General features: G+C 37.7%; 2 protein-coding genes across 2 annotated transcripts; both read right to left on the bottom strand.

Annotated features, from left to right (window-relative positions):
* Positions 1-35,777: 35,777 nt before the first annotated feature.
* On the bottom strand, positions 35,778-37,532 carry LOC121394858 (translation initiation factor IF-2-like). The gene has a single exon (XM_041567033.1). The coding sequence runs from the start codon at positions 37,021-37,023 to the stop codon at positions 35,785-35,787; it is 1,239 nt and encodes a 412-aa protein (XP_041422967.1). The 5' UTR covers positions 37,024-37,532; the 3' UTR covers positions 35,778-35,784.
* Positions 37,533-58,780: 21,248 nt separating this feature from the next.
* Positions 58,781-186,153, bottom strand: ube2e2.L (ubiquitin conjugating enzyme E2E 2 L homeolog). Its single transcript, NM_001094637.1, is given in 6 exon segments — positions 58,781-59,494; positions 63,297-63,444; positions 73,184-73,316; positions 139,581-139,631; positions 151,033-151,217; positions 185,778-186,153. Coding segments are annotated over 5 exon segments (606 nt in total). The 5' UTR covers positions 151,209-151,217; positions 185,778-186,153; the 3' UTR covers positions 58,781-59,396.
* Positions 186,154-288,358: the final 102,205 nt, after the last annotated feature.

Raw genomic sequence — 288,358 nt, 5'->3', positions numbered from 1 at the left:
TTTGTACTTTTTCTAAAAAAACATAAGCCAAAGAAAGCATGTGCTACAATTAGCTGAACCGGTCAAGGTTAAAAGATTACAGGAAGCACAAAAATACCACATTTCTGTGATCTGTCAAAGAATGGAAGCTGTCGAAACCTATTAACATTTCTGAGTTAAGATTAACATTTGTTGATGTTAAAATGACAAGATGATTTACATTATTATATTAGTTTAAAGGTGGCCAAGAGATTCTCTTACACATGTTTTTCTGCCGCAGGCGAAAAACCACAAATAACAAACATGTTAACACTATTATTATAATATATTTATAAAGTGCTAAGTTATTCCATAGTACATATGAAGGAGATGTTCCTGGCTAGCTGGATTCCAAACAAGTAACTGCAGCATAGAAACCTGTAAATCTTCTAATATTATGTAATATAGCATGACAGCTAACTGCAGTAACACATATATCTCACCGCCAGCATACAGAAAGAATGTAATATGGAATGTAGATGGCTTAAGATCACCACACTATTCTTCCACCAAGCTACATACCAACAGACATGTAACATAACAAGAACCACATTGGGTACAACAAAGATTAGTTAATCTTCAAATGTTTATTTGTAAAATTGCCTCAAAGGTTTGAAACCTTCCAAAGTAGTATTTCTCAAACATGGATTACCCAGATCTTGGATTACAACTCTTTTAAAAACGTAAAAAGAAATGTTATGGCATAACAGATGCACTGCCCCAAGCCTGCAGTTTAGGGATTCCAATTTTAGGGATAGCAGGCACTCCAAAAAATCATCCCAGCCAGGCCTGTAAAGTCAAAATAAGAGGATAGGACTGCCACATTTCCCTGCCACTAACTCCTGGTGAGGGCAAGGCAATGATGTCACAGGGCATGACACTGATGTCACTGTGATGTTGCAGAGGCAGGGTGATGTCATGGGGCAAGGTTATGATGTGGTGATCATCTATTGGCCAAGCTATGCGCCAATCATAGGAAGTCCTGCCCGGTTTTCCTAATTGAAAAGCCATACAGGCAGTTTTGACCCAGGCAGTCCTTCAGAAAAACTGGCTGTCCAAGTCAAAACCAGACAGTTGGCAACCATATAAAAGGGTAATTTACAAGTGACCCTGCCGCAAGTGCAGGAGCACTAATGGACACAAAAATGATTGAAAATCTGGTTTTGGGTGCACAGAGAAGTTTGCACAGGGCATAACTGCACAGGGCCCTGCTGTGGATTGCACTCCAAGCGTTCCTTAACTTGCACATCATTTTAGGGTGGTGGCCTACTTGCACAAAAGATGCAAGGTGGAGCTTATACCATAAGTTTGACATAAAAACCTTATTTTGACTTGGTAGGGACGATTCATGGAGTGCCTGCCATCACCATTATTGGTTTGCTGTAATGCCCAGCATACTTCAACATATTATCATTTCATCATAGGAGCTGTTATCCACCAACATGTGATGGATTGTTAAAACGTTGTTCCAGAATACAGAAATGTTTTAGCTTGTGAACAGGAGCTAGGCATGGGATGAAGTCTGTGCAAAATTAAAAAGGTGTGGAGTATAATGTATATAGGGAATAATTGTGTAAAATCATTTCCTAAAAAGTTATCACGTAGTGGCCTATTTTTTGAGGCTAAAATTTTTCTCGAAAACTTGAGTTTTTTAGAGGAAAAAAAACTTTTTAGAGATTTCTTAAACCCCAAAGCTGCTAAAAATCTGAATGTGAAAATACTTAATCTCATACCTGTTGAGGTCATGTAGAAGTTAATGTCAGATGTCCCTGAAGATGGTTTTTGACAACGCTATCCTCGCTGGTTTTAATCCAATAATCTGATAAATTAGAGTTGTCGCGGCGACAATTCAATAAAGTTGACTTTTCAGAGTCAATTCAGAGTCAATTCGGATTGACATACGATTTTGTCAAAATGTTTTTCCGCACCGACTTTTTCGTAAACGGGAGTTAGGTTTAAAAAAAAACAAGAACACAAAAAAATTTGATAAATGCGTTTTAGTGTTTTAGTAAATACCCATCATAAAAGTCAGCAACTTGTACATATCCAAGTTGAGACATCACCATGAAGTGGTGCCAGGAAAACCTGTGCACACGAAAACCATGGAATGGAGTACCAAACTGTAAGCTCTATGGGGTAGTAATCTTCTGCCTCCTGTGTCTCATTTAGCACTTGAATGTTGATGTTATTTTGTATGTTTATAATTTTAATTATTTAATACTTGCTGTGCTGTTTATCCTGTATATTTCCTATATTATTAATATGCTGTAAGAACATTTTCTTTCTATGGTTGTTCACTCAGCAGCCTTTGAACCCACTTTGTCCAGATGCTCCCCAAGTCAGTGCCCGCTTTCTTTATACTTTATGAGTATGTCTATGCATTTGAGTATCAAATCTACTCTGGACATAGGAGATGGTGCTGAACTACACGGCATGTGGGGGTCAGTGTGCATATGCACCGGTATATTGTAATGTTCCCGTTACGAATGGGACATCAAAATGCTGAGTCAATGTGAGTGCAGATTTTTTAATTGTCTTGATCTTTCATAGTTTGTACATATACAGTGTGGTCCAAGTGGACTGAAAGAGAACACAGAAAAAATATACTTACACCTTATACACTACTTGTTCGAAAAATTGAGGATTAAAATAAAATTCCTTTTCTAACATAATTTAGAGCTTTGCAGAAGTTTTAAAAAGACCACGAGGCCCAGAGCTTTTATCTATAGGAGTAATCTCTGCGCCTTGCTTCTTGGTTACAGGAAGTTTATATAAGGTAAATGTTCTTACATTGTGTTGCAGATCAGCCTTATTTTATACTGTATGAGCTTTGGAATGACCTGCTATTTGGCAGACTATTTGTATAGTACTTTTTTATGATTTAACTTGCTTTGTGTAGAACAAGACCTATACTTGATCTTAGTGTTGTAATCTGGGTTTAGACTTATTTATTAAGTGTTCTGGCTAATATTGTTACTGCATTTATTGCGATGCTTACAATCTAGAGACAAACAGTATCTGTATAAAAAAAGATCTGTGTGAAAGATATCTGAAAGTTTAAAGAGCCGTAAGCAGGAATGGGAGAGTTTGTGTATTTTCTTCAGGATTAGGTTTATGTGCTTTCCAAACAATTGTATTTTTGTCAAAATATTGGTCCTATTCTCATCAATTATTGAATGGTTCCTGAAAAGAAAATCATTTTGTTTCTAGGAAAGGCTTCTGTTAGAAAGGTTGTTTATTTTTATCCTCAGTGAGATCATAGCACGGTTGAAGCTGTTTCTAATTCCAGTGTTTGTATTGACTACAAAGTCCAGGCGGTGATGTGAAATCGTTATGTAACCTATTCTAATGTAGGAGTCAGATCACATTTAGCAATCTCTTCTGTTTCAAGAAGAAAGAGGTATTAGCCAGATATATACATTTCAAGGTAGGCATATTTAATTCATTATATAAGTTAATACATTAGTGCACTGTGTACAATTGTTCATGGCTGAGCAGCTCTAGGTATTTGGGGTTTTGTTCCTTAATATATGTCGACCAAAAGGAAGAAGAGAAGGAAGAGGAGAAGGCGAAGAAGAGAGTTTAGGTAAAAGGCGGATACCAAAAAGTGACTACTTAAAGGGGTTGTTCACCTTCCAAACACTTTTTTCAGTTCAGTTGTTTTGAGATTGTTCCCCAGAAATAAAGACTTTTTTTCAATTACTTTCCATTATTTATTTTTTACCGTTATCTAAATTTAGATTAGATTTGAGTCTGGCAGCTAAGTAATTCAGGTACAGATTATGAACTGTTACAATTTTGCAACATTTTATTGATACATTTCTCAGCAGCATCTCTGGAGTATTAGCAACTATTGTATCAATTCTAACAGCTGCCTGTAATGAAACCCAGAGATTCTGCTCAGCAGGGATAAAGATAAGAAATGTATCAATTAAATGTATCAATTTAGAACAGTTTACAGGGTCGGTGACCCCCCATTCCAGACCTGCTTTAGAAGGTGAAAAATTACACTTTACACTTCAATATTAGAAAAACAGTGAGACATGGAAAATAGAAAGTAATTGGAAAAGGTCTTTATTTCTGGTGTTGTTTCAAGGTGAAATTGTGCTTGGTATATCATTATAATTAGTATTTGTCCTGTCTATTTATCCAGACAGTTATACAGATGTTATTTAAATAAGAGCAGGCATATTACATTTCACAGTATGGAAAGCCTTTTATACAGGAGCACTGCTGCCATGAGTCAAGAAACTCATCTCAGGCAATAGCACGGAATGAGTTGCCAGGGGGTTATAAAGCCACTTCTGGTAACTCTACAAACCCAATTTACGTTTTTTTAAACAATTGTAATTGCACTCTCTGCACTAGCGATGCATCCCACCCTAGCCCCCTCTGATGCAGGAAAGGTAAGTGCTGGTGGGTGAGCATGGGGCGTCTCTGCACCCAGAGCTTAGGGCTGTGAATGCAGTTCAAGAGTGGTGAGGTCTATAATACAGGGGTCAATTGAATTGGTAGATAAGATGATACAAATAAAAAAATCTATGACCAGTGCCCACCTTGGTTTTTAGTGCATAAATGCCCAAACAACAAGCATTTACTGAAGTACTAAATATATGCAGCAGTGTGGCAAGAAGCAGCTTCAAACAAACAAAACAAAAAAAGAATAAAAGTGTTGTTGTTCCCTCCAGAGGGAGTTGTGTCTGATGTGTCTACATTGTCCAGCTGATGTCACATCCAGGATTTGGCATGAGAACAACATTTGATTGGCGCTTCTAAACTGCCCCTATTGATTCAGGTTGTTGTGGAAACCCATGATCTACTGTCTGGTAAGGAGGTTGTGGTGGCTCCATGGATCCTCTGCATCTATACGAGCACCAACCCTTGATTCTGAACAGGAGGAAGACAATGATGCAGAGTACAACTATTTGGGAGTGCAAGGAGCGCATGTTTATACAAGTATCCACTTATAGACTGGCCTATTGGGATACCAGGGGAAACTCCTGATGGGCCCAGGTGTTAGTGGCCCCTCTTGATTCTAACCATTTGACCTATTTCATGGTCATTTCCTGTTTCTTTAAGAGGCTTAATAATGGAAAAACAGGGTATAGTTTGTATAGATAAAAGACTAGAAAAATAAAGAGGTTGAGTAAGGAGAACATGAATAATACTTTGAAAAGTGGGCCCACGGTCTAAGGGAGTTATTTATCAAAGTCCGAATTCATCTCAATATTTTCTGAAAAAAATTCAGAACAAATCCCCACAGGTTATTTGGGCTTATTTATTAATATACTTTCCCGAAATTTTTCATTGTGGGAAAAATCCGAAAAAAATCATGAAAAATTCGATTTTCACGATATATTCGGATTTTTCATCCAATTTTCACGATTGTTTTTGGATTTTTCACCCAAAACCTCTGAACTTCGGGGTATTGCCAAAAGCCCAGCACACATCAAAAAATCATTGGGACTTCTCCCATTGACTTATAAGCAACCTTGACAGGTCTGAGATGCCGGATTCTCAGATTCTGACTTTTCCCATCCTCTGGGTTTAATAAATTCCAAAACGTTTGTGATTTTTTTAAAATTCTGATTCTATAAAAAATATCACAAATTTTTCGTGATTTTTGCATTCAGCATTTAGTAAATAACCCCCTAAGATTTTCTGGTAGGCCCCTTGTATCCCAGTCTGACACTGCAAGAATCTTTAAAGGGATACTGTCATTCATTTTCAAAATGAATCAGTTAATAGTGCTGCTCCAGCAGAATTCTGCACTGGAAATCCATTTCTCAAAAGAGCAAACAGATTTTTTTATATTCAATTTTGAAATCTGACATGGGGCTAGACATATTGTCAATTTCCCAGCTGCCCCAAGTCATGTGACTTGTGCTCTGATAAACTTCAATCACTCTTTACTGCTGTACTGCAAGTTGGAGTGATATCACCCCCCTCCCTTTTTCCCCCCAGCAGCCAAACAAAAGGATAATGGGAAGGTAACCAGATAGCAGCTCCCTAACACAAGATAACAGCTGCCTGGTAGATCTAAGAACAACACTCAATAGTAAAAACCCATGTCCCACTGAGACACATTCAGTTACATTGAGAAGGAAAAACAGCAGCCTGCCAGAAAGCATTTCTCTCCTAAAGTGCAGGCACAAGTCACATGACCAGGGGCAGCTGGGAAATTTACAAAATGTCTAGCCCCATGTCAGATTTTAAAATTGAATATAAAAAAATCTGTTTGCTCTTTTGAGAAATGGATTTCAGTGCAGAATTCTGCTGGAGTAGCACTATTAACTGATGCGTTTTGAACAAAACATGTTTTCTGATGACAGTATACCTTTAATGAATGGAATATATTATGCAACTGTGCTTACTGAAGTAAGTAAAAGACCTTTATAAAATGCCTATAGTACGCGTGGCATAATTTGTATGCCTCGTGATGGTGGACTCTGTGTCTGCATTGCCTTGCTATAGACAAAGAAATTGTGGATAAGGAGATGCAGTGGAAGGACAAGTGAGCACAATGAGAGGCCTCAATACAATCTAACTTTAGAAAAATAACTGACCATTGACAATTTCTGTGTATTTAAAGGGATAGCTAAACAATAATTGTTAAAGAACGGGGGGCTTGACACTGAACAACAATGAGATTAAAAATAATGACATGTATTGCTTTATTTTAAAGTCATACCCCTAAAAAAAAAAAAAAAAATCCTAAACGAGGGACCACTCTTCCAACCAGTGAAGATTAAAGTAAACACTTACATAAGCTAAATTTGAAAACTATTTTCAACAAAAAAAGTGTAAATGCTGGCTACTCTGGACTATGTATCAAAGATGATACCCTCCACCCATTAAATCTTCACTCCCTCTACCCTTCTTATTGTTGCTAAACTTAAAAGTCGAATATTTTTTTAAAAATATAAATATTTTCACAAGAACGTAACTTGAAAATGTGAAAAACAGATTTTCCCTGGTAGAATGAATATTTGTTATTTAAGCACAAATCCAAGTTCCTGTTTAAAACATACCCAAATCTATTTTTAAAGCAGATTCATTAATTTTTTTTGGCAACTAATCCTAATGACTAATACGGATAATGAAAGGTATAAACGACATCAATTTCTAAGGCTATTCTCCTGAATCTCTTCTTCAGTCTATGTGTATTTCTCCTATGTATCACAGACTACAATTTATTACAATATGTACAAGACCTAAATATGTCTTCTGAGATAACTTTTAAGTCACCTAAACATATTTGATGTAAATTAAAGAAAGATCTGTCAGTTATAGATAAATTTTCCTTTTCACTTAAAGCCTTTTTACAAGCGCCAAGAGAAGTTCTGCAATGTAGCCAATACATTGATCTTCTCACAGCTTTGGTACATGGGTTATGTTAATTGCTACATCTTTTCATGGTAATCAAATTATCAGGAAGACCCAAGTTTTCCCACTGACCACTGATGGTGATGAAGTTTCTCAAAAAGCTGCACAGTGCATTTTGAAGCTTTGAGTGATCATGGTGTTGAACTTCAGATTTTAGGCTTTCCTTGCCCTCTGATTCTTTTGCTTCTTCCAGCCTTAGTCAAGGTTTCTGAAGCTGCTCTTAAATTCTGATCTCCTCATAGATTGATCCCATCAAATCACGCCGTTTGTTTGGCAAGCATCAGCAGTCATTTTGAGACATAAGATTGGAAAGTACCCTATTGTTTTTATTAGAATGGAAAGTACCTGTTTTTTTTTAATACTGACGTTCATCTCAAGTCAGTGAACCATAAGTAGTTTCCCACAAAGATCTAATCATTACCATATTCAGGCTTCCAGCTTAATTTGTGCTTAAGCCTATTTTAATATTTCACATTACGTAAGCGTGTCACTGCCTAATCAGCCATTTGCCAGATTTATTTTGTAAAGGTACATAATGGAATATGGAATGTGCAAAATTCTCTGTTTGTTTACACAATTTTTGATGTCTGTTTGCATTTCATTGTTTTTTAGACATGTCCCTGATCACATAATCTGGTAACCTTATTCTAAACAGAGTTATTCATCTATGAACTGATTATCTTAGAGTATTCCTGATAAGATAGATAAGTCTCCTGTCCTTTTCTGCCTTTGTGCCATATTCTGCCTTCCCTATGCTCCCTATGGGGCAGATTTATCAAGGGTCAAAGTGAATTAGAGGGAATTTTCAAAGTAAAAAAATTCTAAATTCGAAGTAATTTTTTGGATACGTAGACCATCGAATAGGATACTATGAAGTGACGGTCAGTCAAGTGTAGGACTAGCTAGTGACATGGTGCAGCTGTAAAAGCTTTCCCCAGAGGTAGATACAGGCTATTAGCATGTGGAGCTGTTACCCCATCAAGGAGTTTAGTTTTGGAATTATAGAGACAAATATTTTGCTACTTAGGGATTACAGCAAGTAGACTTAGATTAGATCTCCAAGATGTGATCCCTGGGCCACCCACCAACAAAAATTCAAAAATGGAGGGGTTGTGGGAGCACTCCAAGGCTAAGTAAAAATATATTAATGCAATGGATCTGGCCGAATTAGCTACAAGCAAACAAAAAAAGAGCGAGGGGATTGAACAATGCACATACAATGGTCCCCTGTTTCATAAGTAATTTAGTATCTATGCAAGTGCATATATTTTCAAAAACAGGGAATACCTGAACTTACTTTTGTTATTTTAAATGGACAAATTTTAAGTGGTCGGCGACCATGCACATGCTCAGTGCGCTTTGGACTTCTGTAGAGAGGCTCCGCATTAGTCAGATAATGGTATAAGCTGATACTGTAATATTCAGAATTAGAATGCACTGGTTTCTTGTTGCCACATTACGTAATGTAATGGTTTTCATAGATTTTTGCCATCTCCTGAAGTATTTTTTTTCTAAAAGTATGGTTTCCCTTATTTATTTAAGAATTTAAGCTTAGAGGTCAATGGAATCAGAACAACGTGAGTTACATCTCTACAACCTGTAGATGCTTAAGGGCGGAATATATATCAGTATTGAAGGCACGGGCACTGGCTTCTATGTCAGTCTGAAATATTTATTAATTAGCTTTGTATGTTGAATTTTTTATTGTATATTTATTTATAATATATTATATTTTAAGAGTCGGGCCTAAACTCAGGTAAGTGACAGCAGCCCTGAGCATGTGCTGTGAATCAGCAGAAAAGAATAATGTTAGCTACTGGGGCATCTTCTGAGTTATAGATCTTTATGAAAATAAGTTGGTGGAGGGCACTCCCAATATTTACAATATAAAGAATACTTTTTAAGGTATATGAGGTGCAAATAACCCCAGGTAATCCCGCAGTCAGTTACCCAAAACAGTATATAGAAATGGAGAGGGGTTGCACACTCAATGGGAGAAATAACACTTAGTAGACAAAGGTGGTATTTAAAAAAAAATGTCCTATATAGTAAATAGCAATAAAAAATTTTTTTTACATCAGACAAACTGGTATATCAAATACAACAGTGTTAGCGGAAATATATACATAGCACCAAGTAACAAGATCAAGGCAAAAAGAGACAAACCACAGGGAGCAGATACACTTGCCAAAAATGAGAACATCCCAATGTTTCGGCACTATAGCCTTTGTCAAGGGGAATTCTCTGTGGTGGCCTCAGACAAGAGATATAGCATGTTTAGCCTAATTATTTCTTGAGGTTATTTTATTATTGAAGGGCAGGAAGCACATTTTTCTACTGTGTAAAGAACTGTCCAAATTGCCACTTCACTTGATTCCTCCATTTTGATTTTCACTGAAATCTTGTCCATCGAGTTCAACCTTTTTTTTTATTTTTTTTTTATTTATTAACTACCTATCTGCCAGTTGATCCAGAGAAAGGCAAAAAACCCCATCTGAAGCCTCTCCAATTTGCCTCAGAGGGGGAAAAATTCCTTCCTGACTCCAAAATGGCAATCAGACTAGTCCCTGGATCAACTTGTACTATGAGCTATTTCCCATAACCCTGTATTCCCTTACTTGCTAAAATGCTATCCAACCCCTTCTTAAAGCTATCTAATGTATCAGCCTGTACCACTGATTCAGGGAAAGAATTCCACATCTTCACAACTCTCACTGTAAAAAAAACCCTTCCGAATATTTAGGCGGAACCTCTTTTCTTCTAATTGGAATGGGTGACCTCGTGTTAGCTTTCCCCGGTGAAAAATCTGCTGCGACAAAAAACAAACAAACCTGGCGTATAAAAAATGCATTGACTTTGATGCATTTGGACAAAATAGTCATGTGTCAAAATTATTTTGACGCCTAATGACTTCAATGCATTTAGTGAATTTTCAGGAAAGATTCACCCATCACTAGTCATTTCTAATATCCACAAGTTTTATAATGCACAATTTCAATAAATACCCACAGGGGTGGAACTTCTGAGGCTTTTCAACTTTATGATCATAACTCTGCAACCAAAAACCCCTGTCTTTGTTAACACATGCATTTGCATATCTACTGAATTACTTAGACAGGGGCCCAGGGAATGTGCACTGACCCATTTGGATATGCCAGTAGCACTTCCCTTATACTTCTATATATTTTTACTTAGCAACGCGGGTGCTCCCACAACCCCCCGTGTGTATTTGGAACTTCTGAGGCCCAAGTGCCAACCTACAACCCCTCTCCTTGTGGGTCCATTATTCCTCATGGAATATAACCCAAATTACATTTCTAAACACCAGTCATGTGATAACAGTAATGCCTGTTTATAAGCTTATATCTTAAATAGTTTGCTCAGTAGGTAACTCATAACAACCAAACATATATTTGCTTTTAAAAATGTGACCAGCAAATGCAACCTGCTGATTGGTCACTATAGGAATGAATTCTGCAGCGGAGCCTTTGTGTTCCCATCAGTTAAAATTTTTTGTCCTCAGCTGAGGAATTCAACTCTCGGTACAGTAAATGTGGCCCAAAAAGTTGGCAAATCATTTTAGCAGGATTCTTCCTCTTATGAACAGCAACTGGCAAGCTGGAAAAAAAAAGGAAAAAAAAATACAAATTGACTAAAAAAAATTAGAAAGAAAAAATAAATTAAACTGACTAAGAAATGGGATCCATCTCTAGTGTGCAGTTAAAAATAAAACCATTACAAATAAACAGATATCATGTAACAGTAATAATACTCACAATATTATAGTAAAAGACACTCACAGTAATGTAGCAAAAGTGGAGAAAAAAATAAAATCAGCGAAAGCAAAAAACGTGGCAACTCTGAAAGAGACACCTTCTAAAATCGGCACATGTGCAAAAATGGCATCTAAAAACATGTCCATGAACAAAGCACCACCAAAGAACGTGCACCTGTTTAAAAACTGTGTAGGTAACAATGTGCCGTATTGGAAGCAGCATAGCTCAGTATCTGTGCAGAAAAAACAAAAAGAGAGAAGCAACATGTTGGACATATACTGTAACCAAGATGCCCTGTTTCCAATAACCTTGTTATAAAGGATTATCACATTGCATCTCTTCCCAATGTCCCCTTGAGCAGATATCTAGGGAAGGATCTGCTACAGTAAACCATTAGGCCTCAAGGAGGGTGGTGCCTTAATTATGTTTTTTTTTGGTGGGAACCATTTTAATAATGTGACAAATTTTCAACTAGTTTTCAAAATAGTTGAAAATGCCATTTAAAAAAACTGCTTTATTTTCTCAGCCTTTTTTTATCATTTGCCCCATGAAGTAGACTACACCAAGTATAGAGTGGTGACCAGCACTGGAATTCATTTCCATGTTTTTCTTGTATACTAACTTTAAACTGGAGCTTGTACTTATGGAACTACGAGAAAGCAAGTTTTGTCTATAATGCAGCTATATAAATACAGTAGGCAATTTATTCTACAGCAACTTTATTTATGTCCATTTGCTAATGTCCTAAAATTGTCCATACTTATTGCTTATTTTGCTATAGATTTATCACCTTACATTAAAGGGATCCTGTCATCGGAAAACATGTTTTTTTCAAAACGCATCAGTTAATAGTGCTACTCCAGCAGAATTCTGCACTGAAATCCATTTCTCAAAAGAGCAAACAGATTTTTTTTATATTCAAATTTGAAATCTGGCATGGGGCTAGACATTTTGTCAATTTCCCAGCTGCCCCCAGTCATCTGACTTGTGCTTGCCCTTTAGGAGAGAAATGCTTTCTGGCAGGCTGCTGTTTTTCCTTCTCAATGTAACTAAATGTGTCTCAGTGGGACATGGGTTTTTACTATTGAGTGTTGTTCTTAGATCTACCAGGCACCTGTTATCTTGTGTTAGGGAGCTGCTATCTGGTTACCTTCCCATTGTTCTTTTGTTTGGCTGCTGGGGGGAAAAAGGGAGGGGGTGATATCACTCCAACTTGCAGTACAGCAGTAAAGAGTGACTGAAGTTTATCAGATCACAAGTCACATGACTTGGGTCAGCTGGGAAATTGACAATATGTCTAGCCCCATGTCAGATTTCAAAATTGAATATAAAAAAATCTGTTTGCTCTTTTGAGAAATGGATTTCAGTGCAGAATTCTGCTGGAGCAGCACTATTAACTGATTCATTTTGAAACATTTTTTTTTCCCATGACAGTATCCCTTTAAAGAAGAGACCATGTTGATTTTAGTGATTTTTTAAAACCACAACTCACTTTCTCTAAAACCACGAATGTCATGAAATTTATTTAAAAATATAAACTCAAAAAAGCATGAACAGGAAACGTTGAGAAAACAGAGACTTTTTCGTATTGCTGCACAAAAACCAGAGTCAAAAAATACCCCAAAACCTCTAAAACCACAAAAGATCTTCCAGTTGTAAAATGGACATCTGCCATTGACTTTTACAAGATTTCAACAGGTTTTCGCTGGAGCATTTTCGTATTCAGAAATATCACGTTATATTCCCAAAAAAGTTGTGCTTTTTATTCCCTGACTTTTTCTGATTTTTGGCGTCAACAAAAGTTGCGGCTTAATAAATCGGCCCCCTAATGTCAGCAACATATAAAATGCAAATAATACATTTTGGCCTGTAACTTTCTGATTATTTACCATCAGGGCTGCCATCAGGGGAGACAGGGGGGAGAGTTGTAGGGGGCCCGAAGGTAAGGGGGGCCCGGCCACGCCACACTTACTTGATTAGCCGGGCCCCCCATCTTTCTGAGAGCTGCTGACTTCGGGAAGGCATGGACGTTTAAGGGGCCCTGGCCACCAATTTTCTTATAATGTGGGGTGGGGCCCTGGCCACCAATTTTGGCCACCATTTTTTTTCATATGGGGTCCTAGCCACCAATTTTTTTTTAATGGGGGGACCCTGGCCACAATTGTTTTTTTATGGGGGTCCCTGACCACCAATACCTTTTTATTTTTTATTAACATGTTGGAACCCTAGCCACCAATATTTTTTTTGTTTCTTTACTGTGTGGTGGGGGGCGGACCTAGTGGGTGGGGAGGGCGGACCTGTAGGTGGGGCTTGTGGTGGGCGCAGCCCAGGGGGCCCAGGAAATTTTGTCGTATGGGGCCCTGAGATTTCTGATGGCGGTCCTGTTTACCATTCATCTTCACTTTTGCTTGTCCATTTAGCTTAAAATAATGTACATAATAATCATAAACCAAAACAACTAGACTTGCTGAGTAATAATTGAAGACGTTTCACTACTCATCTGAGTTCAACTCTCACAAGTAACACCTGTTTCTAGGAGTTGCATGACACAATGAATTATGCTATCACAGTAACTACATAGAATCAACACCTCTGTGAATTTCTTCAGATGTCACCTCTTTGAAGAGTTACAATGTGCCATTGTGATTGGATTAGTGGAAGAGTTTATATGCCGAGAACTTCACACACCAGTCAGTTGAACTGAAGAAGCTGCTCGGATGAGTAGTGAAACATCTTCAATGATTACTCAGCAAGTCCAGTTGTTTTAGATATACCTATATTAGATATATGATGCACATTAATTCTTGATTTAAATTATTAGATTAGATGGAGTTTGACAAGGGAGGGATTTATAAAAAGCAATGGCTGACAAACATTTTTATGGATACTCACATAGTTTCTATAAATGATAATGAGCAGCATCACTTTAATTCTTCTTCTCAGGTTACTCTGTATGGCAACATCCCACATACTGACACAAATATGTAGATTCTGTACACATTTCTCTAGGAGAGCTCCCCATGTTTTTTAGTGAAAAAAGTGTAAAGTGTAATAAATGGGATTTCTTTTTCTTTACATGAGCATTGCAACTCTTGCACTATTCATTTAATATATTACTAAATCAATTACTATAGGAAAGAAGTGATGGATATACTGTATGCAAGTAATATCAGTTTTGAAGCAGATTTAGACATCAGAATGACTTTCCTCGTCTGTTGTTTCTGTTGCTTTATGTGATTTATTGTGTTTGTCTTTTTAGCCTTATATTAATGCAAGGACAAATGGGCAAGCTTACTCAATCAAGCGGGTGGCTAATGTCACCCAGGAGATAAGTGTCTGCTGCTTGATTCTGGCTAGCAATACTTTTCAGTGTTTCCTATAGTAGCATTATAAACTGCTTGCCCCAGAGAAAACAATGTAACCTGTCTCTAACCAGCTATGAATCTTGCTGTATGACAATAGCCTAAGGGGGAGTGAGGCAAAGTATACTTGACTATCCACCGCTCAAATGTTAAATTAGACATTGTAAGAGGCAGCTTCCCATCAGTTGTGAAATGACTGCTGGTTTGCTAAAATGGCTGTGCGTACCTGGATGTTTAATATAGGAATAAGTACCTTTGTGCTGTTCCACTACATTTCTGGAAATTCCCTTAATGCACGTGTAGCGCTATAGTAAATTGAGTGCACCTTACTCTACTATGGGCTTCACTCCTAGTACATATGCTCCGGATGAGACCTTAAATCTTAGGGAGTGAGCCTTCACATCGAGGTGGAAGCAGAGTGTAGGGCAACTGTAACAGTAATCAGGGTGCAAAGAATTGGGCGCCAGTGGTTCTTATAACTTAACCAAATAACAGATTTATTGAGCACAGTATACAATCCTCAGTGGAGTGTACATAGATCAGAACATTGCAGGTTCATACAATACATTGAATAGGCAGTACTCACAATCAGTATGATTCTCCTCAGAGATAGGAACAATACATGCAGCTTTGAGGAGGTACACCCAGCTCTCAGCCTTTTCCCTAAGTGGAACCTGAGGGAAATCTATCTACCCTAGGTCTGTACACTTAGTCCCTACTTCTGGGCAATGAGTACCCTGGGATCTTAATCCCACTACAATCCTCGTAGGAGCCTCAGACTGCTCAGCTAAATAAACTGACTGACTATCACTCCTAGGGGCAAATTCACTAAAGTGCGAAGCGCCGAACGCTAGCGTTAATTCGCTAGCGTTGGCCATTTTCGCTACTGCGCAAATTCACTAACGAACGCTGGCGTAGTTTCGCTAGTGTTACTTCGCAACCTTACGCCAGGCGAATCTTCGCTAGCGACGAAACTACGCAAATTCACTAATTTGCGCAGTGTAGCGAACGCTACCTTTTACCCTAGACTTCCTTCACCACCTCAGACCTGGCGAAGCGCAATAGAGTAGATAGGGATTGTTTAAAAAAAAGTCAAAATTTTTTTTAAGTCCCAAAAAACGCTGGCGTGTTTTCTACATGACGGGTGATTGGCCAAAAAAGATCGAAAATTTTTTGGGGCTCCCCTTCCTCCCCCCTACATTTCCTGACTCATGGCAACTTACCTAGACAGTGGGCACATGTGTAGGGTAAAATAAAATTTTTATTGGCTGATTTGAAGGTTTTCTAGGCATTTGTAGTGCAGATACGTGTTCCTCCATTGAAATTTGAATTTCGCACCGTATGCAAATTAGCCTTCGCTAGCGCAACTTCGCTTTATATAGCGAAACAACGCTAGCGCAACTCCGCAACCTTTCGCTACCCCTGTGCGCAACTTTGCATTTTAGTGAATTTGCGTAGCGCTGGTGAAAATTCGCCTGGCGAAGTGCGGCGAAGAGCGGCGAAGTTGCGCCTGGCGCAACTTCGATTCTTAGTGAATTTGCCCCCTAGAGTGATCTATAAGGGTGAGTATCCTATTCTTACTAGACCTGACCTGTCTAGGTTCCACTTGAGCTCTGCCCCCTGCACAGGCTAGAGCCAGCACAAAATGGACCCTGATAATCTGGCTTCAGAGCCTTTTATACTCTAGCACAGTGCCATCTGCTGGTCACTGTGGGAAACAGCAAGAGTCAACAGTACCCCTCCCAACTGTATTTTAGGACCCAATTAGGTGTCCATAACATGGAGGGACTGCCTGACAATAATACTAGGGGTGGCTATTCTACACATCCCTACACACGGAAGAGCCAATGGTTGTAGATCTGTTGTTCTCATTGAATGTATTTGTATGTGGATCATCATCTAAATGTCATTCTTAAATTATATCCATCACCTTTTAATTAACAGTAAGTATGATGTAGAGAATGGTGTTCTGAGACAATATGCAACTGGTTTTCATGTTTTATTATTTGGGGGTTTTGATATATTTAGCTTTTTATTCAGCAGCTCTCTCCAAATTAACCTAGCAACCATGCATTCATTTGAATGAGAGACTGAAATATGAACAGGAGAGGCCTGAATAGAAAGATGAGTAATAAAAAGTAGCAATAACAATATATTTGTAGTCTTAAAGACTATTTGTTTTTAGATGAGGTCCGTGAACCCCATTTGCAAGCTGGAAAGAGTCAAAAGAAGAAGCCAAATAATTCAAAAACTGTAAAAAATAAATACAGACCAATTGAAAAGTTGTTTAATTCTATAACATACTAAAAGTTAACTTAAAGGTGAACCACCCATTTAAGAATCTGTTCAGTCCCAGAATAATTCAGGCTGTCATGTTCATAACTGACTAATATAACAGTAATTAGGTAAAAAACCTTGCCTTTCTTTGCTTATTGCCTATTGAGCCCCTCATCCAGCCATACCTAGACTTGTGTACCCTTTCCTTTTGAAACCATACCTTGTCTAAAGCTTTGCCTATCCAGTCTAGCCATCCCTTGGCCTGTTTTGCCTTGCCTGGTCTGTTCTTCTCCTGTTTCAGTTTGTTCTGTTCTTTTACTGCTCCAACCTATGTGTTTAGATATTTGATGTTCCTTCCTATCCCTGTGTGTACACATATTTCTCCTTTCTGCTGTCCAAATCTTCAGCTGGTACATTGTATTCCTGTATGTTACAATCTGTCTTGATTCTTGTCCTCTTCTGTCTTGTTCTTTTCATTGATCTTCACCTTCTCCATTGTGTTGTAGCCTCTCCAGAAATGTGTATATTCAACTGCTCCACCTTGCCCAGTCTCCTAGTCCCCTTCTGGGCCTCTGCAGTCACTTGCTTGAAGAACTCATCACCTTCCCCAACCCTAGTTTCAGTGATGTCCATCTCTTTTCCTGTATAATCATGGCTGGATTAAATGATTATGTACCTTTTATTAATAAAGATATCAATTCTATTTTATTAAAAATGACACATTAACCCAAACAATCAGTTGCTAAAAATGTATACAGTTTACACAATGCACATTTTCCCAAATAAGGAACATTTATAGAGCAATACTCAATTGCCTTTCTATTTGCTGAAAATAACACTTATTCATCCATTGAAATGCTAATGGAAACACATTTATTCTCCTTTGCATGTAAGCATGAGAGGCGAGTGTGTTGCAACAAAGCTTCAGATATTATACAGCTTCTTAACTATCCATGAAAAGAAGAATGAGATATGAAATTCTGGAATCAATAAGCATGGTATGAAACGGCAGATAAGTGATGTTTCTCATCCGAGAGGTAATGTAAACTGTTTGCTCTAGTTTATATCAACAAATTGCTTACAGCTAATCTTGGAGCCTTTGAGATGCAAATGATGGGTAAGAAGCCTGTGTTTTTCACAATAGCCCCTGTATTGCTTATGGAACTCTGTTGTTTTTTTTTTTTTGTTTAATTTAAATTCTATAACTGCTATCTCTCTTCTCTAACAGACAGCCCTGTAATAGCTAAAATGTATTATTTAAATGATTTTATATTCTATGTAAAGGGATGCTGTCATTGTGCAATTTCTCTATTTCTCTGTATGACTATATCATGTTATTTTCAACCCATTACTGTGCTTTATTTATCTTGGCATCTAATTGTGACAGTGGAGTAACAGCAAATAAATAGACTCCCAGCATCTTTGAGTTGGAGAATTGTGGCTCTGTTGAGTCCTTTGCTCTGATTCTGGTTTCATACCTTGGTATATAGTAGACTATATGTAGTCAAGGTATATAGAATGAAAGCACTTTTGTTTTATCAACAAGAATCATAGGGCGGGACTACACGGCCTATTCCGCCTCGATCCGCCGCGCTGCGCAAAATCGCAGGCGTCACGTGGGATGCGACGGAAACAAGTTAAGTAATGGCAGTGTCGGATCGTGTCACATTGTTGATGCGACGCAACACTCCTGTCGGATGCAGACGCAGCGTCTGCATCCGACAGTCGTGTCGCATCACATCAATGCTGCGACACGATGCAACAATTGAATTACTTACCTTATTTCCATTGCATCCGACGTGACGCCTACGATTAGCGCAGTGCGGTGGATCGCGGCGGAATCGGCCGTGTAGTTCTGCCCTTAGAGGCCCATTTATTAAAGGTCAAATTTTAGTGGTATTAGAGCTTTTAAAACCACGTTTAAACTCTATTTCACTAAAACCACGAATGCCATGACAATTATTAAAAGATTCAAATATAAAAAGCATGAATGGAAAAAAAAAATGGCTGAACAATCTAAAAATTGGACAATTGCTAGCGAAAAAAATACAAAAACCTCTAAATGTCTGAATGATTACCAAAAAAAAAAAAGGTCCAATAGGATCCAGCGCAGCTCCCACTGACCTATGAGAACTCAACTACTTTTACTGGGAAAAGTTTTTCGTGGTTTTCAATGAACGTAATAAATCTCGTATTTTATTTAAAAAAAAAAAAAAAAGATTCATGAAAAAAAATGAAAACCAAATTTTAGTAAACTGGCCCCATAGACTGTCACCTTTCTACCAGAAAATGCATGCCACTCTTTTGACACATTTTGACCTAACATTAATAGAAGAATAGCATAAAAAAATAATATTAAGTTTGTTGCAACATTTTCAGATAGTGTTAGACGACACCTGGGCATTATATCCTGGTGGCTTATTTCAGCTGTTGCAGAAGTTTCCCTTGTCACTTGTCTTTAGTAGGAACACTGTTAGTACAAGTATGGGACCGATTATCCTGAATACTAAAGACCTGGTATTGTTTTGGATACAGGGTTTTTTTTGATTGCTTTAATAACTATATTTTAAGACTAATAACACACGGATTGTTCTCACAGATTGCATAAATACTCCAGCAGAGAAAAGACTCTGCTGCCTTCCACATGACATGGGATAAACCTGCCAGTGCCCATGCAGAGCAGATATCAGTGCAGAAATAGTAAGTTATACATTTTCACACTGAAATCTGCTTTGTGTATCTGCTGACTGGCTGATCCCATGCTTCTCAGCGTACCCTCATTCAGGGAGCAGAATGGCTTTTGTGGAGAAAATCACTCGTGTGCCATAGGTTAAGGCTAAAAAATAATTTAAACATTAAATAAACTCAGTTGTGTTGTTTTTGCCACCAGTATAGATAGTATATTTAGGTAAGACTCAATCAAGAATCAGTCCCTGTTGAAGTCAAATGAAGGACCCAGGAATGGTTTTGGATGCACAGAAAACATCCATGTGGCCAGCAGTGTAACGATTCGAGGTGCTGGGGATGAGATCGCACCCGGGCCTGCACCCCTGGGCGCTGGAGAAACGAAATCCCCAATGTTTCGGAAATCTGCCCTTTGCCAAGGTGATTCTTTGTATGTAGATTGTTGAATTTTTACTGATGAATTTGGCACTATGTAATTTTTTTTATATTATCAGTACCAAAATAAAAAAGTTAAACATACCACTTTGTCTAAATCAGTTGGTTTACTTATATTATAAAGGGTTGTACTGTTTTAGCCTCTGGGGCATAGGGAGGAACAAATTAACTCTGCACCTGGGCTGCAAATAACCCTGCCTAAACTTGTTGCGCCTACTTGTAGTTCCCATCTATATTTTTAGTATGGTCCATTCTCTCAGAATTCACCCGGATATTGCTAAACTATAGCTCTCAGTGTGCATTAACCCTTTATAATATGTTTCTGTCTGCTAAGGATTTTAGTAAAACATATTTCCGACATACGGTCATGAAAGTTTATCTCCATTAATTCATTTGTGGCTAGCATAACCTTCCAAATAACACCTGTTGCACCTACAACTTGACTTGCATATGACTCGATCTCAGCCCCAACCCCTATCACACCCCAAAAAATACTCAAGACAATATTTTGGGTGAAAAGGCCGCAGCTTGCTTTATTCCATAACCTTACTCAAGCTTAAGGTAAAATATCCACCAAACAAACCATCTTTATTATTATTATTATTATTATAACAAAATGAGTAACATGTTGACATGTTTAAAACACTAGCCGTCAGGGCCGGGCCAAGGTCTTTTGGCACCCTAGGCAAGTCCTTCAATCGCCCCCCAGGTACGATTGTGAATTCTCACAACACATTAATGAATGTAATATTTAATTTGTGTAATTATAAATATTGACACTACAAATGGAATACAGTGGAATCCCTATATTAAGTTTTTCAAGGGTGTAATGGTGAAAAATCCAGGAAAACATAACATCAGAGAAATTTATTATGCATTATATATTGGTGGAACCACAAGAAAGCAGTGTGAAATGTGGCAAAACTTAAAATCAGGGTATGATTGTGCCAAAAGTCATCATCCAGTCAAATAAATAAAACCCCCACCTTCCTGATTTCTACATGTACCTGTGCCAGCAGTTATCGTCCAGCCAAAAAAATCACCCCCCGGATTGCCCCCATGTACCTGTGCCAGCAGTTATCATCCAGCCAACCAGCAGTTAGCAGCAGCCACCAGCCAGTGACATTAAAAAATTGCATCGTTCTGCCTTTTTATTCAGCACGAGTCCCACCAGTGCACCATGTCTCACCAGGTCATGCTTTGATGAAGAAGGCTTTGAACACTGATGTTGTGCTTGTTCTTTAAGTTCTGTAATTTTTTGACATTGACTTGACATCATGAAGGCTATTAACATCTTCAAATGGTTCAAGGGACCTCTGCCATTGACTTCTACATGACCTTGATAGGTTTTAGATTTAGATTTTTGGATTTGAGCAATTTCCAGGGGCAGGGTATAATAAATCTCTCAAAATTCAAGTTTGTAAGTTTAGTCATAGTTTCAAAAACCTCTAAGCCCACTATAATCCGTCCTTTGATAAATAGGCCCCCACGTGTTCTCCCTCGTTTGTAGCTGAACATGGTTAGACCAGGGAACTGTTTTCCAAAATCTTTATCGCCTTATATAATTGGACAGTACTGCTTAAATTTAGCTCTGCTTTTTTACTATAATCATCCCATTGGCTTACAAAAACTATATTGTTATTTTGATCCTTACCAATGTTCTTATTTGAAGTTTTTGGTGCATGTGTTGAGTAATTTAAAAGGGGTATTTTACTTTTAGGCCCTTCTTTAAAAATTGCCATGTTGGCATTGTCAAATCAAAAAAGGAAAATCTGGCTACACAATGACGCCCACTTTACAGGTATGGGGCCAATGACCAAAGTGAATAAGAAGGACTTAGTCTCATTTTACATCCAATTGTCTGGCCAATGGCTGTGCACTTTGCCTATCCAGGACTTTCACATGTGTTCCCACTTTGCCTAATATGAGACTAGCAGGTCATCTAATTGGTTAGCCTGGTTGACCTGAAAATGGCCTATGAGCACAGTTTATAAAATGATTCCTACCAAAATCATGACGATACATTAGCTTTTTTTTTTTCAATGTTGTATTTATCAAAGAAACAAAGAGCTGTTCTTATCTTCTTCTTATTCCCCTTTAGTAATCCTTTGCTAATCTCTCTTACAATACCTTATTGATTTTGACTTTTTTACAGCTTAAGCTTTTGCTTTGCGAAGATGTAAATCTTGTATTAGACTTGACAAAAGGCACAATATTTGAATGTCTATGAAAAATTGTGTTAGTTTTATTTAAAAAATAAATCATGAAATATGATAATAGCAATCAATGGAAACAACTGTTAGTGCTATCTTAAATAAACACATAAAAAACTATAATAAGAGCAACCCCCTACATGGGGTAAAGCAATGTTATTACAGTAATTAGAAAGTCTAAGGGGACCAATTACTATGATGAAGAATTCTTTTTTTTCCAGGAACCTTTTCTCTAAAAATTAGGGATGCACCGAATCCAGGATTCAGTTCGGGATTCGCCAGGATTCAGCCTTTTTCAGCAGGATTCGGCCCGGCTGAACTGAATCTGAATCCTAATTTGCATATTCAAATTAGGGGCGAGGAGGGAAATCGCGTGACTTTGTGTCACAAAACAAGGAAGCAAGAAATGTTTTCCCCTTCCCACCCCTAATTTGCATATGTAAATTAGGATTCGGTTCAGTATTCTTTTCGCGAAGGATTCAGGGGTTCGGGCAAATCCAAAATAGTGGATTCGGTGCATCCCTGAAAAAAAATTTTCTCTAAAGCTGTAAAAATATGTGATTTATATGGAGGAATGTAATATGTTTCGCTAGCACAAAAAAAAAAAACGCAAAGATGCTTGCGAAAGTTAGCGACCATGTTTGCAACATTTTTGATGGATTAAAGACCTTACCAACTTCCTCACAAAGTTTGCGACATGAAACTCCAGAGCATGTGTTAAGTGCAATTAAGATTCGAAATGCAATAAAAGCCTAATGAAGAATATTACATTGCGACAGGCGAATTTTTAGTCTAATAACTTGAGGTTTTTGTATAAATAGCGCATTGTTCATTGTTTTTTTTCTGTTCATACTTTTTATATTTGGATCTTTTAATAACTTCATGGCATTCATGGTATTAGAAAAATTTCGTTTATTTGTGGTTCCATTATTTCAACAGAATTTTGATATTTTAAGAAAACTACAATGACAATGACATCAAGTCAAGTGCTTTTGCTGATGGCAGGGGGATTCCTTTGCTACTTCACTAAAAGGGAACTATTGGAGGAGATGAAAATTGAGCATAGGACTGGCCAGATATGGGATGACTTTGACGTAGTTGGCCATCTTAAATATATTGCAATATATGGACAAACAATCCCTGTTTTGTTTAAAGGGTAAGGCATTTTTCAGTAGCAGTATGCACAAAATGTCGCTGTCTTAAATATATTGATAATGGGTTGAGTGCAGAGGACTCTTGTATTTGTCTATTGCAGGAGATATGCAAAGTTGTGAACAATGGCTTGTGGGGTAAGTCACTAAGACCTTTGTAAAAAGCAAGTGACATGAAAGAATTACTATGCGTTCATTTCCTAATATTATAAATACAAAGGGGACATGTATACAGGTAAGGGATTTGTCATCTGGAAAACCTATTACCCAGAAAGTTCCAAATTATGGGAATGTTGTCTCCCATAAACTCCATTTTAATCAAATAATTTAACATTTTAAAACATATTTCCTTTTTCTTTGTCATTACAAAACAGTACCTTGTACTTGATCCCAACTGAGATATAATTCATCCTTATTGACAAGTAAACAGTCATATTGGATTTAATTAATGTTTATGATTATCATGTTTATGATTTCTATGTAATGATTTTAGCAGACCTAAGGTATGAAGTGACAACATTATGGAAAGACCCCTTATCTGGACCCCTTACAGAGCATTTTAGATAACAAGTTCCATACCTGTATAAGTGTATACTAGTGATGTGCGGGTTGAGAGATTTTTGCCTGCAAGAGCAGTAAGTGCCCATTTACCAACACTTGTGCCCCCTGCATTGCTGTGTGCACTTGGGATTGCAAACGACCCCTTCAATTATTCAATAAAACAGGATTGTTTTGCCACCGATATGGATTCATGAACCTTAGTTAGGATCAAGTAAAAGGAACTGTTTTATTATAACAGAAAAAAAGGAAAGATGTTTTAAAATGTTGACTTATTTGATTAAAATGGAGTCCATGGGAGACAAAGTAAAAGGAGGAATCGGCACACAGGAACAATTGCAATGTGGGGTAAACCCCTAAGTGTTTATTGCGTCAAATGATGCACAAGGTTTCGGGGGCACGCCCCTTCGTCAGGTGATGCCATGGTCCATGGAGACAACATTCCGATAAAAAATTTTTTTAACAATTTTGATCTACGGGAGATGGCCTCCTTGTAACAGGGAGCCTTTTTTTGGATAAGGGATCCTGTACCTATACTGTATATACAGTATAAGCCTCAAAACCTATAAGGCAACACATGCTACAGAAGGGAAACTGTGCTTTAGGAGAAAGTCTGCAGACAATCATATCTCTGTGTCTTTATAGCTGTATCTTTACTTCTTACCCTGAGCGTGATGTATAGAACCCCATCTGTTCTTTTTATCCTCTGAGTAGTATATTATTGACTTCATAAACATCTGCTACTGCAATGTTATCACAGGCTCGGTTATCCCTTCGGGAACATCTGACAGGGGCAAAGTGATTTCTTTCTTATAACTAAGCAGTTGATTTAGAAAAAATAAGATGACGGGGAAAGTAAATATACAGTTCCCAGTGAATGGGTAAAATAATGTCAGGAGCCTTGTTAAGTGAGGTGATGTAAAAGGCAGAGGCAAAATAAAAATGAATCCTTCCCTAACTGTACATCTCTGTTTCATGTCACAGACAGTTCTTTCAATAGAAGCAAAATTCACATCTTCTTCTCCAGTCGGTGAATTACAGACAATGGTTACTCAGAAGGCACAAATAACAACTTTTACAATGCTTGGCTGCACATGGCCATTGCTATTGCACCATCACAGTAACCAGGAAAAGAAATGTGTTAATACAATTCTCAGCAACTCATTGGGAAATAGTTTGTGGGCTGCTCATGCCTGTTCTAATATTACAGCAACAAATAAAAAAATGATTTAGAATGGCAAGACTCCCCTTAAAGAGAATATAATTTAACTCTATTGCGCCATTTTCTTTTCAACATCAAAAGTCTTTAGGGCCAATAATGTTTTCTCACATCCTTCCTTCTAGAGGTTCATCTGTGGAGGTTCATATCAGAATGTATTTAGACACACGGGGTGGGAGATTTACTTTATCACTGAGCCTCTATTTTATGTGTAATGCTACTAGTGTGGGTGGGAACATTTTATGTCTATTTGCCTTTTTTTTGTGTTTTTAAACCACTTTCTGCTGTCTCAGGCTTCATTTTACTGATAGGGGCCCATTTACTTAGCTCGAGTGAAGGAATAGTATAAAAAAACGTCGAATTTCAAATGATTTTTTTGGCTACTTTGACCATCGAATTGACTACTTCAACCTTCGACTACGACTTCGACTTTGAATCGAATGATTCAAACTAAAAGTCGTTCGACTATTCGACCATTCGATAGTCAAAGTACTGTCTCTTTAAAAAAAACTTAGACCCCTCACTTCTCCACCTAAAATCTACCGAAGTGCAATGTTTGCCTATGGGGAAGGTCCCCATAGGCTTTCTAATGTTTTTTAGGTCGAAGAAAAATCGTTCGATCGATGGATTAAAATCCTTCGAATCGGACGATTCGAAGGATTTAATCGTTCAATCGAACGATTTTTCGTTCAATCATTCGATCAAACTATTTGCGGTAAATCCTTCGATTACGATATTCGAAGTCGAAGGATTTACATTCGGCAGTCAAATATCGAGGGTTAATTAACCCTCGATATTCGACCCTATGTAAATCTGCCCCCTAATGTTGCTGAAAAAATATTGAGATGAATTGATTGAGATGAATAAATAGAATATTATGGGATTTTAAGCACTGCTAAAAACAGGGGCACTGCTGCCATGAGTCAAGTTTAGAAACTCAGTACAGACAGTAATGTCTGGCAAGTTACTAATACAGAAGACTAATACACACTCTGCACTAGCAATGTGCCCCCCTCTACCTGTTCCAACTGATCAGGGCAGGGGGTCAAGGGGGTGGCGGCATCCTCTGGGCGGCATTTACCCTCAAAACGCCCCTGACTAAAAATGAAAAACGTCACAGAACAGTTACAGGTTTTGCATATAAGGAAAATATAAAATCTTTAAAAAATTACAATTATTTTCAAGGGCGGGCACAAAGGAAAGGCAAAGGCCCTAGGTTTAAAGAGCTTTGATATATGGTGGCCATGCAGCAAAGCATCTAGTTAACCCACACTATCCTGCCGTGTCATGCCAAGTGGCACAGGTCACCCTGTCAGGTCAGAGTAGAATAGTACATGACAAATGAATGACTATTCTGAGCAGGTCAGCAACAAGGAGAGTGGGTTTGGGATCACATGTGCCAGAAGCACGGAGGTTTATATTACTGGTGTTTGTGGACTTTTCTTTTGAAAGCTCATTTGATTTTCGGGCATTCATGGGTAATTATGCACAAAGCTAACTGCAGCACATTACCAGCCTGTCCTGTCCTTAGCTGCAGCATTGGGGCCCCCCAACACACTGTGGGCCCTCCACCCCAGCTGTGAGATCCACCTGGTGCCACAACCCCCTTCCCCTATCTCCCCAAGCATGTACCTTGTTTTTTCTTTTTGCAATGGATTCAGCAGGAAAGGGTCTTGGTTTGCAGGACCCACCGGGATTTTTCTCTGTGTCCTACTTGCCCAGTCCATCCCTGAGCCTGTCTGTGGTAATATTTCTAAAGTTTATTGCACAGTGTTGCTGACCTTTCCTGTTTAAAGCATAACACCATTGTCACTATATTGCCGCAGTATTTAAGAAATGTGCACAAAGTCTATTACTCTGTATTACTGGTTGCAAGTTTCTGCAAGCTCGTCTAGGGTAACAGGCACAAAGTAAATGATCATGTTAGAAAATGACTTCCATTTGTACATGGTGATGTTAGAAACATTTATTTGGTGGGAAACTTTATCCTTCCACAAATTGCAATCTTTATTCCATAGCTTTCTTTTACATGCAGGGTTGTCTGACTAGAATCTCACAGTCTGAAAAGAATGATTCCTGTAGACCTCTTTGTATGACACCATAGTTTTATATTAATCTGGCAAGTGGATTACTGGCCTTCGGCATGGAAAATCATGAACAGTAGACATTGCCATCAGACACTTAACTGCGTTACAAACCATGTTCAAGTAACAGCATATAAATATAGTCCCCTAAGGTTACACAGCATTTTTCTACCAACATACAATAGAAATGGAGAAGCCCAGTTGAAAGGCAAATATAACTAGGATAGAAATAATAGCCTCTGGGTTATTGATAGGATTACACACATGCACACATTACACTGGCTGTACGGAACTTTCTTTAGCTTTGCATTAATATTAAATCAATGGTGTGTGATGCCAGGGATAATTGTCTGATGGGTATATTTTATTATATTCTTTGCCTGCACTGACTAATAAATAGTCTTAGTTTATCCTAAATTAATTCTCTTATCTCATTCAGTTTACAGTTATGGGAGGGAAATGCGACATTGATAGCTCTCTCCCTAAATTATTTTCAATAAAAATCTACTTTATTCTGCGTTTTACTGTTATTTCACCTCTTAAGAACAGACAGCAGTTAAATGATTACATTGTTTGCAGGTCGCTAATTATACCAAATTATCATAACATTTTCCATTTTGAAGCTTTTCTCTTCAGTGGATGTTTCAAGCTGACAATATTCACTAAGAATTCACTAAAATCTGCTAATGAGGGTCATCCTCTTCTCCAGATTCAGTCAAATACTGAACATAAACAGAATCCTCCTCACAACAGGAAACTCCCTGCCTTAAACTCTGGGTGCTCCCCCTGAACTCCGCTGATTGTGGCCACAAAGGAAGAAAATTAAAAGTATGCTTGGCGGGTACAACCTCTGCTGGAGATCATGACAGGAGAGAGGATCCCTGATTGTGGAGACCCCTGAGTGGGCCCAGGAGACCCCAGTCTGGATCTTTTGGAAATTGTAGCTGTGTGGGCGAAACATGCAGGTTTCTTGAGTCTCCAAAATCTGAATCCTGCTGAAAGAGGCTTGGCTAAATCCCAAACCAATCCCAGATTTGATGCAGTCCTAAAATTCATATAGTTTTGGAGGGATCACAAGTGGAGGAGCAGGACTGACTCACCCACCACCGCACTTATACTTTGTGTTCATCTGGAAGAGACTCCAACATATTGGATATCTCACGCACATCTCAAGCGACAAGAGAACTGTGGAAACTTTTAACTATCTAACAAGTAACTTTTATATATGTATGAAGCATTGAAAGGGTTTGAAAGGAGCGCTGTTTAAAGGACCAGTAACATCAAATAATGAAATTGTTTTAAAGTAATAAAAATATAATGTAGTGTTGCCCTGCACTGGTAAAACTGCTGTTTGTTTCAGAAACACTACTATTGTTTATATAAATAAGCTGCTGTGTCGCAATGGGGGCAGCCATTCAAAGGAGAAAAGGCTCAGGTTACACAGCAGATAGCAGATGAGATCTGTAGAACATAATGGTGTTATCTGTTATCCACTATTTAACCTGTGCCATATAGCCTTTTTTTCAATTACCGCCATTGCTACACAGCAGCTTGTTTATATGAACTATAGTAGTGTTTCTGAAGCAAACAGATCCGTTTTACCAGTGCAGGGCAACACTACATGATATTTTCATTACTTTAAAACACTTTCATTTTTTTATGTTTCTGTTCCTTTAACTCTCTCTTTTATCTATTCTAAAATTCACCTTGAGGTGGGCAATATCGGGCTGATCCGATCGTGGGCCCTAGGGCCCAACGATCGGATCCTAAGGAATAGTAATGGGCGGTCGGATTGCGGGACCGCGTCAACGAATAGATGCGGCTGCGATCAGACGGGATTTTTCATCCCATCCGATCGAGATCTGCCCGACTTTTGGCCAGATCTCAATCGGGGAAGCCCGTCGGGGGGCCCCATACACGGGCCATTAAGCTGCCGACACGGTCTGTCGGCCTGTTTATGGCCACCTTTACATTTGGTAGATCTACAGCTAATTGGAATATTATGTCAATTTATAAAGAGGTCAATTATACCACAGAGATAGAAAGAGATAAACAATGACAGTTGCTTTTTAAAAAGGAATATGATTTTACACTTTTCAATGAATGTTCCTAAAGTCAAAATGCAATAGCTAATTTTCGTTTTAAGAGACAGCCTGTGTAGGAAAATGACTGTAAAACTATTTCTTGTTCCCACAGAAGTATGCAGTAGAACCCTGAAATATTTTACTAACCACCATTATAACGCAGATAAAAATGTAGCCATTTCTGTTTCTAGTGAGGATTGAAAAGCTTTTCTTTTCTTGGTTTGTTCCGTTAAGTTTAAGAAGCACTTTTAACATTTGTAAAAGAGCGTCCTAAGCTTATTGAGTGCCCTCAAGCCTAGCACCAAGGCTAATTATATTGTAAATGCTGAATAATCAGAGAGAGATGGAGGGAATTTTGTTAAAGCTACTTAAAATAGGCTACATCTCAGTAGGCACACAAAGCTTGCCTTAAATGTAGAAATATAATTGACTTCTTACATGGCTTTTAGAAGCACCCAATAAATGATGAAAGGGAAATTAAATATATTCAGTCATTTCAAATATTCTACTTTTCCGACTTCCTAAAAGGACCATTGAAAGACGTGTGACTACAATTTAAAGATTTAATGCTTAAATGCAAAAGGAAATTATGGGTGATATTTAAGGCAATGATCTTCAAATTGATAGTCATTTGGATCATTTTTATTTCTTAGAGATGAGTAAAACAACTTGGCAGGTCTTGAAGTTCTAGAAATTTAGGCCAATCCCTGCTATTAGGATAATTCACAAATACAGGACCTCAAATGTTTAGGTTTTCACAGTATTCTACATACCCGTTTTAAAAAGGACTTGCAACCAGTTCAAATGTGGATATCCCATTTTTAAGTGATACTGTCTAATGCTTTTCTATACACACTGCTACCCCCATATGGAAGATGGTATAAGATCATGTTTAGAATTCATGATAGCAATTTACTGTAACTCCTCATCCACTGTATTGTTTGTGCCACAGGAAACTGCAGAATACAATAGGCATAGAGGTCTGTCTGTCTATCTATCTATCTATCTATCTATCTATCTATCTATCTATCTATCATCTATCTATCTATCTAGCCTCTTTATCTATGCATATATCTTAACTGTCAGCCATTGTAACGATCGGTATCCCAAACCCAGAACTAACTCCAAGATTCCGGTCTCGGTCCGCTCTTCTGTCTTTAGCAGCCGCCTTTGGCTTCACGTTGAGCAGTTCGCTACTCAGATGCCACCAGTGCTTATTGCGGAAGAACCAGGGAGAGAGTTCTGGGCAAGTAAGGGAAGCAAACGTATATGGATAGGATGGAGGAGCAGTTAGTGAAGTCAAGGAACAGGCCAGGTCAGACCACATGCGCAACAAGGTCACACGGCGAATATCAGGAGCAAGGTCATGGTCACAGGCCAAGGTCATACAAAAATAGAACAACGCAGTACCAAATGGTATCAGAAGAGTAGTCAAAAACAGGCAGAGATCAAACCAGGCATCTAGAAGGCAGAGTCAGTTACAGGCAAGGGTCAAACACAGAATATCAGGACTAGAATCAGTAACAGAATCCACCCAGGAACCAAAAGAACCTTTACATTGGGCAATTACTGAAAAATGCCTGAGCCTGTAAGTATTTGAATTTCTTTGTGTACGTCTCTATTCGTCTCTATTTATATCTTATTTATCTTTAAAGGAGAACTAAAACCCCCGCAATGTTAAGTCCCAAATGGCCCCATTACCCCAGAATTCGGTCCCCTCTTGAAACAGTGACAGCATATGCAGAGTCAGAGCAGTGGGCACCATGGGCGCCATCTTATTTTCTTCAGTAATGCATAATGGCGCATGCGCAGTTGGAGCAATATTCCGGTTCGCGGCAATTGCGCATGCGCCGAAAGAGATGGAAATAGCCGAAGGGGAGAAAGAAGACATGAAGATTACCGAAGAGAAGAGGATGGTGCCCGTGAGCTCCGCTGCGCTCACTCTGTATGTGCGGTCACTTTTTCAAGAGGGGACAGAATACTGGGGTGAGACTGTGCGGGGGGAGGGAGGGAGGGGGTCCAACAGATGGGGGTCATTGGGGACTTAAAATCGCCGGGGGTTTAATTCTCTTTTAAAAGCACAAAGTAAACCAATTTCACAGGAATATAAATGGCACTGGGCTTATGTCAGTGCATACAAAATCTGTATACAAGTAACTGATAGTGGAGCGTTTATTAAGCTACACATAGGCATTAGTTACATGACATTTAATTGGCCATCTAATACCAAAAACCTTTGGGTTTTGACACGTTTGGTGTGAAATTCTGAAATTTTTAAACACCACGGACATTTCCTCAAATTGTAGGTTTATTTTCAATAGCTCATGGGTGCAATTGCTATTTCTATCTGTCTTGTCTGTTCCTGACCTAGCCTATTCCTGACAATTCCTAGTTTGCTGCCTGTCCTGACCTCTGCCTGTTTATAGGGCATTCTCTCGGATCCTTATTTTGTACTGCAAAACTGTTGGTTTTGACCCGGCCCGTGACCTTGACTACGTTCTTGTCTCCTGATTGTGTATTGCTCTGCAAGATTAAAATAGACTCGGCCTGTGCCTTGACCACATTCCTTGTTCCCCATTCCTCTAGTTCACGTTTTGTTCCCTTGTCTGCCTACATCTCTATCTCTGGTTCTCTCACTGTAAGATCTGGTGGCATCAGAGTAGCGGAGGGCTCTTCCAAAGCAAAAGTTGCCTGTTAGTGGCGGAAGCATGAGCCGAGTCCGTGACCTTGGAGTTTGTTCTGGTTTTCAGATACCTTATGTAACAAAAAAATCTCTGTTTTGTATAAGCCTTAAAAGATCTTAGGTAAGCATCAGACTGGGGGTCCAGGGTTCACTGGTGTTGCCGTCAACACCCCTCTATCCCCCACCCCAGCGACAAACCCACTCAAATAATGTATAATAATGTATTAAATACCACAAACTTTAGTTGTTCAGATTTTAATAAATCACTTTCACCATAGAGGATCCGTATCTGTGTTGGACATTCATGTATTTATTTAAGACCTACATGTTAAGGCTAATGTTTTCTGATCTTCAACCTGAGCTGTTTACTGATATAGAACCAGCAGCACATATGCACTTTATACAGCAAGAATGGAAATAAAAGATCTTCATGGTTTCTGGGTACATTTATTGAGTACAGGTATGGGATCCATTATCCGGAAACATGTTATCCTGAAAGCACTGAAAAAAACGATTTCCTTTTTCCCTGTAATAATAAAACAGTACCTTGGACTTGATCCAAACTAAGACATAATTAATCCATACTTCAGACAAAACCAGCCTATTGGGTTTATTTCATTTTTAAATCATTTTTTTAGTAATCTTAAAGTATGAAGATCCAAATTACAGAAAGATCCGCTCTCCAGAAAACCCCATGTCCTGAGCATTCTCAATAACAGATCCCCTACCTGTATTTAAATAAAAAGAAACACACATGTAAAATGTTGCCTTAAACTTGCACCTAGTGGTTTTCTGCACAAGGAAGTATTTTTCACCTGATAATTCCTGTGTAAATATGAAGTGTAATAATATCTCTCCTGGACATATTTTTTTTACAAGACTTAAATGTAAAGCTTCTAAAGTCCAGACTTCACATTACCCAACAGATATATTTCATATTCTGAAATATTTAGCTTGTGGTTCCCTCATTCTCTGTCTCAACTTGTCTCACAGTTGCCAAAAAGCCTCACTAGAGAATTGAAAGCAAATTATTTGAATGTAAGGGAATAACCTCCCCCCGTTATATTGTGAGGATTTCCTTCTCATTTTCAGCTGAAGTGTTTGCTTAGGGAAAAAGTATAGCCTAACACATTTTTCAGTTAACCAAATAATCTCCCCCCCCCTATTTTAGATAAACTGCTGACTTATTGTTTGCCAGTACCTTTGTGACTTGAAATGATTTTTGTTACTCCAGATAAACGATAAAGCGGTTTTCCTGCTATCAAATTATTAGAGAAGTTCTGCATTCATATTAGTTTGCTTTTAGGCTCATGTTATTGCAGTTTGTCAGTTTTATCAGTGTAGTATTACAGCCCCTGCTTATTCACATGGATTTTAATACGGAAGCACAAAGGCCAGCAGTTTTCATAATAATTTTGTATGCTCAGCATTTTTCTCCCTGTGTCTGAAGCTCACTGAAGAAACTGATTTCGCAAAGTGGTAGCTCCATCCAGCCTCTGTAAAGGTGGCCATAGACGTAACAATTACGATCTTTCATGGAAATGATCTATCCAAGAAAGATCGGTTGTTTCAACACACACGTGTAGAGCTGAATCGTCAGATATACAGATAGAAACAATAGAATTCTACCTGTATGTTAAAATTCAGCAGTAACAATGGTCAACGTTTAGGTGACTTCAAAGGCACCCAATCAAAATTTTCCGTCCAGCCCGATCAACAAACCGACCGATATCCAAGTCTTCTGCCGGCGGCGAATTTTTGGCGAAACGAAGCGGCTCAGATTCGCCCATCCCTAGAGGTCATGTATAGGTCAATGGGAGCTATTCCTATCCCTATTGGAAGTTATCATGGTTTTCACTGGGTTTAACCAGATAATTAGATATTTCCTGGATTTTCAGATAAAAATTTGAAAATAAAATCAAGCGAATAAGGAAAAAAGTCCAAAGGTTTTCACTCACTTTTATCAGGGTTTTTCCCCGATCCGATTTATTCGAGTTATTTTATTAAAATCGGGGATGGGAGTTTGGTCAAGCTTTTTTTTTAATTTAAATTAAGAAATAAATTGGATTTAAGTAAATAATCCCCTAAATGTCCTATCAATGGTTATGATTGCTGTTGAGTAAATTTCACCTCACCAGGACATCACAGTTGTGTTATGAAATAGGAGCAGCATCACAAAAGTGGCCTAAAGTGACATTATTGATAAACCCAGGCCGATAAACGATATTTAATTCTGTAGAACAGCAACCATTCCAGCAGAGCGCTTGCTTAGTTGGCTCTTCAGTTACTTCAAAGAAATAACCCAAGATTAATTTAATCCCACTTTGTATGCAGGGAGATTAAATCAACAATCATTACAATTAAGCCCAGTCTTTTCTCTTTTCCATTACAGTTTCTGAATCCCAAGACCACCTAAAGCCAACCTCCTCCCTGACAATCGCTCCCTCCCCCCCACCATTTGCCGAGACCCCTCTGCTTGTACTTGGGGTGCAATTGCACTCAGACCCCCACCCCCTTGGGGTCATGCAGAGTCATGATAAAGCATATCTCAGATGGCGGGGTAAGTGAAGGTTTTTGGGAAGCCCGTTGGGAGGGCATCTGAGCACAATTCATGGAGGAGGGAATCCGGATACACACCCTGCACCTGGGTCTGGCTGTGACTAGTTACACCACTGAAAAGGAGACGTGTGTGATTTGTGAAAACCCCCAAAGTTTCTCATATTACCTATAGAAAAGAGTTTAACATCCCACTTTGTCTAAATTGGTTGGTTTGTACTGTTTTACCCTCTGGGCATAGGGAGGAACAGATTCTTCTGCATCTGGGCTGTAATAACATTGCCCACTGCCTTTCTATATTTTCAGTGTTGTCTATGCTCTGAGAATTCACCCTGGTAGTGCTGATATTCCCACAGATGCTGCTGAAAAATGTACCAACTAATGTAGCAAGGTACCAGGTCAATTTGCATTAAAAATTGTTAACTCCCATTGACATTCCATTTTTTTTGTGCTGAAATACCAAACATTTCTGTTTTTGAAACTATAACTCACATTGGTGACTTTTCTCAACCTCTAATTCTATTTCTCCATTTGAACATTTAGAAATACTTGATTTGGCAGGAAGGCCAGGAGGAGGCAGGAGGTTGGGAGCCTTCCCCCTGGTTTCTACAATTACTATTAGTCTTGTCCTCAATGTCCTGTATTCATTTGTATTAGTGTCTTTGTTTTCTATCTCATACTTTACACATATAAATCACCTCCCCTTTGATATCTATCTCTTCTGAGCAAATAAAAATCAGCCACATCTGTATTGATCAGGAATGGACTAGTTATGTCTAAACTGACTTCCCTTAACTAGATATCATAACTATACAGACATGGACAGAGTTGTTGGCTAGAAAAATCAATCATTGGTGAGTTTAAACAGACACACGGTGAGCCAACAGGGGATGTGAAATTAGAGAGAGAAGACCCTGGACCCATTGGGACCCTTTGTAAACAGCAATTTCAATATATGCTTATAAAAAATGTAAATGTAAGTTTTGGAGAGCCCTAAAATGACTTTTCTGTGGAATAGAGGAGTAATATTTTAAGTGGAATATTGTACTAGCTGTGAATACTTTGCATTTTACCTTATTAACAGACATAGATAAAAACACAGGATGAATTCAACAATGTTATTGAATGTTTACTCAAACAAAAACAGTACATAAATAAAATAATTGTAAAAAATAATGCAACTATTAACAATTATACAAAAATATAAGTATATATAAGTATATACAAATATACAGTTTTTGAATCACACTATTAGTCCATAATATTTAATCACTGAAAATATAGCTCAAGTCACTGATCATTTATGCACTAGATATGGTAGGTAGCCATATTGAAGGGAAATGTCCATGTCACTCTGCCACTGATCAAAGTACCGCACCCTTCCCTTTGCGGTATATTGGCAGGCCTCTTCTCTCTCCTGTTGGGCTTTTCTTTTTAGAGCTTCTCTCTCCTCTGGTGGAAGTGGAATAGAAAACTCCAACTGATTAAGGAGTTCTTCCCACATGTCTTCACTTTGAGGAGGTGATTTCTGTATCGGTGTCTCAGCCTGGATATTTTGTTCTATTTTGCTCAAGCTTGGAGCTGATCTTTTCTTCACACCTTCACATTTTACCTTTGGTAGATTGATGTGGGCTTTAACTTGTCCACGCTTTGGTGAAGACGGCTTTGGACGCTGAAGTTGTGCTTTTTCTTCAGGTTCTCTGATGTGTTGCAGTTGACTTGTCACAATAGGTTTTTTACCAAGAGCATGGAATGTATTAATTGATTCAAGCATTTTTTGCTGAAGTTCCCTGCAATGCTTCTTGGCAAATGTTTGGTCAACGGGATCATCATCAACATCAGTTTTTCTCTTTCTCTTTTTTGTTTCATCAGAAACACTGCTGACCGACTTAGGTTTTCTTTTTGTGCCCTTTTCACTTTTAGTCTCACTCACTGCATTGGCCTTTGTATCGTCAGTGGGATCATCAGTTTTTCTCTTTCTCTTTTTTGTTTCCTCAGAAACACTGTTGACCGACTTAGGTTTTCTTTTTGTGGCCGTTTTAGTTTCCTTCTCACTCACTGCATTGGCCTTTGTATCGTCAGTGGGATCAACAGTTTTTCTCTTTCTCTTTTTTGTTTCATCAGAAACACTGCTGAACGACTTAGGTTTTCTTTTTGTGCCCTTTTTAGCTTTTTTCTCACTTACTGCATTGGCCTTTGTATCATCAGACAGTTTAGGGCTCTGCATAATAGGTTCCTCTGTAGATAAGGGCATAGAGGTAACTGAAGTAGCAGTAATATCAGGCTTTGGTGGACTTTTGTTTTCCACAAATTCTTGACAAAATTCTGGTTGTCCACTCTCTGTAATTGAACGTACAGATGGGTTCTGTAACTCAGAATTAACTGCATTATAATTTTGCTCAGGCATATGAGCTGTTTGCATGAAATGTTCATCTTGAAGAGACATGGCTGGTGCAGGGTATGCCTGGTTAACCACAGGATAAGCCATTCCATACATGTCATACACATAGGAGACCATGGGAAGAGTCTGTGGCATTTGCTGTTGGTATAGTGGTTCTCCTGTTGGCAGAAATTGCTGGATGCCATAGCCAACTTGTCCTCTTGCAGCGTTACAACAACAACAATTGCAGCATGCATTGAAGTCATTAGGGTTGGTAGAGTTGTAATAATAGTTATAGTTATTATCTGGAGGGATAAATGATAACACTGAATTAATAACTGTGTTATGAGAACTTCTGAGACTATATTTGACTGTTTTCTATGGTCGGTGATTGTATTACTACTTTCAGTGATTAAAAGTGTTATCCAAACTAGGAATAGCATTACTTATTAAGTACTACTTTCCCTGTCCAAATACACCATCAGTACTACGTAACATTACTGTATATGTTATAATAACGGTAACCCTGTTTCTTTTTCCATCTTGGACTGAGATGCAACAAAAATGCTACAAAATTGGAAAAGTCAGACATCATCAGATTTGATGTTGTCGGATGCAGACACGGCATGCAGTGTTCCCTTCTGGGAGGGGTGTCATGTCGGATGGCAAATCTTCTATGTAGTTTATGCATCAGATTTTTATTTGATCAGCCCCATTATTATTTAACCCGTGCCACTACATATGGCTTGTAGTGTGCAATCTGTCAATCCAACACCATTTTACACAATCTCCCATGTAGTTTAGGCCTTAGGGAAGAGACAGTTGCGAAGATTCGGGGAGATTTAGTCGCCCGTCGACTAATTGCCTCTTCTTCTGGCAACTAATCTCCCCGAAAAGCCTTCCCGCTGGCAAGAATATAAATCGCCGCAGGATGGCACTCAGACTCTTTGTTTTCCAAGGCGCCCAAAGTTTCTACTTATCTACATACAACACAAGCCCAACCTAACATAACTAATAGATTGTAATCTCTTTGGGGACCGAGACCTCATTCAAACTGTGCTTTGAAAGTCCTAGCAGTTACATATTTTTTCTCACTGTATGTTTTATAATAACTGTATAATTTGTGGTGCTATTGTAGGTATGGGATCCATTATCCAAAAACCCATTATCCAGTAAGCTCTGAATTACGGGAAGGCCATCTCCTATAGACTCCATTATAATAAAAAAAATATATTTTTAAAAATATCCCTTTTCTCTGTAATAATAAAACAGTACTGTGTACTTGATCCAAACAAACATACAAATTATCCTTATTAGAGGCAAGACAATCCTAATGAATTTATTTAATATCTATAATATTTTCAAGTAAACTTAAGGTATGGAGATCCATATTACTGAAAGATTCCTTAACCAGAAAACCCCAGATCCAAAGCATTCTGGATAACGGGTCCCATACCTGTACTATATAAATAGTGTAAATATAATACTATTAATCTAATGTCACACGGGCTTTTCTCCACCTGCATGAAAAATGCAGGCAGAGACACATGGAGCAGATTTCGATGTGTAAATGCAAAAGTATATATTTTTACACGGAACAACAATGCAGTGTCTCTCAATGCAGAAAAGACGGGAATTGATGAGAGTGGATCTGCTTTTCTCCCATCTATGTACAAAACTCAGCCAGAGAAAAGCGGGTCCCCAGGCCTGTGTGACATTAGCCTTAGTATAAACTCATGAAGGCTGTTACCCTCTTCACATTCATGAACACAAGTAAAGATTGGTCCTACCTTCCATAATGGATGTTTCTAATGGATGTAGAAATAAAAAATCTCAATATAAAAATTGTTAGTTCTTCTGCTCTCAGAGACGCTGAACTAACTGAAATGTACCAGCTGCATCTCAGCTTGTTTACTGGTCACTGTTATGATGTCATAATGTAATTGATGACTAATGTCTATCTGGTGTCTAACTGCACTGCAAGTTAACCTAACACATATTAAAGCTTTTCAGATAAATTGTTAATAATAAAACAAACAAACTGCTGCAAGATTAACTACCAAAAGGCAATATTGTGCCTACCTTCCATAATAAATAGTTCTGATAGATGTAGAAATAGAAAATCTCTCTGGAAATAGCGTTAGTTCTCCTGCTCTCAGAGTCACTGAACTAACTGAAATGTCCCAGCAGCATCTCAGCTTGTTTACTGGTCACTATAATGATGTCACAATGAGATTGATGTGGTCTCCATGGACACTAGTGGCCAGTAGCAAAGTATGGGTTATATACTATAGATTAGTTGCTACACAGATAAATATAGATAGATAGATATTTGTATAAACCCATATATCTATATATATATATATATCTATATATATATATATATATCTATATATATATATATATATCTATATATATATATATATATATATATATATATATATATATATATATATGTATGTATATATATATATTTAATGTTGTGGAATGCTTGGGATCATAGATTTTTCCAATAAGGAATTTTTCTGAAATTGGGATCACTATAGCTTAACTCTACAAACATTTAGGGGGTTATTTATCAAAGGTCAAATTTTAGACTTTATACCTTGATTGAACTCGAATGAACAACTTGAATTAAAAAATCTCGAATCAGTTCAACCCCTCCACAGGAAACCCAGCATCCATACATATACACACTGGGGGACAATTATCAACACTGGGCAAAATTGCCCGTGGGCAATTGCCCATGGCAATCAATCAAATTGTTGCATTCATTGTTCTACCTGCAGCTGCCTAAAAAAAACCAAGCACTGATTGGTTGCTATCGGTAACTGTTCAAGGGCAAATTTGCCCAGTATTGATAAATGTGCCCCACTGACCCCTCCATACACTCACACAAACTATATACTCATATACTTATTATAGAATTTAGTATCACAATTAGGGATGCACCGAATCCAGGGTTTGGTTCGGGATTTGGCCAGGATTCGGCCTTTTTCAGCAGGATTCGGATTCGGCCGAATCCTTCTGCCTGGCCGAACTGAATCCGAATCCTGATTTGCATATGTAAATTAGAGGTGGGGAGGGAAATCATATGACTTTTTTTCACAAAGCAAGGAAGTAAAAAATGTTTTCCCCTTCCCACCCAGATTCGGTTCAGTTCGGTATTCGGCCGAATCTTTCGCAAAGCGTTTGGGGGTTTGGCCGAATCCAAAAAAGTGGATTTGGTGCATCCCTAATCACAATAGCCTTTGATATTATGTCTGTCCAAAAAATCATCCAAGCCATTCTTAAAGGCATTAACTGAATCAGCCATCACAACATCACCCGGCAGTGCATTCCACAACCTCACTGTCCTGACTGTGAAGAACCCTCTACGTTGCTTCAAATTAATGTTCTGTTCCTCTAATCTAAAGGGGTGGACTTTTTATGGCAAAAGATCCCCCACTATTTGTCTATAATGTCCTCTAATGTACTTGTAAAGTGTAATCATGTCCCCTCTCAAACGCCTTTTTTCCAAAGAAAACAACCCCAACCATGACAGTCTCCCCTCATAATTTAAGTCTTCCATCCCTCTAACTAGTTTGGTTTCATGTCTCTACAAAAGATAGACAGTATCACAGGGCAAAACCCTCCAAAAAAAACTTGAACATCATGAAGGCTATTAACATTTTCAAATGGTTGAAGGGACTTCTGCCATTGACTCCTATATAACCTCGACGGGTTTTAGATGGTGTTTTTTCTGATTCAAGCTATTTCCAGGGTCGGGTATTATAAATCTTGATACATTTGAGTTTATTTTTAAAAAACTTGAAAAATTCGAGTTTTTTTAAACTGAAAAAAGTACCCTCAGTTTCAAAATATGAGGATATCAAGTCACCTCGGAGTTCCATGACCTGTGTAAAAGCACTCGGCTTTCGGCCTCATGTTTTTATATGGTCACGTAACTCAAATTCATAAGTAAAAAAATGACTTAGAAACCAACACAAGTCTAATAAGCTTATGTATTAATAAGAGGCCTATTTATCAAAATTCGAATAAAGTCACAATTTTTAGAAAACTCAAATGTTTGCTCATTTATTTAAAAATCCAAATGTAAAAGAAACTCAATTCAATACAATTGGTGATAAAAATCGAATACCTCGAAATCTTTAGGCTTAAAAAACAAAAATTAGTGAGTTTACAAGCTCAAAAAAACTCTGCAAACTCAAAGATTTCTAATTAAAAACAAAAAATAAGGATTAAATCAGAAGATCCAACTCACATATGTATATTTACAGAAACTTGGTCAATATTTTGGGATCAAACAGATTCTAACTTAAAATTTCGAATCCTCGACTGGCTCAAGAAATAGTCTTTCCTGTAGTGGCTAAAACCTATTTGTCCATTTTTTTTTCACATTCCTTACAGAATTATTGTATCACTGGTGCTTAATATTCACTGAGTGTTGTCAGGTTGTTAGATTTAGAACTTGTTTTTGTTACTTTACTTTTATTTTTACTTTCACTCTGGTAAAATGTAAATAAGACACTCCAATTGTTATCATTATTGTATTCCTGTTCTATATCTCGAGTCTCCATAACCAGTTTGGAGATGCCTCATTTTACAACTTTGCATTTTTGTTAAATTCCTACTTGTTTTGGTTTTAAAACTCAATAAAAACATTTACATGAAAGAGCAAAAAAAAAAGATATAATAAAAAAAATAAAAAAAAAAAATAAATAAAAAAAAAAATAAATAAAAACAAAAAATGGCTTGAATTTTGCCTAGGACAACTCCTATTGACTTCTACATGAACTAGCCGGCTTTTAGATGCCTACGTTTTACATTCAAGCTTTTCAAGTTTTTTGTGCTTAAATACCAAACATTCGGATTTTTGAAAATGTAATTCAAATTTGTGAGGATTTTGTGCAAAAAAAATCAAATTGCGCCAAAAATTCAGATTCAAACTTTGATAAATCACCCCCTAAGTGTATCTGGTAAAACTGCATAAAAAAATCTGTGGGATTACTTTATTAGGCATTTAACTCAGTATCCAGGATTCCCAGCATGTTCATCTCATTTTTGATCAAAACTTCCCTGATTATTAGGAGCGTTTTCCTGACAGTTAGAAAAGTTTTTATTAAACGCATTTATCAAAGCTGATATCTGAATATGTCATTCTGAATGCCATTCTGCTCTATGGATTGGTAGACGTCTGCACAGCTCAGCAGCACTGGCCACTACCATCCAATCTGAATTCTACATCCATAACAGAAATTGCAGTAAAATGTGTTTTTTTTTTAATTAAATACATTTGGACACAAGCTTTATTTCTTTTGTCCCTGTTAAAACGCAAATCTATTGCTCCTTGTTAAACTTTTTACCAATCAATATAAATTTTAAGTTTAGAGTCTTAGTTTTTACCCAAATACATACGATTATGTTTCTTTGTTTATTAACTTGATTGCTAGACAAGTGGATGCCATATCAGCATGGTCTATGGGTAATAAAAATTAATAATAATTAAGTGAATAATTGTGATCTATTTCTATTTTCATTGCCGTTACACACAGACAGACTGAACAGGATATTACAGACAGACAGTGTGTACTCAATAGGCCAAACCTCTCTACTAATATGCTGATTACAGCCCAGATTATATGGTCGCTAGGGTAATTTGGGCCCTAGCAACTGGATTGCTGAAATTGCAAACTGGAGAGCTGCTGAATAAAAAGCTAAATAACTCAAAAAACACAAATAGTAGAAAATTAACCAATTGCAAATTGTCTCAGAATATCACTCTTTACATCATACTATCTGTTAACTCAAAGGTAAACAACCCCTTTAATAAATTGGGCTTATATCATCTGCCTGACCCCCATCACAGACTAAACTATCACAGTCTTTCTTTATATGAATAAATATTTATTTTTGAAGAAAGAGTGTGAAACCCACAGTTCATTGAAAATGTTGCACTTTTTGATTTTGGAAAAAGTAGGAATAGATGTGAAAATAAATGTAAATAAAAAGGAGAACCTAAAACAGGTTAAGGTTAATGCTCTGAGCTGCATAGAAAGAATTAGACCAGTGTCCATGGGGGAATGTCCCGGTGCCCTGGCAGTTAAAATTTTAGCATTACTGGAAATACTGCGGCTTTATAAGGATGGTTATATTTTTATACTACATTGGACACATTTCTGGGCATAAAATCAAATACACATATTTCTAAATTGGTCCCCTGTGTGTTATGTTCTACAGGACCTTGTACTTGTGTTGCACAGTATATAGTATATTTAGTTGGCAACAATCTTCTGAAAGTAAAAGGAATCAGATTGGAATCAGTTCCTGTAGTAAGGACAGAGCTGGTCTTAGCCTGCTGAAGCTGCACTCTGCACGTCACTGAAGATTATTTATCCACACGAGGTGCAGAGCACAGTCAGACTCTGAGCAGCATTGATCTTTACATGAGCACAATATTTGCATTGAAGCACACACAATTGTGCTAATTTTTGCAAATCCCTCACAGTTGCAATTGCATCATATTCCATGCCCAGTGCACCCACAATGATACTGGAATTCTGGGGGGAACTGCTGCATTGTGTGAAAGAAACATGGTGATTTGCACTTTGCTCACTGCACTAAATGAGTCTTATAGTTAAGTGGCACATTGAGCACATCAGTGTTCATAGTATCATTAGAGATATTACACTATATTATACTTCTTTTTAATATCCGGTGTCGGACTGACCCACAGGGATACCAGGAAAACTCCCGGTAGGCCAAGTGTCAGTGGCCCCTCATGCTGCTAAACATTTGGCCTATTTCATTTCACTATAACCTCTGGCATTTGCCAGAACCCACAAATTGCCAGTCCGGGCCTGCACTCCCTCCCCAGTGGATATTATCCCACTGTTACTATAGGCACCATCTCTCCCTACTATTCCTGCTATCTTACCTATATATAGATATATCTATATATACCATATGTATAGGAAGTGCACAATGGTACATGTGAAACCTTGAACACAGTGTTGCTATTATGGAGAACCAAGGTGGCACCAATTCCCCCTGTAAAGAAATATGATCTCCCTGGCACTTTCCAGATCAGTACCTAACTGTACCCTTGCACACTTTTCGCACCAGGGCAAATAACTGGTGTCTGCAATGAAGCGAATGCTGCAATATCCATGTGAAAAATCCACTGAAAATGCTAATACAGGTTATCCTGTTATCCAGAATACTCGGGACCTGGGGTTTTCTGGAAAAGGGATCTTTCTGTAATTTGGATCTCCATATTTTAGGACTGCTAAAAAAAATAATTGAAACATTAAACATGAATTAAACCCAATAGGATTGTTTTGCCTCCAGTAAAAATTCATTATATCCAGTTGGGATCAAGGACAAGGTACTGTCCTTGATCCCAATGGAAAAAAAAAATTCAAATTATTTGGTTACAATGGAGTCTATGGGAGATGACCTTCCTGTAATTTGGAGCTTTCTGGATAACAGATCACATACCTGTACTGATGAGCAAAAACTGTTCAGTAATCTCAATATATTAGTTGAGAACTGACCACGTTAATGTAAATTATTCTCTCTGGAAAATCTCTTGCAGCTGTCATTAAGTTTGGGGTTCAATAGGGGAATCTAAGTCATTAACGCAACTTGCGGTGGAGTCATGGGATAAATCACATCTTGTCTATGCTGAGTGAAATCTCAGGCTTTAGAAGAACAAATGACACATTTTAGAGTCTTACCATTTAAAAACATAAAGGAGTCAGTATACACATACAAACCAATAAATAAGACTTCCATGATTCATGATGAGAGCAATCAGTACACAGTTATAATAATCCATGGGCTGCTGCGCTCAATATAAGGGCAGGGAAGTAAATGATGGTAATGGCTTATGTTCAACTGCACAGCAAATACTGACACAAATAATGCAATATAAATGACAGAACTAGTAATATAATATCCTATTTCTAAAGCATGGCTTAGCCACTTCCCAGCAAATTCCAATATATAATCAGGGGTTAAACCATATTTATTATCTGCAGTCTCGCAGCACGTGGGATGAGAGGAAAGTGAACATGGATGTACTGCATGTCGTTTTTATTTGTAATGAAAGATCAAATTCATTGGGACCTACCAGATTTCCTACATTCAACCACTGCATTATCTCTAATAACACCCCATTTGTGTTTTTCTAGGTAAATGAGTAATACATTGATGGAAATGTTTTATTTCCTTTTTGTGTGCAGCGGACACCCCATGCTGCTAGGCAACAAATTTGCCCCATGGCCCACACTGAAGCCTACAAACGTGGAATCGTCACAGCCAGCATTGTAGATTTTATATTGTGGCAGGCAAGTGGTTAAGTTATATTCTTGTTTTCAGCATGTGGTGAACTTGATTTACCTGTATTTAATGCGCTTGTCTGATAAGCAGCTGTTGTTTGTACTAACTTATTGTTAAATATGACACATATAGATCCAGGAGATCCTCTGTTTATGATAATACATGGGTAGTTGCGTTCAGTACAATAAATACATTTTATTGTTATGTGGGACTCATGGTATATCTCGTGGTATAAGGAGCAAAGTGCTTTCATGTTTCATGTTTTTTTTCCATAATGCAGAGTTTTTCCCTCATAAATTCAGCTTAGTTGCACCTGATGCAGTTGCAACGGATATGTTAAAATTAACAGCATCGCACTCGCACTTTGCCGTAAATCAGACACAGTTGGATTAAAAAAGTCTGGTTGCTGTAATTTCCAGTGCGAGAGACGTGTGCGCCTGATTGGTCATACACAAGCACTCTAGGCCAATTGGCACTCTTTGAACCAGGGCCGGGCTAAGGTATTTCTGCACCCTAGCCAAGTGCTTCAATCAGCACCCCACCCCCGCACTGTCCCACTGTATCATTATTCCATCACAACAAAACAGTTTTCAGGAAGGAAGCTTACAACAAATTAATGAATGTAGCTTTTGTTTTATGTATTTCTAAGCCAAATAGCCAACACACAGCAGGCGCACTCAATCCCTCCCAGGACCGGATTTGGGTCTGCGGTGCCCCGAGGCCTTATGGTCCTATCGCCCACCGTCCACGTGTGTGTCATGGCTCTGGGGAATGCTGCTTTCCTAATGTGGTTGGCCAGCATGCCACCCCTAAAGTTTTGATGCAGACCCAGGCCTTTATGCCCTTGCCACAAATCCGGTGCCTGATAACTGGCCACAAATTACACTCATATCACAGCAGCTGAAAGAAATGGAGAGATTTCTAGTTGTCCTCATCCCCCATTGATCCGCAGTAGCTTCTTCAATCCCTTCCTCACCTGTGCCAGCAGACAGCCGCCAGAATCATTGCAGGACGTCGACACACAAAGTTTTAGTCACTATAGCTTAATCTTACACTAATCTAACACTTAAGCCTGACACTTATTCTTGCTGCTTAACCCGCCTGATTTATAAGTGAGGTCACAAGACAAAAAGACAGCGCATGTGACAGGAGTATACAGTCTGTAAGGAGCACTGCCAGTCACACAATCAGAAGGGAATGGGAGATCACTGGACTAAGATGTGCGACCTCCAATGATTGTGCCATAGGCAGGTGCCTACCCCTAGTTCTGGCCCTGCTTTGCCCTTCCTTACAGTTGCTATTGGCACCCCTCAATCCTTCCTGCCCCCCATTCCTAATTGAGAGCAGTTCCAATAATTGACATAGAGGAACCCTGTAATGTCCACCTATTCTGAAGGTGTTGGTAACTCCAGGGTTTCCCTGCAGCAATAAGTGCAGTTACACTTAGGACTTAAGTGCTGAGAAGCGCCAATCGCAACTATATACAAGTACCTTGCGGTTTTACATGCAACTGACTGCAGGGAAATTTGTTATGAAACAACTGCGGTATCAGATTTACATGAGCCCTAGAATCTTATCCGAGTGTCATAAATGAACCTTATAGACTGTAATAAATCAACCAATCAGCAGGTAGCATTTACTGGTCACCTGTTTAAAAGCAAACATCCTATTGGTTACTATTGGCATTTGCACATTGTGCATTTTATTACATATGGGGATTTATATTTCAAAGAAAAGCCAGATCTAAGAAATCATCTCCTGTCTTTTAGCCGGCTTTCCTGTAACTGCAGTGAGTACAAAATCCATGTCCACGGGGTAAATTCTATGTGTGAATGCACAACATGAAGAATATAGTGGTGAGTGGTTTATAACAGTTCTTGAAGCCTTGAGACCCCATCTATATATAGAGATCTATCAATAATGTGTGAAGCCATTGCATCCTCAGAAACTATGATGAGAGTATGAGCCTGAAGCAATAAGGCACCAACAAAAGTCCATTGTTATTCTGTACGATCTAAGTTCTCAGCCCCCAGACCTCTCTGTGTAATTTGATTTATATCTATATGTTCCATATGTCAAGAGTAACAATTCTGTAGTTAGCTTTTAAGTCTAATTAGATGGTTCTAATGTAGAGGGAACATTTGTTGATTTGTGTTTTTGCTAGAGCCTCAGTTTCTTGTACTTCGCTGGATATTAGCAGTTCTAAGTAACATTATTATTTCATGTTTACATGACTTTTAGTATGTATGGACAGACCTCTTCTAAGCAACCTTTAAATTGGTCTTCATTTTTTTATATTGTATGTGCCGCTTCTTTGCAGCCTGCAACTGTAAATGTTTTCTAGCTCTTTAGGAATGTGTATGTGTTGCTTTCACACCAGAGCTACAGAAAGTGTGGGTTGAAACAACAGTGTAACTAGCCCCAACCAGGACCCAGTGCAAGAAATGCACCCAGGTCCCAACTGCAACCCCCACCCTAAGAATCACACACTGACACCTTCCCCACATTTGTGTCAAAAACTTTTCCCTGCCCTACCTCCCATATTGTGCCTGCTGGCAGTAGTTATACCACTGTTCCTTTTTTATCCTCCAACTTTTGTATTGTGTTATATACTGTATATACATTCATATTTATAAAGTGTTTCGCACTATGCAATGTGATTTTGCTATTTTATTTTTAACTAAATAAGCAGAAATCACGTAGGCATGGTTAGAAATAGCAAGGTTTGCAGATTTTACATTTCTAATGTATGAAATAAAACTCCTTATTGAAAAGGGCCTTCATTTGGAAAAAACAGGCCTTTAAGCTGCCATGTGTATTGTACTCGTGTTTTTTTTTTTCTGTTTGCAACTTAAATTGAATTCAACCCTATGAGTGAAATATACAGATATTTGGCTGATTGGACCAGAAATAAAGACTTTTTTCTATTTCTTTCCATTTGATATTTTTTTTACAGTTGTTCCAGAATTGAAGTTTAAAGTTTCATTTTTCACCTTCTTGTGTCTTTCTGAAGCAGCTCTGGAAGGGGGGGGGTCGCCGACCCTGTAAACTGTTCTAAATTGATACATTTAGTTGATACATTTCTTATCTTTGTCCCTGCTGAGCAGAATCTCTGGGTTTCATTACAGGCAGCTGTTAGAATTGATACAATAGTTGCTAATACTCCTGGGATGCTGCTGAGAAATGTAACAACTCAATGTAACAAATTGTAACAGTTCAGAATCTGCACCTGAATTACTGAGCTGCCAGACTCAAACACCAAACAAAAAAAACATTAATCTTAAAACTTTCATTTTGGAAAAATGGTCAAAAGTAAAACACGGAAAGCAACTGAAAAAAAGTAGTTGGTGAACAATCTGAACTAACCAGGGCCGCTCCTGCCATGGGGCAAGGTAAGAACCTTGCCTCAGGCAGCAGCAAACGGGCAGTTACATGTGGCAGCAAAAAATCGCCTCTTGCAACTCTTAGGGGCCGATTCACTAACTTCGAGTGAAGGATTTGAAGTAAAAAAACTTCGAATTTCGAAGTGTTTTTTGGGCTACTTCGACCATCGAATGGGCTACTTCGACCTTCGACTACGACTTCGAATCGAAGAATTCGAACTAAAAATCGTTCGACTATTCGACCATTTGATAATCGAAGTACTGTCTCTTTAAGAAAAAACTTCAACCCCCTAGTTCGCAATCTAAAAGCTACCGAACTCAATGTGAGCCTATGGGGAAGGTCCCGATAGGCTTTCCTAAGTTTTTTTGATCGAAGGATATTCCTTCGATCGTTGGATTTAAATCCTTCGAATCGTTAGATTCGAAGGATTTAATCGTTCGATCGCAGGAATAATCCTTCGATCTAACTATTTGTGCTAAAATCCTTCGACTTCGATATTCGAAGGATTTTAATTCCCAGTCGAATATCGAGGGTTAATTAAGCCTCGATATTCGACCCTTGGTGAATCGGCCCCTACGAGTCAAATTTAGATGTTTTAAACTGGAAATTCGGCTCCACTAGTGCAAAGAGTGCAATTGTGCTCAATGCACTAGTGATGCTGCCCCCTTTTGACCCACTCCGACGCTGATTTTAAGCATGGATCGGGAGAGGGAGGGCGGCATCTGGGCTGCTGCCTCAGGCGCTGGAACTAACAAACTGAAAACTGTCTTCCAGCCTAAATGAATTGCTGTGTTTCAATGCACAGAGCTGCCCCCATAAATACAGCACAACATTTATCAGGGGTGGGAGGCTCATAGATGACCCTAATTTGCGAGTAGTTAATATATGCAAGTCAGGGGGCGCCAGCAGATACAACTGCCCTATGGCAGACATTAGACACTAAATTAAATAAAAAATAATTCTGGCAAGAGCTGCAGAGCAGACCCTGAGTATCAGTGCTCTCTGAATCAGCACGAAAGGACATGCATTTCTACCCTGGGGCATTAGTAAATGACCCCTATGCACTAAACATTTCATTGGTTACCATAAGCCACTGCAAATGTTCCCACTGTAAATCTAACAACAACAATCCAATTGTCTTATGTAAGCAAATAAAGACATTGCTGTTGGAATAGGCGCCGTGCATTACAGAGCTAGAACCATACGCAGCCTCATAAAAACATAAACTGATTGTACAGTTCCATCTCTGTATTGGAGGACATGTTATAGCTCAGGCAGAAAACTCAATGTATTACGCTTGCTAGAAGCACCGCAGGATATAGAGGGCAAAGGAAAGAACCCCACATACAGTTTCAAAATAGATCATTTTCTGGTTATATGTAGTAACTACCTGCTGACATTGATTACAAATAAGATATTGGAAATTTAAAATAGCACCAACTCTTTGATGGTTTTGTTGGGGCTGCACTGTGTATACGTTAGGAATGCACCAAATCCAGGATTCGGTTCGGGATTCGGCCTTTTTCAGCAGGATTCCGGCGAATCCTTCTGTCCGGCTGAACCGAATCCTAATTTGCATATGCAAATTAGGGACAGGAAGAGAAATCTTGTGACTTTTTGTCACAAAACAAGGAATTAAAAAATGTTTTCCCCTTTCCACCCCTAATTTCCATACGCAAATTAGGATTTGTTCAGTATTCGGCCAAATCTTTCGTGAAGGATTAGGGAGTTCGGCCAAATCCAAAATAGTGTATTGGGTGCATCCCTAGTATACGTGGAGAGGCACCAGCAAAGAATATCTCACTGTGAGGCTCATTTATAAACATAGGGCAAATTTGCACCTGGGCAGTAACTCATGGAAACCAATCAGAAGATTGCTCTCAGTGTTTGACCTGCAGCTGGCTGTAAAAAGCTAATAAAAAGCTAATAATTGATTGGTTGCTATGGGTTACTGCTCAGGTGCAGATTTTAAAATTGCAAAAACAAACAAAAGTTGAAGATTTGAAGGAAAAGTACACCCTCAAAATGTTTTCCTTTGCCAATCTTTTTCACAGTTCCTCCACTGGATCATCAAGATACAATTATAGATCAGCGCAACACGGCTATGGAAAAACAAAACAAATAGAACCTAGTGCAATATTGCTAATATTCAGTGCAGTCACCAAAGTATTACAACACTAACCTGTGTGTCTTGAACCATAGAAAGTCTATGCACAGAATTTACGTGTGTGTTCTAAAGTGCTATAGTGATTTCTACAAAATTATAAGTCAAACAAGGTGCTTGTACACTATAGCACTGTGTTCTAAAGTACTATAGCACTTTAGAACACACACACGAAAAATCTGTGCATAGACTTTCTATGGTTCAAGACACACACAGATTCGTGTTGTAACACTTTGGTGACTGCACTGAATATTAACAATTCACAGCCTGTGGCGCTGATCTATAATTGTATCTTGATCAGTTGCAGATTTGCCCAGTGTTTATATCTGGTTAGCAGGTACTCTTACTGCTTTCTCTTTATCTGCTGTACATATTGATAGCCCTTGCCTTTTTCTTTTCACAAGGAAAACATCCCATAGGATATATTCTAGGTTACATTGAAGGGAACAAACCAGAGACACAAGTACATTTATATTCTCTATAGTTATGTGCCAGCCGGATTGTTTCCTGGGGACTTTTTTATTTTATTTTTTTTGTGGAAAACGGATATGATCATATTGAAATGTCAGGAAATATTTGTAAAGCATTGCATTATCTGTAGTAGCTGTTATTTTCATGCCTGGGAATGTGTTGACGTGTTCTACTTTCTCCAGTGTGAATATATGGTAATAATATTTTGCATAGGGAGTAATTGTACCTGAACACATTTTTTAATAAAGGAGCTAAGAGCCTGCGATATTGATTTCCCTGCAGCGAGAGGTACAACAAGGCACAGGAGATGGGCGTCAGTGATGAAACAATCAGTAACACAAACCAAGATTGCAGTTCAGCAGAGTAATGCTCACAGCCATGTACTAAGAGCATCGTCTGTCAGCAGCATTCTGCACTTACCTTGAGGAGAAGGTCAACCAGAAGAAAACGTAAACAATGGGAAAACAAATGAAAATAACATTAACAGACCCCGTGAATGTGTTCTGGCTGAATCGGTATGCTATTTAACAATGAAGAATTCATGAACCTAAAAGTGACCAATAGCAACCATGCTCTTCTGCTCATAGAGGGCACATTTCTGCAACAACCATTCTGCATGAGTTTCAGATCTTAAAGCAGTCTGTAGGTTTGCTGGATGGAGCTTGTCATATAAACAATATTCTGTTTGGGGTAACAGAAGGCTTCCTTTGTACACTCAAAAACTTTAAACAGAAAATAATTGGCACATTTATGTATAACAAAGCACTGCGTATCTTGACAGCGCTATATAAATAAATGATGATGATAACAAATTGCTTTTTTCCAGTTCTCTATACCTTCTCGCAAGCTCAGAAACTGGCATAACATTTTTAACATAAGCCTCCTACAATTTCAAGACATTTAGGGGCAAATTTATTAAGGGACGAAAATTCGCCAGTAACGGCTTCGCAGACAGCACAACACTCCGCTAGGCAAAAATTCGCTGTTGAATGGACGTATATGTTGCAGCAAATACATTACATTACACAAGCCTGGGAAACCTTAATAAAAGAAAATAAAGTTGTTATATTGCCCTACACATGAGCCCAGTGTATAGTTTATGTGCCATATGTTAGGAAATGTAGGGGGGAAGCCAATCACCCCAAAAAATGTACGCTCTTTTGCAGCCTATCACCCTGAAAAAAGGAAAAGATGGCAGCATTTTTTGGGACTTAGAAAAATTTTAAACAAAATTTTTAGGAAGTTCTATCCACTCTATTGAACTTCGCCTGGTCTGAAGTGGCGAAGGCAAGTCTAGCGCAAGAGGTAACGTTCAGTAAAATACGGATCTTAGTGAATTTGCACAGTTATGTCCAGGGCCGCTCCGGCCATGAGGCAAGGTGAGAATCTTGCCTCAGGCGGCACGGAGCGGCCAGTTACCAGGGGCGGCAAAAAGCCGCCTCTGGTAACTTTAAGAGCCGAATTTCCGTTTTTTAAAACGGAAATTCGGCTCTTCTAGCGCAGCGAGCGCAATAGCGCTCACTGCACTAGCGATGCGGCCCCTCCTCCACGCTGGTAGTTAGAAGAGCGGAGCAGGAGGAGGGGCGGCATTGGGGCTGCTGCCTCAGGCGGCAGCAGCCCCTGAAACGTGCCTGGTTATGTCCCTTCGCCAGAGCGCAAATTGCGTGGCAATTGAGTGCGAATCAGCGCCACCGTCATTCTCTTTCGCTAGCGAAGTTGCGCCTGTGCCCATTGACGTCATGCTGGCGAATATTTGCCAGTGTTAGTCACTTCGCCCTTTAGTAAATTTGCCCCATAGAGACAAACCAGGACAGGCCATCCCATAACTTATCGTAATTGGTGGCTCCTGTGCATGTAGGGTTAGGTTTGTATAGGGGAAATGTTGAGGGGATACATACAGTAAAGACTGCTGAATAAAGTAGCCTTAGGCTCAATGAGCAAGGTAAAAAAGAAGCAAGAGCTTGGAGAGAGAAGCATTCGTACACCCACTATATGGGGTTTAACTTGACGTGGTATGGTGGTATACCAATTTTATGTTTATTAGTGATGGGCAAATTTCACTGCAAATTTCTGCACTTCTGCTGAATAATAAAGTGCAACTGTTTCAAAGCCCCAGAGAAACCTTTCCTGTCTGTAAGGAAAACTAAGGGGTTTACCTTAAAGTTACTTTTCAGTTAGTTATAGAATGGCCAATTCAAAGCAACATTTTTTTTAAAATAGTTTTTGAATTATTTGCTGCCTTCTTCTCAATCTCCTCAGCTTTCAAATGGGGGTCACTGACCCCATCTGAAAACAAATGCTTTGTAAGGCTACAAATGTATTGCTATGTTTTATTACTTATCTTTCTATTCAGGGCCTCTCCTATTTATATTCCAGTCACTTATTCAAATCAATGACTGGTTGTTAGGGTAATGTGGACCACAGCAACCAGATAGTTACTAAAATTGCAAGCTGGAGAGCTGCTGAATAAAAAGCTAAATAACTCAAAAACCACAATTAAATTCAATAGCAAATTGTCTCTGAATACAGTATACAGTAAATCTCTACATAACACTAAAAGTTTTTTTTAAAGGTGAACAACCCATTTAATGTGCTGCTTCAACCTGTCAGGTTTGTGTATTATTTTTCCCCAATGTTGGTCACAGGTTTCATCGAACAGCAACAATTGTTCTTAATATTAACAGTATCTTCATTGTTGCTATTGAGAAGCTGAAACTTAAGGCTGGTGCAATAAATAAAATATTTCATTTTTACCCATATTGATTTTTAGGGTTTAGTTCTCCTTTAAATAATGGCTTTCCAATGTGTAAGACAAAATGATCAGGGCAAGCTGAAATCCCAGCAAGATCTGACACTGAACATCTACGTTAAAGGATAAGTAAACTTAAAATATGTAACTGCTTAGGTGCTTTTCTAAGCACTTTTAGAATTCACATTATTATTTTTTTCACTCTCAAGAGTTGTTTAACGTTTCAAGTTTCAGATGCCCTTTTCCATCTCTTTCTCAAGCAGGGCAACATCAGAACACTTCTCTGTTTTCCTTCTTTGTGACTGTACAGTTACATAAACTGACCAGCAGGTGGCACAACATGTATTAATATTGGCAGTTAATAAAAACATAAATCGCTCTGAAATGGAAAACAATAATTAATGCAAATAGCAATAGTGCTTAGAAAAGCAACTTTACAAACATTTTTACAGGTTTACTACTCCTTCAGAGGCAGTAGCTTTGTTTCAGTGGCCTAAATGTACAGACCATACAAAAGTGGAAAACTGGCAGTTACGTAGCAGAAAAAAAAACTATCTGCAAACAACACACTAGTCATTTAGTTGTTTGCTGGTGATTATCCAAATCGACTCCAAACCACAGCGGTCTCAACTGTTGTGTTGTGGCTTCAGAATACAAAGAACTCGCAATCACACAAACTGACAGACGACACAATCCTTCCTGCATGTAAATGAAAATTTTCACTTTATGTTCTGCGCTTGAATTGAAAGGTATTCTTAGACTGTCAAGAACAGTTGTTGCTATGTGGGTCATTAGGCGACTGATGTCTGACAGCTGCGCTCAGTCGGCTTCGCATGAAGTGATTGCGGCAGGGATGGGATCTGCAATGTTCAGCCAGGTTTGAAGCCGGACACGGTGGGTATACGTATATTGTGCAGACATCTTTATGCTGAAGCAGAACATTCAAATATTTCTAATTTAAGATGCCATAAAACAAGAGATTCTGAGTGAGGGTTATATAGTTAATTCTAACTTGTATTTACAAGAGAAATCATCCTATGACTGTGGTGCTTGGTGTGATTCTCTTGCCCTCCAATTATGGAATGGGCAGGTCGGTGCAAAACCTGTGGGTTCAGGTTCCGATGTGTTAGTTCCTGGTACAGATAACAGGCCACACTGGAAGGAGAGTCTTTCCCTGTTGGTGATCAACTCGCAGCAAACCGTCTCCTCTAATAATGTGACTGCACCAACCCACCCATTTGTGACATCAACAAAGGGGATTGGGCCAGTTAGTATTCAGAGGGAAATCTTCTAGCCTGCCCATAAGTAAACAAAACGAAACTTTGTATTTATAAGATAGTTAACCCTTAAATGCACTAGATGGCACTGGTCCAGGAGCATACATAAACTGGACAGCCCCCCTGCAAAGAATCTTCAGAGGTGTGATATTGGTGTGTAGTCAGTCATCTCAGGTCATTTTGCCTGGCCATGTGCTTTCAGAAAGAGCCAGCACTTTAGGCTATTGTTTCTTCTACTCAATGTAACTGAATGTGTTACAGTGGGACCTGGCTTTTACTATTGAGTACTCTTCTTAGATCTACCAGGCAGCTGTTATCTTGTGTAAGGGAGCTACTATCTGGTTACCTTCCCATTGTTCTGTTGTTAGGCTTCTGGGGGGGGGGGAGGTGATATCACTCTACAGCAGTAAAGAGTGACTGAAGTTTATCAGAGCACAAATTACATGACTGGGGCAGCTGGGAAATTGACAATATGTCTAGCCCCATTTCAGATTTCAAAATTAAATATAAAAAATCTGTTTGCTCTTTTGAAAAAAGGAATTCTACTGGAGCAGCACTGTATATACTATGTATATAATACTGATGCTTTTGGAAAAAATTTCCCCATGACAATATCCCTTTAAACTAAAACCTCTCCATATTCTTGGCCACCTGAGCACCCGGCTGATAAGCCGCCCATGCTCCCTCCCTCTTGCCGCCACTTTGCAATGCAGCCGGCAAGTGGAGGTTTTCTTAAAACTATAGAGGAAGCAGACCCTGTGGTCCAGGACCCCCTGTTCCCCGCCCCAGTGTCGGACTGGGCTGGCGGGACACCGGGAAATAACCCAGTGGGCCCCGACCCTCATGGGCCCCCGCTGGCCCAGACCCATTCCCCCAGCTGCGCTCCCCAGCTGCCCCAGACCCGCTCCCCCAGAAAAGATAAAGCTGTTGCCGTGGCGCATCTTCTGCGTGCACGCACAAGGTGTGTTCATGGATGTGGGCAGGGGACTGGAAGTTAGAGGCCCTTGGTCGTGTCTTTTGAGTGCACACGGTGAGTTTGTGGAAGTGGGCAGGAGGGGGCCCTGGAGACTGCCGGGAGGGGGGGCCCTGGGGACAGCAGCCCCGGTGGGCCCCGGGCCCCCCAGTCCGACCCTGCCCCCCTGCATCTGCTTCCTCTGTAGTTACACCACTGCATTGGTCTCTGGATCTCTTTCAGTTCCACTAGGGGGGCCAGGCACACTAGCAGGAGAAAAAGTTGGACAATAAAATGCTGCCCACCACTGGCATAGACACAACTTTTATTGTGATCCATTAATATTCACATTTTCTCTGCCTTAAAATGGAATATTTCAGCCTCTTGCTCAAAGCACATCAGATTAAGACCAAATATATGATCTTGCTGAGCCATCTGGTGTCATAGCACAGTAGATTCTACAGCGAGTGGCACCTAATGGTGTAAGAATCAGATTCATTAAGGTTTGGGGGAACAAAATCACTATTTATCACAAGTGAAAAAAACATTTTTCCACTATTTATCATGCTTTACTGCTAAGAGGTGAAAAAATTTTTTGCTTACATTTCTTAGACTTGCATTTTGCCAACTTCTCCTTCACTTGAAAAAACTCTCACTTCAGAGGACTGAGAAAGCTTGCAAAATTCTGACCTATATGAAAGAATGTTTTCTATAGGAGTTCATTAAAAACATAATTATAGATGCAAGAAATTCACCAATGAGAATTCTATCAAAAACGTGATTATAAATGCAAAAGAACTGACCAATAAGAATGCTGATTCCCAGCAGCGTGTCAGGCATCTTGCTGTTATCTCACATATAGAGATAATTATGTCATTTTGTTTCTTCATTATATTACACTGAAATCAGACATGGGGATAAAGGACAGTGCTGGGAAACGGTACTTTAAAACTTCCGACTCCAGTTGCAGGAACAAAGAAAAGGAAGCCAGATTGATACAGGTCAGCTGGGATAAAGCAGTGGCTTACTGTGGAGATTTGGGGGAAATGTTTTATTTTGCAATATTGCTTTTAGAATACAACCCTGCTGTGCTGGACTACATCTCCCAGCATCCCTCAATGTTTATTATATGTTACATTATTCTGGGACTTGTAGTCCAGCAACAACTGAGTAAAGTTTGGTTGAGCAGTGCAGAGCAGCACATCAAATCAGGAAACAAGCTGCAGTTGCATTCAGTATTTGTCAGAAGGGATTTTTTTTTCAGCCCAGATCCTATTATTTAGGCCTTTTTATAGGATTATTTCTCCCTTTCCACTAGTAACTTCTGAATTACCAATGTCATTACAAAAGGAGGACATAGCTGCAGGTCAGTTAACTTTGTATACTATTTCACTGAAGCCTATGGAAAATGCCTCTACCAAGTGGCATGTACAGTAATAAACTATGCCTCCCAATTTGTTTGTCTATTTATGGGAAAACACATGCAAAGTTCAACTATCTATTAATAGGGAGAAATGAGCTTTTAATTCCATATAACATTAATTATTCTTGTGAATAATACAGATTATAAGGGCACAGCTTTCAAAAATTGGTGTATGCTCTAGCATACGATTATATAGTGAATAAAGTACCCCTTATTGTAAAATATAAGGATATTACAAGTCACTGAGGAGGTTAAGACCATATAAAAGGACGAGGCCAAAGGCCACGTGTTTTTAAACAGGTCATGGAACTCCGAGGTTACTTCTAATATCTAGGATTGAAAAAGGATAAACCTGTAATATAAAACTTATTTAATGAGAAGTATACAGGGGTCTGACTGTGTCAGTATGGAGATTTCTTTGGAAAAAAGAGAGAGAAAGTACCCTGGATTTTCACCTAGACTATTTTTCAATAATTGCTGGAGGTATTAAGTTCATATTGGTTATTAGACTTAATTGAATTATCAATATCAGTAATTTAATTGGTTGTTGTGGGTAGAAATTCTTTATTTACAAGCACTTTCTAATACAAATGTTATGAATGAACTGACAATACAACACAAGAGATGAGAATTCATAATTTTATTGATCATCATATAAAACTGATTAGGAATCTTTAATGAATTTGGGGGAATTGATAAGAAGTGAATCCATTTATTTAATTTAATGAATTGGTAACTTGATTGAATATAACTGACCTTTTCTAACTGGTGAATATACGGGGTACTTTTTTCCAATGAAATGACTTCTAATATCCTCATTTTCCAACAAGGGTTTCTTTATTTATTGAAATACACAAGTTTTAGTGAGTCATGTGACCAAAATGACATCATTAAGAGCCGTTTATAAGGATATCAGTTACAGGATATTCATTTTTTTGTGTATTATATATGTATATATATATATATATATATATATATATATATATATATATATATATATATATATATATATATATATATATATATATATATATATATATATATATATATATATTGCAGCTACATCATACAAAATAGTTTTCTGTATATTTGATCTTGTCTCCATAGTGTACATGTTACATTCCTAAGTGGAAAGGTTCTTGCAAGAGACTATTGATCAGTCGCAGTGTCTTTATTGAGTGCTTTATAACACAAGTGTACATCAAATGCTCCACACCCTGCTAAATTAATTTACAAGCATTTTAAATAGTTCAAAAAACACCTCTTTCTTTTGTTCATTCAGAAAGTCCTCTGTGGGAGAATCACTTCCTTGTTCCGGATTTCAGACGTTATCTATAAAAGTTTGTTCCCTGGAGCATGCACCCACCATGAAGACTTTAAGTACAAAAAGATCAAATTGTAACAAAAATCAAATCTAACTCTAATCTATGCAGAGGGGCAACTTAGAATTAAATTATACCCCCTCATAAAATAGGAATACAATATAAAAACAAAACAGGAAACACAAATATTGATACAATGCTTTCAAACAAAGCTCTATACTATCACGTTTCAACATTTCTTGCACAGAAACTAAAATTCCCAGTTATTTTTTAGGGAAATTCAAGTTAAAGTCTTAATAATAATAATAAAAAAAAAAAGACATACAGTATTTTGTCACAAACTGTTAAAGAATAAAAAAAAAAAAAAGAAAAGAGAGAAAAGGAAGAAAAGAGCTATTGATGCACTTAGTGAATGTGCTTGCACAGGTCCACTTTATTATATTCCTATGTAGCGTATCTCTTGGTCCACTGTCTGGCCATTCTGTCATGTTCTGCTCTGTTGGTCATGTACTGAGTGGCGATACTTCCAACAAGAGGGTCCGCTGGAAAGGAGAAAGAAGAAATTGACAGGCTAATGTACATAAAGCATGGTCATTACTCCTGAGACGGTTCCCTATTATTAACCAGTTTAACTCTTAATGCAAGAAACACTTAAAACCTAAAATTATGATTGTAATCTCTTGGGACCTTCCAGATTTCATACAAGGTGTCACACAGCTGACCCTACACATCAAACTAACTTTAGATTGAGAAGACATCAACTGACAAATTTGCCTTTTAATGAAGTCAACAGCGCTAGAGCATTAAGGGAAGTGCAAAATCACACCCTTTACTGCCCATTTAGGGTCAGGGCACACAGGCAGACTCGGAGAGATTAGTTGCCCTGCGACAAATCTCCTCTTCTTTGGGCGACTAATCTTCCCTTGCAGGGGAGGCAGTTCGGGGAGATTAGTCGCCCGAAGAAGAGGAGATTTGTCGCAGGGCAACTTTGGAAAATGAATTGCTCCGAGTGCCATCCCGCCAGCGATTTACATTTTAGCAACTTCGGAAAACTAATCACTCCAAGTGCCATCCCGCCGGCCACAGTTCGAAGAGATTAGTCGCTCCTAAGAAGAGGAGATATGTCGCCGGGCGACTAATTTCCCTGAATCTGCCTGTGTGCCCTGACCCTTAGAAGCACTTGCAGCACTCCAATAATGATTAACGATATCTTAGTTTGGACAAAGTACAAGGTACTGATTTATTATTACAGAGAAATTACAGGAAATCTTGTGTAAAAATTTGGATAAAATGGAGTCTATGGAGATGGACTTTCTGTAATTCAGAGATTTCTGGATAACGAATCCCATACATGTATGAACAAACAAAATCTTTCCACCTCCCCTCAAAAAAGCACCTCCAAAAAAGTAACACATAGTTTATTGCCTTTCAGTTAGCTTGGTTGCATCCAGTGTAGGTTTATTACAGTGACTATTGTGACTTACAGTATAATTAGGGATGCACTGAATCCAGGATTCCGTTTGGGATTCAGCCTTTTTCAGCAGGATTCGGATTTGGCCAAATCCTTGTGCCTTGCCGAACTGAATCCAAATCCTAATTTGCATATGTAAATTAGGTCTTGGAAGGGAAATTACACGACTTTTTGGCACAAAACAAGGAAGCAAAAAAATCCCCCCCCCACACTTTTTTTCTTTCCTGGCCCTAATTTGCATATGCAAATTAGTATTTGGTTAAGTATTCGGACAAATCTTTCACAAAGGATTCTTCCGAATCCCAAATAGTAGATTCGGTGCATTCCTACTTATAATTCAGCTGCCTGGTAGCAGATAAAGATTTTATACTATCACAAGATACTATATTTCTTATAGCCACGGTATACTTATTGTTTTCACTGTGTTTTTAGAAATGCCACCATGAAGCATTTCTGGGTTATTTTGATATAATTTTATTATTGTGTTGAGGTCAACCACAAATCCAAATTGTTCATGTTTATAACAGAGAGGTTTTGGCTTTTGGGATTATGAGTTGGCAGCTGATGTTCTGATTATAAAATAATCCTATGAATGTTACTTTTTAATACTGATGGCACAGATAAAATCAAATCGAGGTATAGGATCTGTTATACAGACAACTCTTTATCCAGAAAGTAACATATTACAGAAATGCCATCTTCCATAGCCTCAATTTTATCCAAATGATCCAATTTTTTAAAACATGATTTACCTTTTTTCTGTAATAATAATAAAACAGTACCTTCTACTTGATCCCCCCCCTGTCTGCATTCCTCATGTATTGGATTGTGTAAATTGGAGTATGCTGATTAATTGTGTTTGGTAAATTTACACAAATGTTTTGAAGGAAATCATTTTAAAAATTGGGATTATTTGGATACAATGGAGTCTATGGGAGATTACTTACTGTAAATTGGAGCTTTCTGGATAACGGATCTCATACTTGTACATGGTTGCAGGGGCTGAAGTGGTCTGTGCTTAACACAGTGGAAAAATAGCGTTTCTGGAACTTATGAATTTTTAACTGTCTGTCTCATTAGGATCACAGTATTTTAGAAGTATATATAACACACATACTATACAGAGGCCTGGGCAAGAAATTGAAATGAATATTTAATCACACCATTTGGTTAATATACATTTATTTACCAGTTATACAACACACTGGATAATCTCTGAGCCGCCTGGTTAAAGAGAAGTATCACATCGACAGCTTTTTATTTCAATTATTAAATATATAATTTCCCTAATTGAATTAGACTAGATAAAATATTATTAGTTAATTAGCTTATTAGGATTCATTGTGACATGTTGCCCTAACTAGAGTGGGTATTAAATGATTACTCAGGCTCTGCGCTGTAATAACGAATAAGATTAAGTAAATGAAGGAAAATGGACTGAATGCAGGGATTAGAATGAGCAGAATTCTTATTAACAATTCTCAGTGAAAGTGAAAAAAAAAGCAGTATTATGTATTAGCTTTTAGTATCCTTCCCTGTAGTATTTTATATTTATGTTGAGCTGTGTATGAAGGGTACACCGTCTAATTATATCAATTTTACATGAATGTTTGTGTGTGTATATTCTCTTAATACTTAGGGGGTTATTTACTAAACTCCGAATGCAAAAATCACGAAAAATTCGTAATTTTTTTTTTATATAAAATCGGACTTTTAAAAAATCACAAATTTTTTGTAATTTATTAAACCCTGAGGATGGAAAAGTCAGAATCTGAAAATACAGCATCTCAGACTGTCGAGGTTGCATATAAGTCAATGGGAAAAGTCCCAATGATTTTTTGTTTTGTGCTGGGTTTTGTGCAATACCCCCAAAGTATTCAGAGTTTTTGGGTGAAAATTACGAAAAAATCGCGAAAATCGGATGAAAAATCAGAAAAAAATCTTGACAATTGGATAAAAATCCTAAAAAAATCCCGGAAAATCATATTTTTTTTCCCGCAATGCAAATTTCTGGGAAAATTTAAAGGAGAAGGAAAGCTACGGAGGCATTTTATTGCCAATAGATTAGCTGCAATAGTGCAAGCTAGAATGCTATATTTATTCTGTAGAATGTGTTACCATACCTGAGTAAAAAGCTCTAGAAGCTCTCTGTTTGTTTAGGATAGGTGCTGCAGTATTAATGTGGTGTGACATCACTTCCTGCCTGAGTCTCTCCCTGCTCTGGGCTCAGATTACAGTAGAGAAGGGAGGGGGGGGGGGAAGAGGAGCAAACTGAGCATGCTCTTGCCCAGGGCAATGAGGTTTAAGCTGAAGGCAGGAAGTCTGATACAGAAGCCCATGTGTACACAATAGAAGGAAAGAAATGCTGTGTTTCTTTTGACAGGGGACTCAGAGCAACATTACTTTGGGGGTTTACTGGTATATTTAGATGGACCTTTCTGATAAGGCTTACTTAGTTTTAACCTTTCCTTCTCCTTTAATAATGAATAAGCATTAAAAACTTGAGCAGAGTTTGTAACAGAAAATATTGAGATAAATTCGTACTTTGATAGTGACTATGCTTGAGATGGCAAACAAACATTGATGAACTGCTTACAGATAGAGGAATAAAATACTTTTATAAACTGTATTCTGATAGATTGTCTGTGCAAGGTGACATTAAAAGCATAACTCCTAAAGTAACCTCTCCACTCTCAGGGCACAAAAACACTGACAGCACTGGATTTGTAGGTGCTCAAGGGCTGCCCAAGGTAATTGCGGTTAATTGCTCTTGCGCTACACACAGGTAACGACTAGAGAATAAATATCCCAGCTAATAATACAACTCTATAGTTCCCAAGGAATATTAATGCAATTTTTCACAAGGTCCTTACCAGGGTTGCAGTCTGTGAGCAGAGAGCAGATAGACAGGAGGACTTTGGAAATTGTGAGTGCTGGGCTCCAGTTATCTTTCAGGATGTCGAGACAGATCACTCCCTGGCTGTTTATGTTACAGTGGTAAATTCTCGTCCGAAATGTCACCTAAGGAGAATAAAATGCCTGATGATGATGATGATGATGCCAGGATATTAAAGAAATAAGCAGCAATACATTTTTGTGGGTGAACACAAATGAAACACAAACACCTTAGCTGGCACTTGAATTTTATGTACTCATGTATAGGGTTGCCATCTTTTCTGGAAAAAAGTACCGGGCTTACTATATTTTTAGCTTTTTTCCCTATTAATAACATTGAGCTCAACCATCATTTTTACCAGCCAGGCCAGTAAAATACTGGCCAGCTGGCAACACTACTTATGTATGAAATTGTAGGGTTCCTAAAGGACCAGTAACATAAAACTTTTTTTTTTAAATTCACTTCTACTTAACAAAAAAAAAACCACCAAGACAGTTTTAACTTTAAATTCTTTTTATTAAGAAATATCTTACCAATTATCTGCTTGCACTCCTCTTCAGAAACAGCGACAGTGCTATGATCCATCGTGCAGCGCTCGATTTCTCCTCCCTGGCTATATCTCCTATAGAAGGCAGAGAGGAGAAATCGAGCGCCGCACGATGGATCATCGCCCTGTCACCGTTTTTGAAGAGGAGTGCAAGCAGAGAATCGGTAAGTCATTTCTTAAACAGACTTTGCGAATTTAAAGTTAAAACTGTTAAGTAGAAACAAATTTACTTTTTTTTTATTTTTATGTTACTGGTCTTTTAATAAACACATATTCCATATTTCCTTACTGTAAGAGCATGCAGCACAATAGTCATTTCAAATGTCAAATGTTTGCTTTTGCATTGAGCCATATCTTTATGTATGGTTGTTTCTAAGTAACTTTTCAATTGATTTATATTATTTATTTTCTGAATAATTTGCAGCCTTCTTTCGAGCTTTCAAAAGGGGGTCACTGACCCCATCTAAAAAACAAATGCTCTGTAAGACTAAAAATGTATTGTTATTGCTACTTTTTATTACTCATCTTTCTATTCAGCCCTCTCCTATTCATGTTCCAGTCTCTTATTCAAATCAATGCTTGGTTGCTAGGGTCATTTGGCCCCTAGTAACCAGACTGCTGAAGTTGCAAACTGGAGAGCTGCTGAATAAAAAGCAAAATAACTCAAAAACCGCAATAATAAAAAATGAAAACCAATTGCAAATTGTCTCAGAATATCACTCTCTACATCATACTAAACGTTATCTCAGGTGAACAACCCCTTTAAAATAAATTAGTAGTAGTGATGGGTGAATTCCCGTTTCGTGTCGCAGAAAAATTAGTGAATTTCCTGTGATTCGCGTCTCGTTTTCTACGCAGGTGTCAGTTTTTGGACGTCGGTGCACTTTTGCCGGTGAAAATGCGCTGACGTCCAAAAAAAACGGCGACGAATCGCGGGAATTCGCTGCGAATTCGTGTCTGGCGAATAAATTCGCCCATCACTACTTAGTAGAATTGTTGGCTTCCAATAAGGATTAATTATGTTTTAGTATATCCTAGATTAAGTTCAAGTCACTGTTTTATTATTACAGAGAAAAAAGGAAATCCTTTTTAAAATTCTGAATCATTTCATTAAAATGGAGAGACGGCCTTCTCGTAATTCAGAGCTTTCAGGGTTTCTCCTCTCTGCCTTCTATAATTCAGAGCTTTCTGGGTTTCTGGATAACGTGTACTTGATTGATGCATTTCATAATGACCTACTATACTTTCTTTTGGCTGCTGACTTTAAATCATACAACAAAAAAAGCACCTGTTTCCTCCTGGGAGTAACACAGGCTTTTTTTTCCATTAGTGCAAAAATGGCAAAGGAAAACATGGATTATTAAAATGAAACTAAATTAAAAAGTAAACTTAACACGTAAGCTGGGTAAGCATTTTTAAACTACTGTTATATATTATAAAATATTACACTAGTTGGGTTTATAGTGTTTTTATAACTTCTATTTTCCCAGCTGCATTTTTCCTGGAAAATTTGTTGTCAAAACACCCAAAATTGGCTCCTGTACCCTACTGTTCTCTAAAGCAATCAAGTGAAAACATCAGCAACTGTGTTTTCTATTCAAACAAAAAGCCATACACACAGTCATACACACACACACACAGTCATACACACACACACACAGTCATACACACACACACACAGTCATACACACACACACACATACACACACAGTCATACACACACACACAGTCATACACACACACACAGTCATACAATCACACACACAGTCATACAATCACACACACAGTCATACAATCACACACACAGTCATACAATCACACACACAGTCATACAATCACACACACAGTCATACAATCACACACACAGTCATACAATCACACACACAGTCACACACTGCACAGATTTGAAGAGATGGAGAAAGGTGGTACATAACAGGGTTATATACTTTTACCAGTGTAGGATAAATCTGTTCAGTACACAACATAGATATGGTCTGGCGGGGACTATAGCCCTGTGCTTGAATTGTATCAGAAAAGTGCTTTTGATTGACTACTAAATAACAGCAGGCTTTTAGCTTACCGTTTGTGTGTATGGAAGTCATTAGCATGCTGCTCTAAGGCACAGTTAATAGCGGATATATTTTTCACTATCACATTTACCACTGGGTTATTTTTAGGTCTGATTGTCAATTAAGGGATAAGTATACTCTATGTAAATCTGTCACTTTCCTTGGAAAACACTGGGGAACAAACAGTAATATTCATATTAATGGAGGAAAGGGAGCGAATGCAAGTGCTTATTTGAAGGAGGGGTGTTTAGTGGAGCAACTGAATTCCTTCTGCTGTAGGTTTTATTATTACATAGCCGTGTAGTATTGTGACCAGTGTGGCTGCAGGCAGCAGGGCAGGAGAAGTAATAATGACTATAGATAATCTCATACCTCACAACATTTCAAAATAGAAAGGGACAACAATTGTTTTTGACCATGCCCATTTTATGGTCACGTCTCTGGTCTAGCCCTTGTTAAAAATGGCTAATTCTAAGCATGTTTTCAGCTGGTATTCATTTTTTGAATGATTTGCCTTCTTATGACAGTTTCCAACTTTTAAATAGGGGTTCCATGAGCCCATCTATAAAACCAAAGCTCTGTAAGGCTACAAATGTATTATTGCAATTTTCTTTATTTAAAGGTCCTCTACAATTCATATTACAGTCTCTTATTCAATGCATGGTTGCTAGGATAATCAGGACCTTAGCAACCAGATTACTTAAAATTGCAAACTGGAGAGCTGCTGAATAAAAAGCTAAATAAAAAAAAGCTAAAACCACAAATAATAGAACATGAAAACCAATTGCAAATTGTCTCAGAACCTTGCTCTTTACATCATACAAAAAGCTAAATTAAAGGTTAACAACGCCTTTAATAGCAGACACAAAACAACAACTAATTAAATACTTCCTTTCAAACAAGTGCAATCATTTGATTGCATTTTATTATGAGGTAAGTAAGATGCTGGACAGTGGGGGGGGGGCAGTAGATGTGATCTATTTGGATTTTGCCAAAGCGTTTGATACCGTGCCCCACAAACAACTGCTTTCTAAATTAAGGTCTGTTGGGCTTAATGAAGTCGTTTGCACATGGATAGGAAACTGGCTACAGGATCGGGTACAGAGGGTGGTTGTTAATGGGACATTCTCTACTTGGAGTAAGGTTCTTAGTGGGGTCCGTCAGGGCTCTGTATTGGGTCCACTTCTTGCAACAGGATCTTGACAAACTGGCAATCTGGGCAGCTAAGTGGCAAATGAGATTCAATGTTGATAAATGTAAAGTCATGCACCTGGGATGTAAAAATATCCAAGCCACTTATACCCTTAATGGGACTGCACTAGGCAAATCCATTATGGAAAAGGACCTTGGAGTCCTTGTAGATGATAAACTTGGCTGTAGCAAGCAATGCCAGTCGGCAGCATCAAGGGCAAATAAGGTCTTGAGCTGTATTAAAAGGGGCATAGAGTCACGGGAGGAGGGGGTCATTCTTCCACTGTATAGAGCACTTGTAAGGCCTCATCTAGAATATGCCGTACAGTTTTGGTCTCCATCACTCAAACAGGACATTATTGTATTAGAGAGGGTACAGAGAAGGGCAACTAAGCTGGTAAAAGGTATGGAAAATCTTAGCTATGAAGAAAGACTGGCCAAATTGGGGATGTTCACGCTGGAGAAGAGGCGCTTAAGGGGTGAAATGATAACTATGTATAAATATATAAGGGGATCATATAATAATCTCTCTAATGCTTTATTTACCAGAAGGTCTTTCCAGCTGACACAAGGTCACCAATTCTGATTAGAAGAAAAGAGGTTCCACCTAAATATTCAGAAGTGTGTTTTTTTTTTACAGTGAGAGCTGTGAAGATGTGGAATTCTCTCCCTGAATCAGTTGTACAGGCTGATACATTAGATAGCTTTAAGAAGGGGTTGGATGGCTTTTTAGCAAGTGAGGGAATACAGGGTTATGGGAGATCTCTCATAGCACAAGTTGATCCAGGGACTGGTCCGATTGCCAGCAAGGAATTTTTTCCCCCTCTGAGGCAAATTGGAGAGGCTTCAGATGGGGTTTTTTTGCCTTCCTCTGGATCAACTGGAAGTTAGGCAGGTTAAAAAAAAAGTTAAAAGCTTGAACTTGATGGACGTGTGTCTTTTTTCAAACTAACTTACTATGTCTAAATGCAACCTGCTGATTGGTTGATATGGGTTACTTCTCCAGGCTACTAAATTTCTAAAAATAATTTTCCATAATATAATCAGATATATCAGAAACATAATTTATTTTATGCATGGAAATATAACTAATTTGGAAAGTTCCATGTCTCCTGAATGAACCAATACCAAATATGTATAGTTTTACGGTGATCTCTGACATATATAAGTCAAACACTCCCAGCAGGACACTACCAAATTTCCAAAGCACTGCTTTAAAAACCTGCATACTTCTGATTTCAAGCCCAAAAATTCCACTAACAATAGGTTTACCCTAGCAACTCATACATTTTTGCAAAGAAGAGATTCTGACGAATCCAAAATAAGTAAATCTTATGTCTTATAGGGATGCGCCGAATCCAGGATTCGGTTCGGGATTCAGCCTTTTTCAGCAGGATTCCGATTCGGCCGAATCCTTCTGCCTGGCTGAACAGAATCCGAATCCTAATTTGCATATGTAAATTAGGGGTGGATAGGGAAATCACGTGACTTTTAGTCACGAAAGAAGAATTTTTCCCACTTTTTCCTTTCCTGCCCCTAATTTGCATATGCAAATTAGGATTCGGATCGAATCTTTCGCCAAGGATTCGGGAATTCGGTCGAATCCCAAATAGTGGATTCGGTGCATCCCTAGTGTCTTATTATTCCAAACTAACCAGTCACAACTCTTTCCTAAAGTTACAAGTTTTTATAAAACGTATTGACATTTTTGAAAAATGACCTTAAGGCTTCCAGTTTACATGACCTTATCTCCAACATAACATTAGGTACCAAGATAAAACACCCTAAATATGAAAAGCCAGGCCCACTGAACAGTTTGATGCCCGATGTGCATATGTTTACCCAAGTATTTGGCATCTAGGGGCCTCATAAGACACCTCATAAGAACTATCATTTCTGTCATTCCAGCTACTGCAAAATCAACACATTTTCTGCATTTCATGAGGGGTACATCTAGAAAAAGTACCCTCTAATCCAAGTAAATATTTCTTTCTACACAAAAGTATCAAACTGCAAAGCTTTACTAAACAATCACATTTCTGAAAATAGCCTAAAAATGTTTGCAGCATTTATCTCACAAAATTTTTTGCATACAAAGAAGAATGCCAGAGGTCTAATTAACGGCACAATCTTTACTAAAACGTGTATGTAAATAAAGGCCATTTATTGTTTCTGTAGGTCCTTGGCAACACGTATGGCGCTTGTACTTGGCAGGCAAAGGGTTAAGGTCATAAACTCTCATGTCAGTTAGATGCCTAGTTAATTACCCAATAAAAATTCTTCACAATCCTGTTCCAGTTATTTCACATGGCTGAAACAGCAGTGAATAGGAATTTATGAAAGACATTTTATTTACATAGATTTTTAGACTTTTGGCTTTAGATGAATACCTAATTCTTCTTACATTTATCCATCATAAAGTGAAGTTACATAAAAACAACAATTTTTCTCATTCCCAAATATTCCAACTATATTCTGGGATGTGTCCAAACCACACACTGAATACAGGTATGGGACCTACTACTACCTGGGGTATTCTGGATAGGGGATCTTTCTGTAATTTGGATTTCCATACTTTAAGAAAAATAACAAACATTAAAATAACTTAGTAGTATTTTTGGCCTCCAATAAGGTTTAATTATATCTTAGTTAGGAATAAGTTTAAGGAACTGTTTTATTAATACAGAGAAAAAAGGAAATCATTTTTAAAATTCTGAATCATTTCATTAAAATGGAGACTTTGAGAGACAGCCTTCTTGTAAGTCAGAGCTTTCTGGATAATGGGTTTCTGGATAACCTGTACTTGATTAATGCATTTTCATACTATACTTTCTTTTGGCTGGTGACTTTAAATCAGGGGTGCCCAAAAGGAAGATCGGGATCTACCAGTAGACCTTTAGCTGGTGATCAGTCGATCTCAAGACACTGTCAACACACAGCTTGTCTAAATCACCCTCCTGTTTCATTCTTTTCATTCACATATTTATTATTTTTAAGGTTACATAAGAAATGGTTGTTAAATATAGCAAAATAAATTCTCTCATAAATAAATATAATAAAGTAATATTTTCCATGGAACAGAATGCTAACAATGCTTTTATGGAGGTAGATCATAATGGGTCAACACCAATAGAAGTAGACCCCTCATTACTAAGTAATTACTAAGTATGGGCACTCCTGCTTTAAATCATACAACAAAAATGCACCTGTTTCCTCCTGGGAGTAACAAGGAACATCTAAGGTGTATAAAGGTATGGGATCCGCTATCTAGAAATACATTATTCATAAGGCTCCAAATTACAGGATGGACGTCTCCTGTAGACTCCATTTTATCCAAAAAATCCAAATTTTTTAACATGTATTTCTTTTTTCTATGCAATAATAATATAGAACCTTGTACTTGATCCAAACTAAGATATAATTAATCCTTATTGGAAGCAAAAACAGCCTATTAGGTCTATTAAATCTTTACATGATTTTTTAGAAGACATAAGGTATGAAGATCCAAAATACAGAAAGATCCATTATCCTGAAAACACCGGGTCCCGAGCATTCTGGATAACTGAATTGAATTTTTTTCATGATTTATTTTTTCGTTATGATAGCTTAGAGCTGACAAACAAGTCTATGTATAAGGCTTCTGTAATGCACTAGTCGCCCATGGATTCCCTTTTAGCTGTCAACAGTGCCAAAGTATCAGCCTTGGACTTGCATAGCTGAATAATTACATGCTGAGAGTAACTTATCAAGCACGGAAATTTACTTTGTGCTGTTGCATTATAAAGCAGAAAAATTAATAATGAATAATTAATGGACATGATGTTGCTTTATCAGATTGTAGCCATAAAAGCTTAATTATAGGCATATTCATGATTACAGTTTCATTTAAGGGAAATATACTACAGTATCTGCCTATTTGTATTTTTATATAGAGGCAATGTACTAATATCCCAGGCAACGATGTAAAGGAACTACGCATGTTGGATTCTAGGAAGAATGTGTATGGCACATGGATTGCCTGATATACTGCATTTCTGACCTCTGCTATCATTCCAGATAATAGATGAACAGCCGTGTTTACTCACAAAATGTTTATATTGTGGTAAAACTGACAGGTGAGTGCTTTGACTTTTTTTTTTTTACTTGGAACTGATACCCTCTCTATACAGGTATCACCACATCTCAAAACACAATGTTACTCACCAAAGTATTGTAGTGGGGAAAGTGCTGAGTGTGACACTGTTCTGACAATGCTACGAGATCTACTTCAACACACGTAGGACATGCACTGATGTCTCCTACAGGGCCCACTATGTGTACTTGCAAAATCACATATTCTTCCTTTGTAATAATGAAAACTTTTGGTAAGTATTAGCTATGTTTATATAATCGACAACTACAGTTATATTCTGTATATGCTCTGAATTTACTCAGTCCCACTATGTATTTATACAGAGGAGAGACTGTTGCCATATGCCTGGTGAAATCTTGATTGAAATGGGGGCATGGTAACATAGCGAATGTTATGTAAATTGCATTTAAAGTTACCTTAAAATCTATGCAATTTACGTAACTTCTGCAAAAGCAGTTGTGACCTGCCTACAAACGTACGTAACTTACATATCATGGAATGATAAAGTGTTCTAAAAGAATGACAACATAATGTAATGTTGCCCTGCACTAGTAAAACTGGTGTGTTTGCTTCAGAAAAACAATTATAGTTTATATAAACATAGTGCTGCGCAGCTATGGGGGCAGCCCTTGAAGCACAGGATACACAATTGATCAGAGATAAGTTCTCAAGAATCCCATTGCATACCACAGAGCTTATCTGTTACTGCCTTTTCTCCTTTTTCAGAGTTGAATGGCTGGCCCCATGGCTACACAGCAGCTTGTTTATGTAAACTATTGTAGAGTTTCTGTAGCAAAAACGCCAGCTGTATAAGTGCAGCACAATCAGTTCATTACATTTTCATTATTTTAATACACTTTCATTTTTTAGTGTTACTGTTCCTTTTATTATTTTAACTACAATAGAACCCCCATTTTACATCCCCTGATTTTAAGTTTTTCCTCATTTTGTTTTGTGGTCCCACCTGTATATTAATAATACATTTCCCCCGATTTTACATTTTCCTGGATTTTACACCATTTTCTTCTAGTCCCCTGAAAAACGTAAAATAGGGGTTCTGCTGTATTTATATAAAATGCCTATTGTAGAGTAACATCAGCTGTTTGGGATCTATTTACTGATATGAGCCATCACCTACATGAACTTTTTAGCAGTGGAAGGACTAGTTATTGGGCCCCACAGCAACATCATTGGGTCCCGAAACTCTTGGACGAAGACATTTTTCATAAACACATATTGCAGCTGTGCATTTTATCTGACTATCCAGCTCGTTCCTTTCCCTTTGTTTTTATTCATTATTTATATCTGACCTATTCTTTCGGCTGTTGGCTCTCCTATACGAAGGTCTCTTTTGATTTCCTTTGCAAACATTAAAACCTCTTTTGACCCTTGGGATAGCAGAGTTGTGTTAGTGAATTTGTGCAATGCTGCAAGGTGCTGAGGAGAACATGCAATTTGGAATTATAAAGCATGGAGCAAACCCTGCTATGATAGGGTGTACAAGTAGTGCTGGAACACATACAAGTTGTAATTGTTATATTCAATGCCGCAGGCTCAAGAATCTTATAAAGACTACTTTGTCAGCACAGTCCACAAAGAAATGTAATTTTCCAGTTTCGACAAAAGAAAAAAAAAAAAGGATAGCTAGTATTTTTCCTGAGAGGCACAGTTAGTGTTATGCTTATAAATAGCAGAGTAAAGTACATTGCCTCTGTACAGTGCTATAAGGCACACTGCTAAATCATTTTGCAAAAAGGTATTATATACTATTTAAGATTTTTAAGCATATCAATGACCTGTTATAAAAAAAAAAATAAAAAAAAGTTACGTAACAGAAAATGTGATTGTATTCTGCATTTCTAGGGGTTGAATCAGCAGACATAAATGCAGCATGCATACAATACACATTACATATCATTACAAACCTTTGGTGGCTTAAAGGGATAATCTGGCGAAAATGCTATATCAAGAAAGAACACCCCTCCCTCATAAACGGATCCAGGAGGCCCTAGTATGGTTGATCTCCATTCATAAATGTTATCTCCTTTGGGTCCGGCACTGCAACACAAAAATACATGAAAATACCAAATTAAGTTAATATACTCTACAAAATACACATATAGTAACTGTATAAGGCAAGACAATATATTTCAGGTGTCTAACTAAAGGTATTCAGAATTCCATGGTTTGAGGTTCGAAAAGGGATAATGTTTGCAAAAACCCCACTGATTCATAAATTGATCTCCTATGAATCCACCGGTGGCAGCAGTGGGGTACCTTTTTGTTTATACTACTGGAGAATGATTTATTACTGCCTAATTAAAATAGACTGTAATCATTATTCAACTGTATTAGTTTCACCCCCTTAATGCAAATCAATTTGCAGCAGTAATATATATATATATATATATATATATATATATATATATATATATATATATATATATATATATATATATATATATATATATATATATATATAAAACCAAAGGAATGGTGCACTCCGTAGACAAAATTAATACCTGGGTGCCAGCATGGGAAATAAGCAGTGAAAAAGGATTGCGGCACTCACAGGGTTTTAGTGAAAAAACAAAAAATGTTTTATTATTAAGCCTTTTCACTTTTTCACTATATATATATATATATATATATATATATATATATATATATATATATATATATATATATATATATATATATAAATAGCAAAGGAAAAAGATGCACACCAGGATTTGTATACAAAAAGTTAGAATTCCATATTTATTGGTTTACATTAAAAAATCGCCCAACGTTTTGGTCTGCACTCTGCTCCTAAGACCTTTATCAAGACCTGGTCTTGATAAAGGTCTTAGGAGCAGACCGAAACGTTGGCCAATTTTTTATGTAGAGAGCACAGATGGGAGGGGGAATGCTACAGACTCTCTCTTAGGGCAAGGCCAGACGTGGCGTTTTTGCTGCGTTTTTTACGTTGAGTTTTTAAAAAAAGAACAGCCAGGCGTATATACGCCACTGAAACCACATGTGACCGTCAACATGCGTTTTTCAGCACGTAGGATTCTTTTCCCAACATGCACTTCTCATTGTTGTCATTGAGAATTTGGACGCCATATTTAAAATACGCTGCGTATTTACGCAAAGTGTGGTTTCAAACGTGAAGATCCCATAGAGTCTATTGATTTGGTAGTTTCTTGACGTATGACTAATACTGGCGTTCTGTGGCGGCTTTCAGCTTGCAAGCGCCCTGTGTGAATTGCCATAGTGCGTTTTCCATTACTTTCAGTGGTAGTGCAGTTTATGCGTATTTACGCCTGGCTGTTCTTTTTTTTAAAACACAACGTAAAATAAAAACGCCACGTCTGGCTTTGCCCTAACAGCAGCTATCTCAGAAGTTGCTGACTGCACAATGCTCTGAAAGGCAGGGGGCGCAGCGAGAGCAGCTCATCATTACCTGCTGCGGGCCAATTAAAAATGGATCGCGGACCGCATTTGGCCCGCGAGCCATATTTTGGACACCCCTGACTCAACAGAAGAGCATAACTCTTTATCAAAGTAGACTGTGCCTATGTAAACCTGCATTCTACATTGCATAAACTTTACAGTACATGTCCTGCTTGCAGATGTCAATGTTACTGATTAAGTGTCAAGAGGGAAAATAGCCGCCGGGCCAGAAAGATCTTGTTTTAGGAAAATGTGATGGTGCTGGTAAATGGAGGGGATGTATGCAGTACAAATGATGTGGCTTGGGTGGGGAAGATATGCCCAACTTATATACATCGTAGGAAAATGTAGGCTTTACATGAGATGAAGGGCCTTTGGTCCCCTAAAAGGTGTATTCCCTGGGGGTGACATTATGTCTGCCAAAAGTGCAGCATACTTTGCTGTTTAGGTTAATGCTAGTGTTCTGGCTAAGGGGACTATCTTGTGGCATTAACTATATTTGGCATCAAAGCCAAGGGCCCTCTACGGTGTGAGCTGATCCACCTCTACCTACTAGTGGTGTTGGGAGGGGCATCCATGGATCACTTTGTGAGCTGGAGTACAGATGACCAATGAGCTGTACTTAACTAGTGATGCTCAGGTGGGCCGAAACAATAAGTGAACAATATGGGGCCCTGTGGATTGACCAAGGGGTTCTACATTATTTATCACTTGCACGTTATGTTCACAGTGATGATGCCACATGGTGTGGGACTGTACAAGGGTTGCCAAGCAACAATGTTGGCATGCTTTGGACTTTTTCAACATCTGTTCAACATCACAGCACTGGTAAAAAACTTAGTGTGGAACTAAATGTTGGATTAAATTCAGTGTTTCACTTAATTGAATTTTGTTATAAATCCTGTGAGTGCCGTCATCTTTTGCCATTTTAGCATCTGTAAAATGATGCGTGTGTCATCATAAAAAGCATTTTACAGTGTGGATATGATTGTTGTACACAAGGATGCACAGCATTAAATGGCTGGAGGCAATGAAAGGCTAGCAAAGTTAGGCAGTCTGTTTATTTGGCTGAGGATGACACTGGCACATGTCACAATGAAGCACATGGGTCCATATTTGCTATAATGACAAGACCAGCTCATATAGAATGCTACGCAAAGCAAAAAACCTGAAAAGCAATCATTTTTAAAGACTATTATTCTCATTCTGTAAATAGCAGTTTCATGATTACTTAATTTTTATATGAACATTAGTCTTGCGTTGAATAAAGAGAAGCTTCTCCCTAAGAAGCCATTTTTAATATGCTATGAGATGCAATCGAGAAAGTAAATGAATGACTATACTGTGGGTTAAACAGTAAAAATCTGCATGGCGTTACTTCTACTGAGCTAGCTTACTGTCATCTGTGTGTGAGCATAACTGACAGTCTGACACGGATATTTTGCTTAGACAATTGCTCTAATATTGACAACCTACAGCACTGAGCTATTTCAGTGAGTGGAAATAATAACAGGCCTCGTACTTTGCCTAACAATGAACAACACATTTATGACAACACAAGCATTCTTTTTACCAGCTAGGCCTAATTACTGATCGGGTGGAAACCCTAGGTGCCATTCCCTATTAGTGGGTGGCCACGTCCTCGTACAGGTATGGGATCCGTTATACGGATACCTATTATCTAGAAAGCTCTGAATTACGGGTAGGCTATCTCCCATAGACTATTTTATCCAAATAATCCACATTTTTAAAATTTCATTGTAATAATAAAACAGTACATTGAACTTGATCCAAAATAAGATATAAGTAATCCTTACTGGAAACAAAACCAGCCTATTTGGGTATATTTGGAGGGTTCCTTACTGAACTCAGAATGTATGTCATGCCTTTATTTGTTAATAAAAAAACTCAAATTAATCGGTTCATGAAAAAACCCAATAAAATTGAATCGTCTGATTTTTTCAGACTTTTTTTTGCCAAATAACTCACCCAGAATTTTTCGTATTTTGGGGCTAAACTCAGTCCAAACCACAATATCAATGTCAAATTGAGATTGACTTATACAAGACCTTGTATGGAGAAGAAGTAGGGCCAACCACACTCAGATGGATCCACAGGACCAGAAAAAATTAGTTAAAAAGTATATATTTTATTGGTACAAAGTTGAAAAATGTATAATTTGCATCTCCATCCACCCTACCCGTTTCGCACCCACTTGGGGCACTTAGTTCCTCACATTTTTATGCAATCTTTTCTTTAAACCAACTGAATTAAAGCTGAAAGCCTGCAGTTCAACTGTATCTGAGTTGTTTCATTTAAAATTCATTGTGTTAATGTACAGAACCAAAATTAGAAAAAATGTGTCTCTGTCCAAAGATTTATGGACCTAACTGTAACAGGTCCCATACCTGTACTTGCTACTAACCATGCATTCCTTTGTATGCAGCACCAAATGAACCAAGGACAATTCTCATAAACTCGCAGAACTAAAAAGGGACATTTATTCTGCTGAAGCCAGAAAGCATGTAGCTACCATGTATATCAGAAGAAACAAAGCAATTTGACTGAATGATTATTGCATTTTTTTCTACTGTTAAAGGGATACTGTCATGGGAAAACATGTTTTTTTTAAAAAACACATCAGTTAATAGTGCTGCTCCAGTAGAATTCTGCACTGAAATCCGTTTCTCAAAAGAGCAAACAGATTTTTTTTACATTCAATTTTGAAATCTGACATGGGGCTAGACATTTTGTCAGTTTCCCAGCTGCCCCTAGTCGTGTGACTTGTGCTTGCACTTTAGGATGGAACGGCTTTCTGGTAGGCTGCTATTTCTCCTACTTAATGTAATTGAATCAGTCTCAGTGGGACTCGGCTTTTACTATTGATTGTTGTTCTTATATCTACCAGGGAGCTGTTATCTTTTGTTATGGAGCTGCTATTTGGTTACCTTACCATTGTTCTGTTGTTAGGCTGCTGGGGGGGGGGTGATATGACTCCAACTTGCAGTACAGCAGTAAAGAGTGACTGACGTTTATCAGAGCACAAGTCACATGACTGGGGGCAGCTGGGAAACTGACAATATGGCTAGCCCCATGTTAGATTTCAAAATTGAATATAAAAAAATCTGTTTATGGAGCAGCACTATTAACTGATGTGTTTTGAAAAAAACATGTTTTCCCATGACAGTATCCCTTTAAAGATGTCATATTTAGAAAGATGGACTTTGGGGTACAATGGTGTAAAAAATCTGAAACAATGATTGTAAATTTGGAAGCTTCCATGGTGCCTGCCTAAGGTGAGACATTCTCTTTAGACTGAAGAGGAAGGGTGCAGTTTATTTTAAGAACATTAGGGATTCTGCTTTATGTAATGCTATGGAAAATATAATTTAAGGAGGAATTTATGGCCGAATTTAATCATGTGCTCCACTGCAAATATGAAGAACAGGAGCTTGCAGAGGACATCCTGCAGCCCCCAACAGTGTATACTTTACATTGTGTTATTTATTACAAAAAAACATAAGAAAAGAGCAATGAAATATGAAACTACAGAATTGTTTTTCCATCTGTCTTTACCCATCATGCCAAGCTGTTCAGAGGGTACAGCTGAGCTCTCTGGAAGTGTAATAGTTAATATACTTGTCTCTGTTTGCATTAACCTTTGAATAATAAAGCCCAGCTGGGAATGCTATAAAGAACAAACTGAGTAATGAATAATTAAAACCACCTACACAGCTTTTGGAGTGTTCGGTCTGCATAGAGTATATTAGCAAAGACATTACTGGGGAGAATGGATAGTAAATCCTCTCAGGGTTGTCGGGGTAAAGGGGTAATTACATTTTTAAAAAAACCTGAACAAATAAAGCATAGGTCTTTTTAAACACAAGAAATCAGCAGTAAAAGGTAAATAGTGATGTACTTATCAATTTAACTGTAAAGCCCAATGTGATTTGTTTTTGTTTATCTATACATGTATTGTTTAGCTGTGCCCCCCACCTTCAATAAAGGGAGCTTACAATTAACACTGGCTGCAGGGCACGACTGGCTCCAGTGCAACTCCAATGCAGGTCGCATCCATTAATCACCTTGAGCTTGGAACACAAAGCAAAGGCTCAGAGTTTCTGCTAATAAATATAAAGGTATTCTGAGGAAGTCTGATCAAAGTGCCTGTCGCCACCATGATTTTTATAGAATGGTAACAAATAGGCAAAAATAAATAATACATTTATCAATGCTGTTTTAGGGCAATAATTTCAAGTCGGGAGTATAAGGGGGTTATTTATTAACATTCAAGTTGTGTTTTCCACTAAAATTCGAGGTTATTTCTTTGGTCAAAAATCACATTTTCAAAAAATAAAAACTTGAATACTTCAAAATTTATTATATCCTGGAAATAGCTTGAATCTGAAAATACACCATCTAAAACTTATCAGGGTCAAGCAGGAGTCAATGGCAGAGGTCCCTTGAACCATTTGAAGATGTTAATAGCCTTCATGATGTTCAAGTTTTTTTCAAAGGGTTTTGCCTGAAAACTCGATCAATTCGAGATTTCACAACTCGAACTTGCTGAATCGATTTTTCTCCATTTGAGCTTTTTCTTGAATAAGATACCATTTGAGTTGTGAGTTAATTTGAGTACATTTGAGGTATAAAAAGCTCTAACATTCTACATTTCGTAAATAACCCCTAATTGTTTCTACCAATTTTTTCTCTATTTTTGTGAATTTAACATTATTATTGCCAGCAAAATGGAATAAATAATTCCAAAAAATGTCTACATTCTTGAATGGTGCTCCTAATTTAAAAAAAGTGGCAATGCCAGAGCATACAAAAATGCCTTCATCTCCAACCTGAGGCGAGACTTTTGTGAATCTGATAAAAAATCTAATTCCATAAATTTTTCATAGGGCTAGGGTTGCCATCTTTTTCTTTGGCCCTTACCAGCCCATGATTTAGGGGACAATAGCGGGACAGAGAAGGGGTAGAGACATGACACATATGGGTGTACTTTAGGTGAGAAAGCAGGGTTTGGGGCAGATAGGTGGTGGGTTCGCAAAAGTTATATTAAAATCGCACAAAGCAAAATTTTTTCGTGCAAAGACATAACTTTTTGCATTGCTAACAGTTTTTCCGTTACCGACTTTTATTACATTCCCCTATAATGGGGTTGTATACTAAAACTCAAATTAATCTATTTTTTTTTATTAAAACAAAGTCGACCTAACTCCCATACACAAATTGAACTTTTATCAATACGATTGATGCACCGAAAACCCGACTTTATCGGATTATCAGACAAAATCCAGCACAATGTCAAGAAACATCTTCAGGGACATCTGCCATTGACTTCTACATGACCTTGACAGGTTTAAGATGGAGTATTTTCAGATTCAGCCAAAAATCTTGGAATCTTCTGTATTGTTCTTCCAGTTCTAGGAGCATTTCTGATGACTGATATGATTGCAAATGTTCTGCACCTCACTTGTGTGTGGGATCTCCCTCCCTAAATAAGGCAATGTATACATGAGATTCTGGCAATGGGCACACTGCATTTGATACATGGCTCCCTTGTGTTCTGGGCAAGTTCTTTGTGACACGCACACGCAGATGGCATGGGGCCGCACATGTAGATGGTAATAAACCTTGAGTTTTATTTACACATGAATTATTCATTAGTGAGTCTATTGTCCTTTCAATTGCCGGCATTATCAGTCAGTGCTTAATTACTGTTACAATACAGGCTCAGACAATTGTGCCATTTTGTGTAAAATCTATTCAGCACTAGAAGTTCGTTTTGTCTTGTTGGAATGGACTATAACATTTTCTATCAAATTTTTAAATTGTAATTTAAAACGCATTTTATTTAAATGTATGTCCTTAATATAATTTAGGTATATCTTATATTGTGGGTTTCACAGTTCAAAGTTCAAGGGACACGTTAGTGAACTGGACTGGACTAGAACTTCAAACTGTGCAAACACAAAAGATTTCTTTATGTTTTAAGAGAGGTTCCCAAAATGAGAGAGAGGGAGCCTGAAGGCAAATAAGGGTAACATTAGGAGTGAATGTTTTTCTTGCCTATCTTTGTTACAGGCTGGGGGTCAAATGTAAGAAAATGATATACCGGTATGGGACAGGTTATCCAGAATGCTAGCGACCTGGGGTTTTGCGCATTAAGGATCTTTCCATAATATGGATCTTCATAACTTAAGGGGGGTTATTTATCAAAATCCGATTTTTTTTTCCTGAAATATACTCCGATCAAATCCGCACGGGTTACTTCCTCTTATTTATCAATACATTTTCCTGAAAAATTCCAATGAGGGAAAAAACTCGAAAAAGTTGTGAAAACCATACGAAAATTAGAATCGTACAAATTTTTCAGATTTCTAATTTTTTTTTGGATTTTTGCCCAAAAATCACAAATTCATCAGATTTTTGCACGAAACCCAGCACAGATCAGGATAAATTTGGGACCTCTCCCATAGACTTATATACAACCTCAGAAGGTCTGAGGTGCCGGATTTTCGGATTCAGACTTTTTCCATCCTCGGGGTATAATAAATCACAAATTTTATTGTAAAAAAAACCTCAAATATTTAGAATATTATTTAGAGTTTTGGGCATCCAGGACTTTAATAAACAACTCCCTTAGTCTACTAGAAAGAAATTGAAACATTAAATAAACCCAATAGGTTGGCTTTGCCTCCAATAAGGTTTCATTATAACTTAAGGTGGCCATGCATGGGCTGATAAAAGCTGCAGACAGACCGAATCGGCAGCTTATTGGCCCGTGTATGGGGCCCTCAACGGGCTTCCCCGATCGATATCTGGCTAAAAGTTGGCCAGATGTCAATCAGACAGGACTAAAAATCCCGTCGGATTGCGGCCGTATCTGCATCGTTGATGCGGTCCCGCAATCCGACCACCCGTATACCCTTCGTTATGATCCAATCATTGGGCCCTAGGGCCCAGGATCAGATCAGCACGATATCGGCCGCCTCAAGGTGGGCATATTGGGAGAGATCCACTCATTTGGCAACATTGCTAAACGAGCAGATCTCTCTGTGTATGGCCACCTTTAGTTGGGATCATGTACAAGCTACTATTTTATTATTACAGAGAAAATGGAAACCGTTTTTAAAAATTTGGATTATTTGGATAAAGTGGAGTCTATGGGAGACAGCCTTCCTGTAATATGGAGCTTTCCGGATTACAGATCCCATACCTGTACAATGTATGTATCAACTTTTACCCAAAAAAGTAATTTTTTTTTTTTTTGCATTCTTTTGTGTAGCTAAAAAGCAAACGCTTTGGCATATTATTAAAACATAATATACATACTGTGAATAAAAATAGGAAATATACTTGTGAACATCAAGGATGTCGGCTCTCAGCTTTTTAAAAATGCAGCTCACATACAACAGTACTGTACATCTAGAAAAATCAATTGTTTTCGGTACATGAAGTAAAACATTGCACTTGAGTGAATTAAGCAAGACTGAATTCCAATATAAAGTTTTTGGGTAACCTTGAAGTAAAATCATTCAGACGAAGGGGACAATATAATTAGAAGCTTATCTTCAGTTCTACGCGACAAAAGCAACAGCATTGCGCAGCTTAATTTCTTCTGGGAAGAACTATTCTACATATAATAGACTTGTAGAAGGAATTGTAGAAGGAATGTCTAAGAGCAGGTGCACAAATTCCAACTGTGGAAGTTCTGTTTCACAAAATAAGGGGGAAGGCCTGTAAATGCGTTGCAGACATATACCTAAACTAACATAGGCCGCAAGCTAATACGTATTGTTTGAAAAACATTTAGGGTAAGGCCAGACGTGGCGTTTTTGCGGCGTTTTTAAAAAAGAACAGCCAGACGTAAATACGCTACTGAAACCACACGTGACCGTCAACATACGTTTTTCAGCACGTACGATTATTTTCTCAACATGCACTTCTCATTGTTCTCATTGAATTTGGACGCCATATTTAAAATAAGCTGCGTATTTATGTACGTGTGATTACAAACATGCAGATCCTAAAGAGTTTATTGATTTGGTAGTTTCTTGACGTATTGGCGTTTCTGCTAAAAAAAGCCAATACTGGTGTCCTGTGGCGGATTTCAGCTTGCAAGCGCCCTGTGTGAATTGCCATAGTGCGTTTTCCCATTAGTTTCAGTGGTAGTGCAGTTTATGGGTATTTATTTAGGTGCTTCTGCTGTATCTAGAACAGGCACCTCCTTGGAAAGACACTGGTGTACCAAGAGAAAAAGGAGAGATAGGTGAGCCTAATAGTTATTACGAACGAAAAAAATGGTGAGAAGCCTGAGGATATTGTACCCATTAGTATAGGGTCATACCCACAGCTACCTTGCAAACCAGTTCAGGTTAAATAGCAAAATTACTACAGAATAATGAAAAACTTTAAAACGTAGCCTTTAATAAATATCATTAAAACCAAAGTATGCAGGGCCATGCCCTCAGCACCACAAAACCAAAACAAATGTGTAGACCCACTGTCTTAACATATAGACAGTGCAGGACAATTGCCTTAAAAAACACCAAAAAATTAAAACTGCAACAGGTGGTAAACGGTGGAGTGAAAAACGCCGTAAAGTAGGCGATCTTTTAAAGTTTAGGGAGTCCTAGTATCAGGCATTCTACCCTCCCATTTTACCCATTGCCAGGAGGACAATTCTGCCTACCTACGTTGGGAACGGATGGGAGCTTCTCCCCCACCGTCCACCTATGCTGCCCGACGCGTTTGCCGTAAACACAGCTTCTTCAGGGGCATAGGTAATTTTTTAGTGTTTTTTAAGGCAATGGTCTTGCACTGTCTATATGTTATTAAGACAGTGGGTCTACACATTTGTTTTGGTTTTGTGGTGCTGAGGGCATGGCCCTGCATACTTTGGTTTTAATGATATTTATTAAAGGCTACGTTTTAAAGTTTTTCATTATTCTGTAGTAATTTTGCTATTTCACCTGAACTGGTTTGCAAGGTAGCTGTGGGTATGGCCCTATACTAATGGGTACAATATCCTCAAGCTTCTCACCTATTTTTTCGTTGTACCAAGAGGAAGCCTGGATTTCCTATTACATGTATAGGATCCGTTATCCAGAAACCGGTTATCCACAAAGCTCTGAATTACGGGAAGGCCTTCTCCTATAGACTCAATTTAAACAAATAATTAATAATCTAAAGAATGATTTACTTTTTCTTTTTAATAATAAAACAGTACCTGATACTTGATCTCAACGTAGATATAATCAATTCTTATTGTAGGCAAGACAAGCTTAAACATGCTTAAATGAGTTTTTGGTAGATTTAAAGTTGGGTGGTCAAAATTATGGAAAGAGCTCTAATCTACCCCCAGGTCCCTAGCATTCTGGATAACAGATCTTACACTTGTATCTCCCTTTGCTGGCAACATATAGGATAGGGGAAAAGGGGTAAAAAAATATCCTTGTTGTGCTCATTTCACCATTGACTGCACTGAAGTCCAAGCTAACTGCTGATTTGACTGGTATATTATAATGAATCAGGGCAAACTTCTGCTCATGGAAATATCTGAGCAAGAATGTCTGATGAGTTTCATTCTGCAATGACTGTTTGTGATTCATCAGCCAAGATAAGGACTAAATGACAGGGAGGTGACATTAGATGCTTAAAACAGAAAAGAGTATGTACATCTCCTATTTCTGAAAAAAACACTTGTACAGGTTTAGGAACAGTTATCTGGAAACCCGTTATCCAAAAAGCTCAGAATTACGGAATCAATATCTCCCATAGACTCCATTTTATCCAAGTAATCCACATTTTAAAAAATGATTTCCTTTTTCTCTGTAATAATAAAACTTGTACTTGATCCAAACTAAGATATAATTAATCCTTATTGGAAGCAAAACCAGCCTATTGAGTTAGTTTGTTAATAATTCACTGCAATAATATACACTGCTCAATTACTCATTACATTCAAATGCACCAAGTAAGGGTATAGCTAATATTAAAGGCTGCAATTAAAGAAACACACTCACAACTATGCTTTATAAAGTACAAGTAAGGAACCTGTTATGCAGAATGCTCGGAACCTGGGTTTTTCCCGGATAAGGGATCTTTCTATAATTAAGTCTACTAGAAAAAGATTAACAGATTAACAGTGTACAGTGGGTCTGCCAAGCTACAAGCAAGGACTGCCAAGAATAGCTTACAAAAATAAATAAACAGGCTATGTAAAATGCTCTGGCTCATTCTTTCTTATTTATCGACAATCACTGGGCACCCTTGGTCATCTGGTCACATCTCTTACTAAAGAGACACTTGTGAAAATAAACATTTAGCTTGCCTCAAAACAATGTGATGTATAGGTTTGCCTTCTTAGTTTCTGGGGAAGAAAAATGATAAACCACTTTTGGTTTTGAGGAGAAGTGGTTTATTTCCTTTGTGCCCAAAAACAATAAGTCTGTCTTGCTTCACTGCTGGGAGTCTAGATTTGGAACACGTTTCAGAAGACACAATCAACTACTTTTATACGAGTGGCTTGTTTACATTCAGGCTAGAAGTCACACACATTTTTTCATGTTTTCCCCTACAAACCTGTAGGTGTGTGTATTGACAGGACTGCAATCAGATTTGAAATATGCATTTTGACCTGAATATCCAGAAGTGTGATCTCCATGGGAGTATATTTATCAAAGAGTGAAGTTAGAGATCACCACAGTCTGCTAGAGTGAAATACCGCCACTCTCCATTCTTTCTGGGATTTTTAAAGGCAAATTTATCAAAGGGTGAAAGTTCATCCTTTGATAAATATGCCTTTCATTATCCCATAAAAATGAACGGAGAGTGGCGGAATTTCACTCTAGAGGACTGTGGTTATCTCTAACTTCCACTTTTTGATCAATATACCCCCATGTGTTTCGAAGCATACTGAAGTGTAGAAAACTCCATGGGTGTTAGTAGCCTTACTGTACTAAAGTCAGGGTAGCTCAGCTTGTGGTAGTTTTAAAAGCTTGGATGAGGCAGAACTAATCAAGAACTGACCTTTTAGGCCCATGGATAATAACATACCTCCCGATTTTGATAGCTAAACCCGCAGACCAGACTGAAATGTCCCGACTTTCGCTTTGATCTCCTGCACTGAACAGCCAGAAAAAAATAAAAAGTTTCTGCTTTTGGCAGAGCTCCCACAATATGTGGCAGATGCACTTTGATACATTTGTAACAATTTCAGATAAGCAAAGAAATAATTGTAACAATTTAAGATAAGCAGGTCTCTTGAGGAAACTGACTTCCATCTTAAAGAGCAAACAAAACTGTAATAACACATAAAAACCACAGAAATGTGTTCAAACGTTCATAACCTGCCAAATTTTGTAAAATGAACATGGTAGTTAGGGTTGTGGCCACAAAATTGGGCATGGTAAAAAAAATTGCTCATCTAGCAATTTGAGACTGCATATTGTTCCATGGATCTTCCCTAATGCTTGTAACTATGTATTGTACTGTATACAATGCTTTTAAACCTTTCCAGAATATTAGTAGACAATTTTAAAACAACTGCTGTTCACAAAAAATAATGTACATCAATAGTCAATACTGAGCTTTACAGCTTTACATCCAGAGCAGCATTCATTGGTTTAATTAACCTTCAGAATCCACCCAGATGTTCTAATACAGGATGGATTCATTAGCAAATGTAAGCAGCTAGCCAGCCATGCAGATTTCGAGGTCAGATGTGATCAAATTCTTCAGGGACCACATAATATAAGGGAATATTCTAAGCTTTAACTTTTGATTTTTCATTCCCTTTTTCCCCCATCATCATGGAATGGCAAATCATTTACTTATGTTTTGTATTATATATATATTCAATTAATCAAATGTTCAATGTGGGAATCCAGCAAGTTTCCTCGAGGAGTCCCAGATATGGATCCAACTGGCCAATCATAATGAATAAATAAATAATGATTAACAATAATTTTTATCATTGCCCAACCATTCAGGATTTATTATTCTGAACTAACCCCAACTGAAATAAAAAAGGTTAGGTAATAGCTGGTATGCAATGAACCACTGGAAAAATTCCTTGCATGTAAATCTAAGGTTAGTTATTATCTTTTTAGCTGTGTTCCCTATTAATGATATTAACACTTGGGGGGTTATCAAAGTTCAAATTTATCTCAATATTTTCTTCTACAAACTCTGATCAAATCTGATCTGTTTTTTTTACGCTTATTATTATTACATTTTCCCAAAAATTAAATCTGATTTTCACGATCTTTTCATCCAATTTTCACGATTTTTTTCAGAATTTTCACCAAAAACTTTGGGATATTGCACGAAACCCAGCGCACATCACAAAATCATTGGGACTTCTCCCATTGACTATTATGCAACCTCGACAGGTCTGAGATGCCGGATTTTCCTATTTGGACTTTTCCATCCTCTGGGTTTAATAAATTCCGAAAGATTTTTGCATACGGAGTTTAGTAAATAACTCCCTAAGCATCAATTTACCCAGCCAGACAAGTAACATACAGGCTAGGAAGCAATAAGGAAACCAAAGAACACAGAGAAATACAAGCAGCTATGGAAATAATAATCACATTGGACAAATGACTTAAGCTCTGTAGAGCAGCAGTGTTACTATACCACCTTGCTGATTTATTATCAAATGCAGAGACTTAAAGTTTAACTTATACTTCATAGGGCATGTTCAGCACAATGAGCTCCCAGTTTAATACTTTAGTCTTTTGTTCTTTCCATGTCTGTGTGTTTCCTCCATGTCCTTTGGGTTTGATCCATACTTAAGGCAGGTTAATTGGCTCCTGATGAAATGGACTCTAGCTTGTTGTGTGATTGCGATAGGGGCTTTAGGATTAAAGCCCTAACAGGGGCTTATATGAATGTAGATTACTGAGTAAAAAGCATCGTAATAATAAAAAGCATAATGATGTCTTATAAAAATGGCAGACAAAAAGACAATTTGTACAAGAAAGGGAAAAAATTACAAAAACAAAACAAGAAAAAACAAATTTTCAGGCAAAAGCTGTTGCTCAACAAAAATCCCTGTTCCGTAGGCTACACAAGTTACTAACATGTAAAAAATTGATTGCCGTTTAATTGAAATTGTTCCTTAAATTTTTAGAAAATTCACTATAAATTTTGAAACTACACCTCCTTTTGTCTTCTATAGAAACTTGCCAGGTTTTAACTGCTGAATTTTCGCTTTAGAGTTTTTGTAATTGATACATTTTTAAAATTTGAGCTCAAAAATGCAATTTTGGAAAAAACACAAGATTGCAATTATTTGAGAAATTTTCTTTAATTACCCTATAGTGTTTCTTGGCCAGCATTTTTCATCCAATACCCTCTATCAATGACATGAATTGAATTTGGTTTCAGTATTTGTATTTGAGTTTACTAACCTTTAAATACTGGCCAAAAATGGCACAGAAACTATCCACTCTGATTATCATTATGTAGTGTATGGAGCATGCTATGGTGGCGTTTGTGACTAAGCAGCCGTCTCTATCTATTGGACTGCAGCCAACATTTTATAACAGGACAAATTCCATGTCTAATAAAGAAGAAAAATCAATGAGCAACCTTTTGATGGTTTGCTCTGTTAACACAGATGTGAATTCGTAAATGTCTCTTTAATTACACTGTGTCATTTTCAGCAATATGTTGAATTATGTAATGACACTGGAAGATTGACTATTTTCAGGTGATCATTCACTGGTATTGATTCGGTTCACACTACCCTTTGTTGAACGGAGACAATTTCCATTGTTTAGGTAAATCCACTCCTTAGTATTCCTTTTATCTAATATAGATTAAGAATGTCAACTACTTAGTTACGTAAAATTCCTTTACTTAAGATGGCCATAGATGTTGAGATTTTTAAAAGATCCGATCCTCATCGTGAGACCACGATATTCTCGGGAATGATCATACGATCGTACGGATTGACCATCAACTAAAAAGACCAATTAGCCAGGAAAACAAAGGGGAGCTGCCTGCTTGGCCCTGCAGACATAGATAGATTGCACTGGGACCAACAAAGATTTTTTAACCTGGCAGATCAATTTCCTGGCAGATGTCGGCCGAAAAATCGTAAGATGTACAATCGTTCGAATCCCACTAACCGCACAATAATTTCGAAGGATTGGTTGGACTTCGCTACAATCGGTCGTTCGGCAAGAAGAATCGTCGCGTCTATGGGGAGCTTTACAGTAAAGGAAGCTAAACCTCAACACAGTTGGCAAAACAATCACCACTAAAGCAGACTGGCTAAAATTTAAGGACTGATTTTTTTTGGAACAAACGTCTTTTTGCCTAAATGGCATAAGGAAAAAATCATGCCGCCACATGAGAATATCAGAACAATACCAAGTCTTACTTGAGTGCCTACAGGGAAAAATGTGTATTATTCATTAGGATCCTGAATAGTGAACAGCAGTAACTATTAATATCATTTCCGAAGCATCTTCTCTGTTCATGAAGTGCTATAATCTCCGCTCTATGAAGTGCAGGCATTTTGAAATCATACTTGATTCCGTAGGGAGCTTTGTAACTTATGAATAACTATGAAGCTTCCTCCATGGCCAGTAAAGCAATCAATATCAGGCTCTACAGGGAACACAAAATAAAATCTCATTCTGGAACTGAATCATGTAATGGTCAGATTTCACTTACATAAAAAGAAATCAGCTCTAAAACGCAAACTACAAAAATCTCTGTTTTAGGTTCATTTTACAGGTATGGGACCGGTTATCCAGAATGCTTGGGACCTGGGGTTTTCCGGATAATGGATCTTTCCATCATTTGGATCTTCTTACCTTAAGTCTACCAAATAAATAGCTGGTTTTGCTTCCAATAAGTATTCATTCTATCTTAGTTTAGATCAAGTACAATCTTCTGTTTTATTATTACAGAGAAAAAGGAAATCATTATCAGAAATTGGGACTATTTGGATAAAATGTAATCTATGGAAGACAGCCTTTCCGTAATTCTTAGCTTTCTGGATAATGAGTTTCTGTATCTCTCATAACAGAGCATGCCCGTGTGTTTTAGAATATCAACTGGAGGGAAAATAACCCAACATTTCAGGGTGACAAAAGTAATAATGAATAAAAAAAACATATGACTATGAAGATTTTCATTCATCCAGGTCATGGTATATCTAGTATAGGTAGTATAGTATACATTACCTATAAAATATATCCTTATAAATGTTCTTTAGTTATGCCATCCATTATTTCAATTGGTGCTTATAAAAGTCACTTGTTATACTTTTGTCACATTAATTGCTTCTTTATTACAAAAGGTGGTAACACTACTGTAATCTATAAATATGATAGAATATTAGCAGTATTGCAGCAGAAGTCTATTTGTTTTAAAAAGGGATAGAAACCCAAACATGCTAGAACCCCCTCAGAATTTTCACCCCTGGTTCTGATGTACGTGTAGGTGCGCCGGGTGCAGTTAAAGCTTATTGCAGCAGCAAAATCTACCTCGAGCCCCAGCATAAACCTGCATAACTACTGCCACTGCATAAACCTAAACATTAAGGGGGTTATTTATCAAAGTTCGAATTTTAGAGGTTTGTGAGGTTTTTTATACCTTGAATTAACTCACAACTTAAATGTGTTCCGATTAAAGAAAAAAACTCGAATTGAATCAGTGAATTTGGGGTGAACAACCCAAAAACTCAAATTAATCGAGTTTTACAATGGAACAAACTTAAATTAATTGAGCATTCTATACACCAATAACATTCAAAATACTAAAAATATTATTATACTAGAAAGCAGCTTACAATTACACTTACAGCAATCCCTAAAGTTAAAAAAAACCCTACCCCCATTAACCCCCCTCTCTCCCCCCCCCCAGCCTAGCTGCTACCCCGGGCAAATGCGCCTAAGTCTTTACTTACCCCTCGGTGCAGATTCCAGCGGAGTTCACTGGCACTGAGGGGTAAGTAAAGACTTAGGGGCATTTTTGTCACAACATACAGTTGTCATTTCTTAAATCTTTATATATCCCAAGCAAAGCTATAGAAGAACAGCAGTGACTATATGTTTTAAAAAGGCCCAGGGAAGCACACAGAGCTAATATATTATCTACAATATTTACAATATGAGAGCTAACCTCTCAGTTTCAAGCTCTTTGTATTTGACCTGCATTCTATAAACATTTATAACATCCTAATAGTTTCTAGCAGAAGTACATTACTCCGTGTAAGTAAAAGGAGATGTATTATTACCCAGTATACACTTTACTGTTCTTTTGTGCAAAAGGTTTTCTAAAATCTGATATTAGCTTTTATTTCCTTATTGAATATTCTCAGTTCCCTCTCCTTGGGTTGTCTAGTTATAACCACAGTGCTAAATTATTAATTAGTGGCTTATGTGTCATTATGCTACCGTTCAGTCTACATCAAATACCACATAGCATACATCTTTCCCAATACTTTATTTTGTTGTATGCCCTTTAAAAATGTTTCTAAACCACCGATGCTTCTAACCAAATGCAAATTTTATGATACAGTATTTATATTATGATGCAGTATTAATATTAATCAACAAAATGTATTTTCTGATGTTAATAATTATTGAAGAATAATTGATACAACAGATGGTCACATTCAAGATTTCCAGAATAAACATGTTTCATGCACTTCCAACTATTGGTTAAACTAGGTTAAAAAGATATCAAATATCTAACTGTGACAGTAGGCCATCGTGAGACAGGCTAGCTTTACCTTGCTAATTATCCAAAAAATGAAGGTTACAGCAAGGAATACCAAATCCCACCTAATGCTAAACATGCAAGATGATGCATTAAAGTATTAATTAATCCAATCTGACAACTGTGATCATTTTGTACAATCATACAGCACTTTGCAAGTTGCCTCTATGTTGTACAGCAATATATGGATATTGTGGCTTCTGTAATTCTTTAAAGGGGACCCATCACCCAAAAAAATAATTCCAAATCCTATTTTATCATGTTAGTCAAGCAAAATGAACTTTAATTACACTGTAAAAAAAATGTTTAATCTTGTTTCCTTCTGTCTGGGAATTAATAATTATAGCAAGCAGGCAGGAGCCATTTTGTGGACACTGTTATTAAGATAAGTCTTGCATCATCTCAAAATCTTGTTTGTGCACCAGAACGAACCCATGCACTGGTTATACAATTAAATGGTGAAGAGAACAGGGTGAATGTGGGGAGAGCAGTTACATCTAGTAAGTGTTGAATGGAAAGTGAAAGTAATTGCCTGCCCCACCTCTATGCCTAAGGCATAGAGGAGGGACAGGCAATATTTGATTGACAGCAAAGATTTTGAGTGCTTACATAAAAAAATAATTTGGGTTTCATGTTTAATTTGAAAAGGACATTTATTATACAGCTTTTTATGTCTGCCTTGCTCACTCATAGCTCTGGGCTCAGATAAAAGCAGGGATGGGAGGAGGGGGAGAGAGGAGCAAACTGAGCATGCTTAAGCCCTAGCCCTTGAGGTTTATGCTGAAAACAGAAAGTCTGATATAGAAGCCCATGTGTACATAATAGAACGAAAGAAATGCAGTGTTTATTTTGACATGGTTTTGGTGAGCTTCAGTGATAAAAATTTCTTTGGTTTTAGTCCAGTTGTATCAGAAGTGCAGGGCTTATAACATAACATTTAGGCAACTTGCAAAGATCTCTATGATAATGCAGACTATTTGGGCCTTGGTAGATGAGAAGACTTGTCACCCATGTGAAAAGATAAGAAGACTTGTCACCTGTAGGAAATCTGCGCTGCCATTACCCTAGAAGCATCACATTCACTGTATTAATGTAGAAATTGTCACTTTGGCTAGTGATATTACCAGGACTGGTACATTATGACCACACATGATAGGGTTATTTTGATAAATGTCTCTGTTGAGGACTGAAACATTGATTTATATAAAGTGTGCATGACCCTAATTGGAGATTTAAACATACATTGGGGATTATGCAATTAAAGGCACTAAGTTTGCCCTGGGGCAGTAACCTATAGCAACCAATCAGCAGGTAGTATTTCCTGGTCACATGTTTAAAAGCAAAGATCTTATTGGTTGCTATGGGTTACTACTCCGGGGCAAAGTATCTCCTTTTTATCACATATGGGGGGGATGTCTTTTAAAATACTTGAAAGTGTCGTACATATTACATTTTATACAGCATACACATTCACATACAAACACTAGCGCTGAGGGTTTCGTTTGTTAAAAAATAATGATGCTTTCCTGGTAAAGTACCAAATCAAGCCGTTTGTCGCATTCATTATGCTCTTGTGTTTCCATCAGTCATGATACTTAAGAGCTATAATTGGCTATTTGACTTCTACCTCCAAGGTGACTGGCTATGTGTTTTCATTTCAGATAATGAATGTTATTTAAGTGGTGTGGAAAGAAAGCTGGATATTGAGGTAATGATACATGTCAGACCAGGTCCGGACTGAGAATTAAAATAGGCCCTGCCATTTTAGGTACACAGAGGCCCAATCAGCCCACACAGAGGCCCAAACAGCCCCACTAAATACTGACTTTCTATGGCATCTTATAGCAGCCCCTCTGGCATTTGCCAGAACCCACAGATTGCCAGTCCGGGCCTGTGTCAGACAGCTCTCATGAGTTGCTCAGAGTTTCCTTGGTCCCCATCACAAGCATATTACATTCCTAGTGTAAACCATTACAAATAAAGGAGTTGCCCATGTTCCAAGTGCATTAACTAATAGAGTAATGTAGTAAAAAGTTTTACGTCTGCCCACATCTAGTAACCAATTTTGGGTGATGTAATAAAAGGCTATAGCAACCAATCAGAAGATAGAATTTACTAGTCACCGGTTTAAAAGCAAGCATCTTATTGGTTGCTATGGGTTACTGCTCCTGGGCAAATTTAGTGCCTTTGATTACATATCAGGGTTAGTTATTAATCAGCTGCCCACTAAATGCTACCCGGTTGCTATGGGTTATATTGAACAACAAAGTCCCTAAAACCCATGTATACCCCAAACAATCCATTCCCTTGTTCCCCTGAATGATGTGTGAAACCTATTCATGGAAAGTACAGATTATAACCTGAAACCTTTAGCATATGGTGAAAAAAACTGCTAGAAATCAGAAAAATGTATTAGAAGTGATTTCTGTACAATCATTATATACATGTGTCCCACATCCAAAAGCAAAAACACAAAAAAAAATCCACAAGCAGTCCAATTTTTTCTGGATCTCCACCAGAGTATTCTCCAGGATTACAGTGCATTATATTGGAAGAGATTTAATCTGAGTCGTTTTCAGAAAATAATGAGATAAATTCAGACTTTGATAAATGTGCCTCCCCAACTCATTTTGAGTCAGTAAATGTTAACTCATATTTAGACTCAAAGACTATGGGGCAAATTCACTAAGATGTGAAGTTGCGCCAGGCGCAACTTCACCGCCCTTGCCAGGCGTAGTTTCGCCAGGGCTCCGCAAATTCACTAAAATCCGAAGTTGCGCACAGGGGTAGCGTAAGGTTGCGGAGTTGCGCTAGCGTTGATTCGCTATATAAAGCGAAGTTACTCTAGCGAAGGCTAATTTGCATACGGCGCGAAATTCAAATTTCAATGGAGGAACACGTATCTGCACTACAAATGCCTAGAAAACCTTCAAATCAACAAATAAAAATTTTATTTTGCCCTACACATGTGCCCACTGTCTAGGTAAATTGCCATGAGTCAGGAAATGTAGGGGGGAGGAAGGGGAGCCCCAAAAATGTTTCGATCTTTTTCAGCCTATCAGCCATCATGTAGAAAACACGCCAGCGTTTTTTGGGACTTAGAAAAAAAATTGACTTTTTTTTAAACAATCCCTATCTACTCTATTGCGCATCGCCAGGTCTGAGGTGGCGAAGGAAGTCTAGCGTAAAAGGTAGCGTTCAGTACACTGCGCAAGTTAGTGAATTTGCGTAGTTTCGTCACTAGCGAAAATTCACCTGGCGTAAGGTTGCGAAGTAACACTAGCGAAACTACGCCAGTGTTCGTTAGTGAATTTGCGCAGTAGCGAAAATGCCAAACGCTAGCGAATTAACGCTAGCGTTCGGCGCTTCGCGGCTTAGTGAATTTGCCCCTATGCATCCCAGACACTGTATTAACAATATACCCATAGGGACACATTTTACTGTAGTGGTGATTGTGAGTTATTAAGACAGTAGGCAGTAATTACAGAGAGGTTTCAGGAAAAGGTGTACAATATAAAAAAGTCCTTAATATAGCTTATGAAAAAATGATTAACAGAGACAGAGCCTCTTTATTGAAAGAAAAAAGATAAGACTAGTTCCATGTGTAACCCTTTTTAATACAGCTAATATTGAGATTAAGGGTCATATTTATTATGCTGTGTAGAAAACTGCGGGATAATACACCACACATCGGCAGGCTTTGCTGTGTGAAAAGGGCATGAAATTTTTAATGCGTTTTTTCTTAGAGTAACTTCAGCTGGAAGCAATGTAAAATAATGGCGGCAAATCTAAACCGTTTTTTCTGCGAATTTCGTTTCAAGTAGCATAATTAATATGCTCCTAAGGATATATTGGAGAAACACTGGCGGATCTTGTCAGCCAATACAGTTTTAGAACAGATTTTACCAAATAAGCCAATAGTAGCTTTCTCCAGACCCCCTACTATTAAAAATATATTTGCCCCTAGCTTTAGAACTAGACATGCCGAGATTGTAGTTGAAGGAAGAAAGGGCACCAAATATTGTGGGAAATGTAAAGCCTGTAGATATTTGCGAGAAGGATCATTGATAGTGATTACACAAAGTAATGAAGTAGTCAAAGTAAAACGTTTTGTGACCTGCACCACAAGGAATGTAATTTATGTGACATATACCAATATGTGGGGAAAAACAAATAGTCCTGATTTCCAAATTAGGAAATCCAGACAGGACATTGATGTTAATGGCATGGCGATGAGCCAATCGCAGATCGTCAAGTCATAACCTCGTCCCCTGATGCAAAAGACCCCACCGGAAAAGGTGGCAACCCTATTTCAGATAGCACTCAAGTTGGAGTAACATTCAGCACTGCAAGACAGAAGTGCTATCCTATTAGTCTCCACATATTGAGTTTATTGGAATATGTCTACAAGACAAATACATAGAAGAGAGCAAACAATACCATTGCGATATTACCATTGTGAAAGAAACAAAAGGCTTTTTGCTACATATAACGCAACTTTAATAAATGACACTACTAAGCATGTCAATGTCTTCAAATGGTCAAAGATAGGCAACCCACAATGCAGTGGCGGAAGTTACAACTAGGCCCCCTGTACGCTGGTCGCGGTCTGGACAGCTACTGGACCATTACTGACCTAATATCATAGGACTGAATTTAAAAATATAATACTTAGAATAAAAGAATGGAAAAATAGAATACAGTCGGTGTTTATTTGTTATAAAGGACTTAGTGCTATAAGACTGAAATGAGAATTCAACCTGTTCGGAAAAAACCCCGTTTCCCTGCATCAACTTGTACTATGAGCTATTTTCGTAACCCTGTATTTATATGAACTTATTACCAATTAACATGTATTAAGTGTATCCGTTTCCATGATTTTGCCCAAACATCAGTGGCTCTTGCACAAATTGCCAAATTATGACATGCACATGTAAATATTATAACCATGGCATATAAACATTAGTTACTGGTGGGCAGTTTTAGATTAACTGCCTAAATACATATTGCTCTTTTCTTGATTTTTGCTGCTGCCTGGTTTCTCCTGTTGAAGCTTTACAACTAAAAGCCAAACAGTAATAAATACAGTAGTAGAAGTACTACAATAGAAGCACTAGATAAAAGCATGTTATTACAGAAATAGACGAGCACATAATTAACCTCATGCATGCCTGTATTGTGGGAAATTTATTTTTAGCACATTAACCCCTTGCATGAAAGTACATGGTGTCAACTGGGGCACCAAGGGCCCATCACAGAAGTTTAAACTATGGGGCCCTAACTAAATATGAAAAACCATAGTTTAAAACATAGTAAAAACAGTGCCCATTTCAATATTGATGGCAACTTGTAAGCAGAAATTCTGAGCAGATGAGCAACTGCTGAGGTACAGCACAGGCAGCTCTCATTACCTGAAAGTTTAGCTGAGGCCCAAGGTATATATTGCACATTTTATAAAGAGAGGAACTGGTCATGAGAGATGCTGCCACCCCCACCTCATTTATTTAACCGGTCAGCTCATACATTTATTTTAGCAGCGAGCAAATACCTACTTACTTTTAAAAGTCAACTCATTCCCACCCGTCTTTGGTCATATTTCATTTCGGCAGCAGACTGCAAAACAGTGTAAAGCTGCCAGAGCACATTACTTCTTCCAGGCTGCTACAATCATCCATCACTTTCCAGATAGGAACTGCTCCTTCAGCCTGCACGGACGCTATTTCCGATGCTCTGCATTTTTTACAGAGCGGCTGCTGATGACATCACATACCTGATCTTGCAGTAAACTTGCCAACACCTCACAGTAAAAACTTTTTTTTTAAACTTACTTCCCCCTCCAGGCATGCGGGCCCCATAGGGCGTGTAGACGCACCTCTTGCGCCCCTGGTAGTTACGCCACTGCCACAATGCTGGGTCTATGGAAAGGTGTGCCTGAATACTGTCTAATAGTGCTTCTATTTTGCTCAACTTCTTTGTCCTTTGCTAGATATAGTACAGGAAAAAAAACAAAACACAATGGAATGCTTTATCAGCAAGACCAAGACCCAAACACATGCGCAGTGCATAGTCTTACAAATAGGCGCATATGCAGATCATCTTCTTTGTGTGTACATGCTTTCCTCATCTCCCTTGCGTCACATAGACACCGATCAGCAGCAGAATAGTATTGATTCATGGGCTGCGCTGATTGGTATCTGTTTTCTCCTCACTTTTCCTGCCTTGTAGCACTACAACACCCTGCAGCACATACTGGCAATACTGAGGTTTGAAAGTTACAAAGAAAGCTGGCTGCGCAAGGGAAGCAGGTGCACATGCACAGTTCGCAATTCCAATGATTATCATGATGTATAATCTCTAAAGATAGCGGCTGCAACCTAGAAGCACATAAGACGTTTCATCAACGTTTCAGGATTGAACTGCTTTCTGGCAGGTTATTGTTTCTCCTACTTAATGTAACTAAAGGTGTCTCAGTGGAACATGGATTTTACTATTGAGTGCTGTTCTTATATCTGCCTCTAATGAAGTGCCAAAACAAGGCATGAAACGCGTCAGATGACCACACATGTCATAGAATGTTAAGTACATCTGTATTTGATGCCTGCTCATTGTTTTAAATAACCTGGAATAAAGTTTTTTGAACATGTGCTGCTCTTATATCTACCTGGGAGCTGTTATCTGGTTACCTTCCCATTGTTATGCTGATGGACTGCTTGGGGGGGGGGGGGGGAGATATCCCCCCAACTTGCAGTGCAGCAGTAAAGAGTGACTGAAGTTAATCAGAGCAATAATCACATGATTGGGGACACATGGAAAACTGACAATATGTCTAGACCCATGTCAGATTTCAAAACTAAATATTAAAAAATCTGTATGCTCTTTTAAAAAACGGATTTCAAGTCCGCTGGAGGGCACTATTAACTGATGCATTTTGAAAAAAACATGTTTTCCCATGACAGTATCCCTTTAATTACTTCATGAAAAATGGGTTTCCTTATCCTTTAATGTAGGTACAAACATTTTAACACTTTTGAACTTGAGCACATTCAAAATGTTCAGGTCCACATGTACCAACGTCCTTCAGTCACACAGGGAAAGTGAAATAAATCTGCTTATTAATGTGACAACTCAGAGAAATAAATAAATCATACTCCCATATACATGGCTGTCTGTAAACCAACAGAAACTACACAAACATTTTTTAAAAATTGTGATTTGTGTGTGTAAAGAATCTTCACCATCTTAGTCAGTGCTTTCCTTGCAGCCAGTGAGAGACAACATAAACTGGGAACATGAAACCCAGGTCATTAGAGCCTGCTAAAACCTTTTATTGCAGAAATGAATAGGTATAAGAAGCAAAAGCTCAGCTGATGTGCATGTTTTGTTGAGAAGAGCTAATCCCACACTTTTTGGCTCACTTTTAAAAGACTGAAGCCGTTGACCTTAAACTGTGGTGTCAGTAAGAGAGCTTCAAGCAGCAAATAGAAAGCAACAGCTCTTGCTTAGCTGCCAAGAAAATTACATGGCTTTCATGTTCTTTACTGTTTGAGAACTTTCTAAAAAAGGCTTTAAACATTATGAAATGGTAGAATTAAAAGTTACCCCCTTTTTATTGTTAAATCACCTAAGGACCCTTAATTAAGTTTCTTGATTTAATTGTTGAATACTGTGTAACAGCTAAAATATCCCACTATTCTTTTGCAGAATCTCTCATAATTGTCATCTGAACTATTGATTGCTGAAAACCACCAATTGTAGCAGAGCACTCTGGGACTTCTCAAGAATCTCTTAACACATCTGAAGTGCGCACGAAATGCATCAGGCATCAAACCTCAGACGCTTTCTTTGTAATCAGATGTGTTAATAAAATGGATACTTTTAACTGAAACCTTGCAGTAAGCAATTGTTGAGAAGTCCCGGGGGGGCTGCTACAATGGGTGGTTTTTGATGATAACACTCATTTTAGAGACTGACTTGGGGCAGTGGCACCAGGGTTACAGTGCCAATTAGGTAAACTTTGAGATTATCCTTATATTTTATATATGGTGGAGGTTCTCCAGAGCGGGTTTGGGGCGGGATGCACCCAAACAACACGGTTTAAAAGGTAACCTGCCATTTGACTTGGCGTTTATACTGAATATATATCGGCCTTGAATACACTGGATTAAAGGGGTTGTTCACCTTTGTAACAAATTGACAAATCTAACAGTTCACATGAATAGAACAAACTTTTCCATAGAAATAGTTAACAGAAAAAGTACAGTTCAAGAGATATTCACCTCAGAAGTGTCCCTGTACTAATCCTTCAGTTCCACACAGACCCTGTGCTGGGAGGGGGTCACTGACCCCCAAAAACACTACAGTGTTCACTTCCTCTTCCTTATATGACATCACACATTGTACTGGCAGCTAACTTAACTCCTATTGGCTATGTCTGCTGTCAATCTGCCACTGCTTCCTGTGCTGGGGAATTTGAGCAGCATTCAGGTACTGAAGAGAAACTGTTACAAGTTTGTGAGAGGGAGGGGGAGTGTGGGCTTGTGCTGCAGAGATTTCAACTGTGCAGATGGGGGGATCGAGGTGCTTGGGACCTGGAGTTTTCTGGATAATGGATCTTTCCATAATTTGGATCTTCATACCTTAAGTCTACTAGAAAATCATGTAAACATTAAATAAACCCAATAGGCTGGTTTTGCTTCCAATAAGGATTAATTATATCTTAGTTGGGATCAGGTACAAGGTACAGGTATGGGATCTGTTATACAGAATGCTTGCGACCTGGGGTCTTCCGGATAGCAGATCTTTCTGTAATTTGGATCTTAGTACTAGAAAATTGTGTAAACACTAAATAAAGCCAATAGGCTGGTTTTGCTTCCAATGAGGATTAATTATATTTTAGTTGGGATCAAGTACAAGCGACTGTTTTATTATTACACAGGAAAAAGAAATCATTTTTAAAAATTTTAATTATTGGATTATAATGGCTACTATGGGAGATGACACTTGTACTTTCCAGAAATATATTATTATTATTTGGGGGGGGGGGGTCCATGTATTATTTTGTGTATTTACCTCATAAAAAAGGTAAAATATTTTTCTGGTATAGATCCCTATATCATGAAAAATATAACTTTTTCATTTTTTGGTATTTAGAGCTCTAAATCTTGTTCCAGAAGTGGAACACTTAAAAAAGGTATCGTTTTCCTAGGTAAATTACCGCTCTGCCTGTCACTTAAGGTTGCCACCTCACCCTTTTAAAACCAAACACATATGAAATCCACAGCCTGCATGGCTAATTAGCAATTCATTTAGATGCATGATACATGGCTGCACAGAAATCAGTTCAGTCTGCAGCATCTAAATGAGTTGATAATTAGCCATGCAGGCTGTGGATTTCATATGTGTTTGGTTTTAAAAGGGTGAGGTGGCAGCCCTACTGTCCCTGCTAGATGTGTAAGTTACATACGTTTCTAAGCAAGTCAGTGCTGGTTTTGTTGCAATTTTGTAAATAACTGACATTCTGCTTAATGACAAAGGTTGCCAAACAATGTTGCTCCTTCCTTTTCTGCAGTATTTGTCTGCATGGCTGTGTGATTGTTTGTTGCAAGGCAGGTTTGTTTATATGCTGCGTCTGTTAACCTCTGCCATTACAATTGAGTAATCAACCAATGACCATTCAAATTATGTGACCGGTTACAGTTCACAAGCACCCAATAAATTACTAGGAGGAGGGCAGTATCAACATCCAATAGGAAACAAGTAAGGGCAAAGCCTGGGCACGATGATGTCATCATATAGGAAGTTCTTGGTGTGTCAGGTTCAAAATAGGCCACTCCCATCACTTCAGAAAACTGGTCAGAGAGACAGGAGAAGGACTGAGTTAATAGCTATACAAATTAGCTTTTACAATGGCATTTTTACTTTTTGTTATGGAAAATGGTTTTTCTAACACATTGAGAGCATTGTTAGTGGTTTCATAAGATTTGTACATTGAAGGTGAACAACCCCTTTAATAAGGGGATCACATTTTGAGTGCTGAAAATATTTGTTTATGAACTATCGATTGCTCGTGTTTGAAGGCTAACTTGCACATAGCATATTAGATCATAGTGATAACCAAATTGTGTTTTGCAAATAAAAGACAATATAGATATGGGATCTGCTATGTGGAATACTGAGGTTTCCAGATGAAATATCTTTCCATTATCTGGAACACCATGCCTTAAAAGGACAATGAAAGTTAAACTAAGGAAGAAGGCTAGACATGTTGTACATTATGTTTTGGGCTACCAGCCCCAGACAACCATAGCCCTTTAGCAGTAAAGATCTGTGTCTGCAAAGATGCCCCAGTAGCTCCCCGTCTTCTTTTCTGCTGATTTACTGCACATGCTCTGTGCTGCTGTCACTTACTGAGCTTAGTAACTGACTGATATACAGTACACATAGAATACGAATGTCACACTATAAGGCTGATTAGTAATTAATACAGACAATTACTGCATGGCAGCACAGAAACCAGTGCAACTAGCATCAGATTATAATAATCAGCCCTGTAGCATCAGCTTATACGATAGGCCAACCTCATTTTCTGCTTGATACTTTGCAACGACCCCTTAGCTTAGCTTCTTAACAGCTGCTCAGAGCCCACTGAGCATGTGAGTGTCGCTTTCCAAGATGGTGTCCCCTTGTGACAAGTCTGAAGTCCTGGATCATTGCTGCTATTGAGAAGCTGAACCTTTAGGCTGGTTCAATAAGTTCAGTATATAAAACATGGCATGTTTAGCCCAATTCATTTTTAGGGTTTAGTTCTCTTTTAAAAGAGGTTTTACACATGACAATACTTGTAGGCATCCAACTAATTGGATTGTGGACCAAATGGAAAGGCACTGATACGTTTCATAATGTATACAAAATGTGGGTTTAAGCAATTACTGTACAGAAACACAAAATCCCTTGTCAAACTTTGTCTCTGCATCTTTTAGGAAGAACAAATGCTGGTAGAAAAAGCCAGCTTGTCTATAAGCAAATTGCTTTGTCATTTTCTGGAGTGAGTGCATTATCAGCCTACAAATAAGTCTCTTGTGAATATGTGTTTCTAATTAAAGATTTGTATTTTAGTTTCCTTAAGCCAAATGAGCAAGTCAGGGCTGTGATTCTGACTATAATTGGTAATATCATTTTTCAGTAAGAATTTGCTGCTACTAGTCTTGGCTATATGTACAAAACAAAAAGCTGTGGATTTTTTTGGCAGGGATCTGTGGCTACAAATTCTTTCAAGAAAACTCGACCTCTAAACTGCATTCCCTGAAAGAAATGGCAAAGATGAATTTTAAAAAGCTCATCAAGCAAAATTCAAGAACAGTGTCCACCCTTCCCTAGTAAACGGTGCGAGGGAAGATCTCAGAAAGAACACAATATAATAGTGTGAAGGGCTTATACCCAACATTGTAAAGACCCACATTGTAAAGAGGTAAAAATATATTTTATTTTTTAACTGTAAATATTTAGGCAACATTACAGTTCAGCCAACATGTAGCTTAAAGGAACAGTAACATCTAAAAATTGTTTTAAAGTAATACAAATATAATCCAGTGTTGCCCTGCACTGATAAAACGGATGTGTTTGCTTCAGAAACACTACTATTGTTTATATAAATAAGCTGCTATGTGGCAATGGGGGCAGCCATTCAAATGAGAAAAGGCTCAAGTTACACAGCAGATAGCAGATAAGCTCTGTAGAACATAATGGTGTTATCTGTTATCCACTATTTAACCTGTGCCATATAGCCTTTTTTCAATTTCTGCCATTGCTATTCAGCTGCTTGTTTATATGAACTATAGTAGTGTTTCTGAAGCAAACACATCAGTTTTACAAGTGCAGGGCAACACTACGTTATATTTTCATTACTTTAAAGCACTTTCATTTTTAATGGTTGGTTGGCCTGCTGGGGAATTCCCCTACAGGATCTTCACTTCATCAGCAGGAGAAGCAGACATTACTCTACATTAGGTATATAGGAGGGGGATATTAGCTCACTCTAGAAGTGAGAGATGGTTAGAGTAGCAAGAAAGGACAGCCTGTGTCCAGTGTTCCCTCTAAGGTGTGTGCAAGCACACAAATTTTTAGGCCATTGCACACAACAAATTGTGTTATGCACAAAGAATTTTGTGTGAAAAAAGGGGCACCAGTTAGGGAACTGAAGAATTCAGCACTAGGTTAGAGGGAACCTGCGAGAGCTGTAGTGAGAGCTTGGGCACTGTATGCTGGACACTGCTGAGGAGAAGGGGGAAAGCTTTAATGGGAGAGAAGACCCCCTCAATGGCAAATGCCACCCTCAGGCCCGGATTTGTGGAAAGGCCACCAAGGCCCGGGCCTAGGGTGGCAGGATTTTAGGGGGGCGGCATGAAGCCCAACTACACCCGCATTGGTTTGGAAGCTCTGGGGCTGATCATGAGATAAAATAGTTTTTAAAATTTGTCATGTGCCAATCTCCAGTGCTCCCAACCTGATGATGAAAATTTGTGCATGTGCATAAACGAAGGGGAGAGGACAGTAAATCCAGTCCTGGCCACTCTGCCAGTCCATTTCTACATGACAGGGGTCCTGAAGGTTTTCGTAACAAGAACACTGTGTCTAAGTGTAAAGATTGGAGAGGATCCTGTGAGAAGTGTTATTTGTGCAACTGATAATTTCTGGTCAGCAATTTGTGCTCTGGTCTGCCACTGCAAAACCTGTGAGACACTGACTATAAAGTCTGCCTTGGTCCATTGCATTGACATGTGACATACCTACTTCTTGTGGTAAAGGCCTATTCCATCTACCTTCTTGGGCTGGGAGCGTACTAGCCACGGGTACCAACATTAAAACCCGAGTGCACTGTTCTTTGCAGAAGCTAGAGACACAAAAAATAAACCACTATATCTCTACTGCTTGATTGCACCATGAAATAGAACAGCTCTGGTGGAAGCAGATGGCACACAGGAAAGTTGTACAAAACTGCTACAAGGATTGAAAAATGGCATCTGCTGGGCAACAGCTTGGCTTTAGAAGGGATATTTTTATGAGGCACTCCTAGGGTGTCTCTTATTAACCAGTCCGCATTCTGTTACAAAACCATAACCAAAACCATAACAGAAAAGGGAATGGGGTGGATCTAGGTGGGCGGGCTCAGTAAATTTCTGAAAAGTATCCCATTTATGCATTTGAGAGTGTTCAAAAGTATACTTGATTTTGTGTACAAAACAATATTAATAATACATGATATGCCAATCTTTATAACTAATAAACAGTAAAATATGAAATGCTAACGGAAGAAATAGAGAAAAATTTGTTAATTAAAAAAATGAGAAGCAAGTTGACAAGATATCCATTATAATAATGTAATGAAAGACTCTAGCTGACAACATTCCTTTCTCGAGCAGGAACATTCATTTAGTTTACAGTTTCCCAGCTTTCAGATTAATTGCCAAATGCAACATACATTACATTAGCAGTAATTATTTATTGGCTAAACACAACAGATGTATATCTATATATGCAAGGGTTTTACATTTAGGATCTGAATACAGTGTAGCCAAACATTATTATTCCATGTCTTAGAGAGTTAAGTATAAGGAAAAGGCTTAATTTGTGCACTGAATATTTACTGGGAGTTGTCCCATCACTTGGATCACCTAATCAGGTTTATTATTTTAACAGGGCAAAAAAAAATGTGTCAGCAGGTATACATATGTATATGGTGCATTTGTATTATATAAGGGCAAAATACAGGCACTGTACCCGTCACCTTGTTTTTATGAAAGGGTGCCCAGGGAACTTTTTATTGCATCATGGTCTACCCCTTTTTACTAAACTACACTCCGTCACTGTGGTTTTCACAGAGACTATATGTAAATTGTTTTGCAAGTTTTATAAAGACTAGCACTAACATTATTGCCAAAATTAACACTATTTCTGTCTCAACCCAGAGAGTAGTGTTGTGTGACAAAATTATGGCAAACGGAGGCTAGCCCCCCCCGCCAAAGAGTTGTTTTTTCACTCTCTGTGGCTAAATAAATGGGTTAATTGCCCAGTGCAGCTTCTGTTTCCGACAATTTGCAAGATTAATGCCACTCCAGGCATTTTGGGAGTTAATGCACCACTTTCGCAGCTGTATGAAAAAACACCAGTAACAGTATAGCAGGATAGACATGATGTCACCTTTTCAACTCAAGCAGCAAAAATGAGAACATGGGGAAGAATGATACTTACCTACATACAGTATGTATTATTTGTGATTTAAGTGCTTATTATAGAATGCGAAAATACTGATATTAATTGACCATAACAGCATTTAATAATACATCCATGCATTGCTACTAATTGATTTGTCATGTAAACTATTTGTGCACTCACCCTGGTGGTCTAGTGGGCTGGCAGGGACGCCCGCTGCGGTGATCCTTCCTGTCGGTCTCTCCACTACACTTCCAGGTTTACAATTTGCAAGCGTCGTCGCGTTTGGCGCACATTTTTAATATTTAAAGGGGCTTTGAATCCAAACTCATTGCCCGTTGTTAGGTCTAACTTGTTAGTAATCTGGAAACGCACGTGCCCCTTTGCTCCTCTCAATGTAAGACCTGGAGGCATCTGAGTAGCTGAAGGCTCCTCCCGAGGCCAAAGGCGGCTGCTACAGGCATTAGATTAAGCCGTGACCAGGAAGCTTAGCACTTGTTCTGAATTAGGGGAGCCGTACGTGACACTATTCATTGGTTTGGTTATTTGCAATGATGCCAAAGATCCACAAGAGCTATAGCAGATTAGGGCATCTGGCCTAAATAAGCACGTAAAGCTCACAGAAAACAACACCAAAATGCTCTGCTTCATGACACAAATCACCACTTTTATTTCTTATTACAGTTATAACCTTGTGTGCATGAGTCTCTAATATCATACTTAAACAATTTAAAACAGTTCTTCGGCCTCATAGTTCTAGCCACAAAGCATCATATATATATATATATATATATATATATATATATATATATATATATATATATATATATATATATATATATATATATATATATATATATATATATATACATATACATATACATACACATACACATACACATACACATACACACACACACACACACACACACACAAATGGCAGATAACATACATTGAGGAGAAACCACAACGAAGACACTTTTACAACCACAGCTGCAAATGAAGATACTTCTACTACCCCAGTGAGCTAAACTGCAAATCTACCGCCCTCGGCCAATATACCACTTCAATTAGAAATAAGTCTCCAAATGAACTGGGCATGTGCCCAAACCAAGTCAGTGAAAGCACTACCTGGGAGATGTAAAAATTAAAAATATGGTGGCAATTCATAGCCAAGCACCCCAAGTAGTATGTTAGTGTTTTGGCAACCTGTGTGGTGCCACACAAATGATCTGACCATTTGTTGTTATTTAAGATCAAATTTGGGTAACACTACAAGATGTGCGTTAAAATCATACTGCTGGCCATATAGCCTTCTTGTTCTTTTTGCAATACCAATGAAAACACTGATCAGGAACTCTTTCGGTCATAAAAAGACATATACTGACACTTCTGTATCATAGTTCCAAGAATATCTAAAATAGCAACAACAAAAAAAACATTTGCAAATTTTTGGATGCATCACCTCACAATATTCTTTGGCTGCCCCCAGCTCTGCTCTGGCCCACACCTAACTAAAATGAACAGAATTATAGCTACAGAAGCTGCTGATGTGCACAGCCCTTTCAACTTCCGTAAGAACGTTTCTGTGTTGGTTGGAGCAGCGGTGGAAGTAGATTAAGTAGATAGTGGTTTATTTTCTTACTGCTCCTTTGATCCCACCACAGGTCCAATTTTTTTCTCTGGGGAGAGCACTACCCGGGGATACAAGGGGGTAATTTATGAAAGTATGTGCAGTGTGCAATATTTTCACTATAAAGCAGCATTGTTCACCCATAATCCCAGCATAATTGTTGTTGCTGCTTTTGCACTATGTCAAAAGAGATGCAACTGCAAATCAGGGCCAAGACTTTGAGTCTAGCATTTTCAGAATGAGGGTTGTGAGACTTTCAGAGTGTGCATTAACAAAAGAGTTTGCACCCGATGCTGCAAGTCTGGTGTGTCAGACCCAAGGAGGGAAACCTGGGTCTCCCATTAGGAACAGGGTGGCAGTTACTCGAGGGTTCACCAGTGTCAAAAAAACAGAAGGACAAATTATCAACCATGTGGAAATGCAGAAGAGAGTTTGTACAAAAGTATCTTAATGAATTGTGTCAAACTGCACTCTCCATTATGTCCATTTTGAAAATGGACATATATACAATGCTCCTGATGGACACTATCAGGAGCATTGTATATAACCCCAAAGATTAATTTACCAGAGTATGTATAAATTCTCCTCATATCTCATCATAACTTGCCTTCATGCTAGGCTCCCTTAACACAGGCCATGGGCACCTCTAAAGGGCCCATTTTCACAGTTTCTGAACCACTGACCCAAAAGCACAACAAGTACCTACATCCCAACATTTTGGGCTCTCTGCCAAAAGTGCAGGAGATCAAAGAGAAAGTTGGGATATTTGAGTAACAATCTGGGACTGTGGTTTGAGCTGTCAAAATCAGGACTGTCCCACGAAACAACGGGACAGTTTGGAGGTATGTAAGTAGGTATAGTTGTCTTGAGCAAATCACTACCATGCACCAATCTGATAAACAGTACATCACAAATGTTCAAGTGTCACAGAACATTATTGGGTGTAATTACAAACCGAGCGAGGTAGGATAGAATTGCACAAATAGGGTGGTTTCAACCAGAGTAGTGATGAACTTTAGTCAAACGCAGTGGGTTGCTGCAAAATAAGTGCTTTTATTAAACACTACGGGGCTGATTCACTAAGGGTCGAATTACTGGTGAAGAGGCTGTAAGCTACTATGACATTACAAGGAAGGAATTTATAAAAGTAAGTATCTTTCTACAGAATGATAAAAATAGCACATAACTTCATTTCATTTCTACCAAGCAGAGTTTTCTTTATATTTTTGGAAAAGCCTTTTCACATAAGAGCAACTTATGCTTTAGTACCATAGCACAGCCCAAGGCAATGCGACGAAGATATTTTTTTGTGTCGGTCAAGATCAAGGTAAATGAGTACACATCATGCATGAAGGGCATCCAAGTTAAATACTGAATGTTGCTAAATTCATTAGGACAGATGTATCATGGTGCATGATGAAAATCTCTGGTACAAGGAAGATCACACAATACAGAAACAGGTACGGGATCCATTATCTGGAAACCCATTATGCAGAAAGCACTGAATTACGGAAAGGTAATCCAAATTTTTTTAAATGATTTCCTTTTTCTCTGTAATAATAAAACGGTATCTTATACTTGATCCAAACGAAGATACAAGTAATCCTTATTGGAAGCAAAACCAGACTATTTGGGTTTTATTTAATGTTAACATGATTTTCTAGTAGACTTAATGTGGAAAGATCCATTATCCAGAAAACCCCAGGTCCCAAGCAATCTGGATAACAGATCCCACACCTGTACAAGCAGGGAGAATATTCTTACTACGTATATGGATTCTTCATAGGAATATTAATAGAAAACACCTGGTAAGCTGTTTCTGAACAATTTTATACAGTGTTTTAGTCATTTCAGCTGACTACAATAAAGGACCAGTAATGCTAAAACTGCAACAATACGACTAGTTAAAACTCAACATTGTTTTCAACATTTTACCATTAAAAGTATCAATTGTACATAGTAACATAGTTTATTTTTTTCAAGCTGAGATTAGCTGTAGCCACTGCCAAAGAAACATAACTCATCTGACATTGGCTCTTTGAGAGGGGTTTGTAACACTATAGCAGGGCTATGGGAGGTGAAAGAATGACTTGTAGTCAGATAGTTTGAGGGGAAAAAAAGAGAATGATAAACTACAAGCTTGGTCAGTCAAACTATCATGGAATTTAGAGAAAAACAAAAACAAAAACAAAAAAAAAAAATGTATATATATATATATATATATATATATAATACACAAAAGCCATGAATATCCTGTAAATTATATCCTTATAAACGGTGAGTAGTGATGTCATCAGTTATAAACGGTGAGTAGTGATGTCATTTCTGTCACATGACTCACTAAAATTTGTGTATTATAATAAATAAAGTACCCCCAGTTGTAAAATATGAGGATATTAGAAGTTACCTCGGAGTTCCATGACCTGTATAAAAACACTCGGCCTTCGGCCTCGTGTTTTTATATGGTCATGAAACTCCTCGGTAACTTATAATATCCTTATATTTTACAAGAGGGGGTACTTTATTCACTATATATATATATATATAATCGATGCAAAAAAGCCGCACTCCTAGGTCTTTTTAGATGAAAAAACTAAAAATATTTATTATTATTGGGGATTCATATATATATATATATAAATAAAGTATATATATATATATATATATATATATATATATATATATATATATATATATATATATATATATATATATATATATATATATATATATATATATATATAAGGGATGCACCGAATCGGCCAGGATTTGGCCGAATCCTTCTGGCCGAACCGAATCCTAAAATCCTAGAATCAAAAATAATCCAAAAACAAACATAGAGTATAATGAAGCATTGTTTAAAAACTGTTAAAACTGTTAACTTTAATTTATTAAAGCAATGTAACAGCAATATTTAGCATTTTGATTATTTTTAGCATTTTAAAGCTTTTTTTCCCCAGAAATGTAGTAGCCAATGTGGAAGCATCTTGATAGAACTGTACACGTAAAGCTGCAAATGAATAGGAGTACCCAGCATAGCTATATGTAAATCACGTCTCACGCTTGTAGTTCTGCTGCTCGCTGAACTAGGGGGAATCACTTTCTATTGTGTGTCACAGTTCCCAGCTGACACATTCTCAGTGGCACTTCAGGTTGTGCTTGAAGCTTTATTTCAGAGTGGCTTTTACCAGCGCAGTGGTGTGCACCTCTGGCATGGCCAGCTTATTCCTTTCTGTTATACTGAGCTAATAATAAGCTTGAGTGTTTTCTGAATGATTATGTCTGAAATGAGAAATACCAATAAATACAAATGATTTTTCCAAGTATAAAAATCCATAATCTCGGCTAAAAATGAAATGAATTGAAAAAAGAATAGGCTTTTAAACAAGCCATATATCATTTCCTTTGCACGACATTCAGGGGCCCATTTACTTAGCTCGAGTAAAGGAATAGAATAAAAAAAACTTCGAATTTCGAATGATTTTTTTGGCTACTTTGACCTTCGACTACGACTTCGAATTGAACGATTCTAACTACAAATCATTCGACTATTCGACCATCGAAGTACTGTCTCTTTAAGAAAAACTTCGACCCCCCCTACTTCGCCACCTAAAACCTACCGAAGTGCCATGTTAGCCTATGGGGAAGGTCTTTATAGGCTTTCTAATGTTTTTTTGGTCGAAGAAAAATCGTTCGAACGATTCGAAGGACTTAATCGTTCGATCTAACGATTTTTTGTTCTATCGTTCGATCGAACGAATTGCAGTAAATCCTTCGACTTCAATATTCAAATATTAAGGATTTCCATTCGGCAGTCGAATATCGAGGGTTAATTAACCTTTTCGATATTCTACCATAAGTAAATTTGCCCCTTAGCATGTCTGCGCATGCCCCATGCAAATACACCAAGGATTTTTATACTTTAATTCTTCCAGTAATTAGAATGTACAATGTATCGCCCCATCTAAAATAAATCCGCACTACAAGGAAACATTTTATGGGCTTAAAGCAAGAGAACGTGGAGGAGATATCAGTGTATACACAATATTAAATGTACACAAGTAATTGAATCAAACTAATAAAATTAAACACAAGTCAAATATTTTGTCAAAATCATGTTGGTTTTATGGACCAAATTTCAGATAATATAACGGTGGAAAGGAAAAGGAAAGGTTAAAACAAAATAAGCTTTATCAGATAGGTCTATATAAATAGCAGTAAACTCTCAAAGTAACTCTGCCAAAAGAAACTCTGCATTCTTTCCTTCTATTATGTACACATGGGCATCAGACTTCCTTATTTCAGCTTAAACCTCCAGGGCATGGGTTTGAGCATGTTCAGTTTGCTTTTCTTTCCTGCTGTAATCTGTGCCCAGAGCTATGAGTGAGAAGGGAGAGACTCAGGCAGGAAGTGATGTCACACCAAGCTAATATGGCAGCTGCTATCCTAAACAAACAGAGAGATGCTAGAGCTGTTTACTCAGGTATGGTAAATCATTCCTCAGTATAAATATAGCCTTCTAGCTTGCACTATTGTGGCTAATCTATTGGCAATAAACTGCCTCGGTAACTTTACTTCTCCTTTAAAGGCTATAGAAGTTTGCTGAAACTGGTCCAAAATAAGTACAAAATATACAAAGACAAAAAAATGTAAACACTCTCTAAAGCCACCTAGGGCCAAAATAAGTGGAAGGAAGAACTAGTTTGAATGAAAACAGCGGTGACTATTTTGGATTAATAATTATTGGCATTCTAGACCCTTACTGGGCTATAGCTAGGTAGGTAGTATAAATACCTGTTGTGAGGTAAGAGGAACCTGAACAAATGTTTGTCAAAAAAGAGATTTTGAACATAAAGTTCAATGTAAATAGACTGGAACTACTGTATACGACCAAGCAAATGACTATGACAAGACAGTACTGTATTAAAAATAAATTTAAGGTAATCTCATTAAACATATTTCTGGATGAGAATGACTTCAAACTGTTTTTACAACTACCTGTATAAGCATTCCAATGGAGCAACTCATCAGGCTACGGAGTTCAGCTGAAAAATCAGACTCTGTTGAGTCGTCTCTTGAGCAATATATTCATTTACAAAGAGAAGCATGCCTTTTCATTACTGGTTTGCATGCAACAATGGATTTACTTTTGTAAGAAAACTTGCCTTAAAATGATGCCATCATCAGCCAAGGTGACCTCTCTTATTTGAGTTGTCAACTTAGTTACCCAGGTACGGCTCAAAATGATGAAAATACCAACTGATAACTAAACAGAACAGATTCAGGCCAGATGGAAAACCCTGCAAGAGCACTGTATTGAGGCATCTATTTTTTCCAGTTAAGGTGAGTCTTTTGAACCATTAATTTCTATATATCAAAGTTTTTTATTTTGGCATATTATGGTTCATACAGTGTGTTCATATTTTAAAAGAATGGAGTGGAATGAATGGAGTAGATTATTTATGGTATCTTTCTATGGAAAGATACCTGATTTTGGCACTGCTTGGCATTGATTCGATTTTAAAAAGGTTAGGTTCATGGAGTTTGCAGTCACGAAAATGTAGCTAATTAAATGTCTGACAACGTTTGTTTGACAACGTAAAAATTAAACATTCCAAAGTTAAGAAATTAAATGTTAATTAATTTGGTTGTCTGATGACAACTAAATTATACGAATAATATATAATAATATATCATATATTAATAATAATAAATAAATTCATTAATAGAAAGCTGTTTGCCTTGTCTGTCTGCAGTTAAATTGTGCCCAAAGCAGTAGATTTTTTACCAAATACCAAAGAGGAAATAGCTATACAAGTACAAGTAAGATTTACACATTCAGTTTTGTGTAAAGGTTTGGTAAAACATATAAACTTGACCAAGTTGGCAATGGGCCTTTCATCATTTCAGGGCACCTGCTTAGCTTTTCTGTGTAATAACTTTAGCTCAAACTATATCACTATACAATTCCAAATCATGGCCTTAATTCTGTGGGCTAAGGTATTTTGTAAAGTTGCCGTCCACTAACTGGTCAATGATCTCAAACTGGACAAATGTTTTTAAGGAAATAAGTTGAAAAGTTGTCTGCTCCAGGAGAACCAGACTAAATTCAAATAAATGGCATTTTAACATCCCTTATTCATCCAATTTTAATGATGATAGCTAGTTATATGTGACAAATGAGTTGTACTATTTCATGAAATATTAGCCATTCAAAAAATCAGCATACAATTAGCTCTTGCCAGATCTTTTCTTCAAAGGAGAGATTATCAGAAGTTATCTTTATAGATAGGGCAACAATAATATTGATAGCATATTAGATAATAGCAGTGCATTTGAATCCAGCTAAAAAGGGTAAAACAAACTATAAGTACCATTAAATACTAGACATTACTTATGTACTTAAAGGAGAACCGAACCCTACCCTACATAGACCCCGCCATCCCTACTTCCCCCAGACTGGGATTAAAGGAGACCAAACCCTTAATTAAAAAAAAACCCTTCCCTACATAGACCCCCTCCCTGCTTCCCCCAGCCTAGCTGTTACCCTTGGTAAATGCCCCGAACTCTTTACTTACCCCTTGGTGCAGATTCAGGGCATCGGAGTTCAAGGGCGCCATCTTCTATTCTTCGGTAAACTTCGGCAATTTCCGCGACTTTCAGCGCACGCGCAATTGTTGCAAACCGCAAGTTTGCTCCAACTGCGCATGCGCCGATATGCCTCTCTCTTTCAAAAGATTACTGAAGAGAAGAAGATGGCTCCTGTGAACTCCGATGCCCTGATCTGCACCAAGGAGTAAGTATTTACCCATTTACAATGGGTAACAGCTAGGCGGGGGGGGGGGTGAAGGGAGGGGGTCTATGTAGGGAAGGGTTTTTTTTTTTTTAAATTAAGGATTTGGTCTCCTTTAATCCCAGTGTACATTGTTCATATTCAAAGCATCCCTAGGTAAAGCACTGCAAATCCTATAAAAGGAGTGTACACTTAATTTCACGAACATAATATTAGACATTTCCTCAAATATCTGCAAAAATTAGAGGTGCGGAGTAGTTTTGTGTTGCTAAGAAGTGTCATTTCAGCAGCTTTAAGTAACAATCTCTTCTAATTTCTGTCAAGGGGATATTTTTGTCCTGATCTGCTCAGCCAGCAGATTTGGCCCATTTACATCCCTGAGAGGCACAAATGAGTTCATGTTTCACCACATTTGTGCCTATTTGTTAGTGAAAATCAAATCCCAGTGCCCTACATTAAGTAAATCCCTTGCTTTACAACATACCTATATAGTAGACATTCCTTTCTTGTCATAATTTGAATAAACATCTTTTAAAGCCGTGAATTTCTCAACACGTGGATTTGCCGGATAAGAAAACATTAAACATATTTTAATATTACTCATCTGACCTCACAGAGATTAAAGCAAACAGGAATTTATGTGGCTCTCCCAGCTTGAACTGATATAATGTACAAAATAGGAAGAACTAATATAAAGTGTCAACATTTCACAATAAGGGTTTTAGAAAATAGAGTACTGGTATGGGACGTGTTATCCAGACTGCCTAGAACCTGGAGTTTTCTGGATTAGGGAATGGGATCATTCCAAAATTGTGATCTCCATACCTTAAGTCTACTTAAATAACACTAACATATCAATAAAACTCACTAGGGTTATTTTGCCTCTAATAATGCGTTAGGATCATGTAAAGGTATGGGACCTATTTCCAGAATGCTCGGGCCTGGGATTTTCCGGATAATGGTCTTTAGTTTGGATCTTCATACCTTAAGTCTACTAGAAAATTATATATACATTAAATAAACCAATAGACTTGGTTTGCTTCCAATAAGGAGTCATTATATTTTAGATTGGATCAAGTACAAGGTACTGTTTTATTATCACCCAGAAAAAGGAAATCATTTTTAAAAATGTGGATTATTTGGATAAAATGGAGTCCATAGGATTAGGCCTTTTCATAATTTGGGGCTTTCTGGATAACAGGTTTCCGGATAACGGATCCCATAACTGTACAAGGTACTGTTTTATTATTATAGAGAAAAAGGAAATCATTTAAAAAATAAAAAAAATAAACTTTTATTATTTGATTAAAATGGAGTGTATAGGAGATGGCCTTCCCTTAGTTCGTTACTTTCTGGATATGGGTCTCCAGATAACAGATCCTACACCTGTATTAAGAAAAATCCTGACCCGGCACAGTCATACATACAGTATATCTGATGTCTAATAAATGATTTAGATTTAGAAGCAGGCCTGACAAACAGGAACTGAGCTGTCAATAAATAAGAAGACATCCAACGGGGAAGCGATATACAAACAATAAAACTGACCCTCTCCTAACTAAATGAATAGACACTGAGCCGAGACTGGGGTTTGGTGGTTTTCCTTGATGCCGCAGCCACAGGTAGCCATGATCCCACTTACAAAGCAAACATGCTACATAATAGCCTGCCAATTGGGAAGGCCATGTAAGACAACATTAGCAAGTAAAACACAGCATGCTGCAATGGAAACTGTGGTGTAGTACTCCCAAGGAATAACTGGGTGAGATAGATGGGAGATTTATGGATAAACATTTAAATAAATGATGATGATGATACTTTGGACAGGTTTTGACATGCACAGGCTGAATTGCTTTAATATTTCTTGTGTGTCAATATTGCGGCCAATAGAGAGAGAAATTAAAAAAAAAAAAAAAAAAATTATATATATATATATATATATATATATATATATATATATATATATATATATATATATATATATATATATATATATATATATATATATATATATATATATATATATATATATATATATATATATATATATATATATATATATATACCCCATGCAGAGGCTTGTGTTTATTAAAATATTGAAGGGGCACCACTGTGAACAAATAACCTGCATGCTTAATTAAGAAAGTTTCCACAAACAAATGTGTTTATGTATATTTTTAACACTGCCACTAATTGTGTAAGCTCAAAATTGCAGCGGTATTGAAACTTGGCATGGCACAGTTGTAATTCTGCCAACACGCATGGGGTGCAGCTGTCAGTGCCAATTTACACTGAGATGTCTTCATAGAAGATATGTGTCTAAATATTTTGTACACGGAAGACCAGTTATATGACCTCTCGTTCACAAGTACAGAACAAAAGGAGGTGCCAGTGCTTAATACAAAATGCTGCCAGAAAGCATGCATTGATTATCATACAGACTGGCACACAATAGACGCTTCGTTCCCTGCCAGTTACAATGCATCACTGTTCATCACTGATGATAAACTGATAAAACAAGCTTTACATTCTGAGCAGAGGTGGCAGCTTCAGTGGAAGAGAATATTCGATTACAGTCATTATTGCGTTGCCAAGCCCTACCTACCACACTGGATACACATTGCTGACTTAATAGAAGTTTTGCCAGCTATCAAGAACGATCCAAAGGCTTCCTCATCATTGGCAGCATTTCAATTTCAAATCCATTCACATGGTCTGTTCTATAAATATTCCCAAACATATTGGCATTGTGTTATTAAACTATTTATCAGTTCTTTGTTTATACACATACATGGTAACTGCATTACTCTTCCTCATCACAGCAGCCAGTTAAAGCTCATCCTTACACACTAGAGAAACAAGGTCCGACATTTTGGATACTGTAGTTGGAGTATGTGACTTTTGAAATATGTAAGGCATATTAAATACATGGTGTTCTTGTCGTCGTGGTGCTGTTATAAAGAGCCAAGGAAGTCAAAAGTTTGTTCCTTGGAGATGAGGGAGGTTAGAAAAGCTTAACTGAGGGTAATGCTTAGACAAACATTTTCTTTCAGATTACACACAATCCCTTCATTTATTATGCATAAACCTCAAGCAAGCAGAGAGCTACTCTCAGTGGAGCAGCAGTGGCGAGAGCTGTCTTCATTTTTACAGTTTGCTGTTAAAATGTATTTATGTATATTTTTATTTACAAAGAGCTATTTGTGCATACAGCTTTGTACAGTAGATTACAGCAAATTATTAACGTTGCTTACTGCTATACCACAAGCCCAAGTAATCTCATAGTACTGTGTAGTGTAGCCTCACGTCGAGTGCAATTAAAGGGAAAATATATCCTACTCCTTGACAATTGCTCATTCAGTTGGGCTGCTATAGAATACGTGCATACACTATCACTATCATCTGAATGTCCAAAAATCACACCAAATTCTTCAGTTTGAACTGAAACCATGATACACCTAAGAAACTTTTCCTGCCCCCCCCCCCCACTTAGGCTCACAGAATTATGCAACCCCTCCCTCAACTTGTTCATTGTAAAGTGATGGATTCTGGAACTTCTAAGCCCTTTCCATAATGCATGGTGCACAGATTGTAAAGAAGATGGACTACAATAATCCATCACTTTAGAATGGAACAAGGCAGGGCCGGAACTAGGGATGGGCAGAAGAGGCACGTGCCTAGCGCACAAAGGTGGAGGGGGGCGTCAGGCATGTACCTCTTCTGCAGGCCCGGTAGGCAGAAGAGGCAGCTGCCTAGGGTGCAACGATTGGGGGGTGCTGGGCAGCTACCTCTTCTGCCTACTCTGGCACTAGACTTGCGCCCAAGAATGCTGCTTCCATGCATGCATGCGTGAAAGTTGTTACTGCGCATGCGCACACGAGCACTGATACGCGTGAGATGGAGATGGGTGGCGAGCTAGCCGGCTGGGCTGCCTAGGGCGCCTGGCCGGACAGACCCGCTTCTGCTCTTCTGCCACCGTCTCCGTGTTGGGACCCTTGTGTCCCCCACCTTGGTAGCCCTTTACAATCCTTTGAAATTGTTAGCGCATACATGCACTCTTCTCCACATGCACACGTGTGCAAGCACCCACGCAATGGGGGGAGTGGTTTACCTGGCACTGGAACAAGGTGAGGGGATGGATCACTTTGTAAGCCTAGCTGGCCATACATGGGCTGATAAAAGCTGCCGACAGACCAAGTCGGCAGCTTATTGGTCCATGTGCGGGGCCCTCATACATTATGATCCGATCGTTGGGCCCTAGGGTCCATGATCGTATCAGCCCTACTTCAATGTGGGCATATCGGGGAGAGATTCGCTCATTTGCCAAAATCGCCAAACAAGCAAATATCTATGTGAATGGCCACTTTAAGGGAGATGTGTGAAAATTAGTTCCTGTAAATACAGACAGATTACCATGGTTTCCTTCAATCTGTGGAATCATACAGGTCTGTAAAAAAAATACATTTATATATATTTTTGGAATTTCAGATAGTATTTACATGTATGCACCTTTTCTACATAACCAAGCTCTTGTCAAAAAGGGACATATTTGCTAGTTATTTACTAAACCACACATTTTCTCATATTTTTATTAAGGAAAAAAAGCTCAACCAAATTCTCATGCCCGATTTGACCTTATTTTTTTAAAGAAAAAAGTTAAATTAATCGGATCAAGAAAAAACTTGATAAAATCGAGCGAAAAACCAAATCTTACAGTCTTTTCTGTCTTTTTCACCCAAATCGCTCAATTTTTTCGGATTTTTGCCCAAAACCCCAGAATTTATCATATTATCGGGCAAAACTCAGCACAAGCCACAATAAATTCAAATTGGGATAGGGGCATCTCTAATTGACCTCAACAGGACTGAGATGGCAAATTTTCGGATTCAGGCTTTTTGCAGCATTGGGATATAATAAATCTTTAAAAATTTAAGTTTTTTTTCACAAAAAAATTTAGTAAATAGAGGTTTAGTAAATAACCCCATAGAGACATAAACCAAGATGTTAAAAACTCTTGCATGTTCAACCAGCTGCACTTTTAAGACAATAGTTAATATATTTATAGATCTATATAACAGTAAAACTTTCTTTGCCAAATAAAGTGTTATGAAGTTCAGAGAATTGCTATGAATTTAATTGCTGATTTATCCTGCACGACACAGTAAATAGTGCTTATAAGTGGAAATACCTTCAGGTATTTAATTCTGGAGACAAAACTGACGATGACTTTAATAATCCTAATTTTATTGGAATCTGATGAAGATTCCATATCTCTGGCATTCTGTGGTGTTTCTACATTATTATAACAGATAGAATAATCTTAAAACAAATGCCAGCACAGATGATGCTGTTGACCGTGTAGGGGAAACCATGACACCAAATCAATTCTGTATCTATTTGATAATTGATTAATCCAGGCCTTATGAAATACCTTTTAAGTATAAGATGTTATTCCCCTTTCTTCTGGAGTGCAGCTGCTCACATTCACTGAATGTGATTAGGGCCCCATGCGGAGTTAATCAATCTGATAATGTCAGACATTATTAAGCAAGCAGGCTTGATACAACCAAAGCAACATTATAACTGGCTTGTCAGCCAAAGTCTTTGTTTGCAGTCAAGTTCTGAAATGAATTTAAATACACTTTGAGAAAGGAATTAAGACTACTAATCAAGCGCATTTAAAGAAGAAATCTTGTACTCTTTTGTTAAAAATACTGGCTAGATACATTGTTTCCTGTTAATTACTGCTATGTGTCTGGCAGAAATTTCGGTGTTGGTGTAAATGAGAACAGAAGTTCAAATGTCCACAAAGCTCAATATATACAGCTTACATCTTCACAAAGGTCATAGAGAAAATTGCTTTCTTTATAGGCTGTTAGCCTAGCATTGTACAAACAATGGCAATAAAGAAATCTAATGGCTCACACACACAGCCGAGGCAATACAATTTATATCAGATTGTTTTGCAGCTAGTTGCTCTTTCAATGCTGGCTGAACACGTTTATGCTACAATTTCTAAAGTTAAACTTTTTTTTTTACATAGTGCCAAAATGTTTAATTTGAATTTTACATAGATCTTCCATCAGTCACTCCAGAAGCGCTAATAAGTGAAGTTCCCTGTCACAATCAAAGAAAACACATTCTAAGGTCAATTTAATCAGGAGCCAATTAACCTGCCTGCATTATTAACATGTATTTTTAATGCGCCAAATATTCCACTGCACTGTACATTAAATAGGCATATACACTGAACATACAGATTAACATACAAACAACCAATAACTGTAGTATAAGTATGGGATCCGTTATCCGGAAACCCAAATTATGGAATGGCTGTCTCACAAAGACCCCATTTTATCCAAATAATCCACATTTTTAAAGATGGTTTCCTCCTTCTCTGTAATAATAAAACAGTACCTTGTACTTGATCCAAACTAAGATATAATTTAATTAATCCTTATTGGTAACAAACCCATGCTTTTGGGTTTATTTAATGTGTACATGATTGTCTAGTAGACTTAAGGTAGCCAGATCTAAATTAGGGAAAGATCCGTTATTCAGAAAACGCCAGGTCCCGAGCATTCTGGATAAAAGGTCCGATTCCTGTAGTAGGGCTCTTACACACCGGCGTTTTTTGGTGCGCTCCCCGCTGCAATTTTCCACTCATCCGCAGGGGAGCGCAGGAATAAACTCACACAGACGCATGTAAGCGCCAAACGCAGGTGGAATGAAAAATGCTGCATCCCACCTGCTTTGTCACTTACATGCGTCTGTGTGCGTCTGATTTTAAGTTTGCCCTCATTTTACATTGTTGTTTTGTGGTCCCACCTATATATTATGCATAATACATTTCCCTACTTTTACACAATTTTTTCTGGTCCCCTGAAAAACTTAATATGAGGGTTCTACTGTATTACTGCCACTTGCTGTAGATACTTGAAACCACTCCAGTGTATTCAGAGAGTGACTTATCCCAACCATGTTCAGCAATGAAGTAGCGTATAGTACAGAGTACATATAACTGAAGTCTTCTTAGCCCTGGGGTGGCAATACAGCCTGCCACACACACACATGGCACTGAAGATAATGTCCTACTCCTTTTGCGAACAGCATATCTATACTCACAGCCCTGGCATGCTAGCGACCTACTCCCCACCAAACAAAGGATTAGGGTTAGCCACTAATGAAGTTATCCATACCAAGCATAATAACTAATCCTTTTAGTACAGTTACTAGAAAAAAAATAAGGGCCATCAAATTTCTACACAAAAGAAAATCAAAAGGAGCTACAACACTTTAATTCAAGCCTTGGATATATTGTGTCCACTTACAGTAAAAACTACAGGTTATATAGCTATTAGCACAGCACCATTATCTAGTCACTGTGCTCAGCCATAGCAATTATCATGCAATGAATGTTCTGAGATAAGGTAATTCCAGCTGTAATGTTCTCACAGAAAACATCTGAAGTAAAGAAACGTGGTGAAGCTAAAACTCAGCTGGTAATTAAGTGGAATTGTAAACAAGCCAAAAGATGCAGAGTACAACAGACTAGGCAGAATAACATCACTGTGCATTTAGATGAAGCATATTGTATGAAGAAATATATATGAAAAGTCGATTACTAGGATATATGAAAGTCGATTACTTGGATATAGTCAGTCTATAGTTTTTGTAGAAATGACAAAAAACTATTACAACTGTAAAGCAGGCTAGCTTTATGTGCTCTTGTACTGCAGCACCTTCCTATGGTTCTCCAATATTACTACTGAGTACCTACCCAAAGCTTTCCAATGTGACCCGTTAGTATCAAAATATATTTGATAGTTCTAGGCCAGCTTAAAGGGGTAGTTCACCTTTAAGTTAACTTTTAGCATGTTACAGAATAGCAAAGTCTAAGGGGCCCATTTACTTAGCTCGAGTCAAGGAATAGAATAAAAAAAACTTTGAATTTCGAATGTTTTTTTTTGGCTACTTCGACCATCGACTATGACTCGAACGATTCGAACTAAAAATCGTTCGACTATTCGACCATTCGATAGTCGAAGTACTGTCTCTTTAAAAAAAACTTCAACCCCCTACTTCGCCACCTAAAACCTACCGAGGTGCAATGTTAGCCTATGGGGGAGGTCCCCATAGGCGTTCTAATGTTTTTTTGGTCGAAGAAAAATCATTCGATCGATGGATTAAAATCGAATTTTTAATAGATTTAATAGTTCGATCGAACTATTTGCGGTAAATCCTTCGATATTCAAAATTAACCCTCGAAATTAACCCTCGATATTCGAAATTAACCTTTTCAATTGGTCTTCATTATTAATTTTTTATAGTAATTATTTGCCTTCTTCTGATATGTTCCAACTTTCAAATGGGAGTCACTAGCCCCATCTTAAAAGTAAATACTCTGTAAGGCTTCAAATGCATTGTTATTGCCACTTCTATTGTTCATGTTTCTAGTCAGGCCTCTCAAATCGATGCATGTTTGCTAGGGTTATTTGGCCCTGGCAACCAGATTGATGAAATTGCAAACTGGAGAGCTGCTGAATAAAAAGCTAAATAACTCAAAAACCACAAATAATCAAAAGTGAAAAATAATTGCAAATTGTCTCCAAATACAATTGTCTACATCATTCCAACAGCTAACTCAAAGGTAAACAACCCCTGTAAAGTTGCCCAAAAATAGTAATGCAAATTCCATTGAATTAGAGAATTTAGAGAATATCTATACACAATGCATTGGGAACTGTGATGGAGGCTGGGCATCCTCTCAGAACTGGATGTAAAAGGATTATTACAGGAAATCTAATATATTATTTTTACTAAGATTAGGATTGAGCCTAACAAATCCAAATGATATTTTTCCATGTTACAGCTGCACCGAGGTTAGATATTAAAAGCAATTGCAATCCAATTTTTAAGGTTCAGCTGGGGATGCAGCTAAGCCTTTTTATTTAGAACATGTTTGTATCATTATATTATTTTACGATAGAGGGAATATAACACACTACATTATATACAGATTGTTATCCTCAGCAAAGGCAGAATTTACTGAAAAATAGGATATGCTCTATGTTTTATTTTTACTACTACACTGTAATATTCAGTGCAAACACTGTACATTTCCTGTAGTCTCCTTTGCACAAAACTCAACAGCTAAATTGTTTAATGAGGAACACAAAGACCATATACTAAAAGCAGTGATTCAGCACATTTGTATGGACCATCATGCTTGTTTCTTCAAGGGGCAGGAGTTTAATGAACATGATTTGTGCTGACCATACTTTTTTGCATGTTGTTTTAATCATGAAATATCTTTGGGGTTTTGTTTTTTTTTTAGCTAAACGATTTACAGTTTACTACTCTCTTCCGTCACCCTTCATTTTGACTGTTTCGTTAAAACAAGTCCATTATAAACAAGTCACTATCTGTGATTTGCCGCAATTTAGAATTTCTGTTAGTAAATCAGAATGCACGATAAACAAAATCTATGTCCCACACCTGTATAGTGCAAAAGGAAATCATTTTTAAAGATGTGAATTATTTCATTATAATAGAGTCTATGGGTGATAACCTTTCTGCACTTCAGAGCTTTCTGGATAATGGTTTTACAGATCCTGTAAAAAGATCATATAACTGTACTGGATTTCTAATATAAAACCCTGTAGAGTGTTATGGATAAATGTCTAAGCCCTAGAAATCAGATTCTCACATTAAGCAAGTGTAGATCCTCTCCACCGAAAAATCTGTCATTGTCAAAAACTATATTTGTTCAGGGTATGAGCAATGGAAAACAAATTACATTCAAGACTATAACATACTATATATGATGATTTCCCATAATGTATCCCATAATATATCACAGCAGCCCCGCTTTCCTGTTACTATATCTATAAAACCCTGGGGGGGTCATTTTCTGACAAGTTTATTATACTGTATATACAAAAAAATGTTCACAGCCAGGTGCAAAAATTGTGCAAATTGGCAGTGGTGTGGGAAAAAAGGGTTACAGAGTTATGCCTTTATGGGGTCTGCATAAAATTATTTATATATCATTGTTCTAACCTGCAATCTCCTTCAAAATTAGGTTTCACTGTTATACATTTATCACATTACTCTAAGCTCTTTTAAATCTTGGCTCTCTGACTGGAGGTCAATGGGCTAAACTTGGCTTTTAAAGTTATGCTGCTGGCCCCAGCCTGCATGAAGGTTACACAGATTTATATGCATGACATCATTATTATAATATAATTAGGTCTCTGAACATGTGGCATGCTGTATAACAGGGCAAACGTTGCACAGTACGTCTAAATTGCCACCAGATTTTCATCATCTGCTTCTTTTTCATATATCTTTAGCTAAATTTTAATCTGGGACAAAAACAATACACTGATACAAAAAGATTTGTATCGAAAAGGTCCGTATTCTGCCGGCTTTGAATCGTACGAATCGCATTCGATCAAATTCGATTCCAAATTCCCCCCCCCCAAAATTAGATTTTTCGAAATCCACCAATTGACTCCAAATGGGTTCTAGGAGGTCCCCATAAGCTAAAACAGCAATTCGGCAGGCTTTAGATGGCGAATGGTCGACGTCTAATTTTTAAAGAGACAGTACATGATAAATTTCGAAATTCACATTTTTTGAACTTTTTTTTTTTTAATTTGAATCGAATTTGGACTATTCCCTAGTCGAAGTACACAAAAAATAGCTTGAAATTGGAATTTTTTTCATTCGAAAATTCACCTCGACCTTTGATAAATCTGTCCCATAGTGTATTTATTGCATATGGGATGGCTATTAAAATGCAGGCTATAGACAGGGTTTTGCTTTGCTTTATATGAAAGCTATGTAAATTGATGGTGTGTTGGCTCGGCTTGCAGGTTGTCTGTTTGTACTTTCTATTGCTCACTGTGCGGAGCAGCACTCAAAGGTGTAATTATCCAATGCATGATAACACTGACATGCACATGACAACAGCAATGGACACTGGACCTTTGCACATCTGTACAGGAATACCCCGCTGCGGCAACACAGTTTACATCTTTAATATAATACTTTTAAAGTAAAAGAGCATTTTATAAAAATACTCCATGTCAAATATGTGATTCATTGTGTAACAGAACTAACAGAGAAACATCCTTAGGAAAGCTTATCCTGGCATCCTATTAGAAGAGCGTTGTAAATGACTTTACATTTACTTTAGCAATCATGTTCCTTTAAAGGGGATGTTCACCTTCCAAACACTTTTTTCAGTTCAGTTGTTTTCATATTGTTCACCATGATCAACTGCTTCAACGGTTTCACAGTATTTAAGTTTAAAAGTTTAATGTTCGTGTCTCTGGTGTTTCAGTCTGGCAGCTCAGTGATCTAGGAGCATCCAAACTATTACAATTTGCTACATTTAGTTGATACAATTAGTTGATTCATTTCTCATAACAATTATTGTATCAATTCTAACAGCAGCCTTTAACTCTTAGGATTCTGCTTAGCAGAGATCAAGGGTGTTATTTATCAAAGTCCGAATTCATCTCAACATTTTCTGCTAGAAACTGAGATCAAATCCACTCGGGTTTTTTATTCTTATTTATTATTACATTTTCCCGAAAATTTGCTTTGTGGGAAAAAAAAAATCTGATTTTTCATCTGATTTTCCAGATTTTTTAATAATTTTCACAGGAAAACTTCGGGGTATTGCCCGAAACCCAGCGCACATCTAAAAATAATTGGGACTTCTCCCATTGACACAGGTCTGAAATGCCTGATTTTCAGATAAAGACTTTTCCATCCTCGGGGGTTTAATACATTTCAAAAGATTAGTGATTTTTTAAAAGTCTTTATATAAAAAAAATCATGATTTTTGCATTCAGAGTTTAGTAAATAACCCCTTATGGATAGAACTCCATGGGCGATTTCGGCATGATCCAAAGAGCTGTGCAAAAACACAGGCAACCAACTGAACTGAAAAAAGTGTTTGAAGATGAACAACCCCTTTAAAGGGGATGTAATTCAATAGATATAATATGGCAAAATGGAGCTTGAACACTTTCTTAGTTACATTTCTGCCTATAAAACATAAAGCAGATTTCTGCCAAAGGTATTCTTTGCCAGCATATTTCAGTCGGTGGAGTAACACCTACAACATGCCTGCCACCTCCCACTAACTAAACATAAATATGAACTCAGAAGCCTGATAAAACAAATGACTTATGCTTTCAAAGTTGGCTGCAGATGGTCGTCATCTTGTAACTATGTTAAACATCTTTGCAAGACCAAGACCATGCACATGCTCAGTGTGGTCTGGGCATCTGTGCTTAGGGATCATCATAAATTATTGAAACAGCACAAGACAAATTATTTCTTCCATAGAAGCATATACAGAAAGAGTGATTAATAATCAGAATATGCAGACTGTACTGGGTCTGCGGATAAAAATCTCTAGTCTACGGCTGCTCTACAGGGAAACAAACAAAGCTGCTCCAGTTCTGGGAAGTAAGGTGGGAGGGGCTCCTCCTGCCATTTGAAAGTATGATCGTTTCCCTGCAGAGCAGTTAGGGACCATCTGAAGTTTCCTATCTGCAGCTGTCAGTGCAAGTAAAACGAAGGGGGAATTTCACTGTGGGTTTCTTATAAAAACGGCAAACATATTTTAATGTAAGTATATTGGAGATAGATTTCTTTTTAATTAAAGAAAGTAAAAATGGAATTTTATTTTTTTGCCTTAACATCCCTTTTGAACACCTATTTTTTGCAGTGGTCATGGATCATTATCACTGCAGAGCCAGCTGCTCAGGGGATATTAGTAGGCTCTTCCAATCAACATTAAGGGCAGGTAGAACTTAAAAAACATGTTAAAAATAACATATTAAACAAATTATAAATAACAGAATGATATAAAAAATAAACAGCATTACCATCCAGTTAGCACATATGGTTAATTTCTTTCATAACCACAGCCCCAACACTGACTGAAATGTCAGGTATTTATTTTCATTTATAGCCTTTTAGGATCTGTATTGGCATTACCGTTTTCTCTTGTGGCTTAGACAACGGTGTACATTACAGACTTAAAAGATTCCAAGTAGCAATCATTTCTCTCTGGAAATCTCATATATTTTATATGAACACAGGGAACTTTGCATGTGCCTCTGATCTTGCTTTTAGAAAGTAATTTAATGTACTTTTATCAGACAAATGCAATAAATTAACCACCATGCTCGTATCTTTTACTTTCATTCGGATACAAGAAAAGTTAATGGCTTCAATGTCCTGGTGGATATTTTTCCGAAAGTAAACACTGCACAGTACCTCCCTGTCTGGTTCCATATCTCTAATATCAATGTAGCATCTAACTCTATTGTCTCTAAAAGAAGCTAGACATTTATTGATTACAAAAATAAATGTACTTCTTTGTTAATGAACACTTTTCAGAGGTTTTAAAGTTATTTATAAATGTAACTGCAATTTAAACAGCATAGTTCCCTCTCCTTTAGTTGAAGTCTCACAATGATTCTTCACGGGCCTGTTAATCATCTAGCTTCTGGTACATTGTTTCAATTGTGAGAACCACCAGTACAGAAAATAGCAATGGATGGATACATACAGTTCCCAAATACTGTTGCAAATAACATTAAGGGTAATGTCACACCTGGAGATTTGGGGAGATTTAGTCGACTAGCGACTAATCGCCTCTTCTTTGGGGCAACTTTACTCCCCAATCTGCTTCCCTGTGTCTTCCGCCGCCTGCTACAATGAAAAAACGTATGCGGCATGGCACTCGTGGCACTTTGTTTTCCGAAGTCGCCGGAAGTTTCCTTGTGAGGCAACTTCGGGCGACTTCGGAAAACGAAGATCGCGAGTGCCATGCCGCAGGCGTTTTTTCATTGTAGCAGGGTGAAGACACAGGAAAGCAGTTCGGGGAGATTAGTCGCCCCAAAGAAGAGGGGGATTAGTCGCTGGGCAACTAAATCTCCCTGAATCTCATAGTGTGTCCTTACTCTAAAACTGCAGAAAGCTGTAATAAATGTATAATGTAAAAAGTGCTTTGATAAAGCTATTATCAGGAAATCATATTTTTAAACAAGATAAGAATTGCTTGGGACAAGAGAGAGAAGCAAAATAGGGAAGTGATTTTATCCAGACAGATTAAATGCTGGTGGTAAAACATACAGCTTGTGGAAAAGACTGAAGTTGACCATACAACCAACTATCCCATGCACGGCTATAACTGTTCAAACAAAGAATTTGGCCCACAGCCATAAAAGTACAACTCATAGCTACCCTCAGAATAAAGTGACACTGTGACTAGGATCCGTTATCTGGAAACGCCGTTATCCAGAAAGCTCTGAATTACGGAAAAGCGGTCTCCTATAGACTCCATTTTTTCCAAATAATCCAAATTTTAAAAAATTATTTCCGTAATAATAAAACAGTACCATGTACGTGATCCAAACTAAGATATAATTAATCCTTATTGGAAGCAAAACCAGTCTATTGGGTTTATTTAATGTTTACATGATTTTATATTATATATGAAGATACAAATTAAGGAAATATCTGTTATCCGGAAAGCCCCAGTCATTCTGGATAAAAGGTCCCATATATATATTTATATACACACACAAAGATCCTAAGCAATAACAGGATAGAACAATGACATCCCATTATAAAATGACTTTTCAGCAAAGCACTGTAACGCTCTGTATACAGCATAAAACAGTACTGTGAATCCTATTATACTTCTGTGTTCAATAAAACAGGGACTCCTAGGGGCATATTTATTATGCTGTGTAAAATGAAATTTGCCTAAAAAACGGTTTACAAAGCTGTGTAAAATAAATGGTGACTTTATCAAGGTGTGTATAATTTTATGCTATGCAGACACCAGCCTTGCTGCCTTTATTTTACATTGCTTCCGGTCTTTTTGTGTTGGTCAAAAGACCAAGAGGTCTCCAAGAAGATTTTCCAATGACCTCTTGCTTACATAAAGTGCAATTCTCCATCCTATGGCCCTTCAGCTGAAGTACAACTCCCAGCATCCTCTTAGCCTAATGGGCAACATTAATTTTTTGTATTACTGTCACTATCTTGCTCAACGTTTTCTTGCTACAGGTACAGCCCTATGCTCCACTAAACATTAGGACAGTGCACATATGTTCTTGTTCATGGGCTTTACCTGTTGATTCACTCTTAAAGGACACCTACCCTTTAAAAAATGTCTTGGAGATGTGGGCCTCCAAAACAGCCCCTCTATACGAGGGACTCAAATACAGTAAAATGTAATAAAAGAGAGGATACTAGTTATACAGTATACCAATTGTGCTTAATCCTATCTATTTGTTTCCCATATAAGATATGGTAAAACATATTAATAAAAGTTTTTTTTTGCACTTAACTACATCTTGCCATTAAAAAATGTCATCACATTTCAGTGCAGTATTCTGTTATGCTGCTCATATTAATTCTCCATGAATGCTGCATGTGTACTTAAAAGATTCATAGCTATTCAATCTGTGAAAATCTATATATATATATATATCTATATCTATATATCTATATATCTATATCTATATATATATATATATATATATATATTTATATATATGTAGATATACATGGATATATATATGTAGATATACATGGAGATATATATATATATATATATATGTAGATATACATGGAGATATATATATATATATATGTAGATATACATGGAGATATATATATATATATATATATATGTAGATATACATGGAGATATATATATATATATGTAGATATACATGGAGATATATATATATATATGTAGATATACATGGAGATATATATATATATATGTAGATATACATGGAGATATATATATATGTAGATATACATGGAGATATATATATATATGTAGATATACATGGAGATATATATATATATATATATATATATATATATATATATATATATATATATATATATATATATATATATATATATATATATATATATATATTAAAAGGAGCTGAGACCTGTTTCTTTCAGCTTATTTGAAGCAAACATATGGTGTGGTGCAAAAAACGATGCGGCTTCCCAAGACCAATGAGAACATCAAGCTTTTCAGGCTCTATTTATAAAACCATCACAGTGGGTTTCCTAATTGAAGTGCTGTTCTATTACTAGGTAAATATTCTGCTTCAGTAGCAAAAGGAACTTGGCTGCCTGCCATCTCAGACATGAGAGTATTCATTGTGCTGCAAGAACAATTTAAGAATACACTTTCTATATTATTATGTTGAAGATCCTACAGCTGATGATTAACCTTCTGAGTGCCAAATGGTTGCTCTTTTTAAAAATCCATAGCATATGCATTACATGCACAAAAAAGGGGTTAGTGACGTTATAATTAGTATTTAATGAAGGATCAAAAATATTTAGGATCCTTCCTAGCAGACAATAGCAGGCCCCAGACAATAGCAGAAATATATAGTATAGTATAATATATAGTATAATAGCATATGCTCCAACAACAAATACTGCAAGGTTAGTGTGGTCAAATCCCTTGCTAAAAATGTAAGCAAAAAAGTAAATCAAAGAAAAATACAGGTACGAGACCTGTTATCTAGAATACTCGGGACTTGAGGGTTTTCTAGAATCTGGAACTTCATACCTTAAGGGTAAGGACACACCTGGCAATTCGGGGAGATTTAGTCGACTGGCGACTAATTGCCTCTTCTTTGGAGCGACTAATCTCCACAAACGGCTTCCACCGGCTATAATAAAAAATCGTCTGTGGCATGGCACACATGGCACTTCGTATTCCGAAGTCGCCCAAAGTTTCGATCGGGGAGATTAGTCGCCCCAAAGAAGAGGCGATTAGTCGCCAGGCGACTAAAATCTCCCTGAATCCCCAGGTGTGCCCTTACCCTAAGTCTACTAAAAAAATCTAAACATTAAAAAAAACAATAGCATTGTTTTCATACCAATAAGGATTAATTAGTACAAGGTACAGGTATGGGATCTGTTATCCAGAATGATCGGATAATGGATCTTTCCATAATTTGGATCTTCATACCTTAAGACCTGTTATCCAGGACGCTTGGAACCTGGTGTTTTTAGGATAATGAATCTTTCCATAATTTATACATTCATACAAGTATGTCTGCTAGAAAATCATGTAAACACGTATAATCTGAAGCTTTGTGGATAAAGATTTTCCAGATAACGAATCCTATACCTGTACGTTTTGATACGTTGGTATTACTGTACTGTGTTGATATTCATAGCTTTATACAAATCTATGGGGCTAAAAACCTCTCCCATATAAAATAGGACTTTTATTGTAAAAAAAAAATTATTTGCAAGTGTTTGATACATAAAAGAACCTTTAAAGGGGTTGTTCACCTTCCAAAAACTTTTTTCAGTTCAGTTGTTTTTAGGTTATTCCCCAGAAATAAAGACTTTTTTCAATTACTTTCCATTATTTATTCTTTACAGTTTTTTAAAAATTTAGGTCTAAAGTTGTCTCTGGTGTTTGAGTCTGACAGCTCAGTAATTCAGGGGCAGATTCTGAACTGTTACAATTTTGCAACATTTAGTTGATACATTTCTCAGCAGCATCTCTGGAGTATTAGCAACTATTGTATCAATTCTAACAGCCGACGGTACTGAAACCCAGAGATTCTGCTCAGCAGGGATAAAGATAAGAAATGTATCAACTAAATGTATCCATCTAGAACAGTTAGCTGCTTTAGAAAGTGAAAAATTACAATTTACACTTCAGTATTAGAAAAACATTCACACATAGAAAGTGAATGGAAAAAGTCGTCATTTCTGGTGATCTATCTGAAAACAATTAGTTTTTTTTTTAAGACGAACAACCCCTTTAAATGTAAATAAAACATATTTTATGTTTTGGTATTACACGCCCTTAATTAAATGTGACAGGCTATTCGGGTGAAATTAAACATGCTTACACATGCCATGGTAATTACAATTAGGCTCTAATGGCAAAGGAAAGCAAACAAACATGCTGCTACTTTATGTTTAATAATCACTCAGACACTGATAGTGCTCCAGTAATGATCTGTGATCTGGTATATGGAGCATGTAAACATTACTTGACACGAGTAATCTCAGCATTTCCCAGATCAGTCATCCAGAAAGGCTTCCTTCTTCAAACCCAAACAGAAAATGTTTTTTTTGCCAATTATCTGAGCAAGAATATCAAATAAAAAGTAACTGAACATCGTGTACAGGAATTAGAAAACACGTTTTGAGCTGATAAAAAAGGCATTAATCCTCAGTAGCATTTAACCCACTAAATTATGGTCATTAGCTTCATGTACTTAATCCTCCTCCAACAACCCTAATGCCTTTCAGCAATTTAAACAAAACTATTAAATACTTTAATCATTACTTGACCTTTAAGTAGAAAATGCCTTTATTGAAGAATCATTTGTCCTATTATAAAAACAGCTCCCATGTTACAGATGACAGTAGTGCTAACAAGCGCAAATATAATTTTTTTTCATTAGTGGTTTTTGAGTTACTTAGCTTTTTATTCAGCAGCTCCATAATTTCAGCAATCTGGTTGCTAGGGTCAAAATTACCTTGGCAACCAAGCACTGATTTGAATAAACGACTGGAATATGAAAAGGAGAGGCATAAACAGAAAGATGAGTAATAAAAAGTAGCAATAAAAATATGTTTGTAGCTTTACAGAACATTTGTTTTTTAGATGGGGTCAGTGACCCCCCATTTGAAAGCTGGAAAGAATCAGAAGAAAAAGGCAAATAATTAAAAAAAAAAAAAACTATAAACAATAAAGACCAATTGAAAAGTTGCTTAGAATTGGCCATTCTATAATGTACTATAAATAAATTTAAAAACGGACCACCCCTTTAAGTCTACTAAATCACATAAACATTAGGCGGCCCATTTACTTAGCTCGAGTGAAGGAATAGAATAAAAAAAACTTTGAATTTCGATTATTTTTTTGGCTACTTCGACCATCAAATTGGCTACTTCGACATTCGACTTTGAATTGAACGATTCGAACTAAAAATCGTTTCGAATATTCGACCATTCGATAATCTAAGTACTGTCTCTTTAAAAAAAAAACTTCGACCCCCTACTTCGCCACCTAAAACCTACCGAGGTGCAATGTTAGCCTATGGGGAAGGTCCCCATAGGCTTTCCTATGTTTTTTTGGTCGAAGAAAAATCATTCGATCGATGGATTAAAATCCTTTGAATCGAACGATTCGAAGGATTTAATCATTCGATTGAACGATTTTTCATTCGATCGAACTATTTGCGGTAAATCCTTCGACTTCGATATCGAAGGATTTACATTCGCCAGTAGAATATCGAGGGTTAATTAACTCTCGATATTCAACTCGATGTAAATCTGCCCCTAAATAAACCTCATTCGCTGTTTTTTCTTCCAATAAGGATTAATTATATCTTAGTTTGGTTCAAGTAATTATTATAGATAGAAAAAAGGAAATCATTTTTAAAAATGTGGATTATTTGAATAAAATGCAGTCTATGGAAGACAGCCTTTCCGTAATTCTGAGCTTTCTGGATAACGGGTTTCCGGATAACGGATACAATAGCAACTACAACTGTTAATATACATTAACAAACCTGACAGGCTTTTCCTGTCCAGCACAAACATTTGTCATTGAAGCATTTAAATGGTGTCTATGGGAGATCCTGCAATCCAGCAGAAGTATGAAGAATATATGATGCTCACACGTATGGACGCAGTTTGAAAACCCCAGGGATATTCTTATATATTTTTTTTTAGATATCTGTACTAAAATGCTTGACCACAGCTTGTGCCTTATATTTTCCTAAATATTAAACATATATACACAGTTGCTTACAAACACATCTGTAATGTCCCAACCGTTTATATTAACTATCAGTTATTATTACTGCAGGATTAATGGATGGAATATGAACTTGCCTTACAGGGTTCACAGACTGTAAGACCTGTCCCTGTAATGGATGCTTATATTCTACTTTCTAATCAATGTGGCTAAATGAAAGCATTTCTGTCTGACAATAAACATATTGGCTACTAGAATCTACTGTTGCCCTGTCATGTGGAAATCAAAGTCACAATTTCACACCAAATGAATAAATTCATCTAAGTAACAACTAATTCTATGCGTGTCTTTAGATAAATGTCACTACAAAGGCTAGTAAATGAATGCCCTCTATCAAAGTAGCTCATGGTTTCAAAGCTGCTCCTGATAGTTCTGCATGCATTGTTCAAGGGCCGTTATAGTTCAACCACCTCTGCTGTCCTATTTTCCCCCTCAGTCGGTCCTTATCTGCAGCAATGGACATGGCATAAAGCCAAGCGCCTTTAAATCACAAGCTTGTACCTTAAACTTGTACTGATGACAGAGGCCAACAATAATGGTGAAAAGAAAACAGAAATGAATTTAAGCATCCCTCAGCAGACTCTCAAAATATATACACAATGATGGTTCAGTTGCCTGTTTCAATGAAAATATACATCAAATCTCCGTGGGAAATGAACTCGCCAGGGACAGCCTGCTCGGAATCATTCATTTGCAGGTTTCACCAATCCCTAGGAAGCGCCACTGCAAAGTGAGAGGTTATAGCCCGTTATTTCAGAAGATAAAATACCCAAATGAAAGCAGCAATTTCATTTTAGGAAGCAATTCAAGACTTGTGAGCCAAAATATTTCTGAAATAATAGTCTAATAAATTGCCAACCATAAAGCTAAAATACATGAAGTGTATATCTTTGGGAAATATTACACATAATTCAGTTAGATAGCTCCTCGCTCTACTCAGAAAATATACTTGTCGTTTTAGTGGTACTGATGCTTCCTTTAAAGGTAAATAAAAATGTGGTCAGCCTACAGAATTAGAGCAAATACAAAATTATTGTGCCAAAGAAAAAAAAATGCATGCACACTGCAGGAACAGTAACACCAAAAAATTATAGTGTTTTAAAGTAATGAAAATATAATGTACTGTTGCCCTGCACTGGTAAAACTGATCTGTTTGCTTCAGAAACACTACTATAGTTCATATAAACAAGCTGCTGTGTAGCGATGGTGGAAATTGAAAAAGGGCTATATGGCACAGGTTTAATAGTGGATAACAGATAACACCATTATGTTCTACAGAGCTTATCTGCTATCTGCTGTGTAACGTGAGCCTTTTCTCCTTTGAATGGCTGCCCCATTGCTGCACAGCAGCTTATTTATATAAACCAGAGTAGTATTTCTGAGGGCAGCACTATATTATATTTTTATTACTGTAAAAGACTTTTATTCTTTGATGTTACTGTACCTTTAAGTGTGAAAATTGTGGGTGGTGGTCACCATGTTTTTTTACCCACAATGCAGCATAATTATGACTGTGAGATGGTGATTCATCTGACATAAGTGCAACTGATGCGCCAGAATGAAATTTCAGAGTAAATTGGGTGAAAAGGTATGAATGCCAAAATTTGTACGATTTGAATTTTTCACCTTTTTTCCAGGAAAATGTCGCCCGAAGTTTGAGGCAACTTCGTACGACTTCGGCTTTGCGCTGAGTGCCATCACGCCGGCGATCTGCATTTTAGCCGGAGGGAAAGCAGGAGAGGCAGTTCGGGGAGATTTGTTGCCGGGCGACTAATCTCCCTGAATCTGCCTATGTGCCCTGATCCTAAAGGTGAACCACCCCTTTAAAAAGACTGCTAAGCAACCTCTGTTGCCAAAATAAATCGAATCACTTTTACTGCTTTCACATTTGATATAGGAACTAAAGAATTCCTCCGCCTCATTAACCCTTTCAAAACATTTTCTTGCTAATTAAAAATAAAGCTAATTATTAAACCAAACCAAGTGATAAAGTGCATTCTAGATCAACACCCAGACAACCATCAAACCGCTACTTGATTGAACCAGCAACTGCTGACCTGCTGGCAGTATATTTGTATTTCACCCCTAAATTCCTTAGCACAGAACTCTCTTCAGCCTTTCAGAACTCTTCGGCACGGCTATAACATCTGAGCCTTGTTTCTTGCTTATTATTCTCCAGTTTGTGTTTGGAAGTTAACCACCCACTAAGACTGTAAGCTCTACGGGATGGGTATATTCTTCGTCTCCTTGTATTTATTTATTTGTATTCTATTTGAAGTGCAAAAAAATTAGCTTTGATAGGGTAAAGCTGGCCATAGACGCAAAGATCTTTCCCTGATATGCCACTAACCGCATGGCTATATCGGGGGTAATAAAATAAAACCTTCCCAATCGATATGGCCAGATATCGATCGGAAAGACCCGTCGGAGGCCCCCATACATGGGCAGATAAGCTGTCAAATTGGTCTAAATGGCCGATATCGGCAGCTTTATCTACCCGTGTATGGCCACTTTAAGAGGGGGGTCCATTTTAAGGAAGACACTTTATATTCCTATCTGAAAAATAAATATTTTCTTTTTATTTCAGTGTTTAACATTTGTAAAGGAGCAATGATTCCTGTCTCATTTGTACTCCGGAAATTTTAGAAATGACACTCCATTAGGCTGTGGTTTTTTTTTAAAAAAACACAGCCTATGTAAGATTGTATGACTGAAAGGAATCAGCTATGTCCATGTGCACCAGCATTTATGCAAGAGCAAATGTGATTGCCCACATAGATGAGACAGTTACAACTGCATACATTATACATTTCTTATAAAAAAAAAAGTATAATTATTGAAACTATATAAATACCTAACTTATAATAGATACTGTTAAAATAAACCCCTATAGAGCAAACGTTACCCAATTACAAAATAATAATGCTTATAACCATAATGTGTTTTTAAAACAACAGATGCCATGTTCTAATAGTTTATTGGATGATACAAAACCAGCCCTCACATGTAGAATTTTTGCATCAAATACAAAAGTATTACAAAAGTGCAAACAATTCGTATGTAATTGTAATTTCTTTAACAATTCATTGCAAAGCTGTAAAGCAATTTGTGACACGTGATCCCACCTTCTTGTTTAATTACAAGTATGGATGATGAGGTGTTATTTAGTAAAACCTCTATATAATGAATTCCTCCTGCGATTCTTAGATATTAGGCGGCAATGATGAAGTCACCATTATATCTCTAAAAAACGCTCCCTTGTTTGTAATAGGGAAAGATAAAAAGGGTAAAAAAAACAAAACAATAATCCGTTTATTATTATTAATTTAAGGACACCCATGTGAAAGAATACACCACTTGCTTTAGATGATACGTGCAGTTCTGAACATGGTACCATTGATTAAAGAGGTTGGTGCCTTTAATATCAACCTTTAGTACAATACACTTATACGTACAGGTATGGGACCTTTAATCCAGAATTCTCGGAACTGGTGTTTTCAAGATAATTGATCTTTTCATAATTAATACATTCATAAATGTCTACTAGAAAATCATGTTAACATTAAATAAACCCAACAGGCTGGTTTTGCTTCCAATAAGGATTAATTATATCTTAGTTGGGATCAATTACAAGGTACTGTTTTATTATTACAGAGAAAAGGGGAATAATTTTTAACGATTTGGATTAGATGGAGTCTATGGGAGATGGCCTTTCTGGACAACAGGTTTCCAGATAACGGATCCCATACCTGTATTTTAAGTAAATTTTCAATTATTCAATTTTTTTTGTGATGGTTAATACATGTACTGTATCCAGAGAAATACACTTTTATTCAACTGAAGTTTTTAACAGTGGAGCGCACTCCTAAATGATATTACAGGTATGGGAACAGTTATCCAGAATGCCCTGGAACTGGGGGTTTCCAGATAACGGATCTTTCCGTAATTTGGATCTTCATAACTTAAGTCTACTAAAAAATCATGTAAACATTAAGTTAACCCAATAGGCTAGCATTGCTTCCAATAAGGATTCTTTGTATCTTAGTTGGGATCAAGTACAAGCTACTGTTTTATTATTACAGAGAAAAAAGAAATTCATTTTAAAAATCTGGATTATTTGATTATAATGGAGAGACAGCATTTCTGTAATTCAGAGCTTTCTGGATAATGGGTTTCCGGATAACGGAGCCCATACCTGTATAAGAATACAGTAAGGTTTCATTTTCCATTGTGACAGCTACAAGAACTGATAATGATTAGGGATGCACCGAATCCAGGATTCGGTTCGGGATTCGGCCTTTTTCAGCAGGATTCGGATTCGGCCGAATCCTTCTGCCCGGCCGAACCGAATCCTAATTTGCATATGCAAATTAGGGATGGGGAGGGAAATCACGTGACTTTTCGTCACAAAACAAGGAAGTAAATTTTTTTCCCCTTCCCACCCCTAATTTGCATATGCAAATTAGGATTCGGATTCGGTATTCGGCCGAATCTTTCACAAAGGATTCGGGGGTTCGGCCGAATCCAAAATAGTGGATTCGGTGCATCCCTAATAATGATCATTTTTAATATAACGGCAGCACGTTACACAGTGCTTTAGAAGAAACTATAACAAAACAGGAAAAAAACACTGTACAATCCCCAGCCTAATAAAAGCTTAAACCAAAGCAATGCATGGGGCTTGAAGTCTTTTAAAAGCTGACAAATTGTGCAACCTTCAAAGAATGGCTTATCTAGAAAGCAAAGTGTTTATCTACTCAAAGTGAAATATGCATCAAAGGCAAATACTAAAAAGGTCACTTCCACTCACTAAATGTTTCTGGTTAGTGCTCAAGTGTCAGCAATTTATCTACAGACCAAACAGATTTATCTTAAACACATAAAAGCATCATCCTCTCTAGTTCTTAGTGATGGTCTCAAGGGAATAGCCTGGTAATTGGTACAAAACAAACTTTTTTTCACATTCACAGAATGGCTGAAAGCTTTATGCACAGAGATTGTGCTCCTTTAATGCTACCGAGTTATAGACGGAACAGCAAAGTAATAATCCATTGCAAGTGATGTAAACAAATGTGTCAACACAAGAATATGTCAAGTTGGCAGGAAACCTTAACTGCAACGCTACTGGCAATCACATAATTGAACTGACATTACACCCAGGCTCAATAAGATACCTTTCAATCATTCTTTTATTGACTCCGATTTGTTTTTTCCCCCCACAGATTTCTGGATTGTTCTTACTGAAGCTTGATTTGGTGTATGTAAGCAGCTTTGATGTTAAGTTTGGGAGCTACAAACGGCAGGAGTGATATTGTCACAATGTGGGGTTGCAGGATTACTGCATGCTGGCTAAGTCAAATGAATGTCCAACATACTCATCCCTCTTCTGTTTGTTACTGCATTGGTCGATATTTCATTACCTTCCTATCCTCTCAGTTCCCCCAGACAATACCCTTTGCAGAGAGCAATCTATTGCTGGCTACTGACATATGATCCCAGCATCCACTACTATACAATTTCCACTCTCCACTCCATGCCACAACAAAGCACAGAACTGCTCCAGCATGGCTATGCCTGGTACTGGCAGATCTATAGAATTAAATTTGTCCTTACCTGCAGTTTGGAGGGGGGTCCAGTGTTATTTCTGCAAGTTCTTTCTGAATTCTGAAAAGGAGAAGAAAACAAAAAAATAACGGTTTAACATAGATGGCAAAATAACATTTATTTGATATAAGCAAATATTTTAATTGCAAATAGCTGTAGAACAGGTTAACAGCATAGAAGACTAGGGATCAGGGCTCATCTCAACTAAGTTGTTCACTTCCCATATGTTGAAAAAAAAACACTGCCTCTGTGAACCCCCCCCCCCCCCAAAAAACAAAACATTTTTGTAAAGTACACATTCAGACAAATGTAAACAGGGAAAATATGAGTTCTACAAATTACCAAATGTTCGCAACAGACACAGGTTTTTATTACATTTCTAAAAACTGACTCAAAACTTCCAATTTACAGAATCTTAGCATGTTTTTGGATTCAAAGACACTACACCATACATGTCTAAACCCAAAATAATAGATTTTGTGCATGAATTCTGATGACCACCGCTGCAAGTACAACTGACTGCCTATATAGCATTGTCATTAAGTGCACAAACAAGTTATTTATTATTGGAAACTACAATCTGTAAACAATTTTAAATAGTTTGTACACAAAATAACCTGCAAATAACTGCAAATCTTTGGTAAAATAAGTGAGCTTTCTCTCAAAACTGGCACATTGCAGGGTCACATCTAGGGTTGCCACCTTTTAATAAAAGTTCCACCGGCCGGTGGAGGGGGCGGAAACAAAGGGGCGGGTCGCGACTTCAAAGGGGCGGGCCGTGACTTCAAAAGGGGCCACGGTGTGTGATTGGCTGGTGAGGATCGTGACATCAAGGGGGCGGAGCCTCGGAGCTGCGATTAACAAGAAGCTGGCAAAAAAGGTGAGTTTGGGGGCAGGCCACGGGCTTTTGTTAGGTGTATTACAAATTTACCGGCAGCTACATTGCCGGTAAATTTGTAATACCGGCCCCGGCCTTGGCAGGTGTTTTACCAGCTAGGCCGGTAAAATACTGGCCGGGTGGCAACCCTAGTCACATCTCCCATTTTCTCTTAAATACCTGTAAAAATAAAATTCATCCTAAATGTGAATGTCTTCCCTATTGCAAATATCATCTGAATAGTCTGATGTCTATATGCTTTTGATTACTTAACTAATTATGCGGCATGCCGGGACTGCAAAATCTGAATGGTATACACACATTAAAATTGATGTAAATCCAATAACATTACTTAAAGCAATAAAAAAAAAAAAAAACCAGGAATCACGGTGAGATCATAGGTCAAATCCCATGTTACACTGGGCAATTTATGTTTTACAAAAACCAGTACTTAACAACAAAGCAAAGTTTAAAATGCAATAAAATGATTTAAATGTAATTACAGCTGAAACCCAATTTTACATTTGCAGGTGATCTGGAAAAAAATGTAAAATAACATCTGGGTATTTCTGTAAAAAACATGTTAACTACAAAAGAAACTTGCAGGAAAAGTCACATTTACAGGGGGCAAATATGTGTTTTTATAAAAAACACAATGCATTAGAACATGAAGGGACTGTAATTCTGACCGCATTTTATTTAAACTACACCACTTCCCATTAACTGCAGTTGGCAATAAGACAATTTTGGGCCAAACAATACTCAAGACAGTAAGAAAAGAAAGGAAATTTTTTGGACACCAATTTACTATTGCACAACAGATGTCCCTCCATAGGGGAAATATGTCCTACACACAGTTTCATTTCTTGTTGAAAGATACAAGATTAACGAATCCATAAATATATAAAGTCCTCAAACGGAAGCATAGGTCACATATAGATTATTTCAGCTATGACAATCTCAGCCCAATTTGTTTGGGAGCCTAATAATTATCTGTACCTTGTAATGGAAGATGGTGAACTTACCCCACGAGACGTCCAAGATGGCGACCTCCTGCTCCACCATGCGGTTCTTCCTGGTCGCAATGTGACTGCATCAGAAACGAGTCGCCCCCGGATTGGTCGCCGGCGACGGAATGGACGCCGGCGTCAGAATGTGCGTCGGCATCAGGACGCTAACGTGAGGACGCCGGCGTCGGCGTCATGACGTCATCGCGTCAAGTTTTGGCGCCAACTTTGGACTATTTATTCCTGACTGCCCTTTACCTCCTTGCCCAATTATAGGTCTATCTTGCATAGTTCCTGGGTGTGATTTACTGCTTTCTGATTATCTGTGTACCGACTTCTTGCCTGTTTTACGACTCTGATCCTTGCTGCCTGTATTTGACCATTTGCCTGTTTTCGACCATCCTCTTGATAAATTCTTTTGTACCGCGAACTTGGTGTTATTGTCTCCTCCTTGGTCCACACTACAACGGAGCCTTCGGGCCCTGACATACCTACAGATATCTATAAATATCAGCCGCTAAGGTTGGACAACTTACACTAGTGTTAATATGACCAATGATCTCTATTTACTAAGGTCGGGCTTTCGAATATCATCAAGAGTCCCTATGAAGATTGGGGAGAACTAAAGTAGCAAATTGCAGTATGTCATGGATATAAGAGAAGATAGGCAACAGTCCATGTATACATGAAAAATCCTCCTTTCTCAAGTGCCTCCAAAACGTCGTGTAGAGATCTCAAATAAATCACAAGAATGATTTAGCACAATTGCTGGAGTGTGTGCCATCTGATGGCATGGATTATAGTCGCACTCAGAATCTTGCATTGTTTCATATAGGAAAGGCAACAGGCTTAGGATGGGTCACTTAGGCGCCATTAACAGCAAAAGTTTAGACTGAGGCCAGAACATACAGCACGCAGAGGAGTTCAGAAAAGGATTGGTAAAAGGAGCAAAGTATTTCAAATTGTCCAAACAGTAAACAATTAATTCGTTCAAGTATTTCTCTTATAGTTTGCACATGCCTTGCTCAAGGAAAATAGGGATACATGCGCTTGTAACATTCCACCAAAACCTGTAGAATTTATAAATCAGATTTTAATTTAAATGGGAGCCTGGAGTTGTTTTATATACAATAATTGTTATCTTTCCATGTAAAAATCTCGATAATGGACAGCACCTCTTTGTATGAATAAAAAGCCTTTATTGATTTTTGCTGTACTGAGTGGATTGTGGCCGCTATCGGAACGTGCACCTACGAAGCGGAGGAGTGTGTGCTGACTTGTATATCCATCTTTCCATGTAATACAAGTATGGGACCTGTTATCAAGAATGTTTGGAACCTGGGGTTTTCCGGATATGGGATCTTTCCATAATTTGGATCTCCATACCTTGAATCTACTAAAAAATATTATAAACATTTAATAAACCCAACAGGCTGGATTTGCTTTCAATAAGGATAAGGCTTATATCTTAGTTGGGATCAAGTACAAGATACTATTTTATTATTGCAGAGAAATGATATTTGATTATAATGGAGTCAATAGGAGAAGGAAATTCGGTAATTCAGTGCTTTCTGGAGCTTTCTGGATAACGGGTACAGATCCTGTACTGTATAAAGAAGTTCTTTTTTTCATGGCAGTGTAAATCCTGATGTTATAACTTCACTGCAAGTAGATCGCACACTGGTAAAGTCTATCAATCCCTAACATAAAGAATTTTCTACATAAAATAACCATGCATTATCCCATGTGGCACTTTTAAGTAACTCTAGGACTGAATAAGTAAATGTTCAGCTGACAACAGTTTATATTTCATACAAAACTTGGAGAATAATTGTTTTGTCCTATTCTGCATAGGCATAAAGGAGCAGGGAAGGCATCTAAAATGCCATTATGCACTGAACTGATTCCATTCATTACAGCCACTTGAGGAAAATGACCTCTTTTCACACAATTGCTGCATGAAAGAATTTGAACAGATGTGCATGGCAACCATTCCTTCTCATTAATGAAAGTTAAATAAAAACTGTGGCACTTTGGTTCCTCTATCCACACACTGCAGATTCTACAAGCTGTGGCATGTAAAAAAGTGTTAAAAACATTTTAATGATCCTTATTTATCTACATGATTAATATGCAATGCATCTGCCAAATCGTTTTCTTTAACGAGAGTTACATTTGCTCCCTTATAGTAGGCATCTAAAACTAAATGCAGGTTGGTTGCTATGGGTAACTGCACTGGTGCAATTAAGCAACAATGTTAGTAACAATGCACCAGTGCTCTCTGGCAGGCAAATTGCCATGAATAATGACACATATTAGCAAACAATATTTTCTGAGCAAAGAATTTCTAGTCCCTGGTATGCAAACAGATCTGTTTAGATTCCTTACACCACACAGAGTTTCAGCAAGCTGCATCAACAAATGATACCACCCCATTCAATTCTATGCAAGCCTATTAGAATTTGATTTGCAATTTCTCAAATGTGAGAGATTGAACATTTACTCATTATTGCTTCACTGAGATGGATTTGTATTCAAGCATTTAAAAACCTGCAGTGAATGAAGCTCTTGCATTTGATTGGCTGAAAGTATACATGGTACCATTCCCAAACGGTGAATTAACAACCAGTAAGTCTGTCGTCAATATTTATGAAGGACTATTAAGAAACTGCATACAAGAATATATCACTATCAAAAAAGTAATTACAGTCAACATGGTTTAATGAAAGGCAAATCATGTCAGCTAATCTAAAGTTTCTAGACGGAAGCAAGGCTGTGGACCATGGTAATGTAATTACTTAAGCACATGACACTACTCCCCACAGGAGATTTCTGCCTAAACGGAACAAATATGGCAGGTGAATAAATCTATAAATGGACAGAGAAACAGCTGAAAGGGCATTATAAGAGTTGCTAATGGAACATTATCCGGCTCAGCTGAAATACCTAGAGCTTTGCAGTGAGGTTCAGTATTGGGTCCAGATCTTTTTTGTTTACTTATTTATGACCTTGAAATTTATGACCTGGGAGTAAGTATAAATATCTGCAGATTATGCAAGAAGGTTTAGTGTAATAAATGTGGGTGAATGTGTGTCTTCCTTTGAGATGTATATGTTGGCCTAGTGTTAATGGGCAATTACAGGAAAAAAAAAATATTACTACAGGTATGGGATATGTTATCTGTAAACCCGAATTATGGAAAGGCTGTTTCCTATAGACTCCAATTTATCCAAATATTTCCTTTTTCTCTGTAAAAATAAAACAGTACCTTGCACTTGATCCAAACTAAGACATAATTAATCCCTATTGGAAGCAAAACCAGTTTACTGGGTTCATTTAATGTTTACATGATTTTCTAATACATTTAGGTATGAAGATCCGTTATCAGGGAAACCCCAGGTCCCGAGCATTCTGAAAATGGGTCCCATACCTGTAGTATTTAAATGTAATTTTTCTACATATAGATTCTGACCCAGAGAGTTACAAAATACAAGGTTGGTGTTTGAGGAGAAGGGTGTAGCACACAGTTATAAGGATTGACAGCTAGCTACAGGGTGTCTTAAAGGGGTTGTGCACCTTTAAATTAACTTTCAGCGTGATGTAGAAAGTGATATTTTGAGACAACTTACAATTGGTTTTACATTTTTTATTTTTGTGGTTTATGAGTTATTTAGCTTTTTAGTCAGAAGCTCTCTAGTTTGCAGTTTCAGCATTTTTGTTTGCTAGGGCCCAAATTACCCTAGAAATCACACACTGACTTGAATAAGAAACTGGAATATGAATATGAGAGCACCTGAATAGAAAGATGAATAATAAAAAGTAGCAATAACAATACATTTTTAGACTTAAAGACCATTATTTTATATGGGGTCAATGAACCCCATTTGAAAGCTAGAAAGAATCAGAAGAAGGCAGCAAATAATTAAAAAAACTATAAAAAAAACAAATGCAGGCTAACTGAAAAGTTGTTTAAAATTTTATAACATTTTATAACATACTAAATGTTAACTTAAAGGAGAACTAAACCCGCCGTACCAAAAAAGCCCCCTTTAACTGCCTGCTGTTGCCCCTTCTCCATGTGCATTAGTTAAAAAAAAAAAAAAACCTTAAGAAAAATCTGACCCTAAAATGCAGATCAGCGGAACTCCAGGGCAACATCTTCTGCTGCTTCATATTTTTTAGGGACTCAACGCAGAGATGAAGCCTGCAGCAGCACGTGCAATTGGGCCAAGTCAGCTTCAACTAGGCACGTGCAAATCGGCGCAGAGTCCCGAAAGTATGCGAAGCGGCAAAAGATAGTGCACTGGAGCTCCGCATTTTAGGGTCAGAGTGCGTATAGGGAAAGGGGTGGGGGCAATTCCAGGCAGTTACAGTGGGCTTTTTTGATACTGGGGTTTACTTCTCCTTTAAGGTGAACTACCCTTTAACCATTTTTTTCAGACAACATAAAAGTTCTGGTTTAAAGGTTATTCTGCACCATACTTAATTACCATTGAAAGGAAGACCCATAATAAACAGCACATGGACCCAATTTTAAGTCTGGGTGCATAGGTTAAAATATCCCTGGTTTAGTAGATGCAGAAACATAAGCTGAGCATACAAAGTTGACTACTTAGCAAAGCTTCTCCCTAAAGATGACAATACAGTGTAAATAATGCAACATTATACACTGTCAGAATAGACGAAAAGGACAAATAGAAGATTTTGTATCTGTTAAACTTCAAGTATTTGGCAATTTGTCTCACTACAGAAATACATTAATGGAAAATAGCTGTCATAGCAGTCTCTGCCAAGGAAAAGTTGTTCCTTGTAGACAAGGAAACAGGGTTCACTGACAGACAGCAGCAGCATCAACGAACAGATGCGGCCGCGATCCGGCGTGATTTTTAGTCCCATCCGATCGAGATCTGGCCGACTTTTGAAGCCCGTCGGGGGGGGCCCATACACAGGCCAATAAGCTGCCAACTCGGTCTGTCGGCAGCTTTTATCGGCCCCGTGTATAGCCACCTTAAGTCTAGGGCCAGGCAACTGCGGATCATGGAGAGTGTATCTCTGCAGACTGAGAATCCGCTCCCCGATGCTTCTCCGCTCCTGCTCGGTCTGCACCTGGAAGCATTGTCTATTCTTGGGTGCAGGCATATGCGGTGGATTCGCACCGAAATCTGCCCGCAGTTCAGAAGACAAATGGAGCAGCAGGGCAGCGGAGAATCCACAATCCTCTGCATTGTCTGGCCCTAGCCTAAAAGAGAACAATGGAGAGCACACATGGTTGCCAATGTGCCCATCCTTCTGATGGTGTATAACTGTGCAATTATTAACACTGGGGAACCCTGAAGCTGCCCCCTCTTCCTGGTACTAGTTCCTGGTCCCGTCCCCCCAAAAAAAGTTGAGAAGGCACACTGAACTTGAGTTTGTAATTGACCCCTATAGTCCTTTTACCTGGGGAGTTAGATGTGGGCACTAGTAAAAATGAAAATGAAAGACATCACCTAACTTCACCCAATGTAATGTTCAGATACCTGTAAATATAACTACAATATGTCATTTAACATTTTTGCCACTTTTGAGGTAGCTTGGAAGCAATATGATTAATGTCCATGAATACAGTTGATGGATAACAAAATGGGCAGAGAATTCTATTCCATTCTCATACTAGAATATTCTTCACACTCTCGAACCAACAATCTGTTCCATCCTGTTTATCCAATCAAACGCCTGGTGTAACTTTTTATCACACCCATTCTTCAGTTATTGACCTCCACGGGTGACTTGTACTCAACTCCATTTATATTTTACCACGTTTTCATTTTTCCTAACACCTACAGGTTACTCACAGCTCCCTCTCAAATTAGATATGCTAGAAACTGAGCTAGTCATGTTCTCCAATAAAACACAGTTCTCTTCCTACATGTATTACAGTCAAAAATATCACATATCACTGCACACCCCTGCAATCTCTTCTTTCTTATAAACATAAAAACCCTCAATCTGTTTTTCTGCTTCTACAACACTCAAATCCTCATGCACAGTAAGATATTTCAGTTTATTAGTTAGTGGTTTGCTGCATTCTCTTAACACACATCTGTCCTGCTACATATCCACAGCGGAAGCCCATTGGCAGGCGAAATGCGCCAGGCAAGAAGTGACATCACACCCGACCACAGGAGAAGCCAAGAGGGGAACACACATGCTGCAGGATCCCTCCACAAGCACAAAACAACCTGTGATATTTCTGTACATATGTGTCATTGACTTCAACCAACCAAATGTGAGTGTAAAATGTGTTTATCTAAATAAATGGTGTTACACTATTTGGATTTATATTACTCTACATGGGAGTAAAAGAAGTGGACCTAGAGGAACAGTGGGATCTGCTAAAATTACGGGCATTATACCAAGTGGTCGTCTAGTATGTAGGACATTTGGCCATATGGTGGTGAAAACTGATTGGATGTAAAGAACTGACTGCACATATGACTACTATTAACATAGAATTTAAAGGGGAAGTACACTTAAGTGAACATTTTCAATACCGGGTGCCTTCGCAATATTTAAACGCTGCACAATTTTGGGTTTCTGCTTTCTTCATTGCCATAGGCGCTGATCTACATACTTTTTTCTACATATCCACAGCACCTGGCACAAGTCTTATTGACCTGGACATTTAATTCAGGAAGACCAACTATACATCTGTTAATAAAAGCTAGCTAGCCTGTCAACACTTTACAACCTAATATCAGCCCAGCCCAGCTCATTCTAAAACAGCATATGTGTAATTCTTATCACCTATACATAATGTCTGCTTATCAGGACACTGGTCTCCTACCTAATTTACCATATATTAAAAAAATACTCTTATGTTGTGTGCTGTATAACATAGGCATATCCCACACAGCGCCTACATCTTTCAGTCACAAGGCAGATGAAAAGTATGGATGCGCTGTCATCTGGTTCCCTCTTGAACAATACCTAATAGGCTACTGTAGTGGTTTAGAGTTAGTGACTCCGAGCTGATACTGTTTGCTTTAGAGATCAGAAACAATACATATGTTTGCCTTTGTGGCAAACTCTCGGGTAGGCTTATGTTTCAGCATGCATGTTTCCTTCTTCACCGGCCTAGATCGATATAAACTGCATCTATAAAAAGTTTTACTTGATGGACTTATTTCCTCTTTCATTCAGAGCTGTGTGTTATGGTTATTGTTGTTTTTATAGTTTCTTTATTGCACTAATCACAGTTAACTGCTTTAAACTGAACATTTAATCTTTGTTTTCGCTACATGATTTTGTTTCATTTTATACATCTGTTATTCATTGATGTTTAGGAAAACAGCCTTCTAAATTTCATGTAAATGACTATACAAAGCAGTACCTTTCCTATTTATTCTCTAATTACTGTGGATAATTCTGAACAAGCTTCCGTCGCTAACAAAAATATATTTTGAACATATTTATAGGAGTTTGTTAATTTAAAAATAGAAAGTGGGCGGCCAATACTTCTACAAGTCTAAACTACATTTTAATTAACTGAAATATGCCATGGGTGTGAATCATTTGAGTATTTAAGATATTTGGTCAGCCATACACATGGAAACCCTCTGTACCATCCAATCAGCCAAACAGATGAATAGTATATGAGGGGCAATACATGGTATATATATTTAACAATAAGAAGTGAAGAGTAGCAAGTTGCAGCTCCTATTAACCTATTTCATCTGCTGCTGCATCATATATTAGTTAGCTGATATAGGTTTTCACCGTTCCACCTGTAGCCTGGTTTTTAAATGGTTTTAGGGACACTTTTCCCAGACTTCATCACTTCCACTATGGAGTCTTTTTGTTATTCAGTTTGTTGGTGGTGTGTGTATGGGTTTTAATTATATGGATTAAAAGTTACGTTTTAGCTTTTAACTACTCCTAACTACATCTGAACTGGTTAGCTTTCAGTCAAAAGGGCTTTCAAGGCTTCGTGCCTGGCCCAGCAGACTGTGTTTGTTTTTGGTCTAATGGCTTAATTCTACCCACACTATTCTGAAAACTACAAACACATTATTTTCACTAGAGCCTACTGCTTTAGACTTAGACCTCACAGCTGTATATTAAGACCAGTCTGTATTATATAGTGAGCCTGAAGGGGCTAGGGTGGGCTACAAATAGAAAATCCTGTTTGGGGATATACACAATATATTATTTATATTTCCTTCTATATAAGGTTTTGTTGTCTTGATTTTTTAAATAGAAGCTCACATGTCATCCACCAAAAATTTAAGAAACTACATAATTAGCCATGAAGCAATGTTAACAACTTTCAAAGTTATGAAAATCTACATAAATAATGAGAAAATATTTGTGTCTCATGTTTATAGATGAGAATGCTTGAGGGAGCAACTAATTTTTGTTGAAGCATAAATCTGCAACTAGGGCTGCTACAAAACACAGTAGGGCAGGTTACACTGACAAAACTAGATATTTTTGTTCATGGAGAAGCAGTGTGCCTTAAAGTTGACTTTTTGCGAGTTATTTTTTATTACTTGTATTTTTTTTAATGGTTTACTTTTTATTCTGCACCTTTCAAATGTGAAATGTTATTATTTTCTTCCCTTCTTGGTTTAAATTACAGACTTCAAGAATCAGAAAGGGAGTGAATAGAAATAAGGGGGGGAGTGAAAAGATAAGAATTATACTATAAATTGTAATAACTACAATTTCTTAATTGTTATTAAGAATAACTAGGTCAAATGGGTAGTATTTTAGAATAGTTGATAACCTACAAGAAATAAAAACCAATTCTAATTTCAGAATATCAGTCAAACAGATGCATAGTATATGAATATCTTTGAAGGTGAACTGCCCCTTTAACTGTTTCAAAGGGAATTGTATAAATGAGGAAAAATACAAATGTCATTTATAGTTGTCTGATATAAGCAGTAAAACAGGTTTGGAAACAATAGATTACTATATTTCACATTTTCCCATATATGGCCGCACTCTATTAAAAGTTTAAAAATATATTATTCACACTAACAAAGAACATGTAGACTAATTTTCAAGATGAGATTTCCTGATTTTATCACAACGAGATATTTAAGTTTTATAATTAGTATGGGAAAGATCTTCTCTCTCAGCCTGTTTTTCCCCATACTTACATACCCTGGACCTATTTATTTTAACACTGAAAGGGTAGTCAGTAATATAAGACAATTTTGGTTTTTTGGCAAACTTGCCACACAAGCACATCTTAATACGTTTGAACATTTTTATTTATTATTGTACACTTCTCAGACTTGCCCTACTTAGTAATACAACAATTAAAACAGTTGCATGGTTTCTATACATGTAAATAAATAGAACTCCCCCTTGTGAATTATAGAAAATGAAAACTACAAGGACATGTACTGTACAAACATACAAGCACAAACTAAAGGCCCATAGAATTTGGATTTTCTTTCTAGTTTAGAGATGAAAATATAAATAATCTGGGGTTTCAGTGGTATTTTGTTAAAAAAAAAATACCCATTATTACACAAAGAAGATCGCACATGCTTGATATGTCTTCATATGATAAAGAAGAAAGTACCTTTTGGCACTAGTAGACAATTTGGCAGCTGTTTTGCTGGAGATCTTTCCCTCTTTCTTCTTGGGTTGTACTTTTTCCCGATCTTGTTCATTTTGAACCCCATCCCGCTGGTCTCCATCAGAGCTCCCTCCACTAGTGCTCGGACTATCATCCACTCTTTGACCTTCAGTCGACATTTTCTGAGTCTATAAAGTGAAATGAGTATATGTAAGACAATTTATAAAAATCAATCACCATCACGAATAAAGTTGCAGAAGATTAAAGAGTAATGATGGTGACTGTACTAGTGCAAAATGTTTTGCATCAGGATTAGTATTTTCATCATGGCCTTTTTATCTAAATGTAAGCATGCACTGTATTTCGTTTTTCTGTAATCAGAACTAAAGTAATATCACACACTGGCTTTTCCATGAAGCACCTGTACAGATATACTCATAACAATCTGGCTTTTGGATTATGGATCGGTCACAAAACATTGTATAATTTAGATTCTATGCACACAAACAGAACCCTCCTTATCTCCTGCACTATTAAATATGTCTGTTAACTATATGACTGGTTTATAAATCATATATTGTACAGTGTTGCAGCATATGTTGGTGCTTTATAACTATATTCAGCTTGACACAGGCATGCCTGCTATTTACCCAGGTAGCTGATGTATTTCTTGTAATATAATATTTGATATTGGTTCCCAGACCAAATTGACAGTAAAAGACTTCCTTAAGTCTTCATTTTCTTTATGCAGATAATAGAAGCCATTGTTTTTGTTACCCAAAGCACTAAACATTTTTTTCTTAAATGGGTTGTTTACCTTCAAACACTTTATCCAGTTCAATTGGTTTCTGATAGTTCATCAGAAATGAAGACTTTTTCCAAATACTTTCTATTTTCTATTTGTGACCGGTTTTCTAATATTGAAGTAAAAAGTTTATTTTTTCACCTTCAAAATCAGCTCTGGGAAAGGGGTGTCACTTACTCTTTAACTGTTTTAGATTGATACATTTAGTAGATACATTTGTTATCTGTGACCCTGAGCAGAAACCCTTAGTTTTATTAAAGGGGAACTTTTCTGTGTTATGCGTGCCACTTTGTCAAATTTTGGTTTGGAAGCCAGAGTTCCCCTTTAAAGGACCAGTAACATCAAAAAAATATAACGCAGTGTTGCCCTGCACTGGTAAAACTGGTGTGTTTGCTTTAGAAACACAGCTATTGTTTATATAAATAAGCTGCTATGTAGCAATGGGGGCAGACATTCAAAGGAGAAAAGGCTCAAGTTGCACAGCAGATAACAGATAAGCTCTGTAGTATATAATGTTATCTGTTATCCACTATTTAACCTGTGTCATATAGCCTTTTTTCAATTTCCACCATTGCTACACAGCAGCTTGTTTATATGAACTATAGTAGTGATTCTGAAGCAAAAAGATCAGTTTTACAAGTGCAGGGCAACACTACATGATATTTTCATAACTTTCATTTTTTGATGTTACTGTTCCTTTAAAGGCAGCTGTTAGAATTGATACAATCGTTGCTGCTGAGAAATGTATCAACTAATTGCATCAACTAAATGTAGCAAATTGTAACCGTTCAGATGCTTCTGGATCACTGAGCTGCCAGACTGAAACACTAAATACAAGAACATTAAGGGGGAACTCCGGCTTTCAAACCAAAATGTAATAAAGAGGCCCACATAACACAGAAACCCCTAATATACACATCACAGTTACCCGTTTCTTCAAAAGTATGAATAAATGCCATTTTCTATGCTGAAATCCAGCTGTTTAACAGTTCTTCTCTTTCTGCATCATTTGAAATCCTGGCAGGGAAGGAGGGACTAAAACACTAATGTTACCAATTGTAACAACTACTCCACAGTTTACAGACAGCATCCAGGAACTACATAACCCACAATGCATTGCACTATGATGTTCTGTTCCTTATTGAGATCATGTGTGCAGCGAATTATGGGGTTTGGAAGATGCAGGCTAAGGACAGATGGCTGTTGATACAAAGTAACAGTAGTCAGCCAGCTCAGAAAAGCAGTCAGAGAGATCAGCAGGAGAGCAGGGCTAGGCTTAGGAAACCGTCAGAAACCATTAAAAATCATGAAAAGTCTGCATATTTTTTAATTGGTGTACATTGCAAAGTTGCTTGAAATTATGTTTACTTTTCAAAAAGCTTAAGTTATGTTTTTGGGGAGTTCCCCTTTAAACTTTATACTTGAATTTTGGGAAAACGGTAAAAAAGATGGAGAGTAATAGAAAAAAGTCTTTGTTTATAGTGCACAATTTGAAAACAACTGAACTGGAAAAAGTGTTTGAAAGTTGAACAACCCCTTTAATGCAAAAAAACAGCCTGGGCCTGCACAATAAAGTAAACATTATTGGTATTACTCCACTGAGTGCCAGTGTCAGGGATCCCTGTGAAAAGTTAAGTAAATTAGTGGCATGGTTTACCTATCCAGGGCCAGTTTTTTTCTGAAAAGCAGTTCTGGCCCATGTTTAAAACTTAAGGGCTTTAGCACAAGGGCAGATTCGGGGAGATTTAGTCGCCTAGTAAATAATCACCTCTTCTTCAGGGCGACAATCTCCCCGAACTGCCTTCCCCCTGCTAAAATGAAAAATCGCCTGTGGCAATGCACTCCCATCGCTTCGATTTCTGAAGTCGCCCGAAGTTGTCTCACAAGGAATCTCCCCGAATCTGCCCGTGTGCTAAAGCCCTAAGAGATTTATTTCCGTAGGGAGTGCCTAACATTTTGCCATCCCCCAGTGAAACAGCCTCTCGTTATCCTTTAGAAGCAAAAATCATGTTCCGCCAATGTTTAAAAAGGTTGTTCACCTTCCAAACATTTTTTGTTAGTTCAGTTGTTTACATACTACACCAGAAATAAAGATTTTTTTTTATCGCTTTCTATTTTTTTTCTAAAACTAAAGTTTAAGTTAAATGTTCCTCGCTCTGTTTTAATCTGGCAGCCCAGTAATCCAGGGAGAATTTGCTGCATTAGTTGGTACATTTCTAAACAATGTTAGCAACTATTTTATCAATATCATCAACTGTTTTCATGGAAACTCAGGGATTATGCTGGGCAAAGCCAAATAAAAGAAAAAAAGGGGAACATGTGACTCGTTTTCCAGGCACACAAACACTTGTCTAGGGAACCGCAAGTTAATAATTACAGAGTCAGTACATCTCTCAGGTGCCCTATGATTCAACTCTGGGAATTCTCCATATATTCATGGCCGACAACTAATCTCCATGTGCTGCATCATGTTCCCATGTATGGGCAGTACACTGAATCAAGCGAGAAACAATGATAAAGGCACACATAGCAGCCCAAATCATGTTAAAGAATTTTTACAGAACATATGTGTATCCCTCTGCTCTACTGCAGATAACACAACGGATAGATAAACTATTATCTACATTTTTGGATGTCTTAAATACATTTCTAGGACTTATATGGCAATAGATAGAGGAGAACAACCAGCATGTATTAAAGTTAGTAGCAGAGCTGTGGAGTCGGAAGCAATTTTGGGTATCTGGAGTCAGAGTCGCAGACTCCTAATAACTTTTAATATAAGCAATGAAAATAATCAAATCAGATTTAAAGGGATGGTTCACCTTTCAGTTAACTTTTAGTATTTGGCAGAATGGCTAATTCTAAGCAACTTTTCAACTGGGCTTCATTTGTTCTTTTTTTATAGTTTAATTATTTGCCTTCTTCGTCTGACTCTTTCCTGCTTTCAAACAAAGGTCACTGACCCATCTGAAAAGCAAATACTCTGTAAGGCTACAAATGTATTCATTATGCTACTTTTTATTACTCGTCGTTCTATCCAGGCCCTCCCCTATTCATATTCCAGTCTCTTATTCAAAACAGTGCATGGGTGCTAGGGTAATTTCGACCCTAGCAACCAGATTTCTGACATTAAAGACTGGAGAGCTGCTGAATAAAAAGCTAGGTAACGCAGAAACCACAAATAATAAAAGATATAATACAATTGTCTTAGACTATCACTCTCTACATCATACTAAAGGTTAATTTTAAGGTAAACAACCCCTTTAAGAGCTTCTATGAAGGAGGATATGGCAGAACAATACTTTAGTTCATTTTGGATTGTAATTAACAGATATTCTACAGCTATATGCCAGGTTCAATTAATTTATAAGTTGTTTCAGGTTTTCCAATTGTTTTTGGTTTATTTAGTTTAACTTTGATTTTGGATTTTTAGAATTACCAAAGGATGTAGTTTATATTTTGAGCATTGACAGGGATAAAATGCCTTGTATGTTATGTACTTAACTTCTTTCCATCAACATGGAAGATAAATTAGATTAATTAAGAAAAATGAGGAAGTAGTGGTGCAGTTTGGGAGGCGCCCTCTCCAGGGCTACTAAATTATACCTTTTTATGCCTTTCTGTCTACTTTAAGATCAGCGTGTGCTGGCTCTTGTAGTAGATCGAGTGCACTGCTGATACTAGGCCCAAAATACAGCAAGTTACGCCCCCAACGTTGAAGAGCCAAGATACAGTAGGAAACTTGTTTGTCTACGCCAGGGGTTACCCAACCTTTTTTACCTGTGAGCCACATTCAAATATAAAGAGAGTTGGGGAGCAGCATGAAAAATTCCTTTGGGGTGCCAAATAAGGGCTGTGATTGGCTATTTCGTAGCCCCTATGTGGAATGGCAGCCTACAAGAGGCGCTACTTGGCACTATATTTAGTTTTTATGCAATTAAAACTTTCTTCCAATCCTGGAATTCAAAAATAAGCACCTGATTTGAGGACACTGAGAGCAACATCCAAGGGGTTGGTGAGCAACATGTTGCTCACAAGCTACTGGTTGGGGATCACTGGTCTACGACTATTTCCAGGCCTGGCAGCAGTACCTACCAGATTGTTATAGGACATCTTACCTCATGCCACATGGACTGGACATTTTAACATTCATATCCTAAAGAACATGGAACTAAATAATAATATGAATTCACTGTATATATGGCAAAATAAGAAACCTGTGCACAAATCCAGAGGATGTATTTACAACTTGAGTGGGCATAACCAGTTGATAACCAGTCCAGTTTCCCACCTCAAATGATGTATAGGTATGGGACCTGTTATCCAGAATGCTTGGGACCTGGGGTTTTCCGGGTAACAGATCTTTCCATAATTTGGATCTTCATACCTTAAGTCTCATAGAAAATCATGTAAACATTAAATAAACCCAATAATCTGTTTTGCTTCCAATAAGGATTAATTATATCTCAGTTTGGATCAAGTACAAGGTAATGTTTTATTATTAGAGAAAAAGGAAATCATTTTTAAAAATTTGATTATTTGTATAAAATGGAGACTGTGGGAGACGGCCTTTCTGTAATTTGTAGCTTTCTGCATAATGGGTTTCTATATTACCTGTATTCACTTAGTGCTTAGCTTATACTTAATGAAGGGCCATTTAGGCTGAGAATGTGCAAATAAACAGTTAGTTATACTTCCTGGCCTTTTTCTTGTTTACCATTCTAAAATTGCTGATCATTAATACACCCTTAGGGAGTCAGGACAGTGTTTACAAACACAAGCTTTTAATATTGTACTCCTGGTGCTAAGTTGACAGTATTTTCTAGTTAAGGGGTAAATTGTTGTTAGGAACAAACTCATTATGTGTGTTTTAAAGCAAGCATTTTCGGCCTTAGTGCGGAGACTGCAAATAAAATGGCCTGGGATTTCACAGCTGTGGTTTATAGCATTTTGCTATCAGGAAATCTATATGATACCTTTATTAAAAGCATCTGCTTTAAGCATTTGGCTTTGATCTTTGTTAAATAAAATGTATGTTAATTGCTTGAAAGGACTTTTCTTGTACCAAGTCTGCACTTAAAGTGAATGGTTCTTCTTTCTAAGCAAGGCCTGCTTGTGCTGTGAGATTAAAGGGATACTGTCATGGGAAAAATGTTTTTTTCAAAACGCATCAGTTAATAGTGCTGCTCCAGCAGAATTCTGCACTGAAATCCATTTCACAAAAGAGAAAACTGTTTTTTTTTTATTATTTAATTTTGAAATCTGACATGGGGCTGATATGGGGCAAGTAAATTTTCCAGATGCCCCTAGTCATGTGACTTGTGCTCCGATAAACGCCAGTCACTCTTTACTGCTGTACTGCCAGTTGGAGTGATATCACCCCTCCCCCCACAGAACAACGGGAAGGTAACCAGATAATAGCTCCCTAACACAAAATAACAGCTCCCTGGTAGATCTAAGAACAGCACTCAATAGTAAAATACAGGTCCCACTGTGACACATTCAGTTACATTGAGTAGAAGAAACAACAGCCTGCCAGAAAGCAGTTCCATCCTAAAGTGCTTGCTCTTTCTGAAAGCACATGGCCAGGCAAAATGACCTGAGATGGCTGCCTACACACCAATATTATAAAAAAAAAAATACACTTATTGGCTCAGGAATGAAATGTTATATGGTAGAATGAATTTGCAGTGTAAGCGTGTAATTAAATAAAAACTACATCATAAAAATCAGGACAGAATCCCTTTAAGTAGCCAGCTATTATTGCAGTATCCTAGGAAAGGAAAATTTTAAAAGCAAAGGGCTGAGAGTGCTTAATGACCATACAGAAAAGACTCCTTGGCTGCCTGTTATTTTGTACAAGAGACTGTCTGTTTGTCTGACTGTGCTTTAGTCATTTTCCCATCCTCCTACATCCACGTGTGGTAGGCTGCTATGGCTCTTGACAGCATTTAAGCTGCAGCCAGAACATGTAAGCACAAATTCCACACAAAATCCTGCTGCTGTGATTGCAAGTTCAAGCCCTGGATGTCATGTAAAGGAAAATAGAATTCATTTGATAGCCAAAGTTGAATGTGAAGACTCAGCTATTCTGCTTCTTGTGCGGCTAGCGAAAAGAATAAATAGATTTAAAGAGCAAAGAACACCTATGTTTACAAATGAAAATTCCTGAAATGCTTTTATCAGATGGCCTCAAATGAAAAACACATTAAGAGCTGTCACAACAAGAATGCATTGTGCCATTGTTCTGCACAGTATGCAGCGGGGAGCACACAGAACATTAGTGATGATCTATTGACAGCTCCTGCCTTACCCCATCCTAAAGAAAAGAAACATCCTTATGTATTTGTTATAATACACCAGATAAAGCACTGTGTATTTTAACATGACCAAGGGCTAATAGCAGGGCACCAAAACCAGCACACAATGTACAGACAAAAGGTGTTACAATGTTCATTGTGTGTATTGTTGCTGTTGTTCAGGCACAGTCATTTGTAGCCATGCTTCATCATATCTATGCCATTGCATATATGACATGTTATTCTTTTAACCCCATTTTTTTCTCATTATTATGATGCTTTATTTGGATAGTGCTGACACGTTCAGTATGTGCAACACTACACTGAGAGTGTTCTTTGACCCTGCCCCAGTGACTCAATTCCCATAAAACACAAGCACACTAGGTACGGTTACCACCTGCCCGACATTTAACCAGACTAGTTGGTAAATCACCAGCTAAGGCAGGAGCCAATATTTTAAATTCAACAGCAATGTGCTTGCGGGTAAATATGGAATTCTTGTCATTCAGACACTGACCTTAGGGGGTTATTTATCAAAAATCGAATGTGAGGTTTTTCCCAACTCAAATAAACTCACAATTGAAACAATCTCGAATGTGCTTATTTGTGAAAATCTGAATGTAAAAAACTCGACAATGCAATTCAGGAAAAAATCTTGAATACCTCGAATTTATTGGCTTAAAAAACTCAAATAACTCGAATTTATCACGTTTTTGAGCGAAAACCAGTGTAAAACAACCAAAAATCATAAAGGCAAAATAAATGAAAAAAAATCTTTAAATGGTTAAATGCCATTGACTTTTACATGAATTCGACACATTTTAGCTGGAGTATTTTCGGATTCAGACTTTTTTAGTGAAACTCGGGAAAACACAACTCGATATTAAATAGATAACCCCCCTTAATCTGCTTCAATTAACACTCTCACCATAGCCTGTTCACTTTGACCCTTAGGTCCTCCTTGAATGCACCCAGTCCCCACCCCTGTGATGCCACCACTCTGCACCCTTCATATACTGGTCGTATATATATTAGGACAATTAGCTTTCATTTCATCAGGACCAATTTACCAGCCTGCATTTTTATGAGCAAATACAGACACACGTGGGCAGAACATTGACCCCAGTGTGTGGTGTGAGTGCTATAGAGACCTGAGTCACTGTAGGATGAATAATAACTGCTTGATTATACTTAATTGACCTACCCAGTTTTTAAAGGTAACCCACAGTAGAACCCCAACTTTATGTTTTTCAGAGGGCCAGAAAAAACTGATTTAAAATTCAGTAAAATGTAAAATCCAGGGGAAGGGAGGCGTAAAGTATTATATTTCAAAGAAAAGTAGATCCTTTATTTTGTAAATGTAAAACAATAAAGACCCCTCTGCATTCCTACCTCAATAAGAAAAGCACAAACTAAACATGTTTGAATCCGTTTTTAGATTTACAATAGCATTAATCCCTTAAAAATAATACGAACATGTAAACACGGGGGGTCATTTATCAACACTGGGCAAATTTGCCCATGGGTAGTAACCCGTGGCAACCAATCAAATTGCTGCTTTCATTGCTGCTTCTTGCATCTGGCTTTAAAAAGCTAATCACTGATTGGTTGCTATGGGTAACTGCCCATGGGCAAATTTGCCCAATGTTAATAAAAGAGCCCCAGGCAGTTTTAACAGAACAGTAACAAAACAAAAAAAAAACTGTAAAATGAGGGAAAATAAGATGTAAAGATTTTTTTTATAGTGATGCACCAAATCCACTATTTTGGATTTGGCCAAACCCCTGAATCCTTTGCAAATCCTAATTTGCATACGCAAATTAGGGGTGTGAATGGGAACATGTTTTGTGACAAAAAGTCACATGATTTCCCTTCCCGCCTCTAATTTGCATATGCAAATTAGGATTCAGATTCAGTTCAGCCGGGCAGAAAGATTCGGCTGAATCTGAATCCTGCTGAAAAAGGCAGAATCCTTGTTGAATCCCGAACCGAATCCTGGATTCGGTGCATCCCTAGACACAATAGTATTTTCTTCGAACCTTTGTTAAATAAGGGGGTGCACAGCCCACTTAAGACACTTGCAAAAATATGCCATATCCATGATGTAGATATCAAAGAAACAAGTACCTTACCAAATGCAATACAGGTATGGGACCTGTTATCCAGAATGCTCTGGACCTGGGGTTTTCCAAATAACGGATCTTTCAGTAATCTGGATCTTCATACCTTAAGTCTTCTAGAAAATCATGCAAATATTAATTAAACCCTATAGGCTGTTTTGCTTCCAATAAGGATTTATTATATCTTAGCTGAGATCAAGTACAAGGTACTGTTTTATTATTACAAATCATTTTTAAAAATGTGGATTAATTGGATAAAATGGAGTTTATGAGAGATAATTTTGGATAGCATTTTGGATATCGGGTTTCCTGATAAGGGATACCATACCTATGTTTACATTAGTAATCATTTCAGATGCAATTTGCAGGTTTTTTTTTACCTAGAATGCAGCATTTCCCACAATTCAAACAAAATTGCAGCCTCAAGGGTGATCCTTACTCAATTGCTCCTGATTATCAAAGAGGCCACAATTGCATGTGGGCGTTTTGATATAATGGACATAAGTGCACTGATGATTTTCAGAGTTTTCTCGTGATTCTTCATGCACGAGTCTGCCGAATCTACTGAAGCAGCCCTCAGTGTTAACACTGGAATTACCACCTGCCTGAAGGTGACAGTATCTCCCCTGAGTCAAGCACACAATTTCTAACAGGATGGCAACCAGCCTCATTTTTGTGCAACTTAATTTGTGGTCATAAATGAGCCCTTATGTGTCAGTGATTATTCAAGTTTAGCACAAAACAGGACTGAGCCATTTGGTAGCAGGATAAACATGAGAAAAAAAAAGAGAGCACACCAATAACATGTGAAATATAAAAACACTCATGGTGAAAACAAAACATCTATTTGAAAAACATGTACACACAACATTCATACAATTTCTTACAGGAAAAACACATGAAATTTATATATGCAGTACAAAACCAATGTGGGTGCCTGCTATTTGACTTGATCAAACAATGCCCTATATATATATATATATATATATATATATATATATATATATATATATATATATATATATATATATATATATATATATATATATATATATATATATATATATATATATATATATACACACATATATACACACATACATATATACATACATACACACACAAAATCGTAGGATGCCTCCTGCACTCACTTATCTGGGTTATTGCCCTGGTGCTAACAGAATATATGTATAAAAGTAGAATAAAAGTAGAATAAAAGTAATTATTTATTGTTTCACAAATCGACGTTTAAAGGCCCCAATAAAAATATGAATAAATAACTTATCAATCACTTTACAATGTAAAAAGCAGTTTCATAGCTTATACCTAGAATATCATCATATGAAACACATCTAAAAGCTAGCAACATTCTGTAAGGCCTTCTTAATTTGACTGTAGGGAAATAATTACAGTTGAGTTCAGATTCAGTTCGTACTGGTATGCTTTCAGTATTAAATTACTGCTGACATATTTAGACAATGATCCTGTCATAGCTTTCATTTGAAGGTCAATTTTACGTGTGTTTTTTTATTGTCGTGTTTCCCAGATACACGCATCTGACTTTTAAACCAGTCAAGGAGAAGAAAATACCTTTTTTTTTTTTTAAACCTACTAATTAATTCCATATAGAATTTACAATATTGTCTGTATTGGAAACGTTGATCCAATCAACAGAGTTGACAGGCTGGAATACACTGCAGAAGGCCATGCGGCAGCCCTCCAGGAAGACCAGAAACTGATATCTGCGCATCAGGCCCAAATGGCGCAACTAGAAAATAAGCTGGAGGATCTGGAGAACCGGTCACGGAGAGGTAATTTACGGGTTAAGGGTGTCCCTGAAACTGTTACCGACCTGATGGGCCTAATGGATGCTACACTATTGCAGCTGCTACCGGATCTACCCGAGGGGCGCCTTCATATTGAACGAATCCATAGAGCCTTGGGCCGTCCTCGCGACCCCAACCTCCCCAGAGACATTGTACTCAAGATGCATCATGTAGAGGTAAGAGATTTGGCTCTTCATGCAGCCCGCACCGCGGGCAAGGATTCACTACCTCATCAAATGCAACTATATGCGGACTTAGCCCCAGTTACTCTCCAAAAGAGGAGGCTGCTAAAACCGGTGACTGCTCTATTGATAAAGCACAAAGTAAAGTACAGGTGGGGATTCCCTTTCTCGCTGCAATTCCAATGGAACGGGAAGCTACAGTCAATCACTACTTTGGAAGCAGGCCTGTCTCTTTTGGAATCGTCTGCCTCACCCTCCACGAGGGACAGCCGTTCCTCATCCACCTCCCCACGACCTGACCCTGAATGGGCTACCACTCCTCCAGCCAAACAACAAAAGCACCATTCCTCACCGTCTCCACCGAAGGATCAACGACTTTCTCGCCAAAGACCAGATCTGGCCGCGACCTGACACCTCTCTGGGAACTTGTTCCACAACAACCCACACTGTGGGTAATTGCCACATTCCCTGATGTTTTCTCTCCCTGCACAGGGTCTACGAGTTTTTTTTTCTCCTTCACTACAGTTGTTCTCCTTTTTCTCCAGCCAAGTTAGCTGGACATTTTCTCTCACCTTTTTTCTATGATGCTTCTCAGCGGGCCCGGGATGTTGCTGCCCCCCCCGAGAACATTTCTGCCGTGGATACCCCCGTAGGGTGGAACTTCATGGTGGCAAAATGTTTACAATGCAAATTTGTTATTCTCTGTTTCTTCTTTATGTTCTTACTAAATTTTTCGCATAGCATTTCTCTCAATTTTGTTGTTTTTTTTTTGGCGGCTGGGCTATAAAGTGCATTTAATGTTGTTTTCAATTGTTACTGATGTATACTCTTACTGGAGAATTGAGCTCATGCTTTCCTTAGCTGACTGTAAGCGGACCACCATCACACTAGACTATGGGGATTAAAATAATCTCTCATAATGTGCAGGGTCTCAATTCTCCAAATAAGAGAAGATTGGCTTTCAATATGTACAAAAACCTCTCTCCAGATATCCTTTGCCTCCAGGAAACGCACTTTACTCAAAAGTCCTACCCAAAATTCTTTCACAAGCAATACCACACCCACTATCTGGCTTCCACCACTAGCAAGCATAGAGGCGTTGCTATATTTATCCACAAAAACTTCCCCTTTATCACTCTTGATGCTACTCTGGATGCTAATGGTCGATATATCGTACTTCAAGGTACACTATATGATCAGCACTATACAATCATCTCCAGTTATGCCCCGAATGATGATCCACTCCAATTTTTTGACTCGCTTTGTAACCTTTTGCTGGACTTAAATAAAACCAGACTCATTTGGGCTGGAGACTTTAATTTGTCCTTTAACCATATACTAGACCGATCTCTGTCTAACCGCCCTATGCGACATAAGACAACCACTAAGGGGGTAGACCAACTACTCCATACGCACAAGCTTATTGATTCCTGGAGAGAGGTTAATGGTTCTACTCGGGATTATACCTTTTACTCCCACACGCATAACTCCTGCTCCAGAATCGATTATATCCTGGTTAATGCTTCCGACACCCCTTCACTTCTAGACTCTAAGCACATACAATGTGCATGGTCTGATCATGACTTAGTACAGACCACACTTGACTTACAGGTCCCCTTGTTTAGGCGTCCCACCTGGAGATTGAATGAAAGCTTATTGGCAGACCCTGAATGTATAGACTTTATCTCGCAGGAGATAAAACATTTCTTTCAAGATAATTTAAAGCCTGATGCATCGATAGATTGGGTCTGGGTGGCGCATAAAGCCTACATCAGGGGTTGTTTAATAAAATATGCTTCACGAAAAAAGAAAGAGAGGATGCAGGTTCAAAAGTGTCTGGAAACTGAATTAGCATCCCTAGAGCAATCTAACAGACTTCGCCCCTCGAAACGTAATAGGAAGCTGATAGATGAGACTAGGCAAAAACTCCATGCATGCCAAATACAACAAGCCGAGAAGGCTATCCGTAAGACTAGACACAAATTTTACAAGTACGCTAATAAAGCCGACAAAATGCTAGCTAATTTACTTAAATCGGAACTACGTCAGGGACAAGTCCAAAAAATCAGACTAGCTAATGGTACAATTTCCTCGAATCCTGATAAAATAACTGACACTTTTATTTCCTTCTTTCAAAAACTATACACCTCCAACTCCCCTGCAAAACCAGGTGAGATGGAGGCCTTTCTGAATCAGTATGCCCCTGAGCATCTCTCAGAAGACCTGCAACAGATCATGACCCAAGATATTACCTATGAGGATATCGAGTATACGATTAAACATTTAAAGACGGGTAAAGCCCCAGGCCCTGATGGATTCTCCTAATTGTACTACAAGAAATTAGGGAACCAATTTATCCCACAACTCCAGAAATTATTTCAACACATTACCAGTGGCAGACCCCTACCTCCCGAAATGAACGAAGCTAGCATCTCAATTATCCCGAAACCCAATAAAGATACCTTAAACCACAAAAACTATAGGCCAATATCACTACTCAATTTGGACATTAAGTTACTAGCCACCATCTTAGCGAACAGGTTAAATAGGGTCCTACCCTCCACCATTCATAAAGACTAAATTGGTTTCATCCCTACCCGCCAAGCCCCGGATAACATTAGGAAGTCCCTGAACCTCGTAGCGTATGCCAACAAAAATAAAACCTCAACATGCTTCCTGGCATTGGATATTGAAAAAGCCTTCGATACGCTTAGCTGGCCCTACCTATTCTCCCTTATAGAAAGATTTGGTCTAGGATCTACTCTAGTCAACACGCTTAAGGCTTATTACCAGGACCCACAAGCTTACCTCAATCTCCCCTCTACTAGAAAGGTAGACAATATCAGGATTCAGAGAGGTACGAGACAGGGATGCCCTCTTTCCCCGGCCCTTTTAGCATTAGCGATGGAACCTCTAGCAAGAGCACTCAGGGACAATATTGATATTAGGGGCCTTACTGTAAAGGGTAGAGAATACAAACTTTCACTTTTTGCTGATGATTTACTCATGCATGTGACTAACCCCCTTACATCTCTACCCAATCTACTTAATGTTTTATCACACTTTGCAACATTATCAGGCCTTAGGATCAACCCGGAGAAATCGGAAATGCTCCCCTGCAATCTCCCGAAACCAATGCTTAAACTGATTGAACTGAATTTTGGATTCTCCACTAGGACTGAATACCTACAATACCTGGGAGTAAAACTAACAACCTCTCTCTCTACTCTATACAAGACTAACTACCCCTCGTTAATACACCTTTTGATGCAGAAGCTTTCCTCCTGGGATAAACACCGAATTTCTTGGATCGGCAGAATTCATTGTGTAAAAATGGTATTATTACCAAAAATCCTTTACTTATTCAGGACTCTACCCATCCCTGTTCAAACAGCTGATATCCGAAAGTTACAGACGGCCATTCACAACTTTATCTGGCAAAATAAAATACCACGCATATCGCGACAAGTCATGTACCTACACAAATCGAATGGAGGCCTTTCAGTGCCTAACTTGACTAAATACTACAGAGCTTCAAGACTTGCCCAATGGGCTCCTTCACATGCTGGTGAAGCTGCCCCTTTATGGGTCCAGATTGAAAATGACTTGCTTTACCCACACCTCACCAATCATGTCCTGTGGCTCGGCAAAATTCCCCTACAAAGTTTTACGGAAGCGTCCCCCATCACATTAGACATGCTACACTTGTGGATAAAACATCGCAGGAGTTCCCAACTGTCTTCGCTCCCTTCCCTTCTCAGCCCTATAATTAACAACCCGGACTTTGCACCAGGTCAGTCTAAAAAAGCTTATGCATGGTGGCTCGGGAAAGGTGTGACCACGCTGGAGTCCTTGGTTTACCGAGGCAAACCACTCACTATGCAACAACTAATTCAAAAAGGGCTTCGCAACTCATCCACTTTGTCCATCGACAAGCCAAAAAATGCAATGACAACTCCTTCACGAAAACATGCTTTGAATCAATCTGCAGGCAAGCACCACTGGCACCAGGCATTCTCAGTCTAACGTATAAACTACTTAACAAACTGCCCACTGAAAACTTCAAACATAAATATATGCTGCAATGGGAAAGAGACCTCCAAACTACACTCTATACTCAGCAATGGTCTCAATGCAGCCTCACAGCAAATTTAGGAAGTACCTGTGTTTCTAATAGAGAGACCTCGATCAAGCTCCTGCACAGAACTTACCTTGTGCCTTCACGACTACACAGGATCTACCCGTCTTGCGACCCGCTGCCAAGTCACAGGCTCAATGCTTCACATATGGTGGACTTGCTCAACAGTCTCAAAATTCTGGGATCGTATCACTCAACTATTGTCCAAAATCCTACACACTGACTTTCCCAAAGACCCAACCACCTTGCTCCTGGGAAAAAAACCAGCTAGATTCACCAACTCGGCTCATAGACTGTCACAACACATTCTCACAGCCGCCAGGTTGATTATTGCTCGCAACTGGAAAAAGCCTACTATCCCTATACTCATGCTTAAAACTAAGATAATTGATATAGCAGCTAACGAAAGAATGTCTTATATGTTGCAGAATGACTTGGAGGCCTACGATAAGATTTGGTTGCCCTGGTTAGCATATGAAAACGACCCCTTGCTTTTCTCAGCATTGCATGTATAATCTGTTGACTTTCCCCCTGGGTCTCCAAACTGCCTATAACCTTGAAAATGCCCACGACCATTGTTTTTATTTGCTCCGATACCTAGCCCAGCCGCCGTCTCTACCTTATTTACCTGTTTATTTATTTATTTACTTATTTTTTTCTTTCTCCTCTTTCTTTCCCCCTTTCTCCCCCCTTTTCTTTATTGTTTCTTTTACTATCCATTTTACTCCATGTTATCTTATTGCTCTCATATTCATGACTGAACTTGCATATGATTTATTACGATTTTCTGTGACTGTACTCATGCAATAACATGTTGATTTTTTTTTATTGGAAAATCAATAAAACATTTCAGTTTAAAAAAAAAACTTGTAAGTAAAGAAGCATCAGGAGGTGCAGCCCGTATTGGGGACCTGGGTGCAGCTGCTACTTAGATGAGCATTACGGGGTGTGCTCTTGCACCCCTTAGAGCTATTACACTTGCATCCAGGGTTAAGTATATGGCCCCTAGTGAGTTATACCGTATCATTTTACAAGCAGGATTCAGAATCAGATTTTTATTGACAGATAACCAATATACAGTTAAATCAAACACACAGTCTATGTAAAGGGAGAACACACCAATGATGTTAGAGCTGTCAAACCAAATCTTTAATTCCTGCATGAAGAGAAAAATATTGCTGAAGGGGGAGTTATGGAGTTTCAAAACAAGTACAGAATTGATTATATTTAGAACATTTCCTTTTTCCAGAAAATTAAGCTCATATTAAGGGGCAGATTTATCAAGGGTCATGAATTAGAGGGAATATTCAAAGTAAAAAAATTCAAAATTCAAAGTAATTTTTTGGATATTTCGACCATCCAATAGGATACTACAACTTTGAATTCGATGTAAAATAGTTTGAATATTCGACCATTTGATAATCGAAGTACTGTCTCTTTAAAAAAAAATTTTGATTTCAATACTTCGCCAAAGTAAACCTGCCGAAGTGCTATGTTAGCCTATGGGGACCTTCTAGAGCATTTTTCTACGTTTTTGGAAGTCGAAGTAAAATCGTTCGATCGATCGCTGAAATCCTTTTGAATCGTTCAATTCGAAGGATTTAATCGTTCGATCAAATTATTTTACTTCGACCGCAGGATACCCAAATTCGATGAAAAAAACTTTAACTTCGAAGTTCGAAGTCAAAGTATTCCAATTCGATGGTCGGATTTCGAAAGTATTTTTAACTTTGAAATTCGCCCCTTGATAAATCTGCCCCTAAATATTCATTTTTGTGATAGTTCCCCTTGTAAGAAACAAAGTAACCTTTAAGAAACAAAACAACATTAAAAATTAACAATACAATTGACATATTGTTTTATTAAATGAAAACTGATCCCAATTGAACATTAATTGAAGCAGAACTATCATTATGCTGGACCAAACATACATTTTATGATTCTTCCAATATGGCTTCCAAACAGTTTGTTAAAAGACTGTGCTTAGATGAACAAGGACCTCCTACCATACCTAAGTGGGCATTAAACCCAACGGGGATTTACAAAGTTTTTACACTATACTTTATAATCAAGATCATTTTCCTAATATGACACAATGCCAACTAGATCTAATACGTTCATGTTACCACACATACATTCTCAATACTTAACTACATTAAATTCACCAACAAAAGTGGAACCTTAAACTACCATTCGTTACCTAAAAAACAATAAAGCTCCCGGCCCTGATAAAGACTTCTCACAATTACTAATACAATACCCGATCTTATTCCTGCTTTTAACAGCATCCTTCAATGAGAACCAAAACCCTATGAATTACTACAAGCCAATTCTATCTACAGGCTGACCTCAATATCAACACAATTTCATAATAAGAATGGTATGGATTTGTGCTATTAAGATGACTTGTTTACCAATTATATTATTTTTGCTTTTTACAAGCAGTACAATCGAAATACATCCTTTTCCTGCAGAAACTATTATTAACATTCATATAGAATTACAAATGACCAAGGAGGAGGTTTAGCACAAGCAACATAACATCCCATGTGTCATCACCCTAACAACTTCTTCTGCCTGCCATTACCCTTGCACATATATATACATATATGTCTCTCCTCATGCTTCCAAACTGCAATGTTTTGCTTAAGTTGCCAGGGGCCTTCTGCATTGTTTGAAAATTATTAAAGTAGGGATGCACCGAATCCAGATTCGGTTAGGGATTCGGCCTTTTTCAGCAGGATTCGGCCAAACCTTTCTGCCCGGCTGAACCGACTCCTAATATGCATATGGAAATTAGGGGAGGGAAGGGAACTTTTTATCACAAACAAGGAAGTAAAAAAGTTTTCCCCTTCCCACCCCTAATTTGCATATGCAAATTAGGGTTCGGTTCTCAGCAGAATCTTTCGCAAAGGATTCTGGGGTTCGGAAGAATCCAAAATAGTGGATTCTGTGCATCCCTATATTAAAGCCACAAGACTTATTTTTTGCACCTAATTGTATGCATATGTGCACAACCTTACACGAATATGGGTAATTATTATTATTATTGTAATTCTTGTTGTGATTTTGATTCTAATGATAAAGCAAACAAAAGACTTGGTCATCCACGTCCGATGTATGTGTACCAAGGTTATGATTTTGTTGCAAGATTTGTATCTTTTATGTTTCTGCTGCTATTGTTGCTAGGTTTTAGTTTGCACAAATTACCAGTGTTTTTTTATTAATGTTGTTTCTACTTTAGCCGGCATTGTTGAGGAAACAAATGTTCCTTTTTCAATCATGGACACTAACACTTCCACAGTAGGTGATCGTAAAAGTCAAGTGTTATTTACATCCACTGACAGATTTCATTGTCTGTCAACCAAATGTTTAAAACTCTCCTATGGATGTCTAGGACAATAATCTTGAAATTTTAGATAACTGAACATGCTTATCATTTCACCCAGTAATCAGTGATGAAATATTATTGTGTATGGTGCAAGCTGCCATATTTTTTGCCCTTTTTACCCAGTCAGCACCTCTGGTCGCAGGATTGGCAGTGCTGTATTCACAGAATCTTGGAAAAGCAGTAAGCACATCGATTATCTCTCCTGTAGAGAATTGGTGCACGTTCCTCAGTGGCCACTTTCCACTGAAATCACGACAACCTTTGTTTGCAAAACAGCACCAGATTGTGAATCTTTTTATCAAAAAGGCCACATGGCCTGAAACATTGCTGTGATGCCCTAAGCTGAAATAAAGGCTTTTTAAACAAAAAGATTCACAGTCTGATGCTGTTCTGCAAACAAAGGTTGTAGTGCTGTATTCACATACATCACAAACCATTCGCTTTCATTCTGGTAGATATAAATATGGCACTGGAGCAATAGAAAAAAAAACTTGCTGTTAAACAATGTTATAAGTAATACAAATATGTAGTTGTATGTATCAATTGTATGTATAAATTGTATAAAGATGAATAACTTGCTTACTATGCAGATGCGTGTTTTCTGACATGGCCAGATCCCTTTGCTAACCAGCACCTCCAGTGGGGCAAACAATTTTAAGGTGATAGGTGCCCTTTAACAAAAGTATAGTAATAGAATTACTGAAAGATTAAATACACATGGGGGGTCCTTAGGAATCACATTTTTCTCAGCTGGAAATTCTTAATCCCAGTTGAGCAGAGGCGTAACTACAGAGGAATCAGACCCTGTGGTTGCTGGGGGGCCCAAGAGGTATAGGGGCCCCATGAGGCCTAATTCATATACAGTTTCAATAAATATCGGTAAAACACGTCAACCTCTAGACATTTTGGGGACTTGAAAAATAATTTGCTGTGGGGCCCAGTAATAGCTATTTACACTACTATCTCTTAGTGACCCGCACTCCTGAGGGTGTTAATTCATGCAAATACCTGGGTGCTGCTCCTGGGAAGTATCCTATATGCACAGATATGGCAGCACACTCCTGGGATTTCTTTAAAAATTAATAATATTTATTTCAGCATGGTAAAAGAATCAACGTTTCGGCTCACATCGAGAGCCTTAATAAAGGCTCTGGATATGAGCCGAAACTTTAATTCTTTTAAAGTCCAGGAGTGTGCTGCCATATCTGTGCATATATATGTATATATGTATATCTATATATATCTATATCTCTATCTCTATCTCTATCTATCTATATATATATAATAATTCAAAATATTCTTTTATATAAAATATATACTCTTGTTCATATTATATGTATATGATATATGAGAGCAAGTGCGCGTTCACTATAATGCAATCCTATACGTTTAGTTTGACTGACAGTAGAACATTATGCCTACCACATGCAAAGGAAATCCAGTAACTGTAACCCTAGATCCCATCTACAAACATTATGCCATACGCAGATGAATACATTTAAAGTGTCCGTCAAGAGATTAATTTACAAGCTGGCAAGCAAAGTAAAAAAGCAAACAGGGCAGCTGCTTCACAGAAGAAATAAGTTGTCATTTCACGGTACAATAATAAATGATTAATTACTATACCCACACACACACACACAGATAAAGCTACACAATCTACCATTTAACATGCCAAATGATTTACCGCAGATTTATTTAAATAAGTCCTTTCTACAATCTGAGCCACTGTAATTTCAGATCTGCAATAATCTTTAATGTCAGGTTCATATACGTTAAAAAAGAAGCATTTAAATTGTAACATATAACAAACATGTGCGTCTATGCTAAAATCTATTTAATGCAGAGCTGAATGATTGGGAGTGGGAGTTTTATTGAAACTGCTGCCTTTGCTTCCACCTCCATTCAGATTAATGTTAGAACATTACAAAATACCCTCAAATCCTGCAAAATTTGTCTGGCAAACATGCCAGATAATGGGATGTTGGAGAAAAAAGCTGATACCAGTTAATCATGAAAAATCTGGTACAACATGCCGAGCAGAATACTAATGGGTACAAGAAAGCCCCGTTGGCACTCCCTAACTTACACCATCAAAGAAAAAGCCAATCTACTCCTATCTGCTCCATCTTGGTTAAGAAATGACTGGCATGGGATCAGCCTGTCAGTGCACACATGGCAGATTTTGCAGCATACTTTCACAATTTCGTACAAAATCTGCCCTGTAAGTGCACTGAGAGACTTATCCCGTGTCACTGCATAATGACTCAGCTTATGAGTATTGCACCGTATACCTTTGTGTAATTCATTTTAGACATTACACCTACACTGTTACACCTGAGTTGACATGAAGAGGCACATTTATAAAGGGTTGAATTTCGAATTCATTATAAAAATCTAATTTTTTAAACTCAAGTGAATAGGATCAACCGGAATTTTAAAAACTCGAATGTCAGGAAGGCTGTAAACAACTCCAAATTGATCCCCGACGTCTCCCACTGACTTAAACAGCAATTCGGCAGGTTTTCGGAGGCGAAAAGTTGAATTTGAGTTCATAAAGAGCCAGTGTATGATAAATCTCGAAAATCGAATTCCAATGTTTTGAAAAACTGGAATCTAATTTGAATAACTCCCTAGTCAAATTTGACAGTTTTGACCATAAATGAAAACTTGAAAATTCAAATTCAAATTTTCAATTCGACCCTTGATAAATCTGCCCGGAAATGTTCTAAGTAATCAAAAAGATACTTTTTTGCATCTTGTGATCAGTTGTGTGCAGTAAGCTAACACAACTGTAAACACTATTAAAGGGGACCCATCACCCAAAAAAATTATTCCAAAACCTATTTTATTATGTTGAATTACACTATATACATTATTTGAATCTTGTTTCCATCAGTCTGGGAATTCATAATTATAGCAAGTAGGCAGGAGCCATTTTGTGCACACTGTTATTAAGGCAAGCCTTGCATCATCTCAGAATCTTGTTTGTGCACCAGAATGGGGGACCTGATGTCCATCCCCATGCCCTGGCTACACAATTAAATGGTGAAGAGAGAGAGGGGGAATGTGGGGAGAGCAGTGACATCTAGGAAGTGCTGAATGGAAAGTGAAAGTAATTGCTTGCCCCGCCTCTATGCCTAAGGCATAGAGGAGGGGCAGGCAATATTTGATTGACATCTGAGATTTTTAAATGAGTAACAGCTATGAAAAAACATAAAAGAATTTGGATTTTATGTTTAATTTGAAAAGGACTTTTATTATAGAGATTTTATGTCTGGGTGACAGGTCCACTTTAAAAGTTTTCTTAATCTATGTATGGGGCAAGTCATAAAAATTGATCTCTGAGCTGTTTGAAGTGGGTATCCATGATCTCTTAATCAGTGTTTTACCCAGGGCATTTTGGCAGGTGGAATCGCAAAGAACCTTTTTATGACTGCCCGGCTACTCTCCTACCCACACCACACTCTTTTCAATGCAAAAAACATAACCGAGACTGGTAAGACTGAGCGGTGTTCTTTCAGAAGCACAAAGTCCTACCGGCTTCTACGACGGGTAGCTGTCTTTTTTTTCTGGGGAGAACACTGCTCTTAATAATTTCTTTCCACAAAAGAAAACTATTTAAAATGAGGAATATAACTGTTTCTATACCAATTTGAGCTGCAAAGCTAATTCTGCAACTCAACTTGGGTCTCCTGAGAAAAAGGTAAAGAAAACTAGCTATGCAACAACATATTTGCAGCAAACTGTCTTTTTAAAATGGCTAAATGCAAAATGTAAATGCTACATACAAATATACAACTTTGTATATTCATGCAAAGCACCCAAAGGAAGGCAAACTTAAAAACAAAAACATACACACTTAGGGGCAGATTTATCAAGGGTCGAATTTCGAAGTGAAAAAAACTTCGAAATTCGACAATCGAATAGGGTAGTCCGACATTCGAAGTCGAAGGATTTTTAAGATAGTACGATCGTACATCCTTCGACTTCTCAAAACTTAGCCAAATGTTGACTATGGGTTCTAGGAGGTCCCCATGGGCTAACATAGCAATTCGGCAGGTTTAAGGTGGCGAAGTGTCAAAGTTTTTTAAAGAGACAGTACTTCGACTTTTAAATGGTCGAATTTGTGAAGTATTTTCAATTTGATTCGAAGTGGAATTTGGCCTATTCGATGGTCGAAGTACCCAAAAATTACTTCGAAATTCGAATTTTTTTTCATTCGAAAATCACCCTTTGTAAATGGGCCCCTTATAGTTTGCTAGAAGGGTTAATAGTTAAATTGATTTAAGAATTTTCAAAAACCAGTATTAAGTACAAGGAAGCCAATCAAACATGATACAAAGCAGTCATCTCAGGTCATTTTGCCTGGTCATGTACTTTCAGAAAGAGCCAGCACTTTAGGATGGAACTGCTTTCTGGCAGGCTATTTCTCCTACTCAATGTAACTGAATGTGTCGCAGTGGGAACTGGATTTTACTATTGAGTGCTGTTCTTCGATCTACCAGGCAGCTGCTATCTTGTGTAAGGGAGCTGCTAATTGGTTACCTTCCCATTGTTCTATTCTGGAGGGGGGGTGATATCACTCCAACTTGCAGCAAAGAGTGAGTGATGTTTATCAGAGCACAAGTCACATGACTGGGGGCAGCAGGGAAAATGACAATATGTCTAGCCCCATGTCAGATTTCAAAATTAAATATAAAAAAATCTGTTTGCTCTTTTGAGAAATGGATTTCAGTGCAGAATTCTGCTGGAGCAGCAACTACTCTGGTACATCCTTGTCCGAGGTCCCTGCTCAGATTTTGTTGTTTTGGGACACAGATAATGCTACAAATGTAAATAAGTTTAAAATCTGATACCCCTTCTGGAAAAGAGTGGGTACTTAAAGTAAAAAAAAATTGCTAGGATCGAGCATTTATAACCAAATACAGAAATATTTTCAAAATAGCTGACTACGGTGGCTCTTATATAAAGCTTCTGACGAGTAAACAGTTGATGTCTTGTTCCGTATAGTGCCATGTGATACCCACTTATGGTCACATCCAATAAATAGCCTTATATAAACTTGGGTTAGTACCCAAACCACACTGTTCTCTCTAACCTTTAGTTCTGTTTGTAAAGTGTATTTTGCTGTAAGATGCTGAGCTTTTTTGTATATATATATGTGCAAACAGACTTGTTGCACTTATCTTTTGATTCCTGTAATATATTCAACTGAAAGCTTAATATTGAACCATGTATTAGTCTACATCAGGGATCCCCAACCTTTTGAACCTGTGAGCAACATTCAGAAGTAAAAGGAGTTGGGGAGCAACACAAGCATAAAAAATGTTCTTAGGAAGCCAAATAAGTGCTGTGATTGGCCATTTGGTAGCCCCTATGTAGCCCCTATGTAGATTGTCAACCTACATTGAGGCTCTGTTTGGCAGTGCACCTGGTTTTTATACAACCAAAACTTGCCTGGAATTCAAAAATAAGCTCCTGCTTTGAGGCCACTGGGAGCAACATCCAAGGGGTTGGAGAGCAGCATGTTGCTCACGAGCTACTGGTTGGGGATCACTGGTCTACATCTTATTCATACACCCGCTGTCATTACTTAATACTAGAGGTGACTTTTACCTTTGTTTGCAAAAATTTTTACCTGTCAAATTTCAATAAAAAATAAAAATGTAGCAGAAGCTACATTATCAACAGGCATGTAAAGAAGCAAGCCGGGCTTTGTGGGAATTGGAGTCTTGGCAAGAGAATAGCTGGCTTCTACTGCATTCATTTCAACAGTGAGAACCAGCAGTGAGTACAGAGAATAGCAAGGGACAAACAGATGCTATATAATTGCATTCTATAAGGAGGCCCCTGGTAAGGCCTCACAACTTGAGCATGCAGTGCAGTTTTGGGATCAAGTCTATAAGACGGATATTAATGAGTTGGAGAGAGTGCAGAGACATGCAAGGGTAGACTGTCAAGGCTGGGTTGCTTTCTATGGGAAAAAAAAAAGACACTGCAAGGGGACAAGGTTTCTCTTTACAAGTACATTACAGGCCATTATTGTCAAACAGATGAGATTTTTTTTCTCCCACAGAAATAATAATAATAACTAGCAAAAACATTTGCAAATTACTTACTGGGATATAATTATAATTATTAGGCAATATTGCACAACCTATCTTCTCGTCTGGTAGATACCATTCCTGTCAATGCATACACACAAGGTAGTGGGCTTTATTGCCAGTATAAATAACATTACCCTTACCAAGACTGTAAGTCATTCATAGTGTCCCCTGCCTCAGTGAAGCTTACAAATCTAAGATCCCTATTATATTCACAAAGCACAACCAGGGTGCATTTTATCAGGAGCCACTCAACCTATCTTTATGTTGCTGCTCTAATTAAGCAGTCCGGCATCAGTCTGTATAATAGCTTAGAAGATGACTAGCAGTGGAACTAAACAGAGAATATAATAGAAAGGAAAAATATTTATAATAACAGTAATACACGTCTGACATTGTGCTTCATTCTTCCTAGCTGATCCTAGCAACCAGGCAGCACCTTCAAGATTAGAGAGACTACAAAAAATGCAAATGATTAAATCTATAAAACCCATAAAGGAAATTTACTTACAATGCTGCTTACACTGTGCCTGTCTTTAACATGTGCCACCAATCTCAGTTAATGCATATACAGGAATGGAACCTGTTATCCAGAATGCTTGGGACCTGGTGTTTTCCAGATAACAGATATTTCCATAATTTGAATCTACATACCTTAAGTCTACTAGAAAATCATGTAAATATTAAATAAACCCAATAGGCTGGTTTTGCTTCCAACAAGGATTAATTATATCTCAGTTGGGATCAAGCACAAGGTACTGTTTAATTATTACAGAGAAAATGAAATCATTTTTAAAAGTTTGGATTATGTAGACAAGGCAATGGACACACATACGTTAAACCTCTGCGTTTTCGCCGTGGTCCATGCTGCAGTTTTTAAAAAAGCCGACCGCTGCGGTTTCAAGTTAAGGCTATGGCACGACCACTAGCGTAGTTACACAGCGGTCGGCTTTTTTAAAAACAGTGGTGTGACCCACCCTGGTTAAACCTATGTGTGTCCATAGCCTAATATGGAGTCTATGGGAGATGACCTTTCTGTAATTCGGAGCTTTCTGGATAACGGATCCCATGCCTTTATTTGTATATGTTGCAATGTTTACCCCCATTTCTACAGCGCTGCCTATACAGTTTTGCTACATAAAAAAAGATGAGATAAAGATATACCTACATTGATGTCTACAAGCTGCTTATTTTATTGAAATAAAATACAGGCAACCTTTTGAACACATTTCACATTTACATAATTATTTGCAATTGGAAAGAATTTAGAATAGATAGATAGATTCCAGGGCTGCTGAATACTGCCCAAGGATACATCCAGAATAAAAGAAATAGGCAATCTGGGGGATATTGAATGTTAAAAAATGTCTTTCTTAGAGTAGAATGCAAGCAGATGCTCGCTGTTCTGTACTACTTTATTGCTATCTGTAGAACTGAATTATTTCTGTTTATTTATTCTACTTTTTTCTGTTCACTGGTAATGGAAAATATATTGCTTTAGGGTAAGGCCACACTGGGTGTTTTGGGGAGATTTGGTCGCCTGGCGACTAATCGCTTCGTCTTTGCGGAAACCAATCTCCCGAAATGCCTTCCCTCACTCTGCGCCGGCTAAAATGAAAAAACGCGCTAATCACATGCGGCGGTTCATTTTCCGAAGTCGCCCGGCGACCAAATCTCCCCAAAAACGCACAGTGTGGCCTTACCCTTAATGCTTACAACTAGGTGTTGCTTTTACAGAGGCCTTTGGCCACCTAATCTCATACAAGTAAATCTCAGGTCACAGACCTTTCTATAGCACTCGCTAAATATGAAATCTTTCCACATGTCTTTGTGCAATATAGAATCACTTTGATTTTATTCTACAGAGGCAAAAGAAACATAAATGATTCCCTAAATTATTTTTGAAATGCAAATTGTATAAAAGAAGTCAAATACATTTCAATGGGGGTTGCTTTACTAGTTTTTAAATCATTTATACTGTTTAGACACCGTTTAATCTCTTAATAATAGAAAGCAAATGCAAGTACTTAAGCTAGAATCTTTTAGCAAGGGCCAAGGAACCAAAGACTGGAGAAAACAATTCGTCTTGTCAGAATCTGTCAAAACAGTCACCATTCACAGATCAAAGGAAAGTCAACTATTTTCCCAGACCTCTTATGTGAAAATCAGATAGACACAAATGAAGCAAGAAGTGAAAACATGCGATTTACTGCTTAATATGAGGCATTCCAGGTGGACAGCGAGGCATAGTAATTATCAACTACTTCTAACAAAGGGGTAAATTGTGAAGCCATAAGCATTTATCTTATTCCCTTGGGAGATTACAGAATGTCACATTTATCAAAGCCACCATAAAACTTATATAACAGGAGGCATGTTAATTAGTTGTAAGATAGCTGGTCAATAGGAGTTGCAAATTTAGGGCAATGGCAAATTTTATCAAGTCCCAGGCTGTTAATAGCTCCACAGACGGGAAACTTGCAACAGAAATCACTTGGAATCCCTAGTTTATCAGTTTGTCAGATGAATACGGCTCAGAAATGTGGCAGTCAGACGAATGGAACGCCAATCAAAAGGCAACCATTCCCAGTTTTGTAATATCCATCCAAACTCTTGGTAAAATCATGCAATTTCTAGCATATTTATCTTAAAATAAGGAATATCAGATGGCCCTGACTTTATCTGAGAAAGACATAAAAAGGAAGTAACGCTAATATTAAACAATATGGTTTCTAAGGGGTAGGGGAACAGAGAGAGAGAGAGAAAGAGCGAGAGAAAAAATCAAGTTGCCCTACTTTAAGGGGTGATTCACCTTTATGTTACCGTTTTAGTTAGAATGGCTCATTCTTAGCAACTTTTCAATTGGCCATATTTTTTTCTTTTTTATAGTTTTTGAATTATTTGCCTTCCTCTGCTGACTCTTTTCAGCTTTCAAATAGAGGTCACTGACCCCATTTAAAAAAAAACAAATCCTCTGTAAGACTACAAATGTATTGCTATTTTTTATTACTACTCTTTCTATTCAGGGCCTGTCCCATTAGTATTCCAGTCTCTCATTTAAATCAGTACATGGTTGCTAGAAATTTGGACCCTAGTAAACAGATTGCTGAAACTGCATACTGGAGAGCTGCTGAATAAAAAGCTAAATAACTCAATAACCATAAATAATAGACAATGAAAACAAATTGCAAATTGTCTCAGAATATTAGTCTCTACATCACACAAAATGTTCATTTAACTATGAACAACCACTTTAATCATTACTAATAATATTTTATATATGATAAGGCACTAAGATGATAATTTAAAGGAGAACTAAACCTTAAAAATGATTATGGCTAAAAATTCCATATTTTATATTCTGCACTTATTACACCAGCCTAAAGTTTCAGCTTCTCAATAGCAGCAATGATCCAGGACTTCAAACTTGTAACAGGGGGTCACCACCTTGGAAAGTGTCTGTGACACTCACATGCTCAGTGGGCTCTGAGCAGCTGTTGAGAAGCTAAGCTTAGGGGTCGTCATATATTATCAAGCAGAAAATGAGGCTGGCCTGTAATATAAGCTTATACTACAAGGCTGATTATTCAATTCTGATGCTAGTTGCACTGGTTTCTGTGCTGCCATGTAATAATTAGCTGTATTAATTACTAATCAGCCTTATATTGTGACATTTAAATTCAATGTACTGTATATTGTGAGTGGGTCCCTAAGCTCAGTAAGTGACTGCAGCCCGGAGCATGTGCAGTGAATCAGCAGAAAGAAGATGGGGAGCTACTGGGGCATCTTTGGAGACACACCTTTACTGCTAAAGGGTTGTGGCTGCCTTGGGCTCGTACAGAAGTTCAGAACATAATGTACAACATTTCTAGCCTACTTATTTAGTTGAGCTTTACTTCTCCTTTAAGACACAAGTCACAAAAACTAGGCATGTAATGCTGGTCTAAAGTAATCAATGCTAACCAAGCAAAATGTGGAGTCCAAGTGCTCATGCCTCAAACCTTAAGCAAGAGCTGATGAACCAGAAACATTGAGCAGGCAATTCAACATCAACAACTCACATAAAATGCTAATTCTATTTATTGGAATTACACAGAAAATGCCAACTTTTTATCGTTTGTATGGAAGCAAAAATTTGTAAATAAGCCCAAACGTTCAACTAATTTTTTACTGCTTTTCAGTATAGAAAATCAACCAAAATATTATATAGGTCTCCATGACAAAAAAATGGGCTTGTGTTGCCATACAGAAAATAAAATGGTGGGGGTCATGCCATCCATTAAAAAAAGCAATACTGTATACACACTACGTTGCTTTAATAATTGAGGTAGTGTTTGTATTTCACTACTATAAACCTTTCCAATCTTGGCCACAATTCTGGCAAATGCTACTTGTGTGTCGCCACAACACAAAAACACTTGATTTATGAGTAATGACAATTATCTTGTTGAGTCATTTGTGTGACCCATAGAGAACACATGAGCCTATTTCTTGCTCTCGGTGTCCACGCCAAAATCTTACATATCTTGTTTTTTTCTCACCACTGCACAGTTGTGATGTTCATTGTTGCAAGCTGATGAGAATGAGATCATGACTACTGCCTTGGCTCTAATCCCCTCCAGCAGTACACACACACAGCGAGGCCATTACACTTGGTGTGGCAGTGGAACCAAACTAAACAATGCAGCTGCAAAGAGCAGGATCTCCGAGCTCAATTGGGATTTATCCATTTATTGCTTCTCTTATGTGAATAATTACTACCTCCTTTGCTAGTCTAACAATCTGCTACATGTTTGCAAGCACCATGTTTTATAAGAATAAGAGAGCACATCCTTCTATGCTTAAGAACACTGGAAAGAGGAAATGGATACTGTATTTTCACACAGTACAGAATGCAAATTGTATTGACAACCAGTGGAAATAACACAGCTAAGGAGAGCCTCTTAGGCCTTGATAACCTTAATTATAATTGCCTTTAATTCATTTTTTATAGCTGTTAGTCACCCACACTGATGCTGGAAATGTGCAATAAAAACAGTCACAGTAATACAATGCTTGCCCCTCATTCGTTATATAATAATTTGCTTTGCAACGGGTTTATATACAGTGCAGAGAATATTTTCTGTTTATAAGTGCAGATGAGTCTTTCTATTTTTAGTGCTTAGTGGTAACACAGACACCCTGCCCAACAAAACAAACGCCCAGTATATTTGCATTATTATAGAAACTCTTGCACTGTTACTTAGGGCTACTTAGGGCTGGTTTGGCCATTGCACCACTTTTTCTGCTGCCATCCACCCCTGATATGTGTGTGTGTGCAACTGTCGACACATACACAAAGTGGACTTCGGTGTAGAAATGCTAAAGTATGCATTTTTATGCAACTCTCTGCACTAACAGGTTGATCCTAAGATTTTCAGGTTATACACATACAAGTGTCAGAAGGCAGCGGATTGGAAGCAAAGAATAAGCCTAATGATATCAACATGCAGCCTTTGCATTGCACCAGACAAACTAAAACTATCATGATCCTTTAATTGGGCTGATCAGCTGTAACTGTCATAACATAAAACCCCTGACATTACTATCCTCACCCAGAAAAAAGAAAAGTCGCCAACCCTAAATTTAGGCGATGCAGAAACAAGGTTTCTTGACAGATTAGCGATATTTAATTTTATTTTTTTATTGGGGACAGGCTTATTGCTTGGTATTATTATTTCACCCATTACAGGGGAAAAGCGGGGATCAAGCACTTTCCTTGGCAATATTGGAGGAATCCTAAAAAAGATAGCATTGTATTCTGTGAAGAAGGGGTTTTTCTCCCCCAAAAAATCATAAGAAGCTCAGTGAAGTGGCCATTTACTGACATTAGGTAAACATACCTGGCGCACTAACCTACAATAGCCAAAGAGCAAGAAGCTATTATCAATTTACTGCAGGAACATTGTAAAACTGATTGATCTGCCCATTGTTAATAGATAGCGTGTTTGGTAGAATGAGGGGCACTTATTTTAGGAACCCAAGACTATACAGTGCAACTGAAAAGATTTTTGTTACATAAGAAAATCACTAATAAGGATGAAATATATGGGCTTGGCGTTTCATTTGAAAGCTACTACAGGTATGGGATCTGTTATCCAGAAACCCGTTATCCAGAAAGTTCCAATTATGGATCTCCCATTTTATCCAAATAATCAAAATTTTTAATTTTGTAATAATAAAACAGTAACATGTACTTGAACCAAACTAAGATATAATATAAGTGTTAGTGGATGCAAAACCAGCCTATTGGTTTTAGTTGTTTTCATAATTTTCTAGTAGACCTAACGTATGAAGACCCAAATTACGGAACAATCCGTTATCTGGGAAATCCCAGATTCCCAGCATTCTGGAAGGTTTGTAGTGTAAATAATTACACAGAGTAGTCAGTATGTATGATTACTGGAGTGATCCACTTGCTCCTTGCACACTAGGAATTCGTATGTGTGTGGTGCTGGACTCAAACGTGGAACATTTTGAATGGCAAAAACAGATGTAATTTAAGTAAGCAGGTCTGGTCACAGAAAATGTATCTAATCTGTCAAACAGTTGCACAAAATAGGTGCTTATTGATAATAATAATAATGCTCCCCCCTTAACATTCATCATGGTCAACTGATTAAAATGCAACTGATTATATTGCAAAAAAAAAGTAAAAAAAAGTATCTGCTCTTTTACTTGCAGTTACTGCATTTGTGGGGGTGAAAGGAGCAAAACATTTCCTACAATGGAAAGTATTTGATCAAATGTGGTTATTTTAGATTAGAAAATGGTGGGTGGAATGTATAACCACACTCATAAAGAGGTGTCATATGACTCGAGTAGTTCTTTTAATGTTGGTTTATTAAACCATTGAGATTACAAATCAATCACCTTAATATATTTTAACATATTTAATCTAGAAAATATATAATATATTGTGCATAGGTATTTATATCACGTATGTTGTGCTATTACAGGCCATATAAATTAGTTTAATTTTCACATTATAATGTACAGGTATAGGATCCATTATCTGGAAACTCATTATTCAGGAAGCTCTGAATTACAAGAATCTCCCCATAGACTCCAATAATTTAAATCTTTAAAACTGATTTCTTTTGTCTCCATAATAAGAAAAAAAAGTACTGGTACCTTGTACTTAATCACAGTTAACATATAATTAATCCTTATGGGTGACAAACCAATCCTATTGCATTAATTTAATATTTAAAAGTATGGAGATCCAAATTACAGAGAGATCCCTTATCTGGAAACCCCAGGTTCTGAGCATTCTAGAGAACAGGTGCCATACCTGTGAAAGATAAAATGCTGCAGCTTGAGATATCAAATTGTTCAAATCAAACAAGGGACTTGCATATGCCATACAGCTGGATATCATGGAATGCACATATACACAGCTTTTTTCCATTTTTTATTGGATCCATGTAATCAAGCATGTTTTCAATCAAATTTGTATGTGTTTTAGATGCTGGGATATTGAATGGATAACTAACCAAGGTTATAGCTCTTCAGCTGCTGAGTAACTTAGACTACAATAATGTTCCTAAATGCACGAGGGAGATACAGTTCATTGACAGCGGACAATGCCTATCCCTGGCCTATGGCTAAAGAGAGTGCTGTACAGCTAAAGACTCATGGTCTATTTGCTTTTCTCCAACAGACTCCCATAGATTTTTACATAGGACATTGCAGAAAGATTTCTGTCTTTGTGGCATCATGTGTTTAAATTGCTACATACTCTTTCCTTTACTTATACGACTAATGATATGTTCATTTTAGGGCTAGAGTTATCAAGTTAACAGGTTCTTAAATTGTGTCACTATGATCCCTTGAATGCTATGACCATTTTTATAACAGACACTAAGGGGCATGTTTATGAACATCTGATCCAAGGGTTTAGCCAAAACAAAGTCACATTTTCTGGCATCTATTGTTTTGCAAGATTTGGTGTTTTTCAAAAATAGATATTGATTTAACTGTGTTGATGAATAGAGTCACAAAGCTGACTCCAAGTCTTGGGCTGATGGCACATAGGGTACTCTGCAGTCAGAGAAACTGCAATTTTGCCTTTTTCTATCTCCCACTGACTTTAATGAGAAATTTAAGACATTTCAATTACTTTTCAGCTACAAAAATACGTGTCCTTGCTGACTTGCTGAAGAGCATTTATCATCAGCTTTAAGCTCACCACAAATTAGAGGCATAACTACAGAGGAAGCAGAACCTGCAACTGCAGGTGGCCCAGGAGGTACAGGGGGCCCCATGAGGCCCTAAATGATGAGAAATTTCAACATATACTGGTTAAACAGGACAACCTCTGGATATAGTGAGGGCCCTAAAATGAATTTGCTGTGGGGCCCAGGAACGTCTAGTTACACCAATGTCACAAATAAGCCTACACTGTCTTTTGATTTGACCACTCCAGGCCAAGCCAGAAGCTTAGTCCCCTCCCCAGTCCTGGGTTGTGGATCAGTCATATATGTACTGCCTAAATTTAAAATCCCACCAGCCAAAAGAACTGCATTGGGCTAAAGTATCTGCACCTATTGTGATTCTTATATTAGCCCAGGGAGAAATAAACTATATCAGTTTGGGCAACTACTGGAATTCCCCCAATCAGAAAAAGATACACTCACTCTGTAACCTAAAAAAGCTGATCTTTTTTGTGCATGGCTACCTTAAATCACAGTTCCATTCAATACTAGTGTAGGGGTCGAGAACAGGGAAAGATTAAAAAAGATTTATATGCACTTTTCTCACCTGCAAGGGAATTGAACATAATGTACACTGTTTTTGCTTCTGAACCAGGAAAGATATCAGTCAGGACTCAACTTTATCTTTTAGACCAAAATTCCTATTTAAGAGTCAAGGGAAATATTACGTTCAATCAATCTGATACTGGATCAATATTGTACCTATACATTTTTTAGTTGAGTGAACGAGAACAAAACACAAAGAAATTGCACGTACGAGCTAAATCGATGTCGTCTAAATGGAAGCCCATGTACCAGATGTAGCTCTCTAAGATGTTCATGGGCTCCAAAGACTTCTTCACATGACATCACCATTTTGGTTAAGTCCAGCCCCTGTACATGTGCTATGCTGGATAATCAGCTAACTACATGCAATAGGTTGAGCCAGCGTCGAGCTACACTACCTAAAATTAGACATTACAGATTATTTGCTAATAAACAGGGTCAAATAATGTAGACATTATTTGTCCAACAGTACCCTCTTTACTTACACATAATAATCCTAACATAAATGTGACCTATCTGAATGCATGATTATGTAGGTGTACATGAAGCTGCAAGAGAGTGCAAGCTCCTGGGAACACGGCCTCTCGTATATAACGTGCATTGTGTTTTCCATACGTCCCCATCTGGGGCTACATCTACTGCTTTACAAACGGTCACCCCTCGAGCTTTTGTTCAGCCATAGTTCCGAGTAGATCCAACAGCCGAAGCCGGTGCTAGGGAATGCTGGGAGTTGTAGTGACCCCACAGCTGGAGGGCTGCAGGCTGGACAACCAAGCCTGATTGTATGCAGAAAAGGTTCTATTATGTACACAGCGTGTGTAACATGGTTCCCTCCCTAATGTATGGCACATGCCTGGGCTAGTGGGATGGTAACCCATCTGGGCAAGTGCACCACACGATGGATGTACTGGTTTGTCTTTACATTTGTACGTTGGGTCACTCAGTCCCATCTATATATCTATATAGTGCCTTCCCAATCTTGGGCACATGGAACAGCTATACATCCTGTTGTGCCCTTTGTACAGACAGTTTTGAGTGTGAGACCAATGGTTTGTATAAAAGCACAGCCACATCATTACCTGCCCCCAATCTCGCTGCTGAACAAAGTGTGGGTGCAACACACGAACCCAGCTCTTCCTGACCTCCTCCTCCTCTTCTTCCTCCTTCAACTGGCTCCCTGGGGCGGGGGGTCTTCTTTTCACACCTCTTCGGGGTCCGGACACACATCCACAGTCACCCCGGACCCCAAGGCACCTGTGTAGGTAAGAGCGTAGTGCTAGTCGTGCGGAAATATCGAGCCAGACGCCCCGCTTACATATGGTAAATCCCTTATTCCTCAGCAGCTCTCCCCCTACATCCACAGCACAGGCTCCTATTTTAGCACGGACACGAGCAAAAGGGGCGGGTATAAGTACGGTATGTATATCCCCGCCCTCTCTGGCTGCCTCTTTAGATCAGTTCCAGTTTATAGCGGCTCCGCCCACGCCGTCAGTGGCTCCGCCCCTAAGGCTGCGGGAGCGCGCAATTAAAGTGTGATGTAAAGAGGGAGAAAAGAGGCCGTGAGGGAGGGGGCGAGCACATGTAGTCAGTGTCCCGGTGCGCGCTCCCGACACCCTTGGCAGAAATAGAAACCGTAGGGCAGCAATAACTTTAAGGGGGTATAGCAGCAGGCTGAGTTGTGTGACAGTGTGTGCTGCAGTGTGAGCAGCTTCTTATTATTCTGTGTGAGCGACTGTGGCTGCGGCTATGTAATGTAGAGCAGTGTGAGGCGAGCCAATACACCCTCCTCACTCCTCACTGCTGATTACCCAATGCCCACACAAGTACAACTGGAGCTGTGCACTACACTCACTTCATATTCATTTGCATTCCTGGAACATGGGCCCTCACTGACTATTGCTTTGGATATATATATATATTTCCTTCTATAGGTGAAGCTTTCCCATGGAATTGTCCCAGAGAGGAATGGCTTAGGGTTGCCACCTGGCCGGTATTTCACTAGCCTGGCCGGTAAAAATGTTGCTTGCTGCCAAAGTTATTTATAGGGAAAAACAATAAAAATATAGGAAAGCCGGTATTTTTTCCCCCATAAAAGGTGGCAACCGTATTTACAAGCTGTTTATTGATGGTTAGACGGGTGAGGGAATCGTTGCCATATCAATCTTAAATCTTTATTAGTATAATCTGGGACATCTTTGGCTATGATTTTTTTTGTGGCAAAAGCCACAGTTGTTGCAGCCCAGGGTAAGGAATGATATGTTGTCATTTGGTTTATTTCAGCTGGTGGCTCACCGAGATTCACCAAGGGTATTAATTAGGGATGCACTAAATCTACTATTTTGGATTCTGCCAAACCCCCGAATCATTTGTGGAAGATTTGGACAAATCCAAACCCTTATTTCCATATGCTAATCAGGGGATGAGGGGGGGGAAAGGCGGCGTCAAAAAAAATTTTACTTCCTTGTTTTGTGACAAAAAGCCACATGATTTTAAGGATTCGGATTCACTTCGGCAAGGCACGAGGATTCTGCCAAAACCTGGCCTACCAAACTGAATCCTGGATTCGGTGCAACCCTAATTTAGATGTACCTTAATATATAACCTTAATATATATTACTCCACAAGGAATAAATGTCATGGAAAGTTAGGCAGACAGGAACGGGCCACCTGTAATTTTAATTTACATAAATATGTGCCAGAAGGAACACACAAGCTATGTGCACAGCAGCATTCATGTGCATCAGGGCTGTCCAGCTCATAATCCTCCAGGTGCAGCTGAACATTGAAAATAGCCTGTGAGCAGCACAAGGGCCATTGGGTGGTACCTGAAGACTGAAGACAGTGCAAGTACCACAGATAAACGATCCAAACACAAAAAAAAAGGAAAAGGAACTCCAGCAGATTGACTGCAAAAAACTTTATTCCAGGATGTGCTAACACAACATGTTCCAGGTCAATTCCTTTATCAAATGTCAAGTACCACAGATAGTCTAAATAAGGAGGTTGCTGGGATTTGTATTTCTAGAGGACATCAAATGTTTAACCCTTCTTGGCCTGTTTAATAAAACCTTAATGCTAGTACTTAAGAAAGCAGGAGGGGGCAATAACCATAGACAGGACGGGTGCTGTGCCAATCAGAAATATTCAGCTGGGACCTTCTTCCTTCTGTGTCTCTTACCACAAGGCAACTGTAAAGTATATTTATACTTACTTATTACAATGTTTGTCCTCCATTTTCACCCTTATCCCAACACTCTTAACACTCCAGTGTTCAAGTGTGGGCCCCAACACACCTATGGAGGCATAGGACATAAATTGATGCAGAGGCCTCTATTGACTTTTGAGTTTGACTTGTTTTTTACTTCTCCTTCTCTTACCCCTCTGGTGACTGATCTCAGCTAATAGATTCTCTGGCTTCTAACATCAGCTTGTTCTTCAGCTACTCATCATTTGGTGAAATTCTTCCTATATCCCCTCCTGCCAGTTCCCCTGATTTCTGACCTTATCATAGACTCTTCATTGTATGAACCAAACTTTGCTGACACTTCTGACAATGTTTATCACTGTTTTGCACATTAAAAAGAGGAAAGCAAAGTGATACTTAAACAGTATAAACTTTGTGTGAGTTCAAAAGGTCTTAAATAGCAAGTAATTATTAAAGTTAGTATAACACAGTATAGTTGTACTGTGAGTATATCATACCATTGTTGAAATTTTAGATCCCCACAGGATCACAGATACTGCTGGAACTGAAGGTTGCTAATCCATCAGTTAGTTAGAAGAACAACCAATCAAAGTCCAACATAGAGGGAAAAATACTAATGTGCATAATGGCTTAGGTCAGTTTCACACATCAAAATCCACATGTTCATGCTAACAGGTTAATGATGTCTGTCAATACAAACACAATAAGGGGCAGACTTAAGAACCAACATACAACAATGGAAAGTGATCATCATTTCCACAATCACAAAACTCTCAGCCAACTAATGTTTATGTCCAAAGACAGGAGGGACACATTTATATCTAGACACAAGTGCTAGAGATCTAAGGGGTGAAGAGTTGTACGAATGAGTACTCAGTACAGATTACATTTATCTTGGTATGTCATTGCAGCCTGTGATTTGCACTTTGTCCTGAATCCTGCTGAAAGCGCAAGGCACAGTAATGTGAGAGCAGTCCATCATAGGCCAGCTGTAAGTACAAGGCCCTGTTACATCTTTTGGCTAGTAGCATTCAGACAAGCAAGCTGGGGGGGGGGCACACCTTCTGTCCTCTGCCTGCCACTTATAAATACAGCTCTATATTCATAGAAAAATTGTATTTTTGTTGTGTAACATGGAGTACATTGGGGGAAAAATTAGGTAAGTCTATTTTTGTTTACTTTTTTGGCAAAATCAGTCTTGTTCTAGATGGTGGTCTGCCTCCATGCATCTATAGCATCTTTTGGATGAAATATAGAATAAAAAGTGTTGCTTACAAGAGCAGTCATTTCTTATTTTTTCTTTTCTGGTATATTTGTCTGACTGATACACTACAAGGAGAATAATGTATACTTATTTTCATCATACTACTCCCCTCTCCTCAGCTTTTGGCTGTCCACAACCTTCCTTATCACCCCCCCATTATATAGATATATATACCTGTGTGTATATATATATATATATATATATATATATATATATATATATATATTTATGTTCATGACTATGCAAGCATTTGTCCATTCCAGTTGGTAGAATATTGTGTGTAGTGGGAATGAGGACCAATCACAGAGGAGAACATGAATGGCTTTCATTCTGTGTGCTGTGATTTAAAGGAACAGTAACACCAAAAAAATGAAAGTGCATTAAAGTAGTACTGATTGCACTGCACTGGTACAACTGGTGTGTTTGCTGCAGAAATTCTACAATAGTTTATGCAAACAAGCTGCTGTGTAGCTGTAGGGGCAGCCACCCAAAGCTGAAAAAGGAGAAAAGGCACAGGATACTCAACAGATGACAGATAAGTTCTGTGGTCTTAATGTGGCTATAGACGTAGAGATCTGCTCATTTGGCCAAATGAGAGGATCTCTCCCCGATATGCCCACATTGAAGTGGGCGATATAAGGCTGATCCGATCGTGGGCCCTAGGGCCCAACGATCGGATCATAATTTATCCGATAAGGATTTTTTAACCTGCCTGATCGAGATCTGGCTGACTTTTGGCCAGTTATCTGTCAGGGAAGCCTGTCGAATGGCCCCACACACGGGCCAATACGCTGCCAATTCTGTTGGCAGCTTTTATCGGCCTTAACAATGGGATTCTTCAGAACTTATCTGTGATCCATTGTGTATCCTGTGCTTGAATGTCTGCCTTCATAGCTGCACAGCAGCTTGTTTATGTAAACAATAATAGTTTTTCTGAAGCAAACACACCAGTTTTACCAGTGCAGGGCAACAGTGCATTATATTGTCATTCTTTTGAAAGACTTACATTTTTTGGCATTACTGTTCCTTTAAGGCCAGTAATTTGAGTTTGTTTCGGATATCATTAAACAAAAAGACCATGATGAATAACATTTAAAAACTGTAGCTTTGAATTGTATATATTTGCTGTTATATGTTCTAAATCATGAAATAGCTTTAAATCAGCTGTACAAGTACGAGTGCAGTCAATAAATACGCAGGATTTCTTTTAGAGGGAAGGATAGTGAAATGTATGTGGAGAAGAGGTTGTCATTTAAGTCCAACTATGCATATATTTTACAGATGTCTTGAAAATTATGTCAAAACATTGGAAAATTTGTATTATGTCACTACTTGTAATCCTTTAATGATATATGGTGTAAACAGGAATTTCAGGTCTTTTATTGCTCCTCCAGCACGAGGGAGTAAAGCAAGTGCTGAAAGATTCGTTTTAGGATTTGGAGGTTTTAACTGTATATGTTGCAAGAATCCGTAGGAGACCCAGACCGATAATAGGACGGAAACCAGTTGTTAATAAGTTTATTCTCAGTTGCCATAACAGATGGGTGGTTTATACTGTAGATCCACCCGTCTTTGCAATATATAATTGTGTGCTCAGTCACATTTCAGATATTATCATTCAGCATATCCCTAATGAAGTAAATTGAAGGTAAACCCCAAAATAATGTTTCTTTTGTCTAATTCTAAGCAAATTTCCAGCTTAAAGGTCAATTAAAGAGATTTTGGGTGATTATTTATCTGCTGTCCTAGATATTATTGGTTATGGCTGAAACACAATGTTTTACAATATCTGGAACCTTATTATGAGCTAAGTAGAGGCTGACCAAAATTTAGATGTTCAAGGTAGCTTTAACTCAAAGGGGTAACTTAGAAAGAAAAACACAGTGTGCACCACCTATCACAATATGATTTGTATTTCTTCTAATGCATGTGAGATGCGTAAAGGTCCTTGCACGATGTACCTTGTATGTACTTTTGTATGTATCTAAATAAAAGCAGATTTTAATTTAAAAAAATGTATCCTATCTTTGCATTTGTTTATACTTTGCTGAACAACTGCAGGCCTATGTACTGCCTGCATTAGGCAAGAGGGGCAGGTGCAGAGTCAATTCCAAGATAGGAGCTGCCTGAGGCGACTCCTGAAGAACCTGATCATTTTTATGAGTCTCGCTGAACAAACCCATTTTAAAAAGGGTGGACAATGTGTCCATTTAAAGAAAAAACTAATGCAAAATAAGAGCTCTAAGACTAAATATTTCAAAAAGTATACAGCTGAGGTAAGTCATATAAATTGATAAAAATGATCAGGGTATTGAACTGCCATTTTTAATCACAGATGGTTGAACCTCCATAGCTTGCTATGCTATTAAAATGCAGAGTGACAAATCATTTTGTGTTTTCGTACTTAGCAGACAGGTTGATAAAGTGACCCTTTAAATTGCATAATTTAGAGTCTTAGATGGTGTAAGGTGAAAGGGAAATGGCTTAGAGCTGCTATTAACTGCCATTAAAAAGGAATCATGAAGCACTGACTTAATGGCTGTGAGCGGCTTGGAGAGAGCTAGGGTGGAATTAAATGCTTAACAATAATTCAAGAATGGCTTAGAGGAATGTAAGATTGCGAATCATTCATTAAAGTAGCCTGGTTAAAATGAGGCCCTTGGTTCCTGTAAGTGTGACACTGGAGAATTGTTACCCAGAGACGTATTGCCCTTCTGGCGAAACAAATCATATCATATGCCTCTTACTGCGATCAACTATTTGTGCATTGTTAGGTTTATTTCATTCTGTATGGCATATAGAAATGTACAATAGTACCACCTGGAATGTGCAATACTCACACATTCATGCTGTTTCCACTCTCAAATTTATAGAAAACCAAGTTATACAACCTGTGGCTTTGCTACTGTGACTAAACTACAAATCCCAGCATGCAATGTTAATCCACACATTAGTGTGCAGTTCAAGTGTGTTTGTTCTGTCATGATCAAAGATCTAATATTGAGCTTTACCTTTGTTGGCATTAATAAGCAACAGATTGTATTTCAGATTTTATTACATATGCAATAAACATGCACTCACGTATTGTAAACTGGATTTTATTATGTCAGTATTTACTGTGAGAAGGGGGCCTAATTTGTAAAAGTGGGCATATTAATTGCAGAGAAAAGGAAACAAACAAAGCAGCAATTTCCCTAGAATATAATAAAATATAATACAAATATAAATATAATGAAATAAAATAGTTAAGTCATTCTGTAAAATGGATCCAGATAACAGGATTTCATTGAGCTTAGGGTTTGAAAAGAAAACTAAGTATTTTATTTTGAATCTATTTTAGATATTGTGGCTCATTAAATTTTTTGTATCATAGCAGCAAAGCAGTTTTTATAAAATAAGGGCTATTTCTGAGCAGGCTACCATAGGGGTGAATTAATGTTTTTGCTGCCAAAACTTTTTTCGTGCCTATCTCTCACAAAATAGCATTTTCAGCTTGAGATGCTTCGTATAGACATTGTTAGTAGACCATGCCTGCTATTTTGCCATTAATTATAGAAAAGCGTTTGATGTCAGCTAGCCGAGAGAGCAGGGCACACATCCATCAGAGTGCTTTTGTTCCTGTGTAAAGGGGTGTAATGCAGGCAGGCAGTTATACACTGTGTGTTTGTCAAATTCCTGCCCACAGAAGAGGCAGGAAGATAATAGTCCAGGAAACAATTTTTCAACAGGAACTCAAACATACACTAGCGTGTGAGTTGGATTTGCAGGGCTAGAAATGCAGGGGTTAACTGTAGAAACATGGAGTATTTTTATACTCCGCATAGGCATTTCCCACATGGAAAGTCTATAGCACATGCAGGTCTTGATTGGGACTCAAAACAGTCCCTGTCCTGATTAGTAGACAGAGGCCCAAACAGCTCCCACCAGACCAATATATAGTCACTCTATATAGTACCTTACAGCAGCCCCTCTGGCATATGCTAGAATCCACAGATTCCAGTCCAGGCCTAAGCACATGCCATATTGCAGGTTACTGCATAATTCTGAGAATTATATTTTTGCACCATTTCAACAATGTTCCTCAGGATTTCAAGCCTGTAAATATACTGCAGCTGAGGAATTAGCTTTGCTAGTAAGACAGATAGTTTCTTGTACCTACACCTATATATATTCATTTGAAGGTGTTGTTCACCTTTTAGTTAACTTTTGTTGATGTAGAGATGTTGAGAGTGATTTTAAGAGACTATTTTCAATTAGTTTTCATTTTCTATTATTTGTGTTTTTTGAGTTATTTAACTTTTTATTCAGCAGCTCTCCAGTTTGTAATTTCAGCAATCTGATTGCTAGGTCCCAAATTACCCTAGCAACCATGCATTGATTTAAATAAGAGACTGAAATATGAATAGGAGAGGCCTAAATAGAAAGATGAGTAATAAAAAGTAACAATAACAATGCATGTTTAGACTTACAGAGCAGTTGTTTTTTAGTGACCCCATTTAAAAGCTAGAAAGAGTCCAAAGAAGAAGGCAAATAATTAAAAAATATATAAACCATAGTTGGGGAAGGGAGTGAAGAGGGCCTGAAAAAGAAAATAAGCGATACAAAACAATAGCAACTTTATTTACTGTTGTCTGGTTCAGTGACCCCTAAAATCAGATAGGTAGTTTAACAATTCAATTCCGCACAAAATAAATAATGATCAATGAAAATGTTATTTAGAACGGATACATCTTTCACATAGCCAAAAACACACCAAGCAGTATCAGACCAGTCCTGTTTCTTTATACTGAATTCCAAGTATTTCTCTTATGTCAAAACACACATAAACAACACTCAGAACCTAATGGTATAACTTTGAAATTGTCCTTCTTGGGAATTGGTATAAAGTGCCCATCATTACCAAATATGTGTGTATACATGTGCAACTGAGGAAGGGGCAGTCAGTGCAGTTTCAGAGTACAGGAGCCTATGTAGGTTCAAATGTTTGATAAGTTTAATTTCTTAAAAGCTCTTTGAAGACATAAAGCCTGATTTACAAATTGCAGGGCAGGGTGCAAATTGCAGAAAAGTAGCGCAAATCACCATGCTTTTTGCATATTTGCAACCTATTCAGCACTTTACAGAAAAGGAATGCAAAGGTCTGAGCCTGCCCCACAAATAAAGTGCTGCCTGTATCTGACACACATGTTACTCCTAAAATGTGTAAATGTATGTAGGATTGTATTAATCCCATATGTGTAATAGCAAAACAGACACAGCAGAACTATAGAATGAAGCATATTATTTTGGGGAAAAAGAAACCAATGAAAAATTTCCCCTAGAGAGAAAACTTATTAGCTGGGAAAGTGTTTTCTTTTATCCTTGTGTGTCTACAAATAAGTGGTCTGTTTGTTTATAAACTGTAATAATGGAACATTAATGGGAATTTGGAAAATAATACATACACTTCCTTTCAACAACTGATAAGTCCAGACTATGGGGCATCTTGGAGACATAAGAAAGGTTATCGAGAGAGAAATAGAAAAATGTCTCAAAATGTATATGTCAGTTAATAACATCCATGACCTTTTCCACAGCAAAGCTTGGAAAGACACTGGTTCCTGTATTTAGTGACCTTCTTATAGGGAAACAATGGAAGTTATTGTTCAACTTTAGCAATATTTGACCTTTTCTAAAACATTTAAGTCATGTAATCTAATTTGAACAACTGAACTAAAAACATGAAGCTAAATATATTGAGCTAAATAGGTAAACACCATGCATATTAATGATATTATATAGAGGAATTGAGTTACTTAAACTGATGATGTTTTATAAAATGATATCCTTACCAGAATCTGCCACCGTAAAACTGATAGCTAGGCCCCAAGCAGCACCAAAGCTTGTACATCAGCTCTGAGTGGCCATTATAAACTCTTCAGCTTATCCCGAGGAGCTTATTGATGCAGGTTTGGGCCTAGACTGTAAAGTTTCATATTTCAAATTATCTGACACAAACTTCATTACATGGCCTGTTTTGAGGAATACATTTTAACTGTCACTAGTCTAACAGAGTGTTATACTGGTTTAGCCATCAAAAAGGAGGTGGTATATTTGTACTTTCTCTGTTTAATAACTCAATTTATGGGTATGTTGAAAGTTTTTGTTTCTAACTTTTTTGCACTGACAATTTATGTGAGGTTTGTCTTTCAAAAATAACCTCTGCTTGGGACTGTTTCTAGCAAACACATAGTAAAGTATTATCTGTGATTATCTGGATTGCTTGGGACCAGGGGTTTTCCGGAAAATATTTTTTTCCATAATTTGGATCAACATATATTAAGTCTGCTAAAAATAGGACAAGGTAGTGTTTTAATATTACATAGAATCATTAAAACATTTTTGAATTATTTGCTTAAAATGGAATCTATGGAAGATGGCCTTCCTGCAATTTGGAGTTTTCTAGTTATCAGGTTTCTGCTTAAGAGACCTGAATAGAAATTGACTGATGGAGAAGGTAACAATGACAAATTACCAGTAAAATGCTTTTGTGTGCCATACAGTGTTTCTTGTAATGGGTTATATTAAAGGGGGACTATTGTGAAAAAAATAATATTTTAATACAAGCTTCATCATACTGGAATAAGAAACTTTCTAAATACGATCAATTAAAAATTCTGCATCGTTTCTGAAATAATCAAGTTTATCTTCACTATCCATCTCTCAGCATCTGTTTCTCTTCATTCTCTCTTCAGGCAGGAGTTGGGAGTCATAATCATTGACAGTTAGATCCAATATCCTTTTGGCTAGAAGATGAAGTTCAATGAAATTACTGATTAACTGATTTCTGTACAAACAAAATAACTGCCTTTTGCACTTGCATGTAGAGAGACATGATGTCTGGGATTTTAATAGAGTGAGGTCTAATACATTTTCTAGGCAAAAGGAGCCCCCTATAAGATATATTGGATCAAACTGTCAATGAATATCTGACACCTAATTCTTGAATGAAGAGAGAATGAATAGAAACAGATGCTGAGAGATAGGGATAGTGAAGATAAACGTGATTATTTCAGAAACGGTACAGAATTTTTAATTGATTGTATTTAGAAAACTTCTTATTTCAGTATAATGAAGCTTATATTAAATTTTCATTTTCGCTATAGTTCCCCTTTAATGGATACTTCTATAGCAAGGGAAAATTCTAAGACACGGGATAGAATAACAATATCAATAAAAATGTATTATAGATGGACTTACAGGTATATTACATGTGGAAAGTAAAAATGTTGGTGCCAATGGGATTAAAGAGGAACCACATTATAGCTCTTTAAAGTGAATCTAACACTTCTTACATTGAATCACAATATATATGACTTCATCCACATTTTCTTGTTTTCTATTTATAAAACGTAATTTGCATTGTAAAACAATAGTTTTAGGCGGCACTATGATTATGTTACAGCTAGAAGCAGGTAGAGCAGTGTCAGCAGAAGTGAGCCATGTTTCAGTAATGGCGAGAAGGATGAAGTATTTGGAGATGAAGACAACATAAATCTTTCGGGCTTCTGCTTTTCTCTGGAACTCACTTCCTCTAGCTGTCAGACTTTCTCATTCTTTCAAAACTTTCAAGTGCTCTTTCAGGGGATCCTGTCATCGGAAAACATGTTTTTTTCAAAACGCATCAGTTAATAGTGTTACTCCAGCAGAATTCTGCACTGAAATCCATTTCTCAAAAGAGCAAACATATTTTTTTATATTCAATTTTGAATTCTGACATGGGGCTAGACATTTTGTCAATTTCCAAGCTGCCCCAGTCATGTGACTTGTGCCTGCACTTTAGGAGAGAAATGCTTTCTGGCAGGCTGCTGTTTTTCCTTCTCAATGTGACTGAATGTGTCTCAGTGGGACATGGGTTTTTACTATTGAGTGTTGTTCTTAGATCTACCAGGCAGCTGTTATCTTGTGTTAGGGAGCTGGTATCTGGTTACCTTCCCATTGTTCTTTTGTTCGGCTTCTGGGGGGAAAAAGGGAGGGGGGTGATATCACTCCAACTTGCAGTACAGCAGTAAAGGGTGATTGAAGTTTATCAGAGCACAAGTCACATGACTTGGGGCAGCTGGGAAATTGACAATATGTCTAGCCCCATGTCAGATTTCAAAATTGAATATAAAAAAATCTGTTTGCTCTTTTGAGAAATTGATTTCAGTGAAAAATGTTTTTTCCCATGACAGCATCCCTTTAAAGGAATAGTTCAGTGTGAAAATAAAAACTGGGTAAAGAGATAGGCTGTGCAAAATAAAAAATGTTTCTAATATAGTTAGTTAGCCAAAAATGTAATATATAAAGGCTGGAGTGACTGGATGTCTAATAAAACAGCCAGAATCCAACTTCCTGCTTTTCAGCTCTATAACTCTGAGTTAGTCAGCGACTTGAAGGGGGGCCACATGGTACATTTCTGTTCAGTGAGTTTGCAATTGATCCTCAGCATTCAGCTCAGATTCAAAAGCAACAGATATGACCCATGTGGCCCCCCCTCAAGTCTCTGATTGGTTACTGCCTGGTAACCAGGGTAACCAGTCAGTGTAAACCAAGAGAGCTGAAAAGCAGTGTCCTGACTGACTGATGTTACACATCAAATCACTCCAGCCTTTATACATTAAATTTTTGGCTAACTAACTATATTAGAAACATTTTTTATTTTGCACAGCCTATCTATTTACACAGTTTTTATTTTTACACTGAACAATTCCTTTAAAGACCCGCCTGTTTAAAGAAGCATATTCAATGTATCTTAATTAATCAATCATTGCTGTATCAAAAATCACAAATTGTTTCTAAAATTCTAATGTCTCAATTGTACCCTAACCTTTAGTTTGTAAACTCTAATTTGTAGGGCCCTCTAATCCTATTGTACTCTGTAATTCTTGTTTGTTATCCACCATTTATTGCCTGTTTGTTATAACTAAGGTCAAGCACTGTGTATCTTGTTGGCGCTATATAAATAAATGATGATGATGATAAATTGCATAAAAGTTTATTGTACATGAATTATGACTAGAATGTACTTAGATAGAGGAGGGTAATGGGAGAAGCGCAGAGCAAAATTAAGTTGTTTAATGGATGTTTAGGGCAGAGGAAATGTGGAAAAGAATGGAGGAAAGAGAGAAAATAAGATACATAGGGACAGATTCAGTTCAGTGAGAAAAAGTTCCCACGGTATATCACATGAAAACACATGCATGAGATTCAATTTGAGGAGAAAAAACTTTTCTCCAAATTCAGTTTCAGTTTTTTTGGTAAAGACTTCTATAGATAAAAAGTAATGGAATCTCGTTGAGTTGTATTGTATTTAAAATGTAAGTATTTTAAATTGATTTTTAAATCTGCCATAGCCCTCCTGTCATGCTTACCCTTAAGTGAAATGTCCTGATATGGAACAAAGGGCCACATAGTAGAGGGCAGGCAGTTGAATAAGTAAATATAGTCTGAAGACCATTTGAGCATGTTATGCACCATTGATATAAGTAATGCTAAAAATGTAACATGCAGATATGTGACCTTTTCTGTTATCACGGTGAATATCTGTGTTTTATGTGCTTGAAATGTTTAAAAATATTCAATAAATATCATTCAAACATAAAGATAGTCAAAATACAAATTATTCTTATAGTCCTGTTTATCTCATACAGAGCAGGCCAAAAATGAAGGGTGCCCAAGGCAAGCCCTTGCCATTATCTGCCCCCATCCGGCTCAATGCCTACTCCCTCTGCTCGGCAACAGCATACCCCCCTCCCACCACGTAGAAACTAGTTTGCATGGGCATCCACATGACTGCATATGTACCATGCATGTCTGCTGAATATAGGCAGTGGTGCATTAGTTCAAAATAAGAATTATATATATATATATCATATTATCTATTTTACAGGTGATAAACTGCTGCCAAACAGGAATGGTAATGTTAATAACGTGAGAATTTGAAATCCATCTGGCATGTTTTAACCTGTTTTACCTAACTAACCAATTAACTAACTAGCATTAAAAACTACCAGAAACACCAGAAATAGGCAAGCCTTTGGCACCTGGTGTGCTACAGAACTAAATAATCTCACAGCAGCTAAGTGGGTATGGGCTTGCTGGGAATCGTTTTTTTTAACACAGCATTGTGGGTAAAATAATTTCTAATTTAATAGTCCGTGTACAGTATGTTGGCATAAACTTACACTATAGTTTATATTGCCAAGATCTTATAATGCTCATTTTCTTTATTGCTACAAACACACAAACATGTGAAATGCGCATCCTAAAAATATTCAATGACTTTATTAGTATTTTAGAAAAGTCTTTATTAGCTGGTTTTAAAATACAGCAGCAGCACTAGAACAGTTTAAAGTGAAACCTAAACATCCATAAAATGAACTTAAAGTGCAATAAATTTGTATCGCCTCCAGCTGCAAATAAAACATAAATGAGCCTTTGCTGTTATATCGCTGCTAAAAAAAAAAGAGTCTCTCGAAAGCATGTGCTTAATTATGAATTTCATTTCCTTTAAAGTATTATATGCAATATAATGTATCTTTCTACATGGGTGATAAAATCGCAAATTGTTAAATTACATTAAAGTAAACAAGCGTGATGAAAATGTTTAAAGAATGCATCATTTCAGTACAAACTACAGCCACAAAGAGGAGCCAAAGTACCAGACTCAGAAAAGCCTGTCACTGTCGATTCCACTTTCATAAAAAGAACAGCAACACAGCAGCATTTTTTGAACATGGCTAAGGATGCTCTTTGTTGTAGTTCTAGAATAGCTAGACATCCACATTTATTGAAATCTTAAGATGGTTGTGCATGCGACGATAAATGCTGCTCCTTTAGATGAATTTGGCATCTTACCAAAGATGGGCCTATCTGATCGTATCTGACCAAAAATCAGACAGATATCAAATAGGCAGGTTTGAAAATCCTATTTTGAACCACATTGGCATGTTTATGTAGTCCTAATTTGACAGCTCTCCTTAGGCCGCTTTATGGTACAATCATTGGACTTAAATCACTTAGAAACCACAAAAAATGTAATATTGTAAATTGAAAAAGTTCTGAAAAGAAGCAAGTTTACATTAATTATTTTCTGGGGTCCCTTAAAGGAACAGTTCAGTGTAAAAATAAAAACTGGGTAAATAGACAGGCTGTGCGAAAGTACTAAATAATATAGTTAGTTAGCCAAATATGTAATGTATAAGGCTGGAGTGACTGGATGTTTAACATAATAGCCAGAACTCAACTTCCTGCTTGCTTTCTGTTATGACCCATATGCCCCACCCACTCAAGTCACTGACCTGTTAACCAATCAGTGGAGAGCTGTTCTGGCTATTATGTTAGACAACCTGTTACTCCAGCTATTATACATTACATTACATTACTTTATACATTCCTAACTATATATATATATATATATATATATATATATATATATATATATATATATATATATATATACATATATACATATATATATATATATATATATATATATATATGGGATCTGGGGGTTTCCGGATAATGGATCTCTCTGTAATTCAGATCTTCATACCTTAAGTCTACTAGAAAATCATGTAAAGATTAAATAAACCCAATAGGCCAGTTTTGCTTGCAATAAGGATTAATTTTATCTAAGTTTGAATCAAGTAGAAGGTACTGTTTTATTATTACAGAGAAAAAGGAAATCATTTTTAAAAATTTGGATTATTTTAATTAAATGGAGTCTATGGCAGATGGCCTTTCTGTACTTCGGAGCTTTCTGGATAATGGGTTTCCGGATAACTGATCCCCTACCTGTATCTATAATAGACTACAACTATATTAGAAACATTTTTTATTTTACATAGCCCATCTATTTGCCCAGTTTTTACTTTTAGGCAAAACAAATCCTTTAATAAGAACAGAATACAGCAGGAACATCTTCATAAATTTTCTGGGTTATTGCAGTATAGCTCAAAGCTGTGGAATAATTTGCCAGTAAAATAATTTTACAACTAACAACAATATACACACATTTTCTGCAAACTTCACTAGACATTGCAGAAGGTTCTTTACCAAAGAACCCATTCGAACCCCTTTTAATTTGTATAGATGGCTTAAAAAAAATAATAAATAAATAAAAAAATAAAAATAAAATATATATATGTGTGTGTGTGTGTGTATATATATATATATATATATGTGCAGCCTGCGAACCTGCACTACATTACAGAAAAATGTCACTAGAGGGCAATAAACCACAATGTGTGGAATAAACAACAGCAGATGCCATTGATGGTATTTTTTGGCAGCAGGAGAGCTGTGTCTTGTTCAGTTTAGCTCAAATGCAGTTTATAATCTAGCAGCCAGACTGATGTCAAATGCAAGGCCAGGATTTCACACAAATGTCATCAAGATTTCATAAATCACTGGACCCTCAGGAATCACTAAGAAATATCATGTTCTTAGTAGGTTCTCCCTTGGTATCTATGAGGTTGCATAAAGGAGACGGAACGATTAAATTTTCCTGTTTTTAGAAAACTGCACTGACCCAGGGTTCTCCTGAGCGAGCACCACAGAGCAATCTTCTTCATGCTTCTTTTTCCTCATATTGGATGTGAATACGCAAACTTTAAGTACCCCGGGCCAGTGTAGTTTTCTGACACAATTGTACCTTATATACCCGAGTATAAGCCAAGTTTTTCAGCATCCAAAATGTGTTGAAAAAGTCTACCTCGGCTTATACTCAGGTCAGCGGGCAGTAGCTGAAATTGCAGTCACTTTTAATCATTCCTATACCAACAGTTCACTTGGGGAGAGACTGCAATATCCCACAATGCCCTCTGTTGGTTATATGAAAGAATAACAGTGCGCCCTCTGTTGGTTATATGAAGGAATAACAGTGACTGCAATATCACACAGCGCCATCTGTTGGTTGTATGAAAGAATAACAGTGCGCCCTCTGTTGGTTATATTAATGAATAACAGTGACTGCAATATCACACAGTGCCCTCTGTTGGTTATATGAAAGAATAACAGTGACTGCAATATCAGACAGCACCCTCTGTTGGTTATATGAAAGAATAACAGTGACTGCAATATCACACAGCGCCATCTGTTGGTTATATGGAAGAATAACAGTGACTGCAATATCACACAGCGCCCTCTGTTGGTTATACGAAAGATTAACAGTGATGGCAATATCACACAGCACCCTCTGCACATGGTAGTGGGACAGTGGGACAATGCACACAGTAATCCGTTTGGCAATTCTCTGTCACCATCAACTTTGCAAATAAGTCCGGTTGATCGCTGGGGGGGTCGCTTTGGCAGAGTGTGCGCTGCTGGGAGACAGGGCTGTAGTTGTGTCTAGGCTTATACTAGAGTCAATACGTTTTCCCAGTTTTCGTAGGTAAAATTAGGTACCTCGGCTTATACTCGGGTCGACTTATACTCGAGTAATTACATCTTTCCTTCTCATTTATCTATATTGCTTATTAAATATACATTATTTTGGAAATGTAATAATGCACTGATTTTTTTGCTGGATTTGGATATGCAATCACTCATGGTCACTAAGTACATCATACCCAGAGCTCATGGTATTAGCAATGCGGACTCAACCGGAGAGATAGTAAACCACGTGGGAACCAATGTGTTTAAAACTTTCAAAGGCTTTATTAAATATAGCATTAAAATCACAGGAATAACGGGCAGGGGAATGTGTGCTCAACGAGTTTCGTGACCCATGTGTCATTTCTGAGTGTCATTGAGTGACACATGGGTCACAAAATGCGTCGAGTGCACATTCCTCAGCCCGCTATTCCTGTGATTTTAATGCTATATTTAATAATGCCTTTGAAAGTTTTAAACACATTGGTTCCGACGTGATATTACTATCTCTCCGGTTGAGTCCGCATCTACTATTTTGGACTGTTTGTTTGCCATAGCCAGAATGGTTATGGTCGACTGATTTCCCCTGTGTGGACTCACGCTACTTCACCACAACGGTTCCTTTTTCTACCATGGTATTAGCAATGCCTAATCTTAATTACAAACTTCAGTGTGTCAGGAATATACTGTATGTGAGGAAGTAGTGCACTGAAGATCCAGTATTTTCTCGCAAACTTGGGTCAGCTAAGGATTCATAAATGGTTAGCAGGAAGTTAGGGCAGTATTGGTATGATCAACAGATTCTAATTGCCACAATCATCCCACTAAAAAAACCTTAAGTGAAGTCAAATTATACACACTCCAAGCTGTAGCCTCTTAGGCCTTGAAATAATTATAGAACTTCTGAGTGAACTGGCAATTGGTTTTGCTTTTACTGTGCTCATACAGATAACAAGTGGGTTGTGAGTCTCTGTTACTTTAAGAATTTGCCCTGTTTAGTGTTTAAGAGATGCTCACAAATGATTGATTGATGAGCTGCAAGTCCAAATTCAATGAAATATCAATAAATGTAACAGGTCACAGACTTTCACCTATGCCCCTGAGGAACCGCAGTAGTAGTGAAAGTGTAGGGCTGGGCTGCATAGGTGGGCTGTATGAAGTGATTAGCCCCCTTAAGTTTAAACATAGACAGTTAGATGATGATGGCTGGGAGATGAAGAGCGCTTGTAGTGGAGTAAAATGCTATGTGATATAAAGGGATTCACTGTGATGTTACTACCAGCAAGGGTCCATCTAATCGTTTTTTAATGGCATTTTAAGTTATAAGAGTCTTGGGCATGGTGGTATTTTTATATGCATTTTATTTATAACTACTGATTGGACAGATATTAACATTTGATAATAAAAATTGTGTTTTACTTATGGCTCAGCTAGATAAGGGAGGGCTGGCCCTTCCCCATTTGCATATGTACTATGCTAGTCAGCTAGCCTTTATACATAATTGGTTTAATCCTGATCCTGAAAACTCCCTTACAGCACTACAAGCTACTCTGGCGGGCTTGTTAGAGGCAATAAGAAACACACCCTACAGGACTGCCAAAAATACCCCCAAGCTGTCTCCCATGCTAAACTTCCCACAAAAGACATGGGCCCCTGCTACCAAGGTATTATCTAAAGCTGACCCCTTGCCTTCTCCCCATAGCCCTCTGTGGAGAAACTTAAATCTCCATCACCTGCTACACCTCCCAGACTTTAATTACTGGCCCAAACTAGTGGTACGGCACCTATCCAACCTACTAATTGATAACACCCTCCCGACAATCGCCTTGCTGGCAAATAAACTGAATCACTCAAATATAGCATGACATAGATACTTCCAACTGCGGCATGCCCTCACAGCTCAATTCGGCTCTCTAACTATAAGTACCGAAATGCAGCAGCACAAGGCTAGGTTGTGGGACCCCAGCCTCCCAAAAACAGGTCTCTGATCTATATAAGATTCTGATAAACTCTCTCGGGAACTTGTTTGTGAAGGCTAAAAGTAAGTGGGCTAAGGTTATCCCCACCCTTGATGATGACTCATGGGAGGATATAACGGGATCTTTATGACTTCCTAATTTTCACAAAAGATAAGATGGTGCAGTTCTGAATTATTCATTGCACATATATTACCCCACTCAGGCTCAAAGTCATGGGCAGGAGTCCTGATGGCAACTGTCCCAAATTCCAACATCCAGATGGCAATTTCTTCCATCTGCTATGGTCCATAGTACATAGATTCTGGGCCAAGTGATAGTGATAGCTTACCTGACTAATGAAATCCATCTCCCTGGAGCATTAACACCTGAGGGATGTCTGCTAGGATTAGTGGACAATCTAGCACCCCTAAACAAAACCAGATGCCTGCTAAGAACCATTTTATTTTTACACCAAAAAACAGATCAAATGCATGAGCCCCCGGCCTCCCACAGTAAAACAGTGGACAAAGCTGGTCAATGGCAAACTTCCGGTGATAAAGCTAACATACTTAGCCAGACAGTGCCCCCAAAAGTTTGAGAAAATTTGGGAACCATGGTTAGAGGCCTGCCCTGAAGCAAACCCCATGTTATAATAAATGTAAATTGACTGATATATCCTACTGTGTGCTTACTAATGTTTTTTACATGCTACCTGTACTTTGAAATGCTGTGGTCCTGCGTGTCATGTAGAAATAATATGGGAGTTACTTCCTTGGCTTTCCAGTCTGTTATCTGTAATATGAACTGATGGTGTTTTAGAGATGCTGAATATTTTTCATAATTAAAGCATTTTGTTATGTATTTTGTGTTTTGGCATTGCAGTGTAAAGTATGTTTTTTCTTGTATGCTGCTTTAAAATATCACATTTGTGTTGCTGTGGGTTGTTAGACAACCCTTTGGCACCTTGGTTGTTGTAACACTTTAACTAAATCATCTTCCAACAAAGATTGGAGGTTATTGGAAATTGTAGTTTCTATACACAAGAAGGTCCATTTATCAAAATGCAATTTTTTTATTTAACAGGCTTCATTTTTATTGAAAAAGGAAGAAAAAAAAGTAGCGTACAAAAGGAAAATGGGGGGGGGGAAGGGTGGTACACAGCATCATTATAGCAATTACAAAAACAATAATCCTAGAACATAATCATTTTGCAGTATCATAGGTCGCTGCCTAAGTGTTATATCACACCAAGTTTCCCAAACTTTCTGAAATTTAGTTGGGCAACCCCTTGCTTCATATGTTAGTTTAATAATAGAAACATTTTATTTATATAGTTCAGCCATTTAGTCCTATTGGGGGGTACTGAAGCAATCAAATGTATTATTAGCATTTTTTTGAAGTAAAAGATAAGGGTTCTCACAGTCAGTCTGGTATGATTTGCGGGGAAGATGTCACCTATGATCCCTAGCAGACAGATTTCAGGGGTGCATAGATTTGGTAGCTCAAGTGTCTCCGATAAGTTTGTTAGGGGTATGTACAGTAACAGGAACTTATGTTGGACCGATTTATTCCTGGCTGATATCAAGAAGCTATACAGATGGTCAGACACTTCCTCCCACTAGCCATTACTGAGTGATGGCAGAACAGGATGCCACATATTATATGCCTTCTGGAAACGTGGAGGGGTTGTAGATATATAGTTAGTATAGGGTGCTCTTGGCACAGAAAAAAACCCACTGACAATTCTGACATATCAACTGTCAGCATGCCAAACTGTGAGTAGAACGTCTAATTTGTAAGTATATAAACGTAACTACCGCAGGGATTTCCAGTTTCTTTTCCAGATTTACCTTATCAATAAACAGCGAGTTGTGTACCAGATCCCCTAAGTATTTCAGTTTCTGAATTATGAAACTGTTGAAATGTGAGTTTCTGAGTCTCCCTGAGTCTATGGGGAATATAGTAGACTTTGACAAATTTATGCGGAGCCTGGCATTTGTCATGAATAGGTCAAGTATTCTAAGGACTTCCTTTAGGTATTGCTCCGGGTCTGCTAAATATAATAGGACATCATCTGTGTATAAAGATATCGGTTCTTCAATGGTACCAAATTGCAGACCTGACAACAGGGAGTGTGCCGGACTAGTAAAGCCAGGGGTTCTATCACCAATGCAAACAGCATCGGTGAAAGCAGGCACCGTGTACCCATTTGTAGAGAGAGTGGCAGAGTAATCACCTCATTAACCTCATTTATTTGCGCTAGTAGTTGTTTGAACAGTAATTGTATGCACTCTGTGAATGGCTCACCTATACCAAATTTCCTAAGAACTGCCTAGAGAACTGTCACTCAAAAGCCTTTTCTGAGCCTTTTCTTACTAAGGCCACTATAACTCTTTTCCCTGGGTTGTCATGGGGTACTTGGGGTGTAAAACAGATGACTGAGGTTAATGTATGTAGCCCAGACTGGCATGAATCCTGTCTGGTCTGGGTGGACTAGAAGAGAAATTACCAATGCTAGCCTGGTGGCAAGCACTTTGGTCAACATTAATATTTTTGAGAAGTATGCTAGGTGAGATCCTGATATTTCCCCTTGTTCACTCTTTGTGAGGCATAAAGGAGTTTTTGTTGAGTAATTTATATTAATTTACATTTCAGTCTTGTTTGTGCCTCAGTGAGGTGGTCATGGTTCTCCTCCAAGGTAGAGTGTATGTAGGCCACTTTGGCTTCCTCCACCTGTAGCATGGCTGTAGCCACTTTTTGTTTGGTTTGAGATCAGACTGTATGTATCACCTGGATAATTTTCCCTTCTATTGACTCCTTAAAAGCATCCCACAGCATATGCGGGGTGGCTGAACCCTGGTTGTCTTCCCAATAGTGGATTGCTGAGTCCCGGACATTATCTAGCACCTCTGTGTTCTTAAGCTACAACATGCACTGGCACCATCTTTTAGATGATGCAAAGGGGTAGAGAAAGTGTTTAACAATAAGTGGCAAATGGTCTGATATAGACCTGGTGTTGTATTCTACCTGTGCTATTTTAGGTAGCAGCTCTGTAGAGGTAAGTATCATATCAATCCTTGATATTGTCTGATGGGATAAGGAATGACAGGAAAATATCCTGGCTTCTGGGTTTCTCACTCTCCTGGCATCATGCAGCCCAACTGATTCCACCCATTGCCCCAGCTTAGTTGGTCTAATGTTCTGTAGGTTATGTTTATCAACTTGGGCTAAAGATATCCTTTAAAATCATCTTGGTAGTTTATGATCTTTGTGATCATTGTTCGTGGTCGGGCTCCCAAGGGTGGCCATTGCTTGGGTATTCTATGTGCCTGTTCAATGAGGAAAAAGGCAGAGTTGGTCAGCACCCACATGTGTTTTAAGTTCTCCATGAACACTGGATTAGCTCCCTCTCAGTCTTCTGGTATGCCAATCACCAGTATTTTATTTCGCCTTTGTCGTCCTTCGAAATTATCTGCTTGTGCTCTGCAGGATTTAAGCTGCGCTTGGAAGTCTTTAATGGTCTGCTGATGTTCGCCCTCTCTCCCATAGGGTCTGCATGTAGCACAATATCGATCTTGACCTCCTCCACTCTTGTATCAATTTTCACCTCGACTGCATGTCTCTGTGTGTCACAGATGGGTTGCAACATTTCTTGCTCAGGGGTAGACTGATCATCAGACTGATCACGCAGTTCCGGAGGGATCGGAGATGAGGATGTGCATGCTGTGCTGGAGTGGGGGCCATCTTGGGACAAATCTTATTTAAGGTTGATTAAGTACCTTCTTGTGTTATACCATAGTGGGTGACTCTGCTAGTATCTGCAGGTAGCTGTGCTGTCCAACACCAGGTAATTTCTCAGTTAATCAATGGTTTAGGATTGGCTGCTGCTGCAGAGCTCCAGGCAAGTGCACCGTACTCCATTGACAACTAGACCATTCTAATTTAATTTAATTTAATTCAAAATTCGAATTTTCTCGAAAACCACGAACGCCATGTAATTTATTAAAAGATCCGTATAGAAAAAGTATGAACAAAAAAAAACGATTTCAGACAATTACAAGCTAAAAAAACCCTCTGAATGTGTTTTTACACTTGAAAAACCTCACCTTTTTAGAGCTTTAAAGAGATTTAAAAAAACACGAATATTTAGAGAAAGTACAATTTAAAAAAATTTAAATCAAAATCGTATTAGCCCCCAAGTATGTAATGTAATGTAACCAATTGCTTTATAAGTTAATACTCTGTTTTTAGTATGCTGGCATAAAGTACTACAGTACATTATATTGCTAAGAACTTTTAATGCTCATTATCTTTGGTGCTAAAACTCTCAAACATATGAAATGAGCAGCCTCAGGTATTTGATGCTTTAATAGTATTTTAAAAAAGAATTTATTAGCTTGCCTTGAAATATAGCAGATCAGCTCTGTCAGTTTGAAGTGAAACCTAAACATCTATAAAATAAACTTAAAGCACAATAAATTTGTGTTGCCTCCAGCTCCAAATAAAATCTTAACTAAAAGGAAAAAAAAGAGGTAATCTGTTTTTTCTCATAAGCATGCACTTAATTATGAAATTCATTTTCTTATTATATGCAATGAAATGTATACTTGTAAGTAAGTGATTAAACGACTAATTGTTTAATTTGTAGTAAACAAACACAATAAAAACAGAAATGTTAAACATGCAGGATCGCATTAGAAAGAAGCCACAAGGAGGCACCAAAGTATCAGACTTTACAGAATAGTGCCACTGTATTTTCACAATTTAAGGAAAAAAGATCTCTTGAACTTGATTAAAGATGCTGGATGTCATAGTTCTATAACAAATGTGCATCACAGGTTGGGCATTCAAGATCTAAGGACTTTTTTGTGCACCCAAACAATACAGTTTATCTGTGTTCTGCTGTGCAAGCATGTGCACTTTTGCCCTATTTAGCTTGAAAAGGAGTAATAATCAGAAAAATGTAATCAGGTCTAGTAACCTATATTGTAAAATGAAACATATGATTGTTTGCTTTTGATAATCAGCCCTTGTGCAAACTTTTTACCTTTTATTAAATGTCCCTCTCACATACTGTATATGTGGCAGTTTGTTGCAGGCAACAGTAATACATATGACAATATGACTATGTCGTAATACATGTGTATGCACTTAGATACTAGGTAGTACTTAATGATGCCTTCATTTCTATTATTGCCCCCACGGTTTATGCGGCACATGAGAGTGCACCACTTCTTGTATCACTGAATGAAGCTTTTAATAGCTGATGGCTGTCAAACGGGAGGCTTGAAGGTCAGATGTGGCTAAGGCATTTCATAGCTCTCAGTCTACCCACTTTTTATGACATCACCATTTTAATATAATTTGTCCCTTAAACATGTTTTCATCAGGTTCTGGGCCTGCAGCATGGTAGGCTTTGGATAGAACTGTATTAGTTGACAGAAAGATAAATTATCCATGCAGGATCAATCTAGCATCTTCCTCTGTTTCATCCCAACATTTTAACATAACATTAGCTAGTATAGATTTATTGACTCTAATGTAAAGTACACAGGCATAAAAGCCATGAAGATATGTGCAGATAGGCTGACTGCCACACACATTCTGCGGGTTGGGCGGTTTGGTTTGAACTCTATTTCCACTTTCTCTGCCCGTGAATTACTATGCAGGCTCTCAGCTTCGGCAGCCTCCATTTATAGGATCATGCCTGCCCTGCCCCATTTTGTGATGTCAGAGATGGATGGGTTGGGTACAGGTCTATAAATAGGGTTTGGGTCAGGGGCAGTTTTGGAACAGGTGGGTGTGGGTTGAATTTTTGTCGACCTGCCCACCAATATTTGGCAGATATATTTTTTTAGGTTTTATGACCAGTGCCGCATGTTTACTCTGCTAAGACTATATTTTACTTTGTTGTTAACCCTGTTCACTTTGTTTTGGACGGATTCACATATACCATACAGGCATAAAAGGAATGTAAAAATGAAGAAAGGGCTTTTAATTAGGTGGATTCATACTTTTTTATGGCAAATTGAATATACACTATACTTTCAGCGGGGGTTGCAGTTTGCCTTGTTCATGATCCAGACCACTATCATTTCCAGTACCATAAGGGTTTTATAAAATCACCCAACACAAACAGCGCTGTTCTCAGCAGCCCTCCCCAACTTCTACATAAATATCTAGTGCAGGTTTGGGTAAGAAAACCCTGTATCAGTGACAGTTGTGAACAAAGTAATGCAGGATATAATGCCTTCATATGGAACAATGTAGTCAAATTGTGTTATTGGTTGTAGATTCCTATGTGTATTTTACTGTTCCCGATCAGTTTCAGTGAGACTTTCAATCATCCCTCCTCCATCAATGGATATGTTGGATTTTCCACTGTGATATTTTTTTTAATAAGGAAGGTACTTGGCAAACACGGGAACTTATAGGAGTATGCGAGTTATTAAAACAACTTTCAATGTGACTACAGTGTGGGGATAATTTGCCAGCAAAAAATATCTTGTACCAACATTTCTGTCAATATTGCTGGAAACAACCCCTTTAAACTTTTATAAAATTCCATTGTGATACAGGTATGGGACCTGTTATACAGAATGCCAGGGACCTGGGATTTTCTCAGATAATGGATCTTTCCATAATTTGGCTCTTAATACCTTAAATCTACTAGAAAATCATTTAAACATTAAATACACCCAAAAGAATTGTTGGATCAAGTACAAGGTACTGTTTTATTATTACAGAGAAAAATAATTTTTAAAAATTTGGATTATTTGGATAAAATGGGAGATGACCTTTCCATAATTTGGAGATTTCTGGATAAGGGGTTTCTGGATAATGGATCCCATACCTGTACAGGTTCTCTGCTTCAAAACCTGCACTGTATTTTCATAGGAATGGCACAAGAGGGCAATAGTCAACAACATTTTATAAACCTTAAGCAGCAAACGCAGCCGTCAATATTTCGGAACAGCAGGAGAGCGGTGTCTTGTTCAGTTTAGCTCAAATGCAACTATGGATTAAGATCTAGCAGCCAGACTCTTGCCCGATACAAGGTCAGGATTCCACACAAATCTCACATCAAGATTGTATAAATCTCTGGCCACTCAGGAAACTATTAAGAGTCATCATGTTCTTAACTTGTATATCACCCAAAAGGTCTTCCGTTGGCATCTATGGTTCACTTAAATTATATTGCTTATTTCTTAATTTAAAACTCTGGACAGGATTATTAAATATTCATTATTTTTGAAATACAACATGCAGTAGAATACCATTTATGAGATCACACAAATGTGAATGACAAGTGTATCAAATGGAATACATATTTTTTTCATATTTTTGAAGCCCAGATACCTGTAATTAAGCAGTGTCCTTTAGTAGGGGTCATTACTGCTTCATATATATTTATTGTAATTAAACAACACAACCTAATGTCATATATAAAAGGCCTCTTACAACAGCTAGGAAAGTTCTGAAATAGACTAGTTTCACCTCAATTCATGCTTTTACTACAGCAATAACCATCAGGGAAAATTTAAAAAAACATACTTTACCAAAAGGTTTCTGGATTAAAAATCCAAGCATAGTCCAACATATGATAAAAGGTTAACATATTCTTGGAGCTGTGGTCTAGTATCATTAGGACGGAATCCTTAAAGAAAAAATGCTCGAGAATGATCTTCAGCTATACAGGACCTGCTGCCAATGAATGGAGGACAGTCCCCCAATGAGAATCCCACCTGATCTGTGCAAATCTGACTCACATGTTCTGTAATCAGTGCTGGAAACGTTTTTTTTGGTTCATCATGGTTTTTGGCCCACTAGGTTTAGGAGTAGAGCAGCCACCAGGATGGTATTTTACCAGCAAGACAATGAAAGACAATATTCAATGCCAATATTATAAACAGGGAAAGACCAGAGAAGGCAGATCTATGCCACTGATAACGCTGTGATTTGACTTTTTCTTTTGAAATTTTGGGATGTAGCATTGTTTATTAAAAAAATAGAATGGACGTATTTTTTAATGTTAGTTGTCCCTCAAGAAACTAGGGATGCACCGAATCCACTATTTTGGATTCGGCTGAACCCGAACCGAATCCGAATACTAATTTGCATATTGAAATTAGGGGTGGGAAGGGAAAAACATTTTTTACTTCCTTATTTTGTGACAAAAAGTCACGTGATTTCCCTCTCCACCCCTAATTTGCATATGCAAATTAGGATTCGGATTCGGTTCAGCCGGAAAGAAGGATTCTGACGAATCCGAATCCTGCTGAAAAAGGCTGAATTCTGGCCAAATCCCGAACCAAATCCTGGATTCAGTGCACCCCTACAAGAAACAAACTTCAGGGAAATTTACATGTAAAGACGCTAATAGCTTGCAGTGGCCTTAGTTGTACATGGGAAAGCAGTTCATCCTATTCACCAGATATGGCAAGTGGTTTATATGACCATCAAGCTAGCCATGGGTTTTAGTGGCTGCTTTTTAAGATAATAAATTAATAAATTTTCCCCTTTAACTTGCAGACTGGTGGATGATTTGACTATGAAATAGGAAAGCTTGGACTGCAGCAATCAAAGAAACAACAAAACCATATTTTCTTATACAGGCACACACATACACACACACACATACATGCATACATACATACATGCACACACACACACACACACATACATACATACATACATACATACACGCACGCACGCACGCACACACACACGCACACACACATACATACACACACGCACACACACATACACGCACACATACACGCACACACACACGCACACACACACGCACACACACGCACACACACGCACACACAGATACAAAAAATCTCTTTCATCCAAACCTAGTACTTCTCCTTTTAACTTTACTGCAAGACATGACTGTTGATTTGGCACACTGCCTGGGGATCATCTTTTATCACACCAAAAAACAACAACCTTCCAGCACATGTTCTTCTGGGGGTTGCACAGAATAAATGTGTCCACCTTCACATAACTTTTAGCTTAAAGTAGAAAAATAGCAGCACTCCCATCTTGTAAAAATAAAACTGCCTTTATTATTTCATACGACAACTTCAGCAACGTTTCGGACCTTCCAGGTCCTTTTTCAAGCTGAAAGTATCAATTCCAAACGATTACAGCTTCCTTAAATACCCATATAACACATTGCCTCCTAGTAGTACAAATATAGAACTATACATATTAAAATCCATAGTACAGGGTTACATCAGCAGTCATATCATCAACCAGTATAACAAATATTCAAATATTACCATTTTTCTATACATATAGTAGTACATATTACAACATTTATACTGTATATACAGTTTCATAATTTTAATAGTTTATACTGTGAAGCATACCGTACTTGCTTTTACTGTTCCACTTGCCAATGTAGACTCATTGGTGGCCATTACAGGATAAAACAATTAAAATTATTAAAAACAACTGAGCCATATCTACATCATAATTAGATGAGTTCATTCATATTTTTATTGAGGCCCCAGGCATTAGATTCCCCAATGTTTTAATTCAGTTTGCTTCACATTTAACTGTTTTACTCTCACTCTATCCCTCCTAGGTCTAGGAATCTGTTGGAGTACTTGAAATCACAACTGGGAAATAGTATGACCTGCATCATTAAAAGGGCTTGCAATCGGACTTTGTTTTACATTTCTCCTAATGTTGGATTTGTTCATCTATTCTATCTTTCAACTGTTTAGGATGACAAACAAGGATGACAAACAAGTGTGATATCCCTTTATCTTAATACCAGTGCCCTTGTGCGGATGATATACTATATCCCCTTTCATACAGCTGTTACAGTGTCTACATGATAGGCAGGGGCTCTTTTATCAACACTAGGCAAATTTGCTCATGGGCAGTTACCTTTTTGAACTTTTTGAACAGCACCAACAACTCTTCTTGTAGTTAAAAAGCCTTTTTTAATGCTTTTGTGGGCATCACAGCAATGTTTCAGGCCATGTGGCCTTTTAGCAAACTTGATAAAAGGCCACATGGTCTGAAACGTTGTTGTGATGCCCACAAAAGCATTGATAAAGGCTTTTTAACTACAAGAAGAGTTGTTGGTGCTGTTCCAAAAGTTTCTGCTACACAGTATTGCCAATGGAAAGTGGCCATTGCAGAACGTGCACCATTTCTACGTAAAAGTGAGAATCGATGTGCTGACTACTCCTCCATTGCAGTTACCTATAGCAACCAATCAGTGATTAGCTTTTTAAAGCCAGCTGCAAGAAGAACAATGAATGCAGTGATTTGATTGGTTGTCATGGGTTACTGCCCATGGGCAAATTTGCCTAGTGTTGATAAATGACCCCCAGTTTCTCCAGCAATTTCCCGATACCTATATCCGCCTTAACCAGCTTATCTCTTAATGATTGTGCCTTTTTATATGAAATTAATGGGGGCTTCTGGAATGCTGTCACATCATGGAGCTCTACCCTCAGTATATTCCAATGTTTACAGATTACCTTCTCTCCTTATTATGTGACATTACTTCCCCTTTGAATTTTAGCATAAGGGTTTTATATGCTGTTCTTTACTTAACAGGCAGCCATGCTAAGTTGGGGTTCTCTCTTAGGAGAGAGCAGGAGGATCCTAGTAGCAGAGTTTAAGATTGATTGGAAGGGAGAGAGATGTTAGTCAGGACTGGTCAGTAGAAGATTGCAGTGGCACTTTATCCTCTCTACATTGTTCCTGAGTAAATAAAATGGTGGCTTATTAAATTATAAGCAAATAATGAGCCACAATGCTTGCCATTTCAAACTCTAAATCGTATTTGTCGGCAAAAACCAAATTATGCAGTTCATTAAAGCCTTTTACATTTTAATAGTTACAAATGATATTTAAAAGCTCAATAAAAAGCCTTAGGCACTAATAATAGATTATGAGGCGCGTTTATCAAGTTTCCCGCAGTCTAACTGACCTATAATGGGTCAAAAGTGGTTTGTTAGTTTTTATGTTTTCCGTGCCATTTCTCTATAAAGTCAGGTTCTATAGTGTGTAGAGTAACTGTATGCTTCTCACTGCATAGTAAATAAAAATACATCTTTTTTATATTCTATTAGCTTTGAGTAATATGATTTGGAGATGCAGAGCTTTATTATTATTCTATAGGATCCATTTGCTTACAATAAACCCCCCATGGTTTTTATTAGATACAATAAAAATGTGGTTTATGAAGACATCTTGCAAGATATGTAAAATTAAGCTTGTTTTCATTATGTATAATTTGTATAAAACTGCAGCTCATTATGCTTGCTTGATGGCTCTAGCGATATTTGTATGCAAATTAAGTCCTAATGGCTGAATTTTGAAAGAAACTGGATTGTTTAATTTACATATTTAAAAATTATTGCAGATTCACTACTAATTAGCATGATTTCACTATATATCACCAAGTAATGACCAGAATCCACACACTACATGTACATTGCAATTCAAGCAAAAAAGATTTTATCTCCAGGTTTTGCATTATCCTAGGTGATACACTACCTTTTGGTTGCAACTGACTTCACATAATGTTAGCTTTGTCTTATTTGTTCAAGTAAATGGAGCTGCCCAAGCACCCAGCTTAAGGGCGGTAAAGTCAGGGTTACTAGTAAAAAGAGGGCATACCTTGCCGAGGGGTTAATAGCAGGGTCTGCTGGAAGTTCAGGTCTCTTTCAATTCTGGAACACAGATCTTGAGGATACAGCTCTGAGGTGAGGCTTACCTTGTATTCACTTGTGCACCCACACGCAGCTGCTCTGGCAACTAACAAACCACTTTTGACCCATTATAGGTCAGTTGGAAAGTTCGAAACTTGATAAACGACCTCATAATCTATAACAGGTATGGGATACATTATCTGGAAACCTGTTATCCAAAAAGATCCGAATTATGGAAAGGCCATCTTCAATGGACTCCATTTTATCCAAATAATAAATTTATTACAAATTATTGCCTTTTTCTTTGTAATAATAAAACAGTGCTTTGTACTTGATCCAAATTGAGATATAATTTATCCGTATTGGAAGCAAAATCAGCCTATTTATTTAGTTTATTTAATGTTTAAGTGATTTTCTAGTAGATTTAAGGTATGAAGATCCCTATTACAGAAAGATCACCTTATTTGGAAAACACCAGGTCCCAAGCATTTTGGATAACAGGTCCCATACCTAAATTAGTCCCTTTTATTGGGATTTAAAATATAATTTGTAACTCTTAAAATATAAGGCTTTCATAAACTGCATAATTTGTTTTTTGCTGAAAAATGTGAGTAAGAGTAAAATATTCTCCCTGTAAATTGTTTTAAAAGTCAAGCATTGTGGTTCACTATGTGCTGTTCATTTAATAAGCCACCATTATATTTACTCAGTAACAATGTAGAGAGGATGGGGTGGCTGGCATAGCAGGTGGCCTGTTCACTCCTGTGGAGTTCTGGCAAGCATTCCTGTGGTGCTGGTTATCAGAATTAGTTTGATGTTACATGTTTAATCCTGTTTTGTTGTCGATGTGTTACTCAAACTGTCATCATTTACACATAAAACAAGAGAAAATCGGTTACAAATGTCTACTGATCTGAATGCAATGTGTTATTTTATCGTAGTCTACATAACTAAAGAACATGAAAAGTCCCAACCAGAACTACCTTGTGAGACCAGATAGATAAGGTATGAGGGAGGATTAAATAATATAATAACAATATATGATATATCCCACTGTTAGTACAACATAGTTATGAACTGGCAAAAATCTAAAAACGGCAAAATATGGCTCAGTTATTTTACTTCGTATTGTATTAAGTTCAATTTAACCCACTTGATTAGCATTAGCTTACACTAATGGTTTTCCTTTTCATTCTGTGCTCTCTCCATTTAAGAGCTGCTGTGAAACATTTATGTCTGAAGAATACAGAGCCAGCAGAGATTTACAATTGCTTTAGTAATAGTATATTTGGCTCTGCAGAAACCTCAGCAGGTAATGCCACTGTAGGGAGGTGTTACTGGCACCATTATATACTCCACCGTTATTTCACCTAAACTTGTCTGTGAATGAGTGGATTACAGAGGTGTTAACTCTGCTACACTTGGGGGCAGATTTATCAAGGGTCGAATTTCGAAGTAGAAAAAGCTTCAAAATTCGACCATCGAATTGGAATACTTCGACTTCGAATATCAAAGTCGAAGTTTTTTTACATAGAATTTGGCCATTTGCGGTTGAGGTTTCATGTTCTTTAGTTATGTAGACTACGATAAATGTTCAATGTTGATAAATGCAAGGTTATGCACTTTGGCAAAAATAATATAAATGCAAGTTATACACTAAATGGCAGTGTCTTGGGAGTTTCCTTAAATGAAAAGGATCTAGGGGTCTTTGTAGATAACACGTTGTCTAATTCTGGGCAGTGTCATTCTGTGGCTACTAAAGCAAATAAAGTTCTGTCTTGCATAAAAAAGGGCATTAACTCAAGGGATGAAAACATAATTATGCCTCTTCATAGGTCCCTGGTAAGGCCTCATCTGGAGTATGCAGTTCAGTTTTGGACTCCAGTCCTTAAGAGGGATATAAATGAGCTGGAAAGAGTGCAGAGACTAAGTGCAACTAAATTGGTTAGAGGGACGGAAGACTTAAATTATGAGGGTAGACTGTCAAGGTTGGGGTTGTTTTCTCTGGAAAAAAGGCGCTTGCGAGGGGACATGATTACACTTTACAAGTACATTAGAGGACATTATAGACAAATAGCAGGGGACCTTTTTACCCATAAAGTGGATCACCGTACCAGAGGCCATCCCTTTAGACTAGAAGAAAAGAACTTTTATTTGAAGCAACGTAGAGGGTTCTTCACAGTCAGGACAGTGAGGTTGTGGAATGCACTGCCGGGTGATGTTGTGATGGCTGATTCAGTTAATGCCTTTAAGAATGGCTTGGATGATTTTTTGGACAGACGTAATATCAAAGGCTATTGTGATACTAAACTCTATAGTTAGTATAGGTATGGGTATATAGAATTTTAATTAAAAGTAGGGAGGGGTGTGTGTATGGATGCTGGGTTTTCATTTGGAGGGGTTGAACTTGATGGACTTTGTCTTTTTTCAACCCAATTTAACTATGTAACTATGTAAAATCGTTTGATCGATTTTTCTTCGACTTCCAAAAACTTAGAAAAATGCTCTAGAAGGTCCCCATAGGCTAACATAGCACTTCGGCAGGTTTAATTATTAGCAAAGTATTGAAATCGAAGTTTTTTTTTTAAAGAGACTTTGATTATCGAATGGTCGAATATTCAAACTATTTTTACTTCGAAACAAATTCGAAGTTGTAGTATCCTATTCGATGGTCAAAGTATCCAAAAAATTACTTTGTAGTTCGAATTTTTTTTACTTAAAAAAAATTCCCTCGAATTCACTTGGACCCTTGATAAATCTGCCCCTAGGACACTTTTTTTAATACACATTGAGATTACTATACTATATAATATTGTTCTTTGGTTCCCTATAGATCTTTTGTGTGTGTTTGTGTGTTATTTTCTATGCCTGAAGAAAAGGGCTATAAGCAGCATCTTAAGTGCTACTAAGGAGTTCTGAGTTATTGCTGCTCTTTGGTGTCACTTGAACTCATTTGCCAATATTCTGCCCAGTTCTACAAATCACTCACAATAGGAATATTCTGCATGGATAGTTTTGTACTATTTAATATTATCAACAGAACACAAAATTTAACAGGAACAGGAAGAACAGGAACAGGAAACTGAGCTGAATAAAAGACAAAGTTCAGCCCATTCATTGGCTAATGTAACCTAGCATATATGCATGCACATGGTATCTGTGTCAACACTGTGCATTATACTGGCTAGGGACAGTGTCTGACTAGACACTCGCTCAATAAGTTCCGTACGGCCCTGGAGGTGCGGAAGCGGGACAAGTTCCGACGCGATGCTGAAGATTACAGCACAGGCCTGGTGTATAGATGGCGGAGTATGAAAGACCAGAGGCAACACGTGGGCTGGAACCGTGGCCGCAATACAAATAGAAATGGCGGAGGTGAGCGTATGGAGGCTGATGGCGCAAGGCCCAAGAGATCTTCTGCGAACGCACCAACGACGGCTTTTTTATCCAGCTCCCAAACATCGCTCACTACAAGCGAAACAAGCGGCGAGGAGGCAAGCGGGCACAACACAAAAGACAGCAAACTGCGGAAGAAACATCGCCCACGACGGTGGTAAATACGACCGAAGTCACGCTGGAGGGAGAGGAACTTAAGGTACTCAGTAAAGGTTTCTCTTTTTCGTTAGTTACTGGCCCGGACTTTTTTGAACTGGACTTGGCGTTATTTAGATTCTTTAGGAACCTAAGGTTAAAAGCACAATTTGCTAATGTTGATGTTTATGAGGAAAAACTGGCCATGGGGACCTTTTGTGCCAAAACATTGGGCCTATCCAAACTTAGTAATTTTATGCCTGACAACAAAAATGCTCCAATTGAAACGTATGTACACATGGTAACCACTGAAATTAAATCATTAGAAAATGCCTATAGGCGTGGGGAAATACACACAATGACCCCTAACCTGACAAAAGATGAATTTGATGCACTAAACAAACTTACAAATCGTAAGGATTTAGTTTTTAAGAGTGCTGATAAGGGGGGTGCAGTGGTCATCATGTCTACTGAGTATTATATTGGAGAAATTACACGACTACTATCTGATGATACCACGTATATTAAACTGAGTGGGGACCCACTGTCTGATATACAAAAAAAGATTGGGACACTTTTACAAAATGCTAAAGATTTACATGTTATTGATGAGGGATTGGAGGCATATTTGACACAGGGGAACCCCGTGACCCCTGTGTTCTATATGCTGCCGAAAATCCATAAAAATGTAAAAAGACCACCTGGAAGACCAATAGTGGCTGGGATCGACTCAGTTTTTACCCCTTTAGCAAGATTTGTGGACACTATTATCAGACCACATGTTATCTCCCAGTGTTCCTATATCCAAGATACAGGTGACTTTTTAAATAAAGTGGCATCTATTTCTTTACCTGAAATGGAAGTGTGGTTAGCCACAATGGATGTGGAAAGCCTCTACACCTCCATCCCACATGATGGGGGTGTAGAGGCGGTTCACATCTGTTTGGAACAAGATGAGACCCTTGATGGAGCCCAAAAGAGATTCACCTTAAGTTGCCTTGAAATGGTATTAAGATGGAATTACTTTTTGTTCAGAGACGAATTCTTTTGGCAATTGAAAGGGACGGCCATGGGATCGAACGTGGCTCCTTCATATGCGAATATATTTATGGGTAAATTTGAAGAAAAATTCATCTATACGAATCAACTTTTCAAAAAACATTGTATAAAATGGCTACGCTATATAGATGATGTATTCATAATATGGGAGGGGCCACGTTTGTCCCTAGAACAATTCCATAGGGAAATTAACTCAGCATGCTCACATATCAAGTTTACTGTCCATGTAAATTCACAGGAGATTGCTTTCCTTGATACCAGAGTATACATGTGTGATAACATACTCCATACTGATTTATTCACCAAAGAAACAGATAAGAATACTCTGCTTCATTTCTCTTCTTTCCATCCACCACAGATCAAAAAATCACTTCCTAAGTCACAGTTCACACGAGTGAAACGGATAGTCTCGGACGAGAAACTGTCAAAAGTAAGGATGGATGAAATGTCTGAGAAATTTCTTTGTAGACATTATCCTAGGATGGTGGTGGATGGACAAAGAGGGGAAGTCGAGAATGTTGATAGGGAACAGCTCTTAAGAAAAAGAGAGAGAGAAAATCATGCCAGAATACCATTTATTTCAACTTATAACACGTTGAGTGATAATATAGGGAAAATTATTAGAAAACATTGGGGTATTTTAAAAAATAATCTGGGGGGCGTCCCTGCTTTCCAGAATCCACCTGTTATGTCTTATAAAAGGGCCCGTACTATAGGCTCCATGTTGGTGAAGGCAGATTTGGGCTCAGGGAAAGAGAGTAGACAGACGGTACTACGTCCGGTTAAGAAGGGCACATTTGCCTGTTGCTCATGCAACTGCTGTAGCAATATACAAAAGGGAGAGGTGATTCACCACCCTAGAAGTGGTATCCCTATTCCTATCTCTGGCCATTATTCCTGTACTACCACATTTGTGGTTTATGCGATAAAGTGCCCTTGTGGCTTAGCTTATGTGGGTCAAACCTCACGCATGGCCAGAGATAGGATCAGAGAACACAAATCAACTATAAAATGTAAAAGAGTGGATCAGCCGGTCGCCAAACACTTTATAGAATTGGGACATACGGTATCACAATTAAAATTTCAGATCTTGGATGCTGTCCTGAAGTTGAGAAGGGGAGGTGACAGGGTCAAAAAATTGCTATATAAAGAGGCATGGTGGATCAGGAAATTGGATACCCTAGCACCGAATGGACTTAATCTGGAATATGATCTATCTCCTGTTTTTAGATAATTTATATTATTTCTTTTAATCTGGTTTTAATGTTCTCCTTTTTCTACAGTTTATCTGAGGATACATTGTGTGTCTTTGACTGAAATGGGACTACTAATTGACGTATTGTCAGATAAGTGAAACATTGTGTTACAATTTTGATACTTAGATGCAGCCCCTAGAGGGTGCTATGATGTTGGTGTATATAAAGGAGACTTTGTATAATGATATGCTAGCTTGACAAAGAGCCGTGCGAGGCTCGAAACGTTGCTATGCTGCCCTGCTGTATGTGAATAAAGGCTTTTTTATCTTATCCTGGAGTGCTGCCCATCTCTTCTCTGACAGTGTCTGACTAGCCCACCTTGACACCAGGAAAACTCCCGGTGGGCCCAGGTGTCAGTGGGCCTCTTGCTTCTAACCATTTGGACTATTTCATGGTTATTCCCTATTTCTTTATGGGACTTAATCATGGAAGAATAGAGTATAGTAAGTTAATATAAAAGACTAGGAGAATACAGAGGTTGAGAAAGGAGAGTAGCAATAATAGTTTGGAAAGTGGGCCCACGGTCTAATGTTTTCTGGTGGGCCCCTGGCATCCCAGTCCGACACTAGCTAGGGGTGTGGACTTACTGCTTACAATAGCAGTTTATCAATCAGGGGCATAACTACAGAGCACCGGGCCACACCTCTGAAAACTGTTTGCTGGGGCCTGGTGCACACAGAATGTTTTTCAAGCGTGCATATTTTCGGCAGTGTGGCTATAAAGGTAGCGGACCCCATGGCCTCGGCCCCCTGTTCCCAGGGGCGATCCGTGGGCTGCTGCTGCCTGAGACAGCAACCCCGATGCCGCCCTCTTCTCCCGCTCCATGCTTAAAAGGTTAGCTTCGGAGCGGGTCAAAAGGTGCGGCATCGCTAGTGTAATGAGGGCGTGCTGCACTTTCTGCACTAGCAGAGCCGAATTTCCGTTTTTTAAACCGGTTTAAAAACCGGAAATTCGGCTCTTAAAAGTTACAGGAGGTGGCTTTTTTCTGCCCCTTGTAACTGGCCATTCCCTGCCGCCTGAGGCAAGGTGCTCACCTCGCCTCATGGCAGGAACGGCCCTGCCTGTTCCTCAAGCTCACCCCCCCACGCGAGGTCTGTTTCCTCTATTGTTACACCACTTGTTACACCACTGGTATTAATATGGTACACTTGCCATCAGCGTGTTTTTGGAGTCACCATGATTTACTTCACCTAGTAACTCACAGTAATTTGCTAACAAATATCAGCTTTGGGTTCAGTGCTCGAACCATAGAATAATCTCAGTGGGTATGGCCTGGACAGAACATGAGAATTGCTGGCAGCAGAGCAAGTGGGGTCAATACACAATTGTATCTGAAGTATTCTGGGTTGGTATTATTGATATGGAATAACTCAATGTCACATACAATTAGAAAAGTATTTTCACAATATATATGCAGGTATATAGACCTGCAATGTTCAGCAGTAGAGTTTCCCTTTCATCCATTGACTGTCTGTATTATGGCCATTGAACTTAAATATATGAATCCCACACTACATACAGTATACACATAAGAGACACCTGACGTACTAATGAACTCAGTTGTTAAACTCTGGTTGCTACACTATATACATACATGTCAGGCACAGTACCTGCTGTATATAGCCTTTATGCTCTTCTCTTGCTGCCTTTTCTATCTTAAATTCACTTTCACCATTTCTTATTAACACCGAAGACTTGGCTTGAACTATTATGTTCACTTGAATACAGTTCTGATTAAGTATCATGCAAAGGTTATATAAATTAATTTTTACTGATACTAACTAAATTGGAAGTTCAAGTGTTTTATAATCTCTCTTAATAATTCCAAATAAAATAATTTTCATTCTGGTCCCAATTTTATTCCATTTAGGATAAGTATTGATTATTAAATAAGCCAAAGTAACTGCACACTCATTTGTGACTATGGCAACCTGAGCACCAATAAACCAAGATGAATGCTAATTAGTACCAGTTTTGGCAAATCACTCACAAGCTGTGATGGATGCAGTTTTCAAAGGATTTATGTTAGGATGGTAAGCAAAACATTAATCATGGCATTCTTGTCTAATTTGATTGGCCAAGTCACTTGAAACTTTGACACAATTCACTTAAGGAACCCTGAAATTATCACACCCAGGGTAGGGGTAATACCAGGGTTCCCTTGTGTCAATGTGTATGCTTAACTCATATGAGCAACCTGGCATTGCCTCTAGTTGTTAAAAACACATACAGTAAGGGTGCAAGTATCTTTGTGAAGCATCAATGTGCACTCAATTCTGTGTCCACTTGCACTTGAAATCACAAGGCTTTAGTTAATTTCTAACTCCTAATCTCTAGTCTTAATTCCAGTGGGGGATAAAAGAAAAGTCTTATTGGGTTTGCTTAGTGAGGTTTTATTATATTGGCACTTGGTTCCGTGAGAGCGTACATACTGTAGAATAGCTTAGATCTTTTCTTTAAATTGAATGAGAAAATCCTGCCCGTTTCTAAACCAGTTTTTAAAAACAATCCAATGAGCAATGCTGCATGAAGAAAGACAAAAAGGCATTTTAAAGCCTTTAGCCCTGAAATATTGTAATTTTTCTTTATTGATAAAGTGCTGAAAAGATTGCTCAGTCCTGTGGTGTAGAACTAGATTACAAACGTATTTACAGTAAGTGCTGTTGAGATGAGAAAACTTTTAGGATCAAATCGAGGAGGTTCATTCGTAGTGAAACAGTTTGTTGGACAAACATTGATCTATCTATTTCTCTGCTTGGTTTGTATCATCAATATAAACGATGCAGCCAGAGCTGGGTATTTTTGTGAGAAGGGTCTTGAATAAAAGACTTGGTATGCAGTTGATAAATCTCTAAAATTCGACAACCAAAATAAAAACATTGACACAATTGTGGCAAAAAAAAAAATGTAATCATAAAAAAACACTTCTTAATAATTCTTGCCCTCTGTGTCCATATTGATAATATTTAATCTGTGTACTTTAAAGTGAGATAAGGCAGTAATATTAATTTCATAAATATCTGCCAGATAGATGCTTTAAAGTGCAAGCTTTCAGCTGATTTTCAGAAGTAGCATTGGTAGCTTGGATCTGAAAGACAGATTTTAAATAAACAAGAATCTGCACTTTCCGAAAAGAGATTTTTTGTCTACGGTCAACTTGCTGTAATGACACATAAGGGTTTATTTATAAATGCGGATGCAAAATGTTAAATTTGAAGAAACATTTGGGGGCACATTTACTATTGGTCGAATATCGAGGGTTAATTTACCCTCGATATTCGACTATCGAAGTTAAATCCTTCGACTTCGAATATTGAAGTCGAAGGATTTACCGCTATTCGAACGATTCGAAGGATTTTAATCCATCGATTGAACGAAATTCTTTCGATCAGAAATTTGCTAGAAAGCCTATGGGGACCTAGGCTAACATTGATGCTCGGTAGGTTTTAGGTGGCGAAGTAGGAGGTCGACGTTTTTTTTAAAGAGACAGTACTTCGACTATCGAATGGTCAAATAGTCGAACGATTTTTAGTTCGAAACGTTCGATTCGAAGTCAAAGTCGTAATCGAAGGTTGAAGTAGCCAATTCGATGGTCAGCCAAAAAAATACGAAATTCTAAGTATTTTCTATTCTATTCCTTCACTCGAGCTAAGTAAATGTGCCCCTAAGCATTCATTGACCCTGTTTAGGGCAAATTTGTGCCCAGTGTGCAGTGGATGCAACTTAGCAGGCATTCACAATTATGCTGGAACCCTAGGAAAACACTGTATTGTGTGTAAAAACATGGTCATTAGCTGCTGGATTTTGTACTCTACTAGTAAGTCTTTTAAAATGCAGGAGCCAAAGTGTAGCCAGTGAAACTCCTCTGCACTATTTTCATTCTGGGGTCTCTATGTATCACATACTTTGGCAAACCTATCATCGCCATCCACAAGAAATTGTCCAAGGTTGCATAGTCTTCAACCAGAAGCAACCTTTATCCTAGTCTATGCCTGTATGCAAAAACAACGTGGTATTTCTTGCAAGACAGTGAAAACAGTGTGGACTTGAGGAAAGAAGGCAGGAGCCCGTCAAAACATTATGCATGCCACATTTATACTGTTTATACTGTATAACATCCAGTAAAAGATTTTAATGTCAGATATGTAATTTCCTATTGGAATGTTGGTGGCCTTGCCTCTACTTCATTGAATGCATTGGTGCAGCAGCCAGCAATGCTCTCCACTCTACAGTGACAAACAAAAGTGTTGTCACCAGCCATGAAAATTCAAGTGCTATTTCAAATATGGGTATTCTATGAGACACACACATGCATAATTCTATGCATATTGGGCATTAAACTCGTTAGAAGACCTCTGGTATGGGATTTAACATGCAGTTACATAGGTAGATCAGGTTGAAAAAAGACCAAAGTCCATCAAGTTCAACCCTTCCAATGAAACCCAGTGTCCATACACTCACATAAACTATATATACCTATACACTAACTATAGATTTTAGTATCCCACAGTCTTGGATATTTTGCTTGTCCAAGAAATCATCCAAGCCACTCTTAAAGGCATTAACAGAATCAGCCATTACAACATCACTTTTTTCCAGAGAAAACAACCTTGACAGTCTACCCTCATAATTTAAGTCTTCCATCCCTTCAACCTGTTTATTTGCACATCTCTGCTCTCTCTCTCCAGCTCATGTTCATCCCTTTTAAGGATTAGAGTCCAAAACTGCACTGCATACTCCAGGTGAGGCCTTACCAGGGTCCTATAAAGGGGCAAAATTATATTTGTATGCCTTTACTTATGCAAGACAGTACTTTATTTGCTTTGAAAAAGTAAAATAAGTACATTTGTAGAAACTTCATAAAAACCTTCGTAAAAAGACAGGAAGGCATCGCATACATCTGGCATTGACACTCACAGGAGACATTGGCTTTCCAGATCAGTTTAATTTTTACACATTATAAAATATATTTTTGATGTTTCTGTATTTTTTTTTTATAGATATTTAGAGCCATACAAACATTATGCATATAGCTTCCCTATCTAAAAGTTCCCCCATGAAATGCTTGTCAATAAAAAAACTACAAAATGTGCAAAAATCCACTGGCATGAAATGCAAATGAAGTGCAAAATGTGCCTGGCATTGTACAAAGCACTTGTGCCAAGCCCTTTTAACTGTGTTATCTGCACTCGGTGCCTTGTATTGAATTAAAGCCCAGTAGTGCTGACAGGTGCAAAGTAGCATTCTACTTAACAGCTGGCATAAGCAGATAGTAAGTATATTGTTGTCTAGGGCCTTGTGCCCCCTTGGTGTTTCTGGCTTGAGCGTACCATTAACAGCAAACCTCTGAACGATGAGCCAGTTTTCTATCCATTATAACAGATTTTTTTATATTCAATTTTGAAATCTCACATGGGGCTAGACATTTTGTTATTTTCCCAACTGCCCCAGTCATGTGACTTGTACCTGCACTTTATGATGGAATTACTTTCTGGCAGGCTGTTATTTCTCCTACTTAATGTAACTGAATCAGTCTCAATGAGACTTGGCTTTTACTATTAAGTGCTGTTCTTAGATCTTCCAGGGTGCTGTTATCTTTTGTTAGGGAGCTGCTATCTCGTTACCTTCCCATTGTTCTGTTGTTAGGCTGCTGGCGGGGGGGAAGGGAGGGGGTGATATCACTCCAACTTGCAGTACAGCTGTAAAGAGTGATTGAAGTTTATCAGAGCATGGCTGGAGGCAGCTGGGAAACTGAGAATAATTCTAGCCCCATGTCAGATTTCAAAATTGAATATAACAAAATCTGTTTGCTCTTTTGAAAAACGGATTTCAGTGCAGAATTCTGCTGGAGCGGCACTATTAACTGATGTATTTTGAAAAAAAGGTGTTTTCCCATGACAGTATCCCTTTAAGTCTGCTACAAAATCATGGAAACATTAAGGGGCCCATTTATTGAACCTCAAATGTATCTGGTTGAGGTTTTTAAAACTCACATTTTTTGTTGAAAAACAAAACTTGAATTTTTTGAGATTTATTATACTCCAAAGCTGTTAAAAATACGAATCCAAAAATACTCCATCTCAAACCTGTCGAGGTCATGTAGAAGTCAATGGCAGATGTTCCTTAAGTTGTTTCTTGACACTGCAATCTGCACTGGATAATCCGATAAAGTCAAGGCTTTTGTGCGATAACCTGAAAAAGTCAAGTTTCCGCAGGAAAAATTTGATAAAGTCGAGTTTTCAGAACGATATCAAGTGATGCTCGATTTTGTTGCAACTTTTTTTAAGAAAAAATATTGATAAATGAGTTAAATTGTGGAAGGGAGTTTTGGTTGACATTGTAACCTCCTAAATAAACCAGCAGGTTTTGCTTCCAATAAGGAATAATTGTCTCTTAGGGGTCCGTTTACTAAAGTGCGGTAAATCTGACTTTAAGTTTCCGCATGTTATCGCTGCGAATATTTTTACGCCAGAATATTCGCAGCGACTAAGTTTACTAAACAGCGATGCGCTCAGAAGTCATTGCGATCACTTGCGGTAACTACATTAAGGAACCAGCTATTCTGTCTATATATTGTGCGAATATTTTTAATGCACTTTAGTAAACGGACCCCTTACTTTGGATCAAATACACATTGCTGTTTTATTATTACAGAGAAAAAGGAAATAATTTTTAAAAATTTGGATTATTTGGATATAATGGTGGCTATGGGAGACAGCCTTTCCATAATTTGGAGCCTTCTGGTTAATGGGTTTTCGGATAACAGATGCCATACCTGTACCTGCCTGCCCTTAAACTGTGAATTATGTGGCCTTTTAAATACATTTCCACCTTCTTCATGCTTTTTCAGTCCAAAAACAAATACAATTCCTATATTAGAATGCTAACAGCAGCTGTCTTTAGAAATTAAATTACTTCTTGATGAATAGAATTACAGACGCAACCCTGAGCAGGTTCAATCGATACATTGCATCGAGAGGAATACACATATATTTTTCATTACTGGTGCTTTTAAGGTTATCTTAATATAATTTGAAATTAAAGCCCTTTAGCGGAAATGAAGTGTAGAACTGCATATCCTGAGACTTCTGGAATATACTTTCATGCGAGGGATGGAAATGTGTTTCCAGTTAACGGTGTAACAAAGTAATGAGACAGATTTACATGGCTATGAAATGCACTGTTAAGTCACCAAAACCCTCCTTTCCTTTTTCTCCATGTAGAAAATAACAGAGAGCACATTTTGAAAATGATGGTAATTACAGCTTTTCTGCAGCATTTTACCTTCTTAGTGCAGTACCCAAAGGAATAGCAATGGGTATTTGGACTCTGTTTTTGAGATATATTTGTTTTAATGCATGTATAAGTTGTTGCAAATCTAATTCCTTGTAAGCATGACAAAGTTACATAGTTATGTTGAGTTGAAAAAGTCCATCAAGTTCAATCCCTCCAAATGAACCACAGTGCACATATATACACATTAGAGGTGTGTGGGTAGAGAAAATCTCATCCTGCACTAGATCCTAAACCGCCCCTTCCCAACCCGTGTCCGCCCCCGCAGTGACATCACAAAAGGTGCAGTGGCGGGCGCCAGTCTATAAATTTAGGGGCCAGAAACCATCAGTACTAGGTCACAGGAGGGGAGAGCAGGAGAAGAGCTCAACCTGGACCAGCCCGCAACCCTAAGATTTTGTGCAGGAGCCAGCCTGAACCTGCCCGACCCAAGGTTTACCTGCACATCACTAATACATATGCTCATAAACACACGCTCATAATAACCTATCTATATACTCACATAAACTATATATACCAATATCTATACTATTTATAGATTATAGTATCACAAAAGCCTATGATATTATGCTTGTTCAAAAAATCATCCAAAGCCCTCTTAAAGGCATTGATAGAATCTGACATCACAACCTCACTGAAATATATTCTTATAAAGCAGATTATCTACTGTATGTATGATCATTTAACATGCACTGGAAAATATTCACCCCAGATTGAAATTATACATGAATACGTTTATTTGTTATAATAAAGAATATATGTTTGGGTTCTGGCAAAACAAGTTCATATATAAAAATGCAGTCAGATTATATGACCATGTTACATGTATAAAATAAACGCCAAAAGAATAAAAGCATATAAACGAGTTTAAAAACCAAAAAAGACAGAGGCGCTAAGTGTGTATACTACTGCCAGATGCTGTAACTCCTATGTTTATTGCCTGAAGAAGCGGGTCTGAGCCCGTGAAACGGGTTGTACTGATTGGAGTTCGTTAATACATTTTGACTGCTTAATTAGTCGTTTTGTGTCTGCTTGGAGGAGGTAAGTCCACTACTGCCTCCTCTGATTACCAAGTTTTGTTTTTTAAACTCGTTTATATCCTTTTATTCTTTTGGCGCCTCTGTTCTTTTTATACAATACTAAGTCCACCCTGGGTGGAGGGTTGATACCCTTTTTCTATCTACAGAGAGCGACTTCTTAATCCTGAGTGGGGTCAGGACAATCTCCCCACCTGCCTTTACAGTGGTTGCCTATTGGTAACCTTGGTTTGTGAGTATATGTTATCTACTCTTATTTCATTATTCCTTACCAATACATATTACACTATTGGGGCTCTTGGTGTTCCTTTTGTTTATGTTACATGTATAGTTCCCAACATCCCCAACAAAATGTCAAGTACAGTATCATAGGTTTCTGGAAGCAATTGATAGGTATCCCAACTTAGTATTGAGAAATTCTCTTTTTTTTTTTGCTGAAACATGGCTGAATAAGTCACATGACTGGGCAGTAAATATAGGAGGCTAAATTTTGTTTTGGGGGAATGAGAGAATAGAAAAGGAATTGGGGTATGTCTGTTTGTTAGGTACAATTTTACCCAATATAAAGGAAGGAGTGATGGTAGAAACACATTTTTTTTAAGCAAACACAGATTCTCATATAAAGAAAAAAACATTTATTTCTTTGATAAATGAAGTTCTAAAATTCTTCAAGCCCCTGCTGCTATCAAACATTAATAATCATTGTTCTTCCCACTCAAATGCCGTTTGAAACAATTAGGAATTTAAATAATGTATGCCATTGATGATTATTACATTTATCACACTGACATTTTATTTAAATGCAGTTTTTTGATTGGTACATAATTAAGTAATCCTGGCAAAACTATTGTGGTCACAGGCTTAAAGGAGATGGAAAGGGTAAATTTAAGTAGATTTCTATCATAAGTCTGGTGCACTCATAACTTACAAAGCGTAGTTAATGCTTTCTCCCTGGTGTCTAGAAGAGGGAACAGCGCTCTGCAGAGAATATAGATTTGAACTCGGGTGAGGCAGCCGCGAGGCCCGTTGGGCTCAATTGCAGTTTGATGCGCATGTCTCAGAGCAGCCTTTCAGCCTTTGACCCCTGTAACCATGCCTCCCAGCCAATCGTATTGCAAGCTAAGGAGATGCAAGATTGTTTATTTTTTAATTATACTGTGAACAGCTAACAGGCAGCTTCAAGCGCTTGCAGTTCGCTGCGGGGGGACAAAACATTTTTTAAAAGCAGGCTAAGGTGAAATATGCAGCCTGAGCATTAAACATTGGTAGACAGTGGAAAATACTTACTGTGTACGCGCTAACAGTTATTGCACGATCTTGCTGCTCGTGCTGCTTTTGCTAGTGAGCGATTTGTCACATATGATGCAGTCGGGGGAAGGTTTGGCGCATGTACATTAATGATGTAGAGGCGAAGGAAGTCTCACATCCTTTAGAAAGATGACCCCCACATTTTACAGAAGCAGAGCAGAAGATCAAACTTAATTTTCTGCTTTTCTATACCCAATGGAGGGAAGAAAATATACCGATTAAGGACATCAATGTGAGTCCTATAGAGGGAGGTAGTGCTTGAAATTTACCTTTCCTTCTCCTTTAAGTGCACAAGTACAATATTCTCACGGCGTTAGATAGAATTTGTTTTCCTTTGCATTACTGTTGGCTTGGAATTTTACTTATCTTAATCGAATACAGCTTTTCTATAACATATAGGGCTTGGTAAGGGGGAACTTCTTAACTAAAGTACCTTTATATAGTCTGCGGATTGTAGTGTAGTCCACCAGTAGAGACTTGTGGGTGGGGTTTGAGGCTGGGGCTTTGTTATATTTATACAGTTAAAGAGCTTTCCATAACTGTGATTGTAGCTAAGGCTGGGCTTTCCATTCACTACCTTGGACCAACAAATTTGGGATCTCTGATGCCTTCAAAGGTGTACCATGGCATCATGGAGCCACATGTACTTCTTGAATAATAAACTGTTGTCCCCACTGGCCCCCCTCCCTGCCTCCCCCCTGCACAGTCTTACCCTTGAATTCTGTCCCCTCTAGAAATAGTAACCAAACATGCTGAATGAAAGCAGAGGAGCTCACCGGCGCCATCTTCGGTAATCTGTGTGTCTTCTACCTCCCCTTGGGCAATTTCCATCTCTATGGGCACATGAACCAGAAGATTGCTCCAACTGCGCATGCAATACTGTCATATTTCCCATTTATGGCTTTCCATTGCAGTTCAAATATCCCAATTGCAGACTTGTCTTCATTGCAAGCATCTTGGCATCTCCTAACTTTGCGTTACTGGTACTGTGGCACCAGATCAAGGACACTGGTGATTTATCAACATTCACATTTTTGTGTTAAAACTCATGAATTTTAACTTCAAATGAAATTCATTTAAAGTAGAAAGAAATGTGATAACTACGGCCCGGGGTATCATATATACATCTGTGCATGTGAGCTGCACAAAGACATTTTTTTGTATTCCATCTATAGTTCACTTTAACTTCTGATTGCATATATATTAATATTACAAAAATTCGACTTGGCATTTTTCCTTTTTTTAAAGGAATGTGCTTCTTCAAGTAGATTTTAATGAAATGTTTTATAGCTTTGAGGGATCCATCTTTACTGCAGACAAAGCTCCCTGCTGCTGCCTGTGTGTACTTTGTGTCAATATTAATCTGGACTGTAATTTCCATTTCAATATCAAAACCTCAAAAACGGCTATTTACGTGTATAATATGCTTCCTGCTGGTGCTAAATTGTGTGACCTATGGGTGTTTTGGGACCTGAAAGAAATTGTGTGTAAGTAATTGACTGTCACAGTCTGTGTACAGAAAAAAGGCTGTTCAGCAAAGATTACACTCGCTTTAGTTTAGTGGCTTGAAACAATGAAGATGCAATGAGGAAGACAATTCCAGTTTCAAATATAACAAACTTTTTATGTTAATATTCATTTCAAAAATAAATGGCAAATAAAGTCTGTTTTCTCATTGCTGAAAGGTTATTCAAGGAACTGTGAGTAAATATGTATTTTGGCAAGCAGGAACCCATACACATGGGTGTTTTGAGATTTGCCTGGTATTGTTAAGGGTTAACTGTACTCCAGCAACATCAAGTTTGTTGCTTGATAAATCTTTCCCAGCTCTTGAAGGAAAATCATTAAGAAAAGTGGATGAATATGGCAGCAACATATTCATCCACTTATGCTTTTTTAAAGGAGAAGGAAAGGCTAAAATTAAGTAAGCTTTATTAGAAAGATCTATATAAATACACCAGTAAACCCTCAAAGTAGTGCTGCTCTGAGTCCTCTGTCCTTCTATTGTGTATATGTGGGCTTCTGTATCAGATTTCCTGTTTTCAGCTTAAACCTCCAGGGCTAGGGCTTGAGCATGCTAAATTTGCTCATCTCCTCCTCCCTCCTCCCCTCCATGCTGTAATCTGAGCCCAAAGCTATTAGAGAGCAGGGAGAGACTCAGACAGGAAGTGATGTCACACCAAGCCAATATGGCAGTTGCTATCCTAAACAAATAGAGAACACTTCAAGAGCTTTGGAACGAACGAATTGGAACGAGTTTGATCGAACAATCGAATGAAAAATCGTTCGATCGACGGATTAAAATCCTTCGAATCGAACGATCGATTTTTCGTTCGATCAAACTATTTGCATTAAATCCTTCGACTTCGATATTCGAAGTCGAAGGATTTCAATGCGGCAGTCGAATATCGAGGGTTAATTAACCCTCTATATTCGACCATAAGTAAATCTGCCCCTTAGTGTTTTTTCATAATAGGACAGTTCCATTTCCCCTTTAAATATATTCATAAAGAGTCATTCATATTACATTCTGCTTATAGATGTGCATCCTCTGCAAAAGAGGCACATTCAACATATGGAAATGTTAATCTCAGCACGTTGCAATAAAAATGTAAATATAAAAGTATTTCAATAATTCATTTTCATGCACTCATTTTTTAGCCATTACCTCTTTTTTGCACAGGGCTTGAGCAGTAAAACATATATTTACATTAATTATTTCTAACATTCCTCGTTTTTAGATACGATTGGCCGTTCATCTTTTGTTTGCTGTTTCAGCGCAATATATATATATATATATATATATATATATATATATATATGGAATTCTGTGCTGCGCGATTATAATAAAATGTGTCTAGTACCGAAGGGTAAGGGAGGATAGCCTGTAAGCCAGCAATTTGTGAGTCTCATTTTTTATGTATATTTATGAATATAAGTTCAATTTTATTCACGCTTTCAATGTAATAAAAGTGCCGCCATCCATCTGGTGTAAATATTAAATATTAATATAGGTACAGGCTACAATTGTGAATATTCACAAGAAGCTAATAATCGCAGAGGTCAACACATGATGATAAAATCATTTCAAGCCACTCAGATATATCATGAAGCATGAGAATATCTATTTAGCCCATTGGCTCACAAGAGGCATTGCCGTACTTTTAAACCCTAAGGGCTGCTGAATTAATTCTGTTTCAATATTCGTATGTATTGCACGTTAAATTTGGTTACATAAGATGTCAAAACTGATTTATTAAAGGGATTCTGTCATGATTTTTATGGTATAGTTTTAATTTCTAAATGCCATTGTTTCACTGCAAATAATTCACTCTACCATGTAGAAAAAAATGTTATTACTGACCCAACATGTATATATTTTTATAGTTGTATTATTGGTGTGTAGGCAGCCATCTCAGGTCATTTTGCCTTATCCTGTGCTTTCAGAAAGCCAGCACTTCATGATGAAACTGCTTTCAGATAAGCTATTGTTTCTCTTACTTGGGGACTGATTTATCAAAGGTCGAATGTTAGAGTTTTTTTTTACCTTGAAAAAACAACTTACCCAGTGTGACGTCATCACTCCCCTCTTCCCGCCACTGGGGGTTTATAAGGTTGGTGTTTGTTTGTATGTGCACTTTGAGAAAGGCTAGAGTGCTAGCCGAAACTTTAGTTGTTCGTTTTTGATCCATTAAACACTTTATTTTCTTCATAAGACCTGTGAGTGCAAGCTTTTTTCCATTATTTATTCTACAATTTTGGGCTTGTTGCACCCAGGCAACGTATACCTATATACGAGCTGTGCCGGCTTCCACTCTTCCATATAAATATATATATATATATATATATATATATATATATATATATATATATATATATATATATATATATATATATATATATATATATATATATATATATATATATATATACAGTTCAGGCTGTGGTGCACTCCAATCCAAGAGTTTTACTGCCTGGGTGCTGTCATCATATATAGTGCAGATAGTCGTGTTCCAAGGAATGACGCACTCCAGGACTTCATAATGAGATCAAGCAAAGTGAAGTTTATTTGTCAACGTTTCGGTCCAGTCTGGACCTTTCTCAAGACATATATATATATATATATATATATATATATAACAACACTATCCACCTGGAGCACTCCAAATATAATATTTAATAAATAATAATAATATACATCCAAATTGCAAAGAGACAGCACTCCAGGTCTTCTATATATATATATATATATATATATATATATATATATCTTTTCATGATGTATGCAGGTCCAAATGTAAACAGTGGCAAAAAGCATTTCAATTTGAAAATGTATTAAAAAAAATCTGCCCTCCAATAAAAGTGTATAACAAAACAGAAAGCAAAAGATTATCCTAAATTATTATGAATAATAGAACAGACCAGGGCCCTGCATATATTCTCTAGTTCCCTTTAGGCTTGATTCACTAACTTCACTAACTTGCACTGATTTTTAAATTTTAAACTAAGCAATACTGTAGAGTGTTAACAAACACGCAATATTCTTCAAACTGAACTCTGTGAAATAATAGAATGTCTTTGTATGTCATTCATATGTCATTTCACATACAATATAGAGGAAATCTACCTAGACAAATGAACACATTTTGGTATGTTAATATTCAATTCATTGGTTTCAAATAAAGTATCCTGAGATGTAAGACAAATAAGAAAAATCCTATTTTCCTCTTTGTCATATTCATGCAGTCAAGAGAATTCATAACCAGACCACCTATTTACTAAGAATCAAATTTACATTTTTTCTATGAATCTCCAAATAATTGTGGTTTTCTAATTTTTTGAAAATCCCTAGAAATTCAAGATTTAATAAATGTAAAAACCACTAATACAAAACTTCACCAGATAAAACTTGTGAAAGTCCCATAGAAGTCAATGGGAACTGTGCTGATCCTTTTGGACCGCTTTAAATCAATTCGGACTTTTAGAAGCTTTCGTATTTCTTTTTCACTATGAACAAGTGGTAATTGTAATTTTTAACGCATTATTCAGTGTAATTTTCCATTCTAACTTTTTTATTCGGATTTTCAAATAAACATCATGACATTCATGTTTTAGAGTTTGCAAATCGTGGTTTCAAAAGACCTAAAACCACCAAATTCCAACCTTTGATAAATAGGCCTCCATATCTGAGCATTTTCCATGAAGAGGAAAAGAACAGTTTAGAAGCTAAGCGTAGATGAGATTAGACCCACAATCAAAGACATTAACAGAATCAGCCATCACAACATCACCCAGCAGGACATTCCACAACATCACTGTCCTCACTGTATGGAAAGTTCTGTACCTCCCAACATTTTAGAAATAGAAAGAGGGACAAACACACAACAACATTTTTTTGATCACACCCATTTTTATGGCCACACTCCCTAATTACCATGTTCATTTTACAAAATTTGGCAGGCTATGAAATTTTGAACACATTTCTGTGTTTTTTATGTGTTATTACAGTTTTGTTAATGAAGGTGAATTGGCCTTTAAAGGAACAGTAACACCAAAAAATTAAAGTATTTTAAAGTAATGAAAATATCATGTACTGTTGCCCTGCACTGGTAAAACTGATGTGTTTGCTTCAGAAACATTACTATAGTTCATATAAACAAGCTGTTGTGTAGCAATGGTGGAAATTGAAAAAAGGCTATATGGCACACGTTAAATAGTGGATAACAGATAACATTATGTTCTACAGAGCTTATCTGCTGTGTAACCTGACAATTTTATCCTTTGAATGGCTGCCCCCATTGCTACACAAACACACCAATTTTACCAGTGTAGGGCAACACTGCATTATATTTGTATTGCTTTAAAACACTTTTATTTTTTGATGTTACTTTTCCTTTTAGCTGCAAATCACAATTTTCCCAAGAGATAGTTTTTCTGCTTATCTTAAATTGTTACAAACGTATCTAAGTGCACTTCCCACATATTCTGGGATTTCTGCCAAAAGCCAATTAAGTTAGATACTTTGTATATTTTTCTGGCTGTTCAGTGCAGGAGATCAAAGAGAAAGTATAGTCCATTTTTTGGAACCCGTACCTGACATGTACCCGAAACCTGCAATCCTCAACCCGGACCCGCAACCCACATTCTTACCCATTTGGACCTGCTACGCGACCCGCAAGTACCTTATCCACAACCCGGACCCGCGACCTGCTGACCATCAAGAATCAGGAAGTGCCGTGATTGTAAACCGGAAGTGACATAATCGTAAGTAGGTGTCATCAGAAAAAAGGAGTAACAATCGCTATTGAGAAGACCCGCGGCCCAACCCGCAAACCTGCAAACCGACAGAACCACCGACCCACGTCTATACCCTGAACTCCCAACTGCAACCCGCAGGGTACCAAAGGTTTTTTCGGGTATCCCGCAGGTACCTGACCTGCTGCAGGACTCTTGCCTACCATCACTGCTGACCCTGGCATATGTAAATGGAAGGCAAGATCCCAAGGTTCTGCAGTTCACTCCCTTTGCCGGTATATGACCTGTTCTCCCTCAGATCGACCAAAATGCAAACAACCTTTTCTTCAATTGAAGATATACCAGCGCTAAAAGCTCAGGGTAGACACAAGAAAGAAATGCAAACACAATATAGTGTAGTAGTTTTTAGATCGAATGAAATATATATAACCCCTTGTGCGGTAGTTAAACGATGTGGTTTTGTGGTCTTCCACCAAGGGGTTAAAAGGCCATTTTCCGTGCTTTTAATAAATAATGTGGCCACCTCCTGTGTGGGGCAGTGGGTACTTACAGACGTTTATAAATATCACCAGCATATAATAAAATCCCTTGTCCTATTCTTGGTGAGTATATGGGGCAGTGGGTACTTACAGACGTTTAAAATTAACATCAGCATGTAATAAAATCCTTTATCCCAGTCTTGGTAAGCTCCAGGTTTCTAAAAAGCATATGCTAAAATCGTGTAAAAACTTCTTTAATAGATTAAAAAGATAAAAACATAGATTGCACTCACATGTGTGTGCTTAATATAAGCATAAAAAGCAATTTGCATTAGGGTTTCTCAAGTCCTGCGGTCCATTTATGGTGTTACGATTTGCCTGGCGTTTGTTGGTAAGACACGCTGATCCTGGTCCCCCTCTGATGACGTCACTGCTCAGCCGACGCGTTTCGTCTATTGCGACTTTCTCAAGGCATATGCCTGCCTGCCACTACTCTATGCATACTTTTTACACATGTTATTTTATTAATTTTGAACTTTTTCACTTTTATTTGTTCTTGCACACAGCTAACACTTTAATGTGCACACATGCCATCTTTTGGCATTCTTTAGGCTTTTAATTTGTTTTTTATAAAAACTATACATATTTGGCGTTAGCATCTTCGGGAGACAAATGTGTTGTTTTTTGCACATAAAATTATATAGGCTTCTGATGCGCCTCTATATTATGAAAATATAATTATTTTTTTCTTTTCCAAGTCTTCAGAAGCTTATGTCTTGAAATTACACAAAAAGTGAAATTTTGAAAGCTTAGACTGTCCTAAAAGAAACAAAACTATATATACTAGTATATACTTTTAAAGAAAAAATGTATTTGTTTGTAATGCAATAATTACGCACACGTCGCTATTTATTTTCAGATCAGGTGCTTTTGGGTTCCAGCCATTATTAGGCCCTAATAGTTCAACTGAAATAGAAACCCTGCTCACACTGAACTCTAATATTTATTATGATATTTTGGTGTCTCTTAGGGCACCTACATCAATCAAGTGTTCCGGATTTTTATTATCAATCATACTGATTTATTATTAATTCATGAAAAGAAAATTAGTCTTTTGTGCCTAAACTGCATAAGTAAGACAATGATAATTGAAAAATCTATAGGATCTCTGCAAATAAGGAGTGAATCAATCTCTACATTTTTACTGTATGTTCGTTTCTTCATGTAAATGGGTTATATCCTGAGATATTTGTTTATAGATCATTTCGCCAAGTTGCTAATTTTCTAAAGAAAATGAATACTTGTAGGTGGTATTGGTAGTGTGCTAATACTTTTGCTCAGCTATTCAAATTACCATTACTGCATTAATAATAATTCCTATTAAATTGCACTGGGAATTTTATTTGCGCAGCTTTATTATGAGTCAAATGGAATGCTCTTACAGGCACCATCTCGAATTAAACCTTTGTTCTGTTGGGATTTTACGCATATATTTAATAGATGCCTCTTTAGTATTTTGCATTGTGTCTTTGGATGAGCTTTTCAGCAACAGATAAAACAATTAATGGAATGATAGAATTTGGTAAAACAGAAGTAAAACCAAGCACAGAAGTTAAAATAAACAGGGTAATAAAGTAAGAATCATCACTGACAAAATTCTGACTTTTCTGACAAGATTACATTTCCTTGAAGAGTTGATATTGCCTATGAATGTGAAATATTGAAATTAGTAATGGACAGGGAGTTACTAGGAATCTCATTTTGGTCTGTAGGTAAATACGGCAAATATATAGGATAGGATATATTAAGTGGAATAACTGGGACCTAGGAGTTTTGGGGGTAAAGAGTCTTGCTATAATTTACGTTCCATGCTTTTATTAATAAAACCACAAGGATTATTTTGCCATAATTGTGGCTATATGCTGGTGTAGAGGGGTGCATATCCCCTTCCTCCAGTCATATCTTTAGGCAGCCAAACTCAATCTAGGTTCCCCTTGATAATGTCAGGTGCTTTTGAAAAGGTAGTATTACCTGGGTCATCTCTTGGGAGAGACTATTTACAAGGAACTGAACATGTAGTTGTATTTTGATATTTTCAACATTATTATTATTATTATTATTATTATTTTACCATACATTACATGGCAGCACCTCTTAAGCCAGGTTCCCCAGTTTCTCCTACCAGAAGGTATAGGGGTCCCAGGTTTGCCCAACTGCTAGCAGGTTGGTGTCTTGTGTATGCTGGAGCGTGAATGTTCTATTCTACAATAGTGTACCAGAAAAGGGTTATACTTAATTAAAATCATGTCTTATTACAGATGGGTTATTGGCTGTCAGTAGTAAGTAGGTATGAGCACATATGCTATATAGGGTCTGCCTTGCATCATTAACAATATACTCAAACAGCAATGGCAAATTAAAGTAGACTTTTATCTGCTCTTAACAATTATCTATAAATCTAAATCATTTAAAGCAATCAGTTACATGGTATATACATTAATTCATTTTAATATAACAAAATACTTATGTAAAGAGAATAAATCACTGCACTGCAAAAGTTATAATACAGGTATGGGATCCATTATCCGAAATCCTGTTATCTGGAAAGCTCTGAATTACAGGGAGGCCGTCTCCCATGGACTCTATTTTAATTAAACCACAATCAGAAAAGTATATATCCTTTTTCACTGTAATAATAAAACATTACCTTGTACTTGATCCTAACTAAGATATAATTAATCCTTATTTTAGGCAAAACAATCCTTTTGCGTTTATTTACTGTATGTTACAATAATTTTTAGTAGAATACAGTTCAGAAAATATCCTGTATCCAGAAAACCCCTGGTCCTGAGCATTTAGATAATAGGTCCCATAACTGTATGAGAATCTAAACTTTTCTTACATTCCCACTTAAGGTGCCTATCACGTGTACACTAGAGTCAGTTTCAATAGTAGCCAATTAAACTGATGTTTTTAAAGATAGTTTGTTCATTTAAATGAACTTTGCCAGGTTTTTCTTTTAGATCATTAGATCATTCTGGGGCCCTTTTCATTTATTGAAGTACAGAATTCAACAGCTTTATGATTGCCAAATGCTGTAGGTAGGGCTGGGGAGATGTAGGGGCACATTTACTATGGGTCGAATATCGAGGGTTAATTAACCCTCGATATTCGACATTCGACGTTAAATCCTTCGCCTTCGAATATTGAAGTTGAAGGATTTACTGCAATAGGAACGATTTGAAGGATTTTAATTCATCGATCGAACGATTTTCCTTCAATCACAAATTGCTAGGAAAGCCTATGGGGACCTTCCCCATAGGCTAACATCGGTGCTCGGTAGGTATTAGGTGGCAAAGTAGGTGGTCGAAGTTTTTATTAAAGAGACAGTACTTCGACTACCTAATGGTCGAATAGTCGAACGATTTTTAGTTCGAATTGTTCGATTCGAAGTCGTAGTCGAAGGTCGAATTAGCCAATTCGATGGTCGAAGTAGCCAAAAAAAACTTCGAGATTTGAAGTTCTAATCCTTCAGCGAGCTATGTAAATGTGCCCCTTGGTGTAACAACCAAAAAGAACCCAGCCTTTGCTAGTTTTTATCTTCCGTAGCCTCTAGGCTAACGCCAATTCCAAATGCTTTATTTGTGTTGCATTATTGGTACAACAATTATCTCATCAACCAGTCACTAAAAATCATTCTTTGGGCTTCACCACTGAAATCACCTTAGATGAATGTTGCCTGATTTTTGACAGGAATCAAAAGTTAGATTAGGGACTATGGCAAATTTGCTCTCTATTAGGGGCATATTTATCAAAGGTCGAAGTTAAAAAAACTTCGAACTTCGAATTCAAAAAGACCAATCGAATGGAGGTCGAAGTTCTTCTGGGGTCAAAGTGGGCCGAATTTGGCCTACTTCGAATTGTACGATCGTACTTCGAATCGTATGATCGTATTTCGATCTCCCAAACTCCCCCAAACTCCCCCAATTGCCTCCATACAGGTTTAAGGAGGTCCCCCATAGGCTAAAACAGCACTTCGGCAGCTTTTAGGTAGCGAACGGTCGAAGCCGAAGTTTTAAAGAGACAGTACTTCAAAAAAATTCGACCTTCGAATTTCGAAGTTTTTTCAAATTGAAATCGAAGTTGGACTATTCCCTAGTCGAAGTACACAAAAAATAGCTAGAAAATCGAAGTTTTTCAATTCAAAACTTCACCTCGACCTTTGATAAATCTGCCCCTTAGTGTTGAGCAAATAAATTTGGCAGGCATGGATTTGCTGCCGCTGCAAAAAAAGAAAGAAAGAAAATTGTCGCACATCAATTGCTTTTGGACAAGATAGTAAAAATTGTCACTCGCGTCAAAAATTGTTGCGCATCAAAATTATTTTGATGCCCATTGACTTCAATGCGTTTAGCAAATTTTTACAGTTTTGCTAATTTTTCCGCCGTTTCGCAAATTGTTCGGCAAAGCGAAATGGGACAGATTCGCCCATCACTAATCACTAGATACAGCCACCCCTTTTGTCAAGACTTACAGTAGATACAGTATATCATACTATGACAGCATGTCATTAATAAACAGCACTTTGCCTTTAGGCAAAGTAAGAAACTTATTTAATAGGGCAATTTATCAAGGGTGGAAGACCCGAAAGCATCCCTGAGCCAGGGCCGGAACTAGGGGTAGGCAGAAGAGGCAGCTGCCTAGGGCGGAATGATTGGGGGGCGCTGGGCAGCTACCTCTTCTGCCTAACCCTAGACCGAACCCACCTGGAAATCTGTTTGCAATAAGTGGCTCACGTGAACGTCTTTACTGCGCATGCGCGCTGGGAAAGTCTTTACTGCGCATGCGCGAGTGACGGGGAAAAAGGAAGGGGCGATCAGGCTGGCTGGGCTGCCTAGGGCGCCCGCCCTGCTTGGCCCGCTTCTGCCCTGAGCACAGCTAATTTGCTATACTTCTTGGTTCATGTTTAACTTGATCCTTTAGCTGAGAGTAGGGTTTATTGCCATACTTAGAGGCACACAGAGATTGGAACTACAAACACATAATTTAATAAGGGAACAAATTTAGATGAACAAATAGTCTGAGTGCGCATATCAATGACTAGTTGACAGATTAAACTATTTTCACGTAAGTTATTTACACAAGTTAACTTCTATTGCTGCTGAAGTTAACAATAAGGCTTAAGCTGGCCATAGATACAAAGATCTGATCGTACGAATCGAGGGTTCGTATGATTTTCGGACCGTGTGGGGAGAGTCCCGTCATTTTTCGTCCGGCGGAGTTCGGTCGAATGGACAGGTTAGAAAATTTCTGTTGGCTGCCAATAATATCTCTGCATGTATTGCCGATCGTACGATTTTCAGTGGGAGACTGTCACTAGCTTTGTCGGAACATAACTTATGTACGATTGCTGTCAGGAGCAGAACATCGGCTGATCTGTTCTTTTACTACTTTATTTGATCTGACTGGTAAGACATTAATCTGAATGGTTAGTGGAAGGTCGGGAGATGGGGAAGTCCGATCATACGATGATACGATCGGATCTTTGCATCCATGGGCAGCTTTACTCACTGGATAGACTAAGTAGTCCAGGTGATGTTTCCCCAAGTTAGAAGAAGAGGATACAAATCACTCTGTGTCATTTGGGATAAAAGAATATACTTTATTCAGAGTTTTTTTAGATAGCATAGTGCTGTGCACTGTGTGCCGATGCCTTTTTAAACATGACTGTATATAGTATATTCCTATATCCGAACAGAGGAACCATAGTATATGCTCACCTTTACTACTGGGAGATTTGCACACAGGTTTTGGAGCCATACCACCTAAACAGCTCCTGCCTTTAAAGGGGTAGTTCACCTTTTAGTTAACTTTTTTAGTTATAGAATGGCTAATTCTAAACAACTTTTCATGTGGCCTCTATTGTTCCTTTTTTTTTATTTTTATAGTTTTTGAATTATTTTTTCCAACATCACGACCCCATCTAAAAATGGCTACAAATGTATTGTTATTGCTACTTTTTATTGCTCCTCTTTCTATCCAGACCCTCTCCTATGCATATTACAGTTTCTTATTCAAATCAATGCATGGTTGCCAGGGTAATTTGGACCCTAGCTACGGCATAGCTGAAATTGCAAATGGGAAAGCTGCTGAATAAAAAACGAAATAACTCAAAAACCACAAATAATAAAAAATGAAAATCAATTGAATCAATAGAATATCACTCTCGACATCATATTGAACAGTGAAGAACTCCTTTAATAAGCACTTAATAACCCTTACTCCACTGTGTCATGTTGTTATGTTATACCTCAGATACCGTTATCCTCTTCTCCTATGATACAGAAAATGAACTGAAGTCAGGGAAAAGTACAGATGAATTACAACAGAATATAAGTACCTGCGGCAGTTATCGCTGAGATGCTTCAAACAAGAAAGATCTTGATTACATTACAACGAGATATGTTTGCTGTTAATCAAAGAGCTGTTACTTGTTTGATTTTAATTATTACCTCATCCACTCGCCAATTAAATGGTGCAGGTGCTCTGTTTAAGTGGAAGACTGCAGATCTGCTTAACTTCATGCATTGATTAATATCTCATTTCCATGAATCAAGCAAAGAGCTAATCAAACTTTAATATGCTGATTTTTTTTGGTCTGATTAGTGACACACTCATCACTTTAGAAAATTGCGTCTTGAAAAAGATGTCACTATATAAAATGAAGAATCCAGTTTTCTCTCGCACAACCAATGTTATACTTTGTAGTTAAGACCCGATAAATGTGCTCAGCTGATGTAATAAATCTCAGTAACAGAAAATGGTATATATTGGCGTAGATGATATTTTGAATCTGTATCTCTTTTATTGCAGTTACATTTCACTTGGTCACTTACAAATACATAACATTTTAAAGCCTCGCTAGTGTGCTTACTGTATAGGCAATAAAATAATAGAGTACAGGTATTGGATGCGTTATCTGGAAACCCGTTATCCAATAAACTCCGAATTATGGGAAGACCATCCTCCATAGAGTCCAATTAAAAAAACAATTTCCCTTTTCTCTGTAATAATAAATCAGTACCTTGTACTTGATCCCAACTAATATAATGAATCCCTATTGGAGGCAAACAATAATATTGCATTTATTTAATGTAATGTAAACGATTTTTTTAATAGACTTATGGTATGGAGATTCAATTGACTGAAAGACCCCTTATCTGGAAATTCCCCAGTGTAGAGCATTCTGAATAACAGGTTCCATACCTTTACCTGTTATATATGCCAATAAATAGGCATTTCTACCTCTGCAGTTTTTTGTCTATAGCGAAATAAACTTTACACACATAAAGAGTTATTCACTTATGCATGTGCAAATGTGGATGCAATTGAAATGTACAATTTGCAATACTCAGCCTTTTCCCCACAATTTCAGCGTAGTTACAAATGCAAGGGAGTGTGCAATTGCACTTTAGTTTTGACTCAATTAGCTAAAAATGATCTAAGTTGGGAAGGAGACATTACCAGCACTTCAAAATGGTGTCTGCACATGATTCTTTAGCTGCAAGTCTGCTGCATGTATTGATCGAGGCCACTGAGGCAGCTTGATGGTGGCAGTTGCACAACTGCCACAATTTATACAATGACGGTATCCATATTCGCATGACAGCAACTGTAGAGGTAATGAGCCCTATAGTGTCTATTTTTCCTTAAAGGGGACCTGTCACACTAAAAAAATTATTTCAAATTCTTTTCTATGGTGTTTGTCAACCAAAATAAATGTTACTTACACTATGTAAGTGCCAGACCCCACTACCTCTGACTATATATAAAGGTATCAGGGCCCACTGCAATGTCCTACGCATAATGTGCTTTTAAATTTCAGGGCCCGTTGTCTCTCACTATATATTGTGTTGGGGTGTCTGTAAACACTGTTTTTCACTGTATAATGTGCCATTCAATGTACTTTGGGGTGACAGGACCCACTGCTTATTATTGTATATAATGTGGGTGCACACTAAGGGGGCATATAGGTCAAAGAGGGACATCTTTATCAAAAAATAACAGAGCTCACTTTAAAAACTAACCAGAGATTCATTTAAATGCAAGCTGCATGCCTTTATATATGTCAGTGCAGTCGGCAAAGCACATCTTAGTTTGCAGGATATGGAATGAATGAATGTGTTCTCATTTAAATTGGTGAGGTGGCAACCCTTAAAAGGGATGTTAACACATGAATACAAACAAGGCTATATTAATCTTATATTAAATTGTGGTTTAAAAGATTATTTTCTGCCCCACGCATGTCAAGAAAATGCCCCCTACATGTTGTGACCCCATATCATCAACCCACCACTAATGTCGCTGTTCCAGAGCCATTTACTAAAACAGTTTCTCTCACACACACAGTGTCAATGTAATCATGCTTTCTCTGAATGAATAGAAACTAAGTAACATGTATAAGGCTGCAGCTGCCTGAAAAGCATAGAGTCAATAGTTTCTGCTATCCTTTAGATGGGATGCCATAAGCCTGGGTTGATGGGTAGGGATGTAGCGAACCGCCGAGTATGTGTTCGCGAACGCCGTTCGCGAACACCGGCAAAAAAATGCGAACAGTTCGCGAACTGTTCGCGAACTTCGAACATCCGAAAATCGTTCGATTCGAACGATCGTAGGATTTTTAATCGTTCGATTTTAGCGATCAAATGGTCGAATGGTCGAATGATTTTGACGCGAACGCCTATTGGCGAACGCGAACAGCCGATGTTCGCGCGAACAAGTTCGCCGCAGAACAGTTCGCTACATCCCTATTGATGGGGCCAATGAATTAGATCTAGATCGGGCTCGTTGTTTTTGTACAGAAGCAGCACAAGGGCAGTGTAAAATAAGCATTGGACAGTTCAGTTGCATAAAAAGTACAGAGACATGGGGGTAAATTTATGAAAGAGTGAAGCTAGAGATGTCCACAGTCCACTAAAGTGAAATTCCACCACTCTCCATTTATTTCTAAGGGATTTTTTAAAGGCGTATTTATCAAAGGGTGAAAATGGATGGAGAGTGGCGGAATTTTACTCTAGAATTTTACTCTAGCGGACAGTGGAGATCTCTAACTTCACTCTTTGATAAATATACCCCATAGAGTGCAGATGCTATAAGGAAAAACTGTGATATCCAATAGAACCTAGGACTAGGGGGCACTGCATTTCTACCGTGGGAGGCTCAAAAGCTACGCTAGCTAGTTTCTACTCAACTGCCTCACATTAAACATGAAAAAGCAGCAGGCTTCATCAACTGCAGGAACTGGATCATGTTTCTTTTAAGTATTCAGTGTCATACTGGGCCAGCGGGACACTGGGAAAAACCCCGGTGGTCCCTTGTCAGCTCAGACCTGCTCTCCCGATCGGCTAGTCCATAGAGTACAGGTGTTGCACCGTTCTTGCATGCGCAGCACCATTAGCGCATGCACATGGAGCAACAAATCACACTTACACGGATGGGAGCTTGGAGATCTGGAGGGGGCCCCCGGTGACTGCCAGGAAGGCCCTTCACATTGCAGCCCCGATGGGCCCCCAATGCTCCAGTCCAACCCTGTATTGGGCCGCAATCATGGAGAGACAGGTTGGAGACTGGGACTGCAGAGAAAGGGACAGGGTTTACCACAAAGGAGTTGTAAGAGAATGTTTTTGGGTAGGTTTTTGCTGTGGTCGGGTAGGGGCAAATATGAGAAAACAAGCACTCTCACATCCAGAACTTACTTCCCCAAGGATGTGCAACCACCTAAACAGGTTATCAATTCCTAAGTCCATAGGCCGAAGAGGAGTTTTTACAGACTTTCAGGTCAAGCTCCACCTGTCAATCCATAACTTGGTTTTACCTTTAAAGCTTCTCCCCATCTCCTGTTTTGGGGTCTTGCCCATTGCTATTGTTGTTTTATGCTAACTGCTGCCCATTGCTAACTGGAGAATATCCTCCCTATCTGTCCACTACCAACAACATGGATTTGTTTCCATATTAAAGTCTCTAAAGTAGCTGAAATATTTGCCTAGCTATATATTGGTTCAGTTGTATTCTTGTTTATAGACTGCCACTGTGTGTGTCTTCTCTGCTCTCAGTCATAAAACTTAACATACAGTATGTTCAACATTTTTAATGATGTGACTGCCCAAGTTTTTACACAGTGACTGGAAATTTTAAGATTCTGTAGATCCATTAACGTAGGGGTGGTGGTGGGATTTCTTAGCTAGCTACCATAACTTGACAGTTCATCATGTCAGTGTGCTAATAAAACAATAACTAACTGTCAGCTGCCGTCTAATAGCTTTATGCCACCCAAGATTGTAATTATGTGTGTATATATATCTATACTGTCAGCTTGTTAGTGTTGTACGCTATATTTTATATTTTGCTATTGTTTTAAATGAGCAATCCAAATTTTATGGTGAGTGTTTACCACTCTAAGCCCAAGAGCTAAACATACATATAGTATATAACCAGAAAATATTGTAATTGTGTTTTGATTGTTCGTTATATTTGCCATGCTAATGAACACCTTTTATTCTGTGGAATATAGCACTACATCATGTACAGTTTTAGTAGCTAAATGCACATCTGGACAAGGAATACAGGTAATGAATGCTGGCTGCAAGCCAAAGAATGGAATATCATATTTAGAGTATATATATTTCTAGTGTGGTGCAATGCAATGTTCATTCATACCTGTGATTTTAAAGCCACTGCAGCAAGGTTTAATAAGCAAGCCATCTGTTGTTATTTTGTTATTAATGAGACAGGTTTGACTACTGTTACTATAGGTAGTAACTGCAGCTATATCATTTATTTTCTGACAAGCCATGTTAGTGCTTTAAGAACCCAGTGAGTGCTGTTATAGTTTATTTTAGAAAGAAGAAACCTTTGAGAAAAGCCCCCAGACAGCCAATTGTGCTGGATTGACTCTTAAGCAATCTGTGCTGTTTTTATGTGCTTCAATCTGTTGAACAGGTTTTCCCATTGTCACAGCAGAGGCTAAATTACTGTTTATCAACATGGGAAATGTTATCTTTAAAAGAGTAAAGTAAGTTTAACTTTTACCTCCATGCACTAGCAACAGACTGACCTAATATTCTTGATAATGATCCAATACACGTAATCACTGGAAGTAGATGTTATTAGATCTATTTATTCATATTGTGTGTGACTTCTGCGATATTTAAACACTGTACTTAATCAACCCCCCCCCCCCAAATTCTCAGGACTAAAATGTACCTTCTATATCGCCAATGGCAGCTTAGAAAATTACTATAATCAAGTGCAATTTACAGAAATGGTGGTCATAACCTTTCTTAACAGCTATACTCATCAACTATATACATGCATGGAGATAATTCCCAGGCAGTAATTAAAACTGCACATATACCAGCATAACATACCATCATCAGTATGAAGCAATCTCAAGAAAAGTAATGATAAAAAGTCAAAAGAAATAAAATCAAGAAAATGGAAGTGCTCTATTCTTACTCAGCTAATTTCTATATTACCTTTGCCTAAATTCAACACTGTTGTTTGTTTTTCAGGTATTCATGCAGATAAGTGAAATTGCTGGCGTGACCCACCCATGGTCACAGGGTCTGCCCTTACTATTAATACATCACCGGCAACGATAAATGTGATGCTTTTGAAGAAACCTCTGCACTTTGCATCCCCTGATGCTGTTTCTAGCACCAAGTGTTGGGTTTTTAATGCAGAGATCTGCAACCCCATGTGCATTTGTGCCCAGGGGATTGATAAAAGTACCCCTAAAACGTCAGACATCAAATTAGGGGAATTTAATGTAACTTTTCTCTGTATATTAAAATTCATAAACCAGGTTTTTATCGTTAGTAATGTGCGGCTCAGGAAATATTCAACCGCCACCCAACCCTGACCTGCAAAACCTTAACCCGCATCTGACTGTAACCTGCAAAATGTTGCCATTGTAGGATCCCAATCCATACCCACGTATTCACTCTCTGTACTTTACTTCTTAGCATGCTTCTGGTTCCAAGACAGGGAATCTTTGGGAGCAGAGGAGGAGTGTACTTCCCCAGTCTGACCCACACTCAACCCTAACCCACAACCCACTCAACCTCGTGGGATGCTGCATGTTTCGTGTAAACCAGCACATCACTAGTTTGGATCATTTCTTAAAGGGCATCTATTATACCAGAATTGTTTTATTGCGGACTAATAGAGCCCACGCTCTGTAGAGGGAAATAATACAATTTTAGGCAGACAATGCTCCTAGTTAGCGCCAGGATTGCCACCTGTCCAGTTTTGACCAGGGCAGCCTGGTTTTTAGAACAGGGCCAAAAATGCCTGCCCAGTTTTACAAATAAAAGCAGGACTCCCCTAGATTGATGCAGTGATTGCCATGTTATAGTCCCAACCCCCATGATGCCATCATCCTGTGATGGCACAACCATGCCACATGTGATGTCACCTACCACCCACCCACACCTGCCTGGCTTTCCAGATGGGGAAAGCTGGCAACCCTATACTATGCCTCCACACCAGAAGGAATCTCCCAGTGCATGCAGTATCCCAGCTCGCTCATTATGCACATATGTATGATGAAAGATTAGGAGATTCCTCCTTCATAGTTACACACATCCATATAATGAATGAACTGGCAAACGCCTATTTATTCAGATGCTTATCCCAATATAAGCCAGTGTTGGCACCATAGTAATTGCCAGGTCTGGACTGGGAGTCAAAATAGGCGCTGGCATTCCAAGAACTCAGAGGCCCAAATAGTACTCAACCAGCCCACTAATTAGTGATTGTCTATGGGACCTTACAGCAGCCCCTCTGGCATGTGCCAGAACCCACAGATTGCCAGTCCGGACCTGGTAATTGCTAACAGTTTTTTTTTGGCTTAAAATAGTATTTCTTCCCCAAACTGGCATGGCAACTGGCTCATCTGGTGGGGGAAACAATTAGAATGAAAGTTGCCTTTTAAAGAAATTATCATTCAGTATAAACATATAAGGGTGTAAGTGCTAGCAGAGCGGGCCAAAAAGCAAGAGCACAAGCTCCTGGCATAATGGAGAAATGGATAACTACGGCATTAAAGACATGCCAGTTACAGAAATTAATGAGAGTGGCCCAGGACAGCACAGTCCGGCACTGGTTTTACTACTGAAGAACGATGTTACAGAAGCAGCTGATTTACAGACTAGGAGTGAAGAAGCATGCAAAGAAATATGATAAATGGAGCCACTGCTGGAAGAAAGCTGATATTTTTAATTTACACTTTATATATTGGAAAGTTGGTTGCAATTCAACTTTCTTTCTTTCTTTAATCACAACCTTATTTTTGGTTTACATCCTTTTATGTTTACGCAGTCTGCCTTCATTTAGTATTCCATTTTGTTTAATGATCAGAAATTACAAAGCGTGACAGGTATGCAATAATAGGGGAATTCAGGAAGGGGGCAAATACTTTCTTACATCACTGTAATCCATAAGCCAATGAACTCCTTTATTTAAAATCCTTGTACCCAAAGACCTCACAAAGATGTTATTTTCTCACTGAAGTCTACTCTACTGCAATGCGTTTTGCTTGCTAAGGAATAGCAAATCCAACAGCATTGAATTTTTTTATGATTTGCAGGATTTTCGAATATTTTCTGTGCAAATGACTTACCTTTCCTGTTTATCCCTTTCTGTTCTCTTGGTCTCGCTGATCATTGTTTCAGAGCCAGGAGATCAGAGAATCTAAACAGTCAGACAAATATTGCTTTTAATAGCAATTATAGTAACAATTATCTTTAAAACCATGGATTTTTCAAAAATGAATGTATATTGCAAAGTGGTTACAATTCAATTTTAATTCACCATGCAAAAAAAAAACACATTGGGGTTTCCTTGAATCAGTTAATAGGGTAGGGTCTTGTGTATCTGTCTTTTGTGAAAAAGTATATTTTATATTTGGTTAGGCTTTAGCTGTTCAGTAATCAATACGTATAACCTCACAGTCAAAAGCAAAAGCTTACCTTTATGTTTAATGATAGGTTTTGCATTTGCTACATATAAGAAGATATAATAATCCTTCCTATAAACATTTATAAATAATTTTATGCTTTCTGTGATTAATGTAAGCAGTACTTAATAAATGCCTAAAATGACAGAGTGAATTGCTCACTTTATTATGCAACTCTAAAGCACTTTGAGTGCCACTAAGTGAAAAGTAAAAAAAGATAATTAATGCATTTTCTAGATTAATATTATGACACTCAAGTGAAGTCAAGCCTAACACTTATGTAATCAAATAGCAGTGACATATCCAAGACAAGAAACTCTGGTTATAGGTTCTGTTTTGCATTACATTTTTATTTATAGCTTAAGTTTGTGATAAAAACTTATGCCGGAAATCACAAGATTTTGTTTGGTTGAGCGGAAAGTTTTCTACTGTTTGCTGGGTACGACAATTAAGTAGCATCTAATCAGTAACATATGCCAACTATAGATGCAAATTTGGCTGTAGTTATAATGCTGCCCACAAAGTACTATATTTTTTAATGAAAAATAAAATCTCAGAAGTGATATTTACAGTTTTTATGTTTTGTGGAATATGCAAGCTGATGAAAACATTGAACATGCCTTTATTACTTGGGATATTGGTTTTTTATGTAGAATACGCTTTATTATACTAGTTATTCATTCTTATCACACTAGCCGGGGATTTATTTGTACACGGTAACCATTCTCTATCCTCATCACAGAGACAATTTGTCCTGTGTCAGTAGGTGGGTATCATATTAAAAGAGATCTAAACACAAAAAGTATTTCGATGTTAACTTATTTGGAGAGGTCCTCTGAGCACTTTTGCAGTTTTCATACAATTTGGAATTTCAGTTTTTCCAGAGTTTTGAGATATTAGCAGTTTTACGCTGCTAATAAGAAACTTTTTGCTCACTGTCAGCTACCCTAGGGTTAACTGACTATGCAGGTGGAGCTAGCTTAAAGAGAGCTGCTGAGTATGAGAGTACTTAGTATGGTAAGCAGAAGCATGCAAAGAATTTAAAGGGCCCCAGCAGTGTTATAGAGTTAGACTGTATAAAATCTTTATATGGAAAGCTCTGAAATTGCCATTAGTTATAACAGGTATGGGATTCAGAAACCCAGTATCCAGAAAGCTCAGAATTACAGAATGGCCGTCTCCCATAGACTCAATTTTAATCGAATAATTCAAATTTTTTAAAATGATTTCCCTTTTCTCTGTAATAATAAAACAGAACAGTTATGGAATTCTTTATCTGGAAACCCATTATTCAGAAAGCTCTGAATTACGGAAAGGCTGTCTCCCAAAGACTCCATTTTATCCAAATAATCCAAATTTTTAAAAATGATTTCCTTTTTCTATGTAATAATAAAACAGTACCTTTTACTTGATATAAACTGAGATATAATTAATCTTTACTAGCAAAAGCAAAACCAGCCTATTGGGTTAATTTAATGTTTACATGATTTTCTAGTAGACTTAAGGTATGAAGATCCAATTTACAGAAAGATCTGTTATCTGGAAACCCCCAGGTCCCGAGCATTCTGGATAACAGGTCCCATATCTGTACTTTGTTCTTGATCCCAACTAAGATATAATTAATCCTTATGGAAGGCAAAACAATCCTATTGGGTTTATTTAGCGTTTAAATAATTTTTTTAATAGACAATGTATGGAGATCCAAATTACAAAAGATCCCTTATCCAGAAAACCCCAGGTCCCGAGCATTCTGGATAACAGGTCCCAGACCTGTACTTTGTACTTGATAATATTTAAGCTAATACAAACCCAGAACAATTATGTTTGTTAATATTTAAATGTTATTGGAAGCTCTAGGCATGATACTCCATGTTATCCTACTGTCATGTGTCAAAATTGTTCACTTTGCAAACATTTACTCGTTGCATAATTATTCATGATTATCTTTCCTGAGATGGCTCAATATCCTCAATGTCATAGTGCGATTCAACAAGCAAAATTCTCTAATATCTGTCTTCCACTAACTTTTTGGGGTGGTTCCTAATAGATAATTAAATTTTTTTTCCAAAACCCCTAACAAGGATATGGATATTATAATTTTTCCTTTAAACAAATAGGGTAGAGTCATTGCGGAGGTGCTGGTTGATCAGGCAGCAGGTATAGCGACCATGTTCCTCTAGATGCTGGGGCATCCTATGCCAACGTTAGACTCTCAGCAGTGCTTAGGATGTCTGGATAGGTAGGGGAAGATGACAGGATCTGGCTCTGCAGAATACCAAGGGGCAGATTCACTAAAGGGCGAAGTGGCTAACGCTAGTGACTTTTCGGCAGCGTTACCATCCGCATCGACTTTGCAAATTCACTAACAGGCAAGGTGGCAAATTTGCTAGCGAAAGAGACCGTCACCGCCGTTTGTTCGCACTCTATCTATCTATCGTTACTCCCCAAATCTAGTAAAATGCGGATTCTACTGAACATTACCTCTTTTGCCACAGTTGACTTCACCACCTCAGACCAGGTGAAGTGCTAAAAAGAAGCTACATCTTCCTCAATCTTCTGTCACTGACATTTCATCCTGTGTGCCGAAAATGCATTCAAGTTCCAAAAGTTTCCTTTTTTGAAGCGGAATTGCCTGCAAAAGTCCTGACAAACATTTTTTTGGGTACCCAGTTTTCTCCAGACATTTCATAACATATGGAACATTAATTTTACAGTGGGCTCATGTGTAGGGCATTATATAAACTCGCGTCTTTATTAAGGTTCCTTGGACATTTGTAAGAAAAAGTGGTAACTTTAAGCATTTGCACCAACATTTATAATAAAGCATATGACTTTAAATGACTTTAAATTACCCACCATATGCAAATTGACCTAAGCGCAAGATCACTAGCGAATTTTTGCAGGCAATTGAACGGTAGTTCAATTTCGCTATGAAATGCTTGCACTGCTGAAGTAACACTAGCGAAAAGTCGCCAGCGTTCGTTGCCCAGGGCACAACTTTGCATATTAGTGAATTAGAGTAGTGGTAGCGAATTTGCGCCTGGCAAAGTGGTGCGATGTGTGTGAAAATGTCGATGGCGCCAATTCGCCCTTTAGTGAATCTGCCCCTAAGAGTTTAGTAACTAGAGTGACTGGGGAGGAGCCTAACTAATTACCCCCCAGTAACTCCACCCTCTTGTAAGACCATTTTTTAGAACAGATGCTAATTCAATGTAGTGGTTTAATGTAACGAAATTGAATAAACTCATTTTGTACTTATGTTTTTGTAATGCCTTTTTCTGAATATATATTTTGGAATGTCTACTTTAAGCATTCACACCATTACATTCAGCACACCTCTGCATTATTTAGTTTATGCAAACAATTTCATTCATATACTTATTGTAGTCATTAAAATCAGGGAAAATGAAAAAAAAAAAAAAAAGTAATCACTCTGGTCACACACAATTATTGAATGTGTGAATCCCTTTTGCATTTCAATTCAAGTAACATTAGTGTGCTGCTTATATGAACATAGATGCTGTTTAGAAAAACAATGCACATAGATGAGAGATTCTTTCTCTTCTCTTTTCATGCTGTGAGTAATTTTGTGGCTGAGCTTCCGATTGCAATAAACCATCTGTCTGCTACAGGCTCTGCCAGTCATGCTCTTCTTTAACCATCGGAGACTTGTTCGTTTTTATTTTTACAGTGAGCATGGGTTTATAGAGACCAAATAGACAACAATATCTCATTACTTAAATGCATTTCATCATAGTGAATATTTTATATTTATTTCAGTTGCTTCATAGCACTTATAAAATAACAACATAGCATTGCTGGAGCAACAATAATGTGTTTTATAGATGATCTATCCAGTAGCATTTATGAAAAATAATGTAGGAACTCTAATTCAGGAGTGCCCATACTTTACTAATGTTAGGTCTACTTTTAGTGATGTTGCCCCATTATGATCTACATCCATAAAAACATTGTTGGCATTCTGTTCCATGGAAAATATTACTTAAATACTGATTCATGGGAAAATGTATATTGCTATATTTAACAAACAACTATTTCTTATGTAACCATAACATAATACAAATCTGAATGAAAAGAATGAAATAGGAGGGTGATTTAGACAAGCTGTTTGTTGACAGTGTCTTGAGATCTACTGACCACCAGCTAAAGGTCTACTGGTAGATCCCGATCTTCCTTTTGTGCACCCCTGCTCTAATTCATTAGCTAGGAATTCTAGAGTTTCTAGATTTTCTAGAATTCTAGATATTGAGCTTTATTAATTAATAATCAATGGGTGTGGAGATTCTGGAAACCACGACTCAGGGACTAATATGATCCAGAGATAAACTGACCCAGTTAAAATTCTTGCACCGTACTTACCTCACTCCAAGGGGCAAATTTACTAAAGGGCAAAGTGACGTAACTTCACTAGTGAAGGTGAGAGACTCTAGCGGTACTTCGCTCCCTAAAGCCAGGTGAATTTGCTCTCTGGCGAATGGACGTAACTACATAAATTCACTAAGATGCGGGTTTTACTGAACATTAACTCTTGTGCCAGACTTGCCTTTGTCACCTCAGACCAGGCAAAGTGCAATAGAGTTATTTAAAAATAGTTGAACATTTTTCTAAGTCCCAAAAAATGCTGGCGTCTTTTCCTTTTTCAGTGTGATAGGCTGCAAAAGATTTCCTAACATATGGCACATAAACTATACACTGGGCTTATGTGTAGGGCAATATAACAACTCTATTTTATTAAGGTTTCCTAGGCTTGTGTAGTGTAATGTATTTGCTGCAACATATACGTCGATTGAACTTTAACTTCCCGCCGTATGCAAATTAGGCAATGCTAGCGCAACTTCGCTTCGCTTGGCGCAGTAACGCTAGCGAAAGTTCGCCCGCGTTTGGCGCACTGGATGCAACTTCAGATTTTAGTGAATTAGTGTTGTCCTGGAAAATCTACACCTCGCAAAGTGTTACACTGTGAGCGATGCCATCACTGGCGTATTTTCGGACGTTTTTTGAATTTGCCCCCAAGTCATTTAAACCCGAGTATAAGTGAAAATTGTCCCAGGTGCCAAGGGAGCCCTGCAAGCCTCATCCTTATGACATTGACATGTCCCTTTGCCCACAAATTCTGGTCTACGGTCATACAGCAGATCCAAGGCAGACTAGACATATCAATCCCATTAGACACAAAAATACTCCTGCTCAACCAGTTTGAAGTGCTGTCTCCCAGGAAAGCAGATCAAACCCTTCTATCCCTACTCTGTATGTATGCCAAAAAAACAATCGCTTGAAAGTGGAACACCCCTGAGGGCCCTACACAGGCATTGTGGGAAGACCTCATCCATAGAGCAATACCACTATAGAAACTAACATATATGAGACAAGGCTGTACTAATAAGTTTGAAAAAATATCAGGGCCATGGGTGTGCCTAGGGGAAGAAAACAGAGAGCTTTCCCAAATATCTCTTTTTTTGTATCTCATAACCCGCATTAGGAATAAAGGTACCATATACACTTATAGTTTCTAAAGTTTCTAATATTGTAACACACATCTCATGATACTTAGAAATAAAGACACAACAATGTAGGTTGACGGTACTATTTTATTGATTTGGTTTTGTTTAGTTAAATTTATTTACCAAAATATATCAAGATAACTACTGTGACATACTGTATCTGAAAATGTTTTCAATAAAAGACATATAAAAAATAATAATCAATAGGTGCTCCAAATTATAGCCCTGAAAACTGATAAATAAAGCTCACTGAGCACAATTAACTATAAATAAATATTTAATAAGATCTACAAACCTATACAGTGAACATAAATGCAAGGGAGAGTTTTTGGTGGGTTACTAGTTCAGGGTGTCCACCTTGTTCACAATCTAATCCCTCACCCCCCGGCTAGTGCCACTGGTATTAAGTAAACAGATCCTCACGGGGGACTGAGTGGGCAGGAGATTAAAGAGCAGGTCCCTTCTTTCTGTAACTATCCAATCTGTGAATTCCATTTACAATGCGGCCCATAGATAGCATGCTGCACTTTCAAAACTATAGGCTATAAACTCTGCATAGTTTGCTACAGGTCTTGTTACCGTTAGCAACCAATTGCAAGTAGTATTTACTGGTCACTTATTTAAAAGCAGGCATGACATGTTGCTAGATCTGGGCAACTGTTTGTTTTATTATAGTCCCCTAAAAATATGCAAAACTGAAAATGCTTTCTTTGCAGTAGTATAAATACAAATCTTTCTTCCATTGGTGCTGTGGATTCTTCTTACATTTTCTTAGCAGAAGTCCTGGTTTAGTATCACAGTGTACATATAGCATATGGTTATTGCACACATAGGGGGTTATTTACTAAACTCCGAATGCAAAAATCATGAAAAATTTGTGATTTTTTTTTTATATAAAATCAGACTTTTAAAAAATCACAAATTTTTCTGAATTTCTTAAACCCAGAGGATTGAAAAGTCATAATCAGAAAATCCAGCATCCTGTTGAGGTTGCCTATAAGTCAATAGGAGAAGTCCCAATGATTTTTGATGTGTGCTGGGTTTTTGGCAATACCAGTTTTTGGGCAACTTTATGAGTTTTCGGGTGAAAAATCCAAAAAAATCTTAAAAATCGGATGAAAAATCCGAAAAATAGTGAAAATCGGATTTTTCGCGTTTTTTCGGATTTTTTCCCGCAAACAAAATATTCGGGAAAGTGTATTAATAAATAAGCCCAAAAAGCCTGTGTGGATTTGGTCTGAGTTTTTTTCAGAAAATATTGAGATAAATTTGGAAACCCCCTTAGGGTCTTTTATAAAACAGTGTCATTTTTTAGTGAGACTTGGGATGAAACAAGTTGCTGGGACTTGAATTTAGATGTTTACACCTTTTTAGGAGGGACAGCAGTATTAAATAGGAGAAGTGTGTCTTTATGTAAAGCCAGAATTAGGTTTGTTAAAATACTAAATGATAACTTTTTATTTCAGGTAGTTCAGAAACCTACTACAAAAGATTTTCTTTTGGATCTGGTAATTATATTTCTTTTACAGTTATTTAGGATATAGAAAGGTACTGGATGCTGTAATATCAAAATAATAATCCATATACACAGACAAATCTGCGAATACTGTGCTCAATTGTACAGTTGGATAAACACCTTTGAACTGTTAACACAGTATATCAACTATGGATATCACTGGTGCATACTAGGTTTTTTAAAACATAAAAGTTACACCATAAGGATTCAGAATAAAAGAATTCTGTTCATAAATTCAAACGGCATATTTGGATGCATTATTAAAGAGAAAGCTACCAGCTGGTACAGAAATGAGTACAAATTTCTAACAGAGAAGTTATTTTTCCTGAAAGTACTTTTTCTTTTAAAACAGTTGACTGCATAAAGCCATTATTCTTCCCAGTATGGAAACTGCATTACTAAAACTGTTAATGGGAAATATGTAACCACCAGCAGATCTACACATTGTACCATGCAAAGGCTTACTGAATAGGCACATGTAGCCTAAAGTTTTCAGCAGTATTTAATACGTACCTTCCCTTTGGTGCCAATTTAGGCAGGACAGTTTTGGGTGGGACATTTTAATAGCCAAATGTTTTGGAGTATTATTTCCAAAATTTAGAACAGTAGGGCAGCATGCAGGATCTGCCAAGATATACTCTAAGCAGTTGCAGAATAAATGGGATAAAAACCTTCTATAGCTGTGTTGCTCTACCCAAATTTGGACAACATGCTTTTTTTTTACTTTTTACTCTACTTCTTACTTATAAAATGTAAATGTCATGTAGTAAAATCCCTCTACACTATCATATATCAATTTCTGTTTCTTAGAAGGTGAAATAGGAAGTTTTTTGTGCTTCTCTTAGGTCCTAGACCTGGTTACAGCCTTTCTTGTCCTATAAATACAACATACTTAAATACAATCAATAGTGGGTTTGGGAACCTCTCCCTCTCCAAAAACCTACAATACCCAACAAATTCTCTCTTCTTTTCTTTACCCATTCCTATGGGTAATAGCACATTGTGCGAGTTCAGTTGTTTTGAGTAGTAATGGGCGAATTTATTCACCAGGTGCATATTTGTGGCGAATTTCTTCATTTTGTCGCCGGAGAAAAATTTACTGGCATTAAAATATTTTCGACGCTGGTGACAATTCCGACGCTGGCTACAATTCTAGACGCCCATTGACTTTAATGGCGTCAGAATTGTTGCCAGCGTTGGAATTGTCACCGGCATCGGAATTGTCGCTGGCATCGAAAATATTTTGACGCCGGCGTCAAAATTCACATTTCGCGAATTCACTAGTTCACTTGTTATGAGCATCACATTTTTAAGTAGCCCAAAAAGCAAATCACTAGAGTTCCCAAGCAACCTCCTCATCAACATTAATGCAGTTCAATGCCAGATACTGCCTTCAGTAACAATTACATTTACAAATATATTAATAGCACTGACTATTTTAAATTAATGGTTAATCAGAAATTTGCTTAGAATAACATTTTCTTCGTTATGAAAAAAAAAAAGTTAGGTGTGGAGATCCTCTGTAATCAAGCACTATGAATCAAAGTAATACTTTATACTGTATGAAATGCATCATAACTGAAAATAGGAACATTCATGTATATCTGAAATAAAGAAACTCAAAATACAATCCCTAATAATTAGAAACACCGTATGGATTCTACTGTAGTTGAATTTTTTAAATCTATTCCTTATATGGTCACCATACTTTTCATCCCAGTTGCTAAATTCATTTGTTTTGCCTTTGCAGCTGGGGCTGACAAACCAATAATAGATTTGACTTTCTGTTTATTTGACTATTTGTGTCTAGTGCTGACATGGAATACAGATTCCAAATTGGGTGGTACGTCAAATTCTGTCCTCCATCCAAGTCAGCTGGCCGGGTAGACAGAATTCTTTTGGGGTAATGTCATAAAAATCTGCTCACATGTAGTAAACAGTCAGATGTTTGTTTGTTAGACAGTTGACCAGTAAAGTCTACTCACTGAGTTGCTGCTATGGGTTACCTATGCCCCTGATGAAACTGCATGAGTGGCGAAACACATAGGGATGCTAGGGGAACTGTATGTTGTGGCTAGCCCCCACTAGTCCCAATGCAGAATAGCAGGATTGACTGGTTGGGTGGTAAATTGAGGTTGTGAACTAAGCTGGAATTGATTTGTAGCTGAGCCACTACAGTATCTCCATTAGTTTCATATAATCATTTTAATTTGTTTTTAAAGTGAACTGTAATGCACCATTCCAAGTTTCTTGAGATGTTGGCAATTTTGGATATAATTGGATAAGTGGTACAGGGGTTTTATATGTGAATAAAAATTATTTTTTAAATGCCATGAATTCATTTTTGTTTTTAGGTGTGGGGTAAGGCAGAGACTGTGTATTGTGTCTCCTATCCTATCTATAATTGGTTTGTTAGGGGCCCATTCACTAAGTTCGAGTGAAGGAATAGAGGAAAAATAATTTGAATTTCGAATGTTTTTTTTGGCTACTTCGACCATCAAATTGGCTACTTCGACCATCGAATTGGCTACTTCGACCTTTGACTACGACCTTCGACTTCGAATCGAACGATTCGAACTAAAAATCGTTTGAATATTCGACCATTCGATAATCAAAGTACTTTCTCTTTAAAAAATTCTTCGACCCCCTAGTTCGCCACCTAAAACCTACCGAGGCCAATGTTAGCCTATGGGGAAGGTCCCCATAGGCTTGCCAACAATTTTTTGATCGAAGGATAATTCTTCGATCGATGGATTAAAAACGATTGAACGATTATTCCTTCGATCGGACGAATTGCGCAAAATCCTTCGACTTCGATATTCAAAGTCGAAGGATTTTAATTTAATTAACCCTCTATATTCGACCCTTGATACATCTGCCCCTTAGAGTTACTAGCCGTTTAGCAAGTTAAAACTATTTATTACATCACCTCCTTTGTGTTTTGGAATTGACAGCTTCCCACTAACTGACAGCGCCTATGATGTTTTTTGCATTTGAGGGAAAATAAAGCAAATATAGATAAACATCTATATCTATATCCACTTAGTAACAGTGGGAAATTACGTTTTCTTTCCCCCTGCTTTAATTTTCCCAAATCAGAATGCAATATAGGAGGGCATGAAGAAAACGGAGAGTTTTTTTTATAGTGATATACTAGTTAATTTAAAGTTTCAGAGAGCGATCAGCTTTAATAAACTACTGCTGAGGACATTACAATGGAAACGAATGGAAAGAAAGCTCTTGTGGCTCTTTTTTTTTTTTAAGCGGTCAATAGTTCCATCTTTTTCTCTTAAAGAAATACAATACCAAATGACTGAGCAAATACACATTGAAACACCAGAAGCAATAGAATTTTTATTTCCTAAATCTTGAATCCATACAGAATTTTGTATATATACACTGTCAGTTTATTTTCGTTGGCAATCTCAGTGGAATAGACTCTGCGATAGACAACCTATTATTTTCTTCTCTGGTAATATATGTTAAAGGCCTAATTTCTGCAATTCACACATTGTCATGTAGTTCCTCTAAGGGAAAAGGAAACGTCAATAAGGTTAATGTAATTTATGATACACTGACCTGGAGACCGTGTTGAAAATTAACTTGGAAGAATTGGTCAAATATTCCATTTTGTAATGTTTCTTAGGTCTCCTGATACATCCACGACACTTAAGATACGGCAATAAAGAATTATTACTAAATGATTATTAGACAAATATTCAACAAGGTGTATATCAAATATTGGGGACACATAAAGACTCATGGTTAGAATTTAAAACCTGTTTTGTTCAGTACTGCAGAAATTTCGAGTGTTTTACAAATGCACAAAAATATTAAATGCGAGTCATGCCAAAGGGAATGTATTTAGGAATTGGTTTAGATGTGCTTATCAAAGAAGAATAGAAACAGCATTCTCTAACATATTGTTATGAGATTAACATGCTGGGAGCTGTAGTCCAACACCATTAAGGAAGTATTTGTAAAGAAATGCAGCAAAAACCCATCTTCATCTCTTCAAGCCCTTTGTTGCGCCTGCAATAAGAATCCCATCTGATCTTAACGATTTGAATCAGTAAGATAAATAAGCGTACACGAACCAAGTAAAAAACAAATCAGCACTCCACTAAGAAGCCCTCTGTATAAACAAACCCCTTCCTTTCAATATCAGTAGCCTCTTATCTTGTGACATAAGCAGCTCATTATACAGAGTTATTCTCAGTGGACTGCTGATTTGTCTGGTTTGGCATCTGTTGCACAATACAGGTATGGGCCCTGTCATCCAGAATGCTTGGGCTTTTTCTGACAACTGATCTTTCTGTACTTTGGATCTTCATACCTTAAGTCTACTAGGAAATCATGTAAATATTAATTGAACACAATAGGCTGGTTTTTGCTTCCATATAGTTTAAAAAGATTGCATTAATGCTTTTATTTCACAGAAAGGTCTCTCCTTTCAGCCTGGGATCATTTGCTCCCACTATATATCAGAGGAAAATGGTAATGCTCTATTGGATTATGTAATAAAACATGCAGAATTTCTTACAGATCTAGAAAACTATAGCAACTATTCAGAGGCAGCATTTACAAGCATGGCGGCTACGGATTACTGCACTGGCCAACTTTGTGCTTTTTAAACAATAAGGTAGTACTGTATACAGCCTCCAGCTACCTCTACTGTTTCACTTGATTGCCTAATAGATATCTATGTAATGGATCTGCAAATTATGGCTGACCAGATGCTGTTAAATTGCAATTTCCAGCATCCCTTGTAATCCCCTCCTGTGCTGCATGTTCTTATACGTTGCATTCATCTAGTATAAGTGATGGTTGACAGTAGGAGGCATATTCCAATAACAGCAGGATTGCACTGAGAAAGGATAAAGTGATCTCCTTCATAGTGCTTCTTAGTTACTTGCACTTGTATTTTAGTATTATATAGATTTTTCTATACATACTTTATGGAGAATGTCATAAAAGTCATTCATGAATAGACGATGGTCTCGTTTTTTCCATTTGTGTGAATTCTATATAGCATTTGTTCAGCCAATAATTAAATGGATTACTAAACAGCGACTGCCAAAGATTTTGCAGTTCATAATTTGCATCAGCATGCAGTGCCTAATAAAACTTCTTAATGAGACATTTGTTACCTTGGACCTCAATCCAAATGAAGGGACCACTCTAAGCACACCGCCCTAAAACTGTTCCTTTGTTGCTCATCAGGTGCTCAGTCCGTAGCATCCCCACTGCTCAAACTTACATCAGAACCAAAGGAAGGACAGCACTCAGATAAAGCAGAAAGCTGGTTTATTGCATTGCTCTGCAGTGATATCACGCTTTATGCGTTTTGGGACTCGATCCCTTAGTCATAGGCAATATGACTAAGGGATCGAGTCCCGAAACGAGTAAGGCGTGATATCCCTGCAGAGTAATGCAATGAACCAGCTTTCTGCTTTATCTGAGTGCCGTCCTTCCTTTGGCTCTGATTTGTTACCGTAGCACCACAAAAATGCACCACCTTTGCTGAAGCACATAAAAAGGCTGTGGCCAATGTTTCTCCCTCTTCAGTGAGTCAAAGCAGAACTGCTGGGAAATAAGTCACCTTTCCTGTGGGTAGAAGCACAGCCAGAGCACATGCTGGTCTAGTCACATCTACAGAAGTGGGAGACATAAAAATCAAAAACTATTAAAAAAAGTGAAGGCCAATTGCAAAGTTGCTAGAGATGGGACAATCTATAACATACTAAAAGTAAACTTAAAGGTCAACCACCCCTTTAATCGCTTGCTCAAATACCTAAAAGTAGAATAAGGTGCAAATGTTTAGAACATTGTTAGAGACAATCTCCGAGGATCTAATTTAAACCTAAATTTGAAGTTAAAGTGTATGGCATCACCCCAATCTTTCCCCCGAAAACCTAAGGCAACTAGGGCAAACAATGGCTGGTTGTTTTTCTATCAAAACATATGACAATATATATTTATAGCCAATTCTGAAATGACTATGAAAACCTAGGCCCTCCCCTCAACCCTCGTACTAATGCATCAGGATGATTTATCTGTCTGCCATCAGGATGACTTGTCTGGATGATGCCTGAGCCAGCATACTCAGCCTAAGGGCTATATAGAGAGCAAGGGTTTTTTTGCCATTGCTCCTTTGCCATTTTTCATAAAATGTTTTTTTTTATAGAGGGAATCAAAAAAATTAGAAAACAGTTTTCATTTCGTTCCTGGAGTTATGACTATTAACAAGAGCGTATGTTTTTGTGAATTTAGCTTAGTAAGCCAAGATTCAAGTTTTCATACCTACCAGGAATATCATAAATGTGTGTATTATTGCATCGATATATTGATATAAGAAATACAGTATTATACTAAAGTATTATAATTTCTACAATATTTCCCACTGAGAGATGCAGATTGTGTAGAAGGCATCTTCTAGCTCTATTGGCTAATCTTTTCACATGTCAAGTCTATGGTTCAGGATGTCTGATTTGCAAAGTGTATGTTAATATATACTTCTCAAAAGACAGATGAAATATGTTCTGCAGAGCTCTTGTGAATTATTATATTGATAGCATGAAAATTGTTACTATATTAAGAATTCTCTATCCACTTATCGCCGTCAAAAAAAACAATGATGGTTTTGGCAGACCTTAGTCTGATACAATTATCAAAAACAAATTATTTAAGCAGATAATGTGTCTAATACATAAATTCAATGTATAATAAGAATATGTTCAGTCCCATTGTATCATGCAATGATGGGCCCCAACCTGTACATTGGGGAATAGGACAGCAATGTATTTGAAAACATCAGACTCAGAATTAAAAATCAGAACCAAACTTCTGATTTGTTTGAATTGTGGTAAAATTAAATCCAGCATTTTGTATTTCATGTACAACTTTTTGAAAGTTAAGAAAAGACTCAGAGGAGACAGAAATGTTGGATGTAACCACTATAAGTTTCTTACAATAGCAGATATCTATACATATCTCTGTATATCTATCACTATATATATATATATATATATATGTATATATATATATATATATATATATATATATATATATATATATATATATATAAAATAGTGAATGGAGGATCAGCACTCACTGTTGTAGTTACATCTTAATCCAACGTTTCGGTCCAATCATTTAATCATTAATCATTTAATCATTAATTAAACCAACAGGATGGTTTCCATATAAATATATATATATAAGTATATATATATATATATATATATTATATTTATATATTTATATATATATATATATATATATATATATATATATATATATATATTTATATATACCATCATGGTGAAGAATTGTTTGTTTTTCTGATAAAAATACATTTCCTCCACTCTAAATGGGTGTCTTGCATTGTATATTACAGGTGATCAGTCTTTAAAAAGAGATTATATTATTATTTCATCCCTTAAATCTGGGTTTTTTTTCATACAAGACAGTATGTTATTTGCATTAGCATAAACAAAGTCTGTGATCCACAATAACCCCCCAAACCATTATCGCAATGCCATTTAGCGCATCATTAGCATTCAGAAAGTTTTTGTCCAATGCATAACCAATGTTAGCAAATTTGCTAATGGTATTTAATCTGTCAATAAAAAGGAATGATCTAACTTCAGATATATAAAATTGACTAAAAGGAGGGGATCTGACTTCCGTCAGTACTCAATTTAGTATAGGAGAAAAGAAGAAAAGTATCCCCGTCTTCTTAATCAGAAAATTTACAAAAGAATATATTATTACTGTGTGATTTGTTTTCAGTTAAACCATTAGGTCACGTGATCCAATATCTATAAATTCCCTCTTTTTGTTTGAATAATTGATCCCACAAAGTGCTAGCGCTTAACCACAATAAGTTAACATTAAATAGGGTAAAACTAAAACACAATTAATTTTCCTTTTAATTATTGTGTATATTTGGTAATTTCTAACTCATGAATAATTCATTTAACATTAATTAATAAATTACTAACAACCCGCTAAAACACCAATAAGGATGGTAAAGTGCCACCAAATGTGATCAATTCACATATAAATTACTTAAAGTGCAATTATAAATATCTCTGATTCCAAGAAAAAGTAGGAAAAGGAAATTGGTAGAATGGTGGAGAAGTCCCGTATTGTCTAGCTGATTGTTTTGCTAACTGCGGGACCCCACAAAGGAGGAGAAGTCAGTGCTTCTGGAACTGTGGTCTCAATTCTATTTTAACTGGCTAGATTGAGAAGCTATCTTGTCTAAAAAACACACAAATTCCAGAGCACTTATAGTGAAAACAGTAAAACAAGAATACAGATGAGGAATCTCCTATAATCTGAGCAGAGAAAAGCGCCCAGATCACTATAAAAAAACGTTTTTGTAAAACGAACCCCCCAAGGTTTTATCTAAAATTGGTATAAACCAGTGAGAATGGCAAGCCAACGCGCGTTTCGCAAAATTGCTTTTTCAAGGCCTTGAAAAAGCAATTTTGCGAAACGCGCGTCAGCCTTGAAAAAGCAATTTTGCGAAACGCGCGTCATCCTTGAAAAAGCAATTTTGCAGAGATATTTATAATTGCACTTTAAGTAATTTATATGTGAATTGATCACATTTGGTGGCACTTTACCATCCTTATTGGTGTTTAAGCAGGTTGTTAGTAATTTATTAATTAATGTTAAATGAATTATTCATGAGTTAGAAATTACCAAATATACACAATAATTAAAAGGAAAATTAATTGTGTTTTAGTTTTACCCTATTTAATGTTAACTTATTGAGGTTAAGCACTAGCACTTTGTGGGATCAATTATTCAAACAAAAAGAGGGAATTTATAGATATTGGATCACGTGACCTAATGGTTTAACTGAAAACAAACCACACAGTAATAATATATTCTTTTGTAAATTTTCTGATTAAGAAGACAGAGATACTTTTCTTCTTTTCTCCTATGGTATTTAATCTGTATTATCCGTGTACCAGTTCAGTGCAATTTGACAAACAAATGGAGTACAAGACTAATTTATTTCTGGTAGATTGATATATCTCTATATCAAATATTGTAACGGGAAATAAACAAATTACATTTTGGGACAGGAGTATGTAGCCTTACATGGTGGTCCCCAGGATGAAATAAAGGAATCTGCAGGTGTTTACAGTTCAGCGGGTGAATGAATCACTATGTCAGTATCATCCGAGCTGACTCATTACAGAGGAAGGTTGTAGGAAGCGTGAGTCCATTTACTTTCAAGTAGACTATTGATCTATTAGTCTTTGTGCTGCACTGCTTGGTCAGTAAATTATTTACAGTTCACTGAAGCAGCCAATGACCCAGATCAGTCAGAGGATATTGAAACTTATGCTTTCCCGGCTTGCTGTAGGTGTTCTGATCCAACGATCCTTTAGATTTCACATATCAAACATGGGAAGTATAAGCATACATTCAATTCTGCTTACAGGAATTCTTTATAATGAGACTACAGGGTGCATTTTCTGATATTTTTCCCATAATTCTAAATGCTTACTGCATGCTACATTGGAGAACTTGCTTTTAAACTAGTCCCCTAAGAAATAAATACTATTATGTGTGATAAATCCCCTCTTGCTTTAAATCTATACAATCTATGTCCATGAAGCAACGATATGGAACTTGTTAACCATAACCAGGTTCATTTGTTTTATTATTACATACATTCAGCTCCCATTTGAAGCACAGCCTAAAAATAGGAAACCTTTATGAATATGGGTTGGGCTAACCTTTGTTGGTAAAGGTTATTGGTCAGTGCTGGAGGGGATGGAGCAGTAATGCCACAGGAGTAAGGTTGTGACACCACAGCAGTGGGAAATGGGCAGAGTGGGCGGTGTGGATCTGAGAAGCTGGAATGGGGCTTTAATATGCTGGTCCAGGGGCAGTTCAGGCAGATGAGGGAAGGATGGGGAATTACAAACAGAATGCAAGTAAGCTGCCAGTAAATTTATAATAATGACCCTGGCACTAGCTGGCGATTTAATTGGCTAAGTAAGTGAAATATCAGCAGTATTGCAACCCTAAGTAGGATCCAGGGAAATCATTGCCAGACGTTATCCACACAACCTTACTGCCTGCAGAATTTTTTAAATACAACTAAAGCTCCCCATACATGAGCCGATATAAACTGCAGACAGATTAAGTCAGCAGGTTATTGGGCAGTGTATGGGGCCCTTCGACAGCCTTCCACAATCGACATCTGGCTGAAAGTTGGCCAGATGTTGATCGGAGGGTTTAAAAATCCCATCTGATCGAGGACCGCATTGGTTCATTGACAAGGTCCTTCATCCGACTCCCCATATCCTTCCCATTGTGATTCAATCATTAGGCCCTAGAGCCCACGATTGGATCAGCACTATATTGCCCCAAGGTGGGCATATCAGGAAGAGATCCTCTCATTTCCCAAAGTCGCCCAATGAACGGATCTCTCTATGAATGGCCAGCGTTAGGAACATATTTAAATATCTGGGATTAGGGATGTAGCGAACTGTTCGCCGGCGAACTTGTTCGCGCGAACTTCGACCGTTCGCGTCTGCCGAATGTTCGCGAACGTCGCGCGACGTTCGCATTTTGAGTTCGCGTTCGATTCGAATACAAATCGTTCGACCATTCGACCATTCGAATTCCTTCGACCGCTAAAAATCGAACGATTTCCATTCATTCGAACGATTGTAAGCATTCGATCGAATGAAAAGCATTCGATCGAATGCTTCGATCGTTCGATTCGAATGAAAATCGTTCGATCGAACGATTAAAATCCTTCGATCGTTCGATTCGAACGATTTTAGCGGGTGTTCGAAGTTCGCAAACTGTTCGCGAACGTTCGCATTTTTTGCCGGTGTTCGGGAACGGCGTTCGCGAACACCAAATCTGCAGTTCGCTACATCCCTATCTGGCATTATGAATGCAAAGTTTGACACTTTTACCTCTTAACAATAGTGATGAGCGAATTGAAATCAATACTTTTACTGTGCAAAATACATTGGAGTCTATGGGTGTTTTTCTGTGCTGACTACAATTTTTTTTTACACTGTGATTTTTCTGTACATGATTCATTGGAGTCAAAGGGCATTTTTTTTTCTCGGTACCTTTTTTCACACAAAATACACATTGAGGTCAGCGGTGTTTTTAGCAGTAAAATTTGAAGTGGTTTCGTTAAAATATATGCAGATGTTGAAATGCGGAATTTTGCTGCGAATCCATACCTGGTGAAAAATTTTGCTCATCGCTACTTAAAGGAACAGTAACACCAAAAAATGAAAGTGAAAGTGTTAAAGTAATGAAAATATCATGTACAGTTGCCCTGTACTGGTAAAACTGACGTGTTTGCTTCAGAAACTCTACTATAGTTCATATAAACAAGCTGCTGTGTAGTGGATTGCAGATCACCCACACAGACCAGTACCTGCTGTTTGACTCCCACCATCCACTAGATCACAAACTGGGGGTCATCAAACCTCTACATCACAGAGCAGACAATATCCCCACCAGCACAGAGGCCCTGAAGACGTGTGGGAATCCAGATTGGGCCTTTGTCAAAAAAGTAACACCAAGACTACCGGTGAAGGTGGAAAACAGGACATGAGAAAGAACTTGGTCCTCCCATATGTAGCTGTGGTATCGGAAAAACTTAGAAGGATTTTTAATAAACACCACATCCCAGTCTATGTTAAATCAGCAACACACCGAGGCAGAAACTGGTTCACCCAAAAGACCCAACACCAAAGCACAAGAAGAGTAACATTGTGTATGCAGTGCAGCGAGGAGTGTTCTGAGTTGTATGTGGGAGAAACCAAATAATAATTACAGCGTATGGCGTAACACAGAAGAGTCAGCTCCTCTGGTCTATATCTAAAAGAAAAAGGACACACATGTTTTGGCACCTGTCCCTGGAAGGTTTAATAACACCTCAAAGCTCCAATCTTGCTAATAAAATCAACACCGAACTTCATGACATCCTTGCGGATTATGATAAACGGATTATGCTGATTGGAGCAACATTCCAGAGTTTATATTCCTGAAATATCTTATTTACAAGTTATTCTGGACTGGTGAAACGTCTTCATGAAAAAACACAGCAAGTCCATTTCATTTGACTTACTTATACAGATATAAGCATAAAGACCATAGACAAACTGATGGAATAGCTGGATATCATATCAGCCAATTACACTGAGGTTGTGATGGGCATAAATAGTGACTTTTACCTAAGTGAATCTACTGGCATGCTTCACAGACCTTTTAATTGAATACTATCACAGCTACTCACTGCAACAGCTCTTGTGGTACAGCAGTGACACATACTATGTCAGTATCCAAAAAGAGAAAAGCAAATTGAGTTAAAGAATATTGCTTTATTGAAACAACATATGGAACTAATTTTACTCACTGGAGTAAGCTTTGTAGCCAGGGCTGCTCTTACCAACGGTGGGGTCCAATTTTAACACCCTTGTAAGTCATTATCCAAACAATGTTCTCTCTCTCTTTCCTTGAGGTTTGGAAGAATGCCATGATCTAAAGATCATATTGGTGGTAAAGTTCAGTTTTCAAACCACTTTTGTCTGATTGTTCTATTCAGCCCCAATCCTGTTCGCCTTCCATTCCTAGAAAACCTATGGCAGTGTAAATGCCAAAATGAAGAACTGCAGAACATGCTCTAACAATCTTTTTTGCCTTATTTCCTAGGTAGACGAGTGAGACCTGGCAAAGAGAGCGGCATTGTGTCACGGCACTAAGGCAAAAAAGTTGGTTTCGGCAAAGAGAGTTGCAGAGTGTTGGGTCTCCCCCAACAAAGAGAGCTGCAGTGTGTTGATTCCAGCAAAAGTTGTATTGTTTTGTTGGCAAAGAGAGATGCAATGTGTCAAGCCCAGAAGATCACAGAAGAAGAAGTCTAACACAACATTTTAACACCCTTATGGGGTTTTAATTTTAAAAATAAATATTAAATATTTAAACTTTTGAGTGTTGTTAATGTGTAATACAAAAATGTATTTCTATGCCTTAACACAGTGGAAGGTAGAATGCAATCCTCCCATTTAACATTTAACCGTAAGCGTGAAATTACTCTTTTACAGTCTGCTACCCAGGAAAGCTGTTTAACTCCAAAATAAATATTGCTTATTGCAATATAACACTATATTAGATTTTTGTATTGATCAAATAATTTGTCAAGCACAGGTATGGGCCTTATCATCTTGAATGCTTAGAGCCTGGGTGTTTCCATATAAGTTTTTTTCTATATTCAGGATACCTTAATTAAGTATAAAAACGTCTCGTTCTTGACGTCAGCGGCCGTTTTTTCGATGATGGCGTCCATTTTCGACGCCGGTGTCCGTTCTTTTCCAAAAAAATTTTTGCCGAATTTTCACCAGCGAATTTTCTATGGCGTTTCGCTAATTTTTCCGCCGGCGGCGAATCGCGCAAATTCGTCGTGAATTCGCACCTGGCGAATAAATTCGCCCATCACTTCTTGTAACCCTTGATAATATGTAGCTGTATTCTGCTACCTGAAGTCCAGCAACATCATTACCTCCAAGTTACAGTGTATATGTGTGTGGGAAGACCTGATTAGTTTATGTTATCATTACACGTGTGCCATTATACTGCCCGCTCAGATGCTAAACTTTGTCAGGCTTTGCATAATCTTGCACTATGAATTGTTCATTAATACAATGAATGTCGCAAGATCATAAAGATTATATCATAAGATAAAAATGCCAGTATGAAAATCACTAATAATAATACACCATCTATTTTGATTGAATCACTATCTGTCAAGGTTGATTTCTGTGCTGTGCAAGATGAACCAATTGTGTCTAGTAGCTACACAATCAGCACAAGAACTTTCCACTGGAATAGGAGCAGCGTGCAGAGGAAACGGTGTCTGTACATGCTGCCTGTTTTATTTATGTTTAATGCCAAAGCATTTGTATATGGTTAGTGTTTTATACTAAGATACATACAGTAGATAGCATTTTTTACTGATATAACTAGACCTATTTAGAAAAGTAAAAATGATAGTTTCATAGGGGCATTTAAATATAATTGCAGATTCCATTACATCAGCCTGATAGAATGAAAAGTAATGCTGCTTTGAACAGAGAACATGTCAGAGATGTCCAATAGGGGGCAATGTTCCCTCTAATTCCTTCTTGGCTGGGTACACATAAAAAATTACTTTGTGTGCACATTTTAAACTTTTGTGCACAGTTTTTAAAAATGTTGTGCTTAGCTCAGAACTAATACAAACTTTGTGTTTTCACAATTGTTTGTGTCACTTTTATGTGTGCACTGGCCTCAACATTTGTGTATGCAAACAAACGCACGCCTTAAAGGAAACATTGGGGCGGGGGGGGGGGGTGTGACTTCCTCTCATCTGTATCCTTTGTAGCAGGGCAAGAAAAAAGGATCCTGGTTCCCAAAATGGTGCTTATACATTGACAGGCTCACAACTGCCTCTCTCCTGATAGCATTGCAGGTCTTTATTGCAGCTGCAGCCTCATACTCATGAGAAGAGACTAGGGTTGCCACCTGTCCGGTATTTTATAGGCCTGTTCGGTAAAAATGATGGTTGATTCCAATGTTATAGGGATATACGGTAAATATATAGGTAGGCCAGTATTTTTTTCCAGAAAAGTTGGCAATCCCAGTAGAGACCTGCACAAGTCTGCCAAACCAAACCCACTTCCCCACATTTTTTTGCTTGAACACCCAATCCCGCTTCATGTGCATGTCATATAAACCAGAGGTGATGTCATGTAAACTGGCCATGACACATGACTGCCAATTTCACACAGGAAGCATTATGTTCTCAATTCTTGACATCTCAAATGGCCGCCTACTGGCCCAAAGCTGCAGCTAATGGGCGTCAGTGGACCACCCTTATGGTGGAGACATAAGGAACATTCAAATCGAGTCCTGATTGCGTTACGGGTATTCCAGGGGCACCAGACCTGATGCAAGACTCTAGATCAGACCATTTACATGATGCTGTGTGTCAGATGGTTTAGCAATGGTTGTGCTTTATTGTAGGTGAGAGAGAGGCTACATCTGCTTGACTATGAAGATTTTCATTCATCCAGGTCATGGTATATCTAATATAAGTTATTCAAAAAGCAACTGGACTTGCGGAGTAATTATTCATTACTCATCCGAGCAGCTTCTTCAGTTCAACCGACTGAATTGGTGTGGGAAGTTCTCAGCATATAAACTCTTCCATTAATCCAATCACAATGGCACATTGTATCTCTTTAGAGAGGTGAATCAGGTGTTGATTCTGTCTATCAATAATCACAGGCATCCATATTTATTCTGTTAGAAGAAGGTACATTTTATCAGCTACATGTTAGACTGTGACTGGCCAATTTTCTACATAAACTTTTAACCTCCCAGCTAGGAGAGACACATACATGTCTGTTTCCACACAAGTTTTTGGGGATTTATATTAGGTGTTGAAATGTTAAAGAGGAAGCAAATTCACCAACTTATTATGTATTACATGGAAAAAGCTCCCTCTCCTGCTATGTGCAGTTGTTGTAGTGGAACTACTTATGTCATCCATATTGTAGATCTAAATAAAATCCTGGCATCCTTGTCTGTTAGATGCAGGTTGGACCTTAGAAGAAGCAGCAGCATCTGGATATTCACTATGAAGCCACCTCAGCAACATCCACCTATGAGGGAGGTTATGAAACATATAAGGTGTATCGATTTGGGGTCAGTATGAACACATTTTTATATGTTTTTTTTAATACAAAATTAATTTTTTTGTGAATTTTCAGTTATGGTATATTTTTTGTTATAAGTGGTAACTCAGCAACAGCAACAGGATTTTTTGTCCTAAGACATTTGCCTGAGAAACAGTGCATTGAAAAATGTATGTAATATTGGTATTCTAGAAGGGTAGCCATATCTGAATCTTTGTCCCCAGATTTTATTGTAGAAAAGCTTTCCTCTCCTCTGTACTATTATTTGGATGTATTGCTGCTGATTTCTCTGTATGGGGAATATTGTGGCTTTGTGGGTGCTGCTGCCAAGTACAGGGAAATAATCAGTTTCCAAAGAACTAATACAGGAATAACAGGACTGCAGCATAAGTTATACAGTTTGTTATTATGTTATGTAAAGGGAAATGCTTTTATATTATTTACAAATTTTAATTTCCTACAAACCATCCCTCAGACCAGATAATACCTTAATACCATTGACAGTGGTTATTCACCTCCCACCTCATTCACCTTCCTTTTTTCTGTACAAAAACAGTTGGAGCGAGACAACTGCAGTCCCCCCAAAATACATGTGCTAAATGGGTAGCGCTTTTTCATGGGCTTTAATTTACATTTTACATAAATCCAAGCAAACTAGTACGCAAATAGAGACCAGTTACCATAATAGTAGAAATTGGAAGGAACTCAACATACTATAATCACCTAAGTCTATTTAAGCATGTGAAGCACTGAAGAAGGATAATGTAATGTGATCACATAATATTCAAAATTCCAAACTCTAAGCTTTTTCTAGTTCATAGTCCCCAGGGAAATGCATCTTTTTACATAATTATACTGCATAAACAAACATAGAAAGCCAGATAGATAGATAGATAGATAGATAGATGATAGATGGTAGATGATTGATAGATAGATAAGATAGATAGATAGATGAGAGATAAATAGAGATAGATAGATAGATAGATAGATAGATGATAGCTGACAGATAAATAGAGATAGATGATAGATAGATAGATGATAGATAGATAGATAGATAGATATAGAGAGGAAGAGAGAGAGAGAGAGAGAGAGAGAGAGAGAGAGAGAGAGAGAGAGAGAGAGAGAGAGAGATAGATTATCTATAAAACTGTGCAAGATAAATAGATAGATAGATAGATAGATAGATAGCTAGATAGCTAGATAGCTAGATAGATAGATAGATGATATATAGATATCGGTGGCTAGATAGATAGAGAAATTTAGATAGAGAGAGAGAGAGAGTGAGTGAGAGAGAGAGAGATGATAGATAGATAGATAGATGATAGATAGATATAGGTAGCTAGAGAGAGAGAGAGAGAGAGAGAGAGAGAGAGAGAGAGAGAGAGAGAGAGAGAGAGAGATGATATATAGATATCGGTGGCTAGATAGATAGAGAAATTTAGATAGAGAGAGAGAGAGAGAGAGAGAGAGATAGATGAAAGATAGATATAGGTAGCTAGAGAGAGAGAGAGAGAGAGAGAGAGAGAGAGATGAGAGAGAGAGAGAGAGAGAGAGGTAGTTAGATAGATAGATAGATAGATATTTAGAGATATTTAGAGAGATATTTAGAGAGAGATTTAGATTATCTATAAAACAGTGTGCAAGATAGACAGATAGATAGATAGATAGATGATAGATGATAGATAGATAGATAGATAGATATAGGTAGCTAGAGAGAGAGAGAGATAGATAGATATTTAGAGATATTTAGAGAGATATTTAGAGAGAGATTTAGATTATCTATAAAACAGTGTGCAAGATAGACAGATAGATAGATAGATAGATGATAGATAGATAGATATAGGTAGCGAGAGAGAGAGAGAGAGAGAGAGAGAGAGAGAGAGAGAGAGAGAGAGAGAGAGAGAGAGAGAGAGAGAGAGAGAGAGAGAGAGAGAGACAACAACATTACAAAAGTCTTATGTCACCTAATATATGCATAGAGTTCAATTAGTGGGTATGTTCTCCTGGGGAGTATAGCTTGAAGATGGTTATAATTAAAAGGCAGACATACCATTACTGCAATTCTTGCTTCAGTATCTTTTCATTATGTCTCAATAAAATACCTTTAGTAAGAGACCTACACATATGTTGCTTTTTCTACATATATTTTGTGACTGCATAATATCTCCAGTTTTTTTTATAAGATGTACACTATGGATTACATTCACTGCAGTAATTTAATGGTGGAAATATTATAACGGGAGGATTTTAGCAGAACTCTGATACTCTAAATGGTGTTTGTTTTCTTTGCCTACTCTTAAATATAAAGAAAATCACCTCCGGCTTCTTGAAATACACCCTTCATGGGCCATTGGTTGCTTTATGATATTCCTTCAGTACTATGTAGCAGTACTTTCCTGGGACTACTTAGAGATAGGATTATGGCAGCCATTTTTCACTGTTTGATGTTAGAATGACCTTAAAGTATGTTCGTTGTTTTGAAAATAAAATCTACTGAGCCATAAATTGAGGATACTTAAATAATTTAGAGCTAGAAGTGTTAGGTGTATGGTTTCCATATGAGGGCACTGCAGCATATACGTTTCACAAAAAATATTCCTCTAAATCTTAAATAATGAAATACATTTTAAAAAATGAAATAATTGTTTACGTGCTTTATAAAAATTGACTTCTTATGGAAATATGTCTTCTATTACATTTTTATTGGTTCATTTAATAAAGGCATATTTATTTACATTTGTTCATCCAGATCCTATCTATAAATATAAGCCAGGCTCAGTTTATCCCTTCGAAGCACATTCTAGTTTAAGGCATAATTGGGAGTTTCATTCTAGAAAGTGCAGCATTTCTGCATGAAAATATAACAGGGACACGGCTGATTCTCCTTGTGCTATTTACACTTACTTTTTGGAGCAGGCACCCAATCATTCCACAAACAACTTGACTGTCAAAACAAAATGCTTCACCGTGTTTGTTCATCTTTAGATTAACTTATTTTATGATGTAGAGAGTGATATTCTGAGACAATTTGCAATTGGTTTTCATTTTTCATGGTTTTTGTATTATTTAGCTTTTTATTCAGCAGCTCTCCAGTTTGCAAATTCAGCAATCTGCTTGCTAGGGTCCAAATACCCTAGCAACCATGTACTGATTTAAATAAGAGACTAGAATATGAATAGGAGAAGTCTGAATAGAAAGAAGAGTAATAAAAAGTAGCAATAGCAATACATTTGTAGCCTTACAGAGCATTTGTTTTATTAGATGGGGCCAGCGACTCCCATTTGAAACTGGAAAGAGTCAGAAGGCAAATAATCTAAAAACTAAAAAAACGAAGGCCAATTGAAAAGCTACTTTGAACAAGTCATGCTATAACATACTAAAAGTTAACGTAACGGTGAACCATTTTTTGCCCTTCTAGTCCTTAGTCATCGGCCCTGAACCTTGATTTCATTAGTGTCCCAGAGGGTCACAAAATGCTTAAACTATTTTAGTTTTAGCCATTGTATTAACATAAACAATATTTTTTTCTTTTTACTAAGTATGTTTCGATAATTACTGATCCAGTTGTATTTTATTGTACTTAGTATCTCTCTTGCAGAATGGGATATAGACCTTTTCATTGGTAATGGGCGAATAAATTCGCCAGGCACGAATTCGCGGTGAATTCCCGCATTTCGCCGCAGGCGAATAAATTCACGAAAATTCGCCGGTGAAAATTTGCCTGCTGCAATTTCTGATTTTCATTATTTTTTCGTTCTAAATGCTCAATTTTTTTGTGAAAAGGTTTGCATTGCTTTTTGCCTGAATTTTACGAATTTTCGCGAACTTTCCGTTTCCACAATTTTTCGCGAAAACGGGAAAGATTTGCCCATCACTACTATTCATTGTATTCATATTACCTTTTTTGAAAAGCGTACCTACACCAGGCTCTTTTCTTTTCACAAATTAATTAATTTTAACCTAACCCATTAAAAAATATTGCTTGTTAACAGATTTTGTATTCGGAAGAGAAACATCTATTAAAATGTTTGTTCAATAGCATTGCTACAAAGTCTCCAAATAACCATGATACCAATCCTCTCAGCATTCCAATGATCCCTTTTAGTCAGTATACCCTGGAGCAGAGCGCCTCCATAGATTTCTTCAGGTCATAGCAAGAGCTTAGAGTCTATGCTTTAGAATGCACATAAAAGTGACCTGGCTGTTGTGTTTACAGACTGCTACAGGCTACTGTCTAATCTTGGCAGCCCCTTTCAAGCAAAAACAATATGTAATTTGGACATATTTCAAACATAGATAAACATTTTAAATATGTTAAAGGATAAAACATAATTTCATTTATTTATTTGCAGCAAATTTCAGTCAAAACAGCAAATGGTTACATGTTTTTTAACATATACTGACACCGTTGCACTTGCAATTTAAAGGAGCAGCATTACATAAGACTGTCCTTGTACCAAGAAATGGGCTCCCAACATAATGGTTTCCCCAACACCTAAGGAAGGGGCACTTGTTCCCATGATGGTGTAGTTTTTATACACATGGTGAAAATAAACATATAGTTATTTTTGGTGGGTGGGACCTTGCATTTATCTGTTTTTGCATCATACCAGGTCTAGAACTAGGAACTTAATTCTACTAGGCGTCTGCTCCCCCTGGCTGAAACGCAAAAGGTACTATGGACAATGTCTTCTTATGTTGTATTTCTTCTCCCTTGCATGTGCCCTTCATTTCTCATAGCTGCACAATTTTTGGGTCAAGCTGGAGGCAATTGCTTAATTAAGGGTGTATTCAATCCTGCCTTTGCTTCCCCTATACCGGGGATTAATGTGACCTGAGTCCTGTTGCTGAATGTTGTGCTTGTGAGTCCAGCATCCTGTAGTCCTGAACCTGTGTTCTGTACTGTTTGATGTGAATCCCTGTCACGGTCATTTCCCTGCTTTAACTGATCTCCTGGTTTTGACCCCGGCTTGGATTTGTTATTGTTTCCCTGACCTTTTTGCCGCCTCATGGACTTTCTCACCTGCCCTGACCTATGGATTGATTATGGCAGGGGTGGGCACAGTCAACAGACCCCCTGGCCAGTCACCTTGCCTCCCCCATGTGCAAACATGTGTGTGCATGGGGGATGGTTAAAAGAGGAGAGAGTGACAGCAGAAGCAGGAGAACCTGGACTAGAGCTAGCAGAAGACCCTTCAAAAAGGTACCTGCCCAGTACCCCCCATCGTTGTGCCCTGGGCAGGTGCCTCTTCTGCATACCCCTAGTTCTGGCCATGTTTTATGGACTCAGTTCTCAGCCTGCTGCCTACCTTGACAACTAGCCAGCTATATGGACTGGCCTTCCAGCCATCTGTTTGTTATTCTTAAAGGGATACTGTCATGGGAATTTTTTTTCCAAAATGAATCAGTTAATAGTGCTGCTCCAGCAGAATTCTGCACTGAAATCCATTTCTCAAAAGAGCAAACAGATTTTTTTATATTCAATTTTGAAATCTGACATGAGGCTAGACATTTTGTCAATTTCCCAGCTGCCCCTGGTCATGTGACTTGTGTCTGCACTTTAGGAGAGAAATGCTTTATGGCAGGCTGCTGTTTTTCCTTCTCTATGTAACTGAATGTGTCTCAGTGGCACATGGGTTTTTACTTTTAAAGATGGCCATAGAATCAAAGATTCGCTCGTTTGGCGACATCGCCAAACGAGCGGATCTTTCTCCCATATGCCACTAACAGCATGGCTATATCGGGGGTAATTCGAATGCTCGGCCATATGGCCGAACAATCGAATTACGATACGCCAAGGGGCTCCGACGTGTCAGTCGGTTAAAAATCAAACCTTCTCGATCGATATCGTGTCCAGATATTGATCGGTCAGACCTGTCGGAAGCCCCCATACACGGGCAGATAAGCTGTCAAATTGGTCCAAACGACTGATATCGGCAGCTTTATCTGCCCGTGTATGGCCACCTTTAGTGCTGTTCTTATATCTACCAGGCAGCTGTTATCTTGTGTTAGGGAGCTGATATCTGGTTACCTTCCCATTGTTCTTTTGTTTGGCTGCTGGGGTTGATATCACTCTAACTTGCAGTATAGCAGTAAAGAGTGATTGAAGTTTATCAGAGCACAAGTCATATGACTTGGGGCAGCTGGAAAATTGACAATATGTCTAGCCCCATGTCAAATTTCAAAATTGAATATAAAAAAATCTGTTTGCTCTTTTGAGAAATGGATTTCAGTGCAGAATTCTGCTGGAGCAGCACTATTAACTGATTCATTTTGACAGTATCCCTTTAATATCAACTTTCTTATGAAATCATTTATATGCACAATATAGTTATCATTCAATATCATCAAACACCCAATGTGCTTGCACCAAATTAACAGCACACAGGTTCCTTCCAGCCAATTCTACACCCATGGTTTAACTTGACAAAAACAATTCCCATTTAGGCATATATTCAAATATACTTTTAGTTTTGAGCTTGAGACCAGCATTCCTCTTGAGTTTGTATCAACAATGACCCCTATTTTACTCTCTTCATCTATAAGGCATTATGTTTTGCTTTTGTAGTAACTAAGGAATACTTACTCTGTTGCTTAGCTGTATAGCTGTATTGTATATAGCTGCTCTGTTCAGCATGATGCACTTCCACCTAGACTGGAGAGCCTTAGCTAACAAAAAGAATATTGGCACAAGAAGCCCATTCAATAGTTTCTACTGGGCCCTAAAATGGAATCATTACTGCTACTTAGATGGATGCTGGGAATTATAGTGCTTCTGCACAACAAAAGGTGACTTACCTATGTCCTAAACTTCTACATGTATTTTTATTATGTCCTGGTGATAAATTCCTAATTCCAATGTATCTGAAATGTCATGAAATTCTGGGGCCACTTATCAATCAGTAATTCAGCCTCAGGGACTGAGGAGTTATAAGTCTGAATGAAGTAAAGAAATGCCCAACTTTCCTAACTATGTTTGTATTTTAAAGTAGGTGAAACAACGAGCGTGTTTTTGGGTGTTATCGTATTGGGTTTACGGTGGGCAGAGCTTACATTTTTTTAACCCACTGGATAGGCCCTAACAGTCTCAGTTAGTTATTGGATCTGGACATACTTTATGATGCACTGTAATTAGCATAAAACAATAAATAATAAGACACAGAGCTTTAGGGTGATAAATATTTATGATTTATGGTTTTGCAGGCAAACACTTACTACATTACTTTTGGTTTTCAAATAAACACCTATAGGATCCCATATCCAGAAACCCATTAACCAGAAAGCTCAAAATTATGGAAAGGCTCCTTTTTAATACATTGTTTAAAATGATTTCCTTTTCTCTATAATAATGAAAGAGTACCCTGTACTTGATCCCAACAAAGATGTAATTCATCCTTATTGATGCAAAAAATCCTATTGCATTTATTTAGGAGGTTAATTAATAAAACTTGACTTTATCTCATTGTTTCAATAAAAAAAAAAACCTCAACCAAATGCCCCTCCCTGATTTTGCTTATTTATTAATATAATAACTCAGATAAATCGGTAAAAAACGCAATAAAACTCAATAAAAACAAGCAAAAACTCGAATCATACGATTTTTTTGGACTTTTCTCTAAAATCTCTAGATTTTTGGAGCGTTTGCCCAAAAATAGTGATGGGCGAATTTATTCGCCAGGCGCGAATTCGTTGCGAATTTGCGTAATTCGCCGATTCGCTGGCGAAAATATCAAAAAAATATGGACGCCGGCGTCAAAAATGGATGCCAGTGTCAAAAATGAGATGCCAGTGCCGTTTTGCTAATTTTTCGCAAATTCGCCCATCACTACCCAAAAACCCAATTTTTTCTGGACTATTGGGCTTAAGCCAGAGCAAAACACATCTTCAAAGTGGATAGGGGCATCTACCATTGATTTATACACGTAAATAACCCCTTAATGATTAATTGATTTTTAGTAAACTTAAGGTGGAGATCCAAATCACTGAAACCTCAGGTCCCAAGCAATCTGGATAAGAGGTCAAATACCTGTACATATTATAGCAAGGAATAACTAAAGGTCTGGGCGATTAGGGATCCATATAGGCATACAGTACATTTCTAATGCTTACATTAAAAACTGACTTGTCCTTAAACCGCACTGTAAAATGGCAATATATGAAGTGATATCTTTTTCAATGCCAAGATCGTTAAAGTAAATTTCAAATGAACATTTAAGAATTAGATTCTCCTGGCACGCAGAAATGATCATTTGAAATATTAAATGACTTTCTCAATAGACTCACTGTCCAGCACTTTACAGATTTCATTTAATTTTGCAATTGATGAGGTGGTTTCCTGTGACCACAAATCATTTTTTATTCTCTGTGCGCAGTGTAATCCTGCACTTCAGTGGCAAACAGATTATTCAAATATATTCAATGTGTACAGAGAATAACATCTTATACTTTATGATGAATAACCATATTCAGAGCTATTACATTTTGTAAGCATGAGTATGTGTATATGTAGGTAGAAATAAAATTCATGCCTATCAGACATTTGCCTCTTCATCTGAACTTGGTGGGGATGAATTCCTATTGACAGCTAAAATGATGTGAGTGCAATTACCCAGTAAGGCTAATGCCACACCAGGACCATGCATCAAGGCTACTCAAAACATTTACGGGTAGACATATTAGGGTTATTTTAATATTATTATACATATTTCATGTTTCCCATGGTTTATAAAACTTACATCTCTATTTGTGGAATATTCTGGCTCTGCAAACTCTTACACTAAGGGGCACATTTACTAAGGGTCCAATTTCGAAGTTAAAAAAACGTCAAATTCGACCATAGAATTTGATACTTCAATAGTTGAAGTATTTTTTTGATCGAAAATGGCTGAACGATTTAATCCTTCGAATCGAACGATTAGAAGGATCGTACAAAAAAAACCTTCTAACTTCTAAAAACTTAGCCAAAGACTCAGAGAGGTTGTAGGAGGTCCCCCATAGGCTAAACAACAATTCGGCAGGTTTAAGGTGGTCGAAGTGTCGAAGTCGAAGCTTTTCATAGAGACATTACTTCAATTTTAGAATGGTCGAATTTGTGAAGTTTTTTCAATTCAAATCGAATTTTGGCCTATTCGATGTTGAAGTACACAAAAATGACCTCAAAATTCAAAGTTTTTGAATTTGAAAATTCACTTCGACCTTTAGTAAATGGGTCCCTAAGAGGCCTATTTATCAAAAAATAAAATTTTAGAATGTTTTTGAGATTTTTAAAAACTAATAAACGCCAAGGGTTTATTTACTAAACTAAATATGCAAAAATCACGAAAAATTCTTGATTTTTTTGTATAATAAAATCGGACTTTTAAAAAATCATGAATTTTTCAGAATTTATTAAACCCTGAGGATGGAAAAGTTTGAATCTGAAAATCTGGCATCTCAGACCTGTCGAGGTTGCATATAAGTCAATGGGACAAGTCCCAATGACTTTTTGATATGCTCTGGGTTTTCGGGCAATACTGTACCTGGAAGTTTTCAGAGTTTTTGGGTGAAAATTATGAAAAATCGTGCAAAATGTAATAATTAATAAACGTAAAAAACCCGAGTGGTTTTGATCGGAGTTTGTAGCAGAAAATATTCGGACAGATAAATTTGGACTTTGATAATAACCCCCCAAATCTTACCACACTCTAATGGTTGCTTATTTATTAAATAAAATTAAGCTAAATAACTTGATTAAAATCATCAATGTGTTTACCAATTACCAAAAAATTTAAAAAACTTGAATTGAAAAAATTACTTACATTTTGCTTAGGGCAACTTCCATTGACTTCTACATGAATGCAAAAGCTTTTAGATGCCAATGTTTTTGTACTTAATAAATATCAAACATTCACGCTTTGGAAACCTCAATTCACATTCATGAGTTTTGGCAGATTTAGAAGGAAGGAAGAGGATTGCTCGTCCACAAGTACCCTGGGTTGGTGCAGCTTTCTGCTAACAGAATCACCAGCCTGGGGTACCAGGTAAGTTATTACAATACTTGAGTGATGCCCTAACATTTAGCACCCCCTTTGGATTGGAGCTTTCCTTCTCATTCAAATGTGCTGGTTGTGGATTTAGTACAGGGAAATGATCAGCTCCCAGATATCTAATACAGCAATTGAAACTAGGTCCCCAAGAATAACACGACTGTAGCGTAAGAATGGAGCCTTTCTTACCAAATTTATATATTTCTTTTATAATTGTTTTATGTATAACACAGTGTTTTTTATTTGCACATTAATGGGGTTATTTACTAAAGTACAAGTGGTCGTTTTGGTGCAAATTCTTCTGTTTTTTTTTTTTTAAACAAAAACTCAAATTTTTCTGTATTTATTAAAGTCCGATGCTGCAAAAGTCAGAATCCGAAAATCCGCCATCTCAGACCTGTCGAAGTTGTTTTATATTATACATTTGGAGAGCTCCGTAACCTATTTGGAAGTTTCTGTGGTCTGCTCTGGAATTAGCCCGAAAACCCGACTACTTCTGACTTTTCAGTCACAAATCTGAAAAATTCGGACTTTTCCAGAAAAAGTCAGAAAAAATTGTACGATTCGGGAAAAACCTCTGAAAATATTGTACCATTTGGGTTTTCGCTAGATTTTATCTAATTTTCCCCTGATCCAATTAAATTGTGCTTCTTTAACAATAAATAAGGTCCAATCATGGATTCTAGTTTGGTCAGACTTTTTTTTATTTAAATAATCAGAAAAATTTGGATTTTAGTAAATAACCCTCCCCATGTCCTATGGGCAATATAACTGGTGATGTTATTCTCCAATGATTTATATATGATACATAAGCTCCTAGTATTTTATGGTCCCATAATATCCCCCTCCTAATGGATTCATCAGAGCAGGTAACTTTAAATTTAACCTGACAAATTTCCTGTGGTCACATGCTTGTAACTTGAATAAAACAGAATAAAAACTACTGTAGTGCAGCAACTGTGCCCCTGTTACCATGTAAACTTTTGCCAAAATGTAGATGCCGACAATAAACAAGACAGGCTTAGACAGCACAAGACAGTAATGTTGCATTTCTCATAAATTGGTAGCACACTCATATCAAGCCGCATAAAGAAAGGACAATGCCAAAACTGGGATTACATCCTGTATGGTATTAGCTATTTTTCACAACAAGTTACCTGAGGCTTTTTGTCATATTTTTTTGTTAAAGATCATTTGCACATTAGCAGCATTCAGTACAAGCAGTGAATGAATTACCCATATGATATTTTTTAATAGCAGAATTTGCTTTGATAAATGGACTCTTTAGTTTGGATGTATCCAGCCAAATACAAAAACTTTCCAATTGCATTTAAATTGGTGCAATCAGCAGTACGCCACCGGCAATGGATCATGATTTTCATCACAAAATAAAAGCCAATCTATTTACTGGGAGCTACATGGGCTACGTTATTACATTCAATAAAAACTGTTCAGGTTTGCAAGATGAAAACAACACGAAGTACCTCTTTGTAATAAAGACTATTCGAACATGAGCGTAATCTAATTTTTATTTCCAGCATCTCTCTTTTTGACAGCCTAGGTAACTCATTAACTTTGCTGTTTGCTCGCTTTTCAGTGATGCTTTCTCACTGTCTGCCCTGATAAATTCCGTACTCCCTCAGACAGTTGGGCCATTAACATTTCTTGGAGTATTTACTAGCATTGGATTGCTGAATGTTGCTTTTGTTATGTACGTACATAAGCATTACATTTCCCTGCTTATGTTCATGTAATAATACCTTTCATAAAGTTTGAAGGAAGGAAAGTTTATCTGTTGCGTGTGCAAAACCTGGGAAAGGCCCAGTGATTTTGAAAGAAATATGCAGTGACATATGTTGCCAAATATGGCTAATTATACCAACATTTATCTATTTAATTATACCAACATTTGTCTATTTAATTATACCAACATTTTTATATTTACCGTAATTATACCAACAGCACACATAGGTAATAAATCTGTCCCATAGTCTACTAGAAAATAAGGTACAGTAAACATTAAATAAGCCTAATAGGCTGCTTTTGCTTCCATTAATGATTAATTATAGGGATGCACCGAATCCACTATTTTGGATTCGGCCCAATACCGAACCGAATCCGAGCACTAATTTGCATATGCAAATTAGGGCTGGGAAGGGGAAAACATTTTTTACTTCCTTGTTTTCTGACAAAAAGTCACGCAATTTCCCTCCCCACCCCTAATTTGCATATGCATATGGATTCAATTCGGCTGGGCAGAAGGATTCTGCTGAAAAAGGCCGAATCTTGGCCGAATCCCAAACCGAATCGGATTCGGTGCATCCGTAATTAATTATATCTTAGTTGGGATCAGTTACATGGTACTATTTTATTATTACAGAGAAGAAGGAAATCCTTTTATAAAACGTGGATTATTTGGATAAAAGGAACTCTATGGGAGATGGCCTTTCCATATTTTGGAGCTTTCTGGATAACAGATCCCATACCTGTATGCAAATTGCCTCTAGCAAGCTGTTTGATTTTGCCTTCAATAGTATTTCAGTTGCATGGACATCATGTAATCAACTTTAACAGTCTATCTGTACCACAAGCAGTGTTACCAGCAGAGCACTATTCCATTTAATTGTACATTACTGCCCCCTATTGCCCCAGAGGCGCTACAATATTGTCTTCAGCAATATCTTCCAATCCCCTACATAAAGCCAGCTTTTTCACTCTACTGCACACACGTTGGCCATAGGCTGAAGAATGTAAAATGGAAGAAGATGCTTTGCATCCTGGTGCACTTACAAAATAACCCCAGCCAGCGACGTTTTTAGAAAACAGGTGCACCAGCTCGGGGTTCTAAGTCAGCTACAATAATCATTGGGATGTACTTAACATTTACATGATAAATTGTTTCTGTAATGTGGCAAACTAAACAGGTAATGCCGAAGGACAGACAAAAACTGCTTTCAATAGCAGTTTCATTAATAAATACTATGGGGCAAATTCACTAAGATTCGCAACTTCGCCGCACTTCGCCAGGCGTAGTTTCGCCAGCGCTCCGCAAATTCACTAAAATCCGAAGTTGCGCTCAGGGGTAGCGTAAGGTTGCGAAGTTGCACTAGCAT

This window comes from Xenopus laevis, chromosome 6L (genome assembly GCF_017654675.1).
Source record: "Xenopus laevis strain J_2021 chromosome 6L, Xenopus_laevis_v10.1, whole genome shotgun sequence".
Taxonomy (NCBI): domain Eukaryota; kingdom Metazoa; phylum Chordata; class Amphibia; order Anura; family Pipidae; genus Xenopus; species Xenopus laevis.
The sequence above is the reverse complement of the archived record's forward strand: the minus strand, read 5'-3'. Positions and strand labels throughout refer to the sequence as shown.

Coding starts and splice junctions, on each gene's coding strand:
- LOC121394858 (XM_041567033.1), bottom strand. CDS start 37,023: ATGCCACAGACTCTTCCCATGGTCTCCTATGTGTATGACATGTATGGA.